A 288,358-nucleotide genomic window follows, 5' to 3' on the forward strand; every position below is an offset into this window, starting at 1 on the left:
GTCCTGAAGGCTCCTGCAATACCTCCACTGCCAACAAAAAGAAAAAGCTTATAACAGGAAGTATTAACTAGAAGGGAACCTAGAACCAGAATGTTAGAACTGAAATTACTAGCCAGAATGGGACCTAGAACTAGAATGTTAGAACAGGATCGAGTTCTCTCCTCCCATTTTACAACTGAAGAAGCTTACACCCAGAGAAGTTGAGGGTTTTGCTCAAGATAACACAGGTACTAAGTACCAGAATGAGCATTTGAGTCCAGGGCCTCTGAAGGATGGGAGAACGGCAAGAGAAGAAATATTATTAATTATAATTATTTTTAAACAATGATAACTAGAATCAATGTCATGCCTTAAGATTTGCGAAGTACCTATATATATATATATACATACACACACACATGTATATGTGCATGTGTGTAGATATAGCTATAGTAGACATAGACATAGACAGATATAGATACAAATATAGAGATAGATAGGTAGAGATAGAGATAGAGATGATAGCGATAGAGAGATAGAGATAGGTAGAGATAGAGATATTGATATAGATATCAATATCATTATAGATATAGATATAGATATATAAAATTTCATTTGATCCTCATGACAACCATGTGAGGTAGGCAGCATTATTATCCCCATTTTACAGATGAGGAAACTGAGGCTGGGAGAGGCTAAGTGACAACCAGTGTCATACAGATAAAGAGTATCTGAGGCGGTATTTAAAATCATGTCTTCCTAATTCCAAAATACTCTATGCACTGCCTAGAAAATCACCAGGTAGAAAATAAATGGGTTGCTAGGGGAGGCAAGAGGATACCAATGACAAATTTTGCCTATCTCGTGATTTACCTGAGATTCACGCTGCCTTTTGTATGCTCCTCTTTGTGCAAACCAAGCCACCACACCACGCGTTTAGCCTGTGTGCCTCTGGTGGCCTGCACTCAATACAGAGCAAATGTGTTATTCTTGGAAAAAGGAGGTCTGCCCAGAGGGATAGAAAAGGCCAAGCAAGACTTGCAAATGGAGACAGAAAGACTCCTCCCACTCAGGAGACATAAAGTTTAAGGCGAGAGGGGGAAGGCAGGCTACAAATAATTCTATGGCATGTAAAGAGCCGGAGTGAAACAGCCCTTCTGGCATTTAAGAAGAAAAGAATGTATGGAAATTGGTCTCCTAACTTCTCTCTAACCTCCAGAGACACCCTCTTCTGCCAGTTTTGGAGGAGGCCCAATACAGAAATGGAAATGGCCATGAAGGTAAAAGGTAGCTATTATTTTTTCAATAAGCCTCCTGTCACATTTTCTTCCCTTCTCCTTTCATTTTTTGCATGTGTTAACACTTCATTAGGAGTCTATGAACATTTCAAGAGGCTCTGTAGTTAAAAATAATGAGAAGGGAACCGGCAATAGCAAATTCAAGGATCTTTGTTGCCTCGCCTATAGACGGCAAGGTTCTTCAGACTTTCCTGATGGCAGATTTTATTTCTTATAGCATGAACCCTTGGAAAGATTCTGGGTCTCTTCAGTGATATCCACAGTCACTCAAAGAACATCAAGTTGTCAAATAACACAGAGGGAAAAAGTGGGAAAAGATGCATATTGTCCAGATGATGTTGGATAGACATTCCATTGAGGTCATCCATCAGTGTGTGTCTGTATCTAGGTATGCATATATGGCAATATATTCCAACACATGTATTTTTACACATACATGTACATGTGTGTGTTTAAGTAAGTGTAACAATGTGTGTTGATGCATATTATTATACATGTGTAACTATATATTCCTATCTGTATGTATTTTATTCCTTTATATACACATACGTGTGTGTGTGTATGTGTATCCCCAAAGCATGGCTGATAACATCTCTCCTCGTGGCTCTAGGAATAACTCTGAAAAGCTGGCTAGGGGATTTTCATACTCTTGAGCTCCCCCACTGGTGTTCTCTCCTTTACCCAGACAGACTAAATTAGCTTTTGTACTTTTAAAAATCCCAAACTGGTCCCTAAAACAAAAGCCCTCTCTTTTAAACACTGATACTCTCACAATGAAGCTATAAGAATACAAGTAATGGAACTTCAAGACCATAAAAAATTAAACATGCCTTACAGTGCCAAAGAAAGGTGAATGTAAGAAGACTGTAGATTATTATCAAAATGAATCATCTAATTGTCTTATGTGTTGCATACACATGGGAAGCAGCACAATGTAGTGAAAGTAGTGCTGGGTTCAAATGCTGTCTCAAATACTCACTAGTGTGAAACTAGGCAAGTCAATTAACCACCCTGAGCTTCAGTTTCTTCATTTTGTAAAATGGAGATAATGATGTCAGTAGTGACTGCCTCATGAAGTTTTTATTTTATGTTCCTCAAATGAGATGAGGCATGCAAAGAACTCTGCAGACCTGAAAATGCTATGTAAATTCAGTTAATGTCTTAAAAGAGGGGAGACCCATCATGAAGCAAAGATGGGCAGTTTCTAAACAGCTCTAGCACTCCACCTGCATCCACATATAAAACATCTGCACAAAGTCCTCCAGTGCATTGAGGTGAAGCTTTTGGATGATTTATGTTATGAACAAGTGGTATAAAAATTGGAGGGATTGTAACTGGCACTGATGAAAGTGGTGTCTACGATAAGGAAGGAAACGACCATTTATTAAGCACCTACTATGTGCCAGGCATTGTGCTAAGGGCTTTACAAATATTTATCTCATTTGATCCTCGCAACAATCCTGAAAGATAGGTGTTATTATTGCCTCCATTTTAAAGTTGAGAGAACTGAGGCAGATAGAGATTAAGTGTCCAGGGTCACACAGCTAATAAGCATATGAGGTTAATTTTTAACTCAGGGCTCCCTGAATCTAGACTCAGTCTTATATCCATTGTACCTCTTGGATGACTCACAGATCCATCACCTAATTACAACAGTGATTGAAGCATATGTAGTTGTTTGTTTTTTCTAGAAAGGTTGAAAACATCAAATGTACCTAGTAATACATGTTCAGTCAAATATCATAGATTCGGGGTTGGAAGGGTCTTTCAAGATAGTTTAGTCCCTATCCCCTGATCAGCAAAATGAGGAGGCCTAAATTGGGAAAGGGACTTTCTCCAAATCACGCAGGTAGAAAGTAGCAGAGAGATAGAAGGAATTCAAACAAAGTTCTCTGGCTCCCAAACCTTCGGTCATTCACACTGCAGCCCAAAACTTTGACCAAGAGAATCAGCTAGATGAGTAGAGACCCCTCCCAAATAACTCTTATGTGTGTCGATTATGAGGGAATAGAACTGAAGCTGGAAGCCAAGCACAAGTGGCTGAGAGGTGACTGGACAAATTGATTTTGTCCAACACTTTTAGAAATCCTGACAATTTGTTGAGGGGATGCCCATCAATTGGGGAATGGCTGAACAAGTGGTGGTATATGAATATAATGGAATACTATTGTGCTGTAAGAAACGATGAGAAGGCGGATTTCAGAGAAACCTGGAAGGACTTACATGAACTGATGCTGAGTGAAAGGAGCAGAACCAGGAGAACATTGTACACAGTATCAACAACATTGTGTGAGGATAGACTGTGATATACTTAACTCTTCTCAGCAATACAATGATCCAAGATAATTCCAAAGGACTCATGTTGGGAAATGCTCTCCACATCCAGAAAAAAAGAACTGTGGAATCTAGATGCAGATTGAACCACACTGTTTTTACTTTCTTTGTTTTTGCTTTTTGATGTTTTTCTCTTTTGTTCTGATTCTTCTTTCACAACATGACTAATGCATAAATATTCTTAATGTGATTGTATGTATATATGTATACATATATACATATATACGTGTGTGTATGTGTATATATGTATATATATGTATATATGTGTGTGTGTTTGTGTATATATGTATGTGTGTGTGTATGTGTGTATATATATATATATATATAAACACCTATATCAGATTGCTTGCCTTCTTAGGGAGGAGGGAGGGAAGGGAGAGAAAGAGAGAGAGAGAGAGAGAAATTTGGAACTAGAAATCTTATAAAAACATATGTTGAAAACTATCTCTACATGTAACTAGAAAATAATAAAATACTTTTATGATAAAAAAAGAAAGAAATCCTGACAATTTGAAGAAAATAGTTCACATCAGCAACCTTGAGGCTAATGCGCCATCTGCTGGCCACATGAAGCCTTTGCAATACTCCCAAAGCTTGGCTATCCAGACTGATGTGGAGAAATATGAGTCCGAGTAAGCCTTTGATATTTGCAAAGTTTTCTCTCTGACCATGTAAATAAAATGAGTATCTCTCAAAGGAACCACTAAAGTAAGAGGATTAAGGTCAGTACCTCAGAAGTCAATATCCAAGAGAATTCAATGTGTATGTGTATGTGGACTTGGATGCAGGGGTATGCCGGTAACTGTATAACAATATTAATATTAATTAATATTATAATATATGTACTTGTATGATTTACATGTGTGTATTCAGGGATATTGTGGTAAATTTATAACAACATTATTATTTATTAATATTAGAATATATATATACTTTTATGCATAACTATACTGGTAAATTTATAACAACATTAATATTATAATATATGTATTTGTATGCAGGGATATTGTGGTAAATATATAGTAATCTTAATATTAATTAACATTATAATATATAATACTAATAATATTCCTGGGTCTCCAGGGGGAAATGTGCACAAGACACACTTTTAGATTTAATTTGCATTATTAACATTTTTCATCACTTTCTTAAGTCTAGACAATCACTGAAACAATAGCTCAAACCCTATTCTGTAGTGTTTGCCAATTTCCAAGGTGCAATGCTCACAATTAAAATTTAGCAATCTGTTCTCCTCACCAATATAACCTATCTATTCTTTCCTCATTTATATGTAATCCCCAGGAGAACCCCAACTCACACCTGGGCCTCTCCAGAAAAGTAACCCCAAGTTTAAGATGTAGGAATGCATCTGCTCAAAAAACATAGCTCATAAGATGCCACTGAAGCATTTACTTTTATTAGTCAACCAAAAGAGACAGTTTAAAGTAAAGGCTTTTATTTAATGAAATAAGGTAAGGAAAGGAGTAGCAGAACGTTTCCTCACAGAATGTGGAGTACACTCCTACAAAAGAGTAGACACATCCAGGGAGCATGTGTAGATGGTCACATGCATATCAAACATTTGTGACCAGGATGCATGTATAGAGAGAGGTACACACATAGGGAGAACAGATTTAATGGCAAACACACAGTCAGAGACTACATTTATAAGGATGAGCCTATCTACAAGGCTCCAATACTGATGTCTTCTGATGATGTTGTCACACCTTTCCCACTGAGCCTACTTTCTTCTGCCCTCATACAATCTTTGCCAGGCATATAATTTCTGCCTATAGGTACAGCATGTAGCCTTTGCTGGCCGTTGCTTCCTGCTCATCTCAGGTAGCTGATACTTGATGATGCCTTGTTATTCCTGTGCTGGCTTCTAGGAGTGACTCCATTGAGAGCAAGGCTATAATGATTTTTTCTGTTTCCAACTTTGGGACTTACCTGGAGTCATCTAAAGTGCTGCATCTTCCACATATGAGGAAGAAGGGGTTGTTCTATTGCTTTCTTAGTTTAAATTCCTGAAGCTTAAGCTCCAACTCTTAGAAAATCAGGGCCCTCCAGTACCCAGTTAGCAGAATAAGAATAACTCATCCGCTTTTACCTCCTATCCTTTTAAAATTCCTTGGGAAGAGCTTGTCAATTCTCATAGCATTAGCAGTTATAGTTTTCTCTCTAGAAGGAAAGTCCTTGCACCAAGAGCCAAACTTTATACACCAAGTCCCTTCCAGATCCAATATCTACAATCCCATGGTCTATGAATCTATGAGCAAAACACCAAATTAGTGTCCACATAGCACTTCTTACCTTACCAAGCTCAAAAACCTTGCCTCTGTTCAAAGCCCCTTTATGAATTAGGGTTAGAAAATCCTTGTACCTCTTTGCTTAATGTCTGTCAAATGGCACCCATTGTTTTAGAGACTTCCTTTCCAAGAGTTGCTTGAGCCTGAGATAAACTCATGGTTCTTTTGGTCTTCCGTGCAATATATATATATATATATATATATATATATATATATATATATATATATAATACAGATACATATCACACCTATATATTAAATACATACATATATATATAATAAAAACATTTCTGATATATGAGCCTTTCCCTACATATAAAATGAATTAGTTGGACTAAGTGATCTCTAATGTCTCTTTCAAGTCTAAATCCTATGATACTATGAGCCTGAGCATGTCCCATCAAGCTCTAAAGACTTGGTCCCCTTGGTCCTCTGGATCTTGAAATGTTAATATGGAAAAGGATTAAATTTATACTGTCTGGACCAAGAGGTCAGAACTAGGAACAATGGATACAAATTGCAAAGAGGCCCATTTGATGTTAGGAAAAACTTTCTAGCATTTAGAGCTGTCCAAAACTGAGATTGCCTGCTGTGGGAGGTGGTAGGTTCCCCCTCCTTCAATCAGACTGGATGACCATTCATAAGATATGTTACAAAAGGGATTTCCTTCATTTAGGCTAAGCCCCACAGTGGAAAGAACACTGGACAAAAAGGAAGGTCTAAATTCAAATCCTGCCTCAGGCACTTTCTAGCTATGTGAACCAAGGAAAGTCACTTAATTTCTCAGGGTCTCAATTTCCTAATCTGTAAAATGAGGATAATAATACCACTTACCTCACAGGGTTGTTGTAAGGATCAAATGAGTTGACACATGTAAAGTGTTTTACAAATCTTAAAGAGCTATGTAGGGCAGCTAGGTGGCACAGTGGATAAAGCACCAGCTCTGGATTCAGGAGGACCTGAGTTCAAATCTGGCTTCAGACACTTGACACTTACTAGCTGTGTGACCCTGGACAAGTCACATAACCCTCATTGCCCTGCCAAAAAAAAAAAAAGAAAGAAAGAAAGAAAGAGAAAAAGAAAGAAAAAGAAAGAGAGCTATATAAATGCTAGCTAGTATAGCTATTATTATTATTTGGGGGTTGGACTGGATGACCACTGAGGTGCTTCTGTAAAGAATTAATTGTTATTTGAGGTTTTTATGCCTCAGCGTGCACTAGCCTGGGGTTCCGCAAACCGTGCGGTGCTCCACCCACTGGTCGTAGCCTTTGCCAGGGCTCTGGCACCTCATGTCATCACCACTGGCCGACGCCTACATGGGCATGGCAAAATTATAATGATTGGAAGCCTAGTGAGGGCAGTCATGTGACTGTCAGAGCAGCCATCCCATTGGCTAGGGCTGTGTGGGGTGTTTCTAGGTTTGGGGGAGGAGAATTGGGCATTCTAGGTGGAAGCTGGAAAGCGACAGGCGTTCTGCTGCATATTTTCAGCTGATTCCTGGGCAGTGGTATTTTTTCAGGTATTATAATTTCCCTTTCCCCATTTCCTTTCCTTTCCCTTGATCCTATTGATCCTGTTTGTGTTTTGTTTTGTTTTTTAAGTTCGTTCTTGTTAAAATAAATCTTGTTCTGTTTTGAGAGAGGCTGCCAGTCTCCTTCCTTGCCCCAATATTGCAGCGAGCCACTTAGCTAGCACTCTCCAATTAAAAATTGGTCCCCACACTTCCAAATGTCAAAATCTGTGATTCCCTACCTGCATAATTCTCTTCCTTTGTTCCTTCTCATTTTTGTTGTTGTTGTTGTTGTTTTGTCATTTTTAAAATATGTCTTTTAACTTTGTAAACTACTTCAAATCTTTTTTTTTCCTTTTGGAAATAGGCTCTAAATTAATTAAATGAATTTTATTTCCACAATATTTCTGTCCTCATTATGTATCTTGCACTCCCTTCAGAATCTGACATGGGAGAGGTTCTTAGTGAGTGCTTAATAAATGTTTTATAAGTTATTTGAATCTTAGGACTAGAGGAATCCTTAGTGACTTCTAGTCTGACATTCTTAATTTATAGATGAGTTAAGAGGTATTGACTTGCCCAAGACCACACAGTAAACAAAACCACAAACTGACATCTGATGGCATTAATGCATCTTTTATGACCCATTGAGTATGTTCCTACAAGCTTAGATGCCTACCAAAAGGAGTGAATGACAAGCTCATGACAATGCAATTACCACTTGTAGGACAATGCCATGCCACCATCATTGGTGCACACGCTCCCACCATGACAAACCCTAATGAGGTCAAAGAAAGACCTGGAGACTTATCATCAAAGTGTCAAAAAAAGACAAACTTATAATTCTTGGTGACTAATATCAGAATAGGCACAAATCATCAAATATGTCGGGGAGTCCTTGGGAGGAATGAAGTCAGAAACAGCAACAGCAGTGGTCACTTACTATTCAAGATTTGTGTATCTCATGACCTTCTCATCACCAACACTGTGTACTGTTTACCTAAACACAACAAAACTTCTTGGATGAGTCTTTGCAGCAAACATTTAATAAGAAAAGCATTTAATAAGGAAAAGAGATCAGTTGATCCTTCACCTGGAAGTTGATCATCTACCCAAGACCCAGGGTAGCTTCAGAAAGGGCTGAGGAATAGTCAACAATGTATTTGCTGTCTGACAACTCTTGAATAAATGCAAGGAACAGAAGAGAGGTCTCTATACAACAACTGTCAACCTCACCAAGGCCTTTGATATGGTCAGTTACAAGGGCCTGTGGAAAGATCATGGCATTTGCAAAGACAAGAAAGAGACAGACAGGATATGACAGTGACAAAGGCAATGTATGGTGCAATGTGCTGGACTGATAATAGACTTATCCCCTTCAAACTAAACATTTGCATTCAACAAGAGTAGTGTCCCCAATGCATGATGACTATACAGCATCAACAGATTAGAGTGCTTCTCCTTGCATGAATAGTTTGAAGCTGACTTGGAGGAAACGCTGAGCCAACACACAGTTAGCAACTGTGGAGCAGAAAAGAAGTGGGCAGCTTTCAGAGATCTGGTATATGGCATTGCATATAGTCATCTGGGCCAGGACACTCAAACAACAGGATTAGTTTGATGAAAATGATGGGGAGTTCCAACCATTCTGGAGAACAATTTGGAACTATGCCCAAAGGGCTATAAAACTGTGCATGCCGCAGTTCCAGCAGTACCACTGCTAAGTTTATATCCCAAAGACATCCCAAAAAAGAGCAAAAGACCTATTTGTACAAGAATATTTATAGCAGCTCTTTTTGTGTTGACTAAGATTTGAAAATCAAAAGAATGCCCATCAATTGGGGGATGGCTAAACAAACTGTGGTATATGACTGTAATGGAATATTATTGTGCTGTAAGAAATGACAAGCAGGATGATTTCAGAAAGGTCTAGAAAGACTTATATGAAAGTGATGCATAGTGAAATGAGCAGAACCAGGAGAACACTGTACACAGTGACAACAGTATTATTTGATGACAAATTGTGAATGACTTAACTATTCTCAGCAATACAATGATCCAAGACGATCCCAAAGGACTAATGATGAAGCAAACTATCAACCTCCAAAGAAAGAACTGATATTGGTTGAACACAGAATGAAGCATGCTATTTTTTCACTTTCTTTTTTTTTAATTTGAGTTTTCCTATATAAAAAATGACTAATATGGTACTGTTTTACATAATTGCACATATATGACCTACATTAAAACTTTAAATAAAAAGTTTATTAAGAAAAGAAAATTAAAAACCAAACAAACAGCAACAACAAAAAGAAAATGATGGGGGTAATTCAGGAATTATTCAATGAAAAATAAGGACAGAGTTTATCAGCAGGATAATTTATCCATTTCTAAAAAAGCAATGTTTAACTCCATGAAAGTGACCTTAGAGAGATGTGGGATTCTTGGCTCAGTAAAGAGGCAGATGAAATTCAGTTTTACATTAATAGTAACAATCCAAACACTTTTATTACTCCCTGAAGGCTATTTATGAGCCAAAAACCTATATGCAGTGCTGATGGAGCTGCATTAACTAATAATAAGGCTATGATCCTGGAGAGATGGGCTGAATACTTCCACAGTGTTTTCAACAGATTGTCATCAACCAGTGCTGAAGCCATTGACCATTTACCTCAGGTTGAAGTCAATCCTTCTCTAGCCAAATCTCCAATTAAAGAAGAGGCTTTGAATGCTATTAGACTCCTCTTGTATGGAAAAGCACCTGTTGCTGATTCTATTCCAGCAGAGATTTACAAGGCAGGTGGTCCACTGCTCATACAAAAGCTGACTGAAATTTTTCAGGTTACATGGCAAGAAGAGGTTAGCCTCCAGGAGACCAACAATGCCTCCATTACCCATCTCTATAAAGGAAAAGGAAATAGGCTGTGCTGTGATGATCACAAGAGAGGGCTCTCTCTCTCTCTCTCTCTCTCTCTCTCTCTCTCTCTCTCTCTCTCTCTCTCTCCCTCCCTCCCTCTCCCTTTTCCTCTCTTTCTTAGTCATAGCTGGCAAAATTCTTGCTAGAGTCCTCCTTAATCAGCTTATCCTTCATCTGGAAGATGGTCATCTACCTGAGGCACAGTGTGACTTCAGAAAGGGCTGAGGAGCTGTAAATATAGCGTTTGCTACTCAACAACTCCAGGAGAAATGCCAGGAACAGAACAGAACAGAGCTCTGTACACAATTTTTGTCAATCTGACCAAGGCTTTTGATACTGTCAGTCACAAGGGCTTGTGGAAGATCTTGGCAAAATTTGGGCTGCCCAGAGAAATTCATCAGTGTTTTAAGTCAGTTCCATGATGGCATGCTTACACCATTTCTGAATAATGGATGATGCTCTTATGCATTCCCAGTCACCAGTGGAGTGAAGCAGAGCTGTGTGCTTGCTTCTGTGCTTTTTAGCATGGTGTGTTCAGCAACGTTGTCAGATGCCTTCAATGAGGGCAAAAATGTCATCAAGGTTAACTACTGCACATTGGTAAATAATTTAACTTAAAAAGGCTATAAGCCAAGACTAAAGTGGAGAGTTGGTGCATGATTTTTTTGCTTGCAGATTCTGTTTGCACTCAGTAGTCTCTGAGGCTGAGATGCAACAAAATACGGATCAATTCTCTGCCACTTGTGCTCATTTTGGCCTAACAATTAACACCAGGAAAACAGAGGTTCTCTTCCACACAGCACCACACCATCCATACAAAGAAGCATCACTTACAGCAAATGAAGAAATTTTGAATGCTGTGGATAAGTTCACTTACTTACCTTTCCAGCATACTTCCTAGGGATATACACATAGATGATGAGATTGACTCACAGATTGTCAGAGGCAGCTTAGCATTTAGGAGGCTCCTAAATTAAGTGTGGGAGAGAAGAAGTATTAGACTGCCTACTGAACCAAAGGTCTACAGAGCCATTATGCTGACCTCATTATTGTATGCCTGTGAAACCTAGAGAGTATACCAGCACCATGCCAGAAAATTGAACCACTTACATTTGAATTGTCTTAGGAAGATTTTGAAGATCGCTTGTCAAGATAAGGGAATGAACACTGAGATACTTTCCCCAGCTAAACTGCCAAGCATTCAAACTCTATTGCAGAGAGTGCAGCTCTGATGGGCTGGCCACAGGGTTCAAATGCCAAATGTACATTTGCCTAAAAGACCATTTTATGGAGAACTCACTCAAGGCAGGCACTCAAAAAAAAGCAACATAATGACCCTCTCGGTCTTTCTGAAGAACTTTGGTATCAATTGTGAGACATGGTAGACACTGGCATGGGGCCATCTAGCATGGATTGCCCTCATCAAGGAATGTCATGGATTCTTCAGAGGCAACTTTGAATATTTGCTTTTTGATACACTTTGAATACTGCTCTAGGAGCCTCACAATAGTACATTACATATAATTTAGAAAAAATCCAGTTAAAATCAAGCAATATGACAGTGGAAAGAGTGCTGAAGTTAGAGGAATAACTTCTGATTCTTTTGCTACATAACTTTGAGCAAGGTACTTAACTGCTTTGTTCTATGAGCAAAACAGGATTGCAGTGTCTCAAAAGAAGCATGAGATATACAAATTTAGAGACATCTTCATGTCAAATGTTCATACAGACTATTTATGCCCCATTTGTGGTAGAGCCTTCTGAGCTCATATTGGTCTGATCAACCACAGTCAGACAGAATCTACATTAACCCTGACATCATGATATAGTTTGGGTCCTCTTTGAGCACAAAGGACAAAAACAACAACCTTCTTCCTAGACTTCTTGCCAGGGTTACTGACTGTAACTGCCCACACAATTTCAAACCCCTTACTGATCATAAACCCAGATAGCTTCCTGACCATTCGGAATGTTTCTGCTGACTTTGACTACTGGCTTCAGCCTGTTCCTGACTTCTGAAAATTGTGCACTTCCTGACCCTTGACATGACCACCTCCCACCCTGAGTAGGCTCAGATCCCTTGGACTCCGCCAATACTAATAATCCCTTTCCCAGTGCCACTGCTTCCTGAGCATGTTGGCAACCTGGAGTAATATATCTAAACTAGTTGGCCCTCCTAATGTACCAGTTTCATAATACTTTCATATCTCTTAGAAGTAGCATTCAGAGGTCTTCGTTCATACTTCCTTTAAACACTTCCTTTGAAGAGAGCTACTAGAGTGTGAAATGTCCTGAGCAAGCCAAACATACCTTCCTTCCTCTGGCAATGCAGGCTTGCTTAGTTTCATTTGTCCCTGCTGCAGACAGAATGTTTTGGACTAATATTCCTCCATGACTGCCAACCCCCTGAAGGGCAGACATTTATATTCTTCAGTCAATTTCTAATGATCCTCAGTCTCTTTCAGAGGTTAAGTTGTCTGACTATTGCCAGGGTGCCATGTTAACAGATTGCTAGACAATCCCAAAACTTCTCTAAGCTGAATCTTTCCAAGATCTATTCACTTGCACATAATGTTGGGAAAGAAACACAATAATCTTTTATTCAAAAAAAGGCAAGGTTAGTTGAAGCCAATTCATTTTCTTTTTGGCAAACACTTATCTTTTTAATGCCAGGAGACTAACGTAAGGCAATGGAGCTCAGGCAGCCACACTTAAGGAAGTCTTGTAGTCTTTTCTCTTGTCAAAAAAGGTCGTGGATTCCTCTGAGACTACTTTGATCATTTGCTTTTTTGAATACAGATGGAGAGAAGATGCTTGCCTGTTCTAGGCACCTCATGATGATACTATCTACCATCTATCTATCTATCTCTATATATGCATGTGTATCTACAATACTGTACATATAAAATGCTGTATATATAATACTGTGTATGTGTGCACAGATATATACATATATACATATATACACACACACATGCATGTGCATATATACATATACATACACATGTGTGTGTTTTTATAGAGAGAGAGGTAGAGATAGAGATAGAGATAGAGATAGAGATAGAGATAGAGATAGAGATAGAGATAGAGATAGAGATAGAGATAGAGATAGAGATAGAGATAGAGATAGAGATAGAGATAGAGATAGAGATAGAGATAGATAGATATAGGTAAAATTCAAGAAAAATCCAGCCGAAACTAAACAATGTGACAGTGGAAAGAGTACTGAAGTCAGAAGAATGTAACTGAGCAAAGTACTTAACTCCTCATGCCTCATTTTCCTCATCTATAAAATAGGTATATAGTAACAATTAAGATGATCACACATCTATCATATTTTATAGCTTTCGGAGTCTTTTCACATGTTGATCTCATTTAAGTATCATAATAACTGCTTGAGGTAAGGATCATTCATTCCACTTTAATGATAAACTGAAGGGCTTAGTGACTTGTCCAAAGTCACAGCATGTAAAAGAGCTGCCAACTCAAGTCCAAACTTACTAATTTGCAGTCCACAGCCATTTTTCACTCTAGGTCCAAGGTCCTTTGCTTTGTATCATAGACCCCTTTGGTAGTTTGGTGATGACTATGGGCTCTTTCTCAGAATAACTTTTTTTAAAGACATAAAGTAAAATATGTAGAATGACAAAAGGGGAAGAGAACGAGCGTTTATTAAGTGCCTACTATGTGCCAGACACTATGCTAAGTGCTTTACAAATATTATCTCATTCTACCCTCACAACATCCCTGGGAAGTTGTTACTACTATTATCTTTATTGACAGTTGAGGGAACTGAGTCAGACAGAGGTTAAGAGACTTGCCCAGGGTCACACAACTAGTAAGGAGGCTGAATTAGAATTTAGGTCTTCCTGACTCTAGACTCAGCACTCTATCCACCATAACCTCTATTCTATTCAAATAAAGTTATCCAGTTTTTTTTTAAGTTTATAGATTCACAGTTAAGAACCACTGTTCTATTTAGGTAGCAATGGGTATTGGATTAGAAGAACTCAACTGAGATCCTACACATCAGACTTAAGTGACAGGACTCCATCTATATGCCTAGTAGGGAAAAGCCAATTTTGCAGAGCCTTTGGGGATGGCCTAAATATCTCCTCCTTTGCCTGAATCACGCTGTGATATGTGAGAATGAGAAGCAGATGGTAGGCAAGGCTCTAAGATGCTTTCATCTTCTTGTCTCTGTGAGTCTTGGGTTTTCCCTTTCATCTTCCTCAGTGCTATGGTATGCATCCATTGCTGCACCTACAAGGGATGTGTCAAGAGCTTATGGAGTTTGTGTGTATTTCTCTGGCTGTTGTGGTCTGTACTTCTTGGTAGTACAACTTTAAAATCTGACCAATGTTGACATGTCTGACAGATTCAGCCTTGCAGGTATGTCTGATTTTTTATATCTAAGTTTAATATTCAAATATGTGGCCCTCCAGCATAGATAGCATTGGGGGAGGATATCATTCACGAAAAAAATTATACAGAGCCTCCAGAAAAGATAAGGAGTTAGTTGCTTCTCACAATAGTGTACCACTCACAGACCAACAACCAACTATAAAGGGTTTGCCAAAAGACAAAACAGCTCCTGTGCTATATCTTTGAGACTGAACCCCATATTTGTTCATGTATGAATTTGCCTAAAACATACATTGTTTGGACATATGCTCAAACCAATGAAACAGTTTAGTATTATTACCTACTATGTGCTAGGCATTGTGCTAAGCATTGGGGATACAAAAAAAGGCAAAAAAAAGTCCCTGCCCTCAAGATTCTCACAGTCTAATGGGAGAGATAGCATGGTATCAACTCTGCATAAACAAGATATATACTGGATAAACTAAGGATAATCTCATGGATGAGGTATTAAGATTAAGGACCACTAGGAAAGTCTTCTTGTAGAAGATAGCATTTTAGCTGAGATTTAAAGAAAGCCAGAGAAGTCAGGAGGTAGAGATAAGGAGAGAGAGCATTTCAGGCATGGAGGAAATCCAGAGAAGATGAGCAGAATCTGGAGATTAATTATCTTGTATGGAACAGCAAGGAGTCCAATGTTGCTGGATCACAGAGTATGTGTTAGGGAGCAAGGTGTAAGAAGACTGAAAAAGTAAGAGAGGACGGGGTTATGAATTGCTTTAACTGCCCAAAAGAAGATTTTATATTTGAAGCTGGAGATAATAGGGAACCTCTGAAGTTTAGTGAATGGTTGGCAAGGGTGTGTGTGATATAGTCAGATCTGTGTTTGAGGAAGATCACTCTGACAGCTGAGTGGAGGATGGATTGGATGGGGAGATATGTGTGGCAGGCAGACCAACTCTCAGGCTTCAGTGGTCCAAGTGTGAGTTAACCAGGGAGGTGCCAATGTCAGAAGAGAGGAGGGGGCATATACAAGAGCTGACTGGAAGATTAACGTGACAGGACTTGGCTATGGCAGCTGGCTGGCTACGGCAGAGTTCAGGATGACACCTAGCTGTCAAGTCTGGGTGTCTAGGAGAATAGTGGTACCCTTGACAGTAACAGGGAAGTTGGGGTTGTGAATTAGATCATCTTTATTGGTCTGTGATTCTTTGTTTGGAGTAAATTATTGGGTAAGAGATATCCCAGGAGTGCAGGATGACACCTAGGTCCTGAGCCTGGGTGACTGGGAAGATGGTAGTACAGTAATAGGAAGCTAGAAAATGGGGAGGATTTAGATATACCTTGCTACATGGTTTCATTGATCTTTTTGTGGGGGGTGCAGATATCAGTTTCTCAGTGCTTTCTTTTTTTCTTTGTTGTTTTGTTTTGTTTTTTGCGGGGCAATGAGGGATAAGTGACTTGCCCAATGTCACACAGCTAGTAAGTATCAAATGTCTGAGACTGGATTTGAATTCAAGTCCTCCTGAATCCAGGGCCTATGCTTTTTATCCACTGTACCACCTAGCTGCCCCCCATTGATCTTTTTAAGGCAAAGAAATGTCTTGTTCTGAAAGCCAGGAAACTTCATCTCCAGGTGGGACTCCATGCAACACAGCAGACCCTAGTCCTATCACAGGAGAAGATCAATACCTAAAGAACCAGGGCTAGGTGAACATTCCATTTCTAGGACCAGGGGGCCAAGGTTAGACCCATATGCCTTCTCTCTAAAAGTACCACCCATTTATAATGCATGTATCTTGTATGAGCGTAGTTGTTTGCATGTTGTATGTCTCATTAAAATATGAACTCCTGGGCATCTAGGTGGCACAGTGGAGAGAGTACCCACCCTGGAGTCAGAAGGACCCGAGTTCAAATCCAGCCTCAGACTCTTGACACTTACTAGTTGTGTGACCCTGGGCAAGTCACTTAACCCTCAATGCCCTGCCAAAAAAACAAAAAATAAAAAACAAAACAAAATATGAACTCCTTGAGAATGAGACTATTTTTGACTTTCTTTGTGTCTCCCATGATTATCATGGTACCAGACACATGGTAAGTGTTTCATAAATGCTTGCTGACTGTGTGCCTAATATAATCCAGCCCCTCATTCTACAAGCCAGGAAACTCAGACCCAAACTGATTAAATGACATGCCTGAGGTCCTACAAGTAGGAAGCACAGAGCTGGGATTCCAACTTGGGTCCTGTGACTCCGAGCCGACTGCTCTTTCCACCCACACAACACTGCCCATGAGGGCTTGACCATCATCATTTTCAAAGCCCAAGGTTAATGTTCTCTCGGAAGAACTTTGATATTGATTGTGAAACATGGGAAACACTGGCACAGGATCGTCCAGCATGGCGTGCCCACATCAAAGAAGACACTGTGTTCTATGAGCAAAGCAGAAATGAAGTAGCTCAAAAGAAACACGAGATGTGCAAATTTAGAGGCTTCTCCTTCCCAGATGGTCATGGGGACTATTTGTGCCCAACCAGTGGAGGAACCTTCTGAGCTAGCATTGGTATGATCAGTCACAGCCAAACACATTCTACATTCACCCTGACATTGTATGTCATTTTGCTTCTCTTTAAGCAAGAAGGACAAACCACCATCACCACCACAACAACCACAGAAGCAACTAAATATGTATTCCCATTTAGCAGGCTTCCTTAGTTTCCCCAAAATCTACCTTGCACTATTCTCCCCTCTTCCCCTTAACTTGTATGCCAATCCTTACTTTATATTTGTGGCTTCCATTAATGGCCATACCTTTCTCTTAATTTCTAGTTATGTACACACCTTAATTTGGAGGGGGGAGCAGGTCAATGAGGGTTAAGTGACTTGCCCAAGGTCACACAGCCAGTATACTTTGATTTTTTGTGGGGCAATGAGGGTTAAGTGACTTGCCCAGGGTCACACAGCTAGTAAGTGTCAAGTGTTTGAGGCCAGATTTGAACTCAGGTGGTCCTCCTGAATCCAGGGCCAGTGCTGTAGCCACTGCACCACCTAGCTGCCCCCACACCTTAATTTCTTAGGTTTAGGTCTTAGAAACTGATATGGGATTTATAATGTCGTGATCACCAGTAACACAAACTCAATGACTCCCCGTCCTCCCTTCCATAAATTCCATAAAAATTAGTGATGACTGGACAGTGTAGAGAGGTCTCCTACTACCTGGGGCTTGCAGGCAAAACTACTGCCTCCCTGGGGCAGCTAGGTGGCACAGTGAATAAAGCACTGTCCCTGGATTCAGGGGCACCTGAGTTCAAATCTGGATTCAGACACTTGACACTTACTAGCTGTGTGACCCTAGGCAAGTCACTTAACCCCAATTACCTCACCAAAATAAAACAAAAACAAAAAAAACTACTGCCTCCAGAAAATCCATGGAAACCAATTAGTCAATGAGGGCAAAAGGGGTTTCCTAGCTTATGGGGACTTAGGAAAATGTACCTAATCAGGCTTAAAAATACATATGCCCCTATTAAGGCTTTGAGAGAGACAGACTACATTCACGTGCCTTGCCTAGCTCTACCTCTCACCTGTCCATGGGCACCAAACCCTTTGATCCTAAAACCTTCACTTTGCCTCTTGTTGGCCCCCTCTCAGATCCCTAGTGAATCTCTAGTTTCTACTGTGTCTCCTACCTCTGACCCTTTATATCTATTGATCAGGCCCCTGGTTCCTGGTGTTGGTGCACTGCTCCCTGGTTCTCACCTCTGTCTACACAGGAATTCTTCTATATCCTTCCTTCTTCACTTTCAGAACCAGGGACGAGAAGTGCAATGCCCACTGTGGATTCTGAGCAGAGTCTTGCCCCAATTTTAGCCTATGTGCCACCAAGGGATCCAGTTATAAAGAAAAATACAATCAACTGTTTCCTATGGGAGAAAAAGTAGCCATTATAGGATGCTCTTCACAGCTCAAGTTCATGTATAATATGAAGAACAGGGTTAGCTACAACATTTAACATCCCAAAAGACCTACTGGGGATACTATGCAAGTCAATAGGAGAAATTCCACCATTTATATGAATGTAAATCTGCTGGGATATCCAGGCCCTTGGACCATACTTCCTGTCTAACCCTTTGGATCTCAATGTTTCCATATTTCTGAACTTTGGACATGTCTTTTGCCTTTGACTTCACCTGTTTCCGTGGCAACTAATCATCCTGCAATTCTTACAACCCCACAATTGTTTCTGGTCCATCACCAATGGAATCCACTAGAAATGCTCTGAGACAGACCAGATATGCATGCCAATGACACTGCCCACTCCCAAAGGGGCTCTCAGTTGGAGCCCCTGGGCACAGTGGTATGAGAGGGAATGGTGAATAGAGTCAGACAATCCCATAAGACTTGTTGAATCCTATTATTATGGTCGGTCTTATACAGTGCCTTCCCTCTGAGATAACCTTTCATCTACTCTGTCTATATATTATGCTTGTACATATATGAATATATATAGTTGTTTGCATATTGTTTCCCCCTTAATAATGGGAACTCCTTGAAGGCAGTGTTTTTTCCTTTCTTCGTTTTGTTTATCACACTGCTTAGCATATAGTAGGTGTTTAATAAATGCTTGCTGGTTTACCCACAGTATACATAATCTCAGTAAATTGGAAGCACCAGCCTCTCTTTATGAAGCAATCATCACCAGCTGGGTCAACTTGGACTTTCCAAATCCTTGGCTCCTTTGATTCTACTACAGAGCACAAAGTGTTACAGATGTGCTTCTCTGCATTCTAAAAGGGATCTCATCTAGTCCAATCTGCACCTGAAAATAAGCTTCACCATAGCACACTTCATGAGTGATGACTTCTAAAGGTTCTATGAAAGATGCTGTTTAGCATATTTGAGAAAGGGCTGGAAATTATGATTAATTGGTGTGGAGAGTATATTACCTCTTTAAAAATTTCTCCTTTTTGAAAGTATTTGTTTTTCTCTTTCTTCAGTCCTCGGAAAGAGAAAGGGTAGGGAAAGAAGAACAAACATTTATGAAGTTTTTACTGCGTGCTAGGCACTTTATAATTATCATATCATTTTATCCTCACAGCAACCCTGGGAGGTTGGGGCGATTTTTATCTCCACTTTACAGTTGGGGAGATTGAGGCAAAAAGAGGTTAAGTGACTTGGCCAGGATCACATACCTAGTAAGTGTCTGAGGTCACACTGGAACTCTGGTCATCCTAATTTCAGGTCCGGTGTTCTACCCACCTGGCAGATAATGGCTGTAAGTAATAATAATATTATCTTTTTTTTTTTTTTTAGTGAGGCAATTGGGGTTAAGTGACTTGCCCAGGGTCACACAGCTAGTAAGTGTTAAGTGTCTGAGGCCAGATTTGAACTCAGGTCCTCCTGAATCCAGGGCCGGTGCTCTATCCACTGCGCCACCTAGCTGCCCCTAATATTATCTTATATTCTTGTAGCTCTTTACAATTAACAAATCACTTTCCTTGCAAAAACCCCACGAGGTAGATCCTCTGAATATTATTGTTCTCAATTTACAGATGAGAAAACTGAGACTAGAGAACTGAAATATCTTGCTTAAGGTCACCCCGAGTCAAAGCTGGGACTCAAAGCCAGGTTTCTATGTCATTGATCCCTTATCAATATTTTCATTTGAACCAATTTTCCTTGAAATGTAAAAAGGACAGGGGCAGCTAGGTGGCACAGTGGATAGAGCACCAGTCCTGGATTCAGGAGGACCTGAGTTCAAATCCAGCCTCAGACACTTGACACTTACTAGCTGTGTGACCTTGAGCAAGTCACTTAACCCTCATTGCCCCACCAAAAAACAAGAAAGAAATATAAAAAGGACTCTGTTTATTGTAGGCTTGAAGATAATATACAAATTGTCCTCTTTTTGAGCTTTAAAGTGCACACAGAAATCTTTTAAATACAACATAATATTTCTAACACACTGCTTTTATAGCTATAAAGTAAAAAATAATATCCCCTCTGGCATGAATGACATGGAGCCTATTTCAGATATTAATATCAGTGTTACTCTCTTAAGATTTCTCCATTTTGGATGTTATAATTTGCTTTTTCTACATTATTACATAGTTTTACAGAATAAAATTTTAGGAAATGCCATTTGAACAATGAAGGAATAAGGAGTCATCTAATCTGTGTGTTTTCTCCCTCTCTTTTCCCTATTTCAACATATCCTCCAACCTTATCTTCTAAAAATAATTCAGGTCTCCCCAACTCAATGGATTACTGTAAATCTCTTACTAATTTTTCTTTGCTTCCCAAACACCTTTTTAAAAGTTTTTATTTGATAAATTACAATCGTAGTTAAGTTCTCTGTTCTATCTCCTTTCAATTATTTTTTAAAAAATAAACATTTTAAAGTTTCTTAGAGTGTGAAAATAGTAATGTGTTATCACTGAAGCCATTCCAAATGTTCCTCTTCTCGAACAAGGATTAAGGGTAAACCCCCTTTAATCCTATCTCATAGCTTAGATTCTTTAGCCCTGGAATCATCTCTGTTGATTTGTGTTATGTCTATTCTGATAAGATAATACCTTTTCCTCTGGTAAAAAAAAAAAAAAAGAATTCCGAACATAAACTCTATAGTTTGGAGACAGCCAAGAAGGAAGCTGGGACTAGAGAGATCATTATTATTTTCATATGAGAAAACTGAATCTTAGAGAAATTATGACTTGTCCAAAGTCACACAGGTAATAAGTGGTCAAATTGGGGTTTGAACTCAGTTCATCCAGCACAATTTCCTCTGTACTCCACTACCTCTAAAGAAAATACCATTTTCTCTTTTTCTTTTTGATGGCAAAGAAGAAATTCTGTAACATTCTTTCCATTTATCTTTTAAAAGTGTGATATTCATTTATACATCTTCAAAAGCAAACTTAGTTTTAAAAATCCCTGATAAATCTAATTATTCAAAAATAGTCAACATTTAAAAAGAATAAGCATACTTTGCTTTACCTGAAAAGTGTATTTCTCTAAGTGTAAGGGGTTGATCATGAGATGAGCTTACAAGGAAGTGAGCCTTCATTTGGGACATTAGAGAACATCTTCCTTTGGAAGATAAGAGTGTATCCACTGGTAACTTGACTGCCAGGACCAAGGACATCTCCTATTTCATTCTCAGTGACTCAGTCTGCCTTCAAAAGGAACTAGTTGGCTTTCATATGATAGACTGATAAAAAGAAGAATCCCTTCATGCTGACCTATAAAAGAGAGCCACAGGGGCAGCTAGGTGGCACAGTGGATAAAGCACTAGCCCTGGATTCAGGAGGACCTGAGTTCAAATCTGGCCTCAGACACTTGACACTTACTAACTGTGTGACCTTGGGCAAGTTATTTAACCCTCACTGCCCAGCAAGAAAAAAGAGAGAGAGAGAGACACCAGACCTGTTGGACTCTTTTTGTCCATTAATCTTGTTTGCATGATCCTGAGAATGGAGCAGAGCCAAGACCAAAAATTGAACTTGAGAGTTGGTGGTATCTTGGGGAAGAAGCACCTAGAAGCTCAATGTACTCTCACCTGCACAGCCTGAGAGTTCCTAGACCCCAGGTTCCAGGTCCCAGCTTTTGAGAAGCAATGGCATAACAATGGCAGGGCAATGAGGGTTAAGTTACTTGCCCAGGGTCACACAGCCAAGTAAGTGTCAAGTGTCTGAGGCTGGATTTGAACTCAGGTCCTCCTGAATCCAGAGCCAGTGCTTTATCCACTGTGCCACCTAGCTGTCCCCAGTGACATAACTTCTAAATCAAGTGATGTGAGAAATAATTCACTTGTACCCCTACTCTATTCCAATCAGTATTAATTAATTAGATATGGTCCCATAGAGGTGGTGATTATAAATTCTGTATTTTAGGCCCCAGAACTGTGAACTGCAGGTTGTAAGTTCCACACGGAATTAAATAGAAGTCCTCCACTCTTGTTTTTCCTTGTCATGACCAAGCCCAATGTGGTGGAGGTCACTCGATTACATGGAAAGTCCTCCAACTTATTTTGTATCTCCAGACCTCTCTTTTTTGTCCAACATGAGCAAGTGACCATCTTATGACCACTTAGTGGAGATGCCCCGTTCTTCATTCAATCTGTGACCCACCTGCTGATATGTCATTTTTAGCCCTCAAAAGCAAGGTCTATCAACCAATAAGATTCTGTATTTCACCATGCCTCTTTTGCATATTTGCCTATCAAACCCTATAAAAACAAGGTTGTGGAAGGAGACGTCTCAGATCATAAGGAAGATCTGAGGTCCACTTTATTAGAGGAGACCAGGGACCCTTTTATAAAGTGCCATTGGCTCAGAGCTCAGCCTCAGTCTCTTTTATTGTAGGCTGAACAATTTTAATCCCCAGAGTGGAGTCTGTGAAGATAGAAATCATACTGCCTGTGTGGTAGAAGTGACTGAATCCCAGCTTCCTGGGGGAGTGTCATCTTATTGCACCCTAACCTCATATAAAGGAGAGGGGATCTCTGATACAATGTGCAGTTCCTGAACCCCATCCTCCAGATGTAGGAAGTGAGATCTCCTAGACAGCATCCCTCCAGAATGTAGACTTCCATCAGAAAAGGGAATTCCCTATACACTGCCAACTCCAGGGCTTCCCTTTCTAGAAATCCCGAGTTCAAGAACTCTAGAATACAGCCTTCTACCTGAAAAGTATTGGTCCTGAGACATGTCAGCCTCTTGGGGGGGAGGGGAGAAGGATGTACAGTCCCAGCATTGGAGAGCAAAAACCATGGATTTCTCCTCTGATGTTACTGTGAGCTATTCAAATGGATTTGATCCCATGGGAAAGGGATCACCTTTCTAGAATCTCCAAGTATGTTTCCCTTCTGGGAGCTCAAACCTGAATGTCTTATATTCATATTTTCTGTAAAAGGCAACTCACTGGAATGTTGGCATTTTGCCTCTCAAGCAAGTCCTGCTGTTGTTCCCTTTCCAAGGGGATTCTCCTACAACACGAAGTGATGCTGAGTCTGGGGGACTGCCTGTGTTCCTGTGAATTACTAGAATATTGCTATCCCGTTAGGGGATTCTCCTACAACACGAAGTGATGCTGAGTCTGGGAGACTGCCTGTGTTCCTGTGACTTACTAGAATATTGCTATCCCGTTAGGGGATTCTCCTACAACACGAAGTGATGCTGAGTCTGGGGGACTGCCTGTGTTCCTGTGACTTACTAGAATATTGCTATCCCGTTAGCAACCCCAAATTTGTTTCCCTCCCTCAGAAAGACCAAACTACAAGGTGGTGCTATGAGTATGGAGAGTTTTCAGACCCTGGGGAAAGGTAAGACTCACCAGAGAGGAAGGATAATTATATTGATTGTGTTGGGGCTTTAGGGATATAACTTATAACTTATGTGTTTGTGTGATAACATATATAACACATGATAGCTTATGTTTTATGCATTTTATGTGGTTTGAAAAAAAGTCAATCCTACAACCAAGATAGGTATTATTGTACCTTGAGAGCTTATAATGACCTGGGAACCCTTTTACTCACATCTGTGGAGATTTAGACATAAGCTATATTTTCATTATATTCAGAGGTTTACTAGAGGAAACTCAGTAGGGAAACAATGCCACAATGATATATTGATAGCCCTCTCCTGCACCGCCACAACTAAACCTGGTCCATGAAAATGCAAGGTTTAGGGGCAATGGGGTCATCAATTTACATGAGCAAATAAACTTTGATAACTTTCCTCTCAATCAGTTCCACAATTTCAGAAGCGATTCCTGAAAGTCCGACCTTGCACTGAAAACAGCACCTGAAGGCAAAAAGTTCTTCTGGGCCTGGGTTATCTCTCCAAATACCTTTTGCTTTCATGATCTGATGTCTATTAACAGCATAAGATGGAGACCAAGGAAATTCAGTGTAAAGAGAGCAAGAAAAAGAAGACATCAAAAAAGCCACCTGTGGCTATATGCAGCTGCGATGATTTCTGCATTCAGGATCTACAGCTCTCTTCTTATTGAGAGGCATCTTGGTTCAGAGGAAAGATGACTGAATTGGGAACCAAAAATACCTGAGTTCAAATCTTCTCTCTACCACTTATAACCTAAGTAGCCTGGGCATGTCACCACCTCGCTCTCATTTTTGTTTTGTTTTTTATATTATCCAGTGATGCTCCTGCCCAGCAGCACTAATGAAATTAGCATTTATTCAGGCACTGCTCTAAATGCTAAGCACATAGCTCATGGTGATGGTGTGGCTCCAGGATTCTCTGGCAGAAGTCCAAATAACCTCAAAGCTGCCTATATGGAAAAATGTCAAGGACCACAAAATGAATCAACTCCATAACTTTAAAATTTGTATTTCTGAGTGAGTTTCCAGTGGACAGATTTATATATCTGTCTATATGTGCTATATTTGAGCAAAGAAAGCTTGTACAATGAATTCCCTTCTAAAGAAACTTGCTTTATGTATTCCAGATTGAATATATTTTATAATAACTATCAAAACTTTACTTGAAGGGCAGCTAGGTGGCGCAGTGGCTAGAGCACTGGCCCTGGATTCAGGAGTACCGGACTTCAAATCCAGCCTCAGAAGCTTGACACTTACTAGCTATGTGACCCTGGGCAAGTCACTTAAGCCCAATTGCCTCACCAAAAAACAAAACAAAACAAACAAACAAAAAAACTTTACTTGAAAGGCAGCATGGAGTAGGGGCAAGAGTTTGAGTTTGGATGCACTAGGCCTGTGTGACTTTGGGCAAGTCATTTCCCTTTGTAGGGCCTCAGTTTTCTTATCTGTAAAATAGTGGATTAGACGATCTTTTCCAACTCTAAGTCCTGTGACCAACAGAAAAAAATAGTTCAAACTACCTAAAATCATTCAATATAATCCTCCAGTTTGAAAAAAAATTCACGACATGAGATTTAATTCTGATTTTAATTTTCTCACACACGTACAAACACCCCTAAAAACAAAACCACACAATGATTTCTCAAAGAGAATTTAAGTTCCTTCAACTACGATTTTACTTTGTCTTATATAAAATGAATTTCAATATATGGAAAATAACAAAACTACCTCTAAGAATTGCACATAATCATCACCATTAAGTATTATTTTGGAGACTTTGGAGCTGAATGTGTGCACCTAATTTGATCCAGTTATTGGGTATCTGCAGAGGTTTAAGGCTATTCCCTTGAATGATTTATGCCTTTAGGAGGAAATTAAAGAATGGGGTTCTTTGAGAATTCCAAAAGAGTGTAGGTTTTAAGGACTACACATTCAAGATCATCTATAGAATAAGTTTCTATAGGAATTGCCCATACAAGAACTTTCTTGGGGTAAGAATTTGAAATTGAACACAAATGTCTGATACCATGTTCAAAGTAGTTAATCCCCCTCCCTACTGATGTGCACAGCATTACAAATGAAGATACTCTGACACAAATGTTTGTATGATTTTGTTGAGATTGTTGATAGTTGGCTTATCCAGATTTTCTTCATTGTCATCCAAGGTGTGCCAGACCTCAGGAAAAGGAAAGGGTATCAAATGTAGAATTGGAACACCTAAAAAAAAGAATCGATTTGTTAACAAGTGAGCATTTCATGTGATGAGAAAACTAGAGAGTCTTCACACCACAAGCAAAATTTTAGATGGGGCTACCAAAGTACATAAAGACAGCAATTAACCTAGCTTATACCTTCCTTGTTCCTTCCTCTTGTACTCCATATTCATTCATTCATTCATTCATTCATTCATTCATTCATTCAGTCAATCAGTCAGTCAGTCAGTCAGTCAGTCACTTACTCATTCATATACTCAAGACCATGTCTTATTCATTTTTGTATCCTCATGACATCTAACATAATGGCAGGCGCATAAGAGGTACTCATTCCATTTTTGCAGAATTGAATGAAAATTTTGAGTGGGTATCTAATATGTGCAGGGTACCATGTTATATACTATATGAAATACACCCATTAATAAGATTCTCCTTGACTTCAAAGAGTTTAAAACCTAATAATAGGGGCAGCTAGATGGCACAGTGGATAGAGCACCGGCCTTGGATTCAGGAATACCTGAGTTCAAATCTGGCCTCAGACATTTAACACTAGCTGTGTGACCCTGGGCAAGTCACTTAACCCCAATTGCCTCACCAAAAAAACAAACAAACAAAAAACCCTAATAATAAGAATAGTTAGCTAGAATTTATATAACACTTTAAAGTTTACAAAACACTTGACAAAGACTCTCATTTTATCCTCAAGACAGCCCCAGGAGGTGGGTGCTATTATTAACCCCATTTTACAGAAGAGGAAACTGAGGTAGACAGAGTTTAAGTGACTTGCTTCAGGGCCACAGAGCTAGTAAGTGTCTAAGACTGGATTTGAATTTAAGACTCCCTGACTCCAAGTCCAACACTCTATTCTCTATGCCACCTAGCTGCCTCAGTGGAAAAATCATGTACATAAATTGCTATAGAACAATATAAAACGTGATCTGTGGACAGAGACAGAAGGAGAGAGGGAGGAAGTGAAGGAAAGAGAAGGGAGAGAGAAGAGAGAAAGAGAATTAGTTCATGGGATCCCTCAGGGGAGAGAGGCTACTTTGAGCCAGATTCAAGTCTAGGAACACCAACTGATTCTCTACTTTCATTTGACCATTGAGAGATGGCCTAGCTGTTGCTAACTGTAAAGTAGCAGTAATAGTTGTCTACAAAGCCTTTTCTTCCTAACACCCCTCTGAGGTATGAATTATTATTATTTCCCTTTACAGATCAGGACAGTGAAGCCTAGAGAGATCCAGTGACTTGTCCACAGTAACCAGATGATAAGTATTAGAGCCAGGTTTCCTGTCTCCAGAGCTTTCTCTACTACAGCGGGGGAAAAACTGAGAAGAGCATGGTTCTCCTTGCTTGAAATACTTTTTGCACTAAGAACCAAATGTCAAAATCTGCTGCCTTTTCTCCCTCAAGAGCTCTCATTTACCTGCCCTCAACTAAGAGTTCTGGGCTCTCTCTGCCCTGTGATCTTTCTTATTCTCAAACCAGAGAATCAGAGACCATCAAATCTGAAAGGGACCTTAAAGATTAACTAGTTCACACTCCTAACTTCCGTACTACTGTTGAGGTTAACGACCATCATGACAGTTACTCAACTTGAAACTTGGGTGTCATCTTTAACTTCTCACCCTTTCTCAGCCTTCCCCCATCCCATATCCAATGTTACACCAAGTCCTATTATTTCTACATTTCACACCTTTCTTGTATATGTCCCCTTTGCTCCTCTGACATGGATACCACCCTGGTACATGCCCTCATCACCTAATACCTGGACTACCACAGAAGCATGCTGGTGGGTCTCCCTGCCTCAAATCTCTTCACACTCCAACCCATCCACTTTTCATCTGTCAAACTGATCTACCTAAGGCACAAGTCTAACCATAACAATCCCCTATTCAGTCAATTCCAGTGGTTCCCTATCACCTACAGTAGACATGGGGCCAGGCTGCATGTAGCCCATAGTATTCGGGAACTAGATTAAAATGTAATTGAGAGGGCAGCTAGGTGGCGCAGTGGATAAAGCACCAGCCCTGAATTCAGGAGTACCTGAGTTTAAATTCAGCCTCAGACACTTTATGCTTACTAACTGTGTGACCCTGGGCAAGTCACTTAACCCCCATTGCCCTGCAAAAAAAAAAAAGAAAGAAAGAAAGAAAGAAAGGAAGGAAGGAAGGAAGGAAGGAAGGAAGGAAGGAAGGAAGGAAGGAAGGAAGGAAGGAAGGAAGGAAGGAAGGAAGGAAGGAAGGAAGGAAGAAAAGAAAAATGTAATTGAGAAATATTTAACCAAATAAATACAAATACAAAAAACTGTGGATAACGTCATATTTTAAAACTCAGTTAATATGTAGCCCAGAGGGATCCTTACATATAGATTGTTTTTGTTGTTGTTCAGTCAGTTGTTTCCGTCATCTCTGACTCTCCATGACCCCATTTGGGGTTTTCTTGGCAAAGATACTAGGGTGCTTTGCCATTTCCTTCTCCAGTTCATTTTACAGATGAGGAAACTGAGGCAAACAGTGTTAAGTGACTTGCCCAGAGTCACACAGCTAGTCAGTGTCTGAGGCTGAATTTGAACTCAGGAAGATGAGTCTTCCTGCCTCCAGAGTCCTGGTGCTCTATCCACTGCATTCCCTAGCTGCCCCAATCCAGAACTATCCTTGACATTTAAAAAAAAAAAATCCCTATAGAGAGAGTCCCATGATAGATACACTGACTGACCACAAAGGTCATGAAAAGGACCAAACAACTTCAGTTCCTTCCTTTTAAGGCCTTGGATCTCTGGCATCCTGTCCCCCATAGAAAGGATTCCTATATATATTCATCACTAAGAGAACTTGTATGCTGACTTTTGTCATCTAAACATGTGACATCTCTCCCCACACTCTCCAGAAGCTTTCCATTAACCCAGAAGTTTTATTGGGAAATGACACATTGTAAATTCCCTCTTTGAAGGCACTGTGTATGAGTAGAAATCGTGGTGTTTGAAAGTTATTGCTGGAATAGCTGAGATTCTTCATGAGAATTCTAGGAAAGAAGCCCATGCTAACTGAAGGGGAAAACAATCGTCCACCTTCTAGGGAAGTCTCCATTAACTCGAGCTGGGCAAGTTACAGGATGATCGTGAACTTGCACTTATATGTCAGCCCCTCTTTTTGCTCGGTCTTGTGGAGCAGGTAAGGATTGGGCTGAGGCGAGAGGGGAGGATCTTCACCCCTACCCTTTTCTATGGAACATTCAATCAGAGCTCATTCTCTCTTGCCTGATTCCAAGCTGTGGCTTTTTAGCAGCTAACCTCCTAGTACATAGGCAAAAAACCCATCAACCACCACGTGACAATTGAAGCTGAATCCAAAATATTTAATTCCAAAAGATCCTTATCAAACTCTGTGTTCTCTGCTCTGTTGTTTTACTCTGTTGTCCTTCCAATCCTGTCAGTTTGCTTTGTGCAGTTAAAATGCTTATTCATTTTTTTATTCATCAACTTCTGATATTGATTTGAATTTTGAATACATTATAATCAGTAAGAAATAGTAATTTGGTTACTCCACTATGTTGTTTTCTTTAAACTGAATATACTTTCCAATGCCATCTAAAAGATGAAGTATCTGATTGCACCAACTTTGTTTTGGCTGAATTTGCTATGGAAAGCTTATGTGCAAATCATAAAATCATAATTCCTTATTCTGAACCCTAGAATAAAATGAACATTTATAATGTTATAAAAAACGACATCTGGGCAGCTAGATGGTAGAGTGGATAGAGCACCAGCCCTGGAGTCAGGAGTACCTGAGTTCAAATCCGACCTCAGACACTTAACACTTACTAGCTGTGTGACCCTGGGCAAGTCACTTAACCCCAATTGCCTCACTAAAAAAAAAAAAAAAAAAAAAAAAAGGACATCTGTTACCTCTTCTTAAAAATGGAATGTGGTCATCTTGAATTTGTTCTCGGTACATATTACCCTGGAAATACTGTGTCTCCAAAGGATGATCCTGAAGTAAGCCCAATTTGTGTAGCTTTTTTTCTGCAATTCACAAATGCAACACCAGGTAAGCAACAGTAGGAATATCTATTCAGAGTTCAAAATGAGTTCATAAGCAAAGAGGTTTGAATCTCTTCAGCAATTCTGACATCATTCTGAAAGCCTTTATTGTAAATAGAAAGCATGACCAGACTCCCCAATAGTCAAGTGAGGATCTTTACTTAAGCCAGAGATTCTTAACATTTATTTCGTGTGTCATGGACCTCCTCTGGAAATCTGGAGAAGCTTATTGGTCCCTCCTTAGAATAATACTTTCAAATGCATAAAATAAATATACGGAATTACAAAGGAACCCAATTATATTGAAATAAAGATGTAATTTTTTTCCTAACCATGCTAATTCATGAAATCTATCCACAGACCTCTCATGGATCTCAAGTTAAGAACCCCTGTATCAGAATGATGTGAGTGGGAATAGAGAACACTCAGAAGATATCTGATCAATAATACATATGGGAAAAACCAAATGGAAGAAAAATATTTATTGTCCAGGCTATAACGTGCTATTGGATGACCAGTCCATTGAATTATCAGATATGTCAAGCATGACAGAAAGACAGTCAGCTCAGAAGAGAAAGTGATGAAAAGAATGATTGGTTTGTATTTGGGGGATTTCACCGTACTCTGTTTTTGTTTTGTTTCAAGACTGGGTCTTCCTATCATGCCAGGCTGATGTGTGTGCGTAGCTGCCATTCTTAGGCCTAATCCCACTCATGATCAGCACAAAAACTTTGACCATTTGACCATTCTTAGGCAACCTAACATCTGTCTATTGGAGTTGTTCTCTCTACAATAGGGTTTAAATGCTTGGCACAAGAGAGGAATTCAGTGTCCAGTACCTTGTCTTGCCAGTTAATCTTCCTAAGACAATTCAAATGGAAGCAGTTCAATTTTCTGGCATGGTGCTAGTAGACTCTTCAGGGTTCACAGGCATATAACAATGAAAATGGTATTTTAGTTGGGATTTAAAGGAAGCCAAGCAAGTCAGTAGGTTGAGATAAGGAGGAAAATCATTCCAGCCATGGGGGACAGCCAGAAAAAATGCCCAAAGCCAGGAAATAGAGTGTTTTGTTTATCGAACAGCAAGGATGCCAGTATCATTGGATTGAAGATACTATGGCAGGGAGTAAGGCAAAAAAAGAAGATGGCAAAAAAAGGAAAGAAAAGTGTAAGAAGATGTTTGGTCCCAAAGGAAGAATGGATAGATATTCTGTGTGCTCCACAGCTATCCCTTGAATACTCCAAAAACTCAAGAGAAGGTCCTTGTCACATTGGGTAGGACTACCTACTATGGCAAATTTAAGGAAGGATATGGATAAGAGTATCTCAAAAAGGACAGGCATGGATACTTTGTGATCTGTATGATTGAAAAGAATACCACCAGTAATAAAATCACATAGTCATTTGAATAACAATTGATTTAGTAGGAATCCATCACATCTTAATATATAACACTAGCAGTATCTTACCAATTGCTTGAAGTCTTCCAAACCATCGATGAGAATTTTGATAATAATTAGGAAACATTGGGTTTCGTGCACCTATTAAATCCAGTAATACAAGCAAATCCTACGTGAGAAAAAAAAAGTACCATTGTTTTGATTGTTGTTGTAGATTGTTCTCACATAAGAATATGATATTTTAATCATTGGGAATCATATGGGGAAGGAGGTATAAATGGAAAATGTATTACACATATATTATCAACAGCTTGCATAGGTGATAGGCCTCACTTCAATATTTGAAGGGTTAGTGATGTCATCAATCCCCATGTAAATGCAAATTGTAATCTGTCCATACATCAATAATAGGGCATCTTCATGAGTATTAGTGGCCTAAAGAATTGATCACCTAGTGGCCAACCTTCTGATGACAAGCCTTTACATATTTAGGTCCTTGGATGAGAGGCATAGGTGACCCACCCCATGCTCTCAGCTATTCCAGATTAGAGTATCTATCAGAGTTTGGGTTCTGCTTTCCTAGGCTTTGAGAATTCAGAGTGCCCTCCACACCTCGGTGAGATGCCAAAGTAGAAATTTAGTGGAGGAGAAATGCTGCTTCTTGTAATTTGATCTGGAATGGCAAAATAAAACCCCATTTGAGGTTAACAAAAAAAAAAATCACTTTGTCTGCTGTGGCCAGACCAGACCTTCCCCTACAGCTCCTCCTTCCTGACTCCGGATGCTTTTAAGTCCTTATACTGTTCCTGCTATATTGTCTTGTCCTTAACGGAATGATAAGAAACTAGAATGACAAGGCATGTGCCAGGATCACAGTAGAATGTTGAAGTGCCTTAGACATTTTTCATGTTTGTACATTCCATAAGTACTACACATATATCCCTCTCCTTCCCTTCCACATAGCCCTAGACTGAAAGTAAAGAGAGCTCACCTACCCCAGTCCTAAAGAAGGTCTTGAGAGAAATGGGAATATGTTCTTTCTACATTTACATGTAAAGTAAGAATGGAGTTTTATGGAACAAAACTGGATTTTTCCTTTCCCTATGTAAGGATATCAGCAAGGTTTTTATAGGCCAGTGCTTAGACTAGATGACTTCTAAATATCTTCCAAAATCACACACACAGATGCTCACATACAATCCAAATATGTATATATATACATACACACTTATTTTATATCCACATGCACATATATACATATCACAGTGCAACAATACACATATGTGTGTGCATGTACACACATGTGTACATACATATATATGCATGTGTGTTTATATAAATAAAAATCTCTATAAAACCCACTCACAATGCCATGCAATTGGTTTGTATGTGTTGCTCCAGAAGGATGTGGAGTAAATTCCATTTTTGCCGCTAAGTGCCGAGAGCCATAGAGGGAATCCTGAGGAGACCAGTGAAGAAAAGCCTCTTCCCCATCAAAGAAAATAAGCTGGAGAGATAAATCTGGCCTGGAGGCTGAAGAGTTCTGGTTTAAAAAACAATAAAAGTGAAGGTTATTTTAAAAAATAATTTTACTAAGACTTTTTTAAAATTTGAAAATAAAAACGACAAAGTAAAGGGGAAATATAATCTCACACACATGTGTATACGCTTAGACTTTGATGGTCCAACAAATATGGATTCTTCTTCTACCAATACAGATACCAGCTCCTCTTCGCCCTCTCATCCTATGCAGTTATTGTCCTTGTTTTGCCGTGCATGTGTCCAATACGCTAGAGGTATTCCTCCGGTTCCTCAGAGTGCCACAGGCGTATTTGGGTTGCACATCTGTTAGCTCTCATTCTATGTTAGCAGCTGACCTCCTTTTCCAGGCATATGTGCTGGATATTGTTATATATACAGAATCTTGTAGACGTCATCATTGCTGCAACCCACCTGGCAGGTCTCTTTGTCTTTTGGTTATCTTGTCATTTTGATTCCTCTGAGGACCTAGTGTTCCATGATTCTCAGCCATGTAGCTTCACAGAAATAATATTAGTGCTAAAATGATGGGCTTTTGCAGTAGTAAGTAGTTTGGAGATCATTGTGCTTTGGAACATTTTTCCTTTGATTACTGTCCCTTAGGAACTTGGGATCTTTTCATTCTGTAAGTTTCTGTCTATCTGTTAGTCCTTTTGCCCTATGGCTAACAAATCCCAACATCTAAACAAGGAATTGTTAACTTTTTTTAGATCACAGACCCACTGGGCAGTCTGGTAAAGCTTATGGATGCTTTCTTAGAGTAATTTTTTTTAAATTTATACTTAGAGGGAATATTAAATTTCAGTTAGAGTTTAGTGAAAGTAAAGTTATAATTTTTTTCCCCTTCTGAGTTCACAAACCAACCCTGTGGATTCTAGGTTTGGAACCCTTGCTCTAAATTCAGTCAGGACCAATTCCTGCCCAGGTAAAAATCCCTTTCCCCTGCAACACATTCCTCAGTGACTACAGTATATGGATGAGTTGTCCTCTTCAACCCAACCCTTGCCATCAGCTTTGGTGACTTTAGTATTAATATTGATGACAATTCAAACACCTTAGCCTTTTAGTTCACCAACTTATGTAAATTCCACCTCCACCCAAAAAGGTAAGACAGATTTCCTACTAAACTATTACTTTGAACTGCTCTACCTCCAAGATGCAGAACTCTGGGATTTCCCTCTTTGTTCACAAACTTGTCTTTCAGTATTTCATTACTCCTGTACCTGCTCTTCAGCCTCAATGTGATGCCCAGTCCTTTAATCATCCCCTGTTTTCCATGTCCATTACTCCTATCCTAGCCTCATTTCTCTACCTTCATAGTCCTGACTTTATAAGTCCTTTAAAAAGGGCAATATCTACTCTTTTTATTTTTAAGTTTTATTGATGTCTTTCTTTTTTACATCATGTTTTCTCCAGTATCCCTCCTCTTCCTCCTACCATAGAGCCATCTCATAAAACAAACAGTGCTTTTCCAGACTGCCCCCCCCAAAAAAAAAAAAACAAGAAGAAAAAGGAGAGGGAAAAATCAGCAGGGTTAATCATTGGAAATGGATCAAAACATGTGGAATGTGCAACATCTGTGGGCCTCACACCTCCACAAAGGTGTGTGCTAGAGTTGTTTTTCCCTTGGTCTTCATAATTTTGCTATGTTCACTTTTGATTTCCTTGTTTGCATCGGTTCATGTAGATCTTTCATGCTTCTCTGTATTCATCACACATTTCTTATAACACAGTAATATTTAATAAATTCAGGTAGCACAGTTTGTTTAGCTGCTCCCTGAATGATGGGCATCTACTTTGTTTCCAATTCTTTGCTATCACAAAAAGTTTTGCCATTAATATTTTTGTGTATATGTGGACTTTCTTACCAATGACTTCCTTGGGGTATAAGCTCAGTAATGGAGTCTCTAGGTCAAAGGAATGGACATTTTAGTCACTTTATTTGCACAATTCCAAGTTGCTTTTCAAAATGGTTGTATCCTTTCACAACTCTACCAACAATGTATCAGTGTGTTTTTCTTCCCACAATCCTTCAAAAATTGACTATCCACTCCTTAATTCCTTGCCCCTTTGGGTCTTGAATGTTCCCACCCTGCTAATCCCTAGCACAATCAACAACTATAGCATTTTTCTTGTTTTTATTCCTAGTACTAAGCACTTGCCCTTAATAAGTATATATGCAATACCAGAGGCCATTCCTTTCATCCTTGGAATAGATTCATCATCTCTGCATTTCAGAATTCTATTCTTCCTTTAAGGTTTAGTTCTTGTTACACATTCTCTGACTTCCCATCCCCACCACCCCTCACTAGGAATATTCTCTCACTGCCCATTTTTTTAAAGAACCCTTTACCACCACCATCCCTAAAGTCCCAGTAAAATATAAGATCCATGAGCACAAATATTTTATTTTTGTTCTTGTATTTCTAACACTAGGCATAGTGTCGTGCACACAGTAGGAACTTAATGGATGCTTGATTAATTGAAATTAATTTAATGTTGATTTGAACTGAATTCATGTATATGTGTCTATAATAATATACATGTACTTTATACTATACATATATACATGTATGTATATATGTATGTGTGCATGTATATATGTATGTATATATATATATATAAAGCAGCAATTTTTTTAACATTTTGAAGAAAAGGAAAGAAATATGTTAGAACTTATTTGTCATATTGGTAGAACAATAGATAGAGCACTGGTTCAAGTGTCAGAAAGAGCTGTGTTCAAATCTGGTCTCAGACACTATTAGCTCTCTAAGCAAATTGCTTTAAAAAAATATCTCTATGCCTCAGTTTCCTCAACTGTAAAATGGGTGTCATAATAGTGTTGACCTTATAGAGTTGTTGTGAGGATAAAATGAAATAATATTTGTAATACACTTAGCACAATGTCTAGCACATGGTAAGCATTTAATAAATGCTTATTGCCTTCTCCATTCATCTACTCACTAACAAAAATCCAGCTATTCCCACATCCCCCACTACCTTCTACCAATAGTCCTCCATCCTACAACTTGTGCTTAATCAATGGATATCAGAAAAAGGTACTGACTTTTTCTCTTACTCATCAATGTGCTTTCCAGACTTATTCTGTCCTCTGTTTCTCATCATTTGAAATCAATGTTATCCATCTACAACTACCCTTTTCAAATTATCACTCATTTTCTATAGCCCCCCCCCCCAAGAATATTTCAACATCTGGCTCCTGTTTTTCATTTCTGTCCCATTTCCCACTATCATGACTTTATTCCCCATGTTGACTTCCCCCAACTAATGTTGTGACCCTAGGGTTCTTTATCCTTCTAGATTCTGTCAATCACCATCTCTATTCCATATCAGCCATAAAGCAGCAAAGCCATACCTTAGAGTTCATCATCATCCCTGAGATCTCTGAACCTGGCACTCTACCTCTTGGATTGGATCACCAACCATCAATCTCACGCCCTTCATTCAGTTCATTAACCCTGTCCTGGCTATACTTTTTATACTCTTTTATCCAACTATTCCAATGCAGCTTTTATCACCACTGTAGTCTCCCATACCCTCCAATATCTCACCATGCCTATTATCTCTAACTTTGGATCATTTCCATCATTACCTTTCTCCATTGCCACTAAAGACAAGTTCTGAAGAAAGAAACAAAACTGTTTAGAATTGACTTGTGGTAAATAAGCATTGTCCAACTTCGACTGAGCTCTTGCTATATTTGTTATTTCTTTTATTCATTTTTTTGTTGATTCCTAAAAATTCTCCTCATTGACTATTCTACACCCATTCTCTCTTCATGCCTCCTAGTTCACTTAGTTTCCTAGTTAGCACATGACCGCAATTCTTTTCTACTAAGGAATAGGCCACCTACCTCCAGTATTCACATTAACTATCATTTTACATACCCATCTTGGGTACCTTAAGTCACGAACTCATTTGTGGGCAAGCACTGGAGAAAAAGCATATTGAAACAAAAAACCTATGTCCTACTCTATTACATTTTACTATTAGCTCACTGTGACCTGTTTCCAAATCCTCCATGTTTATGGGACTCTGTTTTGTGCACTTGATTAGAAATTCTGGATTATCTATGGCACATTATGTATGACTTTAGAAATTGTGCGCCTCAATATCTTCTTCCAATATTTCTCCAGAATAATTTCCAGTGGAAGACCCCTACTTGACACCTATCATGTCTCAGTTCTCTCCCCAGATACTGCCTACTTACTAGCTGTAGAAGAATTATGACTAGAATGTTGTTCATTCCCACCATGTCACATCTAAGTCTCTATACCTACACTCACATCTTTCGTTCTATAAGGAAACATCCCATTGAACTTTGAATCATTTTTATTACAGTTGAGGGGACAGCAAAGTGCATTGGAAAATGTTGGATCTAGAATCAGAGAACTTAAGTTGGAATTTCAGTTCTGCTATTTACTGTATAACCTTTGGTGAGTCACTTAGCTTTGATAGGCAATTAAAGTTGGATTTGCTGACTTCTTCTGGGCTTGAAATAGTATCCGAAGACTTCAGCATCTATAGGGAATCTCTCATTTGAACTCTCAACAGGACTTCCTACATGATAACAACAAATATATTTGGCAAGCATATGCCCCTCTCTTTCATGTCTCTCTTAATGCTAATCAGAGGATCATCAAACCTAAGTATCTCTGCTATTATATTTACAAAAAGGCCTTGGACAATACAAATATATCCACAAGAACCTTTGTTGAAAGAGAACCTTTAATACTACATTTTTTGCTCTACTCGATTTATTTTTTTTTAATTAACAAGCAATAATCACAGAGGAATTTTATATTTTCTTCACCTTTTAGTCAATTCTATGACTATAAATGTGTGATCTGCTGTAGAAAATAATTCTAGAAAGACCTCTGCTTCCCTTTCATACTTTCCTAAAAAGATACCTATAGAGATTATCAAGAGTCAAGTCAAATCAACAAGCAACCATTAAGTGTCTATTATGGGGGCAGCTAGGTGGCGCAGTGGATAGAGCACCGGCCCTGGAGTCAGGAGTGCCTGAGTTCAAATCCGGCCTCAGACACTTAACACTTACTAGCTGTGTGACCCTGGGCAAGTCACTTAACCTCAATTGCCTCACTAAGTGTCTATTATGTTTGTCAGGCACTTATCATGTAATGATAAGAAAAGAGGCACGTAGATTAGCTATTATTGAAATCCTCTCTATCACCTTTTTAAAAAATAAGAATATAGATTGTGATTCTTTCCTTCATTCCTTTGGTATCTATACCTCCTTGATCTATCTTATAAAAATAATCCCCTGACATCTTCAAAATTGTATTGCCTCCAGCATATATTTCTTTAGTGTGTTCTTGGTGTGGTCCAGCAAGTCTTAGCAACTTCTTACTTGTCTTTTCCATTTCTTCATATAGCACATCAAAGATATAGATATTAGAGTCCAAATTGATTATGAAAATTGGTTGTTATAAAAATACCGACAATCAGCTTCATTTTATATTCATGTTCTGTTCCCATCAGTCATCTATGAATGTTCTTGGGATAATGTGGTTTAGGTGGGTTTCATGCCAATTTTGCCATAATCTTGTTTATGGTTCCACTGCTTTTTTTTTTATTTATTTATTTTTGTGTGGGGCAATGGGGGTTAAGTGACTTGCCCAGGGTCACACAGCCAGTAAGTGTCAAGTGTCTGAGGCCAGATTTGAACTCAGGAACTCCTGAATCCAGGGACAGTGTTCTATCCACTGCGCCACCTAGCTGCCCCCTGGTTCTACTGCTTTTTAATGTTTAATGAGGCAATACTACTTGCAATCTTCATTTATATTCTTGCACACTATTTTACACATGAATTTGTATTCTAAATTGGTGTTTCCCATGGCTGCTTCTTCCCTTCCCCTCCCCTATCTTCTCCTTCCCTCTCCCTCTCTCCCTCTCCTTTGTTCTCCTCATCATCATCATCTTTCCTTCTCTCTCTCTCTCTACTTTTCTTTCTGCTTGATAGGGAAATCAATTATTGGCGAGGCAGAGTGCCTTCTACTATGCTCTTTGGGGCTCCTCATTATTACAATTTCTTTATGTGGTCTAAATTTTCATAGGAAATAGTGATAATCTTAGTCAATATCTTTGCTTTTTTTCTCATTTCCCTTCTTTTGTCATTGATGGCTTATTTGACTAGGTCAGGTTGAAATTAATGCAATTGCACACTCTTTCTTCTTATCGTTAACCTTTCTTTTAATTTAATGTTCTTTTGACCTTTATCTAACTAGTCAATGATCTGATTGTTTGCCAACATCTAACATGACTCCCACATTAGTAACTACTCATTTCCTATCTGTTGAAGCATAGCCAATTCATTATTTTATGACGTTGCTTAGTGCTCATCATGTTCAGAACCTTCTTTTACTCTTTTTGAATGCAGTATTGAGGCATTAGTTTTCTGAAGTTTTTAGTTTATTACATCTCCTAATCATGAGTCATATTTTCCAACATGATTTCGTCATCTTCCCCTGTACCCACCTCCACAATGAAGTCACTGGTAAAAGCATATATTGATTTGGTTTGAAGAATCTTGTCAAGTTTTTCAAAGAATTTCTCAATGTTATCTTCTGCAGCAAATGTTGGTATATGCACTACAATTATCTTCATGGTGGTCTTTTTTCTTAGGCTCATCATGAGTACCACAATATGGGAGGATTTGGTATCCCACCTGTCTTTTTACACATGATAAAATCAAATCCACCAATGCCTTAGTATGATTCCCCAAGAAGAACCTGTAAACTATCCTTTCATTTCATTCAACAACTTTTTGTTGCCTGGTTTCCATTATCAGTAGAATGTCAGTATCAATGTGGTTCAGTTATTCTAATATCAAGTAATAAAACAATGAACATTTATTAAGCATTTACTATGTCTTAGGCACCAAGACAGAAGTCAAAACAGTTCTGGCTCTCATGGAGTATACAACCTAGCCAGGGGAGACATGTAGATCTATAGGCATATACATGATTGATGTGAAAATGGGTTTAAAAGGATAGAAAAGGACACTAGCAAGCAGCAGGGAGTAAGGGGAGGAAGAATCAAGAAAAGTCTTATATAAAAGGTACTACCTGAATCAACCCTGGAGGAAAACTTGGGATTCTGAGAAGTGTAAGTGACAATGAAGGACATTCCGGGTATTGGGAATATCCAATTCAAAGACATGGAAATAGGAGGTAGAGTTGCATTGTAAGGGATGACAAGGACAGTTTATTTGGACCACAGTGTACATGGAGGGAAGCAACACACAATGTCTATAATAGCTATATGGGGACACATGGTAAAAGTCTTTTCATAGACTGACTCAATCACATAGAGTAGTTTATATTGACTCTAGAGGTAAAAAGGTATCATTGGAGTTTATTAAGTTTGACATGGTCAAATTTACATTTTCATAAAATCAGTTTGGTAGCTGTGTGGAGGATGAATCAGAGAGGGGAGAGATTTGAGGAAGGGAGACAAATTAGAAGACTATTACAATAGTCTAAGTAAGAAATGAGGATCTGATCTAGGGTAGTGGCTGTGTGAGCAGAGAGAGAAAAAGGAAACGAGAAATGTGGCAGTAGCTACAAGACACAGGCACTGATTTTCTGGGATTTTGTGGGGCAAGTCAAGTAAAGAAGCATTTATTAAACCCTTATTACCTTCCAGGTACTTTGCTAAGCCTATGAAAGTAAGGAGTTGATAATTCCAAGGTTGTAGACCTCATCTACAGACACTCATCATTCCAGAAGATGAAATCAACTCAGAAACTCACACGTCCTCAGTACTACCTGCTCCTAAGGTTCTTCTATCCCTCTGATTGGAGAGGGTATTTTTCCCTGATTCTTCTCCATTTAAGAATGCCTCCCCACTAGGGGCAGCTAGGTGGCGCAGTGGATAGAGCACTGGCCCTGGAGTCAGGAGTACCTGAGTTCAAATCCGGCCTCAGACACTTAACACTTACTAGCTGTGTGACCCTGGGCAAGTCACTTAACCCCAATTGCCTCACTAAAAAAAAAAAAAAAAAAAGAATGCCTCCCCCCATAGAATTCTTCTCATAATTTCCTATCCAGCTGCTTTTATGGACCTCGTGTCTCCATAAACTCATTATTCTGCAAGATGAAAATGACTTGGAAATTTGTACCCCCTCAGATCATGACTTCATCATGCCCCTTAGAGAGTAACCTCTCCCACCTCTTGCTTTTCTGCTTTTTTATGTGTCTCCCCAATTCGACCATGAACTCCTTAAGGCCAGAGACCATCTTAAGCCTTTTTTATATCCTCAGTAAATAGCAGAGTGCCTGACAGATAGTAAGCACTTATTAAATGTTTATTGGTTGACTCTGACAGAGAGAATTATGGTGCCTTTGATAGAAATAAAGAAGTTCCAAAGACAGGTAGGTTTTTGGGAAAAAATAACAAGTTCAACTTTGGGCCTGTTGAGTTTGAGGTGTCCTTGAAACATCCAATGGTATACTGATTGGACAAAGATCATTGGGTTGATCTTTGGACAAAGATCTCAAATTTGATGTATTGAGAGATATATTAACTTAGGGGTAACAGTCTAAATACTGGACGACTTAACATTCACTGCTCCTTTGTTTTCCATTATCTCTGAAGAAATAGGACAGGGTTACAACAAACTGATCATTTGAATTTTTTTACTTAGTTTCATAGATTGCCATGGTCAGAGAAGCCATCACCTAATCGTCACCCTTCTAGTAATGAGCTGCTCCACACCCAGTTGCTTTCGTTGTCAGAGAGAAGATTTAATCTACTTCTATGACTCTAACCCGAGTCCTTTCAATAGGGTCAAACCTGACACAGTTCACACTCTGGCTTTCATCACTTTTAATAATCCTGCTTACCACCACATGAGGATGAGTAACAGCATAGTCTAGTCCAAATCCCTCACTTTACAGATGAGGAATTGAGGCCTTGAGACATTAAATGACTTGTTTAAAGTCTCCCAGGTAAGAAGTAGCACAGATGGAATTGAAACCTAAGTTCCCCAACTCGGTGTCTAGCACCCTTTCCATTGGCCCAAGCAGACTTTACCACAGTGATATTATGACTCTGTGGATGAGATCTGAAAAAAGTTTTTGAAGCCCCTCCTAGGTTTGGTCATGAGAAAACAGATTTTTGCCAAATCTAAAGTATGATGAATCAGATCTCACAAAGTTCCAGGCAAAACCCTGCCCCCATTTAAGATACATGCATAACCTTATGTGGATGAGTTTGAAGTTCCTCTTTCAGGTCCCTACTGGCCAAAATGTAACAATAAAAATGAAAATACATGACATAGACCCAAAGCTACTACTCACTTAGGTCTTACCAAAGTGAAAAAAATAAATCATGCTATTATTAACCTGGGCAAATAGGAGAATGAGATTACAACCAGACTAAATAAAAAGCCAAAACAACTCAAAAAGGAATGAAGTAGAGGATGCAATCTACAAACGTTTTGTGTTTTCTTCAAGTATAGTGTATCCAATAAAAGGGAGCTAAATGTCTTTATTACTTCTATTACATGATAAGTTTTTAACCTCCTTTCCCCATTAAGCTAAGAGCAGCATCCTCCCTCAAGTTTCAAGAAAACAGGCCATTTATTACCTGTGAACAAAGTTGGGCTTTTTTTTTTTTGCTTTGTTTTGTTTACTTTGGTTATAAGTGATATTGGAACAAAATACCTTCATTCACTGCAGCACATTTTATTTTTTTCAATATGCTCTTAAGAACAGATCACATCTGAGTCCCTGGGGTCCTTTGAGCTGAGAGCATAACAAAGGCTCTGCTATACTCTCCATAATTGAGCTGAGATTTCACAGATAATAACAATGCCATACTTTTGCTTTGTGCTTTCCATCTAGATTAAGTCTGAAAGTGCTTTACCAATGATATTACTTAGAAGCTGCACTCAAAAGTTTCCACCTCTCAGATCCAAATTTATGATAAATAAAATAGCTATGTAAACAACACGAAATGAACATATTTTTCTGAGTTATGCCCATTTCAACCCACCTCATTTATTGTGTTCCCTTCAAAAATGTTTGCCTTGAATTCATCTAGCAAATAAAACTGAACAATGTAAAACTGATTAAAGCCTCCCACTTCTAAAGACTGGGTGAATGTATTCAGAGTGGAAAGTACCTCAAATAACATAATCTTCCAATTAATATTTTTACAACAGCACTTCGTGTTATAGAGTCATTTTAAAAAGTACAAAATGTACCTGAAGACTAAGTTTCTGAATGCCTTTTTTAATCTCCCAGGACTCTAGAATTCACTCTTAACAGCTGGTAAGATAGCTGTTCACTTGAACCAACAAGAGGAAAATAGATACCTTCAGGGAAAGGAGCTGACTGTCGAAGGCCCGGGCTACCTCCAGCAACATTGCACAGGGTACTGCTGAATCTGTGGCTCCCACAAATACTCCGTTGTCCCACTGTGGAAAGTACTTAGAGTCATAATGGCAAGCAAGTACCAAGTGGCGTTTGGCAGTGGGGTCAAGGGTGCTGATGATATTTGAAAAAGTCCGGTATCCATAGGGTGTGTAACTCAAGAAAGTATCCACTTCTAAGTTCCAGTTGGCTTGAAGTCTGTGAATTCTCTGCATGATGTGCTAGGGGAAAAAAAAGAGAGAAACTAATGCCTCTGGTCTAGATAGATTTGGTTTTCCATTGCAAAGTGTTTTAATGTTCACATCTTAGGAAGCCAAGAAAAAACATTTGAGAAGTTAGAGATATCCTGACTTTCTAATGCCTTTCTATAACATGTATGCTCTCTTTCTAGAGACAAACTTAACTCTGACTGTAGGGATTCTCTCTATCTCTTTGTACCTCCAGTACTTAGCGAAGTGTCCTCCATATAGCAATTATTAAATGAATGTTTGTTGACGATGATGTTCATCAATGAGGGAGACAACCGATAAAGTGATTTTCTTAATTATAGCAATTAAGAAAGAAAAGGAATTTTTTTTAGGGAAGAAAAAAATAGCAGGGGTTGGAGGAGAAGGGAGGGCAAGGCACTATGTGATATGATGAACTGAGTACTAGACTAAACGTCAAGGATCTGTGGGCTGGTTTTGGTTTAGCCAACAACTTGCAGTTTGACTTGAGGCAAATTGCTGAGTTCCTTGGTCCTTAATTTCCTCATCTGTAAATGATGGGGTTGATTTAATTATTAAATGAATAATCAAATTAGCTACATTCTAAAGTTCTTCACATGTTAACACTCTATGGGTTTGGGGGCAGCTAGATGGTGCAATGGATAAAGCACTGGCTCTCGATTCAGGAGGACCTGAGTTCAACTCCAACCTCAGATACTTGACACTTACTAGCCGTGTGACCCTGGGCAAGTCACTTAACCCTCATTGCCCTGCAAAACCAAAAAAAAACCAAAACCAAAAACCAAAAAAACCAAAATAAAACAAAACACTCTATGGGTCTGTATACTTTCAAGATTCATAGAGGGTAAATTGGAAATAATCTTAGATGGAAGGCATTAGCATTAACGGGATGTGTGTAAAGTATCCTGTCAAAGGTGACATTTTAGCTGAGATTTGAAGAAAGCTAAAGGAACCAAAGTGCTGCTAGGTGGCACAATAGATTGAGCACCAAACCTGGAGTAAGGAAGACTCATCTTCCTAAGTTCAAATTTGGCCTCAAATACTTCCTAGCTGTATGACCCTGGGCAAGTCACTTAACCCCATCTGCCTCAGTTTCCTCATCTGTCAAATGAGCTGGAGAAGGAAAAGACAAAACACTCCAGTATCTTTGCCAAGACTGGACCAACTGAACAATAAAAGGGGAGCCAAGAGGCAAAGAAAAGGAGGAAGAACATTTTAGGAATGATGGACAAGCCAGTGAAAGGGCATGGAATAAAGAAATGGAATATCTTGTGTGAGGAACAGCCAGGAGGTCAGTGTCCCTGGATCAAAAGGTATTGGTGGGGGGGGAGGCAGCTAGGTGGCGCAGTGGATAGAGCACAAGCCCTGGAGTCAGTAGTACCTGAGTTCAAATCCAGCCTCAGACACTTAACACTTACTAGTTGTATGATCCTGGGCAAGTCACTTAACCCTCATTGCCTCACTAAAAAAAAAAAAAAAAAAAAAAAAAAAAGGTATGTGGAGGGAGTGGGAGGTGGGGGGTATAAAGTATAAGAAGGTTGGAAAGGTAGGAAAAGACCAGGCTATGAAGATGTCCATGGAGCATCCAAGTTGAGATGTCTATGGGCAATTTAATATGTGAAATGACAGTCAGAACCTTAGGGGATACGTATGGTTTATGGGCATGACTTAGACCAGTGATCAGCAAAGTATAGTAAAGTACAGCCATTGGGTCAACATGGTCCATCACCTAATTTTGGACGGCCCATAAGATAAAAATGCTTTTTACATTTTTAAATAAAGGTTTTTTAAAAAAATATAAAGATGAGGGGGCAGCTAGGTGGTACAGTGGATAAAGCACTGACCTTGGATTCAGGAGGACCTGAGTTCAAATCTAGCTTTGGACACTTGACACTTACTAGCTGTGTGACCCTGGGCAAGTCACTTTACCCTCATTGCCCCACTCAAAAAAATTAATTAAATAAAATAAATATCATCCTGGGCTTGCAGGCCATACAAAAACAGACAACAGTATTTGACCCTTGGGCCATAGTTTGCCTAACCTGACCTAGATGAAAATCCTTTAGAGAAAGTGAGGAATGATCAGACAGGTAGAAGGAGAATCAGGAAGAAAAATGTCACAAAAAGTGGGCATTATGGAGTCAAAGGTGGTCAATAGTGTCAAAGTTACAGAGTGATGAAGAAGGAAGAATGTTGAGAAAAGGCCATTTGATTAAGGAATTAAAAACTCACTGGCAACTTTAGTTAAATGATTTTCTAGATTTGGAAGAATCACTAAGTCAAGCATATGAAGAGTCTAAAAAAGAAACTGAGGGGGGGCAGCTAGGTGGCACAGTGGATAGAGCACAGATCCTGGATTCAGGAGGACCTGAGTTCAAATCTGACCTCAGTCACTTGACATACTTACTAGCTGTGTGACCCTGGACAAGTCACTTAACCCCAATTGCCTCACCAAAAAAAAAGAAAGAAAGAAAGAAAGAAAGAAAGAAAGAAAGAAAGAAAGAAAGAAAGAAAGAAAGAAAGAAAGAAAGAAAGAAAGAAAGAAAGAAAGAAAGAAAGAAAGAAGCTGAATTTCAAAAATATCATTTTTTAAAATTTAATTTTCCTTTTCTATATGCTATCCATGTTAATATGATTGTGATTTCATCAGTGTGGGAACTCTCTCCAATAGTACAAATTATATACAATCCACAAAGAGAGATCCCTGTGATCCTCTATGATTCTTAATTGTCTTTTTATAAATCTTCTATAGGAAATTCAAATAAAATTGGGCCTTCCCATAGCAGTCTTGGCATTTTTGCAGCTATAAATGAATAGTCTATACATCAGGCAAAGGCTAAAATTAAGATTAGCCAGCTAATTCAGTTGCTAATGTAGAACATGATTTCACTAAATTAGCTATTCCAAATTTATCACTATGGCTTTTGTTGACAAATAAAGCTATAGTACTAAATGCCCTACTTTCTTTCACAAAACAAAATTTCAGAATAGATCATTGCATGTTTTGGCACTTAGCTGAATCATTTTGGTGATTGTTGAGAAAATCTAAATAATATAAACATTAGACAATTTGGACATTAGCCCAAATACTCTTCTTTATTATAAGAACAAGATCCCAGATTGGGTTTAGAAGTCTGTATCATTTATTCATCGTAAATATTCCCAGGAATTCTTACTTGACGAGCAGCATAACTTCCCGGTGATCCTGGATATCTCTCTATAAGTAGTGGTTTTAAGTCATTCTGCCACATTTCAGAAATATTTGTGCCTTCTGCAATTTTCTGGATATCAGTTGAATTCAAGATAGCTGGTTGGTGTTGGTTCTGAATATTAAGAGGAAAGAAAAAAATGGGTAACCGTCAAAACAAAATGTGCTTAAGAATTTCACTTAAACATAGAATTGAGAGATTAAAAATTCTACATTAAAAATAGAAAAGTCATTTACATGTGAATTCTACCACTAACCAATAAAATCTAAGTATTGTAAAACTAGAACTTAGAACTTATCATTTTAGCAATTTTCTTTAAATTTTAAAATATATGCCCTAATAAACTCATAATTATTAGTTAACATTTATAATCAGCAGTTACATTAAGTGAGTATACTAAGAATTCTACTCCTTTCTAGGAATAAGAGTAATAAAATAAATACATTAATATACCCTTTGAAAGAAAATATGTATATGTGTGAACTTACATATTTCCAAATGCATGAATTATGTTTTTAAATTAAGGCATGATTAATCACATAATAGTAGTGCAGTGGTTAGAGTTCCAGGCCCAGAATCAAGAAGACTCATTTTTCTGCATGCAAATCCTGCCTCAGAAACTTACTAGCTGTGTGACCCTGGGAAAGTCATTTAACTCTGTGTCCTTCAGTTCCTTATTTGTAAAATGAGCTAGAGAAGGAAGTGGTAAGCCACTCCAGTGTCTTTTACCAATAAAACCCCAGGTGGAGTCACAAAGAATTAGACACAACTGAAAAAAATGACTAAACAACAACATAATCACATAATAGGAATGATTCTTCACTCTACAAATGTATTTATAATAGCATCTCTTTGGTGATCTATCCAACTGTATATAAAATATGATTCAATTGTAAAAGTTCAATTAACATTCAGTCTTTGGGGAATTCATGAACTTCTGAGTATTTAAAATACTAGACATACACAACATTCAAAGATGTGATTTTTAACATTACATTGCATCCATGTATCACATTTGTTATGACACTACAGAGATTGATGAAGTAATTGTCAATGCCTTTCAATGACATTTATAAACTGCCCATTTATGTATACATCACAAGAAGAGCTGGAAACTGTATAAAGAAATACAGAAAAGATATATTTCCCTTCTTTCTAAATGCTTTGGTGCTACATGTCAACACATTAGATTTAACTCTAGTAAATAATTCCTCCATTTAAATCTTACTCAATGCGGTATGACGGACTTAATGCAGTATGAGTCCAGCAGAAAGGCTCATCACCAGAACTTTGGCCACTGCTAATGGATATATTTGACCACAGCCAGTTCATGATGATTGTTCACTAAGGTGAGGAGGGGTTGTGATTTGCACTGGAAAAAAAAATAGCCATACCAGTGATATCACTGATCTTTCATAACTGAAATCATTCAAATTTCTAGTTTTACTTCATTCTGTATATGCCAATTTACCGTTTCTTGAAAACTATACCTGTTTGTTTGTTTGTTTAATGTTGTTAGTCCCTATCACTGCTTCCCATTTTAGATTGTGAGTTGAATTTTCCTGTTTTATCTGGGAGGATATAATCAGAAGACCTTCCCATCACTCAGGTTTATCCCTGGCTAGAACAAAGAATCCTCTAGAGAAAAACAATAATCAGTCACAGACTAGCCATGAAACCTTCCCCAGTAAAACAGTGTTGTTGCTGTAAGTGGTGATTAGGTTCTCAGGACAGTCTACAAAAGCCACAAAACTTTGAAACTAATAATACTTTCCTGAGTTCTGGTCAATAGAACCAAAAGTCATGGGGACCAAAGGAAAAGAGAAGGAAGATTGCAAAGGGAGGATAAAATGGAAGAGAATGTTCTCTCCCTTTCTCAGGAACAAATGCTAGATTAGATGCCCTCTTCTTCAACCACCCACTCTCAAGGAAACATAAAAGTAATAGAAGTCATGGTGAGTCTTCTAAATATTAATCATCAGGAGATAAAAGAAGCATGAACTTAGACTAGGAGGGATAGGAAGTGTTCAAGTTCAAATCCTGAAGGTGATGAAAGAAAAAAATTCCAATCAATAGAAAAGGGATACTTGTCCAAAGAAACCAATGTGAATATGCAGGGGACTCATTGAACAACTTAAATTTTTTAAAGATTTATATCTTTAGACTGTGGCAACAAGCAAGGACTGATAACTTAGACTGAATATCCAAGGGTGGCAGGATCCAGTAAGAAAAATATTAGTGTTAAAAGCTCAAAATGAGCTAAGGCTGAAATGGATGATAAAGATCAGAAAAGAGGCATTGTTATTTTTCAAAGCTATATTCTGAAAAAAAAAAGAGTTGTCAAAGAAGGAAATAAGACTGCATTCTGAGATCCCAAGATGCTGCTAACAGACTGGAAGAACAGAATTAATATGGATAAATGAGTATTTGACTTATCTCAAGAAAAATAGGGAGACAATAAGTGAAGAGATAGCTGCCCTTGATGAGTTCATGTCACCTGACCTAGAACAATTCCGTTTCTGGACGCTGAAAACATTTTTAGAGGTAATTGTTGAGCTGTTGTGTGTGATCCTTGGAAGATCATGGAAAATGAAAGAGGTTCTGTAAGACTGAAGAATGGCCAATGTTCTGGTGTTCAAAAAAAAATAAGAGGTCAGAATTTGCAAACTATAGCACAGTAAACATGATGCCTCAGAAAATTCGAGAGCAATTAAGGAGATGGTTTGTAAACATCTTTAAAAAGCAATCACTGAGGGGCAGCTAGGTGGCAGAGGCAGCTAGGTGGCACAGTGGATAGAGCACTGGCCCTGGAGTCAGGAGGACCTGAGTTCAAATCCAGCCTCAGACACTTAACACTTATTAGCTGTATGACCCTGGGCAAGTCACTTAACCCCAATTGCCTCACACCAAAAAAAAAAAAAAAGCAATCATTGATCACAAAGCATCACCATGGCTGCACCAAAAACAGATAAAGGACATCAAGAAGCTGAAGAGGATGTTGAAGATGAATGTAGAAAGCCTGGAGACCATGACACACATCAGGGCTTCTTCACTCTTTTTGCATCATGCACCCCTTTGACTTTCTAGTGATGCTTATGGACTCCTCAGAATAATGTTTTAAAATAATTGAAGAAAATGAAAAATATCAGTTAAAGGTTGTAAATAAAGTTCATTGATGCCCTAAAATTAATCCATAGATCCCTCGGAGATCTGTAGGTTCTAGATAAAGAACCCTTGACATACAAGAATTGGTTGAAGGAACTAGATTTATCTTGGTGGGGGGCGGGGGGAAGATAGTACAATGATTTTCAAGGATTTAAAATCCTGGAAGAGAAATGTCTTGTTCTGCCTGGTCACCCTTATAATAAAACTACAAATAATTGGTCAAAGTTATAGAAAGGGAGATTTGGGCTCACACAAAGAAAAACTTCATCATAATTAGAGCTATCCAAAAATATAATGGGATCTTGGAAGGAAGAAGATTTTTCTCACATCAGGAAAAGTCTTCATGACCATTTGTTTCTGAGATAAATATGAGTTGGATCAGATGGCCTCTGACATCTTCCCTATTCTGAGATTCTGTCATTTACTTTCTGACCTCTTTCCCTTTCTTGAAGGTACAGCTTAGCAGCTACTTCCTTTGTAAAGCCTTCATGAGAGGTAGTGTGATAGAAAGGAACCATGTCTCTGTTACTTACTAGTCATATGCAATGAGCAAGTCACCTAACTACTCTAAGCCTCAGTTTCCTTCCTTAGGTTGGGGATAATAATACTACTTATATATTCCATACTTCATCAGGTTGTTATGGAGAACGTGTTTTATAAGCCTAAAGTAACATATAAATAAGAATCCTACAAGCTAGAAAAAAACTTTAAAGTCATTCTACCCTCTCATGTATTTAATCATTCTCCCACTTGGATTATTTGTGTAAGAGATTCTTATATCCCTACTAGATTTTTGTTTTTTGTTTGGTTTTTTTGCAGGGCAATGAGGGTTAAGTGACTTGCCCCGGGTCACACAGCTAGTAAGTGTCAAGTGTCTGAGACCGGATTTGAACTCAGGTCCTCCTGAATCCAGGGCTGGTGCTTTACCACCGCACCATCTAGCTGCCCCCTCCCTACTAGATTTAAATTCCTCAAGGGCAGGGACTGGTGTTTTTTTTTTTTTATCTTTGTATCATCAAGTGCCATGCACATAAAAAATATTTAATAAATATTAGTGGAATGAAATTCAATTAAATGGAGTCAAGTTGAATGGAGATTAGCCCAAATTTCAAAATTAGTGAAGTATGTCTTTGGCCTGAGAGCTTCCAATGTCCTTCTACCACAATACTCTGTTGCTAGTCTAAGCCCCTTGCAGTATCCCTATTTTGGAAAATTCTTCATGTCCCAAAATTAGTTAGCCAGATACCCCCTTCCCTCCAAATCCATATTCCTCTTCCTTCAATGCACCTCAACAAGATAGCAGAAAAATATGATTAAATTACTTAGTGCTTAAGTGTGATTGGGTAGAAACTGTGTAGATCAGTTAGAGGCATTTGCTTTTAAAAATAAGGATGTTTATTAAGAGAAATGAAGATTTCCTTAGTGAAATTTCATGCAAATCAAGGAAAGTGAAATATTTCATGCAATGTGAGGAAATATATTGGAGGTGAAGGGGCTAGTTTATAGTATGTGGATACTACTTAAGTATGCCTGAAGAGGTATACTTAAGTATATAGCTCTCCTAAGTTCTTACTTTTCCTAGTCATCTTCCAGGCTTCCGTCCCAAGTACAAACAACTGTGACAACACAGACTCATATGCCAGTATCCTTGTGAAAAGGTGTACATTCAAAGTTTTCTCAACCTCTCTATTACGCATAAAGTCTTATCCCACATACTGTAGCAAAAATACCACTGACTTTAGAGTCAGAAGACCTCAATTTATCTCTTGGTTAGGCTCCCTAATACCTATGACTGATGTTGACAAGCTACTACTTCTTTCTTCTTTCCTCATCCTTTAATTCCCAACTAAAATCCCACCATCTCTCTGCGCTAGGCATTTCCACTGACTGTGCTGTTCCCCTCCCCCTATGCCTGGAATGCTCCTTATCTCCACCTCCTGGACTCCCTGTCTCAGATAAAATACCACCTTCCACTAGAAGCCTTTCCCAATCCCTCTTAATGCTAGTTCCTTCCCTTTGTTAATTACTTCTAATGTATACAGTATATAGATAGCTTTGTATAAATTTGTTTGTCTCCTCCATCAGATTGTAATTTCCTTGAGGGTGGGGACTGTCTTTTGCCTCCTTTTTTATTCCCAGTGCTTAGCAGAGTGCCTGGCACATAGTAGGCTTTTGATAAATCTTGATTGATTGATCTTTAAAATGAGGAAGTGGAATGAGTATTTTGAAAGCCGAGTTAAAGATAAAAGTTAAAAATCATTCCTGTGAAGACTATCTTTATATAACTAAATAAAAGGACCCTACTGTTTTTAGTGTTTAACTTACTGAGCACCATAATAACCAAATTGAATAGCTTAGTAGTTGATATACATACACACAGTTATAAAAAACATCTGAAAATAAAATTAGATAATTTTCTATTTTTTTTAAATCTTCTATTTAATAACTGTAGGTAGAGTCTGCCCTAATTTATTCTGAGCAATTTATGTCAGAGTTCTTTTCTGCCACTGAATAGCTCTGTGTGACTAGACAAGTTATAGAATCATTGATTTAAAGCTGAAAGAGACCCTCAGCAGGTCATCCGGTTCAATGCCCTGATTTTAGGGATGATGAAACATTTCCTATATAAGAGTAACAAATTTACATTCCAAGATGTTGACAAAACTGTTCTGAGATTAGGATGAGGATAAATTAAAGACAGCTACAATTGCCAAAATGTCTGGAGTGTTGAGGATAAGGAGATGGCCAATCATTACCCCAAGCTCATTAGGCAAATCCAACTTGGTAAATGTAGCTGGTTTGTTGTACTCTCGGAGGCTTTGTTATTCCCTGGAAGGGGGCTAGTGGGTAGGGGTGGAGATTCACTAATCCTAATAATTGATGACTGGGGTAGCTAGGTGGATAAAGTACTGGCCCTGGAGTCAGGAGGGCCTGAGTTCAAATCTCATTCAGAGACTTATTAGCTGTGTGACCCTGAGCAGGTCACTTAACCCCAATTGCCTCAAAAAAACAAAACAAAAAAAAAAAAAACAAGTAAAAAATATCTGAGGCCATCTCCAGTCATGCTGATGTATATCTTGCCACTGGACCCAGATGACTCTGGAGGAGAGAGTGAGGTTGGTGACCTTGCACAGCCTCCCTCACTTAAATCCAGTTCACTAGAAGCCATAGCATCTCCTCCCGATGTTATGGTCCTCTTTGAGAATGAAGGACAAACAACAGTTGATGACTATTTTCATAAACCCTTCCAGTCTCTAGCACTAAAACATGGAGGGAGAGACTAACTCAATTCAATTCAATTCAATTCAACAAGCATTTATTATCACCTACTATACACTAGTGCTAGGGATAGAAAAACAAAAAGAAAAATAGTCTACTAGTCTTTGCCCTCAAGAAACTTACATGCTTTTTTTTGTGTGTGTAGGCAACAGGGGTTAAGTGACTTGCCCAGGATCACACAGCTAGTGTCAAGTGTCTGAGGATGGATTTGAACTCAGGTCCTCCTGAATCCAAGGCTGGTGCTTTATCCACTGCACCACCTAGCTGCCCCCAGAGAAGCTGACGTTCTTGAAAGGAAATAGCACGTGAATACGAAATACACATGTAAATCCTGTTGAGTGTCCCTGCAGAGGGTACTGTTGGTTGGTCAGTACTCAATCTTTTCTATTCCCTCTTCCCTTCTAGAAAGGGACAAAGCTGAATCCTTCCCAGGTTTTTCAGGGTGGGGGGAAGTTCTGGGGTGATCTTTCTTCCAATTCTTCTTTCTCTCTAGCAGTTTTATCAAGCACACCCTATTAACAACAATTATAACAACTTTAGTCCACGGCCAACAGTAATGTCCCTGAGTTTCATGTGATTCTTTTCTCTATTATTTCACAGAGTTTCTCTCAAATGAAAAGTTTAGTGTAATCACAACAGCTAAGAGCCCCCATTTGAGAAAATTCTAACTGTATTTGAGATAAAATCAGGATACAGAAAACATTTAGGTAATTATGGGGAAAGGAATAAGAAAAGGAGATAAGCCTTTATATAGCCAGACACAGTGCTAAGCACTGTTTACAATTATTATCTCATTTGATCCTCACTACCCAGGAGATAGGTGCTATCACTGTCCCCATTTTACAGATGAGGGAACTGAAGCAAAAAGGGATTTGTGACTTGCCCGGGATGACACAGCCAGTAAGTGTCTGAGGCTGAATTTGAATTCAGATCTTTCTGACTCCAGGCCAGGGGCTCTATTAACCATCTTAGTAAGCAGAGTACATTACAGTATCTGGAACTGGACAGGCCCAGGGAGGGGAGGTTGGGGAACGAGCAGACCTTTATTTGGCCCTTCCATTAGCACCTTAAAGAGGCAGGTACAACCAATAGTACCAGTCTTCCACTTTAAGATGCCTATGGGGACATAATTTACTTTCCTCAATCTTTCTCTTCTCCCCGCAAAGCTCAGTCCTCATTTCATTTTCTTCTTCCATTTCTCCTTTCAGTTTCACCCTTAGATTTCTCATTTCCATTCCTTCTTTCTTCTGGTGCCTTTATGCTTTTAGTTCTCTTCCAGTTTGGTTTCTTCAATTCTGGGCTGGCCTGGGGATACCATCTCCCTGCTCCTTCCTCCCAGTCTGTCTTTGGCAGGCTGCATGTGTATCCCTTTAAGAACTCTCTGGCATGACTCAAGTCAGCCCTCTGACTCAAAGATGAAAATAGACCTCAACTAGATCTCAGGGCTTAGACAGAATCGTTGTCCCTCTGAGCTACAAAATTACAGGCTGACAGTCTGTCATGACGTCACCTCCTGATGTCATGGTCCTCTTCAAGAATGAAGGACAAACAACCAATCCCTATGACATTCATAAAAAATATACATAGGAATTTCTCATCTAGGGGTGGGCTGTGTGTAGAGTGTGGCTGTAGGTATTAGGCACTTGGGGGAATTAAGAAAAGATTCTTGTAAGAGGCAGCACTTTTGTTTAGTTCGGAATGGAGATAAGAGCTCCTAGAGGTAAGAAGAGATAAGGAGGAAGGGCCTTCCAGCCTCGGGCAAAGGCAGAAGGGAGATGGAATGTTGCACACACCACTCAAGTAAGCCCGACCGGATCCCACAAGGCGTGAGAAGGAGTCTCGTATAATCAAACTAGAAAGATAGCTTGAGGCCTACTTAAATGCCAAACAAAAGCTTTAGGGAAACCACTGAAGATTCCTGAACTAAGGAGCAATAAGATCAGACCTGAATCCATTTGATAAGGATGAGTCAAATGAATTAGAAAAGGGAGAGATCAATTTGTAGATTATTGCATCCAGCTGGGAGGTCAGTTAGAAGATTACAGCAATAGTCCAGGTGAGAAATGATGAGATCTAAAATAGGATAGAGGGGGGGCAGCTAGGTGGAGCAGTGGATAAAGTACTGGGCCTGGATTCAGGAGGACCTGAGTTCAAATCCAGCCTCAGACACTTGACACCAGCTGTGTGACCCTGGGCAAGTCACTTAACCCTCATTGCCCCAGAAAAAAACATTTTAAAAATAAAATAAAATAGGATAGGATAGAAGTTATGTTAATGAAGAGATGGCAACAGATGTGAGAAATATTGCTGAAGTAGAATAAGATCTGGTATCTGAGTGGAATGAAGGGTGGGATGGAGATGAGGAAGAGGGATTAGTAGAAGATGAACCCTAGGGGACAGCTAGGTGGGCAGTGGATAAAAGCACCATCCCTGGGTTCAAGAGTACCTGAGTTCAAATCTGACCTCAGACACTTGACACTTACTAGCTGTGTGACCCTGGGCAAGTCACTTAACCCCAATTGCCTCACAAAAAAACAAACAAGCAAACAAACAAAAAGGATATATATTTAAAAAAAAAAAGAGTACCTGAGTTCAAATCTTGACCTCAGACACTTGACACTTACTAGCTGTATGACCCTGGGCAAGTCATTTAACCCCCATTGCCCCGCCAAAAAAAAAAGATGAACCCTAATTTCTAAACCTGGGTGATTGGAAGAATTGTGGTGCCCTTGCCAACAGTGAAGAACTTCATAGAAAGTAACTCAGAACCTTGTGGGCAAGAATTGGTTCATGTCTATGAGCCTAGCATAGTTACTTAAATACCCTATGGTATTTAAGATTAAGAGGTGGTTTAGGAAGACCTAAACTCAAATGCTGCTTGACCCTGAGCAAGTGACTTCATCTCAGTCTGCCTCAGTTTCCTCATTTGTAAAGTGGGGATATAATAATAGCACCTACCTTCTAAGGTTGTTGTGAGGATCAACTGAGATACAATTTGTAAATCACTTTGCAAACCTCCATTGTTGTTTGTCCTTCGTTCTCTGAGAGGACCATGACATCAGGGTGATGTCATGACCTGCACTGAATTAAATTTAAGTGAGGGAGGGCTGTGGCAGGTCACCAACCTCAGTGTCTCCTCCAGAGCCATCTGGGTCTAGGAGCAAGATAGACATCGGGATGACTGGAGATGAACTTTGGCTTTTTTAAGCTAAGGTCTTTCCCAGATCTGTTTGTCTGAGACAACGTCCATTCAGTGATTAAGGCTACATACAGGAAGTTATTGAGAGAATTTAAGAATTGTGGCAGCCGGCTGCAGAAAACTGCAAATTTTCTTTGCTCCTACTCAGCTGGGAGGCACATTCTTCAGACAGTCTTGTGTCAAGGTCGAAGTAATCAAGCAAGAAAGCAATAATCAATCAATCAACATTTTATTAAACACCTGCTGTGTGCCAGACACTGTGGTAAGAGCTGGAATAAAGCTTCGCTGCAGGGTCTCTCTTGAAGAGGAGAAATTATGGGAAGTCTGACTGGGGCAAGAACTCATCTTGTAGTGCAAAGCAGGGAAAGCCCATCTTCTTTGGATCAATCCCATGGTATCAGTCCCCAGATATTTGTAATTACATAATTTGTGGAGTCAGTCCAGTCTGTGAAAGGATCTGTGGTTCCAGATCATGAACTCACAGGGAAATTATTAGAGAAATGCAGCCAATTCAGTCTCAGCTCTCATCCAAGCTGAGAAGCTCTCAAACAGCTAACACATTGATCTTGGGATTTTAACTGTAGACTGCAGTCACTACAACAAGCATCTACTGAAGCCAAACAATGCACCCCGAAACAAGCACCAAGTGTTGCTGCAAAAGAGCAAGGAATGAAGAAGTTAAAGTCCCCTTTTTCCTGTTCCTTGGTGCATAAACAGACCGCACTTACCGACAGCCCACCCTGCTCTTTTTCACCATTGCCATCAGCACCATTTGGGGAGTGGAGGGAGGGAAGAAAGAACTTTAAGCTTTTTATTAAAAAAAAAATCTGAAGGATCAGAAATGGAGATAGGAATGTAGCTGTAGAAAGCAGGAACCCTGAGGTTCTGGCTCTGGGGAACTTTATTGTAGAATTGTAGAATCTCAGAGTTGAAAAGTAATTTAGGAGTTAAAGTTTAATCCCTACACCACCCCCCACCCCAACCCTGCCACTTGAAGAATGAATCCCCTTAACAATATTCACCATAAAGGGTTCTCTAGCCTTTGCTTAGCCAAGTCCAATGATGTGGCAGTCCATTTCATTTTCAGATAGCATTCATTGTGACAGTTCCTTCTCTTGCTAGCTTCCTTCAAAACTCAGATAGACATCTAACACCTACATGAGGCCTTTCCTGATCCACACGCACATATGTATGTTTATGTGTATGTGTACACATACACTTACATGTACACGTATACGTGTATATATACACACCGTATACACCTCTATACTACTTTATCAATCAACATTTATTGAGCACCTACTATGTGCCAGGCACTATGCTAAGCCTTTCCAGCTGGGCACTCAAAATGGAAGGCCCTGTGCCCAAGGAGAGAGTTGACTCATCCTCCTCTCAGGTTTCTAGGGGAAATCATAAGGGGCTGCAGTTTCTAGTATTATATTGCTTATAAACCCCAACCAATGTCCTCCGAAGCAATTATCAGCCAGAGTTTATTCGCTTTTATAAAGGGTAAACAGGTAGAGCAAACTCAGGCTTTCCAAAAATAATCCCCCTCAATGAGAATATACTCTTCCCTACTACACACAGGGTCCTTGGAGAGAATGCGCTTAAAACGAAAAGCTCAAAGCCCTCTAGTTACTGGGAGTCATTTTTTTCCCTTTGTGGAGTCCTCATGAAATTTTCCTGAAGTGTAGCTTTCTGCCGGGTTTTCAAGGGCAAGTCCCTTTCTAGAATCCTGAGGTAGAGAGTGCTTGTCCTCAGCACATCTAGTTTAACCTCAGAGTGTGTCACACTTCTCAATGCAGAACTTCTCAATGCAGATCTGCCATCAATCACCAAAGCTCCAGGGAGCACTAGGTCTTTCAACCTTTCAAAATTCAAAAGATATGGGGCAGCTAGGTAAAGCATCAGCCCTGGATTCAGGAGGACCTGAGTTCAAATCCAGTCTCAGACACTTGACACTTACTAGCTGCGTGACCTTGAGCAAGTCACTTAACCCCCATTGCCCTGCAAAAAAAAAAAAAAAAATTCAAAAGATTGTTACCCAATCAATGGGTGGGGGAGGACAGATTTATTCTCAGGATTCCTTCACCAGTGGATTTAACCACTACCTGACTGAACCACTTGAAATTGGCTTGAAATGTTATATGTAGACCCAGAGATGTGTTTCAGCTATTCTAATATACTTCTTGTTTGGAATTTGTCTGTCTTTATCCAATGATTGGAGCACTTCACTCCTCCCAAACTGAGTTAAAGATGGTCATATCTAATTTACACCTTCAATTGATTGATTCATTTGAGAATTATAAGCAAATTAGTTCAATCAGATTGCTTTTCCCCAGTAACATGTAGGGGGCAATTAGGTGGCACGGATAGAGTGCCAGGTCTGGGGTCAGATAGACTCATCTTCCTGAGTTCAAATCTAGCCTCAGATAATTATTAGTTGTGTTACCCTGAACAAGTCACCTTACCCTGTTTGCTTCAGTTTATCATCTGTAAAATGACCTGGAGAAGGAAATGGTGAAGCATTCTAATATCTCTGCCAAGAAAATACTAAATGGAGATCACAAAGAGTCAGACATGGGGCAGCTAGGTGGCACAGTGGATAAAGCACCAGCCTTGGGTTCAGGAGGACCTGAGTTCAAATCTGGCCTCAGACCCTTGCCACTTACTAGCTGTGTGACCCTGGGCAAGTCACTTAACCCTCATTGCCCCACCAAAAGACAAAAAAACAGTCAGATATGTCTGAAATGACTCAACAATACTAAAGGAATGAGAGTTTTGATTGAGTGGTAAATGTTTGAAATCTGAAACTCCTCAAAGTAGAAATGCCATAGGAGGTGACTTAAAGCACCATTAAATCATTGGGGAGAGGGACACTGGGATGTGTGATAGAAGTCCAGAAAGGGAGATGAGAATATTCCAAAGACATAGTTCACCTATTTTAAAATATGATCTTTGAACCCAGAATGACATGTATTAATCTCACTCAATCTTTAGGAAACTGAGGTTCAGTTAACTTGCAGCTTAGGTAAATAACTTGTCTGTGGTCACATCCTGGAGAAAACTATGTTGATCCTCTTACCTCCTGCACCACTTATTATTCCTAGGATTCAGAATTTTTCTACTAGTACCATAGTTTAGCTATAGTGACTTAAAAAGGCTTTTATGGCTGACTTTGAACTTATTTATCATCTATAATGTGTCTATGGAGAAATTCCTTTTGTTTTTGTTATTCAGTTGTTTTCAGTCATGTTGAACTCTTCATGACCCCATTTGGGGTTTTCTTGACAGAGATGCTGGAGTGGTTTGCCATTTCCTTTTCCAGCTCATTTTACAGATGAGGAAACTGAGGCAAACAGGATTAAGTGACTTGCCCAGGGTCACATAGCCACTCAATGTCTGAGGTCAGATTTGAACTGAGGAAGAAGAGTCTTCCTGACTCTCTCCTTGGTGCTCCATCTACTGCTTCACCTAGTTGCCCCTACCAGGTTTCAAATAACGAACTCATTAGCAAACTTTTGAAACAAAATTTTATTCATAAGGAGGAGACTTCCAATATTTTCATATTAGGTTCCACCATAAACAAGACACACCCTAATTTCAAAGAGACAGAAGCAGATTTCAAAATCTTCTTTCTTTACCACACCTTACAAAAAAATGGGCTCAACAATGTACCTCGACATTCCTTATGTAATACAAGTGGTATGCTTGGTATGACTCATTTGACCCCTCAACAGATAGAGTTAATCAGGAGACTTTTTAAAGGCTAACAAATGAAAATAAATTAAAATTAAAGTTTTAAAAGGATGCTTTGGCCTGTTGGTTACAGCATGAAAAGAATTTTTGGCTTATATTGATTTGAAGTAAATATGTGGTTGTTCACATTTATATACCATTTAAACGTTTTAAAACTCCCTACTTGTATTAATCTCATCTTTAGGAAACTGAGGTTCAGTTAACTAACTTGCAGCTCAGATAAGTAACTTGTCTGTGGTCACACAACTAGCAAATGGTGGTGGGATTAGAACTCAGACTGGTGACTCCAAGGCCAACACACTGTCCACAATATTTTAAAAGTTATATCAACTATAAATAAAAGCAACGATATCCTGAATTTTGATTGCCCTTTAATACTTAGAAAGCATTCTCCTTATAATGCTACCATGAAGTAGGTTATATAAGTAGCATTATTTCCATTTTGTAGATAAGGGATCTAAGGAAGGATGGCATCATTAGAAAGAGTGTCAGAACTGGAATCAGGAGGCCTGCTTTGGAATCTTGACCCTTAGAATGTATGGAGCCATTAACAATTAATCTAACTTATCTATCACTCACTTTCCTTATCAGAAAAAGGGGAATAATAATACTTAAACTCTTTAACTTCCAGGATTGTTTTGAGTAAATTGATTTGCAAACCTTAAAACACTATAGACATGTGAGTTATTAGAGGTCACGGAGATAGTGTCAGAGCCTAGACTTGAACACAAATTATAGTTTAATTAAAATGTTACAAACCACAACACCTTCTTTCAGGACACAAAATTGTCCTATTTGAACATACCTGAAAATGACTCTTTTTAAAAAAAAAATTTTATTTATTTATTTTTTTAATGAGGCAATTGGGGTTAAGTGACTTGCCCAGGGTCACACAGCTAGTAAGTGTTAAGTGTCTGAGGCCGGATTTGAACTCAGGTCCTCCTGACTCCAGGGCCAGTGCTCTATCCACTGCGCCACCTAGCTGCCCCCGAAAATGACTCTTACAGGGGAAAAACAAAACAAAGCAAAACTTGGAGAAAAGTATTTATAAGTACACTTTACTAACAAACATTAAAGACACTTTGTGTATTGCAAAGAGTAGTTGGTGTGTCTCTAAGTTCTGCTTTTCATAATTCCCTTTTGACATTTTTTTCCAGGAAGGTACAGATGGTGCCAAGCATGATGAGGACATATTGGAGTGTGTCTTAGAGATGTGTCCATGTACTTATAAGTTAAGATGATAACATACAAGGGTACTACTGAAAGGGTGGTAATGGCTTTTGATCGTTTCTACCCATCCTCTTGCCAGATCCCCCTTTTGACAATAAGATAAATGTACAAGATTTGACAATAAGATAAATTTGCAAGATGGATAGTCTGTGATTATCCAACATAGCAAACAAGATGTCCTTAGCAATCTTCACAAAGCACACATGAATCATGGTGTTAGAGTTGGGGTGCTCACTAGTGTAGGTGAACAAAAGTCTCTATGTGTCCCACTAAATTCATCCCTGTACCTTGTACTTTTAAAAAAAGTTGAAAAGCACATTAGGTTTAATGATTAAAATTATTATTTTCCCATAACCCAATAGAATTGTCTCAAGGAGAACTTTTACTTTTCAATTCACCTTAGCATCTTTGAATGTCTTGGCACAGGGTGGGATATTTACCACAATGAAATAACACCTCAAGTTTCACAAGCCTTTATAAATGTAATGCGATTTCAAAATCCAGTTACATAAATAAGGAAATGAGCATGAAACTGCTTGCTTCACAAGCAAAGCCTTTCAATGGCTTTCATCCTAGCTTTAAGTTTTCCAACTTCCAGTACTACAGATCTCTCTGAAATCTGTACTTTTTAGTCTCTCTCTCTCTCTCTCTCTCTATATATATATATGTATATATAGTATTTCTTCTCCACAAATGCTTGTAAGCACCATAAATTGCTTTTAAAATAATATTTCTCCAGTTGATATGTTTGGTCTTTCTCCAAGGAAAAAAGAAAGAAGGGGAGAGGAAAGAAAAAGGAAGGAAGGAAGGAAGGAAGGAAGGAAGGAAGGAAGGAAGGAAGGAAGGAAGGAAGGAAGGAAGGAAGGAAGGAAGGAAGGAAGGAAGGAAGGAAGGAAGGAAGGAAGGAAGGAAAGAGAGAAGGAAGGGGGAGGGAAGGAAGGAAAAGAGGGAGGAAGGAAAGAATCCCACTATCTGAGGACTAACCTAATGGAAAGTTCAGCAATCAAAGGGCAGGTTTTCATTCATCAATGAAAGAGCCAAAGGGAGTGTTTCTAGGAGTACCTAGCTTTTGCTTAGCGCTGTGTGCGTAATGAACCCTGCCATCCATCATCCAGAGTGGGTGGCAGAGCCCACAGACGAGCTCTTATCTCCCTATCTTTCACTGCCCGTCAAGGCAGACTTCCTGTGCCTACCTTCAACACCCCCGACAGAACCACAACATGACATCATCTAACCACTCTTTCTGAGTCGGAGACAGCCAAATCACTCGCCTGAGATATCGGGCCCAGTACCCCCCTCCCCCAGTTGCTGATGTCGGAGTGGATGGTGTGGGGGCGTCTCTCCCACATCTGGGATGGGGGGACCAAGAAAGCCCATTATCGCTTAGACTCCCATCACCTATCAATTCGTAGAAAGAGCCAGTCATCCTCACCACTTTCCCGACTCCCCTGCCCCACCCCCCAATCTGCGTACAGCTGTGCACGCGGGGTGCCCTGAGCGCGCACACACTCATTCTCACTATCCCCCTCACCTTCTCCTGCGTCCAGGTGGTGGAACCCCTTTTGTACCCACACACATCAGGGAGAAGGGAGGCTGTTGCCACTAGCAGGTAGATGATCCGTGTGGGATGCCAAGGCTTTGCTGCCCCATTCCTGCGCGCACAGCCCAGCATCGCTGATGCTGCCGGCCCAGGGCTGGGCTCTTACTCCCGCAGCTGCTGACGGTCACGAGCCAAAGATCCCCGAGAACGCGCCTCCTTCCCTTCCCCTCCCCTCTTCTCACTACTCCGCCCTTAGGTCCGCGGGCTGCTCCCGCCTCTCCATCTCTTCCTTCCCACTCCCCCTCGCACGAATGCTTTCTGCGGGCAGCCTTATTCGCTGACTTGCCCGGTCTCCTCTCGATTTTAGGAAACCCGGGGGTACCGGGCGGAAACTTCAAGAGAAACAAAAGCGACCACGTTCTATGTTGAGGAAATTGGAGAAAGGCTGAGGATGGGGGTAGATGTGTAAGAGAGAACTTAGGTGCCACGTCTCCTTAGCTGATCCCAGAAGGGGTGTTCAGAGAGAACTTGCCCAGGCTGCAGGGGTCATGCACTGCTCGCCTGACAAGCCTTGCTAAAAGCTGTCTAAGGGAGCACAATTCACCCATTCTCCTTCACATATTTTTCATCAGGACCTTTAAATCCCTTTCATCGATGCTAACTCACACACAGTAAATCCAATTCACGATTTCAGAATTGCTAGAGACATCTTGAGGCCATGTAGTCCAACCAGGACTAAACAGGAATCCCCTTTACCTCATCCCCAACAAGTGGCTATCTGGACTTTTCGACCTCTAGCGAGTCAAGTCAACAAGTATTTATTAAGTGCTGACTATATGCCATGAGCTGTGTTAAGTGCTGGGGATGCCAATAAAGACAGACAACAATCCCTACTCTCCATGAGCTCACAATCGAATGGGGGGGGGGGGGGTGGGCAACAGGCCAAAAAAGAAAAAGTACAAAAAAAAAGATGTAGGCAGGATAAATTGGAGATAATCCCTGAGGGAAGGGACTCTATTAAGAAAATAAGCCCCTACCTCCCAAGCTATACCATACACCATTCTACTTTGGGATGGATTCCAAGTTAGGAAGTTTTTACTCACATGCATCCTAAGTCTTCTCCTAGCTTTACCCTCTGGGACCAAAAGAGCAACAACAACAAAGAAGCACATTCCCCTCATTACGTGGCAGCCCTTCAAATTCTTGAAGAAAGCAGTCACGTGGTCCCTAAATCTCTCCTCCAGTCTAAATACCCCTATGTCTTTCCTTCAACCACACATAGTCTCAAGTACCTTTAGCATTCTGGCCCCCTACCCTAAAACTCCATCTCATCAATGTCTTTCCTAAAGGCTACACTTGGGGGGGAAAAATTTAGTATTTTAGATATTGTCTGATTACAGGGGCCGTGTCATACTTATACTTCAATATATCCTTATTTATGAGAATCAGTGAAAGAAAGGAGTTGTCACCACCAAAACAAATCACTGATCAATGGCCACCAACAGGCCAGTGGAGCCATGCTGGTTGAATCAGCAAAGGGTGCCCAGCTAGTGACAGCAGGTGGCATATGTCCAGTAGGTCAAACCACTGCTGCCTCCTGGCAGTGGGTGAGCAATCAATCTGCCAGTAGAGTTAGCTGTTGCTCACTTGGGTTCAGTGATTTGCAGCTAGATTCTCTTTTATTATCTCCCTACTCCTCTTGGGAAACAACTCTTCCTTAACCATTTTAGCCCAAATATTTTTCTTCTTATTGAGAGAGAGAGAGAAGCAACATTAAAATTAAGCAACTCTCCCTTTTGTCTATTGCCTGCTTTTGCTATATCCACAATGAGAAATAGTATCAGTCAACCAATTAATTGAGCATTTATTAAGCACATACTATTCATCCTACATACAGCTCATTTTTTTGTTTGCATGCTATCCTCTCCATTAGATTGTGAGCTCCTTAAAGGCAGGGGCTATCTTTTGCCTCTTTTTGTATCCCCAACATTTAGCATAGTATCCGGTGCATAGTAGGTGCTTAATAAATATTTATCAATTGAATGGCCTACTATGTGCCAATCATTGTGACTGGCATTGTGGATATAAAGACAAAAAACAAGCAGTTCCTGTTCTTGAGAAGCTTCCATTCTATCAGAGGAGGGGACAAATACATGAGGAGGAATATTCAAAACAGAGAATAGGTAAAAGGTGACTTGAATGAGAAGGATAATAGTAGCTGGGAGAATCTGGAAAGGCTTTATGTAGTGTCAGTAGAGCTGATACCAGAAAGAAATCAGGGATTCTAAGACTTGGGGGGGTGGTGGTGGTGGTAATGGCTAGTGCAAAGACATGGAGATGAGAAATGGAATCTCATCTCTAATGAGGAGTAAAGCCAAATTTACTGAATTGTAGAACTGTAGAAAACATGAAGAGGAGGCTGGAAAAGTAGGTTAGCACTTTTTGGTGAAAAGCTTCAAATGCCCCACAGAAGAGCTTTTATTTGTTCCTAGAGGTAATAGGGAACTATTGGAGTTTACTATGGAGGGGAATGGCAGGGTCACACCTTTGGTGGTTGTGTGCATAAGGGTGTACTGGGCTGGGGTCTGAGGCAGGGAGATCAATTAGAAGATAGTTGCAATAGTACATTTGAGAGGTGATGAGGGCAGTAACTAGAGTTGTAGTTGTATGAACAGAGAGAAGAGGATGGATGAAGTGTTGTGGAAATAACTAAATTTGGCACCTAACTGGAAATTCAGAATGAGGAAGAATGAGGAGTCAAGGATGACACTGCATTTAGGAACTTAGATGATTCAAAAGATGGTGATGCTTTCAGCACTAGTAGGGAAGTTCAGAAGAGGGGTGAGCATTGGGGAAATATTCTGAGCATGGGGGGCCTACCAGACATCCAGTTCAAAATGTCCAGGAGCCACTTGGTGAAGTGGGGAAGGGTGGAGACAGGAGAGAGGACTAGAGATGTAGATAATCAATTGCACAGAGATAGTAATTAAGTGCAAGAAAACTGATATGATCATTAAGTGAAAAGGGTTTAGAGACAAAAGAGAAGAGGGCTTAGGACAGAACCTTGTGGGTCACCCCCAAAATTAGTGGGCATGACATGGATGAAGATGCAGAAAAGGAGACTGAGAAGAATTAGTCAGACAGGTGCAAGGAGAACGAAGAGACAGCAGTCATTAAAACCCAGAAAGAAGATAGTATCCAGAAGGAAAGGTGGCCAACAGTGTCAAATACTGTAGAGAGGCCAAGAAGGATGAGGACTTAGAAAAGGTCATTAGAAAGTAAATTGAGAGCAAGGATCATTTCTCGTTATTTGTATTTGTACCCCCAGGGCCTAGAAAGTGTTTGGTATATAGCAGGTGCTGAATAAATGCTTGCTTGATCTCTTTAGAATTAATCTCTAAAAATACTCAAAATCATGCTTTCTCCAGCATCAATTTTCTCTATTATTACTTGGTTTGATACCAGTGTTCATCCTATTTTGGTGTTTAGTGCCATTTTCCTCTTCTTCCTTATAGAACATTGAAGACTGGGATTTTAAGGTCTATGACAATGTCCAGGACACATTGTCTCTCTTAATGCCTCCCTTAATGAAGTCTAAGATCACATTAGGTCACATTTGGTGGTCATGTTGCACTATTGACACCTGTTAGGTTTGCAGTCCATCAAAACCCCCAGATTCCCTCCCCCCATATACATTTAGCAATGTCTGTTTTCTTCAAAATGTATTGTGGACTGAGTTAAGAATCAGTTTCCGATATACTCATGGCATAGTTTTCCATCATAGTCCTTGCCAACTCCAGGACTTTAATACATTTCAAAAGATCCATGATTTCATGTATATGGATGTACCACCAATTCAGATCATGACCCCTCCTGATTCTTGCTAAAATAGTCTTCATGAGTTGCTGTCATCCCCCACTGAATTCATCACTTAGTGGCCAACTTCCTGATGATAACTCTCTCTAAACATTGGCCCATCCTGGGAGATCAGACGCATAATCCATTGCTGGATCTACCTTCTAAAGTTTTTAAGGTTGGTATTCTCTACTGGCATAGGCTTTGAGAATTATCCATGACAAGAAGGAACTTCAATGGAGAAATCTATAAAATTAAAACAAACAAACAAAAAATTAACCCTCCTTTGTTCTGAAATATCAGGATAATTGTCTCTGTTCCTCGCCTTTTTGATCAGCCTTTTGGAACTAGAATATGGGTATGTCAACAAATTTCCTCCCCAGAGATTCACGTTTGAAGTGTGTAGTCAGTAGAGTCATTCCCCCTTAGGTTACCTTTATCCCTACCTTTTTCTGTCCTCCCAATCAATCAAACAATCAATCAATCAATCAATCAATCAATAAGTGTTTTCCAGGTGCTGTGCAGGACCTGGAGATACAAAGATAAAGGTGAAACAGGCCCTATCTTCAAGGAGTTGATAATCTACCTAGGAAGGCAACCCAAATACACATGCATATGCTTGCATACAGACAGACAGACAGACAGACAGACAGACAGACAGACAGACAGACAGACAGACAGACAGACAGATAGATAGATAGATAGATAGATAGATAGATAGATAGATAGATAGTTGTGTGTATGCATACATACATACATAAATGGTAAACTTTTGCAGGACTAGAACTAGCAGCTTGGAGTTGCAGGAAAGGTTTTATGTAAAAGGTGGCACTTGAACAGAGCTTTGAAGGAAAAATAAGGCATTCTGTTGTAAGAGTCAAAGGTAAGGAAAGAATACATTCTCACATATAACTAGGTCTGGTTCTGGTTCTTGGTGGGAGTTAGAAATGGGAAGCAGTGGGTAGATTGTAGGAGCATAGGAGTTAGAGGGGACCTTACAGGACTTCCAATTCAACCTCTTAATTTTACAAATGAGGAAACAAAGCTCAAAGATGAACATCAGAGGCAGAATTAGAACCCACCACAGCCTCTGACTCCATAACCAGGATTTTATTCCATTCTACCACACGTTGCCCTGTTTCCTCCTAGAGTTAAATGGAAGATGTGTTTTTGCTCAGAAACTGATAATCTTGGAGCTGTGTGTTTCTGAAAAACCCTGAGATGCAGTTTAAAAATCCATGATTGTGAGTTCTTTGGCATGGTGGCTAAGATGAACTAGTTTCTTTACATTGCTCACGGCAGCTCCTCAAAATCTGTTATTTACTAACAGTCTGCTTACACTTTAAATCTTAAAAAGCCTCTTCTGTTTTAACAACATATAGTACAAAACCAGTGTCTAGAGCCTGTCCTATTTCCTCCCTGGGCTGCTCACTGCCAGCTGTGAAGGAACGGATTTCCTGCGTAGCTGAGTAATAGACTATTTATGCTCCTTACTCTCTCGCCACCTTTGTATCTTTCCACAGATTGGCCCTTGTGTGGAGGGTGGCGAGTGGGTGGGTGGCAGAGAAGATGGTGAATCTCTATAAAATTAAACATCAGAAGGATTCGAATTCCACTCGAAGTATAAGCAGTCAAAAGCCAGGAAGTCAGGAAATGTTTGAGTAAGAGTTTTAACACAGAAAACTCCTTCACATGTACTTTTTAGTCCAATTTGCATTGCTTTGCTTTCCACTTCTCACATTTAAGTGAATCAGATATACATTTATGAAACTATTACATTTTGGGGTTTTTTTTAAAGCTATTACATTTAATAATTAAAATTCACTTCCAATTGCCAGGCATTAAGACACAACAAAGACCAAACAGAAGTAAACTCTGGGAAGACTTGTATGAGCTGATGCAGAGTGAAGTGAGAAGAACCCAGAATACCATTTATACCAAGAGAACGATATGTACAATTTCAACAACTATGCAAGGAAAAACAACTTTGAAAGACTTTAAAATGTTTAGCCAAGTTATGATGAACTACCATTCCAGAGGGCCTTTTTATTAATGAAGCAGGTTGCCCACCTATTGATTGAGAAGTGATGGTCTTAAGACATAAAATAATCCTTTTTTTTGGACAAGGCCAATGTAGATATTTATTTTGCTTGGCTATTCATATTGTATATGAGGCTTTGTTTTCTTTTCTTTCAAGGGAGGAAGTGGGAGGGAGATGTGGGGTGAGGGAAACAAAAATAAAAGCAGACAAAATTTAAAGAGAGGTCCATTGATGAATTTTTCAGTGCACAGAAAAAATAAAATAAAATGGAGGCCAGAAAGAATCACAAACAAGCAGGATGGCTTTGACTGTTATTTATATACATTGAATATATTATATATTTATGAAAAAAGATAGCTATATATAATAGAGATGCATACTTCCATGTATAATCTTCTTTGTTCTAGCAAGCATATAAAAATGTTCATTTTACTTAGTGTTTAACTTCAGAATAAAAAAAATTAAAATGGTAAAAATTGTCCCCCCCATTGAATTCTAAGACCTAATTCTCCTTCAAGACCATTGCATATTACTGGCTCCTCTTCCACCCAGCCCTAATCAAACTAGTCTCATAAAGCATTTATTTTTAGTGTGAATAAAAGTATGTTTTTTCCCCCAGGAGTATTTGTCTTTTAAACCTAAGCCTTAATTGTGGAAAACAAAGGTTCTATTCCCCATTAAAGGGCTTTTTAGGTTCAACCAAAAAATAGTATAGCTAATTGGGGGAAAGGAGGTTGATGTTGCTAATCACACCACATGTAAAGCTAGGACTGCTAGTAATTTTCATGAAGAAAAATCCTGTGGGGCAGCTAGGTGGCAGAGTGGATAGAGCACTGGCCCTGGATTCAGGAGGACCTGAGTTCAAATCTGACCTCACACACTTGACACTTACTAGCTGTGTGACCCTGGACAAGTCAGTTAACCCTCATTGCCCTGCCCCCCCCCCAAAAAAAAAAAGCAAAGAAAAATTCCATGCATTAGGTGAAATTTTCTTTGGCACCTTAGCCTTCCTTCTCACCTCTTCAAGTACCTTTTTCCCCTTTAACCACTCTTAAGCATCTAGCCTGAATACCATTTCCTTGGGACTTAATGGACCAGCATCAGTAAAACTTTTCAGTAAAAGCCAATAAAATTTAGGGGCAGCTAGGTGGTGTAGTGGATAAAGCATCAGCCCTGGATTCAGGCAAACCTGAGTTCAAATCTGACTTCAGACACGACACTAGCTGTGTAACCCTGGGCAAGCCACTTAACCCTCATTGCTGTGTAATTTAACATTCTAAATGTGGGTTCTAATCTGTCCCTCCAGTTTTGGGGGGAAACCGGCTAAAATCACTGATAAATGAGTTTAGGTTTTTTAAGGGTTTACTGAAAAAATAGTAAAAGAAAGAAAGATTGAGAACAGATTTCCTATAACCTGGCAAACCTAGCCTTCCTAATCTCTCCCTTCTGAAGTTCTCTGCCACCATGCTGATGTCTTGCAGCCAAAGAGGAAGAACTCTCTCCCCAGTGTCTGCTTCCTGCTTCATTTTCCCCTCCCAGAAATGGGAGGTTCTTCAAGCTGATTGGCTAGTGTCATTCAAATTCATTGGTTCACTGGACCTGAAGGTGGTCTTGATGTAAAGTTCAAAGTTTTTAGCTTCTGAGAACAATTACTTTCTTAAGTACCCTTAAGTTCCAGCCAGGTGTGCTTACAATCTAGTTAACTGGATGTAAGGCAGCAATCCAGTCAGCAAGTCAGTCACCTTATCCAATTCAATCAGTTTAAACCAATCTCCAGGTGGGCCCCTGAGTATCTGCTAAATCTCATCTATTACATTCCATTATCTTGACCCATTGCCCTAAGGGGGAAAAAAAAATAAAGACACTATTTCTCTACTAAAAGTCCTGTTCCAAGGCCTCCATTATGTTACGAATAATCTGCTGGGTACAGCTACTGAAGACCAAGAAAAGAAAATTTCTCACCACCAAAGTCCTCATCATTGTCAAATGGTTCAGTGGATACAGTTTTATCAGCCAGTCAATGTCAACAAATAACAAACACCTACTATATGCCAGGCAAAAGACAGTCCTTGATCTCAAGGAACTCACAATCTAATGGGGAAAAACAACAATAAAAAGAAGCAGGAAAGGGAGTGGCAGCTGAAGTGTAAGGGAGTAGGAAGGGATGATGAAGTCCTGAAGCTGGGGAGAAAATGATGACATTGTCACCTTGGACCCCCCTCCTTAAATGGAGAATCTGGTAGGAATTCTCCATGTCCATCATATACTGTCTCCAAGCAGAGGGAAGGAAGGGCATCAGGGGCAAGGAGTCCTGAGGAGGTATGAGTTTCAGAGTTGATGTCATCTTTTAGGGCAACATGTAGTAGAGTGTGAAGTGAAAATGACATTAAAGAAGTGTCATACATGTCAAACTACCATAGACTTATTTTATAGAGTGAGAGAAAATAATAGAAAATTTCATTTGGAAAATAAAAAATCAAGAATATCAAGAGAATCAGTGAAATAAACCATGAAGGAAGGCTGTCTAGCAGTACTAGATTTCAAACTATATTACAAAATGGTAATCATCAAAAAAACTCCATTGACTAAGAAATAGAGTAGTTGATCAGTGGAATAGATTAATTATACAATATAAGAAGTAAATGACCACAGTATTATAATGCTTGATAAATCCAAAGATCTAAGCTACTGTGGCAAGAACTCACAATTCAACCAGAAATTCTGTGAAAACTAGAAAGTAGTCTGGCAGAAACTAGGCATAAGTCAACATCTGACATCACATATCAAAATAAGGTCAAAATGAGAACATGACATAGATATAAAGGGTAATATTATAAGCAAATTAGGGGAGCGTGGAATAATTTACCTGTCATATTTATGGCAAAGGGAAGAATTTATGACCAAATGAGATAGAGAAGATCATGGGAGGTAAAATGGATAACTTTTATTATATTAAATTAAAAAGGTTTTGCACAAACAAAACCAACACAGCCAAAATTAGAAACAGGAACCTGGTAAGGAAATTTTACAAATTTCTCTGATAAAAGCCCCATTTTTCAAGTAAATAGGAAAATGAGCCAAATTTGTAAAAATAAGAGTCAACTGATAAATGGCCAAAGGATATGAACAGGCAGTTTTCAAAATAAGAAATCAAAGTTATCAATAGTAATAGGGGGAAAATGCTCTAAATCACTAATAGAGAAATGCAAATTAAAACAACTCTGAAGTACTACCTTACATATATCAGATTGGCTAATATGAAAGAAAAGGAAAATGAGAAATGCCTGAGGGGATGTGGATAAATAAACACTCTAATATATTGTTGGTGAAATTGTGGATTGGTTCAACCATTCTGAAGAACAATTTGGAACTATGCTCAAAGGAGCATAATCTCCAATGGAGGAGGTGCAAGGATATGGGTTTCTTTCCTAAGGGCAAGAATTCACCTAGATTAGATTCTGTTTACAATCTAAACAGAAATAAAGTCTTCTAATTAGATGGGGTCCTGCCCAAGATCAGAGGATTATGGCAGTCTTATCTATCAGTCATATGCTTCAGAGACTGACTTTTTATACCTAAATGAGGAAATAAAAAGCCTGGGTCCTAATTAATAACTGGTTATTACTATAACAAAAATATTTCTCTCAGATACCAGGCTTCTATCTGCAACACAGCTCCATCCTTTCTGCACCAATATTATTCTAGGTTTGCTACATGATGAGAAATCACTGAACGTCAAAGTTTCTGAAGAATTAAAGCAGGTTATACATAAGGGATTGGAAAGAAATATCGTGGATGCATATAAGTGGCATTTTTGAGTTGAAATCCAGCCTCGGATACTTCCTAGCTGTGTGATCTTGGGTAACAAACTCTGCCTTGGTTTCCTCAACTGTAAAAAGAGGATAATAATATCATCTACCTCCTAGTAGAATAATGAGGATCCAATGAATTAATGTTTATAAAGCCCTTAAAGGCACAGTTTCTGGCACACAGTAAGCATTATTTTAAAGCTATTATTATAATTAATACCAATAAACATAATTATACCTCAGATCATAAAAGATATCCTTAAAGAAAAAGATTACTAGAAAAGGAAGTGGGTTATTCATGGAGCAAGAGCAAGGGATAAGTCAGGTCACCAAGTTTTTATTGACAAGTGATTATGTTCCCGGTGCTGTGTTAAGAGGCCAAGGAGTATCCAGGAGAAGAGGATGATGGATAGTGTCAGAAGCTGTAGAAAAGTGAAGAAGGATCAGGAATTGAGAAGAGACCTTTATATTAGACTTGGAAATTAGGAGACAATTACTAACTTTGGAGAGAGAATTTTCATTTGAATGATGAGGTTGGAAACTACACTGCAAAGGTGAGTGAGTGAGTGAGTGAGTGAGAAGTAGAGGCACTGATTAAAGATAGCTTTTAAAAGGAATTTGTTGTTTTTATTTGGCCCTCAAGAGGACCTTGACATCGGGAGGTGACTTGAGATGAATTGGATTTAAGTGAGGGAGGACTGTGCAAAGTCTTCAGCCTCACTCTCTCCTCCAGAGCTATTTGGTTCCAGTGCCAAGATATATATCAGGACAACTGGAGATGGTCCTGGATCTCTGAAGTAATCAGGGTTAAGTGGCATGCCCAGGGTCACACGGCTAGTAAGGGTCAGGTATCTGAGGCTGGATTTGAACTCATTTTCCTGACTCCAGGGCCAGTGCTCTATCCACTCTGCCACCTAACTGCTCCTTTAAGGAATTTAGGCATGACAGGGAGGGACTAAGAAATAGGATGGTTGTTTCAAGAGAGGGTTTGTTTGTAAACATCAAGGAAGCAGCCAGTGACTGGGTGAGAGATTGAAGATTATGGAGGGTGGGAATAATAGAAAAATAGGATAGCCCTCATGTCCTATTGGTATCCGTGGACATCCATATCCATCTAGATATCTAAGGGAAGGCCTCTAGCACAATGAGTGGACCCTCAGTGTGGCATGAATATGTATTATTATACCATTGTTATTACTTTATATATCAAGTTCTGGCCTCCCTATAGTCGACTGCTTTGGAAAGATCTAACTACCAGGTATCCAAGATTGAAAATTTTAGTTTTCTGCAATAAATTTTCCCTCAAAAGACCTCCTATTTTTTTTCAGATATTACAAAAGCAAAGACTGTTTCAGATAAGATGGTCTATAGAACCAAAGATAGACTATAAAAACAAGGAAGATTAGCAGATGCATGGACTCTGAGGGGGAGCGGGGAAATCGTCAATTGTGATATCTAATGAAACAAGGCTTCATAAAGTAGGGCTTGGTTTGCATTCTGGATGATAGTGAAGGTTTGATTAGGTGTAGAGACATTCCAGAGTGGGGTGTGGGCTTCTATTCAAGATGATGCCAAATTAGGGAACAGCAGCTATAGGCAATTATTAGAAGGCTCCGTGGTTGGTTTTTTTTCCCCCAACAGGCAGCTTCAGGATGGATTGCAGAGGTTTATACTTTGGGAGTTTACTCTTGGGAGGTTCCTTAGATTTACAGAAGTTATGGATCTTGCCCAGGGCCACATGATGGGTGGGTATCAGTAGCAGGTTATAAATTGAGATTCTGAGGATTCCAAATCTGGCACTCAAGATTCACTATGCTGTCATTACAATTAAGGTGGCAAAATATGTGAAGACGATCAAATACACCATTCTAACAATAAAGAAGTTCTCATATGGTGAGTCATGGGGCACAGAATAAATTAAAAGTGATCAGAAAATGAGGTAGAAATACCCATATAATAATAATAGCTAGCATTTAGTAACTATCCATATTATAATAATAGCTAGCATTTAGCATTTAATAACAAGACATGACAGGGAGGGTATAAGGCTACTAAGAGCCTGGATGGTTGTTTCAAGGGAGGTGGTTTTTTTTTTTAAGATGGTCCCTTTAAGGTTTTGCAAGATGCTTTATGTATGTTATCTCATTTGATTCTCACAAATGCACAGGTGCATTATTATTGCACTTTGTGTGAGGCACTGTGCTAAGTGCCTTCAAGGTAGGTGCTATTATTATCCCCATTTTAAAGATGAGGAAACTAAGGCAAATAGAGGTTAAGTGACTTGCCCAGGGTCACACAAGTAATAAGCATCTGAGGCTGAATTTGAACTCAGGCCCTCCTGAGCCTAGGCCCAACACTTTATCCACTGTACCATCTAGCTGTTAAGTAAATCTCCTTTGGTTAACTGTTCAATAATTTACAAGTGTCTCATTTCATCCCGAACTCAAACCTGAACTAATAGAGTATTGGTTTCAGGCCTGTCCCTAAAACTGGGAAAGTACTCACAATTGACAAAAACTACTTGGAAAACCACAGACAGCAGTCTGATAGAAATTAGATTTAGGGGGCAGCTAGGTGGCACAGTGGATAAAGCACCCGCCCTGGATTCAGGAGGACCTGAGTTCAAATCCAGCCTCAGACACTTGACACTTACTAGCTGTGTGACCCTGGGCAAGTCACTTAACCCCAATTACCTCCTCAAAAAACAAAAAAGAAAAAAAATTAGATTTAGACCAATAGCTCACACTATGCAAGACCTAGATGGAAAAAAGTCACATTAAGCATATTAAACTAGGGGAAAAGTTCATGATACTGTATAGTATAACACAAGATAAAATGTAAAATTTTGATTATATATAAATATATACAACTTAAAAGGTTTTACAGAAACTAATCTAATGTTAAAATGAGAAGGGCAAAGGTAAGTTAAAAAAAACTTATCAGTAAATTTCTCTGATAAAGATATATGTATATTTATAGATATACACATATCTTTATCATTTATATATGATACACATATATACATACACACATACATACATGCACACACATATAGAACTGACAGAACATTTACAACTAAGAATATGATTCCCTAATAGAAAAGTTGCCAAAGGATATGGACAAGCAGTTTTCAAAGAAAGTAATCAAAGCTATCAAAAACAATAGGAAAAAATGCTCTAAATAATTAATAACTAGAGAAATGTAACTTCAAGATTCCACTTCATGCCTACCAGACTGGTTAACATCACAAAAGAAGAAAATGACAAATGTTGGAGCTGATAACAGGCACAATTGCCCATTGTTAGAAGAGCTGGGAATCAGTGTAGCCATTCTGAAAAGCAATTTGGAACAATGCCTAAAAAGTTACTAAATGGTTTTCACTCTTTGATCCCATTCTACCACTATCTGGCCTATATCCCAAGGAGATCAAAGAAAAAGAAAAGGAGTTGGTTTATATAACATGTGTGTGTGTGTGTGTGTGTGTGTGTGTGGTATGTATGTGGGTATATACACACACAATATATATATTTATATCCGCTCTTTTTGTAGCAGCCATACGTTAGAAACTAAAATGGTATCCTCTGATTGGGGAATGGCTAAACAATTTATCGTATATGAAAGGAATGTGATATTGTTGTGCCTTAAGAAATGATGAAATGGACAGTTGCAGAGGAAAACTGGGAAGACCTCTGAACTGATGCAGAGGGGAAGTGAGCAGAATTAGGAGAAATTTATAAGATGACATAGAAAAAAAACAACTTTGAAAGATTTTAGAACTAAGATCAATGCAATGATAAACTCAAGTCTGGAAGGACAAAGATGATAATTGCTACTCACCTCCTGCCAAAGAGACAATTCACTTAAAATGTAGAGTGACTAATATTTTTGTACACAGTCAATGTGGGAATTTGTTTTGGTAGACTACATGTTTTATTATTATTTTTTCTTCTTGTTGTTCAATGGGGTGGGGCAGTGGGAAGACCGGATTATAAAGGCATGTAAAACTAAATTTATTTAAAATAATGTGTATAGTCATTCGAAAGATGTATATAATCTAAACTCTGCATTACATATGCACATACACAGAGGCTTATGTGTAGGCTGAATTTATGTCTTTTTATTTATAAAGGTGAAAACATGAACGTGGTATTTGGGGTGTTTTGGTAATGCTAGGAAAGCACAGAATGTATTCATACAAATTCTTTCACCACCGCTGTTATCTGTTGATGCTCAGACTTTGTCAACTATTATAAATTAAATGAACTAATCCATCTGCAATTTCAATTTATGAAAAAGCCATTGTGATTGTACCAATCCTACAAGACAATATTATAGCTGAACTTCCTTACAAAGAAGCTTAATTGCTCAGCCGATGATTGTGAAAATACTAATACCCTTCTGTTGCTGTTCAAACCTGATTATATTAAAATTAATGTTCAGCATGTCACATGCCTATTACAATAAAAGACAAGTTTGAATTTAGATGTTCCGAGGAAGGTAAATAAGATGAATCATTTACCTTGTACATAGTATCTTGTACATTTGTATAGTCCTCCAAAAAAAAAATCCCTTGTATTATAACAAAATTAAAAAAAAAACCAGACATTGGTAATGAATATTTGATCCAAATGAAAATTTAAATTTTGCATTCTGATGGCAAAATGATTGAAAAATGTTTTAATAATTAGAACAGTGGGATCTTGGATTCTTTGGGTTTTCATTATGGATATTGAGGTAGAAAAAAAAAAAAGAAAGACTGGATTATATCAGGAGAGACTAAGAAATAGATGCCTAGAAGCAAAGTTGAAGTATGGACTTTGTAGTCATACCCTTCATTATTGCTATTGGAAGAAGCACAGCAGTTATGGGAAGGGACACTCAGTGAGTGATAAAAGTCCTACCAGAAAAAAAGAGAATGCTTAAGCTTCTAGAGAAAGGAGTGGTATAAAATAATTTTTAACCAGCATATATAAGAAGAATTAGTAGCTTTTCTAGACTTAGGGGGAGAGGGGCTGAGCATCTAATGGATACACAGCACTCGTTAAATAATTTTTGTTGAGTTGAAGGATAGAAAAATATTGCCAAGGAGCAGGGAAAGCTATCAATGTGGGTGACTGCAAATATTGTATTAGGATTTAAGGAAGAAGGTCAGATTAGACTAATTTAGAGATACCCCAAAAGACCCTTCAGCTAAACCCAGGACCATTATTTATGGAAATTCAAGAAATAATTTAAAAAGCCCAGGGACACAGAGTCGTTGTTCTTGCCAGAGAAATGGCCAATCTTAGGAATTTGGAGCAAAAATGTTTAGGATTCAAAACTTAGTTTAAAACTGTGGAGTCATAAACTACTAGATGTTCTGAACTGGCTACAAGGACAAATAACTGGCTCACTCTTTGGTCTAGAGCAACACATCAAGATGTTAACATAGACAATGTTGCAGTGACACCTTCTGGTCACCCGAGGGCCCTCTCGAGAAAGTCCACAGGCACTTCCTCTTGAAGACTTAAAAAGGCCTTCAGGCCTAGGACCTCTTGGATTAAACCCTCTGTTACTCTAACTCCAGCCCTTGGATGAGCAGTCAGCAACTTCGCCCCAGTGCTGCTACAGGCAAGGAGTGAGGCTGAAAATCTGGACAAAGGACCCTGATCCTGAAGATGACCAGGTAGGAGACCTTCAACCCAGTTTCTTCCTTAGGCATGGTTCATTGGTCAGGTGTGCTGTATTTCTGGTGACTTATTAAAATCCAGCTATGATTAATAATTTTATTAAGTTTAAAATTTTAGTCTTCTATTCAGTTCTGTGGCTCTCTCTTTGTTTTTTTCTAGTTGGATATCTTCATATCAAATCCTAATTGGGGTACAGAATATTTCACAAGCTGATTTTAGATTAAAATCCATTTAAAGTAAACATAATAAAGGCCAGAATTAAAAAAAAATGATTCCACAATAACACAAGCAAGCTTAATTTAGTTCTATTTTTGACTCCGTAAGTACATTTGAGTACCTCCTTAAGTCTGCAGTCAAAATAGCAAATAAGAATGATTTTTTTCCTTTTTTTTTTTAACATGTTATTCTACATCTCTTTAAGCTACACTACTCAGATAAAAGCTGAAGTCCGGGGAAGTTAACTAAGTTCCTTTGAGTTGTAATACACAGCAAGAGTTGAAATTTGCACTCAGGTTTTTTGATTCTAGATCCAATGATCTTTCTATTATACTGGGTGACCTCTTTAAAAACCAAAATGATAGACACATATTTATATGTGTTATACTTACAATACTGTGCTAGGCTGCTTTAAGGAAAACTAAGAAAACAAAAAGAAAATACAGTCTTAGTTCTCAAACAATCTTATAGGGCAGAAAAGACTAGTACTCAGAAAACAAGTAGAAAATAATTCAGGTCCAAAACTGTTTTAAAATACTAAATTTGTGCTATAGGATGTCACCAACATTGATTTACACACAAAAAATGGCATAAAAGAGATCTCAGTTGATATGTATGAATGTTTAGGTAGAGAAGTATTAGCTAAAATGAAACCTAATGACTTGAGAGAAGGGGGAGTTGTATGGATTGGGGTTGTTGGTGGAAGACTTCATGGTGAGGAAGGAACTTCAACTGGTCCTTGAACAGAATCTATTATTTGAATGGGAAGACAAGGGGGAAAGGGGTTTCAGGAAGAGGGCCCCAGATTACAAATAGTTCTTGAATTTGGACTTAGTATACTAGGCAAAAGAGAACAGTTGTGCATTCATTAATTGGGAAATGATTTGATAAAATAGTTATTTGAAGAGAGGATTAGTTTGGCAGATGGTTTGTCTGTTGAGTTGGAGAAGATGAGTCTAGGAGATCAGCTAGGAAGCTGTTATAGTAGATGTGAGGTAAGGGAAGCCTGGACTGGATGTTGGTAACAAGATGAAAATGGCAGGGGTGGGGGCGGCTAGATGACACAGTGGATAAAGCACCAGCCCTGGATTCAGGAGTACCTGTGTTCAAATATGGCCTCAGACACTTGACACTTACTAGCTGGTGTGACCCTGGGCAAGTCACTTACCCCCATTGCCCTGCAAAAAACCCCAAAATAAAACAAGATGAAAATGGGGTGCATTTGAAAAATATTATGAGGGTAAAGATGATAGCAATTTGCTGACCAATACTGCCTCATCTGGCAAGGAGTAACCTCCTTCCCCAATAATCCTTTCCCTAACAATCACCCACACCCATTGTGTAAGCACCCAAATGATTTCTGAATAGTCCAACTCTTATCTCAGGTAATGGAAAGAGGACATACGGTGATGCCAATTTTTCATAAATTTTCAGATCCTGTTTGAAATATATGTTTAATAATGCCTCCAAATCTTAGCTGGTCAGACTGTCTACATTCAAGGGACTGCATTTTATAACTCCTTCTCTCTCTCTCTCTCACCAGCAATAGAGTAGCCAATGCTCTCGGTGTATATAGGCCTATTATGTAACACATGAATATGGTTATTAGGTGTTGTGTCATTCGGTAACCCACTGTGTGTGTGTGTCATTGGGAACCCTAGTAGGCGAACAGTAGGGAGTAGGTGGTGTTAAGAATGTGTGAGTAGGAACAGGACTAATGTGATTGCAGCAACAGAAGAGAAAGATGGCAAGCTCTTAGATTTGCATTAGTACAACGAGGAGAAATAACGTTTTGTTTTTTTTTTTAAGTCATGGTTTGCTGGAGGACGCTGAGAGAATCACATATTTTCCTCTAATATAAAGTGCTTTTATGGTGATATGTGTTTTTATGATGTCCTGTCTATTCCTTGAATGAATGTCACCTAGCATTAAAATGCTAAATCCTGAAGAAACTGAATTTCATAAAGCATTAAAAACCCCTTTGTTTAAAAGTTAATGATTAAAGCGTTCATCTTAAATTGGGCAGAGAGGAATGAAGAAAAGGAGTTAGGGAGGGGATCTCTAAACATTAACTTAACTGTTGGCACTTCAGCGTAAGATCTTCAGTCCAAAGGAGGTGTCTGAAAAGAGGGAAAGCCTTGATACTTGTAGGTAGGTCTGTGCAATGCATCATCTTGGCTATCCCATCTTCCAGAAAAGTGACTTCCAGGAAAAGTTACTTCTGTCCCTTTAAAGATCACAAGAGAAACTGGAAGTCAGTTGGTCTTTTCTGACTGGCTGCAGACTGTTCCAATGAGGTCCTGGGAATCTTGTTGAGAGATGCCATTTGGGGTTGGGCTCAGAGAGCTGTGATAGGGAACTGGAAGACAGAAACACAAACTTGGGTAAGAGAAACTTTTATATGTCTCTTCAAAGAAGGGATTAGGATTGTCAGTTATTTGTTTTTACTTTCCTCATCTTGAATAGAGCTAAACAGTTTAAAATCTCTCATTCGCAAATATGAGAATCATCCATGATGCCTGGGTAAAAAAGGGTGTGTGTATGGGCAGTTAACTTGTTTCCCTTCCTTTCTCCACACCCTCCTCCCTCTCCCCAAGTTACCTTCTTTCGTTTTGTATCAAGGACATTCTACGGGGTCTGTCCAACATCTCCAGAGCATCTTTCTTCTGGGAGGGATACATTGTCTACTGAAGACAATCGGATTGTTTTCATATAGCTTATGTTCTTACCAAATAAAATATCTTATATTTTTAAATTTTAAGTGGAAAATATACCACTTCCAGAGACAAAGTCTGCCATCTGCCAAGACACCAGTTGCATGCAGGACGGTTGTGATTTTTTTTTTTCAGTGTGTACTACCAAGGTCCTTATCCACACCTTTCCGTGGGTTCTTTGGAGGTGCCCTAGCCCTGCCTACCAAATACGCTCAGAAAGTGCCAGGGTGAAATCCAGGCTGCCTTTGGCTCCGATCCTCCCTCGTAGTGGTGGGGTAGCAGACGAGGGGGCACATCGCGTGCCCGGACCACGCTGCTCAGTTTGCTGAACCTCTTGGCACGCCAGGGCTGCTGTACAAAGAGTGCCCGTGCCAGGGAGGAGGGAGGGATGGCACGACCCACCCTGGGGAGGCAGAGGAGGATAAGGACTGCTTTCGGATAGTTTTCTGGGTACGAGGCTTAATGCTCATCCTCCACCCCCCCAGTTCCAAGCCTGCCACCTTGTCCCACCGACCGCGGCCAGGGAAGCAGAGCGTGGCACCAAAACCCCGTAACCAAGCAGACGGGTGCTCAGGGGTCCGCGTCGATTCCACCTAAAGAAAGGGCCGCGCATCTCCCCCCTTGCCCCCTCCTCTCCCTTCCCCTCCCCCTTCCGTCCGGGCGGCCTTAGGAGCCTCCCCTCCGCCCACCCAGAGCTCTGAGCGAACCGTTAAGCGGCTTTCCCCGTAGGGGGCGGCCCCCCTCCCCGCCCTTCTGGCGGGGGGCTCGGAGGGAGGAACTACAATTCCCAGCAGCCCCCGCGATCGGCTTCCCCCCGCCCCCGCGCATCCCCTCGTACCCCCCCCCCCCGCCCCCGCCCTCCGGCGGTAGGACCGGACGGGGAGGGGAGCCGGGGAGAAGGGGAGGAGAGGAAGGGGCGCTCGCGGCGGGCGGGATGAGGCGATGCGCGTGAGGCGGCGCGGGCTGCTCGGGGCCAGGAGAGAGGCTGCGGCGGCGGCGGCAGCAGCGAGGGGCTCCACACTCTTAGACCCATCCCGCCTCTGCAAAGTAAGTAGCCGCGGTCGGCGCCGGGAGCGCAGCCCCGGGCGTGGAAAAAAGTTGGAGCGGCCGCCCGAGCGGGGCCGCCGCTTTGTTCTCCCGGCCCGGGGGGGGGGGGCGGGGGGCGCGCGGGACCCCGGCCCGGCCCGGCCCGGCCCGGCAGGGGGCGGGGCGGCGAGCGCCGGACTGGGGAGACCCGCCCGGGCCGGGCCGCGAGCGGGGGACCGGCCGGGGAACTTTTCTCTCGCTCTATCGGCGGCTGCCGCGGTCCCGGCGCGTGGCTCCCGCGCGGGCCAGATCGGCCCCGCCGCCCCGCCCCGCCCGGCCGGGGCCCGCGGCCGACCAGGTGTCCGCCCCGGTCACTCACGGAGACCGCGTCCGAGGCGTGCCCGGGACCCGCGGGGTCGGGGAACTTAAGTAGCGGCGCCGGACGGCGCAGCCCACGGTGCGGACACGGGGGAGAGGGGGGACCGGAGCCCTGCCCTCTGTGACACCGTCAGCGCCAGACGGGTGCCAGTGGGAGGGGGGTAAAAAGGGTCTTTACTCTGAGAGGAAGGGAGGGAGAGAAAGAGGGTGGGGGGGAGAGAGAGACAGAGAGAGGAGCAGCAGAGGAGACAAGAGACAGACACACAGAGAGAGGAGAGACAGAAGAGAGTGACAGAAGAGAGACACACAGAGAAGACAGAAGAGACATAGACACAGAGAGAAGAGAGACAGACAGACAGACAGACAGACAGACACACACACACACACGCAGAGTCAGAAAGAGAGAAAGCAGAAAGGAGAAGCAGAGAAAGTGAGAGCCAGAAAGACACAGAGAGATGATGACAGAGGGGGAAAAACAAGAAAGAAAACCTGTGTAATACATGGGTAGTCAAGCGATACAAGTCCCCACATTGACCGTCTCCAAAAATGTATGTCTCATGCTGCATTTTGACTCCCAGCACCTTTCTGTCAGACAGTGGGTGTTTTGAAAATCATAGGTGTCTCTTACTCTTGCTCCCACCCCTCTGCCCCCATTTCCTGATTGTTTAGATATTTTTTTGCAGATTGTTGCCTTGAACACCTTGTTTGGAGCTGGTGTGTGTGTAGGGAGGTTCTTAAAGTTAGTACCTAACTGTGCCACTATTTATTTTCATATTATGAATAAATAACTGCATAATAACTATATGATTGTCCCTCAGCTATCTTATTGAAATACTCAGACTTAGGCCTTGCATTCAGCAGCTCCTGATATAAATCAAATTGACTGACTTAATGTGACCTGCAGACCATTCTGTTGATAAATGGCACGACATGTATATAACTGTCTATTCAGCCACACCCATATGCACAGGAAATAAGACTTATCAGTGTCATCTTTGATTGTGTAGGATAAATTATACATTGAACTACTGACTCTCTGGGTTTGGGTTGTACAGGAGGAGAGGCTATGCATATAACAAAAACTTAGTTTTTAAGAAGTTGATAGAATTCTGTTAGGAAAAAAAGGCATTGATATAAAATGCTATTGGATGGAATATCATACTTGGAGTTAGCAAGACCTAGTTTCATAATCTTGCTTGTGATGGTTAGCTGAGTAACGTTGGAAAAGTCAAGTCATACAACTTCTGAACTTAGTGACAATACTCTAAAACATTGATTTATAAAGGGCTATTAAAACTGCTTTTATTCTGTACTTAATAGAGCAGTTATTCATTGATGTATTGACTGTTGTTATTATTATTAAAACTGCATTTCCTTCATGTGTAATTTAACACATAATATTTGCAGATACATAAACATTCAGAGCTAACAGTTTTGCTTATATTAGGATTATTTTTAAAATTTTATGGCAGAAGAGGGGAAGAGAGACATCCTTTTGTCTTAAAGGTTTCATAAAAGTGGATGCTTTATATGGGGTTTACTCTAATTTTACTTTTTAAAAATATGCTAATACTATTGTTATTTGGAGTTTTCAATAAAATCTGGCTTGAAACCAGTCATTGGGAATTCAGGTAAAAGATTTTTGATAAATTAATTTTGGTTAAAGTAATATTTGGGCAGTTAGGTGGATAGAACCCTGGGCCTGGAGTCAAGAGAACCTGAGTTCAGATACTAATTAGTTTTGCTACCCAGGGCAAGTCACTTAATCCCCTTTGCCTCAGTTTCCTCATCTGTCAAATGAGTTGGAGAAGGAAATGGTAAATCACTCCAGTAACTTTGCCAAGAAAATCTCAAATGGGGTTATAAAGAGTCAGACACAACTGAACAAAACCAAAAGTAATGTTTATAATGTCAGTATCATTAATCATAGTTTTCAGCCCAATAGAAGATAGTGTATAAATGATGACATGGCTGATGAGAAGAGCTTATACTTATCCTCTATAACAAATTTCCTTGATGTTCCTTGTACTTTAAAATATAACATTTTACATCAAAACAGCTCAGATTTAAGTATGTTCTCCAGTTTACTTTTTAAAACTTAATTAAAAAAACCCAAACATGCCAAAGAGCTTTTTAAATGTATAAAAGCCATAAACTTTCAGTTTCATCAGATGACCTTTTTAAAATAGAAATTGGTTGATGTTGAGTGGATTAGTTTTAATGGAACCATTGACATAAATAAACCATTTGGTTATCTTACAAAGTATTTTCCATGTAAAATTAATAGCAATTACTTATATGAAGAACATACATTTAAGTCAATTTCTCTGCTTTGGTCAGAAAAGAAACATTTAGCCTTTATTTCAAGAGACAGAAATCTAAACTTATTTGGAACATTTTCAGTTATTGCCTATTTTCAAAAAAGTTAACTGATGCAATACTTGCTGTGTTGGGACATTATTTAAGAGTTTGGTAATTTTTATCATTAAATCATGTTAGAATTATACTGGGGCAATGGGGGTTCATGACTTCCAGTTCTGTTAGTCTTTGTATTATATTAAAAGTTAAGCATAGCTCAGATAGAGCTGTTTGTATTATATTAAGATTCTCCCCAATTACTTAATTCAAGTTGATCTTCTTAATGTACACATCTATTTCACTGTCAATTTCAAGAACAACTTTGGGGTAAAAAACCCCAACTTACCTGTTTCCTCTTTTTGAAGTTTTGCTATTAAAGCATTTGATAAATTGCTTCTTTGAATATTAATGTCAGACTTTTCAATAAGCATTGGTGCAGAATGGTGATAGATACATCAAGCCCAACATACAATCATTGATCATTCCTGCCTTGAAAGCTTCTAGACTTGAACTTGTCCAATTTATGGTCTGTTAGCTGAAAATTGGTCTCAGTCTAGATAGAAAGGAGAGTGCATGCCTTCCAACTTCCTTTATTCTACCTGAGTTAGCAGCTATTCATTGTATTGCAAATCATAAGGCTTTGGCCACATACAGCAAAATGGGGGACATCAAGTACTTAGTGGAGACCTGGTGACCAGTGCCTGTTGAATTCTTAGGAGAAAAGGGCTACTTTGCCTTGGGCGAATTTGTGAATAGAAAACGTTGATTTTTGTCTCAGTAAAAGCCATGTTGTTAAAAGAAACATCTCATGGAAAAAAGGTTTTTCGTGGGTCAGTTTTAAATCACTGCAATGATTATGAAACAAACAAGTATTTTCCATGAAAGCTTCAAATCTAAGGAAATTATAAACGGCCACACGGTTAATATCCCTTGAAACAGGCCACATTATATTCTAATCAGTGCATACACGTCTGTCAGCAACAACAACCACCACCGCCACCACCACCAAACCTTTGGCTCCTCCACATTCCAAATAGAAACGAGATGGAATTGAAATGAATGGGTTAGTTTCTAGTGAGGGTACTTGTAAGGGTTATTCCATTCTTCGTGTTCTAAATATAAAAACCACATATTTTCTCATTTTCTTCTCCAGTACAAATAATTGTAAGCTAAAATATCAAGCTTGCTTTTAATGTATTTTACAACTGTGTAACAGATTCAGAGAAAAAAATGAAGAGTCTTGAAATACTAAAATGGGAAGTGTGGGTTTTGAAGAGATAGAAGCCATTCATTTCTCCTCTGTATCCTGTGAAGGATTATTGGAAAGGACTATGTCACAGATACCTTTGAAACAGCACCAGAGAAGTTCTTAATAAACGGAATAGAAGTACTTGCCAACTTGGTGATAATATCAGTGGTTTGGTCTTTCTCTTCTAGGTGTTAAAAACACATGGCTTTTATCCAGTTGATTTATCTCATTGGTTTGATAAAGGCAGGTACCATTTTCTCCATTTTATAATTGAAGGTTAAAGGTGTACATAGATGTTCCATGATGTATCCATACAGTTGAGAAAGTGGCTCTCTTCCAGACAGTTAATGTAGACCTCAGGTTTTCTGAATTCCAGTCTACCATTTTGACCTCTACATATTAACTGCCTTTTGCACAGCAAATCAGAGTTCCAATTAAGTTGATCACATAAACAAAGCAAGGAGAAGGAAAACAGATGGAATGAGTGGGTAGAAGCGAATGTGACAGCTCACTTAGTTTTTTGTGTGTGCCTGTTGAAATGTATTACAGTAGCTTATTAAATGTTTTCTATAAAAATTGCCCTGATTGTTTGGATATATCTTAATATAGAAATAATGTATATTTTGGTATTGAATTTAGTCATCTTATTAAATGTTCATGAAATTTTACTGTTATTTAGCTGCTAAGCACTAATGGGAAAATAGGAATGAAATTTGATGAAAAGGGCGTAACAAATAAAAATACATTATTATTTAAGAATTTGCATATCTTTTACTTGTATGTAAAAATATATAACTATCAAGTAGCCTTTATGAATAGCATTACTCTTTTGAGATTTATAGTATAGTATCCTCAGTATAATAGGATACTATTTGTGATGTTATTACACCCAACTGACTATTCTATTATGTTGTTTTGTCTTGCTATTTAAAAATGTTTGAGTCAGATATGTAATCTTAATATTTAAGGAAATTTTAATTCTATGCTTTGTCAAAGTCACAAAAAGCAGTTTTGTAATTTATTGTCCAGAAAAGTGAACTAGCATCACATAATGTACACTTTCCATCTGCCAATTACATTACATATAATAAATTTACATGAACTTCCAAAACCTCTACACAGTCATGGCAGAAACATATTCCCCCTAAGAAAAATACCTAGAGTTTATTAAAGTGTACAGATAGGGATGGTGACAGTTAAAATTGTGATAAATAGGTATATTTATCTGTTACTCTGCCTTCCCTCTTTTAGATCCCTTTCTTCCACTTACATCCATTAACCCACTCCCTCAGTACTGTCATTCCTATTTAGGGAAAGTGTTTGATACTGGTCATTTCTATTTCAGTTTGAATGGGTCGATTCATCTAGGAGTATTTGCTTTTTAAAATCTAGTTATCTTAGAATTAATGGTGAAGTTGGTATATATCCAACCTTTGCTTAAATGCCTGTGGTAGAGAACTTGTTTCCTGAAAAGGCAGCTTATTCCATTTTTTCAAACAAATAATTATTAGAATAGTCTTTATATTGGGATGAAATCTGCTTTCCTATGACTTTCACTCGTTGATCCTAGTTGTGTGTATCTTCTGGAGCAATACAGATAAGTCTCCCCCCCCCCCAATCATATGACAGATTCTTAAATATTTGAAGATAGTTCTGGTGTCTCCCTGTCTTAGTCCCCTCATGCAACTCGTCCCAGTTTCTTCAACTGTTCCTCATATGACATGGTTTCCAAATCCTTGATTATTATGGTGGCCCTTCTCTGGATCCTCTGACCTTTAAAATTATCTCTTATGTAAGGTAACATTCAGATTAGAATACAGCATCCTAGATAGAGTCCAACCAACACAATAGCTAATGAAACTCAATTTTTTTTTTTGGATGTCAAAACTATATTGTTGTTATTGTGGTTTAGATTGTATTAACTCCCCTCTTTCCCCCTGCCCTGGCAGCCACAAAATAGGTGTTAAGCTTATTAAAGCTTAAAACTGCACTAAGACTTTTGGGACACCCTGTATTGCCTATCTTCTATTAAATTTATGGTCAATTAAAATCCATCAAGTTTTTCTCACGTTGAACTACTATTGCTTCTTTGCCATCTTAAATTTGTAGAGTTAGTTAAGAAAAATCTAGATGCAGGAATACTTCATGTTTTTCCCAATTAAATTTCATTTCATTGTTTTTTGACTCGGTATCTTAGACTATCAAGACTGTATCCAATCTGGATTACATCCTTTATCATGTTATTTATTCCTCCCAGCTTTGTATCATTTTCATATTTCACAAATATGATTTTTATTGTTTGTTTAACTGCAGATCTAACTACTAAAATCCAACTCACAATTCTCCATTTTATCCCCCAAAATGTAGACTTTGCTAAATATTTTGTAAAAATCAAGATACAATATGTGTATAGAATTCCATTCATTATCAGTCTAGTAATATTGTTTAAAATTGGTGTAGTGGATAGAACACTGGCTTATAGTCAGAAGAATGTGAGTTCAAATCCAGCCTCTGACACTTGACACTTACTAGCTGTTTGACCCTAAACAAGTCACTTAACCCTGGTTGCCTCATACATCCAGGACCATTTCAGTCCTCCTGATGGCTCTGGAAGAGAAAATGAGGCTGGTGAGACTTTGCACAGTTCTCCTTTGCTTAAATCCAATTCACTGCAGGTCATGACATCACCTCCTGATGTTATGGTCTTCCCCGAGAATGAAGGCCAAACAATAACAATTGATTAAAATATAGGAATTCGATTATTTTCTTTTAAATTGTTCTTAGTGGATCTGTGTTGTCTCCTAGGGGTCACCATACTTTTTCCAAAATACTCTCTGTTGTTATATTTAGTAATCCCACAGTGTAGAATTTGACTGAATATTGTTGTCAAGCTTACTAGTTTATTATTTTTGAAATTTCATTCTTTTATTTTTTTTAAAACTTAAGTTTTTAATCTTTCATATACCTGTAGGACTTTGATTTTCTATGACTACTCAAAAAATTAGCAACATCATTCAGCAGGATCCTTTAGCCTGTGGCAGTGTAATTTGTCTGGGTCTGGAGACCAGTTTAGATCAAGCCACTCTTCTGTTAGTTCTCTGGCCATCATGGGCTTTCGTTCTGGGATGACTTTATTTGGTCTGTCTTTCCATTTTGAATTTCATTTTCTTCAAAGGAGGAGATGGAAGCAAAAGAAAAAATGAGTAGTTCTGATTTCTGGCTATTGTCAATAGCATTAGGGGATGATGATGATGATTGATGGTGGTGACAGAGGAGGACATAGAAAGAAGCCTGCCTTTTGCTTAGGGCACATGGCACTATTTCCCAAGCAGTGGGCCTATGTCTTGTTGAAAGGTAGCAAACAAGAAGAGGAAGCACTAGCCTATAAGTGAGATGATCTGTATTCTAGTTTTAGCTTTTGTTTTGTGACCTTAGAAATTTCCCTTAACTTTTCTGAGCCTCAGCACCCTCTTTTATAAAAGGGTTGGGGGGGGGGGTGCTGGTGGAGATTTTGATGATACTTGCCTTGCCTGCTGCATAGAATGTTCTTGAGAGTTAAGTGAAATATGCAAAATGTATGTGAAAGTTTTTTGTAAACTGTGGAGTTCTTTAGAAATATACAGCATTATTCTTTCAGATTTAGCTTTAAAATCCTTTTTACTATCTTTGTGTTTTTGCAAATCTCATTACTTCTTCCTTGACACTATTCTTACAGGTATATTCATCCACAGTTATATGTTCCACTTGCATTTTTTGTACATGACCTTTTAAATTTTTCACTTAGCAGAGTTCCCTCTGTAGCTACTAATTTCTTTATTTTATTTACTTCCCTGCTTGACCTTAGATAAGTCATTTAACTTCAAGTTTCCTCATATGTAAAATGAGGGGTTTAGACGAGATGACTTCTCAGTCATCTTTCCTACCTTTGCATCTATGAGCCTATAATTTTTTGTTTTTCTTATTGGCACCATTTATAATTTTATAGTCAGAATATTTTTTAAAAATCTCAAATCATTCTCAAAATGTTTCCTTTTTAGATTTCTGCTTTGGATTCTTACCCCAATCAATTAATGAAATTTTTATGAGCTGCTTTCCCAAAGTATAGGATACTTGATGAACTGTGCACAGTACTCTGTGGCTGAATTATTACAGACTCTTAAGATGATGCCATTTTCTCTCCAGATTCCTGTCATTTCCATATAAGTAACCAGTTCTTCTCTATTGATTAGCATTAAATCCCTGATAACAGTTCTCTTGCTCTTTATCTCATCTTCTAAGATGAAATAGTAATTAACATAAGTTGAACATTTAGCAGAATTGAACTTGTAGAAAATTTCAGAGTAGTTGTAGTCCCCTCATCATTATTATATTTTGTCTCTGTGCAAGCTTTCAGAACCTAAGAAAGCATTATCTATATCCTTCATATGACTGGGAAGTATCCTCCCATAATAATATTATTTTGTTTCTTTTTAACCCAAATGTTTTTTTTTTCTTTTTGAGCTGCTATGGCTCTTTTTTGTTTTGTTTTGTTTTGTTTTTGCAGGGCAATGAGAGTTAAGTGACTTGCCCAGGGTCACACAGCTAGTAAGTGTCAAGTGTCTGAGGCCAGATTTGAATTCCTCCTGAATCCAAGGCCAGTGCTCTATCCACTTCGCCACCTAGCTGCCCCCCCCCCCAATGTTTTTTTTATAGAATGAAAGGCTTTGTCTCCTGAATTTTAGGGCATATTGCTAAACAGTCCTTTTTGATTTTCTTGAAATGACTTCTATCTAGCTGGCCCTTTCTTTGAGAACAATTTTATAGTAATTGTAATGATAATTAAGCAGTGTTATAGGAAAAGCTATTAGTCATTAGGTATTCTCAGCCAATACAAAAATGGATTAATCATAAACATTTTTATAAAAGCAAAAAATAATTTTACTCAAGGTATTAAATGTTTGTACCTTAAATTTTTACTTTGTGTCAATTTGAGTCTAAAGTGGTAAAATTTCTTTTCTTTTTTCCTTCTACCAGGCAGACTACATTTCAAAATGCTTCAGTTTTTCTGGATGGACCCCGTGATCAAATGTAATATGCATGTACCCTTTTAAAAAGCTCTACATTTCATCAGAGAATATTTGCAGAAATGAAAATGAGGACATTTCTGAAGATCATTTAAAAGTTTCCAATCATTTCTGTGAACTAAAGGATAATTTTTAATAGATTAATCTTAAAGACTTATTTTTTAAAAAGCATTAGTAATAACAGTAATAAAAGGCTATTACCTTACTTAAAAAAATAACTTAAGACATTTATGGAAGGAAACATTCAATATGCATTTTCTGAAACTAAAAGAGAGAGACAAGAACAGATATAAAAGAAAACAAATGAAGATGCATGGTAAATAAGGACATTAGATTTTGCTGTGGCAAGGGATGTTAAATCCTTTCCTAGCACCTGGTTGTATTCCCAAAGACAGCTTTTTTTTTTTAATCAAGGTGCTGATATTTTGGGGGAAAGGACTAGTTACTAATATAGCTCTTAGCTGAAGAACTTGTGATCATTGGCATGTGTGGCTTAAAAGGGATAATAAGCAAGAAACTTTTAATTAAATCAAAAAGTGAAAGAATTCTTTTTAGTGCTATAATTTTTAAGACCCTCTTTATCACATTTAAAATAAATTGACAGCTATTTCAAAGATTTAAAGAAAGGCAGATGTCCGCAAACAACTCACCTCCATCGGCACAGAAGTCTCTCTCACCTGCATCCCTCTCTGCTGTGCTTGCAACTCCTTCTCCATGTTCAAGTCCCAAGACTGGACTTTCTGCCCGACTGTCCAATGGAAGCTTCAGCACACCATCGCTTACCAATTCCAGGGGCTCAGTACATGCAATATCATTTCTGTTGCAAATTGGTCTTACAAGGGAGAATGTTACTCTTGAGGCCCAGGAATTGTCCTTATCTGCTGTAAAAGATCTAGTCTGCTCAATAGTTTATCAAAAGGTATGTCACAAGATCTTAATAATATTGATTGTTTTAATTAATGTTGTTTCTTTCATTTGTGAATAATATACCTAACAAGGAATTAGTACACAAATAGGACTCAGTACTAGAAAAAAATGAACTCTACTATTTTTCATCTTGAGATATCAACTTCAATTAAAATGTTAATAACTGAAATAGTCTACACTGGGAATATGGATTTATTGATTTTATAGTTTTAATATTTTTGAAAGCTGAACATTTTTGTTGTGTGATATACAACTTTTGCTTCTCTTGTCATTATGGAGATCCATATCCTGATTGTTTTGAATCATCTGTGCTTTTTCACTCTGGGTAATCTGCAGATTGGAAGCCTTCCATGCCTTCTAGATTATCCTATCAAAAAATTTCCAAGCCTTCAACTGCCTATTTAAGAGATAGGTCTCATGGGATGGTAATAGGCTAAAATGATGTATCAATTTCTTCCATACCTTTAATTTTGTTTTGAAATTTCTTGTGCTTCTAATGGTTTGTCATTATATTACTGTGGACTTGCTTTCATATTAATGCCACCCCCAGAGACCAGATGAAAAGGTGTGAAGTCAGACCCAACCTTATCACTTTGTATGACTAATGTTGGAAGTATTTAAAAAAAAAAAGATTAAAAAAACCCAAACCACCCTTGTAGCTGAATAAGATGAACCTTAAAACAATCAACCAAACAAAAAAGGGAATTTTCTGGCTAAACTATTTCTTTATAACTGGGCATAAATGGAAAGACTTCTGAATATTTGCCCTGTGTACTCTAGGCCTCATTCTGAGGGTGGGACCAGGAATAGAAACTTGCATAGGATAAAGCTGAGTGTTTCCAAACACAGGCCACCACTTCTTGTGAAAGTTCCGAAAGGCAGAAACTAAGAGGTTTCCACTCAGGGAGGAGTTATGATCTGAATGGATTGTGGACAAGGTACGGAGCCAGGAGGCCAGAGGCAAAATGTGTTGTGTGGTTTAGAAGCAGGGGTTCTTTCTCTGGATCAGCAAGAGAGTCTTAAAAGAGCAAGTGGAGAGAAAGTCTAGGATCAGGCTGTTGTATTCCATGTTGGAATAATGAGGATATCAGTTCCACAGAGTTGCCTACATTCTGTTTTCTGTGGGTGGGTACATGTTTGTGTACCCTGCTCTTAAGCTTCCTCTAATTTCACTGTAGCTGGACAGCTCCAACCAAAGCCTGCATTACTTGCCATGGAAACTGCAGTTAAGTGGCAGTGGACAGGCACATTGGCACTATGGAATATGTCTAGAGCTAGGTGACCTGCATGGTGAGTGTACTCATAACCATTGCATGTGAGAACCCATTGGGAAAAAAAAATGGTAATATTTTACTTGGGGAAGAAAAGACTTGTGGGGAATACACTGTCTTCTTGTGCTATCACATGGAAGATGGAATCAGACTCTCTGACTCCAAAGGGCAGCATCATTGCCAGCAGAATTAACAGGGAAGCAGATTTCAGTATAGTGTAAGGAAGAACTTCTAAATGATTGCAGCTGTCTGAAAATGGAGTGAATTGCCTTCTGAGGAAATGAATAGTGAATCAGTGGAAATTTTCAAATAAATCAGGGATGTTGTGGGAGTTGAAGTAGAAAACCTCTAGCTAGGATTCCCTCCAATTGTGTTGTAGTTACCACATCGTTTCATACTGTAGAATTTCTTTAAAAAAAAATTTCTTTGGGTTTCTCATCTTTACCCATTTTCTACAATCTTTGAGATAGTGGTATAGAAATATGCTTCTATGATGTCCAAGTGTCCTTTGGGTTCTTCTTCAGCAATTTTGAAATTTATTGAGTGTTCAGATTTCATTTTCTTATTTATTAAAGTTTAACATATTAGTAATTTTAATTTTATTATCATTGACTTTTATGTTCTTCATTAATGGACTGATATTTAGTCTCTTTCTGTTTCTGTGTTTTTAAGACTTCCTTTAGTCTATTTCTCTTAACATTCTTTGTTTTTACTGCTCTTATACCATTCCCCAAAACATGTTATTTGGTTCCTTCTTCCTTGTCTTTACTTCCAGTCCACAGTTTTCCTTGGACAAAGGTTATTGAGTAGTTGTTTGAAGAATTTAATATGGATTATGTGATGAGTAAAACTAAATGTGTGGTCGACTTATTCCTGTCCCAAGTGCAGGGAAAACTAGCTGGAGTTTACTTATAATTAGAAGCTTTAGCATCAGTTTTGGTCATTAAGCATTTATTAGTGAAAAAGAGAACACCTGGGTCAGAAAGCCAAGAAAAAGCCTATGTACCCTAGAGGAGACATGAGAGTTCAGTCTGGCCTGCTTCTTCTCAAGTCCTCCACCACAAGCTTGTTCAAGCAACTAACTGACAGTCCCAGGTTCCTCTGCCTCCCAAGGAGAGGCGGTCCTTCCACACTGCTTCAAGCTAATTGGCTAGTATCACCCAAATCCATTGGTTCACCGGACTTGAGGGTGGTCCCGTATTGAGGTAGTCTCTAAGAACACAGCCTCTTCAGAGTCAGGCAGGTGTGGTTTCAATCAAGTCAACTTCAAGTACATTAATCAGCAAAGTCAGTTAATTCTCTGTCACTCCAATCAATTCAGTCAAGCTGGGGCCTTTGGGCATTCCAAAACCCATTATTTTTTTACAAATAGGAGGTGAAAGCCATTCACTCTGGTTACCTCTGAGTTGTGCTTTGACCACTTTTTGATCTAATGAATTTTAAAAACCTTTTAAAATGACAACCTGACATTAAAACAATATTGCAGGGGGCAGCTAGGTGGCGCAGTGGATAAAGCACCGGCCCTGGAGTCAGGAGTACCTGAGTTCAAATCCAGCCTCAGACACTTAACACTTACTAGCTGTGTGACCCTGGGCAAGTCACTTAACCCCAACTGCCTTACTGAAGGGGAAAAAAAAACCAATATTGCAGGGGGCAGCTAGGTGGCACAGTGGATAGAGCACTGGCCCTGGAGTCAGGAGTACCTGAGTTCAAATCTGGCCTCAGACACTTAACACTTACTAGCTGTGTGACCCTGGGCAAGTCACTTAACTCCAACTGCCTCACTAAAAAAAACAAAAAAACCCAATATTTCAGGAATCTTAATCCATATCTTTGACAAATTTTTCATGATTTAGTGATTTTTTTTTTTTTTGGTGAGACAATTGGGGTTAAGTGACTTGCCCAGGGTCACACAGCTATTAAGTGTCAAGTGTCTGAGGCTGGATTTGAACTCAGGTCCTCCTGAATCCAGGGCTGGTGCTCTATCTACTGTGCCACCTAGCTGCCCCTATAACTTGTTTATAATCAAGTAAGAGCCAGGCTGTCAGACAGACTTTGAAAAATGTTCACCTCAAGGATTAAACTCTGGATTGTAGGAGAGAAAGACCTATTTATTTGTACTATTCATTTTGTGGTTTGTCACTGTATTGAATCTTTTTTTTTTTTAATTTTTTTTTGCAGGGCAATGAGGGTTAAGTGACTTGCCCAGGGTCACACAAGCTAGTAAGTGTCAAGTGTCTGAGGTCAGATTTGAAATCAGGTCCTCCTGAATCCAGGGCCAGTGCTTTATCCACTGTGCCATCTAGCTGCCTTGATGATGAATATTAAAAAAAAAAAACATTGTGCATATAAATTATAACAGATATAAAGAAAAAGTTATAGCAATAGTGCTTAAGATTTGTAGTGATTATACTCTGTCATATTTTTGAAGGACAGCTAGGTGGTAGAGGGCCAAGCCTGGAGTCAGAAGACTCATCTTCCTGAGTTCAAATTCTTCCTCAGACACTTGTTAGCTGAGTGACCCTGGATAAGTTACTTCACCCTGTTTGCCTCAGTTTTCTTATTTGTAAAATGAGCTGGATCAGGAAATGGTAAACCACTCCAGTATTTTTGTCAAGAAAACCCCAAATGGACACGACTGAACACCACCACTTTTGAAAATTCAGCTTAGTTTTAAAAAAAATACCTAATTGTTTGCTATTGCTCCAGATTCTCAAATATCCTCACACTCTGCTGAAATGACTATTCAGTTTTATAGAATTAAAATCTATCTTGATCTAAGAGATATAGCTCGTAGGGCCAAATAATCCAACATATTTCTGTATAATAGATATGTACACCTCCTATTTTGATGTATGAACCTGTATGTATTGGAATGGTACTGTACTGTTTTTTAAATGCATGCTCATCCTAAGCAATGAAAGAAGTTTGCTTTTGCTCATCATTACAGTTTTTTAGATAAAACCTAGTTTCTAGTGTCAGCAACTTGGTACTGTCCTTTGTTTTTCTCTAAAATTTTCAGTCAGGCATTACCTGATGTTCCTTTTGCTCTCAGGTACTGATCACTGTAGACCTCACTCTCCACTTTTGCCAGGCATTGCTTACCAGCTCCTCTCTTCCATGGAGGAAAAGTAAAGTAAAGGCCCAGGCAAGGGAAATAGAAAGCCAGGTTTGGGGGACTAAATGCAGGTCATTGTATCCCTTGAGCTGAGCTTTGAAGGAATCCAGGGATACTGAGAGAGGAAGATGAGGAGGTGTCAGGGTAAACCTGCAGTAGTAAGAAGATCTGGAACTCTTCCTCCAGGCCTTCATTAAGCATGGATAGAAGGAGCAGAGTGTACAAAACCAGAGAAGGGAATTGATCTACTGGTGGAACAACCATGGTGCAGGCATCCCTCTGGGAAACAGAGCATTGTGGGTGAAGAACGGCAAATAGATTAAGCTGGCTGAACTATAGTGTATGGAGGGAAATAGAGAATGGAGAAAAGAGCAGCAGTGTCTTCACAAGTCCTTCTGCTCCTAAGACTTCTGTTGCCCTAACCTGGTAGAAGGAAAGAGCTAAAATATTAAGAGAAATCATGAAAAAAAATGTAGGAATGAAGGTGGAATTGCATTATCAGGTCTCAGACCATATTATAAAGCAGGACACTTAAAATTTATTTGGCCTTTATTTAAAAAAATAAAAAAGTGGATTATTGGGACAGCTTAAACAACAAGATTAGAAAGAAAGTAATCAAAAAAAGCTCCTTGTTAAGTAATCTGAAGAAGACATCAGTGACAGGGAAGAACTCCCTATTTAACAAGAAAGAACTAATGGGAAACATGAAAAAGCCCTTTTTAGGAAAATAGATTTAGATCAGCATCTTATATATTATACCATCTTAATCTCTAAATGGAGAAATGATAAATAAGAAGAAATCAGAGAAATGCAGAAATGGTTTTATGAATTGATACAGAGTTAAGTAAAGAAGGACGAGGAAAACTAGTTACAGTGACTATAACAATATAAATGGAAAGAAAAAAATGAAATCCATTTCGAACCAGATTAAAATGTAAGAAAATATTTAACAGAATGAAAATACAATATAATATGGTGTTGATATGTTTTTCTAAGTCAGTAGGTAGTCTGCAAGGACCATTGTGTATGGCTTAGTGGCCCTGTTTCTCTTTTAGTTTGTTGTCAAGGACAGCTTGCTGAGTAGAGAATATATTTGCAAATGAAGATATGAAAACAAAATATCAATAAAATTTAAAAATTAAAATGCTTGGATTTTGAGGTAATTTTCAGAAATTTTGTTTCCTTGGTGTGGCATTGTTACAAGATTAGGAGACAATAAATAGTGTGTGCTTTCTCAGGCCTACATTTTTCCTGGGTTAAGCAGGATCCATACCTAGTTGAGGGGAAGGTTATTATATTCCTTTGGTTCAAATGACCCAGTCTTGGGGGCAGCTAGGTGGCGCAGTAGATAAAGCCCTGGATTCAGGAGGACCTGAGTTCAAATCTGGCCTCAGACACTTGACACTTACTAGCTGTGTGACCTGGGCAAGGCACTTAACCCTCATTGCCCCACAAACTCCCCCCCCCCAAACAAAACAAAACAAAATTATCCAGTCTTATGAAATTGGTCAGATACCATTCTGGCCTTCATGTTTCTGGGTGGGGGAATCATCCTGAGAGAGACAGGAGGCTTGTTTGTGCTTGGGGTGAGAGCAATAGAGTCATAGCCCTCCTCACTTTGAGGGGACCAAAGTATGGCAGTCAACAAGTAATGAGTAATCAATAAACTCCTACTAGGCACTGTGATAAGTACTAATGGGAAGGAATCAGTGTCCTTTGTCTTCTACATTATTTCTGATGATAACCATGCTTCTAAGATTTATAAAATACTTTATTAAAAATAGCATACATTAAAGTAGGTAATGCATTATTCCCTTCATTTTGAAGAGATTATAAGATATTGTTCTTGTTTGTAGATTATGGGGAAAAACATTAATTCGTTAGAATAAACCATATCCCAAAAGGCTCTTTTCCAACAAACCATCTCCCATTCAAACTTCAATCATTCAGGATTTCTTAAAAGACATAACAAAAGAAATAACCATGTACAGTGACCCTGAGATTATACATCTTAAACATAAAACAGAAAGATGTTTGTGTGCCAAAGTTATTTTCCACTCTGACAGAGGGTTTCTGGCTCAGCGTCCAAATTGAAGGAAGAATTCCTTGATAGCTAATGAGGACCTCTACATACACCTTTTGGTGGATGACATTGTGCTAATTTTGTGAAGCTCAGGAATATTGCAGAACTTCCTGAAAGACATTCATTATCACTCAAAAGAGCAAACTATTGACCATTCATGTAGCAAAAGATCAAGTGAATAAAGAACACCTATTGCCCATTGATATGACATGTTTTGAAAGGATAGCCCATAGAGTTCATCTGTCACTGTATATCTGGGACAGTCAGGATAGCTGAACAGGTTGGGCACAAGTTTGAGTAGGAGAACAAGATGAATTGCCTCCAGGAAACTGTAAAACGCCTTTATTGAGCCCACGTTTTCCCTGGAAATAAAGGCTCATCTTTTTAATATCAAAAAATCTACCAGTGCTGCCTTAGGGGAGAGAGATGGAGAGTACAGTCATCTTCAAAGAGATAATATATGTACATTTCTTTGTAAACCTTAAGATTCCACATAAATGTTATATTATTATTATTGGAATATTATTATTACAACAATATTATTATAGAAATGAAAAATGAGTATGACACAGAGGGCCATGATGATGTTCATGGTGGGTATGAGTAGGTTGCAGTATAGAACCCGGAAGGAACTTTGAAGAGGAGCGAGAGTAAAATATGTGCTCAAGTAAATGTATGCTAGAAGGAAGATAATAGGCTGGCGAGGATAAGGAATAATGAACAGCAATAGCGTTTACATAGTGCTTGAAGGTTTCTAAAGTGCTTGACAGACATTATTTTACCCTCATCATAACCCTGGGAGATACGCAACTATCATCTCCACTTTTCTGAGGCAAAAGGAAACTAAGCCTGCCCAGTGAAACACAGGCTAATCTAAGGCTGGATTTGAAGTCAGGTCTTCCTTACTCTAGGTCCAGTGCTCTGTCCTCTGTGCCACCTAGCTATGGGTGGCTACCCAGAGTGCTCCTCTAATGATGTCAGGAGAAATCAAGGAAGGCCTGTGTCTTACTGGATAGTGTGCCTCTGAGGAATTTTATAGAGGGCATGGACAGGCACTAGTGGACATTTGAGATCTGCATTGTTGGAGGAAATGCTCAAACGGTGAGATCAAAGATCTTATTTGAATATTTATTTCACAGATTAGGAAATTGAGGCCTTGTTGTTAAGTAGTTTTCCTTTCATCACATAGCTAATAAATACCAGAACCAGTTTCAATTACTGGAAACTTTCCATGACAGATCATGCTGCTTATTTCTAACTTTGATAATAAAATTTCTCATAGTGAATTATTTCATATGACCCCTTGGTTAAGATGAAAATTAGAAATGGAAAGAAACTGTTAAGTTTTTGGTCTATTTTATGTTTTATTTCATTTACTAATGAGATAGTATCAACTTTTTTATTGTGCCTACTCTGTCATAAGTTGCTATTTTAAGTAATTGATTTGTTTGTGGATTGTTAACCCCATCCCCAAAGGTATGCATATTAACTTTAATATAGCAATATGCACTCTCTCCATTTTTTGGCCTTCGTTTTTGTGGAACTAATCATATTAGCTGATGTTTAATGTGACATTTTAGGGATTTTTGATTATCTCATTTGAGATATATCTATATATGAAATACATTTGTTTTATCTGTATCTAAGATTTAAATATGTACACAGTATGGATTTGTTGATGAGACTGTTGTTTATACGTAGTTGTTGTCAGTGTGTTTATTTTTTAAAATCAGCTACACTTGCCTTTCCATATTTCCATCGATTCTTTATATTTGTCATTTCTTATGTGCAATAACGTTCCACTCTGTTTATATACTATACTTTGTTCAGCCAGTGGATGAACACCGAGTTTGTTTTTAGTTATTGGCCAACAAAAGTTAAAACCAGGGGGCGGCTAGGTGGCGCAGTGGATAAAGCACTGGCCCTGGATTCAGGAGTACCTGAGTTCAAATCCGGCCTCAGACACTTGACACTTACCAGCTGTGTGACCCTGGGCAAGTCACATAACCCCCATTGCCCCGCAAAAAACCCCCCCAAAAAACCCAAACCCAAAAAACAAACAAAAAAACAAACAAACCAAAAAAAAACAAAAAAAAAAGTTAAAACCAAAAAACCAAAACCCAACCTTCCGGACCCAAACTCCCACTTTGAATTTTTTTATCCTGTTCCTGTTTTTCCACCTTAATCTTGTTAATTACTTTTATTAGTATATTTCTCCCTGTCCTTGAAGGTTGTATTTGTTTTATTTGTTTACTTACATGCTTAAAGCATAGAAATAAGTCCTATACTGTTTTTCCTTCAGAATTTTAGTGAAACTCCTACTTGCTGGGGTCTTCATTTCCCCCACCTCTTCCTATTTCTCCCCTCCCCCCTCAAGCAAATGCTTTTCCCTCTCAGCTATGCTCCCTTCTATGTGTGTGAATCTACAATGTCTGTATCTACATAGTTATTTACACATCTCTTCTCCTAGAATGTCACTTCTTTGAGGGCAGGGACTACGTTTTTGCCTTTCTTTGCATCTCTCCTGCTTGGCACAGTGCCTCACACATAGTAAGTAACATAGGTAAGCTTCATAAAAGCTTGTGGACTAATGGAATGACTTCATATGTTTTAATTAGCACAATTCAAGAGAAGTGGGATGTGCTGTGAGGGCAAACATAAATAACAGGGAACTAGCTGAAAGACTGAAAGCTTGATTCAGTAATAAAGAGCAGGGATGACAGGGGCAAGCATATCCTAAGAGGAATATTTTAAGCAGTTATCTCTGGCAAACACATCATTCATAGTTGACTTGGCCTAAAACTTGGACCTCAACCAGAAGTGGCTTTTTTTGAATTTCATCCAGTTTCATGACACATCATGAGGGTGGGGTAGTGTTGGGTTTGTTTTTGTTGTTATTGTTAAATAGAACCAGTCTTTGGAACTCTCATAACATTTAATTTGTAATTGAAAAGACATATTACAGCTGTTTTTGAAATATCACAGAATGCTGGATCATTGCTCAAACCTTGAATGAAATGAAACATACCTTTCATATGATTAATTTTCATGGCTCAGTAATGCCTACAATAACACTGAATTGAAGTTTCTTGAAATACCACCCAGAAAGACTGTATTTTAAAGCTTCAGTTTAGAATGCATGGTAAACATCTTGCTACTTGGTGTTAGATTTATTTATTTTCACTAATGGGGAGTGGATTGAGTGAGTTGGAAAGAAGAGAGGATACCCTCATCCTTAGTACCAAGCAGATTAACATATATAACATTCCCTTTCCTTCCATTGTGCATCTCATTCTTGCCATGCTTGCTCCTGCCTCTGATAACTATTATGTCTTGAGGACTTGTGAATTTAAATTGTGAAATTACTCAGTCCCTAGAATTGTGCAAAGAGCTCTCCACTTCTAGCAAGCACTGAAGTTTTAGTTGTCTGCTTAAAGGAAACGTGTTAGAACTCCTCCCATTTCTTCATAACTATAGATTTGTTGTTGGATTTTTTGTGACCCCATTTGAGGGGGTCTGTAGTTTAGAGAAAGCCAATAAATGTTTGTGTTGGCTTTGTATGGCGTTGGTAAGTTAGTGTCTATACAAATCTCTTAAGTTTGAATAATGTTAAAGGCTTCTAGGTGCAGAATCAGGCTTGGAAGGTTTTTAGTAGGATTCTTACTCTCCCCTGAAGTAGTTATTTATTTATTTATTTTGGCGGGGCAGTGAGGGTTAAGTGACTTGCCCAGGATCACACAGCTAGTAAGTGTCAAGTGTCTGAGGCCTGATTTGAACTCAGGTCCTCCTGAATCCAGGGCCGGTGTTTTATCCACTGCCCCATGTAGCTGCCCCCAATCCCCTGAAGTAGTTATAAAGTTTTCATTATGTGTTTAAGTAGCTGCAATTGAATTATCCTCATGTAGTATTTATTAAACATTTCCATAGTCAGGTTACCATACAGAGTGCTTTATAAAGCAAATGAAACAGGTAAAAAGTGTCTTTTTTTTTTTTTAAGGAGATTGCAATCTGTAATGAATGCTTTCTGAGAGTATACCTGCCCTGTTAATGCACATTTTAAAAAGTATAGTGCGAAAACCCCAATCAAAACAAAAAAGAGCTACATCCTTAAATCTGGCAAGAACATTTTTCTTTTCAGACGATTGGCCCAGGAGTAGTAGTCTTGGAAATTTTTACTAAGTTCTCAAGTATGTGTACAAGCCTGCCAACATGCACCATTGCCTTAGTCTTTTTATTTTATTTTATTTTATTTTTTGCCTTAGTCTTTCTTGCATGGCTTTAACATCTTTGTATATCAAGTCTGTGATTCCCTAGTGCTGGGGGAGGGTCGTCCAAGGCAGCTTTGTAAAGGAGATTAATTTCTATTATTAAGTTGTGGTTGCTTGTCTTCCTACTGTAAAAGGGTTCAGAATTTCTTAGGCAGGAGCAGCTACAATGGTTCCAATTCAAAGGAGGTAAAAAGGAAGCTGCCAGAAGAACATTTAAAACTGTAATGGCTCATGCCTTAGAGTTAGGAATTAAAGACCTGCTCCACTTGGCTTCTTTTAAATCATGTCGAGCCTTTGAGTCTGGGTTTTGCCATTTTATTTACATGACACTGGACCGTCAGTTGAGCCGTGACTTTCGGTGGTGTTCCTGTCTGCATGTTTTGTGTCTTAGACTTGGGACAAGGGTAGTTCTCAGTTCCTGCCAAAGTAGGGAGAAAACCCCAGCTGTGTCTTTTGTATTCTGGAGACCAGTTGTCATTCAGCTTTGTTTTGCCTGCCTTTCCTTGCCTCTACTACAGCTGTGTTGCAGTGGCTTGGCAACCTGTTAGTACTTGCCCCACCCCCCCTGGTCTCTCTCCCTCCTTGAAGCATTGTCAGGTAGCCATTACTGAGCTGGAGTCTGGAGCTGGGAGAGAGTTCTTTCCTTTGAACATACAGACCTTAGCTAAAGCAATAGAGTTCATATTAGAGATAAGTAACCTTCACGATATGTTAAAGGAACTTAATAATAGCAAACCCATAACAAAGGAGACAAATGAAAAGAGATGTTGTCATGCTTTGGAATAGAGAGGTGATGTGCTCATTCACTGATTCAGTATTTTACATATTACATACTCAGTGTGGTATTTGTGGAATACTGATGATAAAAGTCAGAAGGGGAAACTTCAACCCAGGCCAAGCTTCCTTCCTTCCTCTGGTGTTTCTAAAAAATCTTTTCATTGTATCATAGTTCTGTCAGCATATGTGTTTATGTACTTAGACATGCCTAAAGGTTAATTGGAGCAATCTTCTTCAGTCAAGTACAGTTTTTAAAATATAAAACAAAATTGTTAGCACTTTACTTTCCAGAAAATTTAGTGATCTTTGGTTTAGAAGGTAGAAATTGTCCATGGTCTTAAATGGCAACAACAACAAAAGAAAGTTGCAGTTTTATACTGTAAACTCAAATTGTGCTTAAAGTCAGCCACATAGTGATGACTAATTTGTTTAATCTTATACTCTGAAGATGTTATGTAAAAACACAAAGGTTTTTTCATGGAGTAGAAAGAATGACATGATTTTTGCAATTAAAGTCATCCACAAGATTAAAGCTTGATTTTACTAGTATGTCTGACATGTTTCTGGAAATATTTTAATGACAGAAAGCATTGATTCAAAATTCATTTTTAAGGTGCATGGCTTAAAGAATTCCAGGAGTATAGTATTGCTTAAAGGCATTTGTTTGTAAGGGTATTACAAAATTGAAGGGGACCCCTTAGTTTTATAGTGAGAGCAAATTAACATCGTAAAATTAAGGCATATACACACATAGACATGCAATTGCATGGTAATGTGGTGAGTTTTGTTTTGTTTTGTTTTGGTGAGGCAATTGGGGTTAAGTGACTTGCCCAGGGTCACACATCTATTAAGTGTCAAGTGTCTGAGGTCGGATTTGAACTCAGGTCCTTCTGAATCCAAGGCTGGTACTCTATCCACTGTGACACCTAGCTGCCCTGGTGAGGCTTTGTTTGAGTTTTTAAAGCCTTCTTGAATTAAATACAATGGGGGAAGGGCAGGAGGAAGAAAAATGGCATAGAAGGACCAAGAGAGTAGTGAGATACCACTTTATAAACTGGGGGGGAAAAACCTTTGTGGTTGTGCCAAAAAGTTCATGGCTCCAGCTCTAGGAACTGGGCCAGGAAAGCTTGGGGAAGTTTATGGAAAAAAAGTAATGGCATTTTTACTTTTTTTATAATCCAATAGGTTAAAGGTATTCCACACTAAAGTTCTTTTACTGTTATTGTCATGTCCTTTTTTCTCCTTCTAGTGGGATCAACTAGGGAAGGGGGAATGGAGGGAGTGTCCAGTTTTTGGCAAACACTCAGCTTTCTTCTACCTGTCCCCTTTGTTACCTTTACTTCCTTATTTCTGGGCAAAAGTGAGTTGAATATTCATTGCAAGAGTAGGAATGGTGACTGTCAGTTTACTATGGGGGTGGGGAGCATGTAATTAGGCTACTATTAGCTCTCTGATCATTTTTTCCTGTTATAAGAGGTAATTTCTTACCCTGGAGAGAAGAGTTGTAGAAAATGTCTATACTATTTTGATGGGTGCCGTTTTAGCCCTGAGAGAGAAAAAGTGGCAACAGTAATCATAGAATCAGAAAAACTTATCTAAAGGGGATCTTACAAATCATCTATTTTAGAAGCTGGCAATCTTTTAGCCAGGAAGAGTCATTTTTGGTTATATTCTTAGAATTTAACCTTTTGAAATGTCATTTCTTTTCCCCACTGCCTCTTAGAGTGAACCATTGACATGGAGAACAATGAGGGCAGTAACAGGAGCTCTTCCACTAAAAGGAATTCAGAGGAAGCTATTTAGCTATAAAATTCCTTAATGGAATTGTAAGATCATAGAGAGTTGGCAGGGACCTTAGAAGTCATCTAGTTGAAGGAAACAGAGGCCCAGAGAATCAATTTATAAAGTGTTTATTAAGCAACCACTAAGTGCTAGGGCCTGGGGGATACAAAGAGAGAAGTGAAACCACTCCTGCTTATATATAGCTTAGAGTCTGTCTGGGGAGACATGAGTATATGTAGATATATACCAAATACATGTAAAATTGAGGGGGGAGGCATCCTAGTTGTGACTGTAGAGATCAGAAAAGACTTCAGGGAGAAAATGAAGAGGTGCAAGTGAGGGGGAAGTTTATTCTAGGCCTGGAGAGTAGCCAGTGCAAAGACAGATTGTTTTGTCATATGTAAAGTTGAGATGGCAAACCTGGGCTCTTGTTGGGGGTTGTTGTTTGTCCTCCTCCTCCTCCTCCTCCTTCTTCTTTCTTCTTTCTTTCTTCTTCTGGCAATGAGGGTTAAGTGACTTGCCCATGGTCACTCAGCTAGTTAAGTGTCAAGTGTCTGAGGCTGGATTTGAACTCGGGTCCTCCTGAATCCAGGACCGGTGTTTTATCCACTACGCCACCTAGCTGCCCCTTTGTCCTTCATTCTTTTTTTTTTCTGAATAGAATTTTATTTTCCAAAATATATGTAAAAACAAAATTTTAACGTCAATTTTTAAAAAACTTTGTGTTCCAACTTCTTTTCCTCCCTCCATTCCCCGCCCCCCCAAGAACTCAAGCCATTCAAAATAAGTTATACATGAGTAGTCATGGAAAAATTCCCATATTAGCTAGTTGCGAGAGAAAACAGTCCTTCATTCTTGAAGAGGATTGTGGTATTGAGGTGATGTCATGACTTGCATTGAATTGGATTTATGTTGGGGAAGGACTGTACAAGGTCACCAACCTCACCATTTCCTCCAGAGCCATCTGGGTCCAGTGGCAAGATACAGATCAGGACAACTGGAGATGGCCCTGGATATTTTAAGGCAATTGAGGTTAAGTGACTTGCCCAGGGTCACACAGCTAGTAGTTGAGATTTGAACTCAGGTCGTCTTGACTCCAAGGGCCAGTGCTTTATCTACTATGCCTCAGAAGGTTGGTAAAGGCCTCATTGAAAACAAGAAGTTTCATTTTGGTGGAAAGATAAGAGTTTGGACCTGTGTTTGAGATGCCTACCGGATAGCCACCATGATATGTCTGCCAGGCAGTTGGTGATGAAGGACTAGAGCTGGGTATTGAGACCTGAGTGTCATCTGCATAGAGGCACCTGAGCCCATGGGTGCTGCTGAGATCAAGTAAGAGAGACTAGAAAAAAGCCCAGAACTGGAGACCTTTGACATGCATCCAGACTTAAGAGACAGGATGTAAGATGATGATGCAGTAGATGAAATTAAAGGACTTGTTATATCCCATAGATAGTCAGTGACAGAGCCAGGATTCAGACACTGTCTTTCTACAAAAGACGAAATCATTATTTGTACCCAGAAGGCCCTTGTTAAAATTCACATGAGATGCTAGATTGAGACCTGGGAGGGCCTCAGTGTTTCTCTAGGCACTCCCCTCATTTTACAATTTAGGAACCGAGGCCATCCAAATTCATCAGCCACCACCTATCCTTGTGGTTGTTATCTACTGAACCAGAGGTCACTGAATGAGTTTAGTGCCTGGTTCACAGCTTTTCTCTCTTTCACAACTCTGTGCCTTCCTCCTAGGGGGACTTCAACATACATACCAATACTCCCTCAGCTTCCCAGTTCCTAAATCTCCTTAGGTTTACTTCTCCACTTTGCCTCAGCTACAAACAGAGATGGTTTTGCTCTTGACCTTGTCATTACCCACAAGGGTTCTACTTCTGTTATTTATGAACTTAGACATTCCTTTATTTTATTTTATTTTTTAGTGAGGCAATTGGGGTTAAGTGACTTGCCTAAGGTCACACAGCTAGTAAGTGTTAAGTGTCTGAGGCCGGATTTGAACTCAGGTCCTCCTGAATCCAGGGCCGGTGCTCTATCCACTGCGCCACCTAGCTGCCCCCATTCCTTTATTTGATAAGAATTTATCATTTCATCTTTTCCTAACTCTGTTTTTCATCCCCACCTTGACCTTCAGCCCACCATTCCTTAGTTCTTTCCTAGGCAAATTAATACTTGTTGACATATTTGCCTGGGAAAGACTTCCCTAATTGATTTGTTTATCCTACTTATTGGTCATACTACACCCCCCCCCCCCATTTAGTCCATTGACAACTTCTTTTCTTCTGTTCTCGTATTACTCAAATATCTTTCTCCTATATCCTTCTTTCCCCCTCTCTTACAAGAACAAATGGCCATTCTCTTTGCTAGGGCAAACCCTTCTACTGTGTACCCTGATCCCTTTTCTGTTCATCTACTCCATGACCTTCAATATCATCCCCACTCTCTGTCTAAGCTTCAACTTAGCTTCTTTCATGCTACCTATAAATTTATCCATGCTATTCTTCAGCCTTCAACATTCTTACTTGATATAAGATCTGTTAGCTGTTGTCTGTCTCTGTCTGTCTATCTATCTATCTATTTTCTCACTAGCTTCTTAACCCTCTGCAGTTGATCTTCCAACCTCAACCTTTTGTCTTGTGAACTCTCTAAAGTTACCAGTGGTCTCTTAATTGCCAAACCCAATAGTGTTTTCTTAATTCTAGTCCTTCTTGACCTCTCTGCATTCTTTGATATTGTTGATCACCTCCTGGATATTCTCACCGTTGTATATTTTGGAGACATTGTTGATCCTTCTCCTGCTTGTCTGTTCCTTCTCAATCTTTAATTTTTATCTAGGTCATGCCCACTGACCATGGTTGTCCCCCAGGGCCTTGTCCTGCATCCTCTCCTTTTTTCTTTTAATGCCATATCTCTGAGTAATATCAGATTCCATGGGTTCAGCTATCATCTCTAAGCAGGTGATTCTTAGATCTATTTATCAACTCTAATTTCTCCTCTGAACTCTAGTCTCGTATCACCAGATGCCTTTTAGAGATAACAAATCATATTTCCATAGGCATCTCAAACTCAGCATGTCCAAAAATAACTCCATAACTTCAGACCCTTTCATCTTCCTGACCCCCCTGTTACTATTGAGGGTACCACCATCCTCCCAATCATTCACACATCCTTGACATCATCCTTGATTCCATACTTGCAGTCGTTATCAAATCTAATTTTTACCTTCACACCCTCTCTCTTACACATTGCCTTGTCTCCATTCACAAAACCACTACCCCAGTTCAGGACCATATCATCTCTCTCCTGGACCATTGGAATAGCCTTTTTCAATTGACCTCCCTTTTGTCAGGCTCTTCCTACTCCAGTCAATTGTTCACTCAGTTGCCAAGGTGATTTTCCTAAAGGGAAGCTTTGCCCTGGTCTCCACCCTATCCAATAAAATCCAGTGGTTCCCTATTACTTCCAGGATAAAACAAAAACACAAAACCTTTCTATTTAGATTCTCTCCCCACCTCCCCCTTTTCCTTCTTTTAGTGTCAATTAGGTGGTGGTGGTGCAGTGGATAGAGTGCTGGACCTGGAATCAGGAAGACTCATCTTTCTGAGTTCAAATCTCACCTCAGACACTTACTAGCTGTGTGACTCTGGACAAGTCACTCGACTCTGTTTGTCCGAGTTTCATCATTTGTAAAATGAGCTAGAGAAGGAAACTGCAAACCACTCCAGTGTTTTTGCCAAGACCCAAAAGTGGTCATAAAGAGTCAGATACGACTAAAATATCACTGAACAACAACAAAGGTGGTGCAGTGGATAGAGCATAGAATTTGGAGGTGGGAAAATCTGAGTTTGTAATGCCTTTAACACTAGCTCTGTGACTGTGGCTTAATCACTTAACCTCCTTCAGCCCCACTTTCTTCATCTGTAAAATGCAAATAATAATAGCACTTACTCAGGTTTGTTGTGATGGTCAGTTGGGAGAACATGTAAAGCACTTTGCAGAACTTAAAGCTCTATGTAAATGCTAGCTATTATTTTTATTGTACTTGTTAGCATGATTGTAAAGGGCTTCGTCACCTGCCCTTCCCTACCTTGCCAGTGTCCTGCTACTGTTCTCTCCTGTATACCCTCTATAATCCAGCTCTCCTGTCCTTGCAGTTCTTGTGCCTGACACTCCATTGCCCAACTCCATGCCATTGCCCTGGCTATCCCTCATGTCTGGAATGCTCTCCCTTCTCATTTTTACCTTAGAGCTTTTGTGGCCCCTCCTTCTGCAGGATCCCCTTGCTGGCCCCCCTCTAGTTTGCTAGTACTTTTCCTTTAAGATTACCTTCCATTTAAACTGTCTATATCTTATATGTACAATATATCATGTGCACACTCTGCTTAATTAATATATGAGCTCCTTGAGGGCAAAACCCACATTTTTGCCTTTCTTTGTATTTCCAGGGCTTAGCACATTGCCCAGTATATTGTAAGCACTTAATAAATGCTTGATGACTTGACTTGTGACTTGGCCAGTTTCCATAGGTAGTAAGTGAGAGTTGGGATTCAGACCCAGGCTCTCTGACTCACAATCCAGTATCTTTTTCCCAGTAGAAAGACCAGATAATATTTAATTCTAGAAAGCTCTTGTGTCATGTAGGAACTAAAGAGAGATCTCTGAGTTTCTCCAGTAGCATATTAGCACATTAGGAGTGGTGGGTGTAACGATTGGAATGACGCCACCTGCTGGATACTTACTGTAGAAGAGTTCTGCCCATGAAGCGAAGGTCTTTGAGGGCAAGACCAGGAGTCTTTTCTTTGGCGGGAGGAAGTGACGCAGACTAGTGGGAGGAGGAAGGAAGAGACTGGCGCTGACTCTGGGGCTCTTTCCTTTGGACTCTGGTGGAGAGCAGAGCTAGAAATGTGCTCTCCCTTTAATAGATAGGAATCTAGGCCTTTCTCTCTCTTTACCAAATTCTTATTCTCCTTAATAAATGCTTAAAAGTCTAACTCTTGCTAAAGCTTATAATTTATTGGTGACCACTCATTAGATATTTTAGACAGTTTAGCTAGAATTTTAGCCCTTAACATGGGTTTATGGAATTAGCTAAATTGTCATCTTTCAAGGCAGAGAGAACCTGACTTTGAGATATGGCGTATGGGTCAGGAAGAAGTGGAGAAAGTATGAAGTATGGAATCTTCAGTCTCTGGGTAAAAAAAGAGTTGATGAATAGGGGTAACAATTAAGAGAGGAGGGTCATATAGGGGATATGAGGGGGTAGTTGGAGCGGGAAGGGGCTTGAAATCTCTAGATCTGAGCTGTGCTCACCTCTAAGGTTAGGTTCATTACTCATATAGTCCAGAACCATTTTGTAGAGTGCTGCCTTTGGCTTCAAGAAGACTAGGTTTGAATAGCACCTCTAATATATATTACCTATGTGACCATAGGCAGATCATTTAGTTTTTCTGAGCCTGAGTGTTTTCTCATCTGTAAAACAGCTTAATGATATCTAGGTAGCACCTACTTCAGGGTTGGTGTGAGGCTCAAATAAGATGACTCAGGTAAATCACTTTGAAATTTTAACCCTCTCTATAAATCTCAATTATAAGTGTTATTATTACTTACCTTGTTATATGAGTCAACACCCAAATACAGAATTATTTTTATAGTTTTATTATTTTTATAGTTTTGACTAAAAGAACTATAAGAATATACTTAGGGAGTTACAAGCCATCATTCATCAACCCCTACCGATGAGGAAATTGAGGCTTAGAGGGGTTTGGTAATTGGTAAGTCAGTGACAGAACAAGGACTAGAGATGTAGGTCTTTTGACTTTGTGTCCAGTGTTCTCTCCACCTTACCAGACTTCCACATGTGTGTGCTTTGTTCTCCTTGACAATATGTACTTGTCTAAATGATGGAAGAGCAGTCTCCATAGTTAAAATCCAAAGGAAGCTTTTCTTTTGGTTGTGGCTTTTTTTTTTTTTCCTCTCAGGGCAGTGGTGGTTAAGTGACTTGCCCAGGGTCACACAGCTAGGAAGTGTCAAGTGTCTGAGGCCGGATTTGAACTCAGGTCCTCCTGACTCCAGGGCTGGTGCTTGATCTACTGGGCCACCTAGCTGCAAAAATTGCTATTTAGGGGCAGCTAGGTGGCGCAGTGGATAGAGCCACCGGCCCTGGAGTCAGGAGGACCTGAGTTCAAATCCGGCCTCAGACACTTGACACTTCCTAGCTGTGTGACCCTGGGCAAGTCACTTAACCCCCATTGCCCCACACAAAAAAATTTGCTATTTAGTATTTTATTTCCCCCCAATTATATGTAAAAACAATTTTTAACATTTGTTTTTAAAATCTTGAGTTCCAGATTCCCTTCCTCCCTTCCCTGGCCCCTCATTGAGAAGGTAAGGCAATTTGATATAGGTTATACATGTATAGTCATGCAAAACATTTCCATGTCAGTCATGTTGTAAAAGAAAACATAGACCCCAAAAAACCTCCCGAGAAAAATAAAGCCAAAAAAATGCTTCGATCTGTATTCAGACTTGGTCAGTTTTTTCTCTGGGGATGGAGAGCATTTTTCATCATAAATCCTTCAGACTTGTTTTGGATCATTGTATTAAAAGGAAGCTTTTCTAAGACCTTTAAAGTCAGTCTTTCTTACTTTCTGCTGCTGTTTCATTTTAATTTAATAAAGAAACACAATCAAAATTCCTAGGGAGAAAATAAACTGTTAATTTCCTTTCTCAAATAGGTTCACAATCATAGAAAAGAATGTAAGCTCTTTGAGAGTAGAACCTATTTTATTTTTCTCTTTCTATCCTCAGAGCATAACACAGTACCTGGTACATCGTACACGCTTAATCAATATTTTATTGATTGATTGATGAAAAAATGCTTTTCTTTTTTTCCTCCCTGGGTTTTTGAATATTGGCATAGGAAAACCATACTTAACTTGTGAAACCTGTAATATTCTATGTGTTTACTGGTTTCAGCTTACTGTGTGAAATTGGAAAAAATTATTTGAGAAATTCCATTCAAAACATCTTGTCATTATTACCCACTCTCTCCCCCTTCCCTCTAGTCTCTGAAAAAGAGGCATCCGCACTCTTTGCTAATATTAGTCTCTATGTTATTAGCTTGATTTCCTCTTATATCTTCCAGTGTTTGCTCCCAGAACTCTTCCTTCTCATGCATCTTCAGCTTTGTGATCTGTTTGCGCCTATTTACTTGCAAACAATGTTCAGGTTTCTCTAATCGTAAAAAAACAAACCCTACCCCAGACTCTCCTATCCCAGCCAACCATCCTTGCTTCCATTTCTTTGCAAATTTAAACCTGATGCCACTTCCTCACCCACCCCCTATTTTTTCCTTAGCTCCTTGGATTATGGCTTGGACCCTCTTATTATTGAAACTGCTTTTTCAACAGTATTGCCAGTCCTGTGGCTTTTTTCCTAGCTCTCATCCTTGCTAGCTGCTGCCCATGACCTCCTCCTGGATAGTCTCTGCTCTCTTGGCTTTACATAGGGCACACTCCCTCAGTTTTCTTCTTTTCTTGTTCAATGCCTCCTCCAGTCCTAAGCACGAGCCCTTTCTGAATGATTAACATGGATGTTGCCCTGTAGTCTTCGATGAGCCCTCTTCCTCTTGCTTTCCTTTTCCTTGACAGTCTCATTCATTCTTCTATGTGTTTCTAGCCCTAAGCTTCTCTTGATTTCCAGATCTCCACAGTCTGGGGAGACCACACCTTTCCAGCTCTGCCTGGGCTACTCAGCCCACTCTATGTTCCAGCCAGATGAAACCATTCCCCTGGAAACACGCCGTCCTGATTTTTAGTCCTTTGCATACACTTCTCCCTGCAACCTCCTGCCTTTTCCTTTTTACCTTTGGAATGACTACCTGCTTTTAAAAGCCTGATTCAAATGTCACTTCTTCCAGAAGGCTTCCCTCAAATCTGTTCTTGTGCCCCCTTACCCTCACTGTTGGGCCTAACATGGTACTTTATTTTGTATCTCTCATGCACTAAGATCCTAGATTTGAGCTAGAATCAACCCTAGCGGTTATCTAGTCCAGCACTTCCTTTTTATTGATAAGAAATGAAAGGCTAGTGTGTTAATTAACTCTCCTAGTGATGCCCAGGAGGCTGGTCAGGCAGTGGCAGAGGGGGAATCTGAACGTGGGTCATTGGATTCCAGAGCTGTTGTTCTCTACTTTGTTTGCCAAAGAAAACAAATGATGCCAGTAGTGTCAGGCTTTACTCACTCTTCCATTCAATTTATACCCTGCATCTGGCTGAAGACTTGAATCTGCCATTGCTTCAGGCCATCTTCCTGTTTGTCTTTCATAGAGTGAGCTTCTAATCACTCTGAGTGTGATTCTAGAATCTCTGGTTCATTATACCTGCAGACACTGTTAAGCATTCTGCTTAGGCTAACACTGCGGGCAGGGGCAGAGGCACAGCCGTAGTCGAGCTTCCTAGTGTTCCCACTTAGCTTGGAGAACCTAACTCCGTCTCTTTCAGTTTTCTTGGGTCCTCTGTTGCATGTCTTGTGATGAAATGGGAAGAAGCACACAAATGTAGTGATGTGATCTCCTGCAAATCCAGGGGTTCCTGTATTATTCCCTTGGGGTACTGCAGGGAGTCTGTGAATTTTGATAGGGAAAAATGACCTCATTTTCTCTAACTTCTAAGTGAAGACTAACACATCCTTTAAATATTTAAAAACATGATTCAGAGAAGAGGCTTCATAGGCTTCACTAGATGGCCAGAGGGGTGTACGAAGAGTCTAGTGAGAATTGCTTATATGGGAAGCCTTTTAAAGAACATTTCCCCCCTTAACATCAGTTTTTCCTGCAGTTAATAGTATTTATCTTTTTTCTCCCTTCCTATTTGAGTAAAAGTCCTTCTTCCCTCTGGTTTCCTAATTCAATAGCTTATCTTGGTAAAGTTAAAAAAAATTAGATTAATTTTTTCCATAATCATCTCAGCTGCATCTGCTTTCTGATATAGACTGCCACCTTCTTTTTCTTTTAATACTAATAAACGTTTTTACTTAACATTTTGAGTTCCAAATTCTATCTCTCCTTCCTTCCATCCTCCCTGAGGCAGTAAGCAGTCAGATATAGGTTATACATGTGCATGTAAAACATTACCCTATTAGTAATTTTGTATAAGAAAACTTGAATAAAAGAAAAAAATGAGTGAAAAATAGCATGCTTCAGTCTGTGTTCAATCAATATCAATCTGCCTTCTTTTAAAGAGAGTTTTCCATTTGACTGTAGTCCACTGTAAGCATTTATTAAAAGTTTGTTGAATTTAATTCAAGCACACTGTACAGTATATATAACCCCAGTTAAGCCTAATATTTTCTGTCATTAAGCCTGATATTTTCTGTCATGAACCCCTTTTAGGAACAGTAGCAGTTAAATAGTAGAGCAGTTGAATGTAGAATTAAGCTTTATTGATGTATTCAATGATTAAACCTTATTCTGAATGAGAATCTTCCAAACATTCTATGGAGATATCCATCTCGTTGTTTTGAAGAAAGCAGCTTGCAAACTGACAGTGCTATATAGGTGTGAACAGGGTGGGGAGAGAACGAGCACTTTCACAAATATTATCTCATTTGATCCTCGCAGTAGCCCTATTGAGGTAGGTGCTATTATCACCCTCGTTTTACAGTTGAGGAAGCTGAGATTTTGTGACCCACAAACATTTGAACTCCTCTTCCTGACTCCAGGCCCAGTTCTCTTTATTGTGTATCTAGCTGTCTCAACTCTTATATGATTATTATTTCCACTCAATTTATTAAACACCTGTATTCTAGGTATTTCTATGCATATTAGTGATAGCTTCTTTGATCATTGTTAGAGATATGCCTTTCAGTCTATTTCTTATAGAAGTAAAATTCTTTAAATTTTGTTCTTTAGTAACATTATATCCTGAATAACCCCTTTATTATTAACACTATACCCATTGTATTTTTATCTGGATTTTCCAAAGTGTATCCTTATTGTAGTTTCATGCTCCTGTGTAGATGGGGAGGATACCTTTAACCTTGAAACCCATCATTTATCTTTATTCCCAGGCTTCAAGGCTTCTTAAAGTTTCAGTTATTTTTAAGTCCTGGCTACAATGTTTCCTTCAATATTTGGGCCAACATTTGATCTCTTGTCTTTCCGTCAGCTTACATCATCTTATTCCATTTTACCAAGTTCAGCTATCATTAAAAAATTAAATTAAATTAAATAAAAATTAAATAAATTAAAGGTATCTTTTCTTTATAAATCACCTTTATTTCTAGATATGGCCATTCCAGCTCTCCAGCCTAGAAAGAGTAAAAAAAGTTAAGCAAAATTAAAGCATTAACTGAATATGTCATTATGCTTCCTTCTGTGGCCATAGTTCTTCACCTCTGCAAAAGAGGGAGAAAGGTACATTTCCCCCACTCTTCTCTGGGGCAAGGCTTGTTTTTTTGTTTTGTTTTGTTTTGTTTTGTTTTTGTTTTTGGTCCACTTTGCTTAGTACAGTACCTGGCATATAGTAGGAACTTAATAAATACTTCTTTACTTGATTTGTTATTTTCATCTATGTTTTCATCATTGTGAATATTGTTTTTCTCATTCTGCTTGATCATCAGTTCAGATAAGTATTCCTGTGTTTCTGAATTTTTCATATTCATATTTCTTATGGAATAGTAATAGCCTCTCATATTTATGTGCCAAAATATTTGTAGCCATCTCAATTGATGGGCATCTACCTTATTCCCATCTTTTTGCAACCATATAAAGTTTAAGAAAAACCACTTTACATAGTCTAGTTGTTTTGTAATTTAAATTATGCTCGAATATAAGCAGGGTATAAAAAAATTGGCTAATCTGGAAAATGTATTTACCTTTCAACATCACTTCACCAGAGTCTTGACAACATTTCAAATTGGGTTTATGAATGGATAGCCTTGATATTTTTCTGAACTTTTTACTTTTCTTGGAGTGAAGATATAAGTTTAGATTTTTAAGGCTAAGGATGAGTTATATGTAAGGCTAAGTTGATCATCAAGTTGGGTTTTATTTTTTTTTAAGGTATAAAATAACAGAATTGAAAATTTTATTATGTCTTGATGTTTTGCTAGTGTGTTCAATTTTTAAAAATCCATTAATTGTGTGTATATATACTTTGGTCACACAACTTCAGTAGTTCATTAGATTTATTTTTTTTTTGTTTTTATTTCTGAGATTTATTTGTTTTTGTGGGAACAATATTTTTTAGTAATATTACTCATGTTAGATTATTTTTATCAAATATTTGGATGAATCTGTGACTTCACCAATATGGTCACTTATTCTGCCAGTAAAAATCCTAACCCATACATGTCATTTCACCTTGAGTCACTTTATTGGAATATGCTGGGATTTTCTTTTAGATATCTTGATATTAACATGGGTACCATGTTACTATGGTCTGTTCAGCTGTTATCCCTTGTTTTTGCACTATGATCATTCCCAGTCTTTTTCTCCATTGTAAATCTCTTTGATGATATCTTTTATGTCACTTTTGGTGACAGTCATCACGGATAATGCTACAGCCTATTTATACCCTCTCTGCAGCTTTAGTCTTTTGCAAACTGTGGTTTCACTTGATCATAGCCATATAACATCACTGGAGATATACTGGTGGTTTCCAGAAGCTGGGGGGTGGGTGGGAAGTGGAGGGGTACAAAAAAAAAATCGGGCATTTTCCAAAATGGATTCCAAGATTAATTAAATATTAAGCCCTTAATCCTGTTCATTTCTAGCCTCAGTTCCTTGTTAATCTGCAGTGTTTGCCCAAGATATATGCACAGATGAGGCTTAACCCCAATTCTAAACCCTTTTTACCCCTAGCAAAAGTCAGCTTGAGCCTTAGTCCATTATGTGTAGTTCCCAAGCCATTTCTCTAGGCTCACCACTTCCTTAACTTGTCAGCCTTATATTTTTAGTGAGTTTAATCCATATTTTATTCTTTTTCCCCCACCCCTTAGCCTTCTAATAGTTACATCTTATACGGTTTTGGCATATGTATGAGAGATACGTTGTTGGAGATGAGCCTTTAGGGCTACATTTTGTGTTCTCAGATGTCTTAATATTCACCAAACAATAAAGAGTGGGATTTTTCACTTTTTGAATATTTCAGTCAGTTGCATGACTGTAAAAGATGTGATCTGCTCTAGAGTATCATGAGTACCTACCTTATTATCTAGCCAGGCATATAAAACAAAGAATGTGTACATATATACCAGAATATGTATCACAGCACTTTTTTGGGTTAGTAAAGAACTGGAAACAAAATTAAGTGTTCATTGATTGAAGAATGGCTAAACAGCTTATGGTAACTAGATTTCAGTGTGCACTTGAATATATAGATACTCTTTAGATCTTGTTTTATTATTTAAATTTGGGATAGACCATACATAGTTGGTATTGAGCTAGGGAACCAGAGTTGAAAAGGAGAGTGGACTGGAATGCTTTGGGGAACATGCCAAGTACGTTTATTGGCTCCAAGCTTCCTATAACAGCAATTACCTGTCTTTTCAATAAAGTTATTTTTACAGGTTTTCCTGTTTAGAACACCACTGTTTCCAGAGAACTAAAGATGAGCATCATAGAAGGGGCATGGAAAGACCTATGTTGGATTGAGCAGGCTGTAACATGTAATAGAACTAACAAGGTGTCTACCTTTGTATTACAGCCATCTAGCATGAGAATATATTAGGATAGATATGTCCATATAACATAAGGTGTCATTATCTTTGTGATGGTCTTTTAATGAATGCAGTGCAGAACAAGATGCCTAAGAGCTTCATGGAATGATTTTTTATTGTTGCTTTAGGAGACATTATAAAACTAATTCTGAGCCATCTTTCCATTTAATTGAAACTTACTTTTGTTTTCTGGTTTCTTTTATAGCTATAACATGAATTTCAAGAATGATATGATTGAGTTCTTTTACTCAGTCAATAGATTAGAATCTCATATGTAGAGAACAAATAGCTGATAATGTTCATAGGTGCTCTGTAAAGTGTATAATTCTTAGCACCTTTTGCCCCCTTCCCCCCTTTTTTGATTCTCTGTTACCATCACTATAGAAGAAGAAGATTTCTTGCACTGGGCTGAAGCATGTTTTGTCATTTTTGTCATCCCCCCCTTTTTTGTTTTTTTTGTTTTTTTTTTTTTTGCCATGGCCGAAGAAATCGCCCAGTGGCCAGCATACTGTCCAAGACCATTATAACTTGTTACCTTCTTAGCATGTTCATATGTTCATTCTGCCAGTTAGGATTCTACTAGAATAGCCTTTGAGAACTCACCTTCTACACCACAGCAAGACAATGAGGTAGAACTTTTGGCCTTCTGATATCTAATAGCATCTTTCAGATATTGTCTTTAAATAACATTACAACTTTATATTCTTAAGTATTTTTATTTTTTTATTTTCGTTTTTTTTTTTGCGGGGCAATGGGGGTTAAGTGACTTGCCCAGGGTCACACAGCTAGTAAGTGTCACGTGTCTGAGGCCAGATTTGAACTCAGGTCCTCCTGAATCCAGGGCTGGTGCTTTATCCACTGTACCGCCTAGCTGCCCCTTGTACTGTTATTTAAAAATATCTAAATATCACCAAATATTTTTGTTTTGTTTTTTTAAACTTGGAATGAAAATGTAAAATATACTGATTTTTCAAAGGAAGTAATTGTTGTCAATGTAATTTGTCCCATTATTAAAAATCTGGTTTTGTACTTTTTAAAGTCAGTACAGTGGAATTCACAGTTGACATTTTAGGATTTGATATAGCTAATGGCAAATAGAATGTAATGCTGCAGCAATATAAAACCTAAAATGCTCTTTTTTTCCTATCTAAGAAAGCTGAAGATATAGTGACACAGAATTATTTTTCTTACAGTTCCCAGAATGTGGCTTCTTTGGCATGTATGACAAAATTCTTCTCTTTCGCCATGACCTGAATTCAGAAAATATTTTGCAGCTGATTACCTCTGCAGAAGAGATACACGAAGGAGATCTTGTAGAAGTTGTTTTGTCAGGTAAGTGAAAAGGCTTGTTATCTTGTTTCCATTTCATCTTCAAATAAGACTTAATTAAGGACCCACATCTTCTGTGGTAGGTATAGGTTGCCCTATACTTGATACTCATATTGTACTTTGGTTTTGGTCCTGCAGTGGATGACATTCTTTCCATGTGATTTGTACTTCCAGGTAGGTAAGTCTTTAATAGTTCCCTGCCATGTGGAGATGGAAGATTAGGGTGGATCTGATCACAGATGAGGAAGTCACCACAAACCTTGAGTACAAAGGGACAAGCTGAAAGGTTTGGCCCTTGGTCTGAAAGGGGATCTCCTGTTGTCTACTGACCACAGAGGCCAACCCCGCAGCAGTCCAGATACTATGCCCCTTTGGTTCCATAGAATAGAATTGTTGTGCAGGCAAAAGAGAGGAAGAAAAAGACAAAATGATACACGTAGAAAAATTACTCTGTTTGTAGTTTCTAAGATTTTGTGCTGCTCTGTTTTAAAAGGCAAACAAAAGCCAAGAAGAATTTATTTTTCATGGTCAGATGAAATGTTTCAAAACAGTTGGCTCATTACTATCTTTTATATAAATAAAACTTGATTGCCTCATGTTAATTAATAGGACTTATTGTAATACTTTTCTTTTAAAAGCTTTGGCTACAGTAGAAGATTTCCAGATCCGTCCACACGCACTTTATGTGCATTCTTACAAAGCCCCTACTTTTTGTGACTATTGTGGCGAGATGCTGTGGGGATTGGTGCGCCAAGGATTAAAGTGTGAAGGTACGGATTCCAGTATCTTGTTATTCAATAGCAGAGTGAGTGTGTGTGTGTGTGTGTGTGTGAGAGAGAGAGAGAGAGAGAGAGAGAGCGCGAACGCGCGAGCGAGCAATGGATGGATATTCAGAGGAGTCACTGATAAATTTAAGATGTTCCCCTAAATCAGTCTGATGAGATTTCAGAACATGAACTTGGTTTAGAGACATCTAAGGGGCATTTCCCCCTGAATTGTCAGAATGTGTATTGGTTCAATAGTTTAGGACTGATTGGATTTCAGAGGCTGAGCTTAGCTTCCCATGATTTGCTGACTAAGACTCAGCTGTACTTCCTTGTATTCTAAATAAGCAAAGTGTTTAGTCTTAGTCTCTCTTGCTCTCTTCAGGACTTCCTTTGCTCTCCCTTTCCTTCTTTCCTGGTGCTCAAGGATAGAGAGAAAAGACATTTCTTCTTCTTAACCCCAGGAGCAGTTGATGGTAACTTGAGTGAGAAACTTATGGCTCTGGTAAACATGAACTTATACACACACAGCCTGAGAGGAGAGATCTTGAGATTAGAGAGTAAGTAGCTCTTTCCTTCTTAACAGACAGTAGCAATCAGGGCATTGAGAGAATTCTTTTGGAAACTCGAAGCAGAAGCTGACACATGAGAGACTGCTCAGCCCAAAGGAGAATGCCAGCTTGGGGAATTGTCTCATGGGTGGTTTATGTTTCAAGTTTGGCTGCTGTACCATATGTAGAGAGAACATTTTTTATATGATGTTCTCCTCAGAGAGAGTAGGGGATATTTCACCTAGTCCCTGTGCAGAATCCTTTTTGGAGAGCAACATCAATTCAGACGGCACAACTGTGATGGAAAAGGGCCTTGACTGTTCAGCAGCTCCTAGAGGATATTTACCTTTGGGGAGCAAGAGGGTTGAAACTACAAGGTGGCACTGTGAGTCTAAAGGGAGATCTGTGTGACCTTGAAGAAGAAAGGAATGTCATTTAAATAGTAGCTTATTGGCTCTATTAGCAACTCCTCTTTGGGGGTGAGCTGATAGACTGCTTGAATCCTTTCTATACTGAGTATCCCAGTTTTGATGCAATTTTAAGTTATTAAAATTTAAAATTACACTAAGACATGTGAGACGCCCTGTATTTCTGTATCTCTTTATGGGCTTCTGTGAATATTTTATCGATAAATAATCTTTTACATTTTCCATAGGATAGAATAAAGGCTGCCCTATACTTGATACTCATATTGTACCTTGAGTACTTGTCTAGGTCCTAGAGCCCCTTTTTAATCCGTGTTTGGAGGAACCTAAGCATAAAATCTGGCTTAAGTTTATTAGGAGTTTATCTTGGAGTATTGCCAAATGGGAGGTAATGAGCCGATTAGAGAAATAGCCTTCTTGGGGTCAGCCTCAAGATTATACCTGATCCCTCATGAGGCCAGAGTCTTGGAGAGCACTGGCCATAGGTTACATACAGTCTTCCCTTGCAAAACAAATCTTTTGCCTTTCTGATGCTGAGTAGGAAATTTAGATAAATGCTCCTTACTCTTTTTTTTCCTTTTTAAATTTTTTTTTTTGCAGGGCAGTGAGGGTTAAGTGACTTGCCCAGGTTCATACAACTAGTAAGTGTCAAGTGTCTGAGGCCAAATTTGAACTCAGGTCCTCCTGAATCCAGGGCTGGTGCTTTATCCACTGTACCACCTAGCTGCCCCCACTGTTCCTTATTCTTTAAAAAAAATTCTAGATGAGAATGTGTTTAACATTCAACAAGCCTGCATATAACACAAAAGTTAGAATCTTGGTTTTATATGTATACCTATTTGTGTCTAATGGTAGACATCTCTAGGACGTAGGTGCAGGGAGGGAAAAAGGAGAAAGTTACATGATAATTTTATTATATATTTAAAAGGAAAAGAAAGTTTTACATAATAGATTTGTAGTTTCATGTGCAAACTTTTTTTCTATTCTATTTTGTGGAAATGCTTGTTTTACTTTTAAAAGTTCAGAGTAAAAAAATTAGAATTTGATATTTGTATTGTCATCATATATTTTGGAGGAAATGCATCTACTGTTCTCATTTCAATTATGATTTTTGCTTTATGGACAAAATTGGGAAAAAACATTATGATGTGGTGAAGTTACTTTATATTTGTCATACATTTATTCTTTATTCATTAATAACCATTAAGTTTTCAGTTTAAGCACTGCAAAATAAAGGATGGATGAAACTTTAGATCTGAAATCTGTAAACATTTGGGTTCTTATTGAGTTTTGGGTAATTTTGTGATCTCAGTTAACTGTTTTCTGCATGTTTGTGTGGCAGCAGAAAGAGACCTATTAGTTTTGAAATTTAGGCTTATGGAAATTTAAGCTGTATTATATAAGTGGGAATGATATTGGGAACTGTCTTTCTTGAGGCCATTAAAGTTCAATGAAATTTACATTTAAGGGTACAAATCACTGAGTTGACTCAGGAGGAACTGAAGAAACTTAATGGTTTTTAGAGCCTCAAGCAATAAAAATGTCTAGGACATGTGTAGTAGTATAGTTTGGCATGAGTGTAACAGTGTCCTAGTCTCATTCTAACAGAACAAGGCTTGTGACTGCCTCCTCCCCCCTCCCCCCCCATGGAGTTCTAAGGGTAACCCTGAAGGGTGGTAATGATTTCTCTCTTAACACTGTCACCTTGAACTACCCTCCTACCCCCCTCCAACCTTGCCAGCACCTGGGGACATGCTCTTTCTCCATTTCACCTGAGGCCTTGGGCACAGTGGACCCAGGTTTAATTCGGTGCCTACATAGCATTAGCTCTACCAAGTTCACTTCCAAATGTAGCATGACTGATGGTTGATTCTTTCTCTCTGCTACGGCTGCTGAACTAGATTATGTAAATTTCTTAGGATTCTACTCCTCGCTGTCTGGCTTGTGGCCACTCCAGAATGGATTCCAGCTTTTAGTTTCAGAGTTGTGGCTCCGTTTCTTGACCTGAAGCTTGTAAAGTCACAGCCGTCTCCTACATCCGTCCCATAAAAGAGGAAAGAATGGAGGTGATCTGTAATCATGGGCCACATCTTAAGATGGAGAACATGGGAAGCATTCTCTTTATACCATTGTACCTAAAGCAGCTAAGTGGTGCAGGGGATAGAGCAGTGCAGCCAGAAGGCACTTGTGACCTTGGGCAAGTCACTTTTCCTTTGGGTGCTTCAGTTTTCTCATCTGTCAAATGAGTATAACAGGGGCAGCTAGGTGGCGCAGTGGATAGAGCACCGGCCCTGGTTTCAGGAGGACCTGAGTTCAACTCTGGCCTCAGATACTTGACACTTATTAGTTATGTGACCCTGGGCAAGTCACTTGACCCCAGTTGCCTCACCAAAAAAAAACAATGAGGATAATAATAGCATCTGCCTCCTAGGAAAGTTGTGATGGTAAAAGAAGATAATATTTGTAGAGTGCTCTGCAAACCTGGAAACACCATGTCATGAGGATGAGGATGAGGGTGAGGGTGAGGGTGATAATGGCAGCAGTAAATATTTTCTCTCATCTCAACCGTAGCTAGATACGAAAGAGGAAAACTCCTACTCTGGCTGCCTGCCTGCCTTTTGAATGGGGCCAGTTGCTGACTCTGCAGCCAGTTAAGGGCCGGTACCCTCCTCACATGCTTAGCCGACTGGAGGCAGCTACAGAGGACCTGCACATGCTCCCCAGTGAGAAGCAGGGTACTTACCAGGCCATCACACCTTTCTAGAAGCAGCTTCTTCCATGTGGAGAATTATTGCTTCACTTCCACCTGCCTTTTACAAAAGTAAGGAAGAAGATGGAAAAAAGGAACAACAATGTCCATCCTTCCTTCCTTCCTTCCTTCCTTCCTTCCTTCCTTCCTTCCTTCCTTCCTTCCTTCCTTCCTTCCTTCCTTCCTTCCTTCCTTCCGTCCATCCGTCCATCCATCCTTCCATCCGTCCATCCGTCCATCCGTCCATCTGTCCATCCAAGAGGATATTAGAATTGCAAAGTCAACTGAAGGATTTATTAAATGCTTGCTATGTGCTAGGGCCTTTGCTAAGCACTGGGAAACAAAGAAATGGCCCTTACCTTCCCAGTCTAACACACACAGAGATAATAGAGATCTGTTGGAATTTGTGGGATGGGACCATGAGGGGGCAAGAGCTATGCGGGGTCAGACCTGCACCTTAGGGAGATGGCTTTGACAGCTGCCTGAAGGATTGACTGGAGTTGGGAAAGATTTGGCAGGAGATGAATGAACAGGGGCATTGCGGTTATCTCAGCATGAGGTGAGCAAGGCTTGCACCAGGGCAGCAGTCAGAGGAGAGAAGGGGGTGTGTGTATACTAGAAATATTTGAAGATGCATTTACATCATGTATGTGTATGTAGTATATACATATATGTTTGTATATGTGTTTAAATATGTGTGTGTATGTGCAAAAATGGGGGGCACTCGTAAGGCTACTTGAAGAAGGTGGTATTTGAGGAGGTAATTCTGGCCACCAAAAGGTTTAAGAAAGACGTTGATAAGGAGCAGCTTGGTTTAGTAGGAAGGATGCTGGCTCTAAAGTCAAAGAATCCAAGTTCAAGCCCCCTTCATTGCTTTCTCTGTGTGTGACCGTGGACACTTAACTTTTCTGGGCCTCAGTTTTCTAATCTGTAAAATGGGGGGTTTGGACAAAGTAACCTCTGAGGTTCCTTTTGGCTTTAAACCTGTGTTTTTAATCACCTAGGGCAGGACTTCTTAAATCTTTTCCACTCGTGACCCCTTTTCATCCAAGAAATTTTTATGTGACCCTGGGTATATAGGTATATAAAATTGGCATACATAACCTTTTAGTGTTGTCAGACTTTTCGCAACCCCCCTGCATTCAGTTTTGCAACCCCATATGGGGTCATGACCTACAGTTTAAGAGGCTTTGACCTTAGAGGGCATCCAGAGGAGAGTCACTAGGATAGTGAATAAGAGTGAATCCATAATATTTGAGGATCTGAAGGCTATTTAAAGGCATTTGGATGTTTAGCCTAGAGAAGAGACTAAGGCAGATCATGAGAGCTATCTCAGAGTATCTTCCTGAAGTCCCATCAGGTGGCTGTCACTTGCACTAATCTTTCATACACCCTGTTTAAAGAATTCCTTCTGCAGCATCCTGAAGAGTTGTCTCCATTGTGCTTGAAAGGGCCCAGTCACCACAGGTTCAATTTTTCAAATGGCTCAGATCTAGTTGTTCAAAAGTTCTTTCTTAATGTTGTACTGAAACTACTTGACTGTAATTTCTGCTCATTATTGCTGGAGGCATAGAGGCCAAACGAGGATGTTGTGGAAATGATGGAGAAAGATGGAAGAAAAAAACTAAGGTGAGCAAGCATGAGTAAGTACACGAGATAGGTGTGGCATTCAGGGGATAGTTAATTACAAATATAAATGGCAGTTTTCTAGAATGAGCGAGAATATAATTTCTGTGAACAATTAAGTACCTATACTGACTATGTGAAAATTATGTAAAATTAACTTTTTGGAGTGAATGGATGTTAAAAAATGATATATAGAATTTTAACATAGGCATTCAACTTCTGATCCTACAATATAAAAATTACCTTTATTGCTGTTCCTTTCCCAAAACTGTTCTTGTGATAGTTTATTGGCCAAGAAAATGATGAGCAGAATACAGTAAGATGAGTGAAAGAAAAAAATCATGCTCATTGAAGACTTTTAACAAAATGTCAGTGTGAAAGGTTTTGCTATACCCTACCATCACTACCACTTCAAAACAACATGAACCAAATAAGATAATAAAATTACAAGCAATAAAGGAAAGAAATCATTCCTACCTGGTAAAAAGATAACAGAAGACTGCATGATAGAACCGACCCTTCCAAGCTAAACTCAATGTGCTCCATTCCCAGTGTAGCCATTTTGCTGGGCCTGCATTTCAAGCTTTGATTGTGTCACTTCTCCTTGGTGTTGCTTTTTGGAAGTGATACAGTTTTACCATCCCCATAGCTATAACTGGGTGAGGGTTAGGGTGGAATTTCAAATGTACTTAGCCCCTGAAGTAGAGAAAATGAACATCTTTGGGGAGGATACATTGGTAGGGAGACATTTAATATAAAAGTGGTTATCAGGGCCAGGAGTTCTTTACTAAATGAAAAGGGAGGGGCAGGACACAAACCCAGCTGAGATCATCTTTCTTCAATGTTCCCATGGGATAGGAACCCAGATAGAATCCTGATTCCCCTCCTGATATTGGGAAATCACTGAATTCACCTTGTCCTACTTATTGATCTATATAAGATAAAATGGGTACCAATGGATGAGGGAGCATGGTGCTAACAGGATAGGAGAAAAGGCAAAGATGGCAATCAAACCAAGAGATAAATTAGTGTATGAGTCCAACCCACACTGAACTTAACCAGAATTGAAATGCATGAAGTAGGAAAAATGATCAGTCTAGAAAATGAATAAATACCATACAGTGAAGAATGGATACTTTTAAATCTCTGATGAAAGAAAAAGAAATCCAATAAATTCTATGTGACCCTCAGAAATAATAAAACAAAAGTAAGAAATTTCAGATGGTTCAGAAGGGTATCCATAGTCAATATCTCCACTTCCTTTCCCTTCACTCTCTTCCTAACTCTCTGTAATCTGGTTTCCAGCTTCATCCTTCAAATGAAACTACTATCTTGCAAGTTATTATTATTTATTAATATTTTATAAAAGTATTTTATTATTTTCCAGTTACATGTAAAGATAGTTTTCAACATTTGTTTTCATAAGATTTTTAGTTCCAAATTTTTCTCCTTCCCTCCCCCCTCCCCAAGATGGAAAGCAATCTGATATAACTTATATATGTACAATCACATTAAATATATTTCTGTATTAGTCATATTGTGAAAGAAGAATCAGAGCACAAGGGAAAAACCTCAAAAGAGAAGGGAAAAAAACAGCCCAAAAGTAGAAACAGTATGGGTCAATCTTCATTCAGAATCCACAATTCTTTTTTCTGTACGTGGAGAACATTTTCTATCATGAGTTCTTTCAAATTGTTTTGGATCATTGCCCTGCTGAGGAGAGCCAAGTCTATCAGAGTTGATCATCATCACACAATGTTGCTATTTCTGCGTATGATGTTTTCCTGGTTCTGTTCCTCTCACTCAGCATCAGTTCATGTAAGTCCTTCCAGGTTTCTCTGAAATTCTCCTGCTCATCATTTCTTACAGCACAATAGTATTCCGTTACATTCATATACCACAACTTGTTTAGCTATTCCCCAATTGATGGGCATTCCCTTGATTTCCAATTCTTTGCCACCACAAAGAGAGAAAAGAGCTGCTATAAATATTTTTGTACATGTGGGTCCTTTTCCCTCTTTTATGATCTCTTTGGGATACAGACCTAGTAGTGGTATACTTGGAGGTATGAACAATCCCATATAGCCCTTTGGGCATAGTTCCAAATTGCTCTCCAGAATGGTTGGATCAGTTCACAGCTCCACCAACAATGCATTAGTGTTCCAATTTTTCCACAGCTTCTCCAACATTTATTATTTTCCTTTTTTGTCATATTAGCCAATCTGATAGATATGAGGTGGTACCTCAGAGTTTTAATTTGCATTTCTCTTATCAATAGTGATTTAGAGCATTTTTTCATATGGCAATAGATAGCTTTGATTTCTTCATCTGAAAACTGCTTATTCATATCCTTTGACCTTTTCTCAATTGGGGAATGACTTACATTCTTATAAATTTGATTTAGTTTCCTATATATATTTTGTGGGGCAGTGAGGGTTAAGTGACTTGCCCAGGTCACACAACTAGTAAGTGTCAAGTGTCTGAGGCCGGATTTGAACTCAGGTCCTCCTGAATCCAGGGCTGGTGCTTTATCCACTGTGCCACCTAGCTGCCCCCTCCCTCTATATTTTAGAAATGAGGCCTTTATCAGAAATACTGGCCATAAAAATTCTTTCCTAGCTTTCTGCCTCCCTTCAAATTTTGGCTGCATTACTTCTGTTTGTACAAAACCTTTTTAATTTAATCAACAGCATCCATCTTGCATTTTATAATATTCTCTATCTCTTGTTTGGACATACATTGTTTTCCTTTCCATAGATCTGAGAGGTTAACTATTCCTTTCTCTCCTAATTTACCTTTATCACTCTTTATGTCTAAATCATGTACTCATTTTGACCTTATTTTGGTATACGGTGTAAGATGTTGGTCTATACCTAGTTTCTGCCATATTATCTTCCAGTTTTCCTAGCAGTTTTTGTCAAATACTGAGTTCCTGTCCCAGAAGCTGGAGTCTTTGGGTTTATCAAACAGTTAATTACTATAGTCATTTACTACCGTCTCTCTTATGCCTTACCTATTCCATTGACCCACCACTCTATTTCTTAGCCAATACTAAATAGTTTTGATGACTGCCACTTTATAGTAAAGCTTCAGATTTGGTACAGCTAGCCCATCTTCCTGTGCATTTTTTTCATTAGTTCCCTTGGTATTTTTGACTTTTTATTCTTTCAGATGAATTTTGGTATTATTTTTTCTAACTAAAATAATTTTTAGGTAGTCTACTTGGTATGGCACTGAATAAGTAAATTAATTTAGGTAGAATTATGATATTTATTAAGTTAGCTTGACCTATCCATGAGCAATTGATATTTTTCCAATTATTTAGATCTGATTTTATTTGTGTGAAAAATGTTTTGTAATTGTATTCCTAGAATTCCTGGTTTTGTCTTGGTAGATAGACTCTGAAGTATTTTATGTTGTCTACAGTTACTTTAGCTTGTGTGTGTCAGTTGGGGTTAAGTGACTTGCCCAGGGTCACACAGCTGGTAAGTGTCAAGTGTCTGAGGCTAGATTTGAACTCAGGTCCTCCTGGCTCCAGGGCTGGGTGCTCTATCCACTGCACCACTTAGCTGCCCCTATAGTTACTTTAAATGGAATTTTTCTTTCTATATTTTGCTGCTGAGCTTTGTTGGTCATGTATAGAAATGCTGGTGATTTATGTGGGTTAATTTTATATCCTGCCACTTTGTTTCCTCCTTGTCTATTCTAATTTCTTTAATTCCTTTTTCTTCTCTTATTGCTAAAGCTAACATTTCTAGTACAGTATTAAATAATAGAGGTGACAATGGACATCCCTGTTTCACCTCTGTTCTTATTGGGATTGCCTCTAACTTATCCCCATTACATATAATGTTTGCTGATAGTTTTAGGTAGATACCGCTTATTGTTTTGAGGAAAGCTCCACCCATTCCTATGCTTTCTGGTGTTTTGTTTTTTTTCTCTAGTATTTTTAATAGGAATGAGTGTTGTATTTTGTCATATACTTTCTCTGCATGTATTGAGATAATCTTATGATTTTGGTTAGTTTTGGTTATTGATGTGGTTGATTATGTTGATAGCTTTCCTAATGTTGACCCAGCCTTGCATTTCTGGTATAAATCCCACCTGGTCATAGTGTAATATTCTAGTGATGAATTGCTGTAATCTCCTTGCTAATATTTTATTCAAGATTTTTGCATTGACATTTACTAGGGAAATTGGCATATAATTTTCTTTCTCTGTATTGGCTCTGCCTGGTTTAGGTATCAATACCATATTTGTGTCCTAAAAGGAATTTGGTAGAACTCCTCCTTCACCTATTTTTCCAAACAGTTTATATAGTATTGAAATTAATTGTTCTTTAAAGGTTTGGTAGAATTTACTTGTAAACCCATTTGGCCCTGGAGATTTTTTTCTTAGGGAGTTCATGGATGGCCTTTTCAATTTCTTTTTTATAAAATGGGCTTATTTAAGGATTTTATTTCCTCTTCAGTTAACCTGGGAAATTTGTATTTTTGTAGATATTTATCCATTTCATGTAGATTGTCAAATTTATTAGCATATAGTTGGGCAAAATAGCTCCTAATTATTGCTTTAATTTCCACTTCATTGGTGGTGAATTCACCCATTTCATTTTTGATACTGGTAATTTGTTCTTCTTTCTTTTTAATCAAATAAACCAAAGGTTTATCTTTTTTACTGATTTTTTTCATAAAACCAGCTCTTAGTTTTATTGATTAATTCTATAGTTTTCTGGCTTTCAATTTTATTAATTTCTCCTTTGATTTTCAGGATTTCTAATTTAGTATTTAATTTGGGATTTTTAATTTGTTCTTTTTCTTCCTTTTTTAGTTGCATGCCCAATTCATTGATCTACTTTTTTTCTTTTTTATTCATGTAAGCATTTAGAGATATAAAATATCCCCTAAGCACTGCTTTGGCTGAATCCCATAGATTTGGGTATGTTGTCTCATTATTGTCATTCTCTTGGATAAATTTATTGATTGTTTCTATGATTTATTGTTTGACCCACTCATTCTTTAGAATGAGATTATTTTGTTTCCAATTAATTTTCAGTCTACCTTTCCAAGGCTCTTTATTACATGTAATTTTTATTGCATCATGATCTGAGAAGGATGCATTTACTATTTCTGCCTTTCTACATTTGACCATGAAGTTTTTGTGCCCTAATACATGGTCAGTTTTTGAGTATGTGCCATGTACTGCTGAGAAAAAGGTATATTCCTTTCTATCCCCATTCAATTTTCTCCAGACATCTATCATATGTAACTTTTCTAACATTCTATTCACCTCTTTAACTTCTTCCTTATTTATTTTGTAATTGGCTTTATCCAGGTCTGAGAGGGGAAGGTTCAGATCTCCCAATAGTATAGTTTTGCTATACTATTGTAACTCATTTAACTCTCTAAGAATTTGGATGCTATACCACTTGGTGCATACATATTTAGTATTGATATTACTTCTTTATCATACCTTTTAACAAGATGTAGTTTCCTTCCTTATCTCTTTTAAATAGATCTACTTTTGCTTTTGCTTTGTCTGAGAGGATTGCTACCCCTGCTTTTTTTTTTTACTTCAGCTGAAGCATAATATATTCTGCTCCAACCTTTTACCTTCACTCTGTGTGTATCTCTCTGCTTCAGCTATGTTTCTTGTAAACAACATATTGTAGGATTCTGATTTTTGATCCACTCTGCTATTCACTTCAGTTTTATGGGAGAGTTCATCCCATTCACAATCACAGTTAAGATTACTGTTTATGGGGCAGCTAGGTGGCGCAGTGGATAGAGCACCGGCCCTGGAGTCAAGAGTACCTGAGTTCAAATCTGGCCTCAGACACTTAACACTTACTAGCTGTGTGACCCTGGGCAAGTCACTTAACCCCAATTGCCTCACTAAAAAACCAAAAAAACCCCCCCAAAAAACCAAAGATTACTGTTATTTCCCTCCATCCTCTTTTCTCCTTTGTACTCTTTTTTTCTTTTTTCACCCTATTCCTCTTCACCAGAGTTTTGCTTCTGACCACTGCCTCCCTCAATCTGCCCTCCCTTTTATCAGCTGCCCTTCCTTTTCTTTCCCTTTTTCCCCTGCTTCTGCCCTCCCTTCTATCAATAGCACCCTATTCCTCTTACCCTTTTACTTCCTTAAAGAGTAAGCTGAATTTCTTTATACAAATGGGTGTATATGTTATTCCCTCCATGAACCAAATCTGATGAGAGTAAGGTTGAAACAATGCTCACCCCTCCCTTCTTTCCCTCTATTGTAATAGGGGTTTTTTTGCCTCTTCATATGATGTAATTAACCCCATTTCCCCTGCCCCTCCCTCACCTCCCCCATTCTCCTTTTATTCTGCCCCTTAAGTTTCTTTATATCATCACATCAAAATCAATTTAATAACAATACCTTAATAGAGATAGAGATCCCAAGAGTTAAAAGTATTATCCTCCCTCATAGGGATGTAAACAGTTTAACCTCACTGAACAACCCCCACCCCCCCTTACCTCTTTATACTTCTCTTTTTTTTTTTTTAAATGAGGCAATTGGGGTTAAGTGACTTGCCCAGGGTCACACAGCTATTAAGTGTTAAGTGTCTGAGGCCAGATTTGAACTCAGGTACTCCTGACTCCAGGGCAGGTGCTCTATCCACTGTGCCACCTAGCTGCCCCTATATTTCTCTTGAGTCTTATATTTGGAGATCAGATTTTCTGTTCAGTTTTCGTCTTTTCTTCAGGAAACCTTGGAAGTCCCCTATTTCATTTAATGTCCTTCTTTTCCCCTGAAAGATAATGATCAGTTTTGCTCAGTAGTTGATTCTTGGTTGTAATCCAAGCTCCTTTGCCTTCCAGAATATCATATTCCAAGCCTTGCAATCCTTTAATGTTGAAGCTGCCAGGTCCTGTGTAATCCTCACTGTGGCTTCATGATATTTAAATTGTTTCCTTCTGGCTTGGAGTATTTTTTCCTTCACCTGATAATTCTGGAATTTGGCTATAGTATTCCTTGGAGTTTTCCTTTTGGGGTCTCTTTCAGGAGGTGATCCATGGATTCTTTCAGTGATGATTTTATCCTCAGATTCTATAATATCAGGAAAGTTCTCCTTGATAATTTCCTGGAATATGGTGTCTAGGAGGTTTTATTGATCATGGCTTTCAGGTAATACAATAAGTCTTAGATTATTTCTCCTGGATCTATTTTCCAGGTCAATTGTTTTTCCAGTGAGGTATTTACATTTTCTTCTATTTTTTTCAGGCTTTTGATTCTGCTTAACAGATTCTTGGTGTCTCATGGAATCATTAGCTTCTATCTGCCCAATTTTAATTTTTAAGGCATTATTTTTCTCAGTAAGCTTTTGTACCTCCTTTTCCATTTGGTCAATTTTTTTTCACATTTGGCCAATTGCATTTTTTAAGGAATTGTTTTGTTTAGTCAATTTTCCAGTGTAATTCTCATTTCTCTCAGTTCTTTTCCCATTTTTTCTTCTACCTCTCTTGTTTGATCTTTAAACGTTTTTTGAGCTCTTCAAAGAAGGCTTTTTGGTCTTGAGGCAAGATCATTGTCCCACTTGAGTCTTGGGTCTTCTCCCACTTGCTATTTCATTTGGCAATTTCATTGGCTTCCATGGTTTCAGTTATCTCTATTATTTGTGCATCCCTATTCTCTTTCTTGAAGAGAGTCACATTTCCAGCTCCATAGTAGACATCTTAATCTTAACATATACAAAATCAAACTCATTTGTCATCCTTTTATTCCTCCCCCCAGTCCCCTCATCCAATCAGCTGTTGAACCTTGTCATTTCTTTAAAAATTTTTTATTTTTTTATTTTTTTGCGGGGCAATGGGGGTTAAGTCACTTGCCCAGGGTCACACAGCTAGTAAGTGTCAAGTTTCTGAGGCCAGATTTGAACTCAAGTCCTCCTGACTCCAGGGCCAGTGCTCTATCCACTGCGCCACCTAGCTGCCCCGGGCACACACTTTTTTTTTTTTTTTTAGTGAGGCAATTGGGGTTAAGTGACTTGCCCAGGGTCACACAGCTAGTAAGTGTTAAGTGTCTGAGGCCAGCTTTGAACTCAGGTCCTCCTGACTCCAGGGCCGGTGCTCTATCCACTGCGCCACCTAGCTGCCCCCTGGGTATACACTTTTAAACTTCCATATCAAACAGCAGATATTTCAGGTCACACAGAGAAAAATTTCAGCTAAGAAGGAAAAAAAAATTTGAATTCTTCAGGATTATTTTTTGCCTATGGGAAATGAAAGGTGTTAGAATATGGTATTCTAGAAAGCAAAGGGAGATTGGCTTATAGCTTAGAATAACATAGCTTGCAAAGCCAAGCTGAATCCCTAATATAAAAAGATGAGTTTTTATCAAAAGGGAAGGAATTTGAATTAATACTTCAGGAAGAAACCAGAACTAAGCAGGGTAATCTATATACAAACATTTCCATGTAAGGAAACAAGAAGTGTAAATAAACATTTTAACAAGAAGATAGTAAACAATAAAACCAGTGATCTTAACCTTCTAGAGCAAGAGAAAGCTATTGTTTTAAGTTCTCACAGTTGTTAAGGACCCATGAGAAAATAGAGAAAATTTGGACCACCCGTGAACAAAAAATGCTTCTCTTAATTATTTAAGTCTTTCTTTACATAGAGTGTTTTTTCCTTATGTTTAAAGAAGTCTCTCACATCATTTTGTTGTTCTTGTGAATGAAATTTCTTTGTCCAATGTTTCCTAATTGTGTTTGTCAGTACTGAATATTGTTGATGATTTTTGAGAGTATGTTGTATTATGCTACTTCACTGAAATTATTGATTATTTCATTAAATTTATTTGCTGATTCAGGTGTCCTAAGTAAATTATCATTTTATAGGCAAATAGGGATAGTTTCATCTCATTTTTCCCAGTGTTTGCATTGTTTGTTTTTCTTTAGTTTTATTACTATAGTTAGAATTTCTAGTACTATGTCAAATGATAATGCAGAATGGACATCCTTGTTTTCCTCCTATACTTATTGGGAGGTTTCCAGTGTTTCTCCATTTCTGTTTATGTCAGCTCTTTCCTGATCCAGTTTTTATGGAAATGCTGCAGAGAAAGACAGAAATTTGTCCTTTCTCCACTTGAGGACCCTCAGTATAGAGAGTTTAGAAGACATGGAAAGTCCTTTGTGATGCCAATCTGTTGCAACTGTAGGGTAGATCCCTTATAGCTTGCTTCAAACATAAATGGCAAAATGGAGATTGCTTATCATTTTAAATGATAGATGGCATGGAATATCTCAGATCAGTTGATATTTCTCACATCAGCACTTCAGTCAAACTATTGATCCCTATGGTCTAGGAAAAAAGCAAATACTATGAGCATGCTAAGTAGGATTCCCTACTTCCTTTGAGGCTCTGGCATCCATATTGAGTCATTTGGCAACTCTAAGGACAGTCTCCCCTTTTTTTTCCTTCAGTTTTTTAGAGGGATTCAGAAAGAAAACAAGCCCCAAATTTGTTTTTATCCTAAGTTTTGTATCTTCTAATTTTGCTGAATACTTAAAAATATGGTATCCACAGTGTTGTTTGAGATTATGGTTCCTAAGTATAGAAATTTGGATTTTGGGGGTGGGGTGGGGCAATGAGGGTTAAGTGACTTGCCCAGGCTCACACAGCTAGTAAGTGTCAAGTGTCTGAGGCTGGATTTGAACTCAGATCCTCCGGACTCCAGGGCCAGTGCTTTATCCACTGTGCCACCTAGCTGCCCCTGGATTCTTTTTCAAAGGGATCAGGTGGTATTATAATAGTTTACATGCTGGTCAGTTCTGTGAAAGAAAAGTTGAGTAACAACAGCAATTGGCTAATTATATAGTGCTTTAGGGTTTACAGAGCTCTTCAAATATTATCTCATTTACCATGAAAAATACAGATTCAAGCTGATGTTACTACTTTTACAGCCAGTTATTGGTTGTCATTAGTGTGTTGTAGCCCATGATGTTCCTGTTTTTTAGTCCTTGATTCTGTAGTCTCCACATAACCTATCACTTGGGTTCTTTGGGAAGTTAGAACTGCTGGAAACAAGCAATCATTCAGTCAGAAAGTGTTAAGTCCCTACTTGTGTACCAGGCATTGTTAAACACTGGGGATATGAGTACAAATAATGTTCTTCACAAAGAACTTATGTTCTATAATGCAAAGCTTTTTAAACTCTGGGTTGCCTAACTGAATGTGGGGGTCGTGAAATATTTGGCAAAAGTAAAAGATTATGTATGCCTATTTTTATGTACCTATTATATGCCTAGGGTCATGTAAAATTTCTCGGGCAAAAAGAGGTCGGGAGTGGAGAAAGTTTGAGAAGTCCTGCTATACTGGAAGAGATAACTATATTTAGTACAAATATAAAGTGAGCAAATACAAATATATACAAAGTAGTTAAATGCCAGGTAGTTTGGGAGGGAGGCTGCAGTTAGAAGTAGGGGTACTGGGAAGAGTTTCATGCAGAAGAATGCTATTGAGCTGCATCTTAAAAGAGGAGGGGGACAAGAAGAGGCACAAACCTGGGAGAAGGGAGTGTCCTGTACAAGGAACAGAACGAATGTCAGCGTGGCTGGCTCTGGAGTGTAGGAGGAGAGTAATGTCTGGTGAGGCTGGAGAGGCAGACTGGGGCCAGGCTGTGTAGGACTTTGTGAAAGCTCCACAGAGTTTAGGGCTTATCCTAGGGGCAGTAGAAAGCCCCGGAGTGATTGAGTAGGGGAACCACGTGATCAGATTTGGCAATAATGTCTAGGGTGGACTGGAATGGTGAGAGACTTGAAGTAGGAAGACCAGTCAGGGAGCTGTTGAAATCACCCAGGTGAGAGGTGATGAGGGCCTGAACTGAGGGGTAGCTGTGTGTGTGGACAGAAATATCATTTTATATACTGTAATTATATATAACTGAGTTATTTTTCTTTATCTTTTATGAAATGTTTAGGCTGTGGACTAAACTACCATAAACGATGTGCCTTCAAGATTCCAAATAATTGTAGTGGAGTAAGAAAGAGACGCTTGTCCAATGTCTCTCTGCCAGGACCTGGCCTCTCTGTTCCGAGACCCATACAAACAGAATGTGCAGTGCCTCCCAATGAAGAGGTGGGTGTTATATCTTGAGTTTCAATATGCGCTCGCGCTCTCTCTCTCTCTCTCTCTCTCTCTCTCTCTCTCTCTCTCTCTCTCTCTCTCTCTCTCTCTCTCTGTCACACACACACACACACACACACACACACACACACACACACACACACACACACACACACACACCTCCCTGTATATGTAATGACATTAAACATAGGGTTAGGAGGAGTGAGGCTTTAGGAAAGATGGAAGGTTAGCAGTTTGTGGTAGAACTGAACAGTTTCAGAGATCTGGATCCCAAGTTTATCGATGTAGAGACAGAAGGTCATCTGATCCAGTAGATCACAGTGGCTAACTAATCCAGCCTATCATGCAAAGGAATCCCTGTTATTACACTTAATAGATGGTCGTCCAGCCTCTGGGCATTGAAAGGAGAGGGGAGACGCACCACTTTCCACTTTTGAGCAGTGCTCATTGTTAGAAAGCTCTTCCTGACCCCACGTCTGTCCCCGTTGTGACTCCTTATTGCTCCCGATTGTGCCATCTGGGACAAATGGTACAAATCTAGTCTGTCTTCCACATGAAAGCCTTTCGGAGATACTCGCAGACCACTATCATGTATCCCTCTCTTCCTCCTTCCCCTTTTCTAGGCACAATTCTCAGTTCCTCCCATTGACCCTGAATTCACCGTCCTGGTGGCCTCCTCTGAACATCCTGCAATTTATCAGTGTCCTCCTTCTGTTGTGCTTAGAACTGAACAGAAGACTTTAGACAAGGACTGACAAGATTGGCGTACAATGAGACCGTTACCTTCTATTTCTGGAAACTCTGTCCGTCTTTATGTAGTCCAGGATCATACTGGCTTTTTTGGGCTACTGCTTCACACCTGAATCATTGAGCTTGCAGTCTGTCACCCCCCCCCCATATATGCATACATACATACACACACATACACATACATAACACACCTATATACATATATATGTATTGTATGTGTGTGTATATAGATAATATAGACATATCTATACACACATATATTTTAGAACAGGGGCTGTTAACTGTATCCTACCTATCTTATTCTTGTAAGGTTGAGGTTTTTTTATTTCTAGGGCAAGATTTTACATTTATTCCTGTTGAATGTCAGTAGATACAGCCCAGTACTCTGTACTGTCAAGATCCTTTTCCCTCAAGATGTCAGCTGTCCTGCCCAGCTTTATGTCATCTGCACACTTGGTGAGCATGCGAGCTATACCTTTATCCAAAGTCATTGACGAAAACAATGTTGAACAGCACAAGGTCACGTATAGATCCTTGGGATATTCCACTGGAGACCTCCTGCTTTGATGATGTTGAACCATTCACATTTACTCCTTTAGTCCAGCCATTTAACCAATTTTTAATCCTTCTGATTGCACCGTCATTTAATGCAAGGGTTCTTAAAGTCTTTTTGTATGAACAGTTCCTTTATCAGCCTGTTAAAGCCTACGGATTCCTTTTCCTGATGTTTTTAAATACATAAAATACATAGGATTACTAAAGAAACAATTATATTGACATAGTTAAATATTTTTAAAATAAAGAAATTGACAGGGCTTACATAAAAACCTTTGCTCTAATCAGTAGGTCTCTATTGCCACAATAACAGCACAAGTTAAAAAAAAGATCTCAGTAAACTCTGTCCACAGCATTCCCCTCATTTACTAATCTAGTTATCCTTTCCAAAAAGGAAATGAGACTTGTCCAGCATGGGCTGGTTTTTTTTGGTTTGTTTGTTTGTTTGTTTTTTTTAGTGAGGCAATTGGGGTTAAGTGACTTGCCCAGGGTCACACAGCTAGTAAGTGTTAAGTGTCTGAAGCCGGATTTGAACTCAGGTACTCCTGACTCCAGGGCCGGTGCTCTATTCACTGCGCCACCTAGCTACCCCCCCAGCATGGGCTGTTTTTGATGAAGCTATGCTGGCTCTTCGTAGTCACTGCTTCCCACTTAGGAAACTGAGACCCACAGAGGTTAAATGACTTTCCCAGTAACGAGGAGAGACAGGATCTGGACCAGATACTCTGACTTTAATTCTAGCACTTTTTCCACAGGCCCTTTTTGGAAGTAGAGCTCTGATTGGGTGACTGGCAAATCCCTGTGTGTGCCTAGTGTAGCACGAAGGGTATTTTCTTTTCCTTTGCTCCACTCTTTGATGAAGAGGTGACCATTCTACTGGCTAAATCTTACTTTCTACCCGTGTCCTTTCTCCCACCCTCCTCCATTGCCTCAAAGAACTTGTCCCATCAATCATCTCTGATCTACGCCAGCCCCCCATTCTCCTGCTGTCTTCTACCTTTCCTCTCTAGTGAATCTTTCCCTTCTGCCTAAAAACATGCCCAGATCTCTCCCATACTTTGAAAACAAACAAATAAAAAAAGAGATAAACCTTCATTTTGCCCTACCATACTTCTGATTTGTTGTCCTATATTTCTCTTCCTTTTCATGGTCAAATTCCTAGAAAAAGCTGGTTACATTTGTTGCCTCTATATCCTCTCCTCCTACTCATTTCTTAATCTCTTTTTGGCTTTTGACTTCACCACTTAATTGAAACTGCTGTCACCAAGTCAGAAACAGAACTCTGTATCCTTCCCTAAACCCATACCTCTTCTGAACTTCTTTTTGGTTTTTGAGGGTAGATGACTTACAGAGGCAGAGTGGTATTGCTAATCTGCTTCATCATGTATAAAACATTATCTTCCATCTTCCACCTTCATCTCCTAACTTCCTTATGATAATGGTGGGAAATGGGGTACGGGTTGGATCAGGGGTTGGGGTTCTTGGGAATTCCTCTTTAAAGAATTACACCCTCTTGCACACAAAAAGTAGTTAGAATAAGGTGGTAGTTTATTAAGGAGCCAGGGAAGGGAAGGGTGGGGGGAGGGAAACCATGAAAGAAATCCTTGGACTTTTTCATGGGGAGACAGGCACAAAGCACATGGCTCAGAGGTACCAAATCTCCTCGAACAGGAGACTGGAAGGTACTTTTATAGAGGACTGATGGGGGTGGACCATCTGTGCGTGAAAAGTTCCTTTAGTGAGAGAGGACCATCCCCCACTGGTGGTAGCTGGGGGAATTGGGTGAGGAGTGGAGGACCATCCCCCACTGGTAGTGACTAGAGGAATTGGGTGAGGGGTGGCTACTCCCTCTTCAGAACTCAAAGGCCGCAGCCACACCCAAATTTATCTCCCCAGGGTAAGGGAGACCAGAATGAAGGGTAGGAATTCTCTAGGCATTATCTGTGCTCTGGTTTAGTTTCTCAAGGAGAAGCTTCCTTGATGTGCCCCAGAGAACTTCTGGGATGCTCTGCACCCCATGACACTTATCACTGTTAGGCACCACCATCCTTTGGCTAATTCAGGTTCATAACTTCAGTATCAAGTACAACTCTTCTCTCTCCTTCATTCCCCCGTATCAGGCAGTTGCAGAGAGAGTTAATCCTCTCTCAACAACATATCTTGTAATTCTCTCTCCTCTTTACTCATACAACCAAGACCCTAGTTTAGCTCTTGCCTAGATTATTATAAAAGCCTGACTATGCCTCTGTCCTGCTCAGAATCCTTCCATGACTTCGTATTGCTTCTGGGATAATAGAAGCTTAGGAGCCATGGAAAGCCTTTCCCAGCCCAGTGTCACCTGACATTTCCATACTGATTGTGCATCCAGGCCTTCTACAGATCTCTTTGCTAAACTGGCCTCCTTATTTTTCAATCTCAACATGGTATTTCTTGCCTCTAAACTTTTGTCTCCCATTCCCTAAACTGCTCTTTCCCCATCTGTGCCTCAGAGCCTCTGAGCAGCCTTTCCTGATTTCCCTAATTGCTCATCGTTGTCAAAGAATCACATAGATCCTTACATGTTTATATGTTGCCTCATCCAGTAGAATATAAATTCTTTGAATTCAAGTCCTGTTTTTTATTTTGTCTATGTATCCCCAGCACCTGTTGCATGTAGTATCCATTTAATAAATACTTGTTGAATTAGATTAGAAAAACTTTACAATGAGAACCCTCACAAACCTGCCAAATGTGATAGTTCATCCTCCCTTAATTGGTCTTCATTCGTGACTGTATGGCCTCTTTTGTTCTTTTGTGAAAGAGATTCTTGTAACGACAACAACAATGATAAGTTAATACTTATAAAGTGCTTTAAAATGATCGAAGTCCTCATTTTAGCATCTAAACAATTCTAAAAGGGTCACAGCAGATAATTATACTATAGGTATTATCCCCACTTTACTACTGGGGAAAGTGAGACTCAGAGAATTGAAATGATTTGCTTATGGTCACACTAGTAGAAAATGTTCAAACCTGGATTCAAACTCTGACCCCAGGTGCTTCATTCTTTCTTGCCTCTTGTAAGTGCTGCTAGGGAACTTTAATGTCTTTTCTAACTCTGAGGTTATGAGGGTCTTTGAATAAGTGTTCACAGAATGTGAATTTGTGGAGTGGAATTATAGAGTAACTGGAAAAGTAGGTGGAACTTGGTGCTGGGAGCAAGAGAGACACAGATGAGACATCCTCTAAGGTCTCTTCCTACTTCAAACGGTTTATTATTCTCTCTCTCAAGGGTTTGGGGAGCAGTTCGTGACTTTGGATAGGGAAAAAAAAATCCATCTTTATTTTCATGAACCTCAGATGGAAATGTGGCATTTCCTTCAGTTATTTAAAAACATTATTCTGCTGAAGGGGACTACAGACTTCACCAGCATGTCAGAGTAGTCTGTAACACTAGAAGGTTAAAACCCCCTGATTTTGGTTTACTTTTTTGAAAGTACTTGAGGAAAAACCCAAGGAGCCAGATCAGGAGAGGATGAGGTTGGATTCTTTTGGGTGTTGTAGTGATGTATTTTACCTGCATCCTGAAGTCAGGGTGGTATTTCTGAGTTACAGATGATCTATTCTTTTGTATTCTACATGCTTCTCTCTTTTTATTGTAGATAATTGAAAGCTGATTATATGTTTATAAATGTTTGAAGAGTAGCTAACCTATAACACAGACTTACCCTAAGCCAGAATATGATTCAGAATATATGACTGTTTGGTTTTGGATACTTAAAAATAATATACAACTTTCCTAAGATGATTTGATTTGAAAACCACCTAAAGTAGTCATGGAAATAAATGACCAGGTTCAAGAGTAAATATGATGTTTTATTCTTTAAAGAGTATCTTTTATTTTAAATAATTTAGAGTTGGAATAAATTTAGGTATCTCATTTTCAGCCTTGTTTCCTGCTTTGTGGTCACTTGATGTAAACCTGAAAAAAAGGAACTGCTTGGAGATGTGGGCTTACACAAGATTAAAGCTAGTGAGGAAGGCACTGGGCAGATCAGGGTCCAGCACATACATACTTGCCTCACAGTGCTGTTGGCTCCCACTTTGAAGCCTTGCCTTCTGAGGCAGCATGTAGAGGGGTGTGGGCACATCCCAGGAAGGGAAGAGTGAACCCCAAACTGGAGCACTTATATAACTGGAGCAGAGAAAGGTGGAAGTTTTCTGTTAAATCCAGCTTTTCCTTTAGTCACATTGCATTATAATTCATTGCACAGACTTTGCTTTCTGTTTTAGCATGAGCTGTAGCTCTATCCCTTAATCAGCATTTATTAAGTGCCAGTGTCTTGCAAGGCACCATGCTGTGTGCATAGGAATCCCTCTCTTATGTATTCTTTGTGCCTGACAGTTATCTGGGTCCCTACTCTTTATTTCCTTTTCCATCTCCTACTTCTTACTGTCTACTCTACCACTTCCTTGCTCTCTAGAATGGTTGGATCAGTTCACAACTCCACCAACAATGCATTAGTGTTCTAATTTTTCCACAGCTTCTCCAACATTTATTATCTTCCTTTTTTGTCATATTAGCCAATTTGATAGGTGTGATGTGGTACCTCAGAGTTGTTTTAATTTGTATTTTTCTAATCAATAATGATTTAGAGCATTTTTTCATATAGCAATAGACAGCTTTGATTTCTTCATCTAAAGACTGCCTGTTCATATCCTTTGACCATTTCTCTCTCTCTCTCTCTCTCTCTCTCTCCCTCTCTCTCTCTCTCTCTCTCTCTCTCTTTTTGGCGGGGCATTAAGGGTTAAGTGACTTGCCTAAGGTCACACAGCTAGTTAAGTGTCAAGTTTGAACTCCTGAATCCAGGGCTAGTGCTTTATCCACTACACCACCTAGCTGCCCCATGACCATTTCTCAATTAGGGAATGACTTGCATTCTTATAAATTTGATTTAGTTCCCTATATAATTTAGAAATGAGGCCTTTATCAGAAACATTGGCTGTAAAAATTGTTTCCCAGCTTTATGCTCCCCTTCTAATTTTGGTTGCATTGCCTCTGTTTGTACAAAAACTTTTAAATTGAATGTAATCAAAATCATACATTTTGCATTTTATGATATTTTCTATTTCTTGTTTGGTCATAAATTGTTCTCCTCTCCATAGATCTGAGAGGCAGCAAAGGAGGTTCTAACTAATGCTTCATGTATTTTCCCCTTAAATTTAACTCATATATATTCAGACTCAAGTGTCTGATCAGAATAGGACATGGGTTGGTTATATGATAAGAGTCTAGGATTATAAATAGACAGCTCACACATACTGCACTGAACCCACAAGATGTAAAAAGACCCAGAGGAAGTTTTTCAGCCCCACTGCCTGGTTCTTCCAAGGAGGGTCGATGGGAGAACATAAAAATCTCTGGGGATTAGAAGGCATAGATGATTTGCAAGTCTTATTGGTAGAAGGAATACCCATATCAAAGAGATCACAAATACTTTGAAGTATTGACTTTGAAACTGATAGGTACTCCTCCCTGCCCCCACCCCCTCCCAAACAAAACCGGGAGGAAAAAAAACAATGTTCAATAAAGATATTGACTTTAAGCAAATTGCTTTGAGGATAGCTTCTATGTCTACAAATGTGTAATTTAGTGCCTAATGCCCATAACTCCTGGCACAAATTAGGTGCTTAATAAATGTTTATTGATTGATTATATTGTCTGCCTTAATAGACTGCATGCATTTGTTCTTTAAAATGAATTGACTTAAAAAAAAACTTTTTGTATGATTAACTCATTGACCACGTAATTAATTTCAGCATTTATATTTAATATTGGGAATTTCTTAGTTTCAGGCTGTAGTGTCCCTTTTGAGATGGAATTATGTCAGAGATTGTATATGGAAATCCTAAATCCTGTCCTCCTGTCTTCATTTAAAGATTTTGCAAACCAAAGGAAGGGACTGAGACCTGTCTTGTCTCTAGAGTCCTAGACAGCTGTCTCTCTTGAAGCCAGTACTTGGTTTTTAAAACAACTGAGATTATACTTGTAGAAATCTCTTTTATTTTAGGCACATGTTCACCCAGAACCAAGTAAGAGAATTCCCTCCTGGAGTGGACGCCCAATCTGGATGGAGAAGATGGTCATGTGTAGGGTGAGAGTTCCACATACGTTTGCTGTGCATTCTTATACTCGCCCCACAATATGCCAGTACTGCAAGCGACTTCTCAAAGGCCTTTTTCGCCAGGGGATGCAGTGTAAAGGTGGGGATTCCTTTTCCTGTTTAGAAAAATTCTCTGCTGTTGGTTGCCAAATATGAATTTGATGTTTTATAGTAAAGAAGTCACCTAAAATGACATTGTTTGTTGAAAGAATCACAGTTGTCTTTCTTTTTGTATCTTGTTAAATGCCAAAGTCAGTGTCTTTAAAGCAGAAGTGTGACTTTCTTTTTACATCTGTATACAGTTATATACCCTAGAATTCTTTTTCTTGAAAGTTGTTTTCCTTTGTAACTCTAGGGCATCTTTTGTAACAGAATGCAATTGCTTTATCATAGTTAGTTGGGTAGATAGTTGGCTTTTAATATTAAAAGCTACAGTAATAATACTTTCTGCTCATTATTAGTAGCTCTTCATTTAGAATAAAATCTTCAGTGAGGGTGACATGTCCACTGTCCTGGGATATGTGCTCCAAGTCCAGGCCAGTAATGTTGACCCAAAGGTCACTAAATGTTCCTGAAAAGCTAGGTACATACTGGGATACTTGAATAATAAAGTTGTCCCTTACATTTGCCTATCATTTTAAGCTTTGGATTGGTATGATTATCTCTGGTTGATAAATGAGAACCAGATTATGTAACTTCCCTAAAATTGAGTAGGTAGTTAATATGAGAAAAAGAACTCTAACCAGGGCTTTTAAAATGACCGTCTTTTTTCCTCTTTCCTTGGAATAAATCTGAAATTTAATATGTAGCAGTAAATAATCTGATTATATATCAGAACAGGCTAAATTATAACTCATATTTTTCCAAGTAGATAATGAATGAAAGCTTCCTTGACAGTATTAACTTGACAGCTGAGACAGTGTATTATTAGTTGCTATGAATCATTCAACAAGGTATAATAAAGTTGAAATTGAACTTTTAATAGCCAGACTTTGAATGTGAATTCTTAAGCTGATTAATGTTATAATATGCCCAGAGTGATAACTAGTCATTTTGGCCTAGAGCCAGTACCACAAATGTCCTTTGGGGATAGCAAAACAGAAGGTGCTCTCAAACCAGTTTTTAAGACGAGGAAAGGAGAAAGAAAGAAAGAGACCTGAGACTTTTAAGACGCAAGGCAGGGACCCTAGTGTCACATGCCATAGCTTAAGAGATTGTGAGTTGAAGGGGGGTGGTAGTGGAGGAGCATATAAAACCTGTGTGGCTAGAAAGTGTCTGTTGAGATCAAAGTAATCTTGAAAAAAAAAAATGACCTTGTCTTCATTAACTCAGAAAACACAGAAGAAAGGTAGTTAAAAGTACTTTATGGAAATGTTTTTTTTTTTTTTACGAAGTTAAAACATTACTGAATAACTTGCTGCCTTTTGAGAAGATGTACAGCAGAGCATCACTGACAGTAATGCTGTAAGATGTTCTTGAATCACAAAGCTTCAGCCTGAAATAGCAACCAAAGTCTGGGTCCAGAGTCAGTTTGCTGGATTGTTATTAGAAAATGCATTTGTATTTTTGAAAGTTAGATTCATGGAGTTGTAGACTCACAGGGTTGAAGGAGTTACTGAACGGCACTCTTGTCAGTTCCATAGTACTTATTTTGGAGAGAAACAGGATGCCTGCACCTGGGAGAGACCAGCCAACAGAAGAGCCCAGCTGTCTTCTTGGTTTGGGGTAAAATTTCCCAGTACCACAGGAACCCAACTAACGTGTAACTGAGAAATATTTAACAAAGTAAATTAAAAAAAACCAAAAAAACAATACAACCCAATGTCAACTTAGGACAGTGATCCATCCCTTTCCATTTGAATTTGATACCACTGCTTCACTGTATGCTCAGCAACTTCTGTTTTGGTACTTTTGTCCCTGTACAGCTAAAATAGTTTGCAAACCCTCATTATATAGGCTATCAGGAGATCACTAAAGTTTAGAAAGGAGTAAGAGAAATTTAGGAAAATCTGAGGCATCGAATGTGAATTTGATAGGAATTGGAGAATTCATAGAGAAAATAGGAAGGGGGGAGAGGGTATTAAGTGAAGAGGCAACAGGAGATTTGGTGTTGCTGACTGGAATGCAGTCATTAAGACTTAAGGAAGAATTTTTTAAGAAGAGCTTATGAGCACTTCATAAAAATAGAAAAATTCTTGAAATATTCCTGACATAGCTATTCATGTGATTTGTTGATAGAGGTTTTCATACAAATTACTAAATTGATTATTTTCATTTTAGATTGCAAATTTAACTGTCATAAGCGCTGCGCATCAAAAGTACCTAGAGACTGTCTTGGGGAAGTAACATTTAATGGAGGTAAAAACAGTTTTCTTAACACTATCTTTTGGGATGAGAAAAAGACATTTTGCCGTATTGTTTTCAACTGTCTTTAAGCTAAATTGGTTATTTACATTTCCCCTTTTTTGTTCCTTGCCTTCATAGGCCCACAGGTTTGTAGTCAGAGTTGTTTAAAGGATCAATGCCAGTTTAAAACTTTATTGATATCCTCTAGAGCTTTCCCCTTGGCCCTGCTCTCTGATATTCTCTTCAGAATTCCGGGCAAATCTAAGAAAATTAAATTTAATAGGCATAAATATAAAACCTGAAGTTGGGTTAAAATAAATCAACAGTTTAAGCATAGGAAGGCAGAGAAAACAGTTCATATGAAGAAAATCATGTTGAGATTTGGTTGAAGGCCCTGAGGCCCCTTATTTGGGGAAGAGGAAGCTAAGGCAGATAAGACAGACACCTAATATGAGAAGAATTCTTATGGAAGAAATTATTAAACTTTTCCTGCCTGATTCCAGAATATAGACTGAGGATAAGTGGATAGAAGGCATAGGGAGAAAACCTCAAATGAAATATATGCTATTGTGATAAATCATTTTCTGTCAGTATCAAAGTACAGATTATATGGCAGAGTTTAGGCTTGTTATAAAGGGGGTTTCATGCTTAGTTAAGACCAGGGTTGGAATAAATGACCTTAAGGTTCTTTCTGTCATTCAGAGGTGGGGAAGAAGGGAAGGAAATAAAATTTATTAAAAACACCCACTATGTCCCTGGTACTGTGCTAAGCACTTTATAATTATTTGATCTATCTGTAGGTTCTGTTATTGTTGTCATTTTACAGATAGGGAAACTGAGGCACACAGTGGTTAAGTGATTTGCTTAGAGTCACACAGCTAAAGTATCTGAGGCAGGAGTTAAACTCCAGTCTTCCTGATTACAGGTCTATGACTTTACACTGATCCACTTGGCTGTCTCTAGATTGTTTAGGCTAAATTTTCTTTATTATCATCAATTAAGAGAAAATAAATATGTGATATTATATGCTGTCATTAGCAATTATGTAGACCCATCTTGGGATTTTTATAGAATATCTACTTTCAGGAAAATAATGGAAGCGATAACAGTGAGCTTATATATTTATTGTTGCTATTTAGTCATTTTAGTCATGTCTGACTCTTCTTGATTCTGTTTGGGGTTTTCTTGGCAAAGATAATGGAGTGGTTTTCCATTCCTTCTCCAGTTCATTTTATAGATGAGGAAACTGAGGCAAACAGAGTTAATTACTTGCCCAGGGTTACACTGCTAGTAAATGGCCAAGGCCAGATTTGAATTCATGAAGATGATGATTCCAAGCATAACGCTCTATCCATTCTATCATCTAGCTTATATATCATGGCATAATAAATATTGCTAAACTTTAGAGGCCAAAGTAACTTTCCTTGAAATATTTGTGTAACTTGATATGAGTTTGATTATTAGTAGCACTTTATATCAGGGGGGGAATAGAACAGGGAAGCATAAGGAATGGAAGCCAAGTACCATAGAATTAATTAGCATTTTTCTTCAGGACACACATATCTGTGTTTTTTATTACATATTATTAGAGTTATTTTATCAGACAACGATGGTACCATAGAATTAATGAACATTTTTCTTCAGGACGCACATATATGTTTTTTATTACACATTATTAGAGTAACTTTATCAGATGATTGGTGAGTTTTAAAAAATATATACACAGGAAGAAAAGATTATTTATATTGATGGTTTTGCTCATATGCATAATTCAGTACAAAGGAAAATGAGTTAATTCTTAGAATTTTGAATTCTTAAAATCATCATTACTAATAATTATCTTTTGATGATTAGCATGAATGAGATTTTAGACTAGATTAGAATGAGTAGAGAACAAGTTGAGGAAAAATGGAGAAATACTTTTAGCTTAGCAGCTATTGTGGTAGGAAGCTCAACAATAAATGTGGAAGGAAAACAACTATAGTAAAACCTCTTGGAATTGGATTCCGTCAATTTGTAATTCATGGTACTCCCAAATTGGGCTGAAATTTGCCTTTTTATGAAGAAAGGGTCTTCAAAAACTTAACTAACATTATGGATAACATTACTTTTTTGGGGGGGGCAATGGGGGTTAAGTGATTTGCCCAGGGTCACACAGCTAGTAAGTGTCAAGGGTCTGAGGCTGGATTTGAACTCAGGTCCTCCTGAATCCAGGGCTGGTGCTTTATCTACTGCGCCACCTAGCTGCCCCCAATAACGTTATTTTTAAAATTTAAAAAGTAAAGATAGTAACGTATTACTGGTTATAGTCGAATAAGTACTTCTCATTACGATAAGTTTTATCAATGAAAGGAAGACTTGATAAGCCATTAATTCCTAGCTTCTACAGGAGGTCTTTCTGGTATTGCATTCTCTCTCACCCTCCTGCCTTCTCTCTGATATTACCTTCTATCCTCTCTGTATATCTTATATGTTTTTAGTTGTCTATATGTTGTCTCTTCCATTAGCATGTGAGCTTCTTTGAAGGCAGGGAGGGGGCTGTTTGCTTCCTTTTTGTATCCCTAGCACTTAGCACAGTGCTTAGTACAATATAAGGTTTAATAGATGCTTGTTGAATGAGTGACATTGTTGATAGGCAAGTTTTTTAAAAAAATATTTATACGAGAAAATCAGTTTTAGAGGAACTCGTTTTAAAATTAGTTTTACTTTTAACTTTGAAATAATTTTTAAATTTCTTGCTCTTTCAACAATTTGAAATTCCTTTAAAACTTTGCCAGAACCTTCCAGTCTGGGAACAGATATGGATATGCCAATGGACATTGACAGTAGCGACATGAACAGTGATGGTGGTCGGGGTTTGGATGACCCAGAAGAGCCATCTCCCCCTGAAGACAAAATGTTCTTCTTAGATCCCTCTGATCTTGATGTAGAAAGAGATGAAGAAGCTGTCAAAACCATCAGGTAGTAAATATGCCTCAGAAATGATAGATCTAATCCAACATTCAGGTCAAGAAAGGTAGGGAGTTCCATTTCAGAGAACCCAAAGGTGCCTCCCTGTGGTCTTGTAGAACTTTTGGGTGTTAGGGCTTCAGGGACTGACATGAAGACTCTTGGATGATTAACAACAAGCAAATCAGGTTGTTGTAGCAGGCAGTTCTTTATAGCTACAGCAGAATTTTTGATAACTGACATAGTGGACGGAATAATAAGAACATATTTTTTATTTTTTAAAAAGAAAACTGCTTTTCAAATAATCAGGACAGCATAGGTTCATGGCAGAGTGCCACCACAAGGTAACAGTACTGGTTTATCTTTTTATGCCAAATGATAATCCCATGCAGGCAGAGGTGTTTTTTTTGTTTTTTTTAGTAAGGCAATTGGGGTTAAGTGACTTGCCCAGGGTCACACAGCTAGTAAGTGTTAAGTGTCTGAGGCCAGATTTGAACTCAGGTACTCCTGACTCCAAGGCTGGTGCTCTATCCACTGCACCACCTAGCTGCCTCGGCAGATTTTTTTGTGGCAAAAGCTACCATAGAAAATATATTTGGGAACTTGGATCAAAAAGTAATGGTGATTAATTCTGGAGTAACCTTCGTAAAGCTGAAATTCTTGACATTTTGTGAAAATACTACTCATATAAAAATATTTTTATATTTACTGTTTCTAAGTTGTTTCATTTATTTAGCAGAACACTATCCTAAGTAAGCTTTTGGGGAAATGCAAAATTGATATGAAGCCCACATAGTCCCTGCTTTCAAGAATCCTACAATATACCAAAAAATAAGATAGCAACATAGGCCTAATAAAAAGGAGGATGTTAGTGAATTATTTAAAGAAAGTTGTGTGATGTCTGAAGTCATTACCAACCTGGAAGTAACAAGTCAAGCTTCCTTAGGAAGGACGATTTGGGTTTATAAGGTGGACAGAACTTGAAAAGATGAAGGGAAATAGGGAAAGCATTCTCATTATAGGAGAGAGCCTGAGGAAAGACACAGAGGCATGAGAGCGTGATGTATGTTTGGAGTGGAAGAAATTTGTTTATTTTATTACTTTTAAATCTGTTTGGCTTTTTGAATTATTTGAAAAACCACCTTAACAGAATTCTGATATGTTACAGTATGTGTGATTTCTTAAACTAGATTTTAAATATTTCTAATTAATTTTAAACATTTTTCTTAGTCCATCGACGAGCAATAATATTCCACTCATGAGAGTTGTACAGTCAATCAAGCACACAAAGAGGAAAAGCAGTACAATGGTAAAAGAAGGGTGGATGGTGCACTACACCAGCAGAGACAATTTGGTTGGTAATTTTATAATTTTAAATGTGTTCATGTTTGTTAAAAAAATTTCATTACTTGCATATTCTTTCAAAAAGTGTGTGAGAGGAATTCAAAAAAATAAAATGTAATGAATGGTTTATATTCATAACTGGGGTTATTAGAAAGAGTCAGGAGGAATGCCATGAAAATGATTAATTTAAAGAAATTAGAATCTGCAAGTAAAGGCAGAAAGAGCCATAATCAAGTCTAGAAAGCCACCACAAGTTATGGGCTAAGGTGAGAAGATTAGAAGGCATTTAAAAGTGTATTTTATTTAACAGGCAATGGTTACAGGCAATTTTTTTATATCAAAGAAGGGTAGTGCTTTAATTTTAGGATAAATTAAATTCAATTAAAAATTTTATAGTTAGGAGTTTTGAGATACTTGAATGGGTTTGGGGGGGGAGTGGTTTTTTTTTTGGTTTTTTAGTGAGGCAACTGGGGTTAAGTGACTTGCCCAGGGTCACACAGCTAGTAAGTGTTAAGTGTCTGAGGCCGCATTTGAACTCAGGTACTCCTGACTCCAGGGCCGGTGCTCTATCCACTGTGCCACCTAGCTGCCCCCTTGAATGGGTTTTAAAAGGCTCTATGAAGAAGGTCTTCAAGAATAAGATGAGACTTTTGGATAAAGTTTTTTATGTAGATAATAAAAATTTGCCCCTCCTCCTCCCCAACAAACTTATTATCCAAGAGAAAACTTGGCTGTTTCTGAGAGTGAACATGTTAACAGTCTGGTATGTTAAACTGATTATATATTATGAGTGTGAATGCAGATATGCAAGTAGTTAAAAGTAAGTATTGAAAACTCAAAGCACCCTAATGTGTTTTTGTTGTTGTTGTTGTTGTTTGTAGAGAAAGAGACATTACTGGAGGCTTGACAGCAAATTCCTTACATTATTTCAAAATGAATCTGGATCAAAGTATTATAAGGTAAAGACTCAATGGTTTTTCAGAATTATTAGTCTTTCAAAAATAGATATGATAATACATAGAAGGTATATGAATTCATTAATTACAATAAATGATATTTATTACTTTTCATCCACATGGTCTTATTTTTATCTTATGCTTATTCTTTCATAAAACTCTAGTAGTGGGATGTGAAAATATTTTTTAGCATATACATTTTGCAGATGAAAAAATAGCTGAGAGGCATTGTGGATAGAGTGCTGAAGTTGAAGTCAGGAGTGGAGGAAGGAAAGGGGATAAGCATTCATTAAGCATCTCCAATATGCCAGGCCCTGTGCTAAGCCCTTTACAGGGAAGAAGACCTGAGTTGGAATTCTGCCTCAGATGCTAGCTCTCAGCTTTGGTGTCCTCATTTATAAAATGGGGCTAAAATTGCACATACATTATAAAGTTGTTGTGAGGATCTAGTGAAATAATAGATGTAAAGCACTTTGCAGACTTGAAGGTGCTAGATAAATCTTAGTTCTTACTACTTATCTCTTCTACTACCATTACTATTGCCACTACTAAAATGATTCCATATTATACCTTTAAAGAATAATGTCTTCAGAAATAAAATTTGGAATCTCTGATCAGTGTGGTATGTTTTATTCATTATTTATACCAGCTAGATCTGTGATCTGCTTGTGTCTGCTACCGTACTCTTGTACTACTGGTACAGATTGTGAAACCTCTTCTTGTTCCATGTCCTTCCATAAATCCTCCATAGATAATAAATCCATTAGACGGCTTCATTAAAAAAAATATCTCAAGGATCTAGGTCTTGTTATGTGATTGATCCATCACCTTTTTCAGGCATAAATGTACTAATTGATGCCTTTTTAAATTTTTTTGGGCAAGGCAATGAGGGTTAATTGACTTGCCCAGGGTCACACAGCTAATATGTGTCAAGTGTCTGAGGCCGGATTTGAATTTGGGTCCTCCTGCTTTATCCACTGTGCCACCTAGCTGCCCCCAGTTGATGCCTTTTATACCAATTTTTGCCCATAGAATATTGTTGTAATATGTTGCAACCTGCTTAACCACCATGTTTTCCCATTGCCTTGTAGTTTTGATTGCTTCTGGTTTCAGCTTCTACAAATCCTAATCTAATATTTCATTGTGGCATGGAATTCATTGGGTTGTCAAAGGTTTTGCCAGCAGAGTGCAGGCTCTGAATGGTTCTGCCCTGCTAGAAAAACCATGAATATAGTCCTGGAAACATGACTTGCCCTGCTGAATTTTCAGAGGCTTATCACAGTTATCTTAGCCTGGCAACCCACGAAACAAAATTTAAGGCCTGTTAGCCTCTTTTCCTGCTTCAGTGGTAGGGAAGGAGGGGCATTTGGTCCTTGGAATCACAGGATTTGCTGTTCTCTATAAACATTAGATGCGAATATGCTGGATGAGAGGCCTTTGTATAGTAGAAGACACTTCCACTTGAGGCCCTAGAAGAACAGAATCCTCTCAGTCTTAACATTCTTACTGTAAGTGAAATGAGACATGATGAAGTCTCAGCGAAGAGGAAGGATGGCTTGCGGGGTTGCATGAGAGGTGTGTCAGAGGGTAATGAGAAGACTTCATGAGACACAGGGCCATATGTTGTTATGCTTAGGATAAAGCACAAAGGACCAACATGAAGATGATTTCAGCTTATCTGTTAGCCGCTGTTAGGGAGGAGGAGGGGGGAGAAATTCTGTAAAAAGATTTGATAACACTCTTCCATCACTGTATTTGATGCTCTTTGGCCTTCATAGAAGAGTGGGCATAGAGGAAAATAGCAAAAAACTTCAGCAGGTAGAAACACACACATATGTACACACATGCACTCACATACACACATGTAATATACCTGTATATAAAATCAGACATTAACACAGACTCTCACCACCTCCTAAGGACATTTAGCTGATGTAAATATATCATCAGGACTACAAGATGAGGACCAAAAGATCTGAGAAGCCGCCTTAACCTGTAGACCCTTGATCTCCTTGCCAAGCAGAGAGCGGTTGGAGTCAAGGCCTAAAACATAAGTCTGTTACACTCTCCAGAGAAAACTTATAAAAGAGTGTAGGCAGGATCACATAAAACATGTACAAGTAGAGGAGAGAAAAAGGAGCTTACAGACAAGAATTCAATGAAATTCCATTTCAAGGGTATTTAGGTATGAAGCTGGAAAGAGCACAAATAAGTGAAAAATGGGAAGCAATCCCTCAAAGATTTCTGTGATAGACCTTTCTCTATTGGGGCTAGTGGAGCCACCACAGAAGTCCTTGAGGAGCCCTGTGGAAGGAAATGATGGCTCATGCTTACGTGGAGCTGTAAGGTTGAAAATCATTTTGAGGACATTACATTTGAGCCTCGTGACAACCCTGGGAGACAGGTGCTATTAGTGTTATCCCATTTTACAGGTAAGGAAACAAACTCGTGTGCCTTGCCCAGTGTCTGTGTCCCAGCCTCGGTTCTGTATTACTAAGTGCTTGGAAAAAAATCATACTTATTGCTCCCCTTACCCCCCAAAAATGTGACCTAGAAAATGTTTCCAACCTCTGATCCATTCATCTTTTTAGACTTTTTATGAGAATAATCTATATACACAGTGTGGCTATCTTTGGTGAAGTTATGAGAAGGGAATAGGTAGGGTTTCATAAATGATATTCCGTATTAGACTTTTTTTTTCTTATTAACTGAAATGATACATATTATAAGATACATTGTTTTTATTGTTTATTGACAAAAAGCACTTGATTTGGTAGAGCAAAATGATGTTTTACTGACTCTTCTCCATCAAGGAACCTCTTATATACATATCAGAATCATTGATGGTTCTTGCAATGATGAAAAAAACAAAAATAATTTTGTTTAGTCACCCTCTGTTAATATTAAGACAGGAAAAACACTAGGGAGGAAACTGTTTGTATCCATCTTGGATGAAGTGATACACATAGTCCATATGGAAGGGTGAAGTTCCCTATAGAAGTTGGAGTTCTCCAGTTACTTCTGCTTGAGGACAATACCGAGTCAATTGCTCAGTATTGCACTGAGCACCAAAACATTGCAGACCCTCTTAAATGAGATCCATAATGACTCAAAAGAGTTTTAGCCCAACTATCCACACCTGAGAAATCAAGTAGATAAGAGAATGCTTGTTGTCCAGACCATTGTTTTCAGCTGAGTGGAAGCACATTGAGTTGTCCAGTGGAAAGAGATTGGAACATGGGAGGTAAAGTCAGTTAATGTGTATTTATTCAAAGTCTGTTTTGTGCCAGGCTCCTTACTTTGCCTGGATTGAGCCTGTGGATGGACAGTGAGCTTGACTCAGAACTGACTAAACTGAAAGAGTGGAAGGTGCATTATCTTTGCAAAATTGTGGAGTGCTTGTCATAACCTCACATTCTTCCTGAAACAAAGGCCCTTCTTTTTGTCATCATTGATTTAGGCCTGGAAGAGATATAGGTAGAGGAGAAAACTGAGGCTTTGAGAGATTGACTTGTCAAGGGTCACAGAGTAAATTCTGAAGTGCCATCAAGCCCCTGTTATTACAATTCTGAACCTGCTGCTCCATTCCATTGCTACTCTACTCAGATGTACTGCCTCTAAGAGCTGGCTTGAGCTTTGTTCGTCCTGAATCCTGATTGTTCCCATCTACTCTGATGACAGATCCCGGCTTATCTTCCTGCATGCCTAGACCCTCTGATGCCTTGTTTCTGTCTGACAGTTGCTGAGAAATATTGATGAATGTCATAACTGGAAAGATGAGAAGAGCCAAGGGATGGGTTGTTATTAAGACATTGTCTTTGGCCCACATTTACACATCAGGAGGTAGACTGGATATCACTGCTCTAAAGAGTTATGGTCAGTAACGAAAGATGACCAGCTTGGACAAGGACCACTTCCCCACAGCCTGTCTTCTACTTTTGCCACATGACCCCTCTTTGCTTTATAGCACCTCGTCTATAGTAGGGCCTCAGTAAACTATTCCTTAATCTGATTTGGGGGAGAGGCAGCTGGCTTCAAGGCCAGGAAGACCTGGGTTCAAATCTTACCTTTGATGGATCCTGGCCATTTGATCTGGGGCAGGTCACAACCTCCCAGTGCTCCTGGCCTTTTTTTAGTGCACTGAACTGCAGAGAAGGTACTAGTCTGCATTGGTAGATGATGTTTTGTTGTCTGGGAGTTCCCTGTGTCAGGGACATCACAGGCCGAATCCATAGCCCCGTGATTTGGTGACAGTTGGTAAGAGCAGATGCTGGTAGCAACTACAAGTCCCCCCTCTTATGTCATCTCCTTGCCCTCGAATGAGGTTTGGACAACATCGTGGATAAGGAAATGTTCTCTTTGCCAGGCTCAATCCTCATTTGGGGCCTGGACCCTGTTCTGCCTCTGTTGATGATGCTGAAGCTTGCTGAAGCTTGCTCAAGCTTCTAAAAGCAAAAGTCAGTGAACCCAAGACTGGTTCTTGGCCGTGTGCTCCGTGCTACATGCACTGTGCTCCTTCTTGCTTTTTTCATCTGGTAGGAATTGAGATCTTAAGTTACTTCGTGTGGCTGAACAAAGGTTTATTCACATTTTTCAATGCTTTTTTATTTCAGGAAATCCCACTTTCAGAAATTCTCCGCGTGTCTCTGCCACAAGATCTTTCTCACATTTCTCATGGCAGTAACCCACACTGTTTTGAGATCATCACTGATACGATGGTCTACTTTGTGGGTGAGAACAATGGAGGCAGCTGTCACAGTCCAGTCCTGGCTGCCACGGGAGTGGGCCTAGATGTAGCCCAGAGCTGGGAAAAGGCCATTCGTCAGGCTCTCATGCCAGTTACCCCTCAGGCCAGCATTTGTACTTCTCCAGGACAAGGGAAAGATCACAGTAAGCAGTCAGCTTGTTCAGCATGATTTTAGCAGTGTGGCACATTACCTTGCTCTTTCCTCACTAAAATATTGTTTCCCATTATAACCTCTTGCAACAGTTAACCCTTATACCACTTTTTGCTCTTGTTATAGAAATTTTAATTTTTGGTTCACGGGTGAATTGTATGCTGCTCTAAAACAGTTATAGGGAATTAAATGATAGAGGTAAAGAATAAGTTCTGCTTGCTAAGCATTAATAACTTGTCAAGTCATTAACCCTTTGCTTCCTAAAGAAATATAAAACAAGGTTCTCATGTCTCACTTTCTACAGGGAGCCTTTTCTCATACCCCTTCGCTGCTAGTACTTTTCTTTGGAATTATCTTCCATTTGCACATAAAGTTATTTACATGCTGTCTCACCCATTGGGATATGAGCTCCTTGAGGACAGGGACAGTGTTTTTGCCTTTCTTTGGGTACCCAGGATTTAGCATATTGCCTAACATAGAGTCAGTGATGGTTGATGGAAAGAACATTTGTCATATTAAAATGACTGATTTTCTGAAAGCGTATGTGAGCATTAAGAATTGAATAGTAGTCATGGTGAGACTCATGGCATAACACTGCTTTTCTAAGTGTCCTATGGTTTTATAAACTTTGAGGGCAAATACCTTAACTGGTTTACTGGGCTTTAATAGTAAAAAGTTATTTCATTTGAGCCCGTATCTAGTGTTTCCTCTGTAAGCACTGTGCCAGCAGCCTTAGAAGAACCCCTCCCTCCCCTTAGAAAGCGTGTATTCTAGTTGGAAAAGACACAATGGACACATGTAAGTGAGTTAAACAGTGTAAGGCAGTGTCCAGTGGTGCAGATAAGTACTGACTGAGTTCAAAGGAGGGAAAGAGCAATGCAGGTTTGAATAGTCAGGAAATGGTTGATGGAGAAAATGGGGCTTGAGCCTGAGCTTGAAGGGGGTAGAGCCAGAGAGATCTTTGGACAGATGAAGACAATGTGGAGCCCTGTTCCAGGAGGGAGAGGGGCATAAGCAGGACCAGTGATGGAGAAGTGATGATAGGTAGGATAGCAGAGAGGTCACCTTGGCCATGTTAGTTGTTTACCTGAGGAGCCAGAGGAGCAAAGAGATCAAGGGTCTTAAAAGGTCCAAGGACCTCCAAGTTTCTTTCTGGAGATAGCTGGAAACCACTGCTTTTCTGAGCATGTAATGGCAGAAGTATTGTTTAAGGAAGATTAGCTTGGAGCAGTATTATGCCCTTTCTTGTTTTAATAAAAATTTGAAAAATTTTTAGCCTAGACTGGAAGATTCCTTGCTTAATATTTTGTTGTTGTTGTTGTTGTTTTTTGTGGGGCAGTGAGGGTTAAGTAACTTGCCCACGGTCACACACCTGGTGTCAAATGTCTGAGATTGGATTTGAACTCAGGTCCTCCTGAATCCAGGGCCATTGATTTATCCACTGCACCACCTAGCTGCTCTTCCTTGCTTACTCTTTGATCTTTTTTTAATGATCTTAAAATTCATTTTTTCATGAATTGTATTTGCAATTCAAAATAGAAGTTACTTTCAGAGTTAGTGTAATACAATTTATTGTTTGTCCTTTTTTTGCCTATTATCTTACATCTAACCTTTGTTAAGAGAGCAGGATGGCAGAGGGGACAAGACCAGGGTTCAGATCTGGTTTTTGTTCTTAATTCTTTTGTGGTTTTGGAGGTGTCATTTCACTGTTCTGGGGGGGTTGGACTAAATAACTGCTTGCATCTCCAAAGCTATGAACCTGGGCATCTCTTGTTTATGAAACTTTATGGATTTTGAGGATTATAAAATAACCATTTTTTGGCTGCTTTTGGTCCATGTGCTCTCCCTTTTCCCTGTTTCCTTTTTCTTGTTTATTATCTACATATTGTCTAGAAACCAGTTCATTTCATCATCTTAGATATATCTTTTTACTTTGGTTGCAGTATTAAAAATCATACCACATTACTGTTCAGTTAAGTAGAATATCAACTTTTTTTTTGTTCCTTCTACTAAATTTATTTATTTATTTGTTTATTTGCTTGTTTATTGGGTGAGGCAATTGGGGTTAAGTGACTTGCCCAGGGTCACACAGCTAGTAAGTGTCAAGTGTCTGAGGCTGGATTTGAACTCGGGTCCTCCTGAATCCAGGGCCAGTGCTTTATCCACTGAGCCAACTAGCTGCCCCTACTAATTTATTTTTTTATATCTTACAGGCGAGTTGTCTGTGAGCATCTCTGTCTCTAACTGCCAGGTCCAGGAGAATGTGGTAAGTTGTAGTTCTAGCAAAACGGGCCGTTTAGCTGATGAGTGTGTGATGCAGCTTACTCAGGGTGAGCGCTCACCTCAGCACCTTCACTCAGTGCACGAGGTGGTGGCTGGGCCCTGTGGGGGACCTAGCATTGACCCACATAACTGCAGTGAGAGGCCACATGCAACAAGTCAGTCCTACAAATTCTGTAGAGTACAACACAGTAAACTATGTACCAGGAGCACTGGCACTGAGCTTTGTGAATACAAAGAGAAAGGAGCAAGCTGAAGGGGGAGGTGGTGGCAATGGAGAGAAGCTGGTGGCAAAGAGAGATGGTGAGGATTCGGAGTCCTCCATAAAGAAAGGCTTTGGGAGAAGTTCTTTGCTCTGCTCTTATTTCCTGTAATGATAGGAGCAGAAGCAGCTGAGAGGACTCCTGAGGGGTGAGTGCCAAAGCTGAAGCAGTCTCCTTGGGGAGGAGTTTTCTGCTGATGAATTTATGGAGGTGGGGCATGGGGGCATGATGATGATGTCATCAAAACCAAGCAGAGCAGCTGGTGACAAATGGCAAATGAAGAGATATCTGGGAAGAATGGCAAAAACAAATTTATAAGAGGTGGGAGAAGGAAGAAGTTTCTTATTTAGGGCATTGATGGAGTAAATTAGATTAAAGTTGATTCTTGAAGGATGGGTAGATTTTTGACAGACTGGTTGGGGAGGGGGTTTATTCTGTTAGGAGGGAATGTTATAAGCAAAGGCCAGAGACCGGAAGCCCAAGGAATGTCTGGGGACCAGGGTAGGCTTCATTTTAATGGAAACATTGGCTGTATATCACACCCTCGCACTCTCAGTTTAAACTTGTGAAATATGAACCATGGGAGATTTCCTTTAAGTTACAGGAGTTGGGTATGTAGGGGAAGAAATTTCTTTAGAATGAGGCATGGAAGCTTTTAATAGTGAGTTAGGACAAAATGTTCTTCTTTTCCTTAATAATAATTTAATTTTAATCCTACATCCAAATTTTGTGATATAGAGGATATTTAAAGAAACAAGCCAATTTTAGTCAAGTTGTCGTAAAATAATGTACTGTCCTTTCACAGTATGTTCCCAAATTAAGATTTAAAGTATAAAAATTGAACATTAACTTTTTCAGAGACATAGTAAAAAAGTCTATCTTTTGAAATATACCTTTGACTTTTTATGTAGGATTTTAAAAAAATTGTGAAAGCTAGCATATTTATTTATCATAAGGGAAAGAGTCACTGGAGATATCTGTTAAATTATTTTTCTTATTTTTCCTAAAATAGGATATCAGTTCTGTATACCAGATATTTGCTGATGAGGTCTTGGGTTCAGGACAGTTTGGTATTGTGTATGGAGGTAAGCCATTACAAATGAACTTTAGTTTTTTAAAGTAGATTTGTATTGATGCTTTTTGTTTTTATATCACCAGCATTTCCCACTGCATGCTTTTCACTCCACTCCACCCAGAGAATTATTCCTTGTCTTAAAGAATAAAAAGAGAAAAGGAAAATAAAAAGTTAAACAGAACTAGCCAACATATTGAAAAAGTCTGTTATATAGAATATTCAGGGGAAAATGTCTTCTCACAAATATTCTTTGGAGCCAAGTGTGGCCATTTAAATTGTGCAGTGTTCAGTTTTTGTTGTTTTGTTATTTACATATGCTGGGGCACTTATTATGTATCTCGTTTCCTGGTTCTACTACTTCACTTTGCTTCTGTTCATATGTCTTTTCATGCTTCTCTTTATTCATCATAGTTTTGATTTCTTAATGTAGAGTAATATTTCATTATATTCATGTACCACAATTTGTTACACATTCCTCAACTGATAAGCATCTAATTTGTGTCTAGTTTTTTTGCTGCTATAGATAATTTAGTGGTATAAGCAGCACTTCTTTTTGTCATTGACCTCTTGGGTATATGCTTATCACTATCATCTAGAAGGTGGAACTGTGCAGATTTTTCAAGGCAAGGAATTCTAAGAGGAGACAGTCAGAAGGAAATTTTTGCCTGGCATGAAGGATAGCTACTACAAAGTCTTGGAGGTAGAATGTGTGGGAGCAGTAAGAAGACAAGTTTGGTTGGATCATATTGTATGCTGGAGAAGTAGTTTGAAGCTAGCTTGTAACAAGCTTTGAGTAATAAGAACTTGTCTTTTGAATATGGAATATGGAACAATTGATCAGATTTGGATTTTAGAAAAATCATTTTAACAGCTGTTTGTAGGATGGATTGGCATATAGAGAGACTTGAGTTAGGGAGACTAGGCTTTTGCAGTAGTTCAAGTGTGAGGTGATGATGGCTGTGTGAGTAGAGAGAAAGGGATGAATGTGAAAGTTGCTTCAGGGATATAAATGATAGGATCTGGCAGTTGATACATGGAGGGAGAGTGAGGAGTCAAGAGAATGCTTTGGTTTTGAACCTGGGTGACTGGAAGGGGATTGTTATGTCTTTGAGAGAAAATAGGGAAATTTGGAAGAGAGTTGGATTTTGTAAAAAGATAAGATAATGTTTGGACATATTGAGTTTGATATGCCATGGGACATCTCATCCAAATTGTCTGATGCTCATGATCTGAAATTAGAGCTCAAGAGAAAGACTAGGGATCATTATATAGACTGAAGTTATTCACATCAGGTTTTAGAATCAATACCATGTTTGCCTCATAAATTGCATACTATTCATTACAACTTTGTATTTGAAAGTTGTCTGTGTTAAAGCATTCTAAAGCTTTGATGCATTGGTCATCCCACTGATGATCACAAAAATCTTTCGACAGTTCATGAGGAATTGGTGCCCTTAAGTACATGAAAAAATGTTCCAATCTTTTCTAAAGCTCGTTTTTGTGAAAAAGTTAAAGACAGATCATCTATCGCAAAAATTTATAATATTGGTGAGCAAGGAATGCTCTGAATATTAGATGATTGTCTTATTTACATAATTTCTTGCCCCTTTAAAATTTTTATTTTATCAAGTCTTCTTGTGTTTTCTTGTGGTATGGCAACAGCTAGGGCTATGGTGGACATTACAGTTCTGGATTTGGAGATAGGAAGACCTGAGTTGAATCCTGCCTCAGACACTTACGAGTTGTTTGAAGCCTGGCAAGTAATTTAATTTCTTTCAGCTGCAGTTATTTCACCTGTAAAACATGGATCATTGCTTCCACCTCCTCCAGGTTTTTTTGAGGATCAAATGCGGTGACACGTAAAGTGCTTTGTAAACTTCAAAATGCTGTATCAATTCATTCTGTACCTAACCGCAGCCTGTCATTGAGCTGGGTTCTTTGAGAGCTGTGCCCATAGAGGACCAGCTCTGGTCACCTTTGCCAATCTCATTCAATTGGATTTGCTTTACTGTGTCTTGATTTCTCATAAGATCACTAGCTTCCATTTGTTCAGTCCTAATTTTCTTAGGCAATTATTTTCTTCAGACAGCTTTGTTATCTTTTTTCCATTTGACTTTTCCAGCTGTTGACATTTTTTTCATGCCTTTCCTGCATCGCTCTCATTTCTCTTTCCATTCTTTCCTCCACCTCTCTAAATCTTCCTTCTATCTCTCCTACTTTCTCTTCAAAGTCCCTTTTGAGAGCTTCCACGGCCTGAGACCAGTTCATATTTTTCTTGGAAGCTTTGGATGTAGGGGCCCTGAGGTTGTTGTCCTCTTCTGGGGGTGCACCTTGATCTTCCTTGTTGCTGAAGAAACTTTTAACTCCCCATGGAGTCCGGGGAGGGGGGGGAGGGGGGAGGGGACCTGCTTCTGAGCCACACTACTATCCCAAGCTTCAGAGGGTCCCAAGTGTTTTAGTTTGAGGGAGGGCAGGTTTTTCTCTCCCCGGCCTGTTCTCTGGTCTGAAGATAACCTCAAGCCTACTTACTAAACAACCAACCAACAAAGCTTTCTGTGGTGTGGTTCTTAGCTTCGACAAGCCTGCACCCCTCCCCCACCTGGGCCTCCCACTGCTCAGGATTTTTCCTGGTTCCTCTCTGGGGAGGGACAGCTGAATTCCTCCCTAGGTCCCGCTGATACCCCTGCAGTTTCCCCCCGGCCAGCCTTTCAGCCCTCTCGCCCAACCACAAGCTCAGTTCCAGAAGAAGCTGGTGCTGCAGCTGATTCGGATGCTGGGGGGGGGGATTAAATTCCTCTGGTGCTGAGTGCCTGGGGTCTCTGTCAGTGCGATTGCAGGGTTGGACTCTACTGGTAGCTCTGTGCCACCTAGCTGCCCCATCCCCCTCTCCTAACCTTTTTTTTTTTTTGGTGGTGCAATGAGGATTATGTGACTTGCCCAGGGTCACACAGCTAGTAAGTGTCAAGTGTCTGAGCCCAGATTTGAACTCAGTTCCTCCTGAATTCAGGACTGGTGCTTTATCCACTTTGCTACCCAGCTGCCCCCCCCCCTCCTTTTTTTTTTTCAGTGAGGCACTTGGGGTTAAGTGACTTGCTCAGGGTCATATAGCTAGTAAGTGTCAAGTGTCTGAGGCTGGATTTGAACTCAGGTACTCCTGACTCCAGGGCCGGTGCTCTATCCACTGTACCACCTAGCTGCCCCCTACCCCTTTAATCTGTCTATGGCTGGAAAATAATCTCAGCCCATATTTTTGTGGGTTTTTCTGCTCCAGGGGTTCTTTTATTGCTGTTTTTGGGGTAATTGTATCAGGAACTCTGTGCGTTTAATGTCTTTCCTCCACCATCTTGGCTCCACCCCTCACCTTTGCCAATCTCAAAAGACTTTCAGATTCTATGTCTGGTATTGGAAGAGCAGCAGCTTTGGATCAGATGCTCTTTGCCATAAGGGTGGCCACCAGGAGAGGCATTTTTTGGTCATCATAATGTATAATGACCTTTTCTTAAAGTAGATCAAGTTGTACTATATTATAATTCTTTTACCAAGAATACAGAGACCTGGAGTGAGAAATGTTCTCAGCTGTTCTGCCGAGATGGGGTGAACTTGGAATAAAATGAAATCAGGAGCCTAATTTTCTTCCCAGGCTGAGCCACTGAGGGCTTGGTCAGAGCACATTAGCTACTAATGCCCATCTAAGCACTCTTCCTTTTACTTTCAGCAGAGTCATTTTTGCCTCCTTAAGTATTCCAGTTGAGTCTCATAAATAACCTTTTAGGAGGTAAATAAATACAGAAGGGAAAATATCAGCTTTTTCTTCTCAAAATTAGGAAGGGATTAGGGAGGTGAATTAACAGAAATATTAGGAAGAAAGGAAATGCACAAATTTAGTACATTTCAAGTAAGCTTGCTTGTTTTAGCTGGTAGACTACTTCCCATTATGGTGTTTGGCATCTGTGAGAGCTTGCATTTTAACTGTATTACTAATTTCACTTCTTTTTCTCCAGGAAAACATAGAAAGACTGGACGGGATGTGGCTATTAAAGTGATTGATAAGATGAGATTTCCCACAAAACAGGAAAGTCAGCTTCGTAATGAAGTGGCCATTCTGCAGGTAAAATAGCAATACTTACTGATTTTTTTTTAAAGTTTCTATTGTATTTGTTACTATCAACTGGTCACCACGAATGTCAGAGTTAATCTCTGTAACTACAATTTAGTCTTATTTTTCAAAATTACATTAAAGTATAAAGATTTAATTTAAACCTAGAATTGCAGGATAATAAGTAAGGAAATCTATCCACTGTGTTGCATTCAGGTATCAAATACTGGTAAAAGGTCGTCTTCTTTAAGTCAGAACTCTGGATCCTCAGGATATTTGGTTCTGTCTTGTCTGCACTGTTGCATATTTCATGGAAATATATTTTGCATTTATCCCAAAATGTCCAAGTTATTAAGGATGTCCTTGATCATGTAGCCTATCATATACCTAAAAAATTCACTCTACTATATACCAAAGACATACAGCTTCTTCTGGAATATCTCTAGTGAAATGGAAGTCTCGATTTACCAGTGCAGGCCACTCTGTTTTGGGGTTGATTTTAGTTGTTAGGAAAAATGTTTCTTAATTCAAACCTAAATTTGCCATTTTGCATTTTACCCCCTGCTCCTAGTTCTGTCCCCTGGCATCAAGTAGAATAAATCGAATTCTTTTTTTCTGGGTGATAGCCTTTCCTGTACATGAAGACCACAGTCATGTTCCTTCCATGCCCTCATGTCCATTTTTTCAGCCTCTTCTTAGATGGTCCAAAGTCTAGGCCTGTCACCGTTGTGGTTGTGCTCTCCAGCTTTTCAGTGTCCTTCCCAAAATATGACACCCACCGCTGAACAGAGCTCTCTGCAGGAGGTTTGTTCAGGACAAAACCGTCATTTCCTTATTCCTAAAAGTGACTGCTCTGTTCAAGCAGCCTAAGGGGACATAGATTTCTTTGCTTCCATATTACATTGTTGAGCTTTATTGAGTTTACAGTTTAAAACCTCTGTGCCGCTTCCCTCCTGTACCTGCTCCTTCCAAATAAGCCATTTCCTCCGAGAGGAAATTGACCTCTGACCCCACTGAGTCTCAGGAATATTTCCTTGTTTTATCTTGCCTTGCAGCCTTTAGTTTTTCTTGCTTTTTTCATAATTATAACATTTCTCAGAGGCAATAATTGTGTTGTTATAACAGTGTAAAGCAAATAATTTAGACTACTAAACAAAATTTAAATTGTCATTTGTCATTTTTATGAATTCAGAATCATTGTATTTAATTTTGTTTTAGATTTACGAGGCTATATTTGAAAGATTTATGTATACTTATAAATCTTGATAAAAATAGCAGTTTATCAGTTTATTTTTATGTTCTAACATTTCTCGTATTAGCCTTATTTTGTGTGATGTGGAAAGTAAAATTCAACTTGATCCCAGATCCTAGTGGTATTTCTAGTAAGTTTCTTTGACTGGATCAAAATTATATACAGTAGAGTATGCTCTACTATGGTGTGATTACTTTCTAACTATAGTCTTCTTTGATGTCTATTCCAGAATTCAGCTGTTAAAAGGATTTTTAAATGTTACTGGAAGACCACAATGACCTGTATCCAAGTTACTAGGTAGTCAGCTTGTCTGCAGACTGGCGCCAGAAATGAGAAATCTGGTTTGGTGGAGTTATATGTTTTAGGGCATTGATTCTTCAGGCACTATCAAAATATCTAGCAAGTCCTGGGCTCGTTTAGGTCAGGAAATAAGCACACAAGGGGCCATTAAAGTGTTAGATGGGAATATTTGTAAGAAGTAGGGAGCTGTAACTTTGTTGAGAAAAATGATGTGGATTATGTCATGGGATGCAGAATCATTCTGGTAGCTGTGACAATGTGTTTTCTGTTTTAAGCACTACTCTAAATGCCTCAATTAAGTGAAACTAAAGAATAGCAGCTCATAGATTAAAATGGAGCCTGGAGGCAGTCGTTAAAAATTTAAATAATGGTCTCAACCCTAATCTCAGAGTCTCTCCATGAAATAATCAATTCAGTCAGTATTTGCTCTGTGGGATTTTCAGCTGTTCTGAGTTGAGGATAGATAATTCCTTCAAGGGTCTCATAATCTAGAAACAATGAGAGAAGAGAGCCATGGAATCTCAGAATTTGAAGAGCTCTCATAAGCCATCTACTAGAATCTGGAAATAGAAACCTCTTCTACCAGGTATGACCGGTTGTTATCCAGCCTTTGCCTGAAGCCCTCTAGGGATGGGGAGCAGTCCACTCAACTTTGGGATCTCTCTTACATCAGGCCTGAATTTGTCTCTGCAACTTCTCCCTTTGGTTCCTTCTTTTGTTGTCTGGGGCCAAGTCAAAAGAAAGTTTTCTCTCCTCCCGTATGACAGCTCTTCAGATTCCTGCAAACACCTATTATGTACACTCTTTGGTCTTCTGTTCTTTTGGCTAAGAACCCCCAGTTCCTTCTGCCATCCCTCCTCACCATTCCCGTGGGCCTGGTCTAGATCCTCTCTAGCTTTTTGGTGCCATTCCTCAAACACGGTGACAGAACTGAAGAGACATTTGAGAAATAGAATCCTCCGGGGCCAAGTGCAGGGGCACTCGTCACCTCTCGGTGCATCCTGAATGCATGCTAGAGTTTGGCTTCCAGGCCACATAATAGGAGTCAGTTGGCTTCTGTGTAACTCTCAGTCCTCTCATCAGGGGCAGTCAGGTGCTTTCTTACCATCTCTCTATTTATCTTAGTTCCCTATTAGTCATTTTTGCTCTCTTTTCTAGTCCAAAAGCCAGTTTCCTTGTATAGTAACTCCTTGCCTGTTATCACCCCACCTGCCGTGAACAGTTGTCTTATAACTTCTTTGATCCTCCTCTTCAATCAAGCAGTTATTAGGCACTTACTGTCTGTAAGAAATTGGGCCTTGAGAATACAAAGACAAAAGCCAAACATTCCCTGCCTTTAAAGAGTTTATATTCTATTTGTTTTTGTTTTTGTTTTTTTAATTTTTGCAGGGCAGTGAGGGTTAAGTGACTTGCCCAGGGTCACACAGCTACTAAGTGTCAAGTGTCTGAGGCTGGATTTGAACTTGGGTACTCCTGAATCCAAGGCCAGTGCTTTATCCACTGCGCCACCTAGCTGCCCCAAAGAGCTTATATTCTAACGCTGGGGTGGGACAAACCTCATCTATAAGTATATTCAAAGCACATACAAAATAGAATCACAGAATTTTAGAGTTGGAAAGAGAGCTCAGTAGCCACCTAGTACAACTTATATAAGAAAGGAATTCCTACTCTAACATATCTGACAAGTGAAGAAGCAGCCCATTCTACATTTGGACTGCTCTAGTGGTTAGGAAGCTTTTCTTGATGCCAGTTGCTAAGTTATTAAATGATACCAAGACTCAATTAGGCCCTTTGCCACTTCTACCCACTGTTCCTGCCTCTATCCTTGGGGCCACACAGAAGTCTAAATTCTTCTTCCATGTGGATAGCCCTTCCAACTCATGAGGACAGTCATCCTTGAGAATAAACGTCCCCAGATCCTTCCTTCACTCTTTATAGGGCATAGTATCAAGGTCCTTCTCTGTCCTGGCTGACCTTCTCTGGATACTATCCAGTTTATCAGCATCCTTTTTAAATCGTGGTGCCTCAGACTTAGCAATACTCCAGATGAGGCACAGGCAAGGTAATCATGATGGTGGTAGGGTGAGGGAGTGGGAAGTACATTAGCAACTGGGGGTACAAAGGAAAGGCCTCTTGCAGAAGTTGGTTCTTGAGCAGTGTTGGAGGAATACAGGAATTCCAAGAGGGAGCGGTGAGAAGTGCATTTCACGTTGTCCAGAATGGACAACCAGTGCAAAGGTACAGAGACGAGTGGTGAAGTATTGTGTGTGACGAGCAGAAAGTCAAGCCAATCACTTAGACTGTAGATTGTGTGGAAGGAAGGAAGAAGACTGGAAAGGTAGGAAGCAGTCAGGTGGTGATAAGTTTTAAATGCCAGAGAGATGCTAGGCATGATAGAGAGCCACTGAAGTTACACGGGAAGACCTGTGCTTTAAGAAAGTCCCTGGCAGCTCTATGGAGAGTGGACTAGAGAGGTAGGAGGTAGGGAGCTGTTAGGAGCTGTTGTGGTAACTTGGGCAAGAAGTGATGAGTACCTGAACTGGAATGGCGGCCCTAGGAGAGAAGAGAAAGAGGCAGATGGGGAGATAATTTCGAGAGAATGACAAGACCTAACAGTTGATTGATGGTGTGGGATGACCAAGGATGAGGAGACTAGGATACCAAGGGAATAGAGAGGACTTTGGAGGGCATCTAGGCCAGCACTCCATTTACAGCTGAGGAAATGGAATCAAAGACAGGCTAAGGGACTTGTCTAGTCTATTCAGTATCTAAGATGGGATTTGAATCCAGGTCTTCTGACTCTGGGTACAAGGCTCTGTCTACCACACCACACAGAGAAAAATCACTAAGCATAGGTTTTAATTTTTGCTTGGACCTGTTATGATGAAAGAAGTGTGGGGACCAATTTTTAATTGTGGAATGCTAGCCAAGCGACTCGCCGCAATATTGGGGCAAGGAAGGAGACCGGCAGCCTCCCTCAAAACAGAACAAGATTTATTTTAACAAGAATGAACTTTAAAAAACCACACAGACAGGATCAGTAGGATCAAGGGAAAGGAAATAAAATGGGGAAAGGGAAATTATAATACCTGAAAAAAATACCACTACCCAGGAATCAGCTGAAAATACACAGCAGAACACCTGTCGCTTTCCAGCTTCCACCTAGAATGCCCAATTCTCCTCCCCCAAACCTAGAAACACCCCACACAGTCCCAGCCAATGGGATGGCTGCTCTGACAGTCACATGACTGCCCTCACTAGGCTTCCAGTCATTATAATTTTGCCAGGCCCATGTAGGCATCTGCAAGTGGTGATGATGTGAGGTGCCAGAGCCCTGGCAATGGCTACAACCAGTGGGTAGAGCACCATGCGGTTTGCGGAGCCCCAGGCCAGTGCGCACTGAGGCATAAAAACCTCAAATAACAATTAATTCTTTATGGAAGGAAGGATATTGCCTTGAAAAAACAGGTTCTTAACTGTTTTTATATCGTGGTGAGAAGATTGAGATTGATCATGAATCATTTTCTTATTGATGCTATTTATAGATAATTGCTTTTGTCCTGTGATTGCATTTGTCCTGGAACTGCTTAAGTCATAGTTCTTTGTCTCTGATTTTGGTTCAGTGATTCAGCTGGTCTGTATTGGGTTAAATTTAAAAATTCAACTCTTTTGCCTCAAGGAATTTAATTGACCTTGGAGAATGCTAGGGAGTTTGGCCTCATAGTTTTATGTTGTCCAAAAGTCTAGGATGCTATCTCACACCTGGACTCAAACAATGAGCACTTCTTTGCTAGTCTCCATTACCAAACTGCCAACCAATCATGTTGTTCCCCGCACCTCAGCTTTGGAACCAGTCATTTTGTACTCAGTCGCATGACGTCATCTATCTTGTTTTGTTTTTCTGTACTTCTCAAAACCTACTGAAAAAAAAGAGCTGCCTGTCTGCTTGGGGGTCTAGCATCAACGAAGGCAAGCCATTAGCCCATTTATTGGCAGACAACATGCTCCTGTTTATAAGCAAGCTTAGAGATTTGCCTCAGTGGACCCCTTTGGCAGTTGGGTAAAACCTATGGACCCCTTCTTAAAATAATGTTGGGTTTTTTTGTTTTTTGGTAAGGCAATGGGGGTTAAGTGACTTGCCCAGGGTCACACAGCTAGTAAGTGTCAAGTGTCTGAGGCTGGATTTGAACTCGGGTACTCCTGAATCCAGGGCCTGTGCTTTATCCACTGCGCCACCTAGCCACCCCCTTAAAATAATGTTTTTAACTGCATAAAATAAAATAGGATTGCAAAGAAACTAAAGGTTAATGAAAATAAAGATATAACTTTTTTCCCCATACAAGTTCATGGATCCCTTGAAATGTAACAGAGACTCCTTGGGGCCTTTGGACTCCATGTTAAAACTCCTTCTCTAAACTGATGATAGGAATCCTTGATGCATTAAATTACTATGTTGCTCCTCTGAAAGACTTGTCTTTTGAGTGGATTGTATCAGTAGTAATCACTGGGAAAACTTATACAATTGTTTACATGAAAAATATTTGAGTTGATGAACTGATATTACATCATTATATACATGAAGTATAAAGATGTTTGATATAACCATTGTATTTTATTTTTGAACTATAACTTCTTCAGGAAAAAGTAATTAAGGACGTATCAAGTACCTACTTAATCTTAAATATAATATGGATACTTTAAGTCTATTCTGTTCAGTTTTAGCAGTATAGGAGCAAAGACAAAAGTCACTTAAATCTTTACAGGAAATCCTTAAATGAAATGGGGAAGAATTTCTGCCCAACTTACCTTGCCCCAATTATTAATGGCTAACACATTCAATTCAATAATTCATAATTTATTTTTAATTAAATTTGAACAAAGATTATCTTCTTTATGTATAAGTAGCCTCGCATGCTCCTGGGGATTCTACAGGAAGTATGGTGTTAACATTTATGTGCCTTCCCTGAAAGTCTCTGTTTCTTAGAGCCAGTGGTCATGTACAGGTCGCTGGTTTTCATCACAAGCTGCAAACAAGTTATAGACTACCTACTGTAAGAGTCTTTAGAGAACTCTTTAAAATCCAATCAGAATGAATCAACCACTGTTAAAAGAAAGCAAAGTATTTAGCATTTTAAGGGGAAATATTTGTTGCTGTAAAGACCCATAAAGATATAATTAATTCTGCCTGCTTTGGGTCTCTTATTTACACGTTCAGATTGTATGGTAGGATGTTTATTTTGACATAGGGCAAGAAATGCAGACATGGATATGTCATCACTGCAGTCAGTAATTATTTAAATATTTGAGATATAACACAATCTCACTATTTTGGCCTTTGGCATTGTTGTGCTTTGGAAAAACGGATAACTTCTAACCATATGCATCTGTGATTGTACTGATAGTTGGGAGGGAGGCCTTGAAAGGATAGTAGGATGTGGATACAGGGAGAGAGAAAAAAGGAGGTGGGGATTTCAGGCAGGAGAAACAGTTTGAGCAACAAGAACCATGACTAGCCACAGACCAAAATAATAGAGAAGAAGGTGAGTGGTAGAGCCATTAGCTAAACTATTTCTGCATCTGAGCCAGTGATAAGCCATAACCAATAGGGAGGGATACAGTAGAGCAGTAGTGTCAAAGTTAAGTAGAAATGGGGGCTACTAAAATGTGCACAAAGATCCCTACAGGCGACCTATTGACTTAGAAAACCACCTCTTGGCATTATCTCTGTTGTATTTTTATTTATTTTAAGTGTTTCTCAGTTACATTTTCATTTGGTTCAGGCCACACTCTGGAGTGTTGCAGGGAGTGTTTGACACCTCTGCTGTGTAGTATATACTGTTCTGATCCATCTGCAGAGTATATGAGGTTGCAATACAAATTTGTTGATAGTTCCTGAGTACCTTGTTTATGTGGACCTAAAGGTCAGAAGCCTATTAGAGGTCAGCCAGTTCCTGTAGGAAAAAGAAATATTCGTTAGACCAACAGAGAATCCATTCATAAAGCAGTCGACTTCCAAGAAAGATCTCATGCTAAGCTGCACAGAATCTCGAGTCAGAACTGGGGCCGAGTACAGTCAAAGCCATTACTTAGCTCAAGCCTTTGGGTGGCACTGTAGGAACAGCCTTCTGATTACATGAGTTGTGCCTCCATTTTCCTAGCTCTTCCAGAGACTCACCTCTGTGAGTGACGGCTGTTAATGGAGAAGGGAAGGTATAAGCCACGCAGGACAACTCACTGCAGCTAACATTTAGCAAGCAGTGTAGATGGTGTGTTCGCTGACCGTGAGAAGCACCGTGGCACAGTGGATGAAGAGCTGGTCTTAAAGCCAGGAAGACCTCATCCAAGACCTGCCTCTCATACGTACTGGCTAAGGGGTGCTGGCCAGGTCAGCTCACTCCTCACTGACCTTGCAGAGAGGGTGCAAGCCTTCATTGATAGAGGGTGCGCTCTCATCAGGGAGTTCTCTACACCAGTGACATTGTAGGCCCAGTCCCTGCCCCCTAGGGAGCTAGGCTTATCCCAACCAGGGTCGTCTTCTGGTGAAAGGCAACAGGTAGAGAGATATAAAATGACTATACTAACCTTAAAGGATAAAAGTGGGCATTTTTATGTCATTTGAAGATGACAGCCATAGGAAAACGCTAATGGCTCAGTAAGATACACATCAGTACACCCCTTGGGAGTTCAGGACAGCGGTTCTTTTTTTAATTTCCTTCTTCCAGATTCTGAGTCTAAAACTGTGGGAGTAGCACTATGTTAGGCTTACACTAGAGCACTGAGACCATGTTTGGTGTGAAAGGGAATCAGGAAAATGCCCAAAGGATCTTTTTGGCCCACAGCTCATTGAAATCACAAAATAAGAAATGTCTGATATAATAGGATATAGACTACATAAAAAGTTAAAGTCCCAGCACTTAAAGGGTTAACTCTGAGCCACCCAGAAAATCTCCTTATCCAGAGTGACTTGCTCTTCTTCTGTGTCCTAGAATCTACAGTCATAGTTTTACTATTTCTTCTGATAGAAGTCACTACTACCACTTTACTTTCATTTCTGATTTTAAAAAATTCTGTTAATAATAGTAAAAGTGTTTATATAGCGCCTACTTTGTGCCAGGCACTGTGCTTTACAAATATTAGTTTATTACTCTGCATAGTCTGAAGAAATGATACAGTGTATATGTTTACTGATTATGCTCTTCTAAGAATAAGAAACAAATGAAAAGACTCACTTTCTAGCTCTTCAGTGCCTCCATTTCCTTATCTGTAAAGTTAGTATTGGACTAGATGAGCTCCCAGTGGGCCATCCTGAATTCTAGGTTTATTACCATTTGAGCAGAGAATCACTGTTGCAATTTGTAAGGGCCTGTGGAAATTTATTTTGATTTTGGGACCCTACCTTTGGGCTGAGATTAGAAAGCCTTGGGCCCTCAGGGTTTTTTCTGTGTGGGAGGGGCTGGTGCCCCTCCCCCTCTGCTTCAGCTGAGCCAAAAAGCCCCTGGGCTGTATGAGAGGCCAGCTCAAATGGCTGGGGGAAAAAGCCCCAGCTCCCTCCACCCTGAGAGGATCCATTCCAGAGATCCCGGCTCATCCAGGCTGGGCTCTGGCGTAGCCCATGCCGAGGTCCCAGGCGAGCAGCAGGGGGCACAGGCCCCTGGTTGTGGTCGAGCCTCCCCGGCCCAGCCCTAGTGCGGCCGGCAGATTAGTTTGGCATGTGCGGGATACAGGGAGCCGCGAGGTTTGAGTGGTTAAAAGGAACATATATACAGGAGAGCTAGCAAGACAGTGAAGAGGTGGATGATACATGAGGTTGGAGAAGACAGTAAGAGAGGTCAGCACAAAGGAGGTTGGAGAAGAAGCTAAGAGGAAGAGGTGAGACTGGAAGATTAGGACAAGAGAAGGACTCTGGAGAAAGGGTACGAAGCAGGGGAGCCAGAGTGAAGGAGAGAAAGGTGAAAGTTGGAGAAAACTGGAGCATACCCTAAGGCAAGAGGCAGCAGAGGCCCTTATTGTATTAAAAGCAGACATTTCTTACATTTATTTTTATAAATAAATTCTGCTTTGATTATTTAATTAAGAGGTTTCTTAATTGTTTGCTTATCAATTTTGGGAGTGGAGCAATGTGGTGGAACTTTATAAAGGGCCCATATTAAATTAATAGCAGTCAGCCAGCCAGTCAACAGTCCTCAGATTAGTCCTCCAGTCAGATTAGTACCCCCACATTAGGCAAGCTAGTTAAAATATTTTTACATTTGAATGGCGACCCAGATGGGACTTACAGCCCAATTATAATTTTTCTAAAGTTATAATTTTTCATATAAATCCAGTTATATAATTTTTCAGACTAGATTAGTTATATTATTTTTTTTTACAGGCCTAAAATTCTAGCTGTGTTGTCTAAAATCTAATGAGTGGTTGCCATAAATTAGAAGCTTTAGCAAGAGCTTAGCCTTTTAAGTATTTAAAGTGCATTAGAAGTTAGTGAACAGAGAGAGGTAAAAAGAAAACTTTGGGGCAGCTAGGTGGCATAATGGATAAAGCATCGGCCCTGGATTCAGGAGTACCTGAGTTCACTCAGACACTTGACACTTTCTAGCTGTGTGACCCTGGGCAAGTCACTTAACTCCCATTGCCCTGCAAACAAAAAAAAAAGAAAACTTCATCTAACTATCTAAGAGAGCCCAGCATCTGTCCTCCCGCCAAGCTGCAGTCCTGAAATGAAAACCCTCGCTCCTCCCAGAAGCCTTCTGTGAAACAGGAAACAAGGCCGTCCACACACATAGCGCCAAGCTAATCGGTTGGTAGCACTGATTGACAGGACACATGGGTGGCAAACATCACTTCCTGACACCAATCTGACCTTTGAAACCCCAGAAAGTCACATGGTTTCTTTTCAGGCCAGAGCTCCAACAGGGGGTGCCATTCCAATTCTCACAAATTGCAGGCCTTTCCACCCACTGACTTAACTTTACAAACTGGGTTGACACTACAGATCTCATTGTATGAGAATGTCCGTGTAGCTTTGTTCCACTTGTATATTCAACTTTGGCATCACCTCCCACCAGACATACATCCGTCCAGTGGTTTATAAGCAATTGACTCTTTGGACTGTGGTTTGGAGAAGTATGTTATCTTGACATTATATCTGCATTTACTTTGCTTGGTCTGCTTTTATTCCGTTGAGTTTCTTAATTTTATTTTCTTTATAAAATTTTTACCTTACAAATTAATTTCACTTGTTTGGCGCAAAAATTATATGTGTAAAGACAGATAGATGGCTAGACAGATATAGATATATGCATCTCTGTCTTTCTCCTTGGATTTTCTCTATCAATGTTCTATAACTTTTCAGAATTTGCACCATCCTGGGATTGTAAATCTGGAATGTATGTTTGAGACCCCAGAACGAGTCTTTGTTGTCATGGAAAAGTTACACGGAGATATGCTAGAAATGATTCTTTCTAGTGAAAAAAGCCGGCTTCCTGAGCGAATTACTAAATTCATGGTCACACAGGTATTTTTTCTCTTTCTTGAAGTAGAGAATAATTTTAACTTAAAAGAGAAATGATACTTCTTTTTAGGAGAGTGGAGCTGGGAGAAATTGGGCCCTAGGGTTTTTTTAATTCAACATAAGTTATACATTTCAGAACAACTAAAAAAATAATGATAATCTTCAAAAAATAATAAAAATCTTCCAGGTTTCCTTACAGTGACAGTGACCCTGTGCAGTAAATAGTCTAGGCACTGTTATCCTTATTTATTGGTATCAAGGGATTGATCAGGAGAGTGTCTGATCAGTGAGTCCCCTTTAGTGTACTTGGTGAGATCAGACCTGGACTTTTGTTGGACCGGTACATTTCTCATGGAACGAAACATTCATTCACACATACTCAGGAGGACTCTTGATCATTCCCCAATGTCAGTCCCCCCAACCCCATTATTTGTATAGGGACACACTGAGAAGTTAAGTGTCTTCAAGAGGGTCACATGAGGGCAGTTTCAAACCCAGGTTTCCTGGTTAGTTTTCTTTGCATGATGACACACTGCTTCTCAATAATAAATCTGACAAGGGACAGTATAGTTTTATTGTTCTTTTTTTTTTTTTTTTTAGTGAGGCAATTGGGGTTAAGTGTCTTGCCCAGGGTGACACAGCTAGTAAGTGTAAAGTGTCTGAGGCCGGATTTGAACTCAGGTACTCCTGAGTCCAGGGCTGGTGCTCTATCTACTGCGCCACCTAGCTGCCCCAGTTTTATTGTTCTAATGAAAACTTTTTTTTTTTTCCCCGGGGCATTGGGAGTTAAGTGACTTGCCCAGGGTCACACAGCTAGTAAGTGTCAAGTGTCTGAGTCTGGATTTGAACTCAGGTCCTCCTGAATCCAGGGCTGGTGCTTTATCCACTGCGCCACCTAGCTGCCCCTCTAATGAAATCTTAATAAATTTTAGTAGCAACTAGTTATTGAGGCTTCCAGGTCCATTTTTTCCATCCAGCCCAACAATGACCAGGGTGGATGTGAGTTGGGACTGAGCCCTCAGAAACTTTAGTTCCCTATTAAAACTCAGAATATTCTTTTGTCCCATTGACTGTTAGATACATATTGCAAGAATTAAAATATCACTTAATTTCATTCTCAGATACTTGTTGCGTTGAGGAACTTACATTTTAAGAATATCGTGCACTGTGATTTAAAACCAGAGAATGTACTGCTAGCCTCAGCAGAGCCATTCCCTCAGGTGAGTGATGTGCTGTGACCTGATACTTCAGAAAATGGATTTGGCATTCAGAGTACTTGGTGAGAAGCTAGATATTAAAAATAAGTGCCAACTTATTAGACATCTTACTTTTCAACCTGCCAGCCCTTCTTCTACTTCCCATTACTGTAGCACTAAAGTCTTTCGATTGTCATGTGAACTAGCTGTTTTTATTAATAGTCAATTAAGTATTAAGCAGCTAGTCCATGTGAGTCACTGTACCAGGCTCCTCACATACAAAGACAGAAAGGTCCAGTTATCTCACATTCTAACTTTTAGCATACACTCTTCTTACCCTGAAAGAACTTAGATTCTGAAGACTGAAATAGTCTGAGAAACTCTTCCAGGGGGAGTTTCTTTCCTGGCCCAGTAATTTGGCAGGGGAGGAGATGTCAATGCTAAAACTGAAGCTTTCCATCAGAGGGTGTTTTTTAAAATCTTTGTGTTCATTTATTATTATTATTATCATCATCATCATCATCATTATCATTATTATTATTATTATTATTATTTTTTTGGTGAGGCAATTGGGGTTAAGTGACTTGCCCAGGGTCATACAGCTAATAAGTGTTAAGTGTCTGAGGCCGGATTTGAACTCAGGTCCTCCTGAATCCAGGGCTGGTGCTCTATCCACTGCGCCACCTAGCTGCCCTGATTGATCATTATTTAGTGTCAAACATGGTTAACCCAGAAATGTGAAACACACATGATTTTGCATATTTTACTTGTTATTTCAAAATTTAAATTTCTATAGTTTCTAAGGAATATTGAAATAGTTACAATGCTATACTATTTGGGGAATGTTTATATATGTACATATATGCAAATATGTAGTTATAGATGTAAATATTATGCACATACTTCCAAATTGAGCTACATCCATGTAACTTAATGGTATTCTTGGTTGCCAGGTGAAGCTGTGTGACTTTGGTTTTGCACGCATCATAGGTGAAAAGTCCTTCAGGAGGTCCGTAGTGGGAACCCCAGCATACCTAGCCCCTGAAGTTCTTAGGAGCAAAGGTTATAATCGTTCTCTGGATATGTGGTCAGTGGGCGTTATTGTTTATGTGAGCCTTAGCGGCACATTTCCATTTAATGAAGATGAAGATATAAATGACCAAATTCAGAATGCTGCCTTTATGTACCCACCAAATCCATGGAAAGAAATTTCTGGGGAAGGTAAGGACTCAAATGAATTTGGTTTTATAATCTTAAATCTAAACTCATCTTCTTTCCTCTAAAGCCAGTTTCTCTTTCTGACACCCTCCACCCCATTTGTGTCCTTAGAGTCATCTCTGATTCTTTTTACTCGCCACCTACATTCAATCACTCATTAGGTCTCGTAGGTTCTTCTTTTACGTTGTTATTTAAAATTGTCCTTTTCCTTTCGCATTTCATCATCCCATCCTTTGTCACCTTGTATCTGAACTACAGCAGTGTTGGGCATTCTATCTTAAATCTTACCCCCAGAGTCCATTCTCACAGTATTCAGCTTTCTAAAACCCTTTTCATGGATATACCCCTCCTAACACCTTGTTATTGTCTTGTAGAATGTCCAGCAGTGGACATTAGAGAATGTGCACTTCTGTGGACCCTCCCCAGCACCTAAAGTACTATCTGGGTGAGCCTGGTCCTAATCTGAGATGAGGATAATGGTCCTAGTCACAGTGTGATCCTCCAGGGTTGTTGGGAGCCTCCTGTGTGATGATGTTTGTGACATGCTCTGCAGCCTTTCAAGCACCCTATAAATGTCAGCAGTTTTCATGAGGCAAGCCGATGAGAGAAATGTTAGTGTGTCTAGCATTCCAGTTAAAAGTATGGCTGTAGGAGGAATAGCTTGGGGTTGTTCTTTGGTGGAGACAGTTTGTCACCTGCTAGTGTTGCTAGAATCATCACAAAGGGCCCTGGGGATATGGTGGGATATAATTGAGGCACCAAGGAATTCGCTAATTGAGTGGTGATCACTGGAAGGAGGCAGACTAGGTCTGGTGTGCATCGGAGTCAAGCGGGTGGGTCCTGGATCAGGCTTCTGGGAGTATGTCACCTTTGCACGGATCTCTCTTTTTATTTTGGTGAGGTTGTGGGCAATAGTAAGCGCTGTGTACACAGCACTGTGCTAAGTGCTATGGGGGGATACAAACAGAAAAGACAGCCCTTGCCCCCGAGGGCTTATGTCCTGGGGGCGGCGGGGGGGGGGGGGGAAGACAGCACATGGAGCAAATTTCAGCTGCCAATCAGATGGACAAGTCCCAGCGTTCTTTGGGGGTGGCAGCAGAGCAGATGGTGCTATGCCTCTTCTGTTACGTCTTTTTCACTGGTGTTGACACATCTCACAGTGCCAAGGAGATACCTGCACATGCTCTTGCTTGCTGGGGCTGTGCCTATGGGTGGTGGACATCAGAGGGACTGTTCTCCTAAATGATTACTGCAGGGTCTGTGCTGAAAGCAGAGCAGGTGGTTGGAGGGACACTGCTGTTCCCAAGGCTTTTGGGTTTGGTTTTCTGAGCTCTTTGGGTCTGAGGGGAGGTGGTGGTAGTTTTCCTGACCTGACGCATGTCGTCTCTTGTCTCTCCCTTAGTGTCTTGCTATTTCACCTAGGCTAGCTTGCCAGCTCCACAGATGGGAGTTGAATGGCAGTTTGTGAGGTTGGTCACCCCCTTCTCTCCAAGAGAGTTGCTTCCTGGAATGATAGTTATAGGGGATGGACTTGTGGGCTTACATAACTTGCAAAGACAAACATCAAAAACATCTTTGCCCTTAGGCAGCATAAAGACCATTGATTTTATTCATTTTGAAATGAAAATGAATTAATTAAATTTATCCCTTATGGAACACCTGTATATTAAAGAAATAAAAATATTTAATAAAATTTCCATATACATATCATAAGAACTAGTTTGTGACACAGATTCCTATTAGCTAGCCAGTCACACAAGCATTATATTAAGACCAAAAGAAATAAAATCTTAACTAGTTGAAGATATCATTGAGCTTATCTGATTCCCTTCTTATCCAGTGCAAGAATTTTTCTGTATTTCCCAGATGGCATAGAATCTTTGCTTAAATTTTTCTCATGGGTAGAACCTCATTATCTCAGCCCACAAGCTCTTCTGTTTTAGGGGGACAGGTCTGACTACACCTTCCAGTCTAAAGATGACTTTATTTGAAGGACTAGCTCAGCAATTGTGTTTTCTGTAATCTGGGTACCACTGCCCTAAACAATAAGTTTTCCTTTTCCTTCTTGCTCTAAAGAGACTTTGAAAAACACTTTCATTGTTCCTAGACTCTTTGACAAGCCTTGACATCTTCTGGAATTGAGTTTGAATGTTACAGGTCCATATCACTCATATTCACCAATGGTTAACAAGTGCTTCTTTTCTCAGAGAGTTTTCTAAGTGACCACATAGGTTTATTTCAGTGCTTCTCCTTAGTTCTTCTTTGAGATCATTTTAGTTGTATTGTTTCTGCTTGGCTTTGGGAGCTTCCCATCCCTTCCTAAGCCAGTCTACCTGTTTAGAGGCTCTGACCATGGGACTATATCTCTATTTTTTCAGAACTTTTTAGCTGTTTTCTTTCCTAAGATCTAACACGAATGGCATTAGTAAAAAGAGACTTTAAATAGCTGGCCAGAGAGCTGGTGTCCCCTATAACTACTACTACTACTACTACTACTACTACTACTACAATTTGCCACTTTACCATCATTCATATCTTCTTTCTGAACTATCTGAAATATGTTCCCACAACAATGTCGCTTCTATTTACTCCTTTATTCTCATCACACTATTTTTATGGATTTGTATATTGTGTTTGGTTCCCCTACCTCTTTTAGCAGATCTCTTTCTTTCAAATAAGGGTAAATCAACCCATCTACACAGAAAGAAGTGATAGTATCTGAAAATAGATGGAAACACATTTTTTTTCTTTTCTTTTTTTTTTCTTTCTTTTTTGGTGAGGCAATTGGGGTTGGGTGGCTTGCCCGGAGTCATGTGGCTGGTGGCTGTTGGGTATCTGGGGCCGGATTTGGGCTCGGGTCCTCCTGGTTCCAGGGCCGGTGCTCTGTCCGCTGTGCCACCTAGCTGCCCCTGGAAACACATTTTTAAAAAATATTTTTTTTCTCTTTGACAATTCCTCAGTCTGAAGTTTTGGGAGTTTTTTGACTATTTTTTCTCACAACCTAGCTAATGTGGGAATGTTTTCCATGACTACTCATGTATAATTTATTTTGAAATGCTTGAGTTCTAGTGGGTGGGGGGTGGGAATAGAGGAGGAAGAGAAGTTGGAACAATTTTTTTTTAATTGATGTTAAAATTTGTTTTTACATATATTTTGGAAAATAAAATTCTATTCAAATAAGGGTAAATCAACCAGCACACTCATGAAACATCTGTGTGCTAGGCAAAGAAGGTAGACAAAATAGAAATGATCCCTTCCCTTACATAGTTTGTGCTCTGTTGGGGAAGACCACATGTACAAATAGAAGTATATGTAAAATGTAAATACACATACAAGGTAATTTGGTTGGGGAAGGCACTAGCAGTAGGGGATCAGAAAAGTCCTTCTGTGGCAGGTGATGCGTGTGTGGTAGGAGGGCACAGGCTTCTAGGAGACAGAATTGAGAAGAGGCTATCTGGTAGGCTTGGGGGAGCTGGAGAGAGGGCAGCAGGGAGGCCGACTTGGCTGGAGTGTAGTGTGTGAAGGGGCCATGCTTGTACAGTGGGCCATTGTTGTACCATGGAGCCAGCTTAGGAAGGGTCTTCAGTGACAGAGGAAATGATATTTGACCTTAGAGATAGATCATCGTTTGCTGCTGTAGTTTGAGTAGGTCAGACTTGCACTTGAGGGAAATCTCCAGCTCTTTGGAGAATTAAAGGCTGTTGAAACACTTCCCATTGGAGGTGAGGAGGGCCTGAGCTAGGGGTGTGGCCCTGGGAGTGGAGAGAGACAGACTTGAGATGCAGAAATGAGAAGACTTGGCAGCTGCCTGGGTCTGCGGGCTGAGAGTGAGCTTGGGTGTCAGGAAGCATGGCAGTACCGAGTGGAGATGGGGCAAGTTTGATAGGAATGGTGATAGCTTCTATTTTTGACGTTGTTCCGTTTGAGATACCTACAGTGTGCTTCCAGACCAAAATGTCTAATGGGTGGTTGGTGGTACAGGACTGGAGCTCATGAGAGAGACTAGTGCTAGACATATAGATCTGGGTGTCATCTCCCTAGAGATTATATTTAAACCCATGGGCACTGATGAGGTCACCGAAGGAAGGCCAGGGAAGAGGGTCCAGGAAAGAGCTTTGGACATGTCTCCACACTGTGTTAGGGAGTAGGATTCAGATGATGAGCTGGCAAAAAAGAGACAGGTGGGAGGAGAATCAAGAGCGAGCAGTATGACAGAGTATCCCAGAACATAGGTGATCAGTATTATCTCATACTGTAGAGAGACCAAGAAGAATGAAGGCTGAAAACTGGCCGTTAGATCTGGCATTGAAGAGATGGTTGGTAACTGGAGAGTTCAGATTTACTGAAGTCAGGAGTCAAATCGCAATAGGCTGAGAAGTCCGTGAGAGGAGACACTGTAGGCAGCAGGAGTAAAGGAAGAGAATGGGAGCTGACATCAGAGGGTTTAAGGGAAGTTAGGTGACTTCAGACAAATAATATCCTTTCGCTTCTAATCATGAGGAACTCTGCTATAAAACCATAGTGTTGCTGGTGAGATCAGTTATCCCCTTGGGGATAAAGAAATAAAAATGTTTTAGTAACATTCACTTTTCTTTTTCCTTAGCAATTGATTTAATAAACAACTTACTTCAGGTGAAGATGAGGAAACGTTATAGTGTTGACAAATCTCTCAGTCACCCCTGGCTACAGGTAAAATTATATTCCCTTGCAATGTCTTTGGTGATCTCTCCTTGACTGATAATGAATTCTTCCATATTGGCAAATAAAATCATTAGATTCTCCTGAAGCTCAAGGATATATTTCTCAAACTGATTTATATGGTTAAACTGAATTGTAGTTCATTGCTTCTGCTGAGATTTGTAAGTCTTTTGCCAGCCTTAAATCTTTTCACTGCTGGGTTTTATAATGATACATTCTTCAAATGAAGTTTTTGGAGGCTTTTGGTCTCCCATAAGTTGACAACAGTGGTACATTTCTTCATATTGGCCTTAAGTTTTATTTACTCTGCCCTCTTCTTGGGTGTATACCATGCCCAAGCTGGAACACTGGTGAATTAGAACAAAATGATGTTCCCTTTTTGATAACTAGTAAAAAGTTCATCTTTGTCATTAAATCGAAATCCTACATAAAATGTTTGACTTAAAAATGTTTTGTACTAATAATTTGTTTTATATTAAGATTTCTTATATTGTAAATAGATTCTTATATAGAAAATTTCAAGAACCCAAACCTTAATACAAAGAGGAATAATGATTACAGAAAAATGAACTAAAGTTCTGTAGTGATGCTGTCATTTTTAGAAGTCAAGAAATATTGATTAATGATAACACATAAGTTCTAAGAACTTTTTTTCTCTTTGCAAAAACTAGAGGGGAAAATTACAGGACTCACCTCTACTAGAAAGAAGTATTTAATTATTCTCAAGAATATGAGGCATGTACCTTTTTGAGAGTACCTGAAACCTGGTTACCTGATTCATTAAAAACACACTGAAAAACTAACTACCATTTGTTATGATAGAGTAACCGTTAACTAATTTTTAAATTCTGAAAATGTTTGCATAATGTGATGATTCAATATATGAGAGACATAGTGTCTGGGTAATTTAATCATTTTATTAATATGGCCAGCAGGATATTAGTAAAATGAGGTCTATGGCTTCTCTCTCAGACCAAAGACCCTTAATGGCAGTAGGCTCACAGATTATATAATGCCCTTCAAAGAGGAGGTGTTCCTGAGTGATGCCCAATCATCTCTGATTGGTCAATTTAATTTGGAGGTAGGCTATATTAAAATGAAAGGCTGATCCCAGACACCCACTCCGCCCCCCAACTTAGGGTTAACTATCAATCTATATGAGGCAGTGTATGGAGCACTGACCCTGGAGTCAGGAGGATATGAGTTCAAATCCTGCACTTATTAGCTGTGTGACCCAGTCATCCTGTTATATATCTTGTCACTGGACCCAGATGGCTCTGGAGGAGAAAGTGAGACTGGTGACTTTGCACAGCTCTCCCTCACTTAAATCTAATTCACAGCAAGTCATGACATCATCTCCTGATGTCATGATCCTCTTCAAGAATGAAAGAAACAGCAACCCTAGACCAAATTTTTATTGCTCTATTAAGAATTTAGAAGGGACGTTATCAAGATTCCTAAAAAGTTTATAGCTGTAAACAGGACCAAGGAGAGCATCTTAGAGGTTTATAGTCCTGATCAGGACCAAGGAGAGTTGACTTTAAGGACTTTGGAATGGGGGGGAGTCAGGATTAAATCGCCAAGGTATTAATTACAAAAATAATTTTTCACAGTAACATGTGGGATTAGGAATAATTAATAATCCAAAGAAGAAGAAAACCAAATGCTTGATAATATTTTGAATTTATTTTATGGCTTTAGTTAAAGCATTGTATTTTTTTCTCAGGATTATCAAACTTGGCTTGACCTTAGAGAATTTGAAACACGAATTGGAGAGCGTTATATCACACATGAAAGCGATGATGCACGCTGGGAAGTGCATGCAAATGAGCACAACCTTGTGTACCCAAAGCACTTCATTATGGCTCCCAATCCTGATGACATGGAAGAAGATCCCTAAGTCACCAACATGCTCGTTTGAGTATGGAAGATTTCAATTTATGAACTGATCTGCATAAACATTACTCTCAGTTAGATTGTTGTCTGCAAGGGATATGAAGAAACATGATTGATATCCGTGACACATAGGTACTGGAGAGGAAAATTACAAGAGAATGAAAGCAGAATGAAGAATCCTTGTGAGCTTTCTAGAAGTGTGTGTTATCACACATAGTCATAATTATTTTTTGTATTTTTCTATACCTTCAGTTACTGTTGTTTTCTGGCATTTAAATCCATCCTCCTTTTCCTGGTTTTTACATTATGGAAAACCAAGCTAGTAACAGATTGTTTGCCTGATCAAGTTACACACAAGTTGCAAAATTTGGATCTAGTTTAAAAGGCTGGCTATTGGACAGGCTTGCATTTAAGAGATCATTGAGAAACAATGAGCATATGATTTGTTATTGACTCTAAACGTTTATTTGACTGATCCTTGTAGGAGTTGATATTTTCCCCTGTATGTGTAAAAAAAGGGGTAATGATTCACTTTTCTTTGGAAAGTGAACCAAACTTAAATCAGTGATTCCCAACCTTTCTGGAGTTGTGAACACTGTATGTGCTACATGGCAGATTGTTTTAAATTAGTGGATTAATTTTGCTTTGAAAATTTTGTAGTACCTCTTGAAATAATAGAATTTACATGGGTGTTACACAACCAAGATTACCAAGCATGGAGCTAAATGCTGGGTTAGCAGTATACTCTTATAGCCTGGTGCTGGCTGCTAAATACTCACATTCTTATTAACATTTTAGTATCCTCGTTGGGAGGCTGACTTTCATTTAGCACAGGTCTGTTTATCAGGTTACTGCCACACAAGTCTGACTAAATTCAGAGGGACAAGTGTGTTAAATATTCATTAAGGTTATTGATAGGTAAATGTTTTAAGTAGCATTTCAGGCTTTACCAGCTATAGACATCCAAACCCATCTTTCTTTCCTAAGGTGGTCTCTGTAATGTAGAGGTCTGACAGCTCTTTGGAGTTTTTTTGTTTTGTTTTATTTTTGGGTTTTTTGGGGGGTTAAGTGACTTGCCCAGGGTCACACAGCTAGTAAGTGTTAAGTGTCTAAAGTGAGATTTGAACTCAGGTCCTTCTGAATGCAGGGCTGGTGCTTTATCCACTGCACCACCTAGCTGCCCCTTCTTTGGAGTACATCTTTAAATGACTGAAATGGCAAACACCTTCTATTAGTTGTAAAGTCACATTTTTTTGTCTGTTTTTTAAAGATTCCAACCTTTATTTATTCACCCTTGTTCCAAAGTAGAACCTAGACCCGTGCCTCTAACCTAAGCCAGACTTACTACTAGGTCAAGACTACCAACAAGGCCTCATCCCAGTAACCTTCTTGGGATGAGGGCAGACACCTCATATCGATATGGGTGGCACCAGACTGACTTCCAACACACGTTCTGGAAGGGGAAAATTTTCAGCTGACACATCAACATATGTGCACAACTTTTTAGAGTTAGGGGAATGGCTCGGGGTTCAACAGTTCCAGGCAGCCTGCTTGCAACAGAGGGAGCATCTGGGGAGAAGGGAGATAATGGGGGAGAAGTGGAGGAGAAAGGAACAGCTTTCTTTTTATTTTGCAACAACCAGAAATCCAAAATAGTCCCTGAAAGTCCCCTCCCTTAGCAACCTTTAAAGCAACATGAAGATAGCTCCCAGGACTGGCTGGGGCAGCAGGTGCCTCTGCCTTTGGAAGGCTGTCCTCCATCACCGATGTATACAGCCAGAGAACTAGCTTCCCCTTCTCCCGTGGGGCCTTGTTCTCCTCAGAGGTGGCAGCAGGGCCAGTCTCTAGAGGGGTAGGGGAGGAGTCCATTTCTTTAATTTGATTAAGTATCTACCTGACCCTGAGGGTAGCCAGGGGTGTGCTAGAGCCTGTTCTGATCCTATTGTTATGTTTTTATTGTGAGCATTTATTTACACCTTGAAAATTGGCAAATGCGACAAATGAGGGCTTTGGCTTGACTTATTGTTTTATTGATTCTGACTTTTAAAAAGTGATGAAGAAATTTTTAATAATGTAATGAAATTTAAAAGTGTGCCATGGATACAGTGTCCCTTCCCCTCAAGAGCCAGTTATTAAACATTTTCCAGCACACCCTTGGGTATAACCCACTTGTGGTATTTCTTTGCCAAATTTTTAAATGTAATTAACTAATACATATGAAATAGCATCTTAGGAGGTCCTCAACATTACCTGCCAGCCACTACTATTGTATAACTATCACCAGATGTCCTAGCAGGCTTGGACCAATTATTTGTAATTGAAGCTAATTAATACATTCATGCAACTTAACCTCATGATTTTCTGATCATAGCCCCATAGATTTAGAGCTTGAAGACACCTCAGAGGTGGTCTGGTGTAAACTCCCATTGCACAGGTGAGGAAACTGGAGCCAGAGAGGTAGTAAGTGATCTGCCTCCCCTCCCATAGGGAGCATGTTAAGTGGTGAGCTGGCCTCTGACTCCAAAACCCAGTGTTTCCTCTGTTCCACCTTGTGCCCCTCTCTGTGGTCCCCACTGAGAGAGGGCTGCTAACAACTTAAATGGCAAGACTGTAAGCTGCACAGGCGGAAGAAGACGCTCTTCATTTCTCATCTCAAGTGTAGCCCTACACTCCAGCCAGCCGACGAGAACCAGAACAACTGTTGTTCTGGCCAAATGTACACTTGCTCTCTATTCGTGTGGCTTCAAGCCTTTTGAAAGAGTTGCTATCTGTAGCATGCTCGAGTAATTAAGAAAATAATACCAACTATAGGATCTCTAATCACTCTGACTACTTTATGGTATTTAAAGTTCCACAGTAGCTACAGTGAAGATTTCTTTTGAATTCTGAAACACAAACTGTTGTGACAAGTCCAGTGGCATTTAAGGGGACTGAGGAGTTTTCTGTGCATTCACAGAACCATATAACTGGAAGGAAGCCTCAGAAAGCATTGTTGTACCTTCCCCTCACTCCAGGCTGAATATGACCTTGAAAGATTGTGGATCCGTTCTGAAACATCTCCCTCAGTAATTTTAAAAAACGATCCATACTAACTTAGAGACAAAATAAATGTTTGCGCCCACTAAATAATGTTATATTTCCTTAAATTCCTTCAAAGTTAGCCTGTTTCTGAAAATAAAAATTATGGATAAATGAGCCAGATTATAATAGCAGACACGTGGAATGAAGCAGTTCTGGGCCACCAGGCCTATTGCTTCATACAAATGAAATGAAGATTGGGGTCAGTGGCAGTGGACCACATGATAATGTATAAAATAACTGGAATGTTATTACTTTGCTAAAATTCTGTACTCAAACATTGCAAGCCATGAAATTAATTGCACTCTTTTCTTTTGTGTAAGTTTTAGGAACATCAGTTTGTTGTTAAGTCACTGTCAAATTGTGGAGTTGGCTAAATGACTCCAAATGCTGTATAACCTGCATAGATAACCTTTTTATCTTGAATTCAAGTTGTATTTGTATGAGAAATATTACAGTGTTTGCTAGAAACATTTGCTATTGTAAAATAGGAAGCCTACAACACTGTCCAGTCCTTTTTTTATATTTTTGTTACACCCTGTTTGTAAATATCTTCTTAATACCTTGGAAATAAACCATATTTCCCTATCAAATTGATCATTTTCAGTAAGAAAACTTGAAGAACTGCCCTGTCTCTTCAAGACCTTTGTAAATACAAATGTTTCTTGTTTTGTTGTACTTACTTTCCTGGATCTTGGTGATGCCGTTGCTGTTCTGGGGGGTTTGGGGTATGGTGGGGGGATTATCTACAAATGGAACTTCTGCTTCAGAATTAGGTGGCACTTATTAGAGAAACTGATTTCAGAATTGAGCTGAAAGTTTTTCTTTGTAGAATAAATGCTGGGTATGGATACAAAGACAGCAGACTTAAGGAGGGTATTCAGCATCATTTCATAAAGAGTTGCTGCGGTTACCAAAGGACTTAGCACAGTCTGAAGATTTTAATAAGGAAATGAACCTTCTATACTTGAGGCCAGAAGTATCATTTGATTTCCCTATGTAAGAATTATAGAGGGACAAGAGATATAGACAGGATTGTGAATTGATTAGAACAGTAACTGCCTATCAATCTGCCTGTCAGTCAGTCAGTGCAGGTGGGTACTTTTCTTCAACACAGAGTCTTGGTGAATTGTCTACCACATGGTGTCACATTCAAATACCTTACATTAGGATTCCTGCAGGCTATATCTTGACAGTTTTGAAACGTAATCATCTATGTTTTGTATTATTTTATTTATTTTGTTAAGTTTTCCCCAATATCTTTTTTTTCTGATAAAAGTATTTTATTTTTTCTAGTTACATGTAAAGATAATTTTCAACATTTGTTTATATAAGATTTCCAATTTCAAATTTTTCTCTCTCTCTCCCTTCCCTCCCCCCTCCCCTAGACAGCAGGCAATCAGATATAGGTTTTGTTTTATATTTATATATATATATACATATATATATATATACACACATACATATATATATATAACATTAAAATATTTCTGCATTAGTTATGTTATAAGAGAAGAATCAGAACAATGAGGAAAAACCTCAAAATAGAAAAACAGCAGCCCCCCAAACAAAAGAAATAGTATTGTTCAATCAGCATCCATACTCCACAGTTCTTTTTTTCCTAGATTTGGAGATCCCCTTCCATCATGAGTCCCCTAGAACTCTCCTGTTCCATTGCATTGGTGAGAAGAATCTAGTTCATCACAGCTGATCAACACACACTGTTGATGGTCCAATATCCTTTTAATGTGGTTTGGGAGGTACTCAGGAGTGTTGTGTGTTTGATACTTTTGGCCAGGAGCACAGAGGTTAGTTAAGTGACTTCATCGGGGTCACACAACCAGCATTACTCAGAAGGAAGATTTGAACTGAGGTCTACTGGTTTTGAGGGCAACTCCCTATCCTGACTTAAATTACAGAACTGAACAGTACTCAGATTTCCTTTCCCCATTATGTTCTCAGGGGCTAACTTTACAAAATTCTCCCTCTAATCAAATATTTTTTTCTTTAAGTGTGGAATATAAACACACATACTATCCATCCCACTTCTAAGATGGGAATGTCCTTAGTCAAGGAGGCATCTCATAACGATGGACTTGTAATTTTCTTTTAGAACAAGATATGGGTTATTTCCTCCTACTTTCAACTCATAAAACAAGTTTTTACCTACTGAGCTAAGTGCTAACGTGATATGAGATTCATAGTCTGGGGCTTTGTTTTATTTTTCTGCATCATATTTTCAAGTAAGTACAATGAACATTTTTTGTGCTTGCTTCTTGCTGAAGTTCATGTACAATATTAAACATAAAACTTGGATGCTAGAAAGGAGAGGAGTGTGATTCACCTTGGAAAATTTCTACTTAAGTAGTAGTATGCATCTTACTTGCTACTTAGAAGACTCACATTCCAAGAGTAATAAGTGAAGAAAAAAAATTAAGGTCATCAACTATTTTTATTAATAAAAGGAAATTCCCATTCTCATAGCAAATTCACTGTTACACCTAAGACAACAGATGAGTGCATATACATTCATATCCAAAATCCACACAAAATTTCAATATTTCATGACCTTTTCAGAAGCAAATACATCTTAATAATTTTAATTATTATTATTATTACAGTAAGGCAGTGATTTTGAGATAATTTACGTATAGTACAAAGTTGAAAACTAAATTTTAGTTTTTCTTTTTGTGGGAAGAACTCAATATGGGAAAGGAGCTATTTGAGAGGCAAGGGTGGGGAGGAAGGAGGTGAGCACACAGAGAAAAGTCCCAGCTGAGGTTTCACTTCCAAACTAGTTCTTCAAAGCCAGCTACAGGTGAGGGTAATGATTTTGATTTGCACGTGTTTTCACTTGAAAGTCTGTGATGAGGTAGTAAGGCAAAAAAATGAAATCGTTCTCCCATCTTCTTGGGATTCATTAGCATATCATAACCATGAATTAGCTGTTGCCGTGTAGCTGTGTCACTTGAATTGTCCAAAAGAACCTGAAAACAAGGTTTTTCTTAGCAATAAATACTTTTTGAAGTTCCCCCAAAATTGGTTTACCAATTGTCTGATACAGTTAACTGTATTATTTTCAGATCAAAGAGAGGAAGGCACTCACTTAAGTGCCATGGTTTTTTTTTTGGCACCAACAACTGATTCAAGTTCCCTAAAAATTTTCTTTAATAGTTCAAATTCTAGTTTTTGTCTCTATTCCCTTCTCTAGGAACACAAAATAAGGACCTGAGAAAATGAATCAGGAGTAAATGTAATAGTCCCTGTATTCCAGGTATTCTCTACGGGTTTTACATGTTCTTATTTGGAATAACATTTTAAATAGCCCATTACCAACATAATACTGTTATGAGTTTCGGCTATATTGTGGATTCCATTAAATTTCATGTTTTAAGATAAACATATACATACGCATTATTGTACTCCAAATTCATCAGCCTAGTTTATCTCTAAGATGAGTAATTTTAAAAAATAACTATATTTACGTGCAATTACCGTTCTATACTTCTGACCTATAACATTAAGCCATTTTCAAAACCATTAATGCTACAAACTACTTAACTGAATGTTAAGAGCAGCAGATAACCTTGGAAATCATCTAGTTTAATCCCTCCCTTTACAGATGAGAAAACCGAGGCCAAGAAAGATGGAGTGACTTGCCCAAGGCCAGACAACTGGTTCACAGCAGAACTGGAGCTTGGAGTCAAGTCTTGACATTTAAAAAATTTCTTTAATATTAAGGAAGAGGATTTACAAAAGATGCAGTGGTATAAAAGAGACAATAAACTATTACCTTCAGTCGAACATCAATGCCCATATTTTTTAAAAAACTCTGTTGCTGTATGGGTCCCAAGGAGGCCACTTTCCCTTGAGTCATTCTACGCAAATAGCTGAAGTCTACATCAGCAGTTAGGTCTGCTGTTCCTGGGGCAGTTAAGACATCATGAAGCTTGTGACCACAAAAGCCCTTGAATATAAATAAGAAAAGTGTTAGTTTTACTCTTTGTGACTACGAAACTATAAGAAAAAAACGGCCATAATTTCTAAGTCCATTATAGGCAATGTGCCCATACTGTAGCTAAAATTAAGAGGAAAATATAATACTGGGATAATTAAGAATATAGCAACTGAGATTTGACAACTCAGTAATTATTAGTCATACTGGCCTTTGGATTTGAATGTGGAAAATTCATGAACGAGTTGGAGGTGAGACAGGTGATGTCATTGATTAGGTTAATTCTAAAATGAATCTTCCACTTTGATGCTTCTTATGGCACAGAAGTGACTCTGGGTTCTCGAACCCTGCCAGTGGGGCACAAGCTCTGGCAGGCCCAATGATGTATGCCAGATCTATCAGTGGGTAGCCAGGATTCAGAGAAGCTTATCAGCAGACTGGCATGAGGTGAAGATTTAGCCACAGAAACTCTTGAGACAACCTATTTTTTTCATTCAAACCACATTAAGCACCTACTTTGTCATGATACAAGGAGCTGGAATGACAGACAAAAATGAACCATTTCAGTCCAGAGGAGGGATGGGAAGTCAAACTGCAAGGGGCTGAGGAGTAGTGCTGTAGGATGATGTAGGTGATGCCTGCCCTGGGGTCTTAGGCTACATGGCATTTCTATGCCTGTACCAAAGTGGCTGCCATCAAGTACAGTCCGGTCAGTGCCCTCCACCACTGATCCCTGGTGTCGGAATAAGTGTTCTTCAGTGGCTTTACTTGCCTCCAAAATGGCATCTGTGGAGGACACCTTTTCCCAACCAAGAGGAGATGCCTCCAGATGCAGAATGAGGCACACGTTTTCAAACACTGCCAAAGTAGGAATTTGTTGTGCTAACTGTGCATATTCACCACAAGAATTTTGTTTTCTTTCTTTTCCAGTGGGGGAAGGGTGAGGGAGGGAAGGAGACAGGGATACAGTAGCCCCCTCCTCTTCCCTCAAAAAAATGAATAACAAAAGAGCACAGCAGAGAATAGAAGGAAGGCCGGAAAGAATCACACAGCTTTTGAAAGTTACACGTTAAATTCATTATATAGTTTAAAAGAAAAAAAGCCATATAATAGAGTCTCAGTTTTATGTAAAACCCTCTTTTTCTGTTTTTTGTATAGATGGAAATGTTCATTTGATTTGGTGTTTAAGTGCAGAAATAAATGAAATTCCAAGAAAAGTAGGAGGTAAGGATGGTATTAGGAAGGCTGAAAGAAGAGGCTCAGAACAGCTATGGAAAGAAGGGAAATAATCAAGGAACAAAATATTTCTGAACATCTGTGAAGGTCCTGTTGAAATGAGGTGACATGACTTTGTGGGGAGCGCAGCTGGCATGGTGGTGTGATTTCTAATGCAGGAGTTCTGGACCTTTCTTGTATCACAGATACCTCTGGCAGTCTGGTGGTGAAGCCTATGGACCCCTTCTCAGAATCATTTTTTAGAAAGAATTTTAAAATACATAGAATTACCAGGGAGCCACTTCTACTCAAATACAGGCACCAGGACCTTTTTTTAAGGTTCACAAACCTCAAGTTAAGAAACCCTGCTCTAATGGCATTCAGCAGCTCAGGAGGAAAAGCAGAAAAGCAGATGGCTGGGATGATACAGGACTGAAAGCCGTGAGGGCATAAATGGGGTGGTGAAGTCGGGGAGGAGACCAATGCATTGTTGAACTCCTTAACTATCTGGTGAAAACTTGAGAAGATTGAGGACAGTCAGACAGCCCCCTGGAGGCATTATGGAAGGTTCCGGGGGATATACACCTAAGTGACACAGGCCATGCCCTTAAGGACCTTACATTGTCCTAGGCAGATAGAATACATATTGAGGAGCTCATGGGGAAAAGAGAACTTTGGCCTGGGAAACCACAGATTGTGAGTAAAGCCAAAGGACATAAACTCGCATCCTCTTGAGCAGCAGTGCTAATGTTGATTTCACTAGTGTTCCCTGATCAAAAGTTAGCCAATATGTACAGCAGCAGGGCAGGTGGTAAGATGCCCATGCCTGCCAGGTCCCGTTTGCCTTTGTAAATGGCTGTATCAATCAACCAAACGGCCAGTAAATACGTATTAAGTGTCTACTATGTTATGTGCTCGGGCCTATAATAGGTAGGTGCTAGAGACACAAAACCAAAAAAGTCACTGCCCTCAGAGAGCTTACGTTCTATTGAGGAAACAACAGGTACACATGTGAGCACCTACAAGATAAATACAGAGCCAGGGTGACAGGAATGGGATAATACAATCTGGGACAGGACAGGACCACTCCACTGCTGATAGCTTTCACTTTGTATGAATGGAAAAGACCCACGTGAACAAAGTTACAGAACTCTGAAGTACTTAAGATAGAACATGTTCACTTTTATGATAAATATTAGTAGACAGTATTAACATGTCAAACATACTCTGAAAGTGTCCATCTTTGTCCCATCATGGCCATAATCAGCAATCAGAGCAGCGCCCCCGTTCTCTTCAATACGTTCAGAAAGTAACTGAATGATAACACCAGCATCAGGACACACCTCCACATGATCCCTTGTTTCCTTGGGCTAGCACAGATAAGAATGCAGAAACCATTGGTCAAAAGGGGTCATACACAGAACTTTATTGGTACGGATATTTTATCTGTAGTTTAAAAAAAATTATCTTTCAGATGTCTTTTTTCATGTTCCTTACTCTTAAGGAACTCCACATTACTCTGTGTGTGTGTGTGTGTGTGTGTGTGTGTGTGTGTGTGTGTGCATATTTATTATCCATTACTCACATATTAGTAGAAAGCTTTGGTTTCCTCTAATAAAAGATTCTACTGAGTTTCTGCATTGCCATTACTAAAAGAATACGTTGATTTTACTCAGATAAACATGATTTAAACACACTTAAGACTACTATAATTGTTACTGGTATAAATCTGCAAGTGATATAATTTATACCTAAAGTTATTACCTTCCAATTTAATGGCAGTGTGTGAGGCCCTCAATTCCTCAAGATAGTTAATTCATAATTAAATTACTAATAAACTCCAAGTATATTCTGAATTTCCCACAGTGCCCAGCACAGTGGTGAATACACAGTATCTGCTAATTCAAAAAATGAATTTATTTTATTTGTTAAGCTGAATTAATATACCCTAGTTGCTGAGATTGATTAGTGTTATAAAGAAGCAATTTCATAAATAATACAGGCATGCTAGTATGTCTAAAAATGTATCTGTCCTATTATTTATTGTAAACTTCTACAGGCAACAGTCCTGATGGTTATGGCCTAGCCTCACATAACTGCCATTTCTTCCAACTCCAAGGACACTTGGGTCAATTCATAGTCTCAAATCTTCAATAAGTACAGTACCAAGTGTACATGGGGCATCTGACTTCTGCTAATACTTCTGTTCATCACAGAATTGAACACTATTGAATGGTGTGTCTAAACCAGCTTCATTCTGGACAATTCATGGCTATATCACATCCAGGACAGAGATGATGCAGCCATGCCTATCTACTTCTCTTCTCACAAAGGACACCTGAACGGTCAATCCCTGCTACAGCATGCCCAGAAAAAGGGGTGGGTCTTTGCTTGAAGACCTCCAGTAACAGGGTACCTAACCAGCTCTCAAGGCAGCTGATTGTATATTTGTACAGTTCTAACTGTGGGAACACATGAATTTATATAAAATGTTGCCCACCTTTTTTTTCAAGTTCACCCTGTGGCTCCTAGTGGGCCTTCTATGAATTAAAAAGAATGAGTAACCCCTCTTCTACAACAGAGCACTTCAGAAGGTACAAGGGTGTAGCCTTAGAGGAAGAAAGACAGGTTTTGGACATAGAATCAAACAAGTATTAAATCATTACTATGTGCTAGGCACTGTGCTAGATGCTGGGGATAGAGGTACAGAGAATTTAAGTCTCAAGGAGAAGACAAGCAGCTACATGCATAAATGCAAAATTTATCATAAATAGAAATAGAGGAATACGTACAAGGGAGTTTGGGAGAGTGGAACTAGCAGGATGGGGAATCAGGAAAGGCTCCATAAGGAAGAGGAGGAGTAACAAGGGAGAGCATTCCTGGCACGTGCAAAAGTTAGTGCCAAGACATGGAGATGGGAGTTTCATGTGTGAGGAAACAGGAAGCCAGTTTGTCTGGATCACAGAATATAGGAAGAGGAGTAATGTCTAACGAGGCTGGAAGGAGAGCTTGGAGTCAGGATGTGCAGGCTTCTAAAGCAAAACTGAATTTACATTTTGTCCTTCAGGAAGCCACTGAAGCAGAAAGCACAAGAGTTCACATGGTCAGTTCTGCTCCTGGGGGCAATGACTTTGGCAGCCCTGTTAGGATGGACTGAGAGGTGAGAGACTGGAGGCAGGGAGACTAATCAGGAGGCTGCTTGCACTAACCTAGGTGAGGCGATGCAAGGCCTACTTGAGTGAACAGAAGTAGGGAGACAGGAGACATGGCACAGGAGGAGGAGATAGCAGCATCTATGAGATAGCATACATAAAGCACTTTGTCAACATTAAAGCCCTATTGAAGTAGTTGGCCATTACACTGTGTTATTCATTCTTTTACACTGTATGTTTTTTTCCTATAACCTTCCAGGAAATCCTCCATCATTATTTTACTCATTTTGAGGAATGTCCAAAGCCCCAAATTAGGAAGAAACACACTCATGGATGCAAAGATTATTCAAACTGGAATGGGCCATAGAGATCATCCAATAAATTTATTTTAACTAGGAAAGTTAATCAGAGAAATGAAATGACTAATTGGAATGATAAATTAATTTGTACCTGCTAATCTTATCAGTTGACTGTGATGGACAAATTTAAGAGATTATGGGCTAAGTGTAATGGGAAACTGCTCATTATTTTTATAATTGCTTTTAATAATAAACTAACATCATATTTTATTAATGTGAACAAGAAAATAAGGTACTATATTAAAAATACTTTTGGTTTTTTAATCTGTTAGGCATGATTGCCATCTAGTGGCCAAACTGAACAAATGGGCTTGAACCGAGTTAAGGTGATCATGAATGTTCACTTTGATGAAAAGAAAAGTAATTTTCTGATGAAAACTAGGAATTGAAAAAATGCACTATACAATTGTAATACTCTTTGAAAATATTACAGAAAGAAAAAGCTGCTATTGCTACATTGGGTGGTTCAATCCTAAGTCACCATTACTAAAACAACATCCCAAAGAACCAGCAATAACATGTGTATGCATACATATACACAGATATCTCTGTATCTCTCTATCTACACCGCCCTCCCCCAACCTATCTCCCCCAACTAGCTATCTGAAAAGAAAATATGTACTCTATAACTGGATCCTGGATGAACAAATTATAGCACACTGATGTACCATAAACAATGACAAACATGAGGAATTCACAAGGATGTGGGAAGACTTGAATCAAAGCAGAATGAAAAAAGCAGAGGCAAAAGAACAATATACATAATAAATGCAACAACAAAGGGAAACAAAGCTGGTCAAACACAGCCATCCCAATGTCAGTGCCATGCTGCCAAAGTAAACGTCATGCACAGAAAAGAGCCTTGGACCCAGAATCGGAAGACCTAGCCTTCAATCCCAGCTTTGCCATCGACTATTGTGCAAACCTGGACAAGGCTGCTCTCTGGGCCTCAGTTTCCTCATATGTAAAGTGAGAAGATTGGACTAGACGGTCACTCAGATCCCTTCCAGCCCATAATCCAATTCTATGACCATTTCTATTAATAATGAAGCATTTAATTTTGGAGGGGGGAGGGGGAGATGAGGGATATTCTTTTAAAGAGCTTTGCCTTGGTGTTTATTGGGATGTATCTGTTGTGTTAAAATATATCAACAACTTTACAAATGAAAATAAAGAAATAACGTAATTTCTAAAAAACAATACCATCTATACTATGCCTTTCTCTTTTTGCCTCCTCTATGAGGATACTGAAACATCTGACATGTCTATTAAGATCATTTCCCTTTTTTTCTTCTGAACTTCCCTATTCCTGTCAAAGGCCCCATCATCCTTCTAGTGGCCAAGTTTCACAACCCTGGGGTCATCCTTGTTGCCTCATTCTCTGTCATCCCACATGTCCAGTCAATTGCCCCTCTTACCAATTCTATCTCCTCAACACATCCACATCTGCCCCCCTTATTTCCACTCACATGGCCACCACCCTGGTTCAGAATGTCATCACCTCATGCCGGGTCTACTGCAGCAGCCTAAGTGGTCTCCCTGCCTCATCTCCCCCTCCTCCCATGTGTCCTCTACACAGCTGCCAAAGAGAAGCACCACAAGCACAGGTCTGACTGCACGTTCCAAACTCCATCCAGGATCAAGTTCAAACTCTTCTGTTTGGCAAGTGAAGCCCTTCCAAGTTGGCTCCAGTCTACCTGGTCTCCACATTCCACCTCCAGCCTTTACACAAGCTGTCCCTGGGAATGGAATGCATTGCCTCTTCACCTCTACCCCCTTAGATCCCTACCTTCCAAGCTCAGCTCCAGGGCTGCCTCCTCCATGAGGCTTTGCTTCATCCCTTCACTCCTCCCTGCTAGTGACTCCCCTCGCCCCCCCCCCATCACCTTGATTTATTTTAATAAGTGCTGTATATACTTACTGTGTGTATACTATGTATACTATGTATATTATGTATACTATGTATACTGTGTGTATAGTATGTAATACTATATGTGTATTGGTTCTAAGTTCCTTGAGGAATGATTTCATTTATGACTTTGTTTCCCCAGTCCAGCACAGTGCTTGGCACAGAGTAGGTGCTTAAAAATGCTTGCTGACTGACTCTGTTTTTGTTAGATACACCTAAGTAACCAGGAGATAATGGAAGCTACAAACCTCAAAGTTAAAAAACAAACTTTTGGGGGCAGCTAGGTGGTGCAGTGGATAGAGCACTGGCCCTGGAGTCAGGAGTACCTGAGTTCAAATCGGGCCTCAGACACTTGACACTTACTAGCTGTGTGACCCTGGGCAAGTCACTTAACCCCAACTGCCTCACTTAAAAAAAAAAAACCCAAACTTTTTTTCTGAAAGAAACATACTATAGCAAAGTCAATATGACTTTGAAGTCTCTGTTTAATTTTTAAAAAGGGGGAGAAAACAACCTTTCCCTTACCTGAATAAAGGTTTCTGCTGGGGTGGCAGAAGGAGCCAAAACAAACCTCAGTTTGTCAGAATCCTGTGGGTCTACATCAACCAACACTTCACGCCATCCTTGCGGGGTTTTCTGGATAACAAAGAGACATTGGGGTTTGGGTTTGTTTTCTAAATGGCTTCTGCCCTACGAATCCTTTCTGCATGTTATTTTCCTGGTGAAATATAAGTCTGTTGCCTCATCATCCATTACACCTGAGAGGCAAAGGCAGCCACAGAGCAGACGTGACTCCCGGATTTCAGAAGGAGGAGCTACATAGAAACTGAAGGTTAAAAGTAACGGGCGGGTGGAGAACGGGGCAGCTAGGTGGCACAGTGGATAAAGCACTGGCCCTGCATTCAGGAGGACCTGAGTTCAAATCCAGCCTCAGACACTAGACACTTACTAGCTGTGTGACCCTGGGCAAGTCACTTAAGCCCCTGAAAAAAGAATCAGGGGAGACATGGCATTTACATATCATTTAAGTGCTATGTATGATGCTCCATCTAACAGAATAACGGGAATTGCTCTTGACATTAAAAGTACTAATGCTCAGATAATGCTACCAAATCTCAATTACCCCCATCAAAGAATGAGGAGAAACTCCAAAAGATTCTAAATCTCTGAAAATAAATCTTAATGTTCTAAAAGAATGTGGAAACTATCTTCCTATATGCTACACAGGAACACAAAATATGTTTTCCCACCTATGAATAATTAAATCCTCATTAAATACCATTTGACTTTATCTCCCACTAAAATTGTTCATAGCATCTTTCCTAATGTTTTCTTATTGTTCATTTTACTCCTAAGAAGAAAAATTCTGTCCCAGAAACAGGATTAAGTATAACTTCTGGGGAATAATATTCAAGTAGTGACCAGTTAACGTAATAACATAAAGTTATTCTCTGATGCCATGTTAAATTCTCCCCTTGTTAAACAAATGCAGATACAAAGTCTTCCCATCAGTACCTGAAACTTATGCACTGGAAGAGCATCAAAAAATTCATGTGCTAAATAATAGCTGTGACCTGTTTAAAAAGAGAAAAGGGAAAGCAATAAACGTTTCAATGCACTTTTTGAAAAGCCCCCAGAGGATGCTTGTGGGCGACAGCTGCCACTCCTCTTGCTATGTGTCTCTATCATTATACCACCCTGTACTGATATCATGCCTATCTCGAAAAAGATCAAAGTTTGTCACCCACTTCAAAACAACACACAAAAATGATGTCTACAACACAAGGAGGTAGATGGGTGTTGCTACCTTTATCAAATAATTGGGGCAACAAGAGGACAACTGGCAACAGACATTCAAGTCACTTATGAGCTAAGATAAGAACTAGGGCCTCTCAACTGCTGGTGTTCTAGTGGTGGGCAGACAACTTCCTTGACAAGGCAAGTCTTCCATTCACTACCAAAACTTACCATTGAGACACTGAACTTAGGGGCTAACAGAAATTCTAGGCTAGTTAAAATAGACATTTTCAAAAGGAGAAAAATTAGAGCTCACCTATTAGAACTTTGCTTCCTTTAGTTACTACTGCCTTTGGCTGCATCTTCACTATTAGCCATCAATCAATAAACATTTAGTAAGCATCTGCTACTATGTGCCGGCACCGTGTTAGACAGTGGGGCTACAAAAGGAGGCAAAAGACAGTCCCTGTCCTCAAGGAGCTTACAATCAAATCAGGGAGCTTACACCATCCTAACTACACTACAGCAGGCAAAAGGGAATGACTGGTAGACAAGAACTACGTGGAACAGTGACTTTGAAAATAGTTTTACATATTAAGTTTGTAAAGCAGCATGGCCTTAACTATAACTAGTTAATTTTCTTTTTAAGATGCTCTTCTGAGAAAAGAACAGTTCATAGGTAGGGCCTTTGTGGCAGAACCCCAGAGTCTTCTAAGGTAAAAAGTCACTGTCACTTTTGGTTCTTGTGAGATACCCTGATCAAAATGCGGACGCCCATCAATCCAGACTCATTACCTTGTGGCACATCTTGCAGATTCCGGTACCAGGAAATGGGGATTCCAGATTTAGTGATACCTTTCATGTACACTGGTGATTCAGCATCATGCTCTAGGGCAATCTTCTTATCAGTCAGTGTCAGGGCTTGGATTTCACTTAGTTTTTGGCTTACTTCCACTAAATGTACAGAAATGTCACAGTCTTTCAGCACAGAACCAAGCTGATTGAAGACCTATATAGGAAGAAATATGTTAGCAAAATTCAGTGAACTTTGCTACTAAGTGGATTTTCAAGTTTCAATTTTACTGAACTCAGTAAGTTGTTTCAGTCAAAGGAAAGAGCATTTACATTTGGTTTTTGAGAAAGTATGCTTCAAGAAGCTTGTTATTTTATAATTATACCACTAGAAACATTATTTACTAGAAATATTAACTATATAACTTCCCAAAAGGGTATGAGCCATATCTTTTTTTTTCCAAGAGAAAAGTTCTTTCATTTATTTTGTTTGGTTTAAATCCCTTATCACAGACAAAACAATTATAATACTGAGAAACAGAACATCATAGTTTATATTTGGTGGGCTATTTTTTTTTAACTGAATAGCGAGAACTAACAGAAACAAACAAGTAAAGCTCATGGGTTCCAAAATAGCACAAACACAAAAAAGGTGACAAAATTTTTTTGAAATCACAAAATATCACATGGATTGGAAATCGATGACATTATGACTAAATGATCATGCCATTTGAGGAATAGGTGTGGGAGGTCAGGGGCATTGCTAGTCTGCAGGTGCCCAGCCCTCCCAAGTACAGGAGGAAGGAACGAGTCTGGTACTGCTCTCCTCAGCCCCCAATCCCTGTCTGGAGACTGAGGCCCCAGCTGTCTTCCATCTGTAGTCAGAGAGAAGGGGGAAGCCTCAGGACTCCAGTCCCCAACATCTGGATCCTCAGATACCTTTATCAGCCAAGTGAGTCAAGAGTCCCCAGGCCCAGGAGCCTGAGGCCAGAGGAGAGGTCAAGTCACCTGAGTTCCTAGATGCAAAAGGGTCTTCAAAAAGGCCTCACAAAAGTTTACCATCTTCCTCAGTTCCCTTTCTCTCTCCTCGATCTGTTCCTAAAGGCAGAAAGGGGGTCTGTGGGACAAACATTCCTTTTTTCCTGCTGTGTTCCAGGCATAGCCCTAAGGAATACACTGAAGGTTGGGATGTAAAAGATGTTCCTCTCCATCAGATACTTTGTTACAGTAAATGAGCACTGCATTTGGAGCAGAGGCTATGGGTTTAAATCCCACCTAAGCTAACTTTGTGACCCTCAGCATGTCTAAACCTTTGGGGCCTTCATTTCCTCATTTGGAAGATGACAGAGTTAGTCTAGATCAGGGCCTCTTAAACTTTTTCCACTTGAGACCCCTTTTCACCCAAGAAATTTTTACATGACCTTGGGCATATAGGTATATAAACTAGGTATACATAATCTTTTACTGTTGCCAAATTTTTCATGACCCCCACACTGATATGGGGTCGTGCCTCACAGTTTAAGTAGCTAGGGTCTACATGATCTCAAAAGTCCCTTCCAAAATCAAATCTTTGATGCTATGACCTCCACGGATGCTTGAAAGTTTCAGCCATTTAAAATTCATTTGGGTTATTAAGGTAGCCCTGATGGAGTGAACAGGGGAGTGGCAGAAAGCTGCAAAATTTTCTCTTCCGCAGCCTTTTCAAAGCTCTGTGATATTACTGGGTGGACACTTCCTCCATCAACCCAAGCAAGCTGAGTTACTGTGGCACGAGCAGAGTTATCTACCAGTGACCAACTCTATGGTGATGAGAACGTCTAAAGTGTCCTCGATGGTCTGTGGATCACAGAGAGAAGTCTGTGCCAAGGCCCACATCTGAAGTCTCTCCAGTTCAGTAGGACTGAGCAAAGCTTGTACTGCAAAAACCCAGCCTCCATGATACAATGAGGCATCAGAGGAGGACTTTAGAGGAGCCATTCACATCTTAGTGCAACTTGTTTGATCAAATTGCTTTCCTAAGACTTGAATGAAATGATCTGAAGGAATAGGTGTTTCAGATAGGGAGAGAGAGAAAAGAACAGCAGGGAACAGGAAGAAATGAGAGGTAGTTTTGGCTTGGAGTAGGATGCTTTAGGACAGGCCTGAGGAGGGTGCTACAGTGGGAGTCCTGGACAAAACAGAGCACTGGGCTTATGAGGGCCAAAGGCAAGGAAGAGGAGATTCCTCCCAAAGGACTAATGATGAAGCATACTGTCCACCTCCAAAGAAAGAACTGATATTGATTGAACACAGACTGAAGCAGCCTATTTCTCACTCTTTCATTTTTCCTTTTCTTCAGGTTTTCTTATACAAAATGACTACTATGGTACTGTTCTACATAACTGCACATGTATAACCCACATCTGATTGCTCACTGCCTTGTGGAGGGGGGAGAGGGGGAGGGATAAAATTTGGAACTCAGAACTATAAATAAAAGTGTTTATTTATTTATTTATTTTTTTAAAAAAGGAGATGCCTCCTTCCCAATTTTGCCAAGAATTGGCTGTGCCTCTTCCCATCTTCCCAGAGGCCAACAAGGTCTGTCTTTTAACTGGCCAGGTCTCTAATTGCACTCTGCCCTTCCCTTTACCTAGAGTTTGGCAGGGAAAGCGGGACAGATGACGATGCTTCCAAAACTCAGATGAGACCTTGAAAGGGGAAGCACAGGACTAGTTTTGCAGAGAAATGAAAATAAGAGCACATGATACTATGTACGCACAGTTCTGCATGCATACAGCTTAGCAGGAAATAAGTCAGCACATGATAAACACTTTTAATACATTTTTGCAAACACACAAGTAAAGTATAACAGTGATAAATGTCTAACTCATTTTGGTCTCTTGCTACTATTATAAATAGTAAGTTTTCAGATATTAAATAATAGCTGGGAAGAAGGAGACAATGCTTTGAGGGATAAGACCTATGGAAATTGCATTTACCAATTCAAATGGAGATATAACAAGATTTAACAACTCCAGACTTTAAAACATCCTAAAGTTACCTACCCTCAAAATATCACCAGTAAGAGTGCCCCTACCTGGGCCTAGTTCCACCAACTGGAAAGTTGAGCTTTTTCCAGTGGCCATCCACTCACTAATGTACCATATTCCTAGTAACTGTGGGAAAAAAAAATACATTAAAATAAACATAAGAATCTATACAATATGCCTTACATTTATATAACACATTACATGGTTGACAAATATATTTTGATACAAAATGTCATCACAAAACCACAATTTCTCCTGGTAAATAATTTTTAAACAAGCTCATGTGTGTGTGTACATACAATATAAATAGTATTATAAACATACACACACAAGCTTTAAAGCTTGTTTTGAAAATCTCAATTTGTTCCAACATGACTGATATATTAGGGAACAATCTTGCCCTAACATGAATTTCACATCTGCTTATGCTCAATTTCTTCTGGGAGAAAGAGTGTGAATGCAGAAAAGTGAATCACTTCATAGTAACTCACAAGCTGTAAACCTTCTGATGCTCTCTTATACCTACTCCAGGCCTTTGCCCAGGTCATGGCCATATTTATCATGTATCTTCTGGTACAGAAGGCACCATGGGCAGAGAAGGCCTGGTTCGCAGCAACACACCTTCCTTTAATGGTCTTTGGCCAAGAGCTGTGACATGCCTAACTTTCTACAAACTTTGCCAGCCTGGGCCCTCTGTAAACTGGACAGGTCAAGCAATTGCCCAAGACCTGGGACAGTCTGAGGTTGCTGTCACTTCTACTAAGTATTGTAGTATTTATTATTTCTCAACTATTTATTTCGTATTAATTATGCTACCATTTTTATTAGGACCCTGTCTTCTTTTTTTTTTTAATGTTGTGTCCTATGCCCCATTTCTCCCACAAACTCTCATGGTTTTTATTGCTCAATTTTGCATAGAACTGTGCTTTTTGGGGAACTATATGTGATAGCAGAACTGACTGTAGGCATACACTTAGCTAAACAAAAGTAAACAAATGTTTACTTCAGATTGGAATGTGGTATAAGGTAGATTCATCTTTGCTAACAATGGAACCTTGTTTACTTAAGAACCAAAGAAGACCCTGTTTGAACACAATTTTTATTATAAACTGGCTCTACAATATACACCAAAGGATAGTATATCTAAAGAAGCTATGTGTGTGCTTGTAGAAACACATATTCATCTAAACAGACATTCACATTACTATATACTGTATAGCCTTACCATTATAATACCATTTTTAATCTGGCCTTAGGGAGTCAGTTTCATTTGTTTACATTCACATTTCACATGGCAAACTTGGATATTGGATTCACTTTTACAGTTAGTATAAAGTGTTTACCTCTCCAAAGATCTGACTTATTTCAGGTGAAGTAATAAAGTCTCCTCTTTCTCCTATCATATCTTGGTGTACATAATAGCCCTGAGGAAGAAGAAAAGATGTGTTTAGAAAAATGTAATATTTACACTGCTTTTCTTCGATTTGGAAAAGTATCCTTTCTAAACTATTCCTCTAAAATACATACATATGTGTGTATGTATACGTGTGTAGAGACAGAGAAACAACTGATCATGAAGATATCCATCCATTAAATAATCAAGTAAAAAAACCACATAAAGGTCTTCCTGTTTAAAAAAATCACAGTGATTCTTTCTAGCAGTGATAGGATATTATCCTTAATAAAACTACTACTTTGTCAATAGGGACAATCTTCCATTTTCTCTGTTATATTCATTATATGAGACCTTTTTTTTGGGGGGGGGGGTGAGGCAATTGGGGTTAAGTGACTCGCCCAGGGTCACAGAGCTAGTAAGTGTCAAGTGTCTGAGGCCACATTTGAACTCAGGTCCTCCTGAATCTGTGCCACTTAGCTGCCCTTTGTTTTTTCTTTTGAGACCTTTTTTGAATAGTCAGAAAATGTGCTTCTTCTATTCCTTGCTCTGCTGCTGGCCTAAAGTCAAGAACACACTGTATTTTCCTGGACTTCAGTTCCTTAGTCTACAAAAATAGAGTGAAATGTTTTTCTCTGCTTCATATAAAAGTGAAAAGTCTAAGTACACTAAACATCTTCACCAATGAATTATAAATCTTTAAAAGAAAATTTTTATAAACATTGTAATACTACCTAATATTCCATAACAAATCAGGCCCCGTTTCAATAAGGTACCAAGTACTTCTGATTCTTTGTTCATGTTTCATTCATTCATCAAATACTGAATGAGTCCCTACTACGTGCAAGGCAGATCTGCCTTTTCTTTTTCATTCCCAACGTTACTACTCTTACCACCCCATCCTTTGGTCTGGCTTCTTAATTGATCTCTCTGCCCAGTTTCTCCCCACCCACCCCATCCTGTACTACCACAGCCAGATTTGGCTTCCTAAAACATTGTTTTTATTTTGTCGCCCTCCTTAAAACTTTAAATAACTCTTAATTTCTGTTCCTAACTCCTTAATTTTGTATTCAAAACTCTCCACTTTCAATTTCCAATCTACCCTTCTGATTTCTCCCCCTTTGGATATTCTTCAGTGAGAGGCCTTCATTGAATCCAGGTCAATCTGCTCAGTGTCTCCTAAACAGACTTTGGTCATCTCGGTCTCCTACACCTGTGTTCCCATTGTTTCACTCTGCTTGGGAAGCCCCCCTTTCTCCTCACTAGTATTTAATATGTTTTATGCATAGACCTGTTCACCACTCCTCTGCTCAAAAGTCTTCAGTGGCTTCTATTGAGACTGTCGCCCCTTGAATAAAGCTTCTGAAACCCTCCAAAATCTGGAGCCACCCTCCCTTGCCAGGCTTGTCTCATCTTACTCCCTGCAATGTATTCTACACTCCACAAAACTGCACTGCCTTGTCCCCTCAGACCATGTGCTCTCTCATCTCTGCCTCTGTTCACACTGCCCTATGCCTAGAATCTCCTCAATCCCTTCTCTGCCTGTTCAATTCCTATCCATCTTTTAATATCCAATTAAAAGGCCAGTTCTTCAAAAAGAATTCCCTGATCCACTCCAGCCCATAAAAGTCTTCTCCTATGGCCCTCAAAGAGTATTTTATTTTGCAATTTGCTACTGTGCTCATTATAACATAATTTTAATTACAGTGTGAATAATTCTCTACTCCACTGTAAAGCTACATGAAATAGCTGGTACTAAGGAATTGCCTCCACACTGTGATTTGAGGGGCACTGAAAGCCCCTACTGTGCTCCCAAAATATTTCCTTTACTTGCCTCCTGAAGCTACATCCTCCTAGCTTTGGGCCTAAGATGCCCATGATTACATTCAGACTCTTGAGTTACTCCAAAAGTTGAGGCTAATGTTTCCCGAAAGTTTTAATATATGTCAACATGCACATGCTACAAGAGAGCAAGGAAGCTCATCTATCTCCAAGGTTTCAACTAATTTATGAGATTAATTAGCTGACATCTTGGAAGACAGAGAATGTGCCTGAAATTTAGGACCCTGGTACTGGAGAGTAGCCAGGTTACACCCATCATCATTTTGCCCAAGGCTAGACAATGAGACCTGCCTTACCTTGGCTGGGTTAGTCAAGACTTCCTTCATGTATTCAGCCACTGTAATGGGGCCAGTTGCCTTTATTTTGTATGCGAGGTGCCGCAGCATTGGAGTAACGGGATTGCTTTCTGCTGACTCCCTTCCTGAGCTGAAGTACTTCACTTTCCAAAGGAAAGGAATAACTGCAAACATTTAAGAGACACAAATAAACAAACAGCAAGAAACCAACCACAACTAATTGATACCACTCCTACATACTGAGCTTTCTTCAGCTTTTTAATTGCTTTCTGAAGGGATAACCAAAAACCAACCAAAAAAACCACAAAAAACCCCAAAACCCATCACATCTTCCAGGCTACATTAATATATGCATAATGTCTAGGATCCTCCTTTAATGTCCTACTTGGATGCTTAATCACAGTGTGGAAGTGGAGTTTCTAGAAGGTCCAAGAAAGTGCAAAAGCCTTTGATTAGTTGAAATGGTCATTATATCACTTGAGTTTTACAGTATCCTCAATAGGGAGGTTTTAAGAATAGACTTGGGATGAACTATTGTCAGTTTTGATACATTTAGAGAGGTTCATCATCACGAAGGGCTGGCTACCAGATAGAGAACCATTTACTAAGTCATGGAGGAGTGGCAATCTACATCAGTGGAGGGAAGTGGACAGTGATGATTCTAAAGCACTGAAGAAAGGGCCACTGTGCTGTCTCCATTAGACTTAAGTTCTGTGTTCAGGGGATACTGGAATGTGGGGTTGTCCAAAGGACAAGAGACAAGAGACCAAGTCGTAGGAGGAGCTATTGAAGTAACAGTGAATGTTTAGCCTGGAGAACAGAAGATCTGAGGGAGGTAGAGAAGTCGGCCATGATCTTTCTCTTCATGTCACTGAGGTGCTGTCAAACGAACGAACGTCTCATTCAGCTTGGCCCCAGAGGGTAGAACAAGGCACAATGTGTGTGAACTACAGGAAGGCAGATTTTTAACTTAACATAACTAATTACAGTTTAGTCTAAAATAATTGCCTGGGGCTGTGAGGTGGCACAGTGGAGAGAGTGCAGACACTTACGAGCTCTATGACCCTGGGCAAGTCACTTAACCCTGCTTGCCTCAGTTTCCTCATCTGTAAAATGAGCTGGAGAAGGAAACGGCAAACCACTCCAGTATCTTTGCCAAGAAAACTCCAAATGGGGTGACGAAGAGTTTGACATAATTGTAAGAAGACTAAACAACAACACAATAATTACCTAACAATTAAATCTATCTAAAAATGGAACGATCTGCTTCAGACATCATCAAGTCTGATCACTTGTTAAGGATGATGTAGAAAAGATTCACGTTCACCTACAGGGTTGGGAAAGGCAGAAGAAAAATGCTGGATGTGGAGTCAGACACTGGTTTCTGAATCATGACCTGAGGAAGACATTTTCCCTTTCTAGGCTTTAATCCTGATCAGTAAAATGAGGGAGTTGGATTAGGTGGCCAGTAATGTCCTTTTCAGCTGTAAATCTTTTTATGATCTTTGACCTCTGAGGCCCCTTCCAGCTCCCTTATTCAATGATAACATCTTTCCTGCAGTAATTTTCCATTGAATTCATATTTCACGATATGTTCTGCCATCGCCTAACTAATGGAGACCCCCTTTGTTCCCAGTTCTTTTCTATAACTGAAAAGTGGTGATATAAATGTTTTTACAGATCAGTTCTTTCCCTCTGCCTATGGTGGTGGTGGGGGGGAGGATATGCCTAATAGAAGTACTACACAGTGAGAACTTTAATGACTTTTGCACATAGTTCTCAACAGCTCTCCAGCTTGGTGGGGCCAATTCATCAATCCACAAAACGTATATTAATGTGCCTATGCACGACTGAAAAATGCCTGAAAAACAATCTCTGTAATATACTATACTACACTAGGATTTCCAAAGTACCTTACAAATATGTGAAACCATATGATAAATTATACTATACTATTACTAGGGTTTGCAAAGTGCCTCACAAATATACACTACCATAGGATAAACTATACCATACTAATAGTATAACAATACCATATTGTAAGTGAAATAATTATATTACGTATTGTATATTACTATATTACATATTATGATTATGAGAGAATTGTAAAACATTTTGCACATAATAAGGGCTATATAAATGTTAGTTTTTATCATTTAGTAAGAGTCTACTATGTGCCAGGCACTGTGCTAAGCCCTGGGGATGCAAACAAGAGACAACCCCTGCCCTCAAGGAGTTTACCATCTAATGGGGAGGGGGGAGCCAACACACAAAAGGAAGCTGGAAAGGGTAGGATGAAGATGAGGATGGAGTTGAAACCAAGCAGCACAGCTGGCGGCTGGCATTTTAATCCTTCTATAAGGGAAGACCGTGGGAGGAACGTTACTTCATTTTTATCCCACAACCCAGAGGGGTCGGTGCAATTGTTAAAGAAGGGTCTGATGGAAGATCTTCCAAATTCCCGGGCCCAGCGCGCTATCCACTGCACTGCCCTGCCTGTACTCATCACTCCCAGATGGTCATTAGTGTCAGCATTTTAAGTGTTTATACCCAGACCCCGCTCCAGCGCCTGGCCAGTCGAGTCGCGATGGGGCGCAGACGAGCCCGGGAGGCTGGGCGCTGCCCAGGGTCACCCCGCTGGGCACCCTTTTCCTCCTCCCCTCCTCCTCTCCCTTCACCCGGACGCTTTGAAAGTTATAGAAGAGAACGCGTCGATTATAAAGGAAGTCCATCGTACAGTATTTTTTCCCCATCCACGTTTCCGGGCTCGCGGGCTCAGAGGCCACCCAAGGCTCCGCTCCTGGAACGGCCCTCCCCTTCCCCCGTTACCGGGGCAACCGCAGCTAGGGGCGGAGCCGAATCTTACCCCAGCGCCCGGCCGGAGGAAGTAGCCTCGCGCGGGTCCTCGCGAGGATGCTCATGCCGAACGCTGGGGCGCAGCACGCGCAGAGAAGCTGCCGCCACCTCAGGAGCAGAAACTGGAGCGGGAGCCGCCGGCGTAGCCCGGCAACGCTTCTTCCTCTTCCGCTTCCCAGTATTTCGGCCCCGCCCCCTCGGTTCGCTCGCCGGAAGTAGCGTCGAAGCGACACCGCCGCCGGGCGGAAGTGACGCAAGGAGGAGCGCGTCCTGTTCGAGTGCTATGGCTCCTCAGAAACGCCGCGTGGAGTTTCACCCCGAGCGGCCCTGGGGCCCTGGGAAGGCGAAGGTGCCGGCAGCGGTGGTTGAGGACGATGAGGAAGATGGCGGGGAAGACGGAGAAGAGGACGGCTTCACCCTGGACGAGGTGCTGCGGCTCGGAGGCACCAAGGTAAGGAGGCCCTGCCCCACGCGGAACAGGTTGCCGAGTGGGGGTCGCGGAGCAGCAAAACTCAAATCTTTTCTAATGCCGCTCTTCCCCCGGCAGAAAAACAAACAGAAAGACGCCTGGGATTCCGTTTATTTTTGTCCGTGAAAGTTCTCCGGCCCCGCAGACCCAAACCGGGGGCGGGAGGGGAGGGTGTCGGGAAAGAAGTGGGGGTAATAGCTGGGAAGTGACGGAAGCCAGGAGCCGGGGATGAGGAGCGAGAGCATGCGGGGCATGGGAGATGAAAAACACGCACCAGCAAAGAGTCAAAGAATTAGGAGGACAAGAGGTGGGAAGACTGACAGTAAAGGGGGAGATGAAGACTTTGAAGGGCTTTGATGAATCGTGCAGAGGGTTTTATGTTTGATACTGGGGGCGATAGGGAGGTGACAGGGTCAGACATATACTTAAGCAAAACCAGTCTGACCAATCAGCGGAGGCTGGGTCCGAGTGAGGGGAGACTTGAGGCCGCAGAGCCGCCCGAGTTTGCAGTAATGCGGGGGGGGGGCGCGAGGAGGGCATGTGCAAGAGATGTCACCAAGGTAGGGTAGAGGAGCTGATGGCTATCACTGACTTACCATCTCTCCAGATGCCTATGAGATCAATAGACATCTTCACTTGTCCAAAAGGAACTCATCTCCACCCACTCAGTGTCCCCCCCCCCCAACCCTCCCAAACTTCCATATTACTGTCGAGGTTGCCACCAGCCCCCCCCCCCCCCCAGGTATCATCCGTGACTGCCCACTCTTTCCTGCCTCTGTATCTAAACTGTTGCCAAACCTGTCGATTTCACCAGTGCAACGTCTCTGGAACACTCTCCCTTCTCTGCCACTGCCATCACCCTGGTGCAGGCCCTCATCACCTCATACCTGGATTATTGTAGTATCCTTTTGGAGGCTCTCTCGAGTTTCTCCCCACTCTATTTGAGCTTCCATTTAGCCTACAAAGTGATTTTCCTAAAAACATAGGTCTAATAGTATTGCCCTGCTACTGAAACACCAGGGGCTCTATTGCTCCCAGAATCAAGTTCAAAACCATCTGTTTGACATTTTTTTTAAGTGAGGCAATGGGGGTTAAGTGACTTGACCAGGGTCACACAGCTAGTAAGTGTCAAGTGTCTGAGGCCAGATTTGAACTCAGATACTCCTGACTCCAGGGCTGGTGCTCTATCCACTGCACCACCTAGCTGCCCCTGTTTGACATTTAAAGCCCCTCATAACTTAGCCTTTCCACTTTCCACTTTTCTTATACCTGACACTCCTCCTATATACTCTTCAGTCCAGTAACACTGGCCTCCTTGTTGTTACCAGAATAAGACATTTAATCTCTTGGTTCTAGGCATTTTCACTGGCTGTCTCCCATGCCTGGAATATTCTCCTTCCTCATCCATACCCCCTGGCTTCTCTGACTTTGATGAAGCCACAATTAAAATCCTTTCTTCTACAGAGAGACTTTTCCAATACCTCTTACTGCTGGTATCTTCTTCTGTTGATTATTTTCTTATTTATTCTGTGTATAGCTTATTTGTACATATTTGCTTACATGTTATTTTTCCCATTAGATTGTAAACGCCTTGAGGGTACAGACCACCTTTTAGCCTTTCTTTGTAACCCCAGGACTTAGCACATAGTAAACACTTGGTGACCAACTGCGTGGCAACAGTTTGGATGTTGGGGCAGGGGTAGGAAGGGTGGCGGGATGTGGGGGGAACTGTATGAAAGAGTGAATAGTGAGGGTTATACCTGTATTGTGAACCTGAGTGCCTTGGAGGATAGTGGTACCCTGCACTATAATAGAAAAGTTAGGAAGACAAGAACACTTCTGGAATTGAAGACATCTGACACCACTAGCCAATCACATTATATGGTTTTTACCCACATGTTTAGAAAACCCAGTAATTCCATAATTTGGCCTATTTTGACTGAATTTTGTCAAACCAGTTTGCCTGATTTCTGTACTCATATACCCAAAAGTGTTTTTATATGTTTGACTTTGTACATTTTGTCATTTTTATGCAGCAAGATTATCTTATGCTGGCAGCTTTGGATGAGAATGAAGAACTTGTAGATGGAGGCAAAAAAGAAATGATTGATGACCTTGAGCAAGGTGAACTAGAAGCATTTATCAAAAATCTGGGTGTTTGCAATTATTCGAAGAATTTCCTGTTGGAAGAGGATAAGGAGCTAGCAGGAAACAAAACCAATGATAAAGAAATTAAAGTATCTAAAATAGAAAAAAAAAAAGAGACTCCAGCAGAAAATAAAAAGGCACCAGCTGTTAAGGACAAAAAGAGTTTGAAGAAGCAAGCACAAGTCACTGATGAAGACAGTAATACTAAACCAGCTGTCAAAAAAGATAAGCAACAAGACATCTTTGAATTTTATGCTAGACCAACATTGCTGATCAAATCTGTGGGGAAATGGTATGATCTGGAGTATACCAGTGAATATTCCTCAGAACCTCAGTCCCAAGTTGTTGTATCCCAGTACAGAGCTTTGGCTCAAAAACTGTATCAACATGAAGTTGAGTTATTCAAGAGCAAGACAAGTAATCAGAAGGGTGGCTCCTCTTCTACATGGATGAAAGCCATAGTGTCATCTGGGACCCTGGGTGACAGACTGGCTGCTATGATCCTCCTTATTCAAGATGATGCCATCCATACTCTCCAGTTTGTAGAGACCCTGGTGAATCTTATCCAAAAAAAGGGTAGCAAAGGGCAAAGTCTAATGGCTTTAGATACCTTCAAAGAACTGCTCATTACAGACCTTTTGCCAGACAATCGTAAACTTCGTACTTTTAGCCAGCATCCTTTCGACAAACTAGAAAAATTGTCAAGTGGCAATAGGGACACAAGGGATAGGCGATTGATATTGTGGTATTTTGAACATCAGCTCAAACACTTAGTGGCTGAGTTTGTGCGAGTTTTAGAAACTTTAGGTCATGACTCACTAGTTGCAACTAAAACTCAAGCACTCAGAGTGGCTCATGAGATTCTCTCTAATAAGCCTGAGGAAGAAAAGGCCTTTCTTGTACAGCTGGTAAATAAACTTGGAGATCCCCAGAATAGAATAGCCACCAAAGCCTCCCATCTGCTAGAGACTTTACTTCATAAGCATCCAAACATGAAAGGAGTTGTGTGTAGTGAAATTGAGAGACTAATCTATCGATCAAATATTAGCTCCAAAGCCCAGTACTATGCCATTTGTTTCTTAAATCAAATAGTACTCTCACACGATGAAAGCGTATTGGCCAACAAACTAATAACTCTTTATTTTTGCTTTTTTCGAACTTGTATCAAGAAAAATGATATTGAGTCTAAAATGCTTAGTGCCCTTTTAACTGGAGTAAACAGAGCTTACCCATATGCTGAAATCAGTGATGAAAAGGTGAAAGAACAACTAGATACACTATTCAGAGTGTTGCATCTTGTGAATTTTAATACCAGTGTTCAAGCCCTGATGTTGCTTTTCCAAGTAATGGATTCTCATCAGACGATATCAAACCGATATTATGCAGCCTTATACAAGTAAGTGACCTACAGTTGACCATTTGGGTTTTTTTTGTGTTTTGTTGTTGTTGTTTTTGTTTTGAGAGGCAATGGGGGTTAAGTGACTTACCCAGGGTCACACAGCTAGTAAGTGTCAAGTGTCTGAGGCCGGCTTTGAACTCTGGTCCTCCTGACTCAAGGGCCAGTGCTCTATCCACTGTGCCACCTAGCTGCCCCTGAAACTGAATGTCTTTTTTTGTGTGTGTGAGGCAATCAGGGTTAAGTGACTTGCCCAGGGTCACACAGCTAGTAAGTGTTAAGTGTCTGAGACCGGATTTGAACTCAGGTCCTCCTGAATCCAGGGCCAGCGCTTTATCCACTGCTCCACCTAGCTGCTACCCAGTTGACCATTTGTAAATGTAGTGCAATGCATTAGCAGATGTTTATTAAGGTCATAGGCAAAAGGCTTTATAATTCTTTGTAGGAATTTGCCTTTGAAAGAGGGACAGGACTCATAGATTTCATGCAGTTTATACCCTCTAGCATCTCCAAAATTTCATATTCATACTTTGTATTTAGCAGATTAAAAAAAAATTCTTTTTGATTCATTGCTTGAAAACAGTCCATTGTAAAAAGCAAAGTTAGCCTGCTTTTCTTAAGTTCCATGTAATGCAGCTCGCCAAGTTGTCATAGATTTAGAGCTGGGTTGTAGCTTTGAGATAATCTAATCCAACCCTCTCATTTTACAGATGAAAAAGCTAAATGGTATGTACCAGATTTAGAATCAGAGTCTGGGTTTTTTAATCTTGCCTCTTCCATATATTATGTTAGGCAAGTCATTTAACCTCTTTTAGCCTTAGTCTCTTCATTGGTAAAATAAGAGGTTCAGATAGAGTTAATCTGAAAGGACTCTGTGGACCTTTCTATCTCTAAGTAGAGTGCCCAAAGAATTTCAAACCTGTTTTGATAGCTTTTGATTTGATAGTATAGACAGAGTGACCATGTGTCAATTTTGTGGTTGGGTCGTTTCAGTCGTGTCCAACTCTTTGAGATAAACCCATCTAGGGTTGTATTGGCAAAGATACTGGAATGGTTTGCCCTTTCTTTCTCCAGCTCATTTTATTGCCCAGGGTACACACCTAGTAAGTGTCTGAGGCCAGATTAGAGTCTTTCTGTTTCCAAGTCTAGTGCTCTATCTTTTTTTTTTTTTTTAATTTTTGCAGGGCAATGAGGGTTAAGTGACCTGCCCAGGGTCACACAGCTAGTAAGTGTCAAGTGTCTGAGGCTGGATTTGAACTCGGGTACTCCTGAATCCAAGGCCAGTGCTTTATCCACTGCGCCACCTAGCTGCCCCCTCTAGTGCTCTATCAACTGTGCCACCCCGTTGCCCATGTGTCAGAACACGAAATAATTTTGACAAATGAATGACTGAGCAAACTGCTACTCATATCAACAGCTAAATCTTTCTATTGTGCCCTGCCATTATGTTTATTTATAATATAAAATATTTTACAAAAAGTCCTTAAAATAGAAGGTATCTTCATTCTTCTGTCTGTGACACTACTAACTATGACATGGTGAGAATCTAAGAAGCTTGAAGCCTAACTGATCTGCAGTCAATTGTCATATGTATTATAAAGATCAAATATCAGTGAAATAAGAGGGTGAGTTAGTGGGCAGAATATTTCAATTCATTAAAATGTGATTATTGGGGGGCAGCTAGGTGAAGCAGTGGATAAAGCGCTGGCCCTGGATTCAGGAGGACCTGAGTTCAAATCCGGCCTCAGACACTTGACACTTAATAGCTGTGTGACCCTGGGCAAGTCACTTAACCCCCATTGCCCCACCAAAAAAAAAATGTTATTGAGTGCTTTTCAGGGATATTTGTATTGTTTGAAATAAGGCACACTTGTCACAAGAAAAATGGCACTTTGTGTTATCAGCATTTTACCCCATGTTTCTTTCACTTAGCATGAATAAGGAATGGTTTGTTAATGGCTGAAAATGAAGGCAAGATGAAATAGAGATGTTGAACTTTCTAGTGAAACAGGGATGACAGGAGCAAAGATGGGGATTTCAGAATGGAGTTTTGACTGAAGTGACTCTGGGTAGGTAGAAGGCTTGAGAACAGATGAAATACATGGAAAAAAATGTTTCAGGATTCAAAGTGGTGTATGGAGTTTAGGGTACCTTGTTTTGGCTCTGTTGTACCAATGTTCAAAGTCCATGGAGTGGTACACTACCAAGGCTTCAGACCTATAACGATTCCATGTTCCTGTGGTTTTCTGGTGCCTTCCTTCAACTTGCTATTTCTATCATTGATTCTCTTCCACAGCTGTTGTAACAGTCATGATCCCTCAGTCTAGGACATCAGTAAGGCCAAGAAATCAGTTCTTGTACAAAGTAACCTCATTCTTTAACCTCAGGGGGATAGATAGTACCTAGAGTAAATTTACACTGCATAAGATATCTTGTGAATAAACATAATTTCTGCTGCATAAGATATCTTGTGAATAAACATAATTTCTGCTGCATAAGATACCTTGTGAATAAACATAATTTCTGCTACATAAGATACCTTGTGAATAAACATAATTGATATTTTATTCTACAGGAAGTTGTTAGATCCAGGTTTGCTATTATGTTCCAAGCAGTCTATGTTTCTTAATCTTGTCTACAAGTCTCTGAAAAGCGACATCGTTTTACGTCGGGTGAAGGCATTTGTGAAGAGGTTGCTCCAAGTCACTTGTGGACAGATGCCACCATTCATATGTGGAGCTCTGTACCTTGTGTCTGAGATCCTTAAAGCAAAACCAGCATTACGAACTCAGCTGCACGAGCACCTGGTACGTTTCAAAGTTTTGGTGTTGGTTTTTTGGTTTGGTTTTTTTTTTAATTAAGGTCAGAAATGTATTTTGGCTGGCCTTTTTGAATAAATCGGGGATTTGTTTAGAAATCTGTTCAATATAAATGGCCTTTTTGTTCTAGAAAAAAAGATTCTATTTTCTAAAAGCTCTGGAGTCTCTTGGGTTTCAGATTAAAAATCTAGAGATAAGATTGTAGCTTTGTCTATTCACAGAAAACATATTTTAAAGGGTTGTCCTTTTGCAAGACAGTAGCAGTTAATATTTTTTTTATCCAGTCTCTGATTTCATTGATATAGGAAACTCTCTCCACCAATTCAGAATACTGCTTGCTCGGCAGCTTAATGGTCCTAGAAAATGCCTGGGGGTTCTAAAAGTTTATGCAGTTTGTCACTTAGCTAGTGTATAGCCTAGGTGGTGCTTGAACCCAGTTATTTCTCTCTGTGAGATTAGCTCTGTATCTATTATTCTATACTTCATTTCATTTACTAATTAAGAGTTATGAGAAGTGGTCTTCAAAATCTTCCATTGTTTTAAAGGTTTTAGACCTCATAGCCACTACAATATTGATTTTAAACATTCACAAAGTTCTAAACTTTAGATTAGAAAATGATTTTGTAAAACTATTCTGATATTAGGAATCTGACGAAGAAGAAAATTTTCTGGACTTAGATGAAGATGATGGTACTGAAAAATTTACAGATGCTGATAAAGAAATGGAAACAAATGCAGATGAAGAAATAGACAAGGATGAGAGTACAACTGAAACTCTTGCAGAGGCTGAAAAGTCAGGTTCTGCTTCATGGGTTCATCTTAAGAATTTGGAGGGTAAGTTTTTATAATGAAGGTATCATATTAAATGCAGCAAACATTTATTAGGTTGGACTTGTTATGTGTTAGACATTGGGAAACAAAGAAAATAGCGTCTGCTTTTGTTCTACTTTGTAGAGACTACTGAATACAAATGGTTGGTGTAATTACTGAGGGAGAAGGCAGTGAAGTACTGGGGGGAGGGCGGAGGTTGGGTCGAGGTACCCCTCAAAGATCCTGTGAGCTGATTCTTGAAGGGGGCCAAGTCATTCCAAAAGGAAAAGTTGAGGAGAAACAGTGGTTCAGGCAAAGGGGGCAGCCTGTGTCAAGCTCCTGAGGGAAAAGATTGAATGTTGTACATGAGGAGGAGCAACATAGAGTAAACAAACGGGAGTCATGGTAAGTCCTTCTGGAAATGCAGGTTGGAGCCAGATTGTGGATGATTTTAAATGAACCACTCATGGTCCATGGCAGGAAAGAGGATGTGCGTGGGTGGAGGATGGGTTAGAGATAGGAGAGCCGAGACAATTGCAATAGCCTGGACAAAAGGGATTGAACTAGGGTGATAACCATAGCACTGGGCATATGGGGACATATGCTGGAGGTGTCGTGGAGCCAAAATTAGCAATGGCCATGGAGGGTGAGAGAACATGAGGGGTGACTGGCATCACTCAGCTGCCATACTATATGGGAAACCTTCATCAGTCTTTAACTTATATAAATGTCAGTTATTGTTGTAGTTGTTTGTGGAAAGAGAACCAGGCCCTTGACAGAAATAGGGAAATTGAAAACAAGATAGGTAGCTTTCTGGCAGAAGATACCGAGGTCTATTGATCATGTTCAAAGTCTGAGGTGCCTGTGTGACATTAAGGGGAGATATACAGCAGGTGTTTGGTGATACAGTATCAGCACTTGGAGTGAGGAGGGCCAGATAAAGTAACAAAGCTTCTGTTTTCATGTTGAATTTTTCTTTTTGATGGATAGGTCTTATTTTTACATCATTTACATTTCCCATTTTATCTTTCCCTCTTCCCCCTTCCGTAGAGCCAACTCTATAAGAGTTAGAATTAGGGAGGGAAAAAACCCCAAAACAGTTGAGCAAAGCTAACCCAACATATCAGCTAAGTCTAGCATCATATGCAGTGTTCCACACGCAGTCCTCCACCTCTGCAAGGAAGGAAGGGAGGTGCATTCTCATATCACTCCTCAGGGACCAGTCTTGGTCCTTCTAATTTCATAGCATTCACTTTTGATTTTGTTGTTTAATTCAGGTGCTGTTGTAAATACTTTGTGTGGAGGTCATTTTGTGGTGTTGGAGAGAAAACGCTGGGTTCTCTTTGGCATTCTGACGCTATAACCTTGAGTCATTGATACTAATAGCACGTACTTATCCAACACTCTGGATCATATCAAATTTGATTCTCACATCGCTCTTTTCAGGTAGTTAGTGTGGGTATTCCCATTTTACAGATGAAGAAACTAGATACAGTCTTTAGTTATGTTCTTTGAATACACTCTGATGTCAGAGCCAGGCCTGGAACTTACGCTTATCATTCTTCTGAACCTATTGAGAGTGAGTCAGCATTATGTAGTGCATCAATTACTAAGAGTCAGAAGACCTGGACTTCAAGTTTGTCATGTATCACTAGAAATGTCATGTAACCTCACTCAAACTTCAGTTACCATATCTGTAGAACAGGGACAATACTGACCTGGGCCAAAGTTAGGCTCTAGAGCATGTGGGCATGTGTAGGAGACCCAGTTACCTGGGCTTGCTGGACACGGAATATCTTTGAATCAGCAAAATTATGTGGTACTCACAGTCTGAGTGATGGGTTTGTTTTTTTTCTTTCTAGACCTGATACTTCATTGCTATGTGAAAACTATCATTTTAAATCACTAATTCATCTATAACTTAGAGTAATTGAGAATTGTCTGAGGGTGCTGAGAGGCTAAGTACTTTGCCCTGCTCGTACCACTAGTATATGTCACAGGTCCTGTGGTATGGTGGTTCATGGACTGGCCTTGGAACTGGGAAGTTTGATTTGGCAGTAATTGTTTGTATTTTTTTAGGTGGAAAAAACTTAAATACTTATGATCCATTGAATCGAAACCCTTTGTTCTGTGGAGCAGATAATACGAGTCTTTGGGAACTCAGAAAGGTAAAGTATTCTTAGATTTTTGTTTAATACCATTGTGCTTTAATCAAAGTTAGGTTAATATTTTAGTATTCTCCTTCCTCCCATAAGGAGAATGCCACAATTTTTATTCTTTGATTTAGAAACTGAAAAATTCTGTGCAGCTACAAAGGATTTTTTAGTCATTTATGTTATAGCTTATTCTCAATAAACATTTAGTTTTTAAATTCTGAATAAGATGATATGACTATTGAATATTTAATTATAATAGATTTAAAAAATATCCTCATCAAAAATATGCTCAGTGTTGGGAGATTATTTTTAAATTTCATGTAGATGGGAAGAAGGGTATGTCAATAGTTCCTGTTGTTTTCTTGGTCACTTTTTTTTTTTGCGGGGCAATGGGGGTTAAGTGACTTGCCCAGGGTCACACAGCTAGTAAGTGTCAAGTGTCTGAGGCCGGATTTGAACCCAGGTACTCCTGAATCCAGGGCCGGTGCTTTATCCACTGCGCCACGTAGCTGCCCCTCTTGGTCACATTTTTAACATATCAGTAAAGTCCAATATTTTTTCTTACATTTTCACTATCTTCCCTACTTCAGTTTCCATCTTACTTGATCTCTTGATGCTCTCATAGTTGGTTTGAATGCCCATATGGACTAACCAAAGCCTATCTCTTAACTACCTGTGTTGTACTGATGTTATTTGGCTGAAAGTCATGGAATATTTTCATCTCCAAGGAATTATAAAATAGAGTATCATTCAGAGGGCCGCAGAGAGGCATGTGGTATGTGAATGCTTATGACACCTAGCAAGCAAAAGCTTAGAAGAAGTAAAAGATGGGCTTATTCTGTGGTGAGGGCAAAGGATAATCTGCTTATGGCCCTTGTGCTGTTAAGAGGGAAGGTCTCCCCCTTTCTTTTACCCCTCCCAGCAAGAACTGGGGAGAGGACACAAGAAAGACACAGAATCTGTGAGCATGGATGGATTACAGTCTGCATTCTTGGAGAGTGCCTTTAAAGAAAGGAAAGCACGTGCCATTTGATTTGATTTTTTTAAAGATCAAATGATGAATTTAGTTAAATTTCCTGTTAGAATGAACTAAATTTATATAGTTGAACAGATAAATCAAGAATGTTTTGCAGTCACTGGTAAATAGTTTTTGTGAAGTTAATTTTTGTATAAAACTAGTGTTTTAAAAGAGTATATTAAAATTAACACAGAGGTAATAGAATTGCCCTTTTTGTGTCCCTGTCTGAATTCATACTTTTCTCCCCCCTATCCTTTCTTAAAAAAGCATTGGTCAAATTCCTTTAATTAAAAATAGAATTTTTAGAATTTAGAAAATAGAACTGTGGAGCAGCTAGGTGGTGCAGTGGATAGAGCACCGGCCCTGGAGTCAGGAGTACCTGAGTTCAAATCTGGCCTCAGACACTAAATACTTACTAGCTGTGTGACCCTGGGCAAGTCACTTAACCCCAATTGCCTCACTTTAAAAAAAAAAAAAGAAAAGAAAATAGAATCATTCATAAATCATTTGATATATTGAGGGAATTTGGCCATTTAAAGGAATTGTTTTGTTTTTTAAATAAATGAAAATCATTTTACAAAGCAAATAATCACTCTTTATTTGATCTGTTTTGCAAGTTCATATTGTTTTTGCCTGACAATCTAATATTAGAAATCTGAAGTTTATAAAACTTTTTTATTTTTTAGCTTTCTGAACATTTTCATCCATCTGTGGCCCTTTTTGCAAAAACTATTTTACAGGTAAGTCTGAAACAAAGGGAAGAAAAATGGTTTATAAGAAGTGCATATCTAACTTCCTGCTAGGTCATCACAAATAGACCCACAGAAAATTTTTCTATACTGATTGATGTGAGCACAGTAGCCTGTTAAATACAAAAGAGCAATTATTTCTGTGTTCCAGTAGTTCGAATACTGGCCGTGCTGCTTACTAACTCCATGTGAGCATCTGTTTCCTCTCTGATATAATGGGGTTGATGTTCTAGATTCCCTGGGTGGGCACCTTCTTTCTTCCCTACTGCCTTTTCCGCCTTCTTCTGTGTGTTGTCTTCCTTCACTAGAACATGAGCTCTTTGAGGGCAGGGACTTGTCTGTCTTTTGCTGGTGTTTGTGTTCTCAGAGCCTAGCACCTCTGTCCGTCTGTCTGTGCATCCATCCTCGCTGTGTAGGTTCTGAGAACCGAAGAACGGTTCCTAGCGTGGAGATGATTTTTAATGCATGGCGTGGTAGGAAGAGTCCTTCCTCGAGAGCCGGAGTCCTTAGCCCTGAATTCCAGCCCTTCTCCCTTGTCCTTGTCCTTGAGAATCCACGCTCTTACCTCAGCACAGACTACACCTCATCCCACTTTCTACATATCAGGACGGAAAACGTGTTAACAGTTAAGCTGCTCCAGAGATGGGACGCCCGCCAGGGAAGCAGGTTGGGCTCTTCCCCGGAGGGTCCTAAGTGGAGGCGGTTCCTTGAGGGGGTGGGAGGGATTCTCAATCAGTCAGGACGTAAACTACAACCCCGGAGGTCCCTTCCAGCTCTTCAGATTTCATGATGCTCTGATTGGATCAAGTCATTTCATCTCCCTGATGCTCAGGTCTCTTATCTTGAGATGAGACTTTGTACTAAGCCTCCAGTGTCCTGACTCTTAGGTCCTGTGGTCCATTCAGATAACCACTCGTAATAGAGTGCTTTGCATCATCTCAGTTGTTCAGCATAGCAACTGAGGAAGAAAGGGAATAGGAGTTAATTGCCATTTTCCTTGTAAGGAAACTGAAATTCATTGAGGGTCAGTGACTTCCCAGGGTCACATAGTTAATAAGTGGCAGATTAGGGACTCAGACTCATCTTCTGTTTCTGAGTGATATGTTATTTTACTTTGCTCCCACTCAATCAGAAATAGAGTGGGGAGGGGAAAGAGTACTCTTATCTTACAGATAGGGAAGCATAGGCGTGGTGGTCTGTAGCCCTCTTTTATTCAACCCAGTATTGCTTTTTCTTTCTTAAAATTTTGTATGGTCGTAGATCTACAATTCGAATTCAGTTCTTTTGATGGTTTTAAGCTTTTTGTTTGTTTTCTGGTTATAGGGGGATTATATTCAATATTCAGGAGATCCATTACAGGATTTTACACTAATGAGATTTTTGGATCGATTTGTATATAGGAATCCAAAGCAACATAAGGGGAAAGGTGAGTGCTTTATTATGTTGGAAAGGATTTAGTAATCAAACTTTGTGACTGGGGGCATATTATTACTTATAGTTTAATGACTTACACTTCCATTTTAGAGAATACAGACAGTGTCGTGATGCAGCCAAAGAGGAAGCAGTTCTTGAATGATTTGCGGAATCTTGCTGGTAAGTATGAAACTTGGACATTTGAAACTATAGTTAGTTATAGAAGGCTTTTTTTGGTGTTATTTCCCATAGTAAAGTGAATGTTATCCCTAAAATTGGGAAAGAGTGACTTAACCCAAAACTTCTTGTTCTTTCGAAAAAGAGAGTGTATATTCCTGGTCTACTGCCCATTTTTCTATGTCTCTGCCTAGGCAAGTCTTGTAATATCTTATAATCTTGCATTAGTAACCTACATAAATAGGCCTACCATAAAGAAAGGCAGAGTTGACATTTTTATATTAATATAAATTTACAATTTTTATTTTAACCAATTCTTGAGTAGATTATGTTTAGATTTTTGTAACTAGTCAGATTTAATTTCCTAATTACTTAGCATTTAGGAAGCTAGATCAGAGTTCTAATTTTTATTTCATCATAGCAGTTTAAAAATTAGTCCCATTCTTTACATTAATATTCTCTTGCCAGAGCCTGAGAGAGGAGAAAAAGAAAACTATTTCTTAGTTGAGATAATGTTTTTGTTTGGACACTGTCTCTGAAAAGAAGACTTTATTTTTCCTCTTTTTTTTTTTTTTTGTTTTTGTGGGGTTTTTTGTTTTTTTTTTTGGTGAGGCAGTTGGGGTTAAGTGACTTGCCCAGGGTCACACAGCTAGTAAGTGTTAAGTGTCTGAGGCCAGATTTGAACTCAAGTCTTCCTGAATCCAGGGCCGGTGCTCTATCCACTGTGCCACCTAGCTGCCCCATATTTTTTCATTTTTAAGATATAAAAATAATAAGTTATATAGTTCTTGCAGATTTTCTTAGTTGAGAATAGAATTGTGATTAATAACTATATCATACATTTGGATAATGTATTTGTAGTGTTTTTGATAGCTTATCTCAGATGGATGAATTGTATAGAAAATCAGAGTTTATAAAGATTTGAGAAGAAAATACCTTCAAATTTTAATTTTTCTTTTGAAAACAAAACGATTAGGCCTTAACTTAGAGTATGGTGACAGAACCATTGTCTTGTTTATTGTCAAGCAAGGGGGCAGCTAGATGGCGCAGTGGATAGAGCACCGGCCCTGGAGTCAGGAGTACCTGAGTTCAAATTCGGCCTCAGACACTTAACACTTACTAGCTGTGTGACCCTGGGCAAGTCACTTAACCCCAGTTGCCACACACACACACACACAAAACAAAAACAAAACAAAAGTCAAGCAAGACACTTTCTAGTGCTTTACTAACACTTTATGGAGTAGGGGAATGGGTTCATTTTTGAAACCTGTGAAATATTCCATTTACTAAGTGTTTAGTGTTTCTTCTGAAGAGTTTTAATATACTTTTTGAAAGCATTATTGTTGAAATAAGATGGTTCTCCTTTAATGAAATGGAGTATAAGGCTTCTTTTATTTTATAGTGAACAGTAAAGAATTCCTTGCAAAAGATGAAAGTCAAATACCAGTGGATGAAATTTTTTTCTATAGGTAATGTTTTCTTTGTTATTTCATTCTTTAACTGTGATGGTTTAGAAATTTGAAGGGCTTAATGTAATACTTATTAAATAAAAATATCTTGATAATTTTAGCTTGGGTTGAAAGTTGTATAGAATTAGTTATGAGAATTAATAAAATATTAAGATGAATAGGAGAAAGTTTAGTAAAAGGCTATTTTCTACAAATGGAATTTTGAAGTAATAGGTTATATAGTTCATTCCGAGGATTTGATAGTCCTTCAAATCATTTAAAAGCTTCAGTCCGAAGATCTACTTCAGATTTAAATGATTTAAATAACTGACATGATTTTTGTGACTGAAACATGATCCTTGGAGTGGGGTTATTTAGGAAGCGAAGTTAAATTATAGCTTAATCCTATAAAATTCATCTGCTGTTCTCTAGTAAAGGCAGTGGTACTAGTAATGTTTGCTTTATGGAGGCTTAGTAATTAATTACAGTGAGTGGTCATACTCACCTTCACACATTGCATGGAAAATAGATTAGAGTCTGCTGGAAAACTTCTTGGCTTACTAGGCCAACCTGTACTCAGTGTTCTTAATGCTTCATAAACAATACTAGAAAAAAGTACCAGTCCTGGGCTCATGAGACTGTAGTTTGAATGCCAATTCTGACACATACTGTCTGGACTACTCAGTCTTGAGCCTTAGTTTCCTCATCTGTAAAATAGGGATAATGATAATTATATACTTCTCAACTCCGAATAATCATAAGGAACCATTTATATACTTTAATGTGGTATATAAATGTGAGCTGTTATATAGCTATATTGATGCTGATGTTTGACTTGGTTATAGGCTGGAATTGAAGCACAACCCTTCATTCTACCTAGAAGACTATTAGGAACTAAAACTGAAGGGAATTAAGAGCATTTTTGGAATTTGTTCCTCAAACCAAAGACTGAGCCATATTATGAGTTTTAGTATTTCAGCATTGTCTTCATAGAAGCAGCTTTTGTAGCCCTGACAATCAAAATTATATCAACAGTCAAGTGTCTAGGTATCTTGAGTTAAAATGTACAACAGCTCAGTAAGATCCACGGAAGTGACTGACCTGGCAGTCTACCCCAGAGAAAGAATCCACACTGCTTGGTTTGACGTAGGATTGCCAGTATGCACTGAGGAGCATCTGCATCATTAAGATCACAGGCTGATCAGGAAAGTGTGAAGTAGCTGCTGTGAGTAATGTAAATAGAAGTAACGGGAGTATGTTATTTCAGGTACTACAAGAAGGCTGACAAAGAAAAACATAAACGTCAAATATCTTCAGATGATGAAAGTGTAGAAGATGTAGATGATGATGAATTTGAGAAGATACTTGGTTTGTAGTGTTTATTTTTCTGAGAAAGTTCTTGTCTAGACAATATTGTAACCTCACAACTATTTCTTTTTCTTCTTAAGAGTATCCATTTTCCAATCCATCTTAATTCATTGCTTGATCAAAAAGTTCATGTTCTCCCATTGCCTACCAAATAGGAGTTTAAACTCCTGTACTTAGCAGATGCTAAGCAAGAGTCCATTGATTTAAATTATATGTTAAATAAAAGAAAATTAATAGTTTGAGTTTTAGAAAAAAGAAAAAATGAAACTGCATAAGTTAATATAATGCTTAAATAACATCAAATCCAGAATGCACCAGTTAATGGACTTAGTACTTTGGGAAGTACTGATACCAATCAAGCAGTAGGTATTCTAGAAAATATATGCAATGTTTGACATATAAAAGAGTTTTGATTTATTTTTGTATCATGGGAAAGATAAAAAAGTTTTTGGTGTTCTTAAATTATTGTTACCAAACTGGATAAGTGAGCTTAGAAGGAATCCCAGGTCTTGATTAAAAATCATGTATAATTAGAGATCCATTTTAGTCTACTTAGAGTGAAGGTAAATTTTCTTTAATAGAAATTTATAGAAAATGAAGAAAATAGTAATATTAAGATATTCGATATTGCAAGCATTAGAGTTCATTTGAGCTAGATTTTTTTTTTGGTTCTAGTTTATATTTTTATTATAATAAAAGTCCAGCATAACACATTGTCACAAAAGACTTGGATTTTCTGGTATCCTATAATACTGTTTACTTTAGTTGCCATTGTTATTAGATGACAGTGAAACAAAGTGATCTGGGAATATAATTGTACATAAGTTGTGCAACACATTACTTTTCTCACACTACAGGATTCTTTAGGACAGGTTATCACTGTCAGATATTTATTGAGTCTTGTAAAAGTAAATCATATAAATCATAGGATATGTTCATATCGACTTATAAGTGAGGTTATAAAATGTGTCGAGATCTTTTTGTTCTTTGCTTTGTCTTTTACTTGATCTTTGTCTCTTTTCTTGCAGACACATTTGAAGATGATAATTACTTTTGTGCTGCTGGAAAAGATGACCTTAATTTTGCTGGGTAAAGGACTTTTTCCTCTAGTTGATTATTTTATTGTTCTCATTTAGTAGGACATTCTTGCCTTGTTTAACAAGAAGCTTACGGTGCTTTGTCTTGTTTTTAGTAATGTCAAAAAGAAAACCAAAGGGACTAAAAATACCCAGGGGGATGAGGACTCAGATATGGAAGGTAGTGATGACGATGGCTTCAGTGGTTTGGATGACGAAGAGATCTCCTTGGGCAGCATGGATGAAGAATTTGAGGAAATCGATGAAGATGGAGGCACATTCCTGGATGTGCTGGATGACGAAAGTGAAAGCATTCCAGGTCAGTAGGCATCTTTGGATGACAAGAGTTTGGGCTTGAGATCTTTGTGGAACCTATTGGCTTGATGTTCCCTGAAGTTTATAGGACTTTTGCACAAGTCCCTAGATGCTTTTTCCTTAGCATTTTATAAACTTTGATCATTTCTGTTTCCTTCAACCCCAAATTAGTTTTTCTCCTGGTATTTTTTCACATAGTACTATGGTGGAATTGATGCTAACAGACATTTTCACAGTAATTCTATTGATGTAGAAAAGGGAGGTGATATTTTCATTTTTTCTGGTGGAGAAATTGAGACCTTTGTAAAGTAAATAGCATCCAGAGTTGGGTTCTACAGGATGACTTTTCTGCTCCCCTTCTGTCACCTCCCTTTCTACCACCCCTTTCCCATTAGCTGATATTTCTATACTTAAGAATGGGTGTAGGGAGGAGGAGCAGAAAGTGAGAAGAGCACACATACATGTCCTGTGACACTTGGGACAAAATATTAGCTCCTTGTGGATAGGGACTTGAACTTTTGTCTAAATTCCCCCAGTATTTGGACCCTAGGAGTTGTTTAATAAATGTTCGTTGCTTAATCCACTGATTTTATAGCTTACAGATCACTTCCTTATAACAAACTTTCTCTAAGGCAACTGGATGTACTTAAAACATTCGCTAGCCCCATTTTACAGATGACAAAGCATATTACATATTGAGCCCTTCATAGGTTGGCAGAATGAGGACTGAAATTTAGGCCTTGCTGGTTATCCTGGCATATGCCAAGAAGGGCTTGGGGCTTCTTTATCACACTGCCCCATTCTTGGAACAGTAGAGTGCTGACGTCCACAAAAAGCGTGAGGCTGTGCCAGAACTAAGCAATCTTCGTAATTAGTGCTTTTATAGACAGTATGTTTCACTTTAGTTTTTCTGGTCCCTCTAAGGCACTTATTGTGCGCGTGTTATGGTGGTTAGGTTGCATTTGGAATGCGAAGACCTGGATTCCAGTCCCTTTTCTGTCTCCTTTCCTGTATTGGCCTATCTCATTAGAAAAGTGAGGTGCTCGGAGTAAGGTTCTATCCAGCTGTGTATTCTGTGCAATGGAGCTTAGCACAGACGAAAGTTACATGGTGCTCTGCTTTGTGACTCTGCACCTTGTGGCGCTGGATTCCTTTCCTGCTCTCCCATACTGACAGTATCTTACCTGACTTTGGCAGACCACAGAAATGCGTTAATGGGGAGCTGGCGGCCAGCCTGGTCTGTCAGTTTGCTGCTGGGAAATGACAAACCCGGGGGCCTCTTGGACTTCTCACTGTTATCTCCAGCCTTGGGGGTCTTGGAATTAGAATCTGGAGAGCAATGATTGCTCTCTTTTTCCTGATAATAGATCAAAGAGATTGTCAGTTCTCATTATGGGAGCTAATCCTCACTGTATTTTATAATAGACACTATGCCCTGTAGTGAGGGTGTCCCAAAGTAGCATCCCAAATTACCTCCCGGTGACACGTATAGATCTTGCTGTATATACCGTTTATTGTGTGGGGAGCTCCTTAAGGGACAGCACCATGCTTGTGCCTTTCTTTGTATCCCTAGTACTGAGAACAGTGCCTGGTACATAGTGGATGCTTAATCAGTGTTGACTGACTGACTGATTGACTTTAATAGCTCTGTGTGTTTTTTTTTTTTTTAATAACAGAACTAGAAGATGAAGTCAGCACCAAGGTCAGCATTAAAAAAGGCAAACGGAAAAAAGCAAATGATGTTGACTTTGCCACATCACTTCAAGGTAAGAAGAGATTAATTTCTTTCATACCTTTGTTCTCTTATACTTAAAACCGTGGAGGGAACTAATGTATTTTTCCTTAGAAAATGTTTCTATATTAAATATCCTCATATTTTTCCTTACACTGTAATCAATCCTTCTAATAAAGGCTCTTGTAATATGCAAGTCCAAAATTCATGGCATTTGTTTTTTTCTTCCCTTGATTCTTACTTCATATTTAAAAACCCTGCAGATCTCTCATTCTCATTCATGGTGAGACTACTGCATTACTTGATAAGTAAGCCCCTCTTCCACAGCATCTTTCTCCCCAAATCTTTTTTCTTTCTTTTTTTTACAGGACAATGAGGGTTAAGTGACTTGGCCAAGGTCACACAGCTAGCAAGTGAACTCAAGGCTTAGGAAGACCTTGGTTCAGGTCCACTCTTTTTCAGTGCCCCAGGTGACTGAGTTGTAGAGAAGGTTCCCTAGTTTTGTGCATCACAGGTCCAGTCCCGATTCCGGTCCTATTTAGCAAATGCCTTAATTAAATTCCTTATAGTCAATTCAAGAATGAGGTGCCTTGTTTAATTTCGACAGGGCAGGGAGTATGTATGTACCTGGCAGTCCGCTTAAATTCTGAGAAGAAATTCACTAAAGCACAGTTGATTTTATGTACTCCTAAAATTCCTTGTCTCTTCAAACCAAATTGTTATTCTCAGATTCCAGTGACTATTTTGAAATCTTAAGCCTCTGAAGTTGTTATTTTCAAGAACCAGCTGTAGTTCATTCATTAGTTTTAAAAGGCAAGATTGTCTTATGGTTACTACTGCTGAGAGGCAGCTAGATGGTGCAGTGGATAGAGAGTTGGGTTTGGAGTGAGGAAGATCTGAGTTGAGATCCGCCTTCAGACACTTACTAGCTGTGTACCTAAGTACACAAGTCAAGTACACTGCCTTGTTTTCCTCAAGTGTCAAATGTGGATAATAATAATAGCACTTACCTCCCACTCCCAGGATTGTTGTAAGGAGCAATTGAGATTGTATTTATAAAGTTCCTGGCACATAGTAGGCACTTCAATGCTCGCTTCCTTTCCTACTTGAATAACTAAGATAGTAACAATAAAGAGCATATACTGGTACATGTACGTAGAAGTTGCTTCTCTAGTTTCTTTCATTCACCAGCTTGCCCCTTGCTTCCCTCCCCCCCCCCCTTTCCCCATGTGCACATCTGTTTTTACCTGTCAAGTGGGGGAAATAGAGAATTGGCTTCAGAGGGTGAGGGAGAATGAGAGCTGGGCTGTGAGCCGGAGCTAGAGATGGAGGGGCCAGGGCATCCTATTGATCTAAACTTCTCTATCCAGCCTCCTCTGCCTTCTCTTGTCATCTATATGATTTACAGATATAACCTGTCTCAAGATGTTTTCCATTTTCTGCACTTAATCTAGAATTTAATATTTAATACTTTTTAACAGGCCCAAAGAAGAAAAAGAAGCAATCCTTCGATGACTCCAGTTTATTTGTATCTGCTGAAGAAGTAAGTCTAAAACATAAAGATAAACAAATTAATTACCATTATTTTAAGATCAAATTTTTATAAACATTTCTTTTTTTTTTGTTTTAAGTTTGGCCAGCTGCTGGATGAAAATGTTGGTTCCAAGTTCGATAACATTGGTATGAATGCCATGGCCAACAAAGATAATGCAAGTAAGTGGTTTGTAAGATCAGGAGTCCTGAAATGTCATTGGGAATGAATAGATGACCTCGATTTACTATAACTGGAAAACCTTGTCCAAAATGTTATATGTGCCCTCTGGAAGAGCAGAACACGAACCGTGTCTTCATCATAGGGAAGGGGATTGTAGAGACCTCCTGGCCAACAGTCACCTCCACTGACCTATTAAAAAAATAGTCATGCAGTTTTTGCCTCAATAACCTTAGTGCCCCACTCAGCCCATTACACTTCTGGACATCTCTAGTTCTCAGGACAGCCTTCCTTATGGTAGCTTCCACCCATTGTTTTGAGTTCTGTCCCCTGAGGCCAAACAAAGCTAGTCTTTTCCCTCTTTTGTTATGGCCCTTCAGATACCTAAAGATGATTATCATATCAGCCTTGAGTCTTCTCTATGCTAGATATTCCCATTCCCTCTATGGATATGGATATAGTAGGATATCAAGACAATTCAAACATCATCGGCATTTTATTACTGTCTTTTCTGAAATGGGCCTCCCAAAATTGATTTTAATTTATTAATCACGTTCCTTACCATAATCCCCATTGTAACAAACTAAATGTCATATTTCTGACACTTCCAAAATTATTTAATGCTTCATACTAATGAGGTGCTTTATGAAAAGATATTTCCCAATGGAATGTTTTCCTTTCCTTCTATATCCAGTCCAGCTGCCTTCAGAAAAATGGGGTGGGAGGGACCTCTCGCCCTACTAAAGTTTGGCCTTATATATTTGAAAATCCTTTTTGTAGTAAAAATACTTTATTTAAAGCATTTACTCCACCAAGTTGACTTTTTTCTTCAAAGGTATCAAACAACTTCAGTGGGAGGCTGAACGAGATGACTGGCTTCATGACAGAGATGTGAAAAGTCTTATCAGGAAGAAGAAAAATTTCAAACACAGAGGTCCAAAAAACATATACAAAAAGAAAAGGCAAAGGAAGTGAAAGTTTTTTAAAAGAGCTAATTATTTATAACTTTGAAATTCAGTTTGTTCACTTTTATTCTGTAGCTTTCAGGCTATTAATTGAATTTGTAATAAACTATAGATAAGACCATCTGCATCATTTGTAAATTTATCTAAAAGTGAGGCTTTAATTAAAGTTTTAGGCAATCTTACAGGGAGGCCTTGCCTTATGGAGCAGAGCATTGTGAAGATGATTGTGCTAGGTCCCATTTGTACAGAGAGAAATCTGAAAATCCTGGGAGGAGGTGGGGAATAATGGACCTCCCAGACTTTGGGAGGGGTAAAATGACTTGATTAGAGTTGTTCAGTTTCTTGGATTCAGGAAAGTCTATAATTGCAGAAAACCTTTTGGAATCTTATTTTATATGGCAAAACCTGAAAACTTGAAAATAGGATAATATTTTCAGGTATCTCAGGGACATAAAACTGGTGTTTGGTGAGAGGAGCCAAAAGGGCTTGGGAAGAGAACTGGTATTTGTGAAGTTACACATGGCAGGATACTTAGGGAGTTGAGAAGCATTGGTATAGGATGCTATCCCAGTATATGTACTCCCAGGGATGATCTGTCCCTTCTCAGCCCCTCCACAACATGCTTTTTGTAAAGCGTACGTCCTAAATTCCAAAGCTTCTCTTTGACTGACATACCTTACATCATTGGATGAAGAACACCTTTGGGCTAGAGGTTAGAGTACTGTAATAATGGATAGTTATGGAGTACTTTAAAGTGTGTAAAACACTACATCCAGTCAACCTTTTTGATAGAACCCAGGGAGAAATTTCTTGAACAACCTACATTTTTATTTCCTTCTAGGACAAGGGTTTTATCTTTCAGAAGGCAAGGAACAAGTCATTTTTTTTCAATTCAACAGACATGTTAAGTCCAGATATTTTCAGAGCAAGGTCTAAGGGAGATAGATAATCCTTCAATCAAATAAGGAGACTGCATCACAATTTATAATACTATTAAAATAATATGTTAGGTACTTAAGAGAATCTATGAAACTGCTATTTCAGATGTGAGAAAGGAAACGTCCTTTTTGATTGTGGGGTGTCACAGACCCTTCATGGAAGAGTTATTAACATTCACCTGTCTTAAAGGCCCGATCATACTTTTTAAACAAGTTTTTTACAGTTCTGAGCATATCCTCTCCTCTATTTTCTGTACATGAATCTTTAGTTCATACTCTTACTTTAAAAAAATACACATTTATTATGCATTTCACATTACTTTCAAAATTGTCTTTGCTTCCTTCTAGAGAATAAAACTTACTTTTACTCTAATGTGCTTTTTTAAAGATGTTTCAACAACTCCCTTTTTGGGCATCATGATTATTACCTTGTACCTCCTCCCACCCCTAATTAAAAACAAGCAAATTTTTTTTTTTTGACAAATAAGTATAATTAAGCAATAGAAATCTCCATAGTGGCTAAATCCAAAAATGTGTAATTTTCTGCACCTTGAGTATGTCACCTCTGTCAGGAGATGGCTAACATGCTTCATTATTGATCCTTTGGAGATTGGGGTTGATCAATGCTTTGATCAGAGTGAATTTATTTTGTTTTTTACTGTATTGACTGTATAAATTCCCCAAATTTTGCTCATAGTACCCACCTTTCTCTGAAATCTTTTTTTAAGAAAATATTTAGTTTTTAATTTATGAAATAAACATTTCTATAACAATAGAATTTTAAAAAAAGATGATGGTACATAAAACTGCAAATCTATTATGTACAACTTACTATTCCTTTTAAATACATAATGAAGTTATCATATGCCTTTTGTCTTTTTTTCTTATATATATAAAATCATTCTATACATCTATTTATTAATCCTTCCTCTGGATGCAGATAGCAAGCGTCTTCCTTTATTTGCCCCAGTTAATCTGGGTATTTATAATTGCCAAAATGACTTGACACTCAAGTTGTTCTTGAAACAATATTGCTGTTATTGTATACAATATTCTCTTGGTTTTGTTAATTTTGCTCTTTGTTATTTCATACAAATTTATTCATGTTTTTCTAAAATCAATGAGCTCATCATTTCTTAAAACACAGTAGTATTCCATCATGATCATATACCACAACTTGTTCAGCCATTCCCCAACTGATGGGCATCCCTGCAATTTCCAGTTCTTTGCCACTGCAAAAATATCTTAGATCAAAAAAGTTCTTTTCCTTTTTCTCTAATCATCTTTGGAAATAAGACCTAGTAATGATGTTGTTGGGTCAAAGATTATATATAGGCTGTTTGATAACTCTTTGGATATAATTCCAGATTGCTTTCCAAAATGGTTGGATCAGTTCGCAGTTCTGTCAGCAATGAATTAATGTCCCAATTTTCCCACATCCCCTCCAACATTTGTCACTTTGCCTTTCTATCATTTTAGACAATGTGATAGGTGTAAAATGTTTTCTCAAGAGTGTTTTAATTTGCAATTCTCTCAGTAATAATTTAGAGCATTTTTTCATATGACTAAAAATTGTTTTGATTTCTTCATGGGAAAACTTCATATCCTTTGACCATTTATCAATTGGGGAATAACTAATACTCTTACAGATTTTATAGAGTTCTTTATATATTTGAGATATGAGACCTTTATCTGAGAAACTATTAAGTTTTCTTTCTAGTTTTTTACTTCTGATCTAGGCTACATTTGTTTTATTTGTACAAAACCTTTATAATTTAGTGTAATCAATATTATTCATTTTGCACCTCACACTGCTCTCTATCTCTTTATTCATAAATTGTTTCCTTATCCATAAGTCTGATAGGTAATATGTTCCATGTTCTAATATATTTATGGTATCTCTATATCTAGGTCATATATGCGTTTTGACCTTATCTTGGTAAATGATGTAAGATGTGCACAATTTCTGCCAGATTGCATTCCAGTTTTTTCAACAATTTTTGCCAAATAATGAATTCTTATCCCCCGAACTTAAGTCTTTAAACTTGTTAAATACAAGATTGCAATATTTGCTGCTGTAAATCTTGTGTCTACTCTGTTCCACTTTTCTATTTCTTAGCCAGTACCACATAGTTTTAATAATTGCTGCCTTGTAATATTAATATCTAGTACTGCTAAACCTCCTTCCTTTACTTTTTAAATTTTTTTTGTGAGGCAATTGGGGTTAAGTGACTTGCCTAGGGTCACACAGCTAGTAAGTGTTAAGTGTCTGAGGCCAGATTTGAACTCAGGACCTCCTGACTCCAGGGGCAGTGCTTTATCCATCGTGCCTACTAGCTGCCCCCTTTTACATTTTTCTATTAGTTTCTTTGATGTTTTTGACTTTTTGTTCTCCCAAATGAATTTTGTTATTAATTTTCTAATTCAGTAAAATCATTTTTTGGTGTTTTGGTAACTGAAATTACCTCTTCATTTTTTACAGTATAACACTATTTCATTACAGTCATGAACCACAATCTGTTTAGTCATTCCCCATTTGATGGATGCCCCTTTAGAATCTAGTCCTTTGCTCCCCCCACCTTTTTAATTCCCTTTTCAAGTTTGGAAAGTTTGCTTTGTTTATGAGTACTCCTTTATGACTACTAGCCCTTCCCTAGTATTTATCCTCCCTCTTAATTCCCCCCATCCTCACTTGTCTCACTCTTGAGTTTGATGTATTAATACAAACATGGTGGGCGTTTCACTCACTGTTGTTTCAAACAAGTGAGATTCGTCTGATGTTTCTTCTCCCCCATATACATGTAAACACTCCTTCCATGTTTGTTGACTTTCATGCACCTCTTATTTTTAAATTATTTTTTTAAATTACATATAAAAACAATTTTTTAACATTTGCTTTTTAAAATTTTGAGTTCCCAATTCCCTCCCCTCCTCCCTCCTTGTGAAGGCAAGCAATTTGTTAGATTATACATAATACACCCCAATTCTGAAGAATAGCAAGTACTTCCCTCACCCCTCCATCTGTAGTCCTCTATACTTCACCTTGTCAGCATCCTTCCTAAAAGGTAATGAGTGCCCAGACCTAACTGCGATAGTCTAAATGTGGTCTGAACTGTACACAGTACACATCCTGTCTCTCCTAAAAATCATTCCCTGGTTCCTTATTGTCGAGACATAAGAGGTCCTTAACCCTTTTTCTTTTTCTTGGTCCTGAATCCCTTTGTTACAATGGTGAAGCCCAGAATGTATTTAAATGTTTAAAATGTATAGGATTACAAAGGAAACCGATTACATGGGAGTAATTACCAAAATATATTTTTGTAAAATTCTTAAACCTCAGTTAATAAATAACATCAAGCATCTGTATAACACTTTAAGGTTTGCACAGTGCTTTTTCAACATTTTATCCTCAACAGCCTTGAGAGGCAGATGCTACTATGAACCCCATTTTACAGATGCAGCCAAGTGACTAGACTAGGGTCACACAGGGAGTAAATGAGGCTGCACTTGAACTTAAGTCTTACCCTGACCCCATGTGCTTTACCTTATTGTATCACCTAGCTACCTCAGTTTAAGAACCCCTGACCTAGGGGCAGCTAGGTGGCACAGTGGATAAAGCATCAGCCCTGGATTCAGGAGGACCTGAGTTCAAATTCGGCCTCAGACACTTAACACTTACTAGCTGTGTGACCCTGGGCAAGTCACTTAACCCTCATTGCCCTGCAAAAAAACAACAAACAAAACAACCCCTGACCTAGAAATAGCATGAATTCAACCATTAGGTATTTTTTAAAATATTTATTTATTTATTGCAAGGCAATGAGGGTTAGGTGACTTGCCCAGGGTCACACAGTATCAAGTGTCTGAGGCCAGATTTGAATTAGCCCTCCTGAATCCAGGGCCAGGGCTTTAACCACTGTGCCACCTAGCTGCCCCCCAACTCTTAGGTATTAATGGAATCTTGTAGACAGAGATAGTCTCTGTCCTCATAGTCACCTCTATCTTTCAGTGTAAAAACTAAAAGTGAATGTATTCTAGGAATTAAAAGTCTTAGGAGATGGTCAATAAGCATTTACCAAGTGCCTATTATGTGCTAGGCACCCATCCTAAAGGCTGAGTATGCAAAGAAAGCCAAACAAGGTATATAGAGGATAAATTGGAAATAATCAACAGAGTAAAGACGCGCCGGCCCTGGCATTAAGAGGGATTGGGAAAGGCTTCTTGTGGAAGGTGGGATGTAGCTAGACTTCAAGTCAGGGAAGCCAGGAGGTGGAGATGAGCATCCAGGCTTGGGGTGGAGGATTGGGGTGGGGGTCAGTCAGTGAAAATGTCTGGAGCAGAGAGAGAACCTTGTTCAGGGAACCACCAGGAAGCGCTTTAGCCTCTAGCTCCCGACAAGTAGAAAAGAAAGTACTGAGTATAAAAGGGCATCTCCCCCGTCCATACTGTTTGCCCCTTCTATGACAGCCCCCGCCGTACTCCCCCATGTAGCCTAGATGGCATTACCTTTTGTTTGCTATATATTATGCTTTTGGTTCATCCTAAGCTTGGAGTTGCTGAAAATCTCAGATTTTTTCACATGGATGATTGTCCGGCTGCTCCTGCCCCTCAATGTGCTAGTAAAATTGACATTTTATAACCAACTATAGGACTTTATATATATTCATGTTCAATATCATAGGATTAGATTTGACCTATTATTCTTTCCCATTAATAGCATGGGACCTGTAAATTTGGAGCTGTTTTCTGTGACTCACTTCTGTCATCCAACATGTTAAACAGTTCATAACCCTTCCAGCAATGGGTTAATAATACACAGGTGGGTGGCACACTGGACAGACCTCTGACTGGACCCAGACTCAGGAGGTCCTGAGTTCCAGTCCAGCCTCTCAGACACTTAATACCTGTGTGAGCCTGGTCCAGTTACTTAACCTCTGTCTGCCTCGATTTTCTCAAATGAAAAATGAGGATAATAAAATCACCTGCCGTCCAGGGTTGTCATGAGGATCAAATGAGATAATATTGGAAAATCACTTATCACAGTGCCTAGCACTTAGCAGGCTCTATATAAATGTTTATTCTCTTCTTTCCATTTTCTGAAAGATTCTCCACATTGACTATTTGTTTCTTTTGCCCTCTTTCAGATTTAATGGGCGTTAGGTGAGACATCATACTTGTTAATTATATTTATCTTGTTATTAGTGCTTTAGAGCATTTTTTTCCTCTCTATGGTTCTCAATTGTTTTTCTTCCTTTGAAAACAGTTCTTATCCTTTGGTCCCCTTTCTATTAAGAAATAACTCTTGGTCTTATGAATTTGAGTCAATTCCATATATATATATATATATATATATATGTGTGTGTGTGTGTGTATGTATGTATGTATGTATGTATATATGTATTGTGAGGCAATTGGGGTTAAGTGACTTGCCCAGGATCACACAGCTAGTATCTAGCTGAGGTCAGATTTGAACTCAGGTCCTCTTGAATCCAGGGCCGGTTGCTTTATCCACTGTGCCACCTAGCTGCCCCTTCCTTATATATTTCTAATAAATTCATATTTATCAGTTGCCTGATGCAAAGATTTCTCCCTCCCCCAAATGATAGCTTCTCTTTTTAGTCTTGCTATGTTGACTTTGTTTATAAAAGGGTTCCTTGAGAGCAAGGGCTCTTTAATTTTGACTTAGAATCCTTAATACCTAGTATGCCTGACACTTGGTAGGCACTTAAGAAGTGCTTGTTGAATAAATGTCCTAGAAATTATTTTGTCTTTTGTAACCACTTTTATCACTCCTTTCAGTAAGTAGTCTCTCCTCCCCCTAGTGGTGAAAACTAACCTTCTAACCTTTTTCTATTTTTTTTTAAATGAAATCTTTTATAATTAGATCATCTATTTAATGTTATTGTGGTGGGTGGTATAAGGTACTGATCTAAACCCATTTTCCCTTAAACTGTTTTCAAATTTTTCTAGCATATCTTTTCTTGTATGGAGTTCTTCATGGATTAATCTGTTTTAGGCATTATTGACCACTGGATTACTGTGTTCCTTTGTTTCCCAGTCTTGCTTATCTACTTTTATATATTTTTGACCAATACTAAATAAGATTTATGATTACTGCTTCATAGACTTTGAAATTTAGCAATACTAGTCTGCCTTTATTCCTACTCTTTTTTTCCCATTACTTCTCATGCAATTCTTGATCTCATCCTTCAAATAAAATTTATTTTGCTAATTTTTATAAATTAACCTCATTAGAGTTGGATGAGTGCCATACTAAAAGTCTGTAGATTAATTTAGGTAATACTGTTCTTTTTTATTATATTGGCAAATCCCAGTCATGAACAGTGGCTAGTTTCTGATTGTTTTCCTTTATTTCTTTAAAGTATTTTGGAGTTTCCTTTATAGAAATCTTTAGTAAAGCACTGGCCCTGGATTCAGGAGTTCAAATTCGACCCCAGACACTTGACATTTACTAGCTGTGTGACCCTGGACAAGTCACTTAACCCTCATTGCCTCACAAAAAAAAAAAAAAAGAAAAGAAATCTTTAGTATGCTTTGGTGAGTTAACCCACAGTTTATGTTTTCTGTAGTTACTGTGAATATATTTTTTTCTATCATACCCTCCTGGATTTTGTTAGCATTGTACAGAGTTGTTGATGACTGTTAAAAATTCATTTTTAGCTCATTTCTTTATCAAAGGTATTAATCATCTTAATAATAGCAAAAGGCAGAATTTCTGTAGCACCTGCAATGTATTAAGCATTTCAAAAATATTATTTCATTTGATCCTTGCAACAACCCTGGGAGATCAATGCTATTATCACACCCATTTTATAGCTATGGAAACAGAGGTTAAGTGACTTTGTTCAGGGTCATACAGCTAGTAGTCTTCCTGACTCTAGGCCAGGTGCTCTATCCACAATGCTACCTTGCTTCCTCGGATAACCTTGATCGGTTTCCTCACTAATTCTTTGGAGTTTTCTAAGTAAATGATATTGTCTACAAATAAGGATAGTTTTATTTCCTCTTCCCATGTTTTATTCCCTTAATTTTTTTGTCTTATCCTGTTGCTTTAGTTGACTTTTCTAGTATTATGCCAAATAATTGAGCTTGGGGGCATGTTTGCTTCACTTCTGAACTTCCTGGGTAAGATTTAGTGTTCTTCCATTGCAAATAATACTAACTCATAGCCAAAGATAAATATTTCTGAACATATTAAAGAAATACTCTTTCATGCCTGTGCCTTTTTTAGGATTTTTAACAGAAAAAAGGACATTATTTCATTGAGTACTTTTGCTGTCCTTTGTTGTAATCATGTGGGCTTTGTTATTTTTGTTGTTTATATGATTGTTGTAGTTGTTCTGTTGTTAAGTTGTATCTGATTCTTTGTGATCCCCATGGTTGTTCATCTATGGGGTTTTCTTTGCAAAGATCCTGGAGAGGTTTGCCATTTCCTTCTCTAGTGGATCACCTTTTTGTCAGTGATCTATGAGGCAGATAGAGGTTAAGTGACTTGTCCAGGGTCACATAGCTCAGTAATGTCTGAAGCTGGATTTGAACTCAGGTCTTTCTTGATTCTGGGCCAGGTGCTTTATCCGCTATTCCACTAGATGCCCCTGTTTATATGAAAAATGGTGCTAATTTTTATATAAACTTGAATTATCTCTGATATAAATCCAACTTAATCATGTTGAATCATGGTTTTTTTGGTAACATTGCTCTAGTTGAATAGTCAGATGACTCTCTGATGTCATCAATTTGGATGTTTCCTCCAATGTACAGATCCATGCTGACCCATCCTGGGTGGCTCTTTCTCACATCCCATAAATTTGTACCAATCAATGTACTGAGGGGCCTTCTGCTTCCCACATCTGCCAGATATCACATATTAATTGGAATTATTAAGGCTGTCTATCCTTTTCCCACAAAACATGATCACCCTATCTTATGTTTCAATCATCTATCTGCCTAATGGCATCCTTTATTCCAAATCTAAGTTCCCCATTTAAGATTCATTGCAGCTTGCTTGCACCCACCATATTTATCTCTCCACTGCAGTCTGGGTGATATTCATTCTCAGACCTAAAAGAAACTGTTTTGTCCTATATCTTACAGCTATAAAATAACACCAGTAAAATATTGAGGCAGCTAGCTGGCCCAGAAGAAAGAGCACCAGGCATAGAGTCGGAAAGTGCTAAGTATATATAATAAACATTATATATAATATTACAGGGTAATATCATACATGTTAGATATATTTATATGTTAGCTATGTATATGTTTAAGCATATATACATATACATATGTGTATATCTATCTGTCCATTTTTCTGTGTAGCTGGTCCATTGGCCTCAGGATGGGGGGCAAGGGGGTTGGTATCTTACTTTACTCCAACTACTCCACCCACCTTGCCTGTTCCTTCCTGGGAGTGGCTGGAACAACTGTTTCCCAGGAGTTTTGGCCTCTGAGGCCCTAGTTTTGAGCAGGAAGATCACTCAGGTTTGGGGTGTATTAGGAGATGAGAGTGAGAGCCATATTGCAAAGGATTGTGATATGATTGAGAAGAAAGCAAATGGAGGCAACTGGCATTGATGGCTTTTTAAAAATAGGAATTTGGCTGTGAAAAGGATAAATGATAGAGAATGATACTGAAGGAATAGTAGGGTCTAGAGACAGATGTTTCAGTATTGGGGAGATTTGAGCACATTTGTAATCAGCAGCATAAGAACTAGTAGACAGGGAGTGATACAAAATGAAAGGGAGGGGTGTTGTTTTTATGGAGAAAAAGGGAGGGATCCTATGAAGGATGTGTGAGTAGAGATTGAACTTAGTGAGAAGGGTCGCCTTATCAAAAACTGGAGTAAAGGAGATGAGAATGAGGGAAGATGTCAGTGTGTTTTGATATGTGGAGGATAAGAGAAGATGGAGCCTATATTGATGAACGTCTTTATAGAAATAGTCATAATCATCAATTGTCCTTTTGGGTAAGATTTCACAAATAAGGTTATGTCTTGAACTGGTGTTGCCTTTTGCTGTCATTTCTCTGATTAGCAATTTTTTTTTTTAAAAAATGGCAAATGTTTTCTAAGTTATTTTGAGGCCCTTTTGGTCTCATTATGAAAATATCAATTATGTCATTTTATATCAGATAAACTTCTATATGAAATTATAAGAGTTTGTGTCTATTTCTTTCTCTCTGTTATCTATTTTTCATTATCAGTAACTTGCTTTGAATAGATAAGATTAGAGTTAGTCTTAAGAATTAGTCTTAAGAGTTTTTAATGAAATACCAAACCTGGAATTTCCTCTTTGGAATTGGGCTTATATTCTAACATCTGCTTTTCTAAACATAATTCATTGAAAGAAACATAAAAGCAACAAGAAAAAAGAAAAAGAAAAAAAAGCCCCCAGTTTTACTTTTTTTGTAGGGAGAAAAGATTTAGACCTGTGGCTCTTTCTAGGCTATTGGTCTCATGCATCCTCTGTCTGAGGAGCTAAACCAATTCAAAATCTGTTAGACCTGAGGCCTGTGGATGGAGTCAAAGCCACCCTTTGAGATGGGCAAGCACCACACAGATATCTGCATGCTGGATCAGTTCCATCATGATGATCCTGCCAAACTGCTGCCCACTGAGCTCCATTGTATCTTGGTAGTGGCCGGCTGACAGCACTATATGGGAACCTGGCCAAGAGGATTCTAGCCAGGATCTTGACAGAGATGGAGAATGCTAGGAGGCCAAGATACTTGCTGCATTCATCCTTCTTTGTGGAATATCCTTGTTTATTAAATGATAGCCTCTCCTGTACAGGCACAGAACTCACCAGTGACAATCACTCTTCTTTCCCGCTTTCTGCTCAATATCTTTGATTTATCCCTTTCCCCTGGATCCTGCTCCTTTGGCTATATACATATGCGATTTTTTTTTCTCCTTTAAATTTTCATTTTATTTAGAATTTTCCCCAAGTTACATGTAAAAAAACCCAAACAAACAGGACAGGTGGGTGGCACAGTGGATAGAGCACCAGCCCTGGAGTCAGGAGTACCTGAGTTCAAATCTGGCCTCAGACACTTAACACTTACTAGCTGTGTGACCCTGGGCAAGTCACTTAACTCCAATTGCCTCACTTAAAAAAATTTTTTTTTATGTTGATTTTTTAAAAAACTTTGTGTTCTAAATTTTCTTCCTCCCTCCCTCCTCAACCCTCCCTATGAAATTAAGCAATTCAATATGTCATACACGTGCAGTTATGCAAAACATCTTCACATTAGTCAGGTTGTGAAAGAAAATAGACAAAATAACTTTAGAAAGAGGAGCTCACATAAAATTATATTTCAATCTGTATTCAGATACTATCAGTTCTTCCTCTGTTGATGGTTTGCATTTTTCATACGTCCTTCTGATATCATCCTGCTCATCATTTCTTTCATAGTTAATATTGATAACTATTACCCTCCATCTTATTCCCTCCCCATGATATTTACTCTATTTTCTATCTTCCTTCATCCTATTCCTCCTTGAAAGTGTTTTGCTTTTTACTGCTCAATCTGCCTTTCCTTCCTTCAGCTTTCCCCACCCCACCTTATGTCTTTCCCCTCCCACTTTCCTTCAGGGCAAACTATATGACTATATCCACTTGAGTGGGTATATCATTCCCTCTTTGAGCCAATTCTGATGAGAGTAAGGTTCACTCACTCCCCCACTCCTTCCCCATCTTCCCCTCCACGCCATAAGCTTTTTCTTGTTTCTTTTATGTGAGCAACTTTTTCCCAGTCCACCTCTCCCTTTCCCTTTCTTCCAGTGCATTCCTCTTACCCGTTAACTTTATTTTAAAGATGTCATCATGGGTCAGCTAGGTGACACAGTGGACAAAGCACCAGCCCTGGACCCAGGAGGCCCGGAGCCCAAATCCAGCCCCACATATAAGCCACCCCACCCTGCCTGCCCCACGAAACACAAAGATAAACAGAAAATAAATGCTTTACAGATATCATCCTTTCATATTCAATTCACACCTGTGCTCTCTGAGTATATTCCTTTCAGCTGCTCTAATACTGAGAAGGATCTTATGAGTTAGACATATTATCTTCCCATGTAGGAATGTAAACAATTTAACCTTTAATGTCCCTTGTGATTTCTTTTTCCTGTTTACCTTTTTATGCTTCTCTAGGGTCTTGTATTTTGAAAATCAAATTTCCTATTCAGTTCAGGTCTTTTCATCACAAATGCTGGGAAGTCCTCTTTTTCATTGAAGTCCCATTTTTTCCCCTGAAACATTATACAAAGTTTTGCTGGGCAGGTGATTTTTGGTTGTAGTCCCAGTTCCTTTGGCCTCTGGAATATCATATTCCATGTCCTTTGGTCCTTTAATGCAGATGCTGCTAGATAGATCTTGTGTTATCCTTACTGTAGCTCCACAGTATTTGAATTCCTTTTTTCTAACTGCTTGTAATATTTTCTCCTTGACCTGGGATCTCTGGAATTTGGCTATAATATTCCTGGAAGTTTCCCTTTTGGGATCTCTTTCCAGAAGTGATCAGTGGATTTTTTCAATTTCTATTTTACCTTCTGCTTCTAGAATATCAATTTTTCCCAGATAATTTCTTGGAAGATGATGTCTAAACTCTTATTTTGATCATGGTTTTCAGGTGGTCTCATGATTTTCAAATGATCTCTCCTGGATCTATTTTCCAGGTCAGCTGTTTTTCCAAGGAGATACTTCATATTGCCCTCTATTTTTTTATTCATTTGGATTTGCTTTATTGTGTCTTGGTTTCTTATAAAGTCACTAACTTCCATTTGTTCAATCCTAATTCTTAGGCAATTATTTTCTTCTTAGAGCTTTAGTATCTCCTTTTCCACTTGGCTTTTCATGCTGTTGACTTTGTTCTCATGACTGTCCTACATCGCTCTCATTTCTTTCCATTCTTTCCTCTACCTCTCTAAATCTTCCTTCTATCTCTCCTACTTTCTCTTCAAAGTCCCTTTTCAGCACTTCCATGGCCTGAGACCAATTCATATTTTTCTTGGAAGCTTTGGATGTTGGAGCTTTGGCTTTGTTATTATCTTCTTCTAAGGGTGTATTCTGATCTATCTTTCTCCCCCAAAAGCTTTCTATGGTTCACTGCTTTCTTTGCCTACTCATCTCAACCCAGAAGCAGATGTCTGATTGAAATCTGATTCTCTATGGCCCGAAGCTTGGCATGCCTGTACCCCTCCCCCACTGGGCTGCTACCACTCGAGTCAGCCCACTGGTTCAGAACCTGGGCGCTTCGTCCCAACTCCAGCAGAGACTGTGGGTATTTCACCCTGGCCAACCACCAAATCCACTCACTGGTCCGTGAGCTGAGCCTCAGAAGAAGCCACTGGCTCCAAAGACTCTGAGGCCTGAGAGGCTCTGTCTGCCCTAGGCTGGGTTCACACCACGTGCCTAGCTCCTCTTTCAGCCTGAACAGCAGGTGGTTCTAGTCACCAGTTAAGTTGTTTTTGGCTGGCAAACAGTCTCACTCTCTTCTTATGTAGGTTAGGCTGCTCTGGGAGTTATCTTATGGCATTGGAGTGTGTGGATGGGTTTATCGGGGGCTTGGGGAAGTCACAGCCTTTCCTCCCCCATCTTGGCTCTGTCCCCTCCATATGCATTCTTAACACCTAGAAAAACCTCCTTTGGACCCTGCTCTTCCTCTAGAGATGGCCATAATTTCCCTTTTCCTTTCATTGATTTTATTGCTACCTCTCATCCCCTTTCAAAACCTATTTCTAACCCTATCATTCTATGCTGTTATATTTACTGTAGAATTATCTATCCTGTACCATATATTTGTGGGCATGAGGACATATTTCTTTCATGTCTGATCTTATTAGGAAAGATTTCCATATTTATTGCAAATAATTATAGCTCATTGCCACTTTTAATCATATTCAAGATATATTGCTACCCATCTTCAAGAGGCAATAAAAGTTGGCCCCCTTGTGCCAATGTGAAATTTTTTTAAAGATGAAATTCATTTTTTTTTTTTTTTGCGGGGCTATGGGGGTTTAGTGACTTGCCCAGAATCACACAGCTAGTAAGTGTCAAGTTTCTGAGGCTGGATTTGAACTCAGGTCCTCCTGAATCCAGGCCCAGTGCTTTATCCACTGTGCCACCTAGCTGCCCCTCAATGTGAATTTTTTAAAATCAGAGTTATAGAGGAAGTTCCTAGTAAGGAATTTATTCTTCCAATTCATGCAGGCACCTTCTCTTCAATAGTCTTAGAGAGTTGCCCAGAAGACTGAGAGTTTAAGTCCCTTGCCTTGGGTCACATATGTAAATAGGTGTTAGAGGCAGAATTCCAATGCAGTTCTCTTTTTACTCCAAAAAAAAAGTTACACTGTGTGATGTAAAAGTATCCCTACACCATCACACAAGATCAGGTACAAGTGATTTTTGCAATATTAAACATTAAAAGGTCCCCTTGATGGAAGTGAGGAGTCCCTTGGCACTTTAAGAATAAAGTATTCATTTTTCCACCAGAGCCAGGTAATCATTCTGATATTTGTGCTGGAGCCAAAAGAGTTATTAACAAAGCCCACATGAGGGAATGAATGAATATTGAATGGATAAATGAAAAGATATTTATTCAGCACTTGCTCCATGCCAGGCATTATTCTAAGTGCTGAACATACAAATATAAAAGTGAAACGGTCCCTGCCCTCAAGAAATTTATATTTTAACAGGGAAAGAAAATACATGTAGTGAAGTCAGGGCTGGAAGAGGGTGTTTAAATCTGGGAAGTCATAGGGACGGCAGAAGGGGCCATAGGACAGTCGATTTATATATCTATATCTATAATATACACATGCACATATTCATACATGTATACACACATAGGGGTCTATCTATGCATATATATATAGGGAATGGACCTGTGATCCATTGGTATAGTCAGACAATAAACATTTATTAAGCACCTGCTATGTAACAGGCACTGTGCTAAGGACTGGGACTGTAAGGAAAGGCAAAAGACTGAACCAGCTCTTAAGGAGCTCACAGTCTAAACAACATGTAAAAAACTATGTAAAAACAAGCTATATCCAGGATAAATTGTAGATAATCAATAGAGGAAAAGCACTAGAATTAAGGGGGATTGGGAAAGGCTTCCTGTGGAAGGTGGGATTTTAGCTAGGACTTGAAGGAAGCCAGGGAAATAAGGAGGTGGAGATGAGAACATTCTAGGCATGGGGGTCAGCTAGTAAAAGTGTTTGGAGCTGAATTGAAGAATTATTGATTGCTCATGGGTAGGCTGAGCCAATATAATAAAAATGGCAATTCTACCTAAATTAATTTGCTTATTCAGTGCCATGCCAAACTACCAAAGACTTTTATAGAGCTAGAAAAAATAATAACAACATTCATCTGGAAGAACAAAATGTGAAGAATATTAAGAGAATCAGTGAGAAAAAATGTGAAGGAAGGTGGCCCAGCAGTAGCAAATCTCAGACTATTACAAAGTGGTAATCATTAAAACAATCTGATACTAGCTAAGAAATAGAGTGGTGGATCAGTGGAAGATATTAAGTACACAATGCACAGTAGTAAATGACCATAGTAACCTAGTGTTTGATAAATGCTAGCATCCAAGCTCTGGGGACAAGAACTCACTATTTGACAAAAATTGTTGGGAAAAACTGGAAAGCTGTTTGGTAGAAACTAGGTATAGACCAACATCTCACACTGTATACAAAGATAAGGTCAAAATAAGGGCATGATTTAGACTTAAAGGATAATAAAAGCAAATTAGGGGAGCAGGGAATATCTAACAGGTCAGATCTATGGATAAGGGAAGAATTTATGATAAAACAAGATAGAGAACATTACAGGATGTAGAATGGATAATTTGATTACATTAAATTAAAAAGGTTGTGTACACACAAAACCAATGCAGCCAAGATTAGAAAGAAAGCAGAAACCTGGGAGAAGTTTTATAGCAAATTTCTTTGATAAAGACCTTATTTCTCAAATATATAGAGAACTGAGCCAAATTTATAAAAATAAGATACATTCCCCAAGTGATAAATGCATATGAACAGGCAGTTTTCAGATGAAGAAATGAAAGCTATATATAGTCTTATGAAAAAATGCTCTAAATCACTATTTATTAGAGGAATGAAAATCAACTCTGAGATAACACATCACACTTATCAGATTGGATAATATGACAGAAAATGAAAATGTTGGAAGATATATGGAAAAAATGGTACACTAATACACTGTTGGGAGAATTGTGAACTGATCCAACCATTCTGGAGAACAATTTGGAACTATGCCCAAAGGACTATAATACTGTGCATGCCCCTTGACCCAGTAATGGCACCACTAGGTCTATATTCCAAAGAGATTTTTAAAAAAAGGAAAAGGACCTACTTGTACAAAATTTTTTATAGCAGCTCTTTTTGTAGTGGCTAAGAATTGGAAATCAGAGGAATGCCCATCAATTGGGAAATGGCTAAACAAGATGTGGGATATGATGGTGATGGAATATTATTGTGCTATAAGAAATAAGCAGAATGCTCTCCCTCTGGGAAAGAAAGACCTGGGAAGACTTACTTATATGAACTGATGCAAAGTAAACTTAGGAGAACATTGTACATAGTAATAGCAATATTGTATAATCATCGACTGTGAATGATTTAGCTGTTTTCAGAAATACAACAATCCCAGAGTACTTATGATGAAAAATACTATTCACCTCCATTGTAAGAACTGATGGAGTTTGAATGCAGATCAAAGCATACTTTTTTTTTTTTGCAGGGCAGTAATGGTTAAGTGACTTGCCCAGGGTCACACAACTAGTAAGTGTCAAGTGTCTGAGGCCAGATTTGAACTCAGGTCTTCCTGACTCCAGGGCCGGTGTTCTATCCACTGTACCACCTAGCTGCCCCCTCAAAGCATACTTTTTTGTTTTTATTTTTGTTTTTTTTAGTGAGGCAATTGGGGTTAAGTGACTTGCCCAGGGTCACACAGCTAGTAAGTGTTAAGTGTCTGAGGTCGGATTTGAACTCAGGTATTCCTGACTCCTGGTCAAAGCATACTTTTAAAAAACTTTGCCTGCCTGCCTGCCTTCCTTCCTTCCTTCCTTTCTTTCTTTCTTTCTTTCTTTCTTTCTTTCTTTCTTTCTTTCTTTCTTTCTTTCTTTCTTTCTTTCTTTCTTTCTTTCTTTCTTTCTTTCTTTTTTCTTTCACAATATGGTTAATATGGGGGGCAGCTAGATGGCACAGTGGAAGCACTGGCTGTAGATTCAGGAGGACCTGAATTCAAATCTAGATTCAGACACTTGATAGTCACTAGATGTGTGACCTCGGGAAAGTCACTTAACCCCCATTGCCCTGCAAAAAAAAAACCCCAAAGTTAATATGGAAATATGTTTTACATGACTTTGCATGTATGATCTATATAAAATTGCTTGCCTTCTCAAAAAAAGGGGAGCAGAGAGTGAGAAGGAGGGAATTTAGAACTCAGGTTTTAGAAACGTGAATATTACATTTTTTACAGGTAATTAGAAAAATATAAAAATAATTTTTACATATAATTGGAAAAAATTGAAAAACATTGTCTGCAATTGAGAGATGGATTGTCTTGTCTGAGAAAAAAGCATCACTGAATCAAAGAATAAGTGTTTGTAATGGGGTCATTCTATAAGGTTTAAGAATATGAGCAAGTGCAGTTTATGAAAGAATTTGAACATGAGAGTTTATATTTGATCCTGAATATGATAAGGAGCAACTGTAGTTTATTGATTAGGGTAGTGATGTGGTTAGATCTACACTTTAGGGAGATCACTTTGGCCATTAAGTGGAGGATAGGGAAACACTTGTGGCAAGAAATTCATTCAGTAGACTGTTGTAGTAGTCCATGTCAGGAAAAAAAAAAGGTGCTTATACAAGTGATGTTATGAAAGTAAAGAGTACTTGGTAAGAAATTGGAAAAGGGGTTGGGTGAGATGGAGAAGTTTAGGATGATACCTCCCTTGTAAGTCTGAGGGACTGGGAGGATGCCTGGTACCATCATCTGAGGAAGAGCATTTGGTTGGAAGTTAGAAGGCATAGGTTCTAATCCCAAGGTCCCACAGTTTAATGTCAAGCTGGAGCTAGAATTCTGCTTCCTTGGTTCTCAAGTAAAATGATCTGAGTGGTGTTGGAAGATTATTCTTGCAGCATTTGCAGGGCAGATAGAAAGTTAGAGGAAAGAGTCGATGTAGACAAGTTGCAGAGCATCCAGATGAAGATGGTCAGCATTTTGAAGGAATCTTTAGACTATTTTTTGACTGAATCTTTCATGGTCTATTTTTTTTTTCAGGGCAATGAAGGTTAAGTGACTTGCCCAGGGTCACACAGCTAGTAAGTGTCAAATGTCTGAGGCTGGGTTTGAGCCCAGGTACTCCTGAATCCAGGGCTGGTGCTTTATCCACTGCGCCACCTAGCTGCCCGGGTCATGGTCTATTTTCTCGTCTTTAAAATTAATTCCAATGGGTGTCCAGCATTTGAGGAATGGCTAAACAAATTGTAGTCTATATGAATATAATGGAATATTATGATACCATAAGAAAATAGATGACTGCAGAGAATCCTGGGTAGCATTAACTGATAAAGAGTGAAATGAACTAAACCAGGAGAACAATTTATACCACCACAACATCTTAAAGAAAAACATCTTTGAAATAATTAAGTACCCTGATCAATGCAATGATTAACTATGTCTTCAGAGTTCTTAGGATGAAAAATGCCAAGCCCACCTCTGGACAGTGTGGTGATAGCCACGAAGTACAAAAAGAGACATGCATTTTTGGACCTGTCTGTTCTGTTGATTTATTATACTTGATTATATTTATATGTCATGAGGATTTTTAAAAATTGGGGTGTGAGAAAGAAGGGTTAAGGAATAAGTCAACAACAAGTATTACATGCTTATTATATACTAAGTACTGTGCTAAGTGCTGGGATACACAGAAAGACAAAAACATTCCCTGCCCTCAAGAAATTTACATTCTAATAGTCAGAAATACTAATACTGGGCAGGGGGGTCATTTTAAAGATGCACTACTTAAGGAAACAGAAAGATATTAAGAAGGAATACAAGAAAAAGATTTTGAAAGTAATGTGTGGAATTTATTATATGCTTTAAAAATAAGCACTATGAATTGGAAATTCATGTTTCATATGTAATCTTTTTCTTATTTTGTTTCTATAGAAATGGCCCTTTTGGGAGTATTTAAGTGAGATTATTATTTTTTTTTAATTGAGTTCCATTCTATGATTCTTAGTCACCCAGCCTTAAAAACCTGGAATCATCTTAACTCCTTCCCTGTCCTTTATTCCCAGTTCAAAATCCTGCTGATTCTTCTTTTCTAGTATCTTGTATACATTTCCTTTCCACTCAGTCTGCCAACACCCTTCTCAGGCCTTCAGGTCTTTAATTTGGATTCTTGCAGTAACATCTTATCTAGTCAGTTACATGGCTACTTTGAGAGATGATAGATAATCCAAGTTCTACAGTAGTGTCCACAAAATTACAAAAATCATACTTAGACTGTAACCTCAAGTGTGTTTTCCTTTGGAGGATTTATGGGAGAATATGCATAAGAATCAAATGGATGAGGGGCAGCTAGGTGGCACAGTGGATAGAGCACCAGCCCTGGAGGCAGGAGTACTTGAGTTCAAATCTGTCCTCAGACACTTGACACTTACTAGCTGTTTGACCCTGAGCAAGTCACTTAACTCCAATTGCCTCACTAAAAAAAAAAAAAAAAAGATTCAAATGGATGAGATGGCATGGTAGGTGAACCAATGGAAGGAATATTAAAAGAAATGAGATCTTTTTTTTTTTCTTTTTTAGTGAGGCAATTGGGGTTAAGTGACTTGCCCAGGGTCACACAGCTAGTAAGTGTCAAGTGTCTGAGGCCGGATTTGAACTCAGGTACTCCTGAATCCAGGGCCAGTGCTTTATCCACTGCGCCACCTAGCTGCCCCCTAAATGAGATCTTAAAGCCATTGAAATAAAACATTCATGACAACTTCTCAGTCAGTTCTCCAAACCTCTACCACCTTCCTTTTCTTAAGTGTTCCTTCCTGTTCACTTTTCCTTTTATGCAGTTATAATCTGTATATACTTTTTTCTAGTTCTGCTTTAAAAACAAAACAAATTTTGTATTCTTTTATGAGAATTTCCCCAAATTTCTTTGTATTCCTCCTACTCATCCATCTCAGTTGCATTATATTATTCTAGTTCATTAAATGTGCCACAATTTATTAAGCAATTCTCCTATTGTTGAATATTTAGGGTTGTTTCCAGTTTTTTTTCCAGATACAAATAATGCTTACATAAGTATCTTTGCATAAATAGATTTTCCCTCCTTTTGATACCTGTCTCCCCAAAAATAGAAGTATTGGTGAATGAATTTAATTTTTTTGTAACTTTCAAAGAGTACTATAAAAAACATTTGACTCATTAAAACAAAAGACTTTCCAAAAGGGTATGTCCTATGCATTTGAATGATTTTCATATAAGATCCCACCAAAGACTCAAGAACATAAATAAGTTTGTTCTGTGATGCTCTATTACTATCAAGCCAGGCCCCAAAGAGGAAACTAGAAACCCATCAAGGGTGGTTGCCACTGTCATGGTGGATGTCTGATACAGGGTTCTGTAATGATTGGAATGACGCCACCTGCTAGAGACTTACTGTAGAAAAGCTCCGCCATGAAAGGAAGGTCTTTGAGGGCAAGACCATGCGTCTTTTCTTTGGTGTCAGGAAGTGATGTTTGCTGGTGGGAGGAGGAAGGGGGAGCCGGGCGCTCTGTCTCTCTCTCTCTCTTGTTCCTGAGGACTCCGGTGGAGAAGGGAGCTAGAAATGTGCTCTCCCTTTAATAGATAGATGAATGTAGGCCTTTCTCTCTCTCTTTACCAAATTCTTATTCTCCTTAATAAATGCTTAAAAGCCTAACTCTTGCTAAAGCTTATAATTTATTGGTGACCACTCATTAGATATTTTAGACAGACTAGCTACAATTTTAGCCTTTAACAGATGGCTGACCACGAAGAGGAAAGCTGAACCTCACTCTTCTGATCTTTTGGTTGGGTAAGAAATTTCCCCTACCCTGTCCCTTTAAATCCAAAGTACTGCTGAATTGCCGGGTGTTTTCCCTTTAAATTTTTTCAAATGGACCTTTTAAACTCCCTAATTACCCTATTTTTTATTTTAGTCTATTTAACCAGACAAATGGGAGATAAGATCATGTTAATGCTTTGTTTTTGTGGATTTTCTATTTTTATTTTTACTTTTGTTAGAAGAGCCAGCAAGGTGCTCACACAAGGGAATATAAATATCCCCCCTTCTCCCAGCCATGCTTTTTCAGAGAAGCCTCTGGTTTCTGCGGCTTTTCCAAATTCTAACACTAATTGTTGCTCTAATTTTTCATGCCTGGGGGCTTCTCTAGAAGCTTTTAATCTCCCAGCAGTGGTGGAAGGGGAACCCAGGCCTGAGTTTGATTCCCGGGCTGTACACCACGTGGGAGAGGTGGTCCCCTCCCCTTCTCTAGGTACCCCACCTCCTCCCCCTCCTCTCCTTGATTCTCCTGCCCGGGAGGTCACGAGATCTAATCCACCTTCCTCAGGTCCTGATCTTGCACATGCGCAGCTTTCTCTACCTGCATTTGCAGCTTCAGGCTCAGTCCTTTCCCAGCCTGGCTGTGCTTCTGAGACAATCTTAGAAAACCTTTTAAATTCCAGATATGCTCGTTTTGTTCATAATTTTGCTAATCTGCTTTTGTCTTTAATTAGTAATCTTATAAAGCATTTGTATTATGAAAGGACTGACAGACGATATAGAGGGGTTAAAGTAGAAAAACTTAAACTGAATAGTTCAAGACTCTGCTTCTTTTGCCATGGAAGGGTACATATTTTACAGAAATGTGGAAGTAAGCAGCAAGGTATTGATATGAGTATTGGGGATTTTAGATATTGGAATCAAAAATATTCTAAATTCACTCAGAGTAATAGTATCAGTTCAGAGGTTACATAGGATTTCTATGCTATTGCATATACATTTTGAAATTAATGGTATGGGTTTATTTTCACAGAGATTTTCATGCTTTTGAGATTGTGTTTTATACTTAGTTTTTTAAAAAAAGAGAATATTTGCAAAAGCTTTTTATAGTAATGTGATCAAGTTTATATTTTATAATACTCTTATTAATATTAAGTTCATATTCATTTAGATTTCCCTAGTTTGAATTTCATTGTCTTTTATTGTTACATGTGTATTTTCTTCTATTCATTCATCTATCTAATTTTGAAACATTGCAAGATGGTTTTGATTTCATAATACAATGTTAATTCTGGGAATATTGTGCTCCCATATTCTGAGTTGTTTGTTTTTGTTATTTTTTCTCAACTTATTATTTGATCAAACTCTTTAAAGCATTTCCCTGGCAAATTGGTTGCCATGGCAAGTGTAAATTGATTCTAGAAGTATTATTTTTGATAAGCATATTCCAAAAAAAAAAAAGAGGGGAACATTTGTAAAAGTTTTCTTTTTTCAAAAAAAAAGTTTTCTTTGAGATTGTGTTGTGATTTAACTTGTATTTAAATATATTCAGATTTTTCACAAAAGTAATTGTATACTTAGTAAAAAAAAGGCTTTTTGAAATTGTTGCATAATTATATATTATATTCTGAGTCAAGGTACATTCAAATTTTTTGCGATCATTTATTATCCTCAATTTTTAAATCCATATGAGACTTGGATTATGGGAACTTATCATTTAAGACATTAATTTCCGTTTTTCTGAGTTATCAGATGCCAGTTGGCCAAGATGCCATCCGATCACAAGAGGAATACATGCAAGAGCAGACACTGAACTGTCACATGAGGGGAAACATGCATGAAGTCAAGGTATGACCGAGGGAATGGCTTTTGACAAATGTTGAGATTGGATTCTCTTGGTTTAATATTTTATTATCTTTTTCCCTACAATACTGTACAGATGTGGGGGTGGAGCCAAGATGGCGGAGAGGAAGCAGCAAGCTGCCTGAGCTCTCCTTCTGTTCCCTCAAAACGAACATTAAATCAAGCCTCTGGACGGATTCTGAAACTACAGAACCTGCAAAGAGACAGAAAGACACAGTCCTCCAACCAGAGATAATTTAGAAGACTTCAGGAAAAGGTCGGTCTGACTTGGGCAAAAGGGAGGCCCAGCGCAGGGCAGCAACCCAGTGCCAAGGGGGTCGGGGCAAGTCAGCAGGAGCTGTGCGCCACAGCTGGACAACTGAGGCTCCCGGAACCTGGTTCAAAAATCTGGTGGCCAAGAAGGACAGTGGAAAAACCTACCTGCACCGGCCGGGAGGGAGACGAACGGGTCAGGCGGGATCAGACGCCGGGGTCTGGCGCCTGGCTGGCCGCGCACAATCAGACAGGAAGTGCAGGGCGGGGGATCTCCACACACCATAAAGGCCTCAGAGTAAAAGCCCGGTCACACAGCACCTATACCCCTGCACAAGAAGCCCAAAACAGGGTTCCTGGTGCCCCCAGAGCAGACCTCAACTTAAAGAATAAATAAATAAGCTGCAATAATGAGTAAGTAGCAAAAAAGAGCCCTCTCCATTGAGAGCTTCTGTATCAATAGGGAAGAAGCCAACACAAACTCAGATGAGGACAATAGCCTCAAATTGTCTACATCTGAAGCCTCACAAGGGAAGGTTAATTGGTCACAGGAACAAAAAGCCTTCCTGGAAGAGCTCAAAAAGGATTTTAAAAATCAATTGCAAGAGGTAGAAGAAAAAATGGGGAAAGAAATGAAAGCAAAACAAGAAAACTATGAAAAAAGAATCAGCAGCTTGGAAAAGGAAGCTGAAGAAAACAAAGCCTTAAAAAATTCATTTGGCCAAATGGAAAAAAAGCTGCATAATCTCACTGAAGAAAACAATACCTTAAAAAATTCACTTAGCCAAATGGAAAAAAAGGTGCATAATCTCACTGAAGAAAACAATGCCTTAAAAATTAAAGTGGGACAGTTGGAAGATAAGGAATCCATGAGACACCAGGAATCAGTCAAGCAGAATAAAAAAAATGAAAAAATAGAAGAAAATGTGAAATACCTCATTGGAAAGACAACTGATCTGGAAAACAGATCGAGGAGAGACAATTTGAGAATCATTGGACTGCCTGAAAGCCATGACCAGAAAAAGAATCTAGACACCATATTCCAGGAAATTATTAAGGAGAACTGCCCTGATATCATAGAATCAGAGGATAAAATCATCATTGAAAGAATCCACCGATCACCTCCTGAAAGAGACCCCAAAAGGAAAACTCCAGGGAATATTGTAGCCAAATTCCAGAATTATCAGGTGAAGGAGAAAATACTCCAAGCAGCCAGAAAGAAGCAATTTAAATATCATGGAACCACAGTCAGGATTGCTCAGGACCTGGCAGCTTCAACATTAAAGGACCGCAAGGCTTGGAATATGATATTCCGGAAGGCAAAGGAGATTGGATTGCAGCCGAGAATCTATTACCCAGCAAAAATGTGCATTTTCTTTCAGGGGAAAAGTTGGACATTTAATGACATTGGGGACTTTCAATCTTTCCTGGTGAAAAGACCAGAACTGAATAGAAAATTTGATCTCAACATACAAGACTCAAGAGAAGTTTAAAAAGGTAAACAGAGGGGAAAAAAAAAAGTTACCCTATTAGGTTAAACTGTTTATATCCCTACACAGGAAGATAATACTCATAACTCTTAAGAACTGTAAATGTATTTGGGCAGAGAGAAGGACTTTATATAGAGGGTATAAATATAAATTGTCTTTGATGTGATGATACAAAAGAATTAAGGGGTTAAAAAGGGAGTCTATGGGGAGGAGAGGAAAGGGGAGGTGGAATGGGATGAATTATATCATATGAAGAGGTGGAAAAAAACCTATTACAATAGAGGGAAAGAAAGGAGGGGGAAACATTGTTTCAACCCTATTCTCATTAGATTTGACTCAAAGAGGGAATAACATATACGTTCATTGGGATAAAGAAACTTAACTCATTCTTTAGGGAAACAAAAGAGGAAGGGAAAGGGGGGGACTGATAGAAGGGAGGACAAAAGCAAGGGAGAAAAGGGTAAAGAAAAGAGAGGGGGGTGATAAAAAGGGAGGGCAGATCGGGGGAGGCAGGGGTAAGAAGTAAAACGTCGGTGAGGAGGAATAGGGTGAAAGAAGGGGGGAAAAGTACAAAGGGGGTAAATAGAATGGAGGGGAATAGACAGTCAGGAATAATAACTGTGAATGTGAATGGGATGAACTCTGCTATAAAACGGAAGCGAATTGCAGAGTGGATTAAAAACCAGAACCTTACAATATGCTGTTTACAAGAAACACATTTGAAGCAGAGAGATACACACAGAGTAAAGGTAAAAGGCTGGAGCAGAATATATTATGCCTCAGCTAAAGTAAAAAAGGCAGGGGTAGCAATCCTTATCTCAGACAAAGTGCAGGCAAAAATAGATCTTATTAAAAGAGATAAGGAAGGAAATTACATCTTACTTAAAGGTACTATAGATAATGAAGTAATATCAATATTAAATATGTATGCGCCAAGTGGTATAGCATCCAAGTTCTTAGAGGAGAAGTTAAATGAGTTACAAGAGGAATTAGACAGTAATACTATACTAGTGGGGGATCTGAATCTCCCCCTCTCAGAATTAGATAAATCTAGCCAAAAAATAAATAAGAAAGAAGTGAAAGAGGTGAATAGATTACTAGAAAAGTTAGACAGATAGATGTCTGGAGAAAATTGAATGGGGATAGAAAGGAATATACCTTTTTCTCAGCAGTACATGGCACATTTTCAAAAATTGACCACGTATTAGGGCACAAAAACATCATAGTCAAATGTAGAAAGGCAGAAATAGTAAATGCATCCTTGTCAGATCATGATGCAATAAAAATTACATGTAAGAAAGAGCCAGGGAAAAGTAGAATGAAAATCAATTGGAAACTAAATAATTTCATTCTAAAGAATGAAAGGGCCAAACAAGAAATCATAGAAACAATCAATAACTTTATCCAAGAGAATGACAATAATGAGACAACATACCAAAATCTATGGGATGCAGCCAAAGCAGTGCTTAGGGGAAAATTTATAGCTCTAAATGCTTACATGAATAAGAAAGAGAAAGAGGAGATTAATGAATTTAGCATGCAACTTAAAAAGCTAGAAAAAGAACAAATTAGAAATCCCCAATTAGACACTAAATTAGAGATCCTGAAAATTAAAGGAGAAATTAATAAGATTGAAAGCAAAAAAACTATAGAATTAATCAATAAAACTAAGAGCTGGTTTTATGAAAAACCCAATAAAATAGATAAAATATTGGTTAATTTGATTAAAAAAAAGAAAGAAGAAAACCAAATTACCAGTATCAAAAATGAAAAGGGTGATGTTACCACCAATGAAGTGGAAATTAAAGCAATAATTAGGAAATATTTTGCCCAACTGTATGCCAATAAATTTGACAATCTAAATGAAATGGATGAATATTTACAAAAATACAAACTGCCCAGGTTAACTGAAGAGGAAATAAAATCCTTAAATAAACCTATATTAGAAAAAGAAATTGAACAAGCTATTAATGAACTCCCTAAGAAAAAAATCCCCAGGGCCAGATGGGTTTATGGGTGAATTTTACGAAACATTTAAAGAACAATTAATTCCAATATTATACAAATTATTTGGAAAAATAGGTGAAGAAGGAGTTCTACCAAATTCGTTTTATGACACAAATATGGTGGTGATACCAAAACCAGGCAAAGCAAAAACAGAGAAAGAAAATTATAGACCAATTTCCCTAATGAATATTGATGCTAAAATCTTAAATAAGATATTAGCAAGGAGATTATAGCAAGTGATCACCAGGATAATACACTATGACCAGGTGGGATTTATACCAGGAATGCAGGGTTGGTTCAACATTAGGAAAACTATTAACATAATCAACCACATCAATAAGAAAACCAACCAAAATCATATGATTATCTCAATAGATGCAGAGAAAGCTTTTGACAAAGTACAGCACCCATTCCTAATAAAAACACTAGAGAGTTTAGGAATAGGTGGAGCTTTCCTTAAAATAATAAACAGTATCTACCTAAAACCATCAGCAAGTATTATATGCAATGGAGATAAATTAGAGGCCTTCCCAATAAGATCAGGGGCGAAACAGGGATGTCCATTATCACCCCTATTATTTAATGTTGTCCTAGAAATGTTAGCTTTAGCAATCAGAGAAGAGAAAGGAATTAAAGGAATTAGAATAGGCAAGGAGGAAACAAAACTATCACTCTTTGCAGATGATATGATGGTATACTTAAGGAATCCTCGAGAATCAAGTTGAAAATTACTTGAAACAATTAACAACTTTAGCAAAGTAGCAGGATATAAAATAAATCCACATAAATCATCAGCATTTCTATACATGACCAACAAAGTCCAGCAGCAAGAGATAGAAAGAGAAATTCCATTTAAAGTAACGGTAGATAATATAAAATACTTGGGAGTCTACTTGCCAAGACAACCCCAGGAACTCTATGAACACAACTACCAAACACTCTTCACACAAATCAAATCAGATCTAAATAATTGGAAAGATATCAATTGCTCATGGATAGGCAGAGCTAATATAGTAAAAATGACAATACTGCCTAAATTAATTTACTTATTCAGTGCCATACCAATCAGACTACCTAAAAATTATTTTATACAGCTAGAAAAATAATAACAAAATTCATCTGGAAAAACAAAAAATCAAGAATATCCAGGGAAATAATGAAAAAAAATTCACAGGAAGGTGGGTTAGCGGTACCAAACCTGGAGCTTTACTATAAAGCAGCAGTCATCAAAATTATCTGGTACTGGCTAAAAAATAGAGTGGTAGATCAATGGAATAGGCTAGGCTCAGGAAATGCAGTAGTAAATGACACTAGTAATGTAGTGTTTGATAAACCCAAAGACTCCAGCTTCTGGAATAGGAACTCAGTATTTGACAAAAACTGCTGGGAAAACTGGAAGATAGTATGGCAGAAATTAGGCATAGACCAACATCTTACACCTTATACTAAAATAAGGTCAAAATGGATACATGATTTAGACATAAGAGGTGATACCATAGGTAAATTAGGAGAGAAAGGAATAGTGTACCTATCAGATCTTTGGAAAGGGAAACAATTTTTGACCAAACAAGAGATAGAGTATATTATAAAATGCAAAATGGATGATTTTGATTATATTAAATTAAAAAATTTTTGTACAAACAGAAGCAATGCATCCAAAATTGGAAGGGAGGCAGAAATCTGGGAAACAATTTTTGAGGCCAGTGCTTCTGATAAAGGCCTCGTCTCTAAAATATATAGGGAATTAAATCAAATTTATAAGAATCCAAGTCATTTCCCAATTGAGAAATGGTCAAAGGATATGAACAGGCAGTTTTCTGATGAAGAAACCAAAGCTATCTATTCCCATATGAAAAAATGCTCTAAATCTCTAATGATTAGAGAGATGCAAATTAAAACAACTCTGAGGTACCACCTGACACCTATCAGATTGGCTAAAATGACAAAAAAGGAAGATAATAAATGTTGGAGAGGCTGTGGAACACTAATGCATTGTTGGTGGAGCTGTGAGCTGATCCAACCATTCTGGAGAGCAATTTGGAATTATGCCCAAAGGGCGATAAAGCTGTGCATACCCTTTGACCCAGCAATTCCACTTTTAGGTCTTTTGCCCAAAGAAATCATGGAAGGGGGAAAGGGACCCACATGTACAAAAATATTTATAGCTGCTCTTTACGTGGTAGCAAGGAATTGGAAGTTGAGGGGGTGCCCATCAATTGGGGAATGGCTGGACAAGTTGTGGTATATGAATACAATGGAATACTATTGTGCTGTAAGAAATGATGAGCAGGAAGAGTTCAGAGAAACCTGGAGGGTCTTACGTGAGCTGATGATGAGTGAGATGAGCAGAACCAGAAGAACATTGTACACAGTATCATCAACATTGAGTGTTGACCTACTGTGATGGACTATATTCTTCTCACCAATGCAATGGTACAGAAGAGTTCCAGGGAACTCATGATGGAAGAGGATCTCCAAATCCAAGAAAAAAAAAGAAAGAAAGAACTGTGGAGTATAGATGCTGATTGAACCATATTATTTCTTTTGTTTTGGGTGCTGTTGTTTTTTTTTTCTATTTTGAGGTTTTGCATCACTGCTCTGATTTTTTCTCTTGTAACAGGATTAATGCAGAAATAGGATTAATGTTATTATGTGTATATATATGTGTGTGTGTATATCTATATCTATATGTATATGTATAGAGATATAGAGATATAACCTATATCAGATTACCTGCTGTCTAGGGGAGGGGGGAGGGAGGGGAGGGTGGGAGAAAAATCTGAAATTGTAAAGTTTGTATAAACAAAAGTTGAGAACTATCTTTACATGTAATGGAAAAAATAAAATACCTTATACATTAAAAAAAATACTGTACAGATGACTGGAAGTTTCTCATTTCTACACCTGGCTTCTATGCCCCCTCCTATATGCCTGATGCCATGGACATCTCAATCCCATGCATCTGATTAAGTCTGACTCAGTTTCCTCCAATATGTTCGGTGGCATGGACATATATTTCATCCACCTATTTTAAGCCTGGCATACTGTATGGGCAGTATATATTGCTCAAGTGTGGGAATGCTCATATCCCATCATTTCTCAGTTCTTTTATGGTAACCCCCATAATTATCTCAGGTGTCATGATAAATACAGTGTTGAATTTGGCCTTGACACCTGTTACCAATTATATTAGATTTTTAAATTTCTCATAATGGCATGAGGATAATTAGGCAGATGATGCAAAAAGTGATGAAACAAAGATAAAAATTATTTTAAAAAATTAATATCACAGCAATTGTCTTCTCAATTTACCCTCCACAAGGGGGGACTATAGTAATATTAATTTTAAAGAATGTTTCAATTTTTGTTTTATTATGTTTTATGTATAACAACTAAGATTCTGAATTCCCTTAGGCATGCTTTTGAGAACTTTCATTGTTTGATTTGATTATGGATAAAGCTATTTTAAAGTTGTGTTAAGCTCAATTTTGTAGGAAATTTTCCTGGCTGATTACCAGCATCCACACATCAACCCCTGAAAAGACTTCCATTCCATGACTACACCTAGAGGACATCTGAGAAAAGACTTTCAGAGACTTTAAATGAACAGTTTTGTTTTGTTGTTGTTGTTGTTTTTCTTCTTCTCTTTCTGTTATAATATACACCATCTGTAACATCTACTCTCTGCAGAGGCCCTCCCTTTGCAAGACCAATGTCAAAGCATTGGTTCGTGAGGACAAAAAATTGCCCCTCTGGACAAAACTTTCCTCTCTTCCTTTTCTATATTGTTATTAACATATTGTTAGTTAGCATAGGTTATTATATTCTGTTATTTTTGACTGTTTCATCAAGGAAACACCCCGTTTCTTGAGGAAACAAAGGGGAGGCTCTAATGATTGGAATGACGCCACCTGCTGGAGACTTACTGTAGAAAAGCTCTGCCATGAAAGGAAGGTCTTTGAGGGCAAGACCATGCGTCTTTTCTTTGGTGTCAGGAAGTGACGTTTGTTGGTGGGAGGAGGAAGGGCAAGCCGGGCGCTCTGTCTCTCTCTCTCTCTTGTTCCTGAGGACTCCGGTGGAGAAGGGAGCTAGAAATGTGCTCTCCCTTTAATAGATAGATGAATGTAGGCCTTTCTCTCTCTCTTTACCAAATTCTTATTCTCCTTAATAAATGCTTAAAAGCCTAACTCTTGCTAAAGCTTATAATTTATTGGTGACCACTCATTAGATATTTTAGACAGACTAGCTAGAATTTTAGCCTTTAACAGTTCAAATGGAAAGGAATTTCAAAAGATGGTGAGGCACTCCAAATGCTCATGCTTGTGGGTGCTATCGTTCAGTTGGCATTCAGCTTCAGAGTACTGCAGATCATCTTAAATAAAATTTATCTTTACAAGCAACAACAAGTAGATAAAGAATGTTTATAGTCCAGACTATGATTTGTAGATGAATGGAACCCTTAAAGTGGCCCATCAGTAAACATATGTCTAGAACAAGCTCTGTAGTCAAACAGTAAACTGAGTCCAGAATTGACTAGGAAAGTGGATTGGATTACATTAGGAAAATTGTAGTGTTTTAAAATGATGCCCCCATTTCACCCTATTTCTCCCAGAAAAAAACCACCATCTTTTAAAAGTGTTTTTAATGAACAGAAAACTATTTTATCTCATTATGACCCCATTGGACAAAGGAAAAAAGCAAAAACAAAAATAAAAATTCTTATAACAAATATTTATAATAAATACTCATCATTAGTCAAAATAAATTTTCTTACTGGCCATATCCAAAAATATATGTCTCATTCTATACCCTGAGTCTACCACCTCTCTGTCACAAGGAGAATAGCAGGCAAGAATTATTGATGCTAATTGCATTGGACCGAGTTCTTATAGCTTTCAAAATTACTTGTTCTTATAATGTTGTTTATTATGTAAATCATTCTCTTGGTTTTGCTCAATTTATTCTTTATCAGTTCATACAAGTCTTCAGAATTTTTATTTTCTTGATGTTACAACAGTAGAAACAAGAACTCCCAACCTCCATTTAAGGAGAGAGCTCAGTTCAAAGCATCTCATTTGTCACTTGACTGTAGTACTTTATGATTTCTCTGACTGACTTCTTCACTATACCCCCATGTGAACCACCTTATCTTCCCCCTAGACCTTGCAGCTTTCTTTAGTGTGTAGTTTTCCTCCACTTATTTTGTATTTGCATCCCCAGTTCTTAGCATAGTACCTCACTCACAGTAGCTTCTTTTTTTTTTTTTTTGTAGGGCAATGAGGGTTAAGTGACTTGCCCAAGGTCACACAGCTAGTAAGTGTTAAGTTTCTGAGGCTGGATTTGAACTGAGGTCTTTCTGAATCCAAGGCCAGTGCTTTATCCACTGTGCCACCTAGCTGCCCCCCACAGTAGCTTCTTAATAAATACTATTGACTTTAAATTATTCTGGTTCTGCTCACTTCATTGTACCTCAATTCATACAAGTCTTTCTGTGTTTCTTTGAAATAATGTTTTTCCTCATTTCTTATACAACAATAATATTCCATTACACTCATGTAGCAGTTTGTTCAGCTATTTCCTAACTGATGGTTATCCCCTTAGTTTCCAGTTCTTTGCTATCATAAAAAGAGCTGCTATAAATATTTTTGTATGCATAGTATCTTTTCCTCTTTCTTTGCTCTCTTTTTTTTTGGGTCAAAGCCAATTGGGTTTTGTTTGTTTGTTTTTTGCAGGGCAATGAGGGTTAAGTGACTTGCCCAGGGTCACAAAGCTAGTAAGTGTAAAATGTCTGAGACCGGATTTGAACTCAGGTCCTCATGAATCCAGGGCCAGTGCTCTATCCACTGTGCCACCTAGCTGCTCCCCAATTGTTGTTTTTTTTAATGAAAAATTTTCAATGAACAAAAATGTGTCATAATTTGTAGATAAATTATAAAACTGATCCATCAGTTGAGAAAGCAAGAACATGTGTGTACATGTTACAAACATGTGTAGTCACTCAAAACAAATGTCCACATTGGCCATGTCAAAAAACAAAGTCTTAGTCTTCACTCTGAGTCTACTACCTCTCTATCTAGAGGTGAGTATCATGTTTCATCACGAGCCCTTTCTTTTCTTTTAAACCCTTCCTAGAGATCCATCCTTTTTGGGTAGAATTTGTTTTGCTTAGGACCATTTCCTCCCTTAACCTATCCTATCTTTTGTTTCCTTTTTCCCTTCCCTTCCCTTCCCTTCCCTTCCCTTCCCTTCCCTTCCCTTCCCTTCCCTTCCCTTCCCTTCCCTTCCCTTCCCTTCCCTTCCCTTCCCTTCCCTTCCCTTCCCTTCCCTTCCCTTCCCTTCCCTTCCCTTCCCTTCCCTTCCCTTCCCTTCCCTTCCCTTCCCTTCCCTTCTCTTTCCTGTTCCTCTTTCTCTCCTCTTTCTCAGTTGAATGAAGTGCCTATCTGTACCCAACTTTATATGTGTATGCATATTTTTTCCTCCTTTGACCAAGTCAGATGAGAGTGAGGTGGAAGTGTCTTTTGTTCTCTCCATTCTCTCCTCCTTTTTGTATAGACTTCTACTTTCTGTCCTTCCTCTCTTTTTCTTCTTTAGTGTATTATTCTTGCTCTCCTTTTCCATTTAAAAAAAATCATCAAAACATAACAGAACCATTCTCAGGCTCTCTAATACTCTCTATGACAACTAATAATGATAGAGTTCTGAGAAGATATAAAAATGTAAACCCTTTATTCTTGCTTACTCTGTTATACCTGCTCACTCATGTTTTACCTTTTTTATATCTCTCTTGATTCCTAGGTATTCCAAAGTTTCTATGCATCTCTGATCTTTTCATCAGAAATACTTGGAAGTCCTCTATTTCATTAGAGCTCCTCCATTTTTCTCCCTATAGGATTATACTCAATTTTCCTGGGTAAGTTATTCTTATCTATAAGCCTATATCCTTTGCTTTCTGGAACATTGTATTCCAGGCTCTCTGTTCCATTATAGTGATGTCTAAAAAATTGTGTGCAAATTTGACAGCTCCTTGATACTTAAATCCTTTCTTTTTGGCTGCTTGCAGTTTTTTTGTTGTTTTTGTTTTGTTTTGGCTCTGAATGCTCTAGATTTTGACAATAATACTCCTTGGGGTTTTCATTTTAGGGTTTCTTTCAGAACACAACTGGAGGATCATTTAAGTCTATCTCTGGTTCTTCCATAACTCTCATTTCTTTTCACATTTTTCCCCTGGGGCTCTCATTTCATTTATAAAACATTTTTAACTCTTTTAAAAGTCTTGCTTCATTTATTCCAGTAATTCTAGTTGAACTTGCACCTACAACTGTTTTCTTTGGACCTTTCCTGGTAGATGTTTTAGAGTCATTCTCTTCTGTTAGGATTGTGTCTTAAGCATTCCTGTCATCCTAATATCTCTTGATGCTATTATGCTGTTTTTATTTGGGCATTCTTCTAACCTATTTATAGATTTTGGACCATGTTAAGGCACTTCTGTAGGGAATGTCCTGTTTCTTATTTCTTGGGGTATTGAATAGTTTGTTATTCCAGGATCTCAAGGACTATTCATGTTGGAGAACTGCAAGCTTTCAGTGTCCCCAAAGTGTATGATCCAGGATGAAATCTGGTCCCTCTCTTCTTGGTCAGAGCTCTGCAAGTTCCTGACCTGTTCTGAGCAACACACCTTTGGACTGGTCCCTGTTGGAGTTCCCGTTGATTGTTCCTAGGCTCAACCATTATCAGCCTAGCCAGAAGACTCTTCTGGTTTATAGTGACAGAACAGCAGGTGCTCTTTTCATCTTGAATTCCTGCCCTGGTGATTACATAGCAGGTTTCAGACTGGGCTGGAGACTGGAACTGAGACTTTGCTCTACTCCTAGGGTCAGAGCCATACCTTTTTTGCTTATTTCTGAACTTGCTCAGTGTACACAGTCAAGGGCCCGGGACCACACCTTACCCTGAAGTAGTACCCCTAGGCACAGGTGTGGCCTGAGTCCAGGCTGGCCTGGATCTGTGATCCAGAACTGGGTAGAGAGCAATCAAGCTTCCAGGCAGCATCTATACCTGAATCCTGTGCCAGATTGGGCCTCTTTATGCTAGGTCTGGGACCTGTTCTTCCCTGATGCACAGCTTCACTCCGAGCTTGAATTCTCCATTTACCCTCTCTTGGCTCAACCCTGCACTCAGTGTCTGCCATTTCCCTATGCTGTCCTGGGCTAGAAAAATGGCTCACTGTGATTGGATTTCCTTGGATTTCAGGACTCAATATGGTGCAACTTTTAGATTTGTGTGGAGGAGTTGGCGGATTTATCTCAACTGCATTTCTTCTTGTTACTCTACAATCTTGGCTGCACCTAAAAAAACTTAAACATTTTTTAAAGCATTAGTCTGCAGTGAATGAATGTACTTGCTTCTCTTCAACAATGCAAGCATCAAATTTTATTGTAATTATTTTTACCAAAGCAGGATGGATAGAGTATTGGGCCTATAGTCAGGAAGATCTGAGTTCAAAATGTGCCTCAGACACTTATCAGCTGTCACTTAATCCCTGCCTCAGTTTCTTCATCTGCAAAATGGGATTAATAATAACACCTACCTCCCAGGATGGTTGTGAGGATAAAATGAGTTAATATTGAGAACGTGCTTTGCAAACCTTAAAGCACTGTATAAATGCTGGCTACTATTGTTTTTATCATTATTATTTGATAAGTATAGAGCTAGAAGAAAGAATAAAAAGGAATTGTGTGAAATTAACTCCAACCTTACTTTTTAAAGCAAATTATTGATTATGAAAATGGTAGATTGGTGAGAGAAATTACATAGGTACTTATTACAACAATTTCATACAGAAGTTCAACCAATGTAAATGAATTGGAAAATGAGACCAAAGGAGTCTAAAAAAGCACCTACCAGTAAACATTTGACTTTCTTGCCAAGTAAAAAGAGGGGGAAGCCAAAGGCAATCCCAATTTAGAATATAAATTCATCAGCAGATTCTTATGGAGGAGGGCAAGAAGATAATGAGTTCAGGATCATAGATTTACAGCTGGAAAGACACCTTATAGGTCATCAAACTGACCCCTCTCATTTTACAGATGAGAAAACTGATGCAAAGAGATGTTGCTAAGGTCACATCGGTAGTAAATGTCTAACGCAGGAATTCAACCCAGATCTTCTGAACTATATTATGTACTAGAGAGAAGCAGTGGAAGGTTAACTCCAGTTTGAAGAAATCATGGTGAGAGACCCAATTAAACAAAATCATCCTGAGAACATCATGTAAGTTTATTTTTTTCCTGTTTTCCTTCCCTCTCCCTGCCCTACAGATGGTTACCACAACACACACATATACAAATATCCACACATGTGTGTATAATTATTCTATACCTACTTCTGTTTATTCTTTCTCTAGATGCATTTAGCACCTTTCTTCATATGTCCTTTATAGTTAATTTGGGTATATGTAATAATCAAAATAATTTATTCACTCAAAGTTATTATGAAGTTATTGAGAAAGTCATCTCTCATTTTCATTTCATAATTTCTTAATATCTAGGACTATGTGACCTTTGCCATCAGTGATTAACAGAAAGTACATAGTAGCCACATAATAATTTTAAAAAATGTAAATGTAAATAACAACAAAACATGAAACTGAGTGATAAGTAATTATGATGACTACATTTGATACCAAAGAAGAGATAAGAAAATCAGTTTTTCTCCCTTCTTTGCAGAGGTGAAGAACTATGGGTATGAATCGTTGTATAGCTTTCAGAATTGGCTGCTGTGTTGTTTAGTTACTTTTCCTCCCTCTTTCTTTTTTGTTCTTTGTTACACAGGATGGTTCCCTGGGTAGAAGAGTGGAGAGGGATATATTTGGAAATGAAACTGATGTGAAAACAAGACATAAATTTTAATGTTTATTGAATAAGATGCCATCTTCTATTGTCACATTTCCCTTGCTACCCAAAAAGAATTCCTGTCCCACACACTTTCAAGTCATTCCAGTGAGATCATATTTACCATTTGCTATAAAAGTCAAGTTCAGGTTATTTATTGCCCTTCTGAGCCGATAGGCATTGTTCTCAACTCTCTGCTATGCTATTTCTTCCTGGGAATTTTTGGGCTCCTTCACTGCTATCTTACATCTAATGTTAATTGGCATCAAGGCATAGTAGATATCAAATTCTTCCGGAAGACCTGGGTTCAAATTCTGTTTCTGACATATACTGGCTGTGTGACCTTAATCAAGTCACTTAATTTCTCAGTGTCCCAGATGACACTAAGGCTGTACATTGCAGAAAAAGTGCAAACTTGTGTTGGTGGAAGCAGTTTATCAGTAGAAGCTCCCTACACCAGTGAAATTGCAGGTCCCATTAAAAAAAATCATGCCCATTGCCTTTTCTAGGGGCTGCTTTTAAAGTTTTATCTGAGTATTTTTCTCCAACTCCTTCAAATTTTAATTTAAACTCCTTTTGATCAAGTTCATACTCTTCCAAATAGTTTCCTCCTCATACCTCTGACATAAATGCCTATTATTAGCCAAGAGTCCATCATTATGTTCTCTTAAGTCAGGGACCATAAAACCAAATCCCATTTTTCGACACCAGTTATGTAGCCAACAGTCTATTTCCTGTACCCTTTATCTTTCAAATTCATGACTTTCAGCAGGAAGAAGAGATGAAACTATCTAACTCCAAATCCTTCAGCTTATTGAGATTTAAAAGGTAGGAGCCGCCTCTGTCTAATCTTTCTTACAACTTACACACCCCCTCCCCCAACACACACACACACACACACACACACACACACACACACACACACACACATCCTTCAATCTGATGGCACTGGCTTCCTTGCTGTTCTTCTAATGAGACAGCCCATCTCCCAACTCCAGGTATTTTCATTGGCTGTCCCTCATAGATGAACCACTGTCTTTCCACTTCTCTGAATATGGGCTTCCTTCAAGTAAGTCCCAGCTAAAATTCCACCTACAGCAAGCCTTTCTAAGTCGATATTAATTCTAGTACCTTTTCTCTGCTGATTATATCCAATTTTTCCTCAATATAGCTTGTTTGTGCATAGTTATTTGCACGATATCTCCTCTATTAGACTACAACAGTTTCTGGAACATAGTAGGTGCTTAATAAATGTCTATTGACTGACTGATTAAAAGTCACTCATCACTTACCAAGTTTCTTCTAATGGTCCCATTTGTTCCCTTGTGAATCACCAGATGGGTTGGTAAATTATGGATTCAACAACTCTTCAGCCTCTCCTCTACTGTGTGTTGAAGTTAGTCAACATCTACTTTCAGACTTGTGCTTGATGGATAGATCATCTGCCAAAGATAGTTGAGAATTGGCTGTTGGAAAAATGAGGTTCGATAGGATTTTGACTTAAATGCTGGAATTAGCTTTAAAATTTATTTGGGAGAGGGAGAATTTAAATGAGAAGGTGATCTTTATCAGGATAATAAATTACTCTTCTGTATCAAGTTGGCATTTTGCCTTTTTCCATATGCTAGAATATATAACCACATTTGATACTTTTTCTTTTTTCCAGCTGGTTTTGAAGCAGATCTAGCAAATATGTGTTGATAAAAAAATTCTGAAATTATAGTAATTTATAATAATAAGGGATTTTGTTGTGTTTGGAAATATCCAACAACTCAATTGGATGGTATGTAAATAATTAGGAAAACAAAGACATTCTCTAGGGAACTAATTTGTCTAACTAGAAAATACCTAAGCAGAATTATTTCCTGCCAGGCATGATATTTTGCATTATATTTCAAACAGATGAATTCATGACAGGAAATAATTTGTTGTAGGATATGAGATTCTATAAAATGTGCTGCACAGAGTGATGAGAAATCTATTTAAAATACATTTTTATTGAGATTTTTTTTGTTTGTTTTTACAATGCTACATTCCCTTCTGTGACCCTCTCTTCCTCATTCCCAGAGAGGCATCTCTTAGAACAAAGACTTAAAAAAAGAGAGAGAAAAGTTTCAGAAAATTCAATAAATGCATTGAAAACCATCTGCCTATATGCAAAACTCCACATTTCTCATTAAAGGAGTGGGGGTGTGGAGAGGAATATTTTCTTATACCTCTTTCTTAGGGCCATGCTTATTCTTTATAATTTAAAAATAAGTTTTTATTGATGTCTATTTTTTATATCATTAATTATAGTTATCTCAAGTATCTTTCCCCCTCCTACTCCCAGAAAGCCATTCCATATAATAAATGATATTTTTAAATAGAAAAAAATAGCACTACAGATCAACATATCAAAAAAAATTTGAAAACCTGTGCAATGTGTAATATCTATATACCTCCTACCTCCATGAAAGGGTAGGTTTGAGTTGTCCTCATGCTTGATATTTATAATTTTGTTATATTTTCTTTTTTTGTTGTTGTTTTGGTGTCTGGTTATTTTTTCCATTTACATATTTGTAGTTATATTGTTTTCTTGGCTCTGCTTACTGCCCTCTGAATTAGTTCATGTAGATATTTATACCACAATTTGTTTAGCCATTCCTCAATCAATGAGCATACTTTGTTTCTAATTCTTTGGTATCACAAAAAGTACTGCTATAAATATTTTTGTATATATGGAGGCTTTTTTTCTTATCAGTGACTTCCTTAGGGTATAAGCTCAATAATGCAATCTCTGTTCAAAGGGTAAAGACATTTTAGTCAATTATTTGCATAATTCCAAATTGCTTTCCAAAATTTTTGCACCATTTCACAGCTAGCTAACAATGTGTTAGCGTACCTATCATTCCACAACCCTTCCCATTATTTGTCATCTTTGCTAATATGCAGGGAGTAAGGTAAAACCTCAGGATTGTCTTGATTATCATTAGTGATCTGGAGCATTTTAAATATGATTATCTCTGCAGTTCTTCTGAGAAGTTTGTTCATATCCTTTGACCAGTTATCTATTAGGGAATGGCTATTAGTCATATATGTTTATTAATTGTTTATACATTTTGGATACCAAACCCTTATCAGAGAAATTGGATGCAAAGGTTTTTTCCCCCATTCAACCACTTCCTTTCTTATCCTATGTACATTAATTTTGTCTGTGTAGAAGTTTTTCCATTTCAAACTAAGTAATCTATTTTATCTTTTGTAATTGCCTCTATTTCTTGTTTGATAACTCCTCTTCTAAATTTTTTAAGAGTATGATCTTTAATATTAAAGTCACATATCAACCCAGAATGTATTGTGAAATATGGTGTAAGGTGTTGGTCTAAGCCAAATTTCTTCCAGAATGCTTTCCAGTTTTTCCAGCAGCTTTTTTCAAATGAAGTTTTTTTTTTTAATATGTAATTTATATTTTTTACTTTATATAAAAACATTGGGTATTTGACTTCCATCCCCCTGACCCTGATTCTTCTTATTTAGTATGTTCCATTGATCTATCTCTCTATTTTTATCTAGTATTATTTATTTCTAAACTCCATAGCCTCATTGGCTCCTTTCATTGCAACATGTCATACAGTTGGAAGGCAACACCTCTGAAGCATTCAGCATAAACAGCGGAGTCAAGCAAGCATGCGTGCTTGCTCCCACACTGTTTGGAATTTTCTTCTCCATGCTGTTGCGTCATGCTTTTGGTTCATCAACTGATGGCATCTATCTGCATTTCCAGTTGGATGGAGGTCTGTTCAACGTTTCACGTCTGAGATCCAAAACCAGAGTGAGAGGTAGCACCCTTAGAGACCTGCTTTTTGCTGCTGATGCCGCACTTGCCTGTCACTCAGAGTGTGAATTGCAGGCTTCTCCCAAGCTTGCACGGACTTTGGCCTAACCATTAATCTTTTTTTTTTTTTTTGTGGGGCAATTGGGGTTAAGTGACTTGTCCAGGGTCACACAGCTAGTAAGTGTTAAGTGTCTGAGACCAAATTTGAACTCAGGTCTTCCTGAATCATCCAGGGCTGGTGCTTTGTCCACTGTGCCACCTAGCTGCCCCCTAACCATTAATCTTAGAAAGACGGAAGTCATGTGTCAGAGTGCTATGTTGCCTCCATTGATACACATCAGTAGCTACCAGTTGGATGTTGTAAGCCAATTCTCGTTTCTTGGCTCTATTGTCAGTGACAATTTGTCACTTGATTCTGAGATCAATCAGAGGATTGGGAAAGCTACTTCAGCCATGGCTAGGCTTGCCAAGCATGTCTGAGCAAACAGTAAACTGACAAGATGAACCAAATTTGCCGTCTATAGAGCATGTGTCCTGAGTACTTTACTGTATGGCAGCGAAACATGGACTATGTATACTAGACAAGAGAAGAAGCTTAACAGTTTCCACATGCGCTGCCTTTGGCACATCCTTGGCATATCTTGGTCAGATAGGATCACCGACACAGAAGTGCTCCAACACGTGCAACTTCCAAGCATCTACATGCTACTGAAACAAAGATGGCTGTTCTGGCTCGGTCATGTGCACCACATGCAAGACAGGCGCATTCCTAAAGACCTACTCTATGGCGAGTTAGCCTCAGGCCAAAGACCTGCTGGATGCCCCCAGCTTTGCTACAGAGATGCATGCAAGCGAGACCTGAGGGCTCTGGGAATAGATATTGGCAACTGGGAGGAGATGGCCAAGGACCGTGCCCGATGGAGTTCAGTACTCAGGAGCAGCTTGCCTGCAGCTGAGATGGGCCTCCAAGCTCTGGAGGAAGACAAACGAATGAGACGCAGGAACCCATGGGCAACAGAAAGCGCAGTTTTCCGATGTCCTCATTGCGGCAGGAGCTGCGGCTCCCGTATTGGACTGCACAGCCACACTGTGGCCTGTGGCTCTTCAAGGCGCTGATCCATGGTCGTCTGTGACTAGTGGAAGCCTACTACTACTACTACTACTACTACTATATATTTCTGATGACTTCTGCTTTGTAATATAGATTGTTGTCTAGAAGTGAGGTCTTTTCCTTCTTCTTTTAATCATTTATTTTTTATATTCTAGGTCTTTTGTTTTTCCAAATGAGTTTTGTTATTTCACCAGGTTCTATAAAGTAACTCCTTGCTAATTTTATTGGATAACATTAAAAGTATAAATTAACTTGCCATTTTTTATTATATTGGCACAACCCAGCCAAGAACTTTGAACATTCCTCCAGCTATTTAAATGGTTCTTTTTTTCTTTTAAGGAACACTTTGTAATCACAATTATACAAGTCTTTTGTGTGCTTTCATAGGTGATACCCAGATATTGTATGCATTTTCTAGTTATTTGAAATGAGATTTCTCTATTTCTGCTTCACGTATTTTATTTTATTATATAGAAATGCTGTGGATTTTTGAGGATTTATTTTGTAGTCTGCAACTTTGTTGAAGGTTTTAATTTTGTTTTCAGTTATTATCTCTGCTGATTCCCTAGGATTTCCCAAATAAAGCACCATATCATCAGCAAATAGGGATGATTTTATCTTTGCTTTACCTATTTTATGCCTTTAATTTCCTTGTCTTGTTGTTGCTAGAATTCCTGAATTATATCAAATAATGGTGGGACAGGAGTGAATTCTCCTGTGAATTTATCAGGGCCAGGAGGGTTTTTTTCTCCCTCTCGTAGTTCTTTTACAGATATTTCTTTTTCTCAGATTGATTTATTTCAGATTTCTATCTGATCTTCTGATATTTTGGACATTTTATATTTCTGGAGGTATGCCTCTATATCTTTTATGTACTCAGTTTTGTTAGCATATAACTATGCATTTCTGTTCTGATTATACTTTTTATTTCTTCTCATTTTGTTATGACTTTACGTGCCTATTTTCTATTTTATGTATTTGATTTTCTGTCTTCATAAGGGGCTAAAATTGGCAACATTCCAATCATTACATCTTTTTAATCAGTCAAAGGTTTGTCAATTTTATTAGTCTTTTCAAAGATTGGGCTTAAATTTTGTTATTTTTGTGGGGTTTTTTTGTTTCTAATTTACTCATTTTCCTCTAATTTTTACTATCTCCTCTTTTGTGTTAATTTTAGATTTGTTGATTTTATAATTTAATAATGCATATTGAGTTCATTAATCCTTTCTTTTCTTATTGTTAATGTATATTTGGAAGGGTCAGATTTTTCCCTTAAGGACAGCTTTAACTGGATTTCAGAAATTTTGGCATGCTATTTCATCAATATCACATAATTATTCATTGTTTCGATGATTTGTTCTTTGACTCACTAATCATTTAGGATTTCATTGTTAAGTGTCCATTTGGGTATTTGTCTTTTGTTTGTGGTCTCTAAACCAATGATTGTTTTTATTGCTTTATGGTCTGTAAAGCATGTATCAACTATTTTTTTTTCTTTGTACATTTGTTTTAAATATCTCTGTGCCTTCATAATACATGGTCATTCTTCTGGTAAAGATTCCATGTGGTGCAGAGAAATATGTATATTCTTTTGCAGTTCCTTTCAGAAGATGCCATAAGTCTTTTAGCTTTAGTTTCTCTAGCAATTTGTTCACTTCTACATTTTCCCTTTTGTTTAGACATCCAAAACAAAGAGAGGGATATTGAAGTCTCTTGTCACTACTGTATTACTCTCTATGTCTTCTTATGGCTCAATTAATGTTTGCTTTATTAATTGGAACTAAGGCATTTAGAGAATATTGTTGTCTGTGGTTCGTTTTAGCATAATGTAGTTTCTTTGTTTAGTCTTTTAAATTTTTTTGAATGTTCATTTTTGCTTTGTCATAAAGCATGGTTGTGAGTCCTGCTTTTTTATTTACTTGATACATAATAAAGTTTTTTCCATCCAGTTGGTTTTACTTTTTGTATGTCTTTGTTTTTAAAATGTGTTTCCTGTGAGCAATAGATTGTAAGGTTTTGTTTTCTTTTCCAATTAGTTACCCTTTTACACTTTAACCCATTAACATTTGAAGTTATGAGTTAGACTTATATTTTCCTCCTTTTGTTTCTAATATTGATGTTTTTCAAGTTATGATTTTTGCCTTTTCTGCTATAATACAGTACTATATTTCTTCAGTTACTTTAGCTTAATCTTTCTTTAAGGTGACTCTATTCCCACTGGCTATCCTCTCCTCACCCATAATTCCCTCCCTCCCATTTGTAACCCCTTTAACTTTGGGGGTTTGCTTACTAGTTCCTTTTGCTTTCCTAATTTTATCTGGTTATTTCTCTGCCCCCTCCTTTTCCCTATCAGTTAGTTAAGTAAATTCATCCTTCTTCTCTTCCCCTTTAACTAGTCTTGTTCATTAGGGGTTTTTTTAATTTCTTTTTTCTTTAGAGAAGATTTCTCTCACCTTCTTCATTATCCATCTTCTCTGTCTTTTCTACATGCCCCACCCCTCATTCCTTGGTTCACAATGGCTTTAATTATCTAATCTCTATTATCTATATTTCTTATGGAATCAAAACTTTGGAGGTATCCATTTTCAGCACTCCCTCTAGGGGTTTCTGCCACTGCCTCGTAGAGAATGCCCTGATAATCCCCTTTTCCTCTGTGACTCACTCCTAGAATAATGGCAATTCCTGCAGATAACAGAGAAGACACTGTACTTCCTCCCTCTTAACCAAGTCCTTGATTATGCAACCCACCATCCTGATCTATACTCTCTCCCTGGTTATTTATTTTCCCCATTTACCTCAAAAAGCCCTCCCAGGTTCCATGTCCTCCCATTCCTCCAGATGCCAATTGCCCCCAGAAATTCCAATCCCACCCTGCCCCCAAAGTAAGATGAGTTGTCTGTTCAAGTAACAAATCCCCCAGACTACACCCATCACTAGGTCTCCACCTCCCCACCTAAAAGATCTCTCTCCACCCATAGGAGCATTCATCAATACAACCCACTTCCACCATCAAAGTAAGGTCTTTCTCCTTCCTTCCCCGATTTTGAATCCTCATCCCCTCCTCCTCACTCATTCCCCTGCAGTCTCTTCTCTTCCTAAGAGATTAAAGCGGTCTTCCCCTCACTGCTAGTCCTTGATTTGAATTGAGCATATCATATACTCCCTATATCCCCATACTCCCTTTCATTCACCCCCCACCCCCGACTTCTTGGACCCTCTCATTCTCTAATGCAATCTCATTAAAAACAAACAAACTTGTAGGCAAGGTATTATCAAGTTCTTTCCATAGCGCTCCAGGCCCACCTCTTCACTATTACCTCTGACTCTAGCCTTAGAAAGATGTCTTTTACTGGTCTCTCTGCTATCACTCTGTTGCTATTGCTCTCCTTGACTAATGTATTCATTCATCCCCCCTTAATTTTAGTTGTCTTTGATGTTTGAGAAGCAAATAATTTCTTCTGGTTTTCCTTCTAAGAATATTTCAAATGCCCTTTTATTATTGAAAATCAATCTTTTAAAATTTATGATTAAGCATAGATTTGCTGGGCATGTAACTGGACTGAATCCTGAGTTCCACTGCTCTTCAAAATTCATTATTCCATTCCTTCCTATGTTTTCTCATGGGTGCAGAATAGTTATGTGTTATTAAAATTTCCTTTCCTTTGTATTGTAAGGTCTTTTTTTCCTGGTCGCTTACAGAACTTGTTTCTGAATTTAATTGTCAAATTTAACCACTATATGTCTTGGAGTTTGCAGCCTTAGGTTGTTTTTTTGTTTTGTTTTGTTTTGTTTGTTTTTTCTGGAGGGGATATGTGAATTCTTTTCATTAGAATTTCATTTTTTGTGTTCAGAAGTTCTGAGTTCTCTTGTATTGCTTTTTGCATTATGGTATCCAGGTTTTTTTGTCTTGTAATGTTCTTCTGAGAAACCTTAGGTTGTCTTTGAGATCAGTATATTTTGCTTTAATAGTGAGCATATTTTTTAATTTATTGCTTTTTTGCTTCTCTTCTCAATTGTTTTTCACTTTTATGTATTTGAATTCCCAATCAATTGTTCTCTTTTTTTGTTTCTTTGGTGAGACTTATCATCATAGATTTAATATTTTCCATTTTGCCCATTATTTTTCGCTGGGCAGGCCATAAATTGTGTTCTCATAACTTTCATTTCTCTTTTTTTTTCTTTTTCTTTTCTTTTTTTTTTTTGCGGGGCAATGGGGGTTAAGTGACTTGCCCAGGGTCACACAGCTAGCAAGTATCAAGTGTCTGAGGCCGGATTTGAACTCAGGTACTCCTGAATCCAGGGCCGGTGCTTTATCCACTGCGCCACCTAGCCGCCCCCTTTCATTTCTCTTTTAAACCACGCAGCATGCTGTGGTTTCATGTTCTCCTCAAATACCATAGGATCCTGTCTCATCAAGTGTTGGATCATTTTCTTTCTTTTCTTTTGCATTATTTATTCATAGATGCCTGAAATAATTCACTAGATTTGGAGGCCACATTTCTTTCTGCTGTTAATGATTTCTCTATTGATATTTCTGCTTATGTTTGAGGTCTTTGAGGATTTTTTTGCTCCTGGGACCTTTATTTTTCACTTTCCAAATCTCTCCCTTTTGATAGTGGTTTGTCTGGAGGTTGGATCTCAAAGCATCTTAGCCTCTTCCCATCCTAAGAAATTCATGGCTCAACAACCTAGGTCTCTTTCCCAGGTGACTTTTGGGGTGATAGAACTGTTTTTTTGACTGGATTCTGGGGTCTTTCTGTCAGGTTTAGTAGTGTGCCACATAATCTCACACACATACACACATACACAGAGTATCCTGTCCCACTCTCTCTGTTCCTCACTTCTCTGGACTAGCACCAGCAGTCCAGAAAAGTGCCATTTGCAGGCTTTATTTCTGTATATTAGGTCTCCTATGATCCTCTGGTAGGAGAGGGATATGGGCTGCCTGGCACATAGTAAGTGCTATATAAATGTTAGGTTGTTTATTATTATTATTGTTATTGTTGTTATTGTTATCATTATGATTATTATCTTGAACATGCAGTTAGAACATTCACTTCCTTATGTGTATTTTAGATTCATCCCACTCCACTTGGATTTAGTAGCAACTAAAAAATTGAGGTTGCTCTGATTGCCTCCTGCCCCTAACACCCAGATGCTGAACTGGCAGCTTCCTTTCCTTAGTATGACTTAGGTTTTCCTGGTTATGGCTCTGTCTTTCTGGAGAGAGCTCAGAAGATGGCTGGCTGAGTTGTAGAAGTTGTGTGCAGACCTGTTCAGGAAGCAGGAATGGCAAAGATCCTAGTGGTATGCTGGTAAATGTTTAACAAGCAGATCTCTGGGGGGAAATAGCGTGCAGGACATACTGTTCTGTTTTATAGGCATTATTAATATTTTCTCCATCATTTTCTTAAGTCCAGACAATCAACAAAACAAAGCAAGCTCTATATGTAGAGTTTGCTGATTCCTGAGATGTGAATGCTCACACGGAACATTTAACAACTGGCTTTCTTGAATCAGTCTGAGCTGACTCTAGCACACCCCTGAAAGGAGCCATGGCCAGGTTTCTTTTGCCTCCTAGGGCTGTAGTTGCAGATGTGTATGCCACTGCTCATGTGTCTTTCCCAGTGCAATAAAACATAAATTCCATGTTCTTTCTTGAATGATCATTTAACAATGGGGAAGGAATTTTTGTGAAGAATGACAATGCCACCTGAGAACAGTAATTAATGAGGCGTTATCACTATTCACAGAGAAATGAGGAGAGGTATCGGGGGTAGTAGGGATGTGTAGGGACCATTGCCCACAGTCACGCAGGCAACACAAAGAGAGTGACTGGGGCATGCTTTCAGATGTACATTCTGATCAAGTGCCTGCACTGCCAAGGGGGCTCAAGCTTATGGAGAGCCTTTAGACAAAGATCTCAGATTGTACCAACACAATAGGGCTATTTTCTGGATCGCCTATTAAAGAATAAGGATCAGGAAGCTTAATTCTACTTGCCACAAGACTTAGAATGAGGAAGGAAGTATAAAAATTGTGCCACATGGGGGCAGCTAGATGGCGCAGTGGTTAAAGCACCAGCCCTGGATTCAGGAGTACTTGAGTTCAAATCCAGCCTCAGACACTTGACACTAGCTGTGTGACCCTGGGCAAGTCACTTAACCCCCATTGCCTGCAAAACAAAACAAAACAAAACAAAACAAAAAATTGTGCCACATGGGGCTGCTAGGTGGCGCAGTGGTTAAAGTACCGGCCCTGGATTCAGGAGGACCTGAGTTCAAATGTGGTCTCAGACACTTGACACTTACTAGCTGTGCGACCTTGGGCAAGTCCCTTAACCCTCATTGCCTGGCAAAATTATTATTTTTTTTTAATTTTGCCACAACAGAAAAGCAGATGATGGCAAAGCCTAGACTCTGGATCAGTTAGGCCTTGTAATACATGCACCATGAACTACAATGGGGACAGTAGCCAAACTCATTAGCCTGTCTTAGCAGGTCAAAATCACTTGAGAATGACATGGGGGGGGCACTAAAGGCCCCTTCTTGCTCCAGGATCCTGTTCCTCCAATACCTTTATAGCCTTCCCTGTTTTTCACATTCTTATCCTAGTTACATGCCCTTTTTTTTTTTTAAGCACACTTCCCTCCATCTGACATGCCTTACCCCTCCCACTTCTGCCTGTACCTCTGGAGCAGTACATAAAGCTTTGGCTTTACACAGGCTGGGGTTAATTTGGGCAAGTCTCCAAATCATACTTTTGGCTTGTTTTCTCTCCCCTCAGATTTTCTTGTAGGAGCCTTCAAATGAGTTCTGTCTCGGTCCTCAACGATGCAGGTAAAAGGGTCCACGATTCCTGTGAAAGAACAAGGCATGGAGGATATAGGACAGCATTTTACTCCATAAAAAATAGAGAAAACTCAAAGGATCCACAGTAGCCACCCATATACATTTGCGAGGCATGAATGAAAAGCGACTTCTATTTGTGAGTTTTCCTTTCTTTTTCTGCAGTTAGTATTTCTTCTCTTTCACAACTGAAGACTGGGAGCTCTCTAGGAGGTAGTCACCACAGGGAAGAGGGAGCCTATTCCTAGAATCCACTCTCTACTTATGAAGCCCTATTTGGATAAAGCCCAACCTGGTCTTCTTCAATTCAGGGTACAGAGGGAGCTATTGGCTGAGGGTGGAAGGCGGAGGCTAGGCTCCCACCTCGAGCTACAAGCCCTCTGAAGAAATGTTAGTAATGACTTTGGAGTGATCCCTCTCCTGCCTGCCTGTTGGGGAGGGGAATCAGGCATAGCTAGCTAGGGACCCCCCAGGTTGAAGCCTCTTGTTGGGAGGTTCAGAATTAATCTCTTAATGATTTCATGCTTTCTTCAACTCCCCTTTCATAGGTTGTTTTTTTTTTTTTCCAATTTTCCTTTGTGATATTTGCTGACTATCCATTTCCTGCAGGATTGAACTGTAGATTATGGTTACCGTCCATTTTAGGTTGTGTTCCAAAGCAACTGACCTCAGAGAAGCCCTGATGCCAGCTGCAGGGGCCACTATCTGGCTCATTCTGATCAGAAGCAGGGGTGCCCTCCCATAAATACTTCCTGAGGCTTTGGCTCAACCATTAGAGCTTTTGTACTGGGGAGGGAGGGGGTCTCTCATAGGACATATATGCTACATTCCCTGAGCCCCAGCCTAATTTGCGGGTTTGGCTAAGATTTTTCTTTTTCATTATGTGGTGACTAAAATTATATGTGGTCGTCCTATAATTGTCCCAAGTTTTAGGGAACATAGCTGGGGTTTATCATATTTTTGTTACTAAGAAATTAGAGGCTACTGCACCAGATTTGGGGCATTAAGCATTTATTAAAGCATATTAAATATTAGTAAAGGGAGCACACGGCTCAGAAAGTCAAGAAGGAGAGATGGTGAGGTACCATAGTGGGCTGTATCTATCTCCTCCAATTTCCCCCCGCCAAGAGAGCAAGTCACTGTGTAAGCTTCCTGCAGGCTGGAGGAGAGCCCGCCCTTACACATTGCTCAAAGCTAATTGGCTAGCATCATTCAAATCTATTGGTTTACTGGATTTGAGGATGGTTCCAAGCAGTGCGTGCTGATGTCAGAGTATAGAACCCTCAGAGGGGAAAAAAACCTTCAAGTAGGTGTGATTTTAATCCCTATTCACAGTCCAAGGTCCAACCACATTTCCTTTGAAATTCTCCTGACTCTGGGCTGGTCTTAAGAAAGGTCTGGGGCAGCTAGGTGGCGCAGTGGATAGAACACTGGCCCTGGAGTCAGGAGTACCTGAGTTCAAATCCAGCCTCAGACACTTAACACTTACTAGCTGTATGACCCTGGGGCAAGTCACTTAACCCCAATTGCCTCACCAAAAAAAAAAAGAAAGGTCTGGATTAGCAGTTGCTGAAGGAATCTTTTTCTTTTTTTTCTCCACTAATATGTAACAACAACTAATATTTATGTAGCACTTTAAGGTTTGCAAAGCACATTACAAATACCTCATTTAGTCCTAACAACAACCCTGGGAGGTGAGTGCTATTATAATCCACATTTACAGATGAAGAAACTAAGACAGACAGAAGGTAATTGGCTTGGCCAGGGTCACACAGTTAGTAAATATTTGAGGCCAAGATCCAGGTCTTCCTGCTACCAAGTCGGATCTCTATCCACTGCACCACCTAACTACCACTTCTTTTTTTTTGTTGTTTGTTTGTTTTGTGGGGCAATGGGGGTTAAGTGACTTGTCCAGGGTCACACAGCTAGTAAGTATCAAGTGTCTAAGGCCGGATTTGAACTCCTGACTCCTGGCCGGTGCTCTATCCACTGCGCCACCTAACCGCCCCTAACTACCACTTCTTATCTGAGGTCATATCTAGGAGGGAAAACAGAATAGATGAAGAGTTGAGGGACATCTGCAGCTGCCTCCCCTTCAATTGGAGGCCTGGAAAAGAAAGAGAACTGGCCAAATGAACCACCCCACTGATCAGGGTAGATGAGAACCAGCAAAGAATGATCCAACCACCTTAGGGTGGGTGCCTTTGAGAGAGAGAAAGGGGTATGCAATGAGAGACTAGCTTTGAGATAGCCTGCCCCAGGAGCCCAGAAGGTGACTAAGAAAATGGAAAACATTCCAGTAGCAAATCGTGGGCAGGTCCCTTGGGTCAGAGGACCAGGCTGAGCTAGGGTTCCCATGGGTAGCTCCATGGGGCCTTCAGTGATACTCTAATCACCCAGAGGTCTACCTGCCATGGGGGCCTGCAGGAGAGGATGAATATACATGGCCCGGTAGCAGGACATAGCATCAAAGTCCATCTCCAAAGGTCCCATGCTTCCTTGCTAAAGCATGATCTTCCCAGACCCAGGGCTCCGGAACAAGGTCTTCTCAGTTGTGGGGGAGTGGGTGATGCCTTTTCCTCTCATGGGAGGAGAATCTTTCCCTGTATCAGAAATAACCAATGTGTCAGTGATTCTGTGGTGGGTCTCCTCTGTTGGTTGGTGGAGTGGTCCAGCTGGTCCCCATGGCCTTGTGGGTCTGGCTAGAGCTCGTTGGGAATCTTTCTCTGCCCCCCACAATTCACCTTCAGATCAGAGCTGAGAACCCACTGAACTCAAACACATTGATTGAAGCATTGTCTAAAAAGACAACCTCTCGGATCCATTCTAACTCTAGATGGGATGACTGTTTGACTGAGCCCACAGTGGCCGAGGGACAGTTTTTTTCCCCTGATTTGTACCCAGAAGTTTGTGGATCAGGTTCAGCCCTCTGGAATCCAGCCTCTGGTGAAGAAGGGATCCCTTTTCTCACAACCACTGACTCTTTAGCAAACCCTCATCCTGGGGATGATGATAATTATAGTAAATTAAATTATGTCTCATAATTCTAAGAGGTTCCATTGTTGAATGTATGGCACAGGTAATTTATCCACATAACAGAATGTGAAACATAAAGAATCTCAGTCTGTGTTTGATAACATGATGCAGTAACTTAGTTTTTAAGCATGGTTACAAGTGCTTGGGAGGCTAATAATTAAGTCTATTCAGAATATAAAGCAGTTTTGCAATACTGCAAATCAGGCAATTTACATTTCATCTTCTCTGGGCACTCTCCCATCAAACAGAGTAATTGGGTCAATCCTTTTTTTGGAGGCCACCTCTTCCAGTGCAGAAGCCTTCTCTGCTGCTAGTCCTCCAGACATGTAGAACTCACAAGGTCACCTACTCAAGGAAGAAAAAAAGAACAAAAGAGGCAGGGGCTTGCAGGGACCAGAGCATAAACTCAAGGTGTTTTGGCCTCTAGCTGTCACATAGGCAGGACTGCCGTGTTACCAGGGCTGACAAGAACCCTGTTCTCCTTCATATTTTATTAGAGTCACATTAAAGTATTGCAACCAAGAGGTTTAATCTTGAAGCTGCTTCTTCTCTTAACTCTTAACTTTTCCCACCCTCTTCTTGTCATAGGATTGGGAGAGGACCAAGAAATCACTCAGGGTTTTTCAGATCATAATACAATGCCAAATAATTTTTGCAATGGATCACCACATCGCCAGAAACCTCCCCAAATCTCCCCCACCCCTCTTCAATATCTGCCTATGCTCTGTAAAAATCACATTATATTATGATCCCCATCAATCCTATTTGTTTCTTGTAGGCAAACCTTTGTTTGGAACTTTGCATCTCCATCTCCTCTTCCCCCACTGGTGGTATCATTACCACCACCACCATCTTCATCTTGTTGTTTGGTTGTATACAACTCTTTGTAACCCCATTTTGGATTTTCTTCACAAAGATACTGGAGTGATTTGCCATTTCTTTCTCCAGCTCATTTTACAGATGAGGAAACTGAGGAAACAGGGTTAAGTGACTTGCTCAGGGTCATATGGCTAGTAAGTATCTGAAGCCAGATTTTAACTCAGGAAAATGAGTCTTCCTGATTCCAAGCCCAGTGCTCTATCCACTGTGCCACCTAGATGCCTAATAATAATAATGATAATGATAATCTGATGATAACACCAACACTACCAATAATAAAGCTAGAATTTATATAGCACCTACTATGTGCCAGGGACTGTGCTAAGAAATGCCCGCTAACATCTTGTTGGAAGGGCTAAGGATATCTCCTGGCTCTGGGTACAAGGTAATCCTACAATAAGGGTGAGTGATTAAGTTTCAGGAGATGATTTTATTGAGTCAAGCCATTATGGGTCAGAACCACTGCTTGGTACTGGACCTGTAAAAGAAAACTTTTGTCAGACAATAAGAATAGAAGTTCAGCAGTTGAAAGGAGAACCACAGCAGAACAAAAAGTGGACCTTGAACCTAAAAAGGAAAAAGCCTGTGTATCCACAAAGCTAACCTGAGAGAAAGCCACTTATGTGGCAGCCTAGAAGAGGAAGGGACAGAGATGTGCTCCAGATACACGTACTCTTAATCACAATGGTCAAAGCAGTAGGGCTCCTTAATCACGTGACTCCAAGAGAAGCCTGGAAAAGGATCGAGATTTAGGAGACAATTCAGAATTCCTAGAGCAGGGGTTCTTATCCTGCAATCCATGAAGTTTTATTTTTTAAATATTTTAATAACTTTATGTCAAAATAATTAATTTCCTTTGTAATCCTATATGCTTTTATGCATTTAAAGAAATTATTCTGAAGAGTCCACGGGCTTCACCCAGGCAGTCAAAGTGTCTATGACAGAAAAAAAAAAAAAGTTGACAATCCTTTTCTTAGAGAGTCCTCAAACCTAGGGAAGCTCCTGGGTAGATAAGGGACCTCCCTTGAATAATGCAGAATTCATGTAGAGTTCTGGGACCCAGACTTCTGAACAGGAGATAGAGAGCCTGGTAGGTGATTAAGCTGTAATGATGTTCCTGGTGGTGTTTTTGCAAATTCTTAATCATTTGTATTTCAATGCATCATGACTAAATACACTATGAATAATGTTTCTTGTTGAAATGAAAGAGAATGGAGGCTTATTATAATCTATTCAGAAACTTTACACCTGTATATCATGCATTATTGCTTTAAGAGACTCCAAAGACCCTGGTCGTGCTAAGTACTGAATAACATCACAACCCACAACCCACAGCAACCTTCTTAAAAGAGAGGAAATGACTGGTTACTGAATCGTGTCCCTGTGCAGTCACGTCATTAGCTGGTTAGAAGAAGGCTGAAATCATCACCAAATTAGAAGAAGGATCAAGATGAGAGGAAGACTGAACGTGCAATTAGAATGGTAGCCTGGTCCATTCAAAAAAACCCATTAACGCTAGAAAGGGAAATGAATAAAGATGGTGTGGGGGCAAGCACACAGAAAATTTCATTTTCTTTTATCCCTAAGGCAAGAAGACCTCACTTGGGGGGGGGGGTGGATCTCGGAACCAAGACTCCTAAAAGCTATAATGGGTCTGGGATTAATAATGAGATTGCACTCTATTCCCATGGGGAGTTTAAATGAGAAGGGGAAAATTTTGCCACAAAAGAGGCACTACAACAATAATTAGCATTTCTATAGTGTTTTAAGTTTTGCAAAGTGCTTTACAAATACTTATTTATTGACAACATTATTACAATATTACAATGTTATCTTGTTATTTATAACAACCCTAGGAAGTAGGTCTTATTTTTATCTCCATTTTACAGATGAGGAAACTGAGGTAGACAGAGGTTAAGTTACTTGTTCAAGGTCACACCAGGTTTGACCAGGTTTGAATTCAGGTCCAGCACCCTATCTATAAAGCTGCTTATCTGCCTAATTGTCTGATGTTGCTAGCTCTCCACTGGGCCAAGAGGAGATTCAAGGAAGTAGCAATAAAATGGAAAGGTCATGGGTAGCAGAGTGGCTAGGCTACGAAAGACCAGGAAATTATCTAAGAGGCAGGGTAGGTAGGTGGCACTAGGGCTGGAGTCAAGAAGACTCATCTTCTGAGTTAAAATCCAGCCTCAGCCACTTACTAGCTGTGTGACCTTGTCTGCCTCAGTTTCTTCCTGTATAAAATGAGCTGGAGAAGGAAATGGCAAACCACTCCAGTATCTCTGCCAAGAAAACCCCAAATGGGGTCATGAAGAGTCAGATGGGACTGAAATGACTGAACAAGTCACTAAGCATTTATTGTCTTTTTGTTTTTGTTTTTAGTGGGACAATGAGGGTTAAGTGACTTACCCAGAGTCACACAGTTAGTGTCAAGTGTCTGAGGCCGTATTTGAACTCAGGTCCTCTTGAATCCAGAGCTGGTGCTCTATCTACTGCGCCACCTAGCTGCCCCCCACTAAGCATTTAATAAGCTCTTACTGTGTGCCAAGCTCTATGCTGGAGATACAAAGAGAAGCAAAAATATGCTCCCTGTTCACAAGGAGCCCAGTCTAATGGGGAGATAACATGCAAACAACTAAGTATGATAGATACAGTGCAAATGGATGGTAATCTCAGAAGGAGGCATGGTGGAGCCAGGGTTTGGCCAAGTTCTCCTTCAGGAGGTAGGTTTGAGCTGAATCTTGAAGGAGGACAGAAAAGCCAGGAGGGGGAGATGAAGAGGAAGAGCATTCCAGGCACAGGGAACAGCCAAAGAGTAGGGAAATGAAGTGTTCTTTCCAGGGGGAACAGTAAGTAAGGGCAGTGAAGCTGGATTGTAGGACATGCTGAGGGGAATAAAAGGTAGGGAAGCTGGAAGGATAGGGTTGTAAATGGCTTTAAATAGCAAAGAGAAGAGGGTTTTATATTTGACTCGGAAGGTAACAAGGAACCACTGCTGTTTATTGAGTGAGATGGACTTAGAAAGTGTAATTGACAGAGGTATAGTCATGGGGTGACATGGATGTGTCACAGGATGATATGAATTGGTTCCAGGGCCTCTGCATAATTATTCACATGAGGCTTCCTGGCTCAGATAGTAAGGAAAAGATCTCAGCAGAGCCTTCCTCCAATGCTGATTATGTAACTTCTATGCCATAAATCTTCTATTAGGTTTTGTTGTGGAGTCACTTAGTCATGTCTGACTCTTTGTGACCCTATTTGGGGTTAGTCGAATTAATAGGAAAACAGTTTAGGGACATCAGGATAGTGGCAACCACTTGGTATGACTTCTAATAATATGGGTACTTAACTCAGTGACTTTGATTTGCCCAGCTACCTTTTCTGGTGAAATGACTTTGCCTCATGATTTCATGTAATTCATAATCACTCTGTTTTTTTCCTTTTAAATATATTTTATTTATTTTGTTAAATATTTCACAATTACATGTACATTTTTAACATTCAATTTTTAAAATTTTGAGTTCTAAATTCTCTCTCTCCCTTCTGCTCCTCCCCCACCCATTGAGAAAGCAAACAATGTGATATCAATTATATATAGGAAGTTGTGCAAAACATATTTTTTCGGGGGGGCAATGGGGGTTAAGTGACTTGCCCAGGGTCACACAGCTAGCAAGTGTCAAGTGTCTGAGGCTGGATTTGAACTCAGGTCCTCCTGAATCCAGGGACAGTGCTTTATCCACTGTACTACCTAGCTGCCCCCAAAGCATATTTCCATATTAGCTATGTTGCAAAAGAAAACACACACACACACACACACACACACACAACCCCCAAGAAAAATAAAGTTTAAAAATGTGCTTCAGTTCATCAGTTCTCTCT

At 39.0% G+C, this 288,358-nt stretch overlaps 4 protein-coding genes across 7 annotated transcripts; 2 read left to right on the plus strand and 2 right to left on the minus strand.

Annotated features, from left to right (window-relative positions):
- Positions 1–25,634: 25,634 nt before the first annotated feature.
- QPCT (glutaminyl-peptide cyclotransferase) lies at positions 25,635–63,471 on the minus strand. Its single transcript, XM_043985930.1, has 7 exons — positions 63,266–63,471; positions 47,070–47,216; positions 43,609–43,887; positions 33,073–33,249; positions 31,776–31,875; positions 30,172–30,288; positions 25,635–26,268 (listed from the first exon to the last, which is right to left on the minus strand). The coding sequence occupies exons 1-7, from the start codon at positions 63,404–63,406 to the stop codon at positions 26,123–26,125; spliced, it is 1,107 nt and encodes a 368-aa protein (XP_043841865.1). The 5' UTR covers positions 63,407–63,471; the 3' UTR covers positions 25,635–26,122.
- Positions 63,472–78,553: 15,082 nt separating this feature from the next.
- Positions 78,554–188,553, plus strand: PRKD3 (protein kinase D3). Of its 3 annotated transcripts, none has more exons than XM_043988455.1 (19): positions 78,554–78,644; positions 91,603–92,571; positions 119,804–119,942; positions 120,578–120,709; positions 136,999–137,156; positions 144,521–144,713; positions 146,894–146,971; positions 149,737–149,920; positions 151,139–151,262; positions 152,134–152,211; positions 156,822–157,098; positions 159,320–159,372; positions 160,662–160,734; positions 164,726–164,832; positions 175,722–175,883; positions 177,002–177,100; positions 178,030–178,297; positions 182,898–182,983; positions 184,719–188,553. In XM_043988455.1, exons 2-19 carry the CDS (start codon positions 92,284–92,286, stop codon positions 184,890–184,892), a joined length of 2,673 nt encoding a protein of 890 aa, XP_043844390.1. In that variant the 5' UTR covers positions 78,554–78,644; positions 91,603–92,283; the 3' UTR covers positions 184,893–188,553. The 3 variants fall into 3 exon arrangements, with proteins under 3 accessions (XP_043844390.1, XP_043844389.1, XP_043844388.1); XM_043988454.1 differs by lacking the exon at positions 78,554–78,644 and adding an exon at positions 81,200–81,248; XM_043988453.1 differs by lacking the exon at positions 78,554–78,644 and adding an exon at positions 82,508–82,625.
- Positions 188,554–189,604: 1,051 nt separating this feature from the next.
- On the minus strand, positions 189,605–210,756 carry NDUFAF7 (NADH:ubiquinone oxidoreductase complex assembly factor 7). 2 transcript variants are annotated; one of them, XM_043984643.1, is made up of 10 exons: positions 210,512–210,682; positions 207,646–207,809; positions 205,458–205,538; positions 204,130–204,240; positions 201,089–201,302; positions 200,072–200,130; positions 199,082–199,192; positions 194,363–194,506; positions 191,760–191,933; positions 189,605–190,953 (listed from the first exon to the last, which is right to left on the minus strand). In XM_043984643.1, the coding sequence occupies exons 1-10, from the start codon at positions 210,564–210,566 to the stop codon at positions 190,750–190,752; spliced, it is 1,317 nt and encodes a 438-aa protein (XP_043840578.1). In that variant the 5' UTR covers positions 210,567–210,682; the 3' UTR covers positions 189,605–190,749. The 2 variants fall into 2 exon arrangements, with proteins under 2 accessions (XP_043840578.1, XP_043840579.1); XM_043984644.1 differs by lacking the exon at positions 204,130–204,240 and having other exon boundaries at positions 210,512–210,756.
- On the plus strand, positions 210,747–232,389 carry CEBPZ (CCAAT enhancer binding protein zeta). The gene is made up of 16 exons (XM_043984642.1): positions 210,747–210,952; positions 213,007–214,514; positions 217,090–217,321; positions 217,978–218,167; positions 220,223–220,311; positions 222,004–222,057; positions 223,390–223,492; positions 223,591–223,659; positions 225,059–225,125; positions 226,372–226,472; positions 227,501–227,561; positions 227,665–227,867; positions 229,540–229,629; positions 231,077–231,138; positions 231,227–231,308; positions 232,142–232,389. The coding sequence occupies exons 1-16, from the start codon at positions 210,785–210,787 to the stop codon at positions 232,279–232,281; spliced, it is 3,219 nt and encodes a 1,072-aa protein (XP_043840577.1). The 5' UTR covers positions 210,747–210,784; the 3' UTR covers positions 232,282–232,389.
- Positions 232,390–288,358: the final 55,969 nt, after the last annotated feature.

This window comes from Dromiciops gliroides, chromosome 2 (genome assembly GCF_019393635.1).
Source record: "Dromiciops gliroides isolate mDroGli1 chromosome 2, mDroGli1.pri, whole genome shotgun sequence".
NCBI classification, from domain to species: Eukaryota; Metazoa; Chordata; class Mammalia; order Microbiotheria; family Microbiotheriidae; genus Dromiciops; species Dromiciops gliroides.

Excerpts from the sequence above, each read along its gene's own strand:
- CEBPZ (XM_043984642.1), top strand. The coding sequence starts at position 210,785 with ATGGCTCCTCAGAAACGCCGCGTGGAGTTTCACCCCGAGCGGCCCTGG. Across the intron at positions 220,312-222,003 it reads GTCTTTGGGAACTCAGAAAG|CTTTCTGAACATTTTCATCC; the intron begins GTAAAGTATTCT and ends TTTATTTTTTAG. Across the intron at positions 223,660-225,058 it reads TGATTTGCGGAATCTTGCTG|TGAACAGTAAAGAATTCCTT; the intron begins GTAAGTATGAAA and ends TTTATTTTATAG.
- PRKD3 (XM_043988455.1), top strand. The coding sequence starts at position 92,284 with ATGTCCGCAAACAACTCACCTCCATCGGCACAGAAGTCTCTCTCACCT. Across the intron at positions 119,943-120,577 it reads TGTAGAAGTTGTTTTGTCAG|CTTTGGCTACAGTAGAAGAT; the intron begins GTAAGTGAAAAG and ends TTCTTTTAAAAG. Across the intron at positions 144,714-146,893 it reads CCAGGGGATGCAGTGTAAAG|ATTGCAAATTTAACTGTCAT; the intron begins GTGGGGATTCCT and ends TTTTCATTTTAG.
- NDUFAF7 (XM_043984643.1), bottom strand. The coding sequence starts at position 210,566 with ATGAGCATCCTCGCGAGGACCCGCGCGAGGCTACTTCCTCCGGCCGGG. Across the intron at positions 201,303-204,129 it reads TTACTGGTGATATTTTGAGG|GTCTTCAATCAGCTTGGTTC; the intron begins GTAGGTAACTTT and ends CTTCCTATATAG. Across the intron at positions 194,507-199,081 it reads CAGCAGAAACCTTTATTCAG|CCCAAGGAAACAAGGGATCA; the intron begins GTAAGGGAAAGG and ends TATCTGTGCTAG.
- QPCT (XM_043985930.1), bottom strand. The coding sequence starts at position 63,406 with ATGCTGGGCTGTGCGCGCAGGAATGGGGCAGCAAAGCCTTGGCATCCC. Across the intron at positions 30,289-31,775 it reads TGGAAGACTTCAAGCAATTG|AAAAAAAGCTACACAAATTG; the intron begins GTAAGATACTGC and ends TGTGAATTGCAG. Across the intron at positions 26,269-30,171 it reads CATTCCATTTTTAAGAAGAG|GTGTTCCAATTCTACATTTG; the intron begins GTAACAGATGTC and ends TCTTTTTTTTAG.